Here is a 288,358-nt window from a genome sequence, read left to right on the forward strand (position 1 = left end):
TCATTCATCCTTGTTCGGAATGATCCTGGAGGAGCAGGAGTCCGTCTCTGTTACAGGCTGGTCACACAGGCCATGTGTGCAGCGCTCAGTGTTGCCAGATCAGATTGACAGTTTCCAGCCCAATCACATTTTAGAACCCGCCCAATCCAATAAAAACCAGCCCAAAACCACGAAGTTGCCAGACACCCTTGTGTGTGGGGGGAGACGCTCTTCGCCGTCAGCCAGGGGGTGGGGTTGTCGCTTTTTTTTTTTAACTTGCTCCTCCGGCGCTCCTCATGGGCTCCCGCAGTTCAGAGTGCTGTTTTCACAATATTAAAAACTCGCCAAATGTGGACAAAAGCAGCCCAAATTTTATTCACCCGCCCAATGTATTTTTTTCCCGCCTGACGTCAACAAAAGTAGCCCAATTGGGCGGAAAACCGCCCAATCTGGCAACACTGGCAGCGCTGCAGCGAGGCGCTACCTCTCCCCTCCGGAATACCACAGGATGCATGCACGTTGCAGAGTGGCTCCGGTACAGCTCTGTTGTCTGTCAACCCCCACTGGCTGCGTTTTGAGTCCAGCATGGCGCAGAGCTGCCTGACAGCTGGAGTAGCAAGACTGAAGAGTTCCTGCGTAACTACATAATGACACACATCCGCAACAACAAGAAGTGTTCCCATTGCAAGGAATAGAAGAAGTTCTTAGATTTATCTCTATTTTGAGATTTTTGTGCTGGCGTCAACACGGAGTGTTTCAATATTAAATTAGCCTAATGTTATGTTGTTGTTTCAGTGTCTGACTTCGTGTCTGTTCTGTACTGAATACGACTAAATTGCTGCTCAGAGATAGAAGCCCTGTGTATCTGCTCTGAAAGGGGTCCTGACTGCCGGAGCTGCCGCGGAGCAGATACGCAACGCAGCTGCCACACGGTACACAGCCATCCAGTTTGTCCAGCCTGTTGCACAAGACAGTGGATAGTTTAATCCATGGGGCCAGTGGACCATATTTCCGGGGTAAAGAAAACAGTTTTGATGACCGATTAGCCTTTACTAGACAACAGCTAACATTAGATTTCAACCACCTTCTAGCTTATGTTACTGTTTGATATGATACTGTTTTGATATTTCTCAACCTGCTCTTTTTCCGTTTCGATCATGGCTGATATCACGACCGCCGTCGTGTCTGGGTTCATGAAGTCCTCCGGAGACGCACGGAGCTGGGGGAATTTCACTGTCTCCTCCAGGAGCTCCTTCCGTATGATGACCGGTTCCAGCGGTACCTCAGGCTGACCGGAGGCCAGTTCGAGGACCTGTTAGCTCGGGTCGGTGCCAGGATCTCCGGCCTGGACACCAGGCGCTCCATCTCAGCTGCGGAGCGCCTGTCCATCTGTCTGAGGTGAGTTGCGGTTTAATACTAATTTCATACTAATTACAGTAGACTACTGCAAAATGAACATGTAAAAATATTACAGGCTACATTATATAAAGTATGCTACTAATTTACCCACTGTACAGGAGCCTACGTGGTGTGATGAATGCATATCAACCTATAAACCTGCATAAACAAACCTTTTTAATTTTCACTTCCTTTTTTCAGTCAAATACAGTATTTATTAATCTATTTGTTTATGTTATCTGTTTTCCTCATTAAAATTTGAAAATGGTTCTTATTTCAGAATGAGATTACACAGATATACCTAATCTTTTACATATGGATAATATACATTATACATAATATACATACTATTTTCTTAATAACAAAGCTTGCAGTTTCCAATAAATGAATAATAAAGTGTAAATGTTAAATCTTTGGAGAATTGTTAAGTGAAATTCCATGGGTTGTTTTTAAGGTTTTCAAGAAATTTAAAGCCTGACCCATTATCTATTCTAGGTTGCAGGATCCTGGCCACAGGAGACTCCTACAGGAGCATTGCCAATAGTTTCCGTGTGGGAATTTCTACGGTTTCTGTCATTGTTCCTGCCGTGGTCAGCCATCTGGGACTGCCTGGTCGAGGACTTCATGGCTGTGCCCACCACAGAAACCTGGAGGTCCATTGCAGAGCAGTTAGAAGAGAGGTGGAACTTTCCTCTCTGCTGTGGAGCTCTGGATGGCAGCCTGTGCTGGGAACGAGCCAGGCTGGTAAATTTTTGTAAATTTTTTGTTATATTTGTTCTGTTCTTTTTCTATTAATCACTTTTTTATATTTTTATTTTTTTATTGAATTTAATCTTTGTAAATATATATTTTGTTTTCAAATTAAAAATATTTTGTATATATTTTTTAATGACTACTATTTCTTATGTCATTCTTTCACACATTCTTTCAAGTACAATGAGATTGTAGACTGGCCAGTTTCAAAATGATAATTAAAGTAAAGAAAAAGTTTAATGGTGTAATATCAGAGGGGGTCAGTATTGTATGAATTGATGTTACCTGCACAGTGACTGGTAGACATGAATTGTGGTAGTTATATTGCATGATTATTGCTCAATACTTTTATTTGGATGGCTCTTAAAAAAGCCGTTTTTGGGGTGCTTGTGCACTAAACATTATGCTGCCACGGGACCACTCCCTCCGTGGAGAAGAAGGCTGAGAAGGTCTCCCGAACCCTGATGGCCTCTCTCGCCGAGTTGTTGGCCCCAACTCTTCCCAGACCTGGAAGTGGCTCCACCTCACTCCCTGTGACGCTTCCTCCAACTCCCGGTGTCTGGGCTGTCATGCGCAGGAAGTTGTGAAGAACACAAGTCGCCTTCACACACTTCTCTGCCACCACCAACAACCGGGCCCGGGACAGACGGTAATTGAAGATCCTCTTGTCTCTGGGGAGGATGCGCCCAGGGAATGGCCTCATGAGGTTCCTCCGGAGTGGGAACGCTTCATCAGCCACAAAACAATGAGGCTGGGGTCCTCCGTGTTCTGCGGCTGGTAGAGGCTGGTCCGCTGGCAAGTGGAGGGTTCCAGCACGTAGTGCCCGGCCAAAGGCAGAGTTAGCCAGGATACCTCAGTCACTGGTTCTCCCGAAGCCCCCGACATCAATCACCCTGAACCGGTAACTCTTTTTCATTAAAGACAACATGCATCCAACACATTTACCTCAAGTTTGAGAAACACACAAACATTTCAGAAAAACACAAAAATGTTGTTGTTTCTTCTTCTGCTTCTTGCACTGACTTCCCGTCAGACTGCACACCGTTCAGCACATAAGCACCCCCACAGGTGGAGATTTAAATTACAGTTCCCTATTGAGCCAGCACCTTCGTCAGTCAGGGAAATTGGTGGGAGCACTGGGGGGGCCAGTGGGGTGGCCAGCAATTTTCCAGGGGTGGCCATGCCCCCCCTCCCCAGGAGCGCCACTGAGGTAGACTTGAAACAATGTGAACGTAGAGATTTATCACACCCTCTCTATGGAGAACGTGGGGTACAGGGGAACAACCAGCTTTGCAGACTTCACATGCCCAGAGACGGTCCCAGTACAGCTCTCTTAACCCTCTGAATCCCAAGCAGTTTCTGGCTGTGTTTTTGCTTCTGTCACATTTTTACTCACTGTTGTCTCATTTTTCACTGCAAAGTGAAGTGCTGCACCTCTATAGATTCAGGACAACCATGGCTATAGGCTGATGTAACCCAATTATGTCTTCATGCAGTGTACCAAAAATTAAAAGCTATAAAAACGGAAATTGAATTTCTGTGATTTTATCTTTATTGAAAATTGAAAAAAATAAGGAATTGGTGTATATACCACATTTTCAGGTACCCCCAGGCCTAAGGAACATAGGAAAAATATTGGTGGTGGCACTACATTCAAAGAATCTACAAATTCTGCAGCCTTTTTTGATGTTTGGATTTCCAGGCCGTTTTTGCTTCTGTCACATTTTTACTCACTGTGGTCTCTTCAGTGAAATATTAAGTCCTGCAGTGTTTTTGCCAGTATTGGGACACTTGTGGCAACTTTAGAACTGCCATGTAAAACAGGAGACCCACAAATTAAAACAAATTCAGTGGGACTGATGTCACTCCACTTGAATTTTTTACCCTGCTCAATGTTCTTTTTTGTTTGTTTTTTTAGTGTTGTCGCAGATGATTTTGACAGTTGTTTCATCAAAAAATGTCTTGAACAAGTCAGATTGGCTGGGGTTGTCTGTTACTCCAAAGCCTTGCACTCCAGGAGCTCGAGCAGGGCAAAACAGTGGGAGGGGCTCTGGGAGTGTATCTGCTTGTTCATCTGTCTGCCAACCATTTGGATATGGTGTGGCAGGTGACACAGATGAAGCAGCTGTAGCGTGGCTGCGTCCACGGCTGCATCCACGCCCACGTCCACGGCTGTGTCCACATCCATGATGACCTCCACGGGCAGTTGTCTGCTCAGCCTCTGACTCTGAGCTGGTGGTGGATGACAGTGGAGTCAACTGAGACTGTCCACCTGACACACAGGGTTCCTCGTCCTCATCTTCAGATCTAAAAGAAATACAGTTGCTGATCCTGATGTGTTTGTGTTCATTCATTCAAACGTTAATAGCTAAAGTAACACATTTACAACTAAGAATTGCACTCACCTGTCCTCATGTCTGTCTGTTCCGTCCAAATAATATTCTTCAGACAAGCTTGAAAAGCTGTCTGGCTCTGAACCCTCCAACCTGTTCCTCATCACTGAATGGAGTATCTCCAACCAGCCTCGCAAGAGCTTGGTCCACAGAATAACGTTTCTGAGCCATTTTCCCAAAATAAACACCGATCTTCTCCTCTCTGTATTTCTTCCTCTTCTTCTTCTTCTTCTTTGGAGGGAGAGTGTGTGAAGGAGCAGAACGGAATTGAGTGTTCTCTATTTCTACCTTTTTTTTCATTTTTTTTTTCGGTGTGGTGTGTTTATGAATAATAGTTGTATTAGTTTAGTGTCTTTTGTTGTTTTTTTTCTCGGTTAGTTTAGTGTTTGTGTGTCTTTTGCTTGTCAGCCCGCTCTAAGGAGCTGGGATGGCGTCCAGCAGCGTCTTCTCCGCGCTGACAAGGAAGCACGGCATCAAAACCGGAGCCGGCTCCCCGTGCAGTGTGAGGGAGGTTGCTCTGGCTGTGGGTGAGATCATCGGGCACGGCTCTGTGAAGTCCGCTGCCCGCATGAGCAGTGCGGTGGTTCTGTTCCTTGAAAAGGTGGAACAGGTGAACAAGTCAGTGGAGACGGGCATCACGGCGAATGGGATGTTTGAGCCGGTGACACCGCTGATACTGCCGGCCACAAAAATCCCTCTATCAAACGTGCCACCTTTTATTAGTGATGAATTCCTGATAAAAGAGCTGTCCAGACATGGAAAAGTGGTGTCACCGATAAGAAAGGTGTTGTCAGGCTGTAAGTCTCCGCTGCTGAGACATGTTGTGTCTCACTGCAGACAGCTTTTCATGATACTTAACAACAAAGACGAAGAGTTTGACTACCGCTTCAGAGTCCCTGTGGATGATTTTGACTATATTTTACTCGCAACTTCATCCACTGTTAAGTGTTTTGGATGTGGCCAGGAGGGACATTTAATAAGGGCTTGTCCTGGCCGCAACGCTCCGGCCGCGGGGGCGCTGCCATCCGTCGACCCGTTCCAGCGGTGCGGCGTATGGTCGCGGTGGCCGGCGGGGGGGCTGGTGCTGCGGGGCGAAAGAAAGATGCAGGGGCTGCAGAAAAACAAGTGGCAGAGATGCAGAGCCAGGCTGAAGAGAGCACTGAGGTGAGTGGTGAGAGGGGGGAGGTGGCAGATGAAACGAGTGAGGCGAAAGGATGTGGGTGAAACAGGTGGGGGGAAAGAGGCAGGCGACATTTCTGGTGAAGTGGGTGAGGGAAACAAAATAACAGGTGAACTAGAGGAGGGAGGTGAAACAGGTGAGGAAGAGGCAGGCGAGGCTGCAGGTGAGCCAAGTGAAGCAGGTAAATTAACAGGTGAGCTGTGTAAAAAGGTTGAGGTCGTTGGTGACCAGTGTGAAGTAGGTGAGGCAACAGGTAAGCTGTGTGACGCAGGTGAGGCAACAGGTAAGCTGTGTGACGCAGGTGAGGCAACAGGTAAGCTGTGTGACGCAGGTGAGGGGACAGGTGAGCTGTGTGAGGGGAACACAGTAGCTGAAGAGATGGAGGCCTGTGGGGCTATGTTGGTGTCTGCTCCTCCCAAGCAGTGCAGCAAGAGGAGGAACATGTTGACTGCGGTGGTGGGTGGTAAAGCTGGACGTCTGGCAGGTAAACCGAGTGCTGCAGAGAACAGAGCAGCTCTATGTGACAGCAGTGACAGTGAAGGGTGTGTGTCTGACAGCAGTGTCCTGTCTCTCACTCAGCAGACTGCTGCTCAGGTGTATCCTGCAAATATAGTGAAGTCTTTTTTACAACAGACCAAAGGGTTGAGGAACATAGCCTTAGAACAGCACTTCCCTGATTTGCAGGGTTTTTATGACTCAATTAGACATGTTGTGAAACACAGATATGAGTCAGACTTGACAGACCAGGAAGTATACAGACTCAAAAAACTGATCAATAAAGTCAGGAAACAACTTGATTATTAATGATGATGATTGAACAGATTTTATTTTTATTTATTTCATTGATTGTTTTTAGTCTTGTTCGTAACATCTCCATCATTATGGATGTTTTTAAAGTAGGCAGTTTGAATGGTGCTAGAGAGACACGAAAGAGGGCAGTAGTGTTCGAAATGGCAAAACTGAAACACATTGATGTCCTCTTTCTACAAGAAACACACAGCGATGTTGGAAACGAGGCAGACTGGAGCAGAGAATGGGAAGGAAAAGCGTAACACCACCCTCAGTGGAGGAGTGGGCTTCCTGTTCTCTGGAGGTTTTAGTCAAAGCTCGTTTTGAACATTTTAATGTGGTTTTTATCAACATCTATGCTCCAAACAACGGTACAGAGAGGAAACACTTCTTTGAAAAGGTGAATGATGTTTTAAGCAGCTGTGACTCGGAGGATTATTTTTTCATGGGTGGGGATTTTAACTGTACTGAAAATGAGATTTTGGATCGCAACCATGCAGAGCCTCATCCAGTATCCCAGCATGCCTTGAGGCAGCTGGTCTCCTCCTGCGACCTGGTGGACGTGTGGAGAAGGATGCACACAGGCTGCAGACAGTACACATGGTCCCACGTTTGGCCAGACTTGATCGTTTTTATGTTTTTAAACATAGAATCAGTGTTGTTAAAATGTGTAAAATTTTACCAGTTGGTTTTACAGACCATTCTTTGGTTTTATGTAACGTTTTTATCAAACATTTTACCTAAAAGCGCCTATTGGCATTTTAACTCTGTTTTAACTGTTGGTAAATCTTTCAGAGAGGCTTTTAGCTATTTTTGGAACCATTTTAGACAGGAAAAAAACCGAGTGTCAGTCTGAGGCAGTGGTGGGACCATGGAAAAGTACAAATTAAACTTCTATGTCAGCAGCACATGCTCAATGTCACACGTGACATCACCAGATCTATCAGAGATCTGGAGACTGATATTGTGGATCTCGAGTGTGTGAGTGAGTCCATAGGAAATCGAGGATATATTGAAATCCTCAAGACTAAAAAGGTTACTTTAGCCAACCTGCTGGACACTAAAGTACAAGGTGCACTGGTCCGGTCCCGGGTTCAAAACATCACGGAGATGGATGCTCCATCGAGTTTCTTCTTTGGACTCAAGAAAAGACAAGGACAGAGGAGACAGATCCACTCTCTACTCTCTGCGACAGGACAAGAGCTGACGGAGCCGGGCCTGATCAGGAAAAGGGCTGTCGAGTTTTATGCCTCATAGTTTAAAAGCGAATACATGAACAACGAAGAACTGATGGACGAGGTCTGTGGAGGACTTCCTCAAATGTCCAGAGAGGCTAACTCGGAGCTCGACAGCCCACTGACGCTACAAGAACTGTACGCTGCGCTGCAGAGCATGCAGGGGGAAAATGCTCCTGGCATCGACGGCCTCACAGTCGAGTTCTACAGGACATCTTGGTCGTCTTTAATGAGAGCCTGGAGTCTGGGTCACTGCCTCTGTCCTGTCGCAGAGCCGTCATCACCCTCTTGCCAAAAAAAGGAAACCTGCAAGACATCAGAAACTGGCGTCCTGTCTCTCTCCTCTGCACGGACTACAAGATACTGTCCAAGGTCTTGGCCAAGAGACTCGGAGGAACCATGGAGCAGATTCTTCACCAGGACCAGACGTACTGTGTGCCCGGCAGGTTTATGGTAGATAATATCTACCTCATTCGGGATGTTTTGGAGGTCTCTAGTTCATTAGGCATAAACACTGGGTTGATCTCATTAGATCAAGAAAAGGCTTTTGACCGCTTTGAACACGACTTCCTTTGGGAAGTCATGGAGAGGTTTGGGTTCAGCGCTGGTCTCATAGCCAAGATCAAGGTGCTGTACAGTGACATTGAGAGTGTGCTGAAGTTTAATGGCGGCTTGTGTGCTCCTTTTAGGGTGCATAGAGGTGTCCGGCAGGGCTGTGCTCTGTCGGGGATGCTCTATGCACTCTCCCTGGAACCTCTCCTACAAAAGAAAAGATCATCTGTTCGAGGCCTGGTTTTACCTGGATTTAACAGTAGCATTGTTTTATCTGCTTACGCTGACGATGTCATTGTTTTTATCAAAGATCAACTGGATGTGTGTATTTTAAACTCTGTAATCGAGAAGTTTTCTGTTGTGTCGGCTGCGAGGGTGAACTGGAGGAAGAGCGAGGACCTTGCTGTTGGTGAGTGGCGTGAGGGCCTCCCTGTTCTACCTCATAGCCTGATTTGGAAAAGAGAAGGCTTAAAATATCTCGGTATACACATAAGAAACAGCGACATAGAAAAGAAAAACTGGGAAAACATCATAGCAAAAATTTACAGTAAACTAGCTAAGTGGAGGTGGCTCCACGCACAAATGTCTTTTAGAGGGAGGGTCCTAGTTTTAAACAACCTGGTGGCCTCTCTATTATGGCACCGGCTAGCCTGTCTGGACCCTCCATCAGGTTTCATTGCTCGAATTCAGGCAAGGATGGTCAGTTTCTTGAGTAAAATGCATTGGGTTCCACAGTCGGTGTTGTTTTTATCCAGAGATGAGGGGGGCCAGGGCCTGGTCCACCTGGCCAGTAGAACAGCCACCTTCAGGATCCAGTTCATTCAGAGATATCTGACTGGGCCTGAGGATCTGGTGTGGAGAGACGTGGCCGGCTGCATACTCAGCCGTGTCAACAACCTGGGGCTGGATGCTACTCTGTTTTTAACTGATTTTAAATTCCTAAAGTTAGGTGGGTTACCTCCTTTTTATCAGGGTGCTTTTAAATCCTGGGCACTGTTTTTAAAAGTGGAAGAAGTGAAAAATGTGACTCTCTGTACTGGTTGTTAAAGGAGCCTCTAATCTGTGGTGCCAGGCTGGACGTGTGCTGCAGCACCGTGCCTGGGCTGATGGGGGCGCTGTGTAAATCAAACATTGTCTACCTAAGCCAGCTGGTAGACGCAGCAGGACCGGCGCTCACAGACAGCCAGGCTCTGAGCTCGGTGCTGGGGGTGCGGTCTGTCCGCCTGATACAGAGGAGCCTGGAGCTCTGGAGGAAGAGGCTGACGGGGAGGGAGAAAGTCCTTCTCATCAAACACAGCAGGGGAGAAGCCGAGCCCGACCCGACAGACCCGTACACAGAGATCCACCTGTGCCCCGGGTTCGCGGAGCTCAGCGGCCCCCTACTGAAGCACAACAATGAAAAAAAACTAAGCCTGCACAAGGCCGACAAAAAGACTCTGTACACAAGTTGTTTAAAAACTATTAACAGAACGCGGCTGTGTGACAGAGCAGAGTGTGTGTGGACTGAGAGGCTGGGCGGGCTGAGCCCCCAGTGGAGAACACTGTACAAACCTCTAAAAAAGAGAACCGGAGATCTCCAGTGGAGGATTTTACATGGTGCCATTGCAACCAATGCCTTTTTATCTGTTATTAACCGTAGTGTTGTAAATGAGTGCCCATTCTGCAGGCTGACCGAGAATATTTTTCATGTTTTTACTGAGTGCAGGAGATTGGCAGAGATTCTTAATGTTTTAACCCGTGTTTTTAACCTTTTTGGTGTCCTGTTTACTGCCCCCGTTTTTATCTGTGGAGTTGGTTTTAAAAAAACAGAAAAAGCAAAGTGTTAGCTCCTAAACTTTTTAATTGGCGAAGCTAAAATGTCAATCTACCTGACTCATAGGGACAAACTGCAGGGTGGGCCGACTCTTGACCCTGTGACCCTGTGGAGGCACAACGTGAAGGCCAGACTGAGGCTGGAGTTTTGCTTCCACAGGATCACAGGAAACATAGATGTGTTTGAACAGCAGTGGGCTCATGAGGAGCTGCTGTGCCGGGTGACCGGTAGAGGGGTCAAATTTGCATCATTCCTCAACTGACTTATTGATTGCACAACTGTTTGCTGGTTTTTAATCAACTGTAAATAAAGTGCTGTTAATTCTTCTTCTTCTTCGTTTAATGGCAGTCGGCATCCTTATTGTTGCATATACCGCCATCTGCTGGACTTTTCCCGTTTCCTCCTCTTCTACATCCTTTTAATTAATCCAGTTGATGCTAGAAATCTCAAGATGATTCTCCTCCCTTCCCTAGATTTTTCCACATTCTATAATATTATTAAAGTTAATTTCCCTTACTCCTACCTTCTGCAACCCTATAGTCATCATCTCCCTCTCCCGTTCATGTCCAGGACATGCTATTAACACATGTTCTACTGTCTCCCTCTCCCCACAGTTACACAGACCCGTTGTATGCTTGCCTTTCATATTAAGTGTGCTGTTCAATTTACTGTGCCCTATTCTTATTCTGCTCATGATTACTTGTTCTGTTCCATTATCTCCATAACATCCTATCTCTCCTACTACACTTTGTAATTTATATAGATGTCTCCCTTTTTCCTCCTGCTTCCAATGTTGATTCCACTGACTATTTATTTCCTTCCATATTAAACTTTTCCCCTCTGCTTTTGATAATTTTACTTTCATTTCCACCTCTTCTGTCTTTACTGCCTCCATAGCAATTTTGTCTGCTTTTTCATTTCCTTGTATTCCTAAATGCGCTGGAACCCACATGAACGTTATTTGACCTGAAACAGTTTTGTAAGGCACTGAGAGCAGGCATATAGAGCCTGCTCGTTTTTTAAACAACAGCTTGTGTAACGCGTCACTTTCATCATTTTGTATTCTTTATTGTCGATGTTGTTGAACACTATGTCATATGTCTTTACTTGTATTTAACAACAAAAAAAGTACCTCAAAAAAAGATCATAATTCAATCCAACTAAAAAATGACAACCCACACAGTCTGACTGTTTATCTTTGACTTGCTGAAGTTGTGTGGACAGTTTTCCCTGTACAACAAGGAATTCTTACTACATTTCAGGTGTGCTCACTTTAACTTTTACCCGCAAAAAAGAAAGATTATGAAGATGAACTGTTGGCCTGTTGACACGTGGACTGCTCATGCTTCTTGACCCATTGGATGTAATTGCTGTGAAGTCATGTTCCCAAACCTCAGCAATTTAATGAGATCAGACTCTGAACACTAGACTAAAACATGGTTCAATTTGGGGACAACAAAACTCGAGCTGGAATTAACATGATTGGCTTTTCTTAGAAGCCTCGACACAGGCAACTTTGTCATCAAATCACACACACATAAAAGAAATCACTTGGTTATTGAAGAAAACAATTTATTGGGCAGCACATTTGAATATTTTTTTTTTTTTTTATCGGTCAAAAAAACTTTCCAAAGCATTGCATACTGTATATTCTATAAGCTGGCAGCCTGTGTTGTGTGCTTTCACAATTGTTCCTGACTCATAATGGAGCCCTAAAATAAGCTCAACAAAGTTTTTCTCCATTCTGCCTGCAAAGAAAAGCAGCAACCAAATTTTAAAAGATGTCACAGATTTGGCATCATAAGTACATCACATCTCCACACTAATGAGGACTGTAGGCCGTCGGAGAGCATCAAAAAGTTGGGGGCCAATTATGTACGTGCCTTTTGCTTTGTAATGTGCAGAGGCATAGATCTGATCGACGTGTTTATTGTTGTTGTTGTATCTCACCAAAACTCTGTCCATGTTACTTTTACGGACTTTGCGGTTGTAGTACTTTCTGACTTCATATGGCAGGTCCTTCGCATGAGGAGAGTTGAGGTTTCCAATTGTGTAGTATCTGTATTGCCCCTTGTCCTTTATCACTGGAAGCAGACGCCTTGGCCCCCGGTTCACAAACTCGTGAAATCCGTACTCCCCTCGAGTGGGATTGCACAGAGCCACCATGTTGTTGTCCAGGCAGTTCCGAACGTACCACACCAGCAACTTGAGACCATGGCGAGGCGGCGGTTGACCGAACCCACTTTTATTCAGCTCTTGTTCTGAATTAAGGGTTTTCAGAGCCGAGGTCAGAACGACTGATAACGCCAACACGGAAAGAAACAAGAACTGCGTCTGTCTGCCGTGTCCCATGTTGAGGTTATCTATGAAAAAATACCCATCATGTTATCTTTAACAATATCTTGAAACTTTACAGAGTTTAACTACAGAGAACACATAGCAATTGTTTCCTTTTTCATCTTACCTCACAGTTGATAGTAACGGCAAATTTGTATGTGGCTGTTGTCTCCAAATGTGCCTTTACTTCTGGTGTAGATAATCTGTGGTCGACTTCTCTCATCTGAGTGTCTGATGAAAGTAGCACACTCTATTTTTCACTCTCCGTTTGCGATGAAAGAGGAAGTGCTGTGGTTACCGCACAGCTTGGTTTAAATTTATACAAGTTCAGCCATAGCTTGAAAGAACCACATAGGGGCCTGCTGCATGTAATATCGACAGCTGCAAAGTATTAGTCTCAAACTGCAATGTGTAAAGGTTTTCTTATTATTATGTATTCTGTGGCATTGTGACAGCAGGGAAAGGAAGAATTAAGATTTAGTAGGACTGTTGATGAATGGTTAATTGATTGTTACTTCTCTCACTCACATTTGTGAATAACATCAGCTTAAATGTACAGCAGAGAGACTCTGGCATAGAAATGATGAATAGACTGTAGACTGTATCATTATTTTGATTAAATAGTGTTAAAATTGTACTACTGCTGTAGTAGTAGTAGTCATGAAACAATGTACCTCAAGCATAGTAACAGCTAAGTAACTGCACCCAGTTACTTCCAACATGTCCTCACACCTAAATGTCATGGCGGTTTTATTAATTGGCATTGTGCCCTCTAAGGGAGGCATTATAATGCCAGTTGGGATAAAATGTTTGGAGTGTGTTTTTGTCATAAACTAGACCAAAAAACATAATCTAAAGAAAATATTTTTGGGGTACTTTTGGTGTGTGTTGCCTTAAGGCAACAGGGTAATGATGAAAAAGGGGAGTTTTTGTTTCAAATATTCAACACAAGTTTTTTTAAAAACACATGAAAAATACTCAATAGCCTCAACAGGTTACAATGCATACCAAAACACTCTTCATGAGATTGCTTGTCAGAATGAAACAAGTTTTCATGCCTTCAGTAACAAATAAAATACATTAAGTTTTAATTGCTCATGATTGTGAGCATTGTTTTTCCTGACTGAAAAAGGCCAGGAAAGATGTCTTCAGATATTTTTGGAGACAAAATGGCTGAGCTGATCCTTCTGAGAAAGTCTGCAAAAATATTCAGGACGGCCTCCAGAGAGTCATGTGACAAATTCAATTCACTGTTTTGGTTCTGTATGGTCCCATATCTTTTTTAAAAGTATTGCATCATAACTGAGAATGTATTGTGAGTGTAAAGAGGCTATAAATTAAACTTTTTTTTTTGTTCAAGTTACTTGCCTGCCTGTGTGTCTTGTGTTAGGGTCCTCTTCCAAATTCAGAATACATGTCTGCTGGATGAGGTGGGTGTAACCTGTCAACATCCCCCAGACTTGTAGTCTGAATTTGGAATTATATTTCTTACCACCTGATAAGACTGCAGGTATTAACTTACATTGCTACAATATCCGGCTTTCTGGATGTCACAACTTTTGTGGTTACATGTTCAAGGTTTGGTAAGTTTGTTGCACAGCATAGTGTGCACTCATTATGGTTACCTGAGACAAAGTGCAACATTAGCATTCATTTGCTACAGTCTACTACTGCTGTCTGGCAAAAGATACACAGGTACCACCAGACTGCAGAGCAGCTTCATTCCTCAGGCTGTGAGACTCCTGAACTCCTCTGAAAAACTCCACCTAAAAATGTCTGTTTGTCTTGTGTAGCATAAAGTGAATTGCATGTTTTTCGTTCAATCCTGTGTGACAATTGAGTCATGTTTCTAGACACCTGCAGATGTTCAGTAGGTCAAACATTTTCACTTCTTTTTTAGAACTGCTACAGAACTGACAGTGCATCTTTGCTTTTCCTCCAAACAAGACCTCTTAAATGGATTTCTTTATTTGAGTTTTGAGCTGCATCCCATTTTAAGCACTGTCTCGTAGACCCAGCCTATCATGGTGTGGCCTTAAAGGACCAAAGGCTAATAGGCTACACATACAAGTTTTCCCCAAATGAGACGTCATTGCATGGTCCTGCTCTGCTCCCGCACAGAGACTGTGCATGTTATTCATACTGGGGCATTAGAACCTGATGCAAAGTTTGCTTCTAAAGGGAAGTGAAAGAGGCACCTGGCTGTGGACTGGAGACATGACGGGGAATCACATGTTCTAATGACAGATTTCCAATATAGACAGTAAGATGATAAACATACAGCTGCAAAGATAAAAAGAAAAAAAAAAAAAAACCACAAGTGATTACTGAAGGCATTCTCCCAGGAAGTACCAGAGGTAAGTCTCTAGGGGGCTTTCTTTGCCCACAGCCATTATTTGACACATTAAGCACACTTCGCAGTATACAGGCATCCAGTGTGACCAGCCTGTTACACAAGATGTGGGTGGTTTAATCCAGAGGGACAGTGGACCATATTTCCAGGGTAGAGGACCAGGTTTGATAGCTGTTGTCTAGTTGAGGCTAATTGGCTAACATTAGCATTCAGCCACATTCTAGCTAATTCTACTGTTTGATACGATACTGTTTTGATATTTTAGGAAACTCTTAAATTCATTTAGAAATATCACACAAATCTTGGAGACATTTGTCTAAACCTGGACACACTCAACGTAATCAAACAATAATGGTTGTTGAATATGTTGTCACCTTGAAATATGGCCAAATGTGCCTCCAGATTTTCTTTGTCCATCAACTTTTTTAGTCGCTGATCAGTGTGGAAGCTTTGAAATGACAATTTGTCAAATAACCTACATTTAACATGACGTTCAACCTGAAACAGAGCAGCCTCACATTATCCCAGCATTCATGTCTGCCACCCAGAGCACAGTGTTGGAGGTAAATGGCTGCTGTGTGAGCAAGGTCTATTAAGTGGGTTTGTAAACTTTTACCAGACATTTCCTGTAAAGCTTGTGCAGCAAAGCACAGGACTTGTTTTCTCTTTGCATGTTTACTTAATGACATATCTGAAATCTAAGACAATATATAGTCTCATGTTTCGATAACGATATATCTTTATATTGCCTAGCTCTACTCTGGGCATTGGTGTTTTGTTTTTTTGTTTTTTTAAACAAACAGATTTTTAATTTATATTTCATTAAAGGTTAAAGTCCCAAGGTGGGTGCTGTTGAACTATAATAAGCTCTTCTAGCCCAGTAACATTATTTCATAAACTACTGGTCTTGTTTCAATTTGGCTGAAAGACAAAATCCCCTGTACTGATTGGAGTAGATTCAGATCACCTGTTGTGCTGGATGTGGGGACTGACTCCTAATTAAGGATTAAGAGCAGGTGGAGCATTCCCCTCACAGCCAATCAGGGTGAGACAATGCCCTTCTGAGAAGACCTTAAAGAGGTGGTGAACAGCATACAGCCTGTTATTCTAAATTCTTACTGGACATACTGCACATCGCGACATCACAGCTTGATATACTGTCCGATACACTTAATATAGTGTCTGTTTTTTTTCTGATAGAATGATGGCAGGGACAGAGGGGAAACCTGAAACAAGTTGGGGAGAGGGTTGTGATGTGAATGTGCTAGTGTTACTAGGAACAACATGTAAAACGTAAAATGGGGACATATTATTCAATTTAATTCAAATACAACAACTTCTCCACTGTGCTGGGCTGCAGGCAGTTTTCCTTTTATTTCACCTGCTTTTATATGTGGAATGAAAATGTATTTTTCTCCGGGGGAAATTGAAGGCATGTGAAGTAGTTGTACACAGACATAAACAAAAAGGCATTTATCATTCTCATGCAAAACAAAGAATTACAGTAACAATAAATACCAATCTTTTACTGAAGTATGTCCATCAAGTGTGCAATGCCAGCATGTTACTACAGGTTAGACCCTGTTTGGAATTAACCCCTTACACTGTCCATGTGGATCAGGGTAACGGTCACATATCTTCCACACGCAGCAACTTTATAAAACAACTCTGTGACCCTGCCCCAGTGCCCCATGTTGCAACACAACAAACTGTCTGTATGCTGCATGGTGAAATTTTCTGTTGGGGAGAGCAACAGACAGTTTCACCACGCAGCATACAGATAGTTTGTTGGGTCAGGAAAATTTGTCACAGCACAAATGTTGATCTGATTGAGTGAGTCCTTGAATGTTGGAATGTCAAGCAATAGATGAGCAATATGATAGGTTGTTTTGGTTGCTGTGCTGTAATGTTGGCCTACCCAACGGATTCCAGTCAAGAGTGCTGTGACCCACGAGCCTTGGCAGAAATATTCGGTGTGCGATCTAGACAATAGTGATTTCAGTATTAAAAAGGTCCCATATTTTGAAAAACACGTTTTCTCTGGTCTGTACATATACAAACTGGTCCTCCCTGAGCCTACCAACTCCCAGAATGAGGAAAGCAAACGAGTCCTGCATGGTCTCTGCAGCCCACCCACTGGTAAAACGGCGCTCCTACAGGCTGTTCAGATTCAGCTCCTGACGTCATGCAACGACCGGAGAGATTTTAAAAGGCTGGCCTACTCTGCGTGAACCCCCCCCCACCCCCGGAGATATCCGAGAGGGGGCGTTCATCCCCGAGGTGAAGTTTGGTGTGTCCAGCGGTAGGATGGCAATGTTTCGCAATGTCGTCGTTCAGAGCTAAGGCCTGTACTGCGAAGGGGGCTCAACATAGCCAGGCTTTGTGCTCATTTTGCAGCTCAACAAAGCCTTGAGTCCCCAATCAGAGTTAAACGGTACTGCGACGGTGGTTATCACTTAATTTGTCAAGTCCGGTTCTCTGCTTTGTGCTCTGCGCGCGTTGACATAAAAGGGGGCGTTTGACGTCATATTATTCTACTTCCGTGCGAAAATGGATCGATCCCGGCCCACATATTTCACTCAAGAAGAACAGCTTCTTATAATGCAGGGCTATGAAGAATTTAAGGACACAATCACCGCGAAGAGTAATACTGTCGCCGCCAACTGAGCGACGGAGGGCTGCTGGCAGAAAATTGCTGACCGTGTAAATGCGTAAGTTAACAATGATTAATATTATGATCAATATTATATTAAGCCCTTAGTGTTTTAATTTCTGAAAGCTCAACATTGTGCAACTTTTACATATCAACCCTCATTCATTTAAAAAATAAATAAACTGAAGCAACAACTATCTTTTTTCATTTTTGAATGATGTCTATATTGTTTTCACATTTTACTGATCTCAGTTATAGAATGCGCGTGTGTGTTTTTGAAAGCGAGGCTGAGTGTGCGTAGGCTATAAATGTTCATTTTTTTTTTTTTTTTTTTGTATTACTGTGTCGGGATGAACAAGCAAATGTAGCTACTGTCCCTGTACAATGACAATAAAGACCTTTTTGACAGTGAAAATAGCTCAAGCCTGTAAGATTTGTGTTTGGGCGTACACTGCCCTACAACGGGTGAAACATTGATCAGTTGATCAGTTTATTCATGGACACATCAAAGAAATTAACTTTACTCATTATCTGTGACAAATAAATACTAGGTTGGCCTAATTAATATGTCATATTGCATTTTATTAAGATGTGGAAGCAGCAGTCGGACATGGCAGCAAGTTAGAGCATATGTATGTATGTATGTAGCCAAGCTGCCCCATCATTTTGTCAGTGTGTGGATACTATACTGTATCCCGTTTTATTGTAATATCATCACTATCTTAAGCCAACAGGAAGAAGAATGAAAAGAGGAAGACTGGAGGGGGGCCAGCTCCACCAGAGTTCACAGTACCTGAGGAGCTGGCCCTCTCCCACAATGAAGGTCGTCCGATGATGGAGGGAATTGAAGGGGGGCTCAGGTCGGACCTAAGTGCTGGCGGCTCACAGGACAACCTTTTTGTCCATGGTATGTCAAGAGTGAAGTACTTAACATTTGCTTTTAGCATCAGGCAGGAAAATCCACTGTGTAATTTCAGTTGTAGGAGACACCATGGTGCTGCTGCCGCCAGGGCAATTTCCCTGCACCACCCCAGAGGTAACTATCACAGCAATGTGTCAAGTACTTTGCATTTGCTGTGATCAGCCCATATCATGCAGACCTCTGAAATCATTCTTCAGGTTGAAATTGATGACCAGGAGACGGTCTCTGTGCTGTCGGAGAGGCCCGAAGTAGGAGAGCATTTTTACATACTCATCTTAAGTAGGCCTACACATAATGAAGTGACTTAACTTAGTGGATATTTTTCACAGGAAGATGATCTACACCCTCTTCCCACAGCCTCTACCTGTGCGTCTGGCCTCGGGAGGGAAAGAACTGTAAGGGTTGTATGAAAAGTTCAACAATATATGACTAAGATAAAGGTGTTGTAAAAAGTAAAACTGCTTGATTAAACATGCCAGTGTCCTTTCAACCAAAACAATTCATACAGACCACAGACACACTCCGTGCAGTCTATAAAAGAAACCTGGAGCTTGACAACATAAAAAAGGAACTGGAAATAAAAAAACTGAAGCTTGAAATTGAACTCTTGGAGTTTAAAAAAAAAGGTATTCTAGTAAATGGTATGTTTTTAAAATGGTTTGATAGCATGACATTATGTACTAATGCCTTGTTCTGTCTTTTTCTTCCCAGCAAATGCAGACATTGCAATAAAAAAAAATGAATACACATTCAGTGAATGACTTTATTGTTCACATCACTGGCGGGTAAAATACTGTGCAGTAATTGCATGCCGGATGGCTGCACCAGTTGGGTGGTCTGTCACTGGATCAATTGTATCAGCTGCTGCTAATGGCACATGAGGGGTTTGTTCTTTCCTCATCATTGCGATGTTGTGCAGCACCACACATGCAGTGATGATTCCACAAGCACGCTCAGGACGTACCCTCAGGCCACGCAGGCAGTTAAACCTGCACTTAATGACCCCAAATGTCATTTCTATCCTGACCCTGCACTTACCCAGAGCCGCATTAAAGCGACTCTGCGGTGGTGTGTCAGGGTCAGGATAGGGGGACATCAAGTGCTGGGTACAGGGGTACCCTCTGTCCCCCACCAGCAGTCCGTCAAAGAGACCTGATGAAGAGAGAAATAAATACTTTGTCATTCTCAACAATTAAAGGAGTGAAAAAGAAGAAAATAGGATTATTTACCATATAGCCTACCTTGTTGTAACTGGTGACCCAGTGTAGACTCACGAAAAATTCTTGAGTCATGTACGGAGCCAGGCCATCTTGCCTCCACACTTGTGACCATCAATTGGTGGTCACAAGTCATCTGTTAACGGGATTTCTGGTTAAATTTAAAGAGAGCACTGCACAAAGGTGGAATGCATAAAGAGATTCCTTTTGAAAGATATTTCACTCATGTGAAAAGTCTGTCTAGACAATATTGTGTGCCACTGATAAAAGCCTATACATTCACTGTGCATGTGCCACCGATCACCTGCAGAAATTATTTTTGAGATTTCACCTGCACATTGATGCTGTGGATGGATTTGCGGTTGACATAGTCAGCCTCATGTTCCCCCAGGGGCCCCGTGACGGGTACATGAGTGCAGTCCATAGCACCAATGATCATGGGGAATCCTACATATATTATAGGCTATATTAGATTTCATTATGCAAGCAAGTAATACTGATGATGTAGAGGGGTATGAAAGTACATTACCAGATATTTTATAGAATCCTTCCTTAACAAGCATTGTGCTCAAATGACTTGGGAACACTACAAACATATTCAGCTTCTCAGTAAGAGCAAGAACCACTTTGCGGATGGCGCAACACGCAGTGTTCTTGCTCAGATTTTCTGCATCACCAACTGAATGTAAGTAGGTTCCCGTGGCAAAAATACGAAGTGCAACACAAACAGTTTGCCCGACAGTGAGCGCACAGCTTCTTCGAGTGGCATTCCTGACATTCGGCTCAATAAGTGAGCAAATGTACCATATTCCCTCGGCTGAAAATCTATATCGCTCATAGAGAATTTCATCAGGAAATGCCAGCAGATCAGCGCGATCTCGAAGAAGCCGCTCACGTCGTAGTGCTGCCCGAATTATTCTTGCTCCCAGGTCCACCGGGTTTTCAATGAATGGTGACGCCATCTCCGAATGAGTTACACAGTGAAACAGCGGCGCTTTTATAGCCGATTTTAAGCTGAAACTCTGAACATAACCTGGTCCCGACCAGGTTATGAGCTAAGCATAAATTACCATGGTGATCTAGCCGGGTAAAAAGAGAGCCACCTTCGTAGTACAGGGAAGCCTGGCTTTAGACTCAACATACCTCGCTAACCCACTAAACTGGCTTCGCAGTACACCCCTCTAGACACACAAATTGCTCTGTTGTTGGTTGTATAAATCAACGTCAGTGCCTATATTCTGTCCCAGCTACAGAACAATAGAAGAGACAGTGGTTGCGTTTCATTTTTAACGACACCGTGCCGGCTACGGTTCGCGTAAGTTTGGTGTGTGTGTGTGTGTGTGCTAACCACTTCACATCGGACTGCTTCAGTAATAGAGCTCAACAGTGAGGTTCCGGAAGTGAAAATGCCATTCATATTCTGCATATAGATTTTGATTATTGGCCATAATGTCGTAACCATCCAAAGTAGACTTACCACGAGCTATCAGATTGTCAAATGATATATGATCCTGTAGAAGCCATCAATCTTGTTTTGAGAAAAACATGTTTTATTCGCGATGTCATGGATAAGTACTACACTACCCACAATCCTATAGTGCAACAGCGACGTCTCTGATTGGTGGAGCTCGCTGTTACCACGGAAATGTTTACCAAACCCGCGAATTTCATGTTAGCTAGTTACTGCTAACACTGAACTCCACGATCGTTTACCACAGAGCGACCATGATTTCACTTTCTGAACTACTGCGTTTATTTAGTGATGAGGAGAAGAGTTTATTAAGGGTTCACCCGAACATGAAATTTGCGGGTTCAGTAAACATTTCCATGGTAACAGCGAGCTCCACCAATCAGAGATGTTGCTGTTACATTCGCAATGGTTTATGGGATGAGCAGTTGCTTTACTCTTAAGATAATTATGTACACAGTCTTGTGCCTTTGCTTTTTTTCTCCGTTTTCCAACATTTTTTTTGCGCCGAATTAAAGTCCGTGTAAAGCGGCAAAAAAATTGTGTTATGAGTTTGTCACACCAAAGAAACATGTATCATTGACCACTGAGCCAAATTTGAAAGATTAAAAAAATTAAGTATATAAAATTAGGTCTCAAAATCTTGGAAAAACAAGCACTTCTTTCTACTGTGAAACGCTGGGGGCGTGTCAGTTAGAGGCGCTGGAACCACGCCCATGCGACGGGGGCTACACGTCATGTTAATGACGTCGGTGTCTCCCCAGGTGTTCCCCAGGTGTTCCCCTTGTCTATCTAAACCCGCGGACAGTTTATAATCATATAGATGTTGTTATAACGTGTAGTGATTGAGATCCTGACCCACTAAACATCCTGGAAAGTGACGGAGTTAAGTTTTTCGCGCTAAATTACATAATTATACATAATCACCATCAGTAAACAGGACGCTGTCTGACTCTGTCACTCGTGGGGACGGAGGCTGTTTTCTGGGGGACAGTTTCTTGTAGTCTCGGTCAGGAGGGCTGGTGGTCGCGGTGATTTATTTTCGTCAAACACTCGGTGAGTTAAAGTCTTGTGACAAGCGTGACAGACGCTGTTTTGTGAGCAGAAATGTGAGGAAGAGTCGGGAGGACAGGGAGGGGACGGACAGGAGGACAGACTCTTCTCCACATACAGCTGTGGTATTTGTTTTCCTCATGAGTTGCCAAAGACATTTACAGTTACTACGTTACTTTTGTTCGGTCATGTAACGTTGCTTTGCGGGACATTTCTCTGTATTTAGTTGAGTGAAGGACCTGTGCAGTTATCAGACTGTCAGACCGACACGCCCTCGCTCCGCGCCTCCGGATTATCCGTTCACACTGGGACGGCTTACCAATAATGCGGCCCTGATACTACCGCCACATACCGCCGGTGGGACCCGCCGTCAGCGGGACGGAGTGGGTCGGCTGCGGTGGCGGCGGTCACATTATGCCGGTGGGACCCGCCGTCAGCGGGACGGAGTGGGTCGGCTGCAGCTGCGGTGGTGGCGGTGGCGGCCACATTATGCCGGTGGGACCCACCGTCAGCGGGACGGAGAGTGTGAGCGGCGGTCAGCAGCGGCCACATCTCCTCGTCGGCGGGAGGAGAGGATGCAAGCCAGGGACGGAGTTGACCAGCGTCAACGGACTCCCCCGTTTCCTTACGTTGTCATCCGAAGGAAACTTAAATAAGATAACAGCGCCGTCACCCTGCACACTGTGGCATCCAGGAAAGATGCAGAGGATGTGGAGGAGACATGACTGGTTAGCTGACTGGTTGACTGGTTAGTTAGCTGCAAACTATTGTAAGCAATGCTATCCGAGACTGGAGAGCGAGTGGGAGAACCGCTGAAGTCGACGCGCTGAACATATTTATAGCACTTCCGCAGCAGGGCCGGGTTTATGCAAATCATATGGCCGCGTTACGTAACGCGGCCATGATTTGCATGATTTCTGACCCGCCCATTAAATCCTGAACACAGAAATTTTGAAAAACTGTTTGTGAGCCTAGCTCCAAAATTAAATTCTAAATGGTCGAATGGCTTTTACATGTTTTAAGTAAACACATTTATGACCTGTTTAATGTGTTTAGAAGAAAATGGCTGATTTTGCTTTACACAGACTTTAAATGTTTTATGGTCACGATTCATCTGCTAGCCGATTGGCTTGGTTCCAGGCATAAAACTCTTTATATAAGGATTTTATGAAACGTCAATGGAGTAAATGAATGACAAATTCACTTCCGGAACCGGAGCCGTTAAAGAAGTGGGCGGTCACTGTTGAGCTCTATGAGGGTCAGTACAAAACTGGCTTTGCCTCGACACTGACCCTCGTAAAAGACAAAAGGCGAGCTTTATTTTACCAAAAGCTGAATACAAAGAGCTCATCAAACCGGAAAACCGAAATTGTCAAAGACTAAACAAAGTGCAAAAATAAGAAAACCAAAACATACCAACGGGAGACAGACACGGAAGGAAACACAGGGTAGCTCAAGGGGGACATCACACAAAATGAAGTGACAAGGAGTGCAGGTTAGGGGGAGACCTAGGAGGTCGAGATGTGGGGCAGTGGCCAATTCAGGGGCAGTATCCTTCGGAGTGCGCATTTTGAAGCGCAATTACGTCACAACGCTGCGCAAAGGCTGTCCCAATTCAAAGGATCCTCTATGCACCCCACAAAGATGGATGGGATGGATGGAATGGATGGAGATGTTCTAAACCATTTTTGAATGATACGTTCGTTGACATGGTACTCAAAACACGTGTGCACAGTCACATACTCACAGAAGTGTACATCGACTATTCCAGACTCCACTGAGACACAGGTGACATACACAACATTTCAAACAAACAATTCTAAGTCAAAACTCAAAAAGGAGAAATTAAATAAATAAAAGATACAAAGGAATAAAAAGGATGAAAAATAAAATAAACCTCTCAGATAGTAACACTCGTATATCTATCTATAAATACAAGGAATCTCTGTCTGTGTGTGTGTGTGTGTCTGTTGGTCAAATATCTCTGCGGATCAGGATCACACTGACCTGAGACTTTCAACATGGCTGCTTTGTGGTTCAGTGGTGTGCATCTAAGCATTTGCTTGGACTGCAATGATACCGTGAATAAATTATTTCATAAATGCTTTACAAATTCCGCCGAACATTGTCCACCAGAGCCAATCACTGCACACCGTGGCCACGTGCGCACCAGAGCCAATCACTGCAGAGCTCAAGCCCACGACATACCTGAAGAAACAAGCGGATTTATACCTGCAGCGGAGCGAGCTGGACCTGGATTTTGCCGGCGGTTCGGCCCCGTTCTGTTCTGTTCTGTGCATCTAAACTGACTGTTGTGGATTAATGAGATTAAACAAGTCCGGACCGAATCTGTTCAGGTCTGAGGAGATCTGGAAACGCGCGGACAACAAAGTGGAATCGGAATCTGTGGATGTTCGTGTGTAACTAGCCACTAGCTAGCCGCTAGCAGCTAGCTACACAGACCGGACACATCGGCACGTCCAAAACCGGACCTTGGGTAAATAATTGCCGTCACGTTTGCTTTGTGTCTGGTGCAGGAAGAAACGGTAAAAACGGGCTTTTTTCACGAAAGTGTCCAAGCAGCAAGTTTGGTTGTTGAGGAACAGGAAGTTGTGGGAGGGACCTAGGCGGATGATTGACAGGCAACGAAGGTTGGACAGCGATATTGAGAGTTGAGAGATTTGTTACATTTAGCGTGTTTAGTGTGTAGTGGAGTCGGTTTTTCGTTTAATGAGTCAGAACAATGAGAAGATGCTGAATGTGGAGCAGGCAGTGCAGCTCTTAAGGAGCACAGGCAGACCTGAGCATTGCCTGCATTTAAATGTAAAAAGTTACATTTAACTTTGTAAATGTTTTAAATGTATGCACAAATTTAGTTAACAATTTATATTTGCATTACAAGTAAAAAAAAAATGGTTTGTTGTAAATATGTTTATTTGTGGTTTTCACAGTAAAAAAATCTAACTTTTTCTACTCGTATTTTATGGGTTTTTTTGTGATTTTAGGTCCATTGTGTTTGTCCATTTTGGTCCATTTTTACAGTTTGTCAAAATAAAAAAAATAACTGTACAGTCACACATGTGAGGTTGTGCTGAAAATAATGACAAAATCAAAAATAGTCAAAAACAGCCAATTATACCCTGGAATATAGGATTTTACAAAAAAAAAAAAAAAGCTACTTAACCTCCCACTTTTCTATAGGAATACACTTGTTACGGGCACTGCACTAGTTACAAAAATTTAACAAATTGTTGTCTAATCAATATTCTTCCCTGAGTCCCTTTTTGAGGCTCCTGCTTGAATATGACATGTTCAGAATAAATAGGGTATATCTCTGTAATTACAAGCTTTATGTGCATTATCTTGGTATCACAATAACGGTAACACTTGTGAGATTCCATCAGAAGTCTTAAGCATCACTATTGATGCAACTGTGTCAGAGGAAATGCAGATGGAACACAGCATAAATGGAATAATTTCTTTCCTCCAGTGGCGGTTCTAGACCAGTTTTAATAGGGGGGCCAGGTTGGGGCCGGCTTTTTTGTTAGGGGGCACATACAACCCGGAAAAAAGGATAAATCCCTCATTCAGACAAAGCGTGTTTACAATTTCAGCAATTTTAATTGGGTAGTAAACTGCTGAGACACTTTATTTCTGCCTTTCCCTTCAGAACAAAATCATTGCAAGAAATCTTTCATTGTATTATTAATGCAGACTCCCTGTCAGGGGGGCCACAGGGGGGTCCAGACTCAGAGTTACGGGGGCACTGGCCCCTGGAGCAGATGCGGAGGATGACGCTGGAGCAGATGTGGAGGATGACGCTGGAGCAGATGTGGAGGATGAGCCTTCAGCAAAGGCCAACATTTCAGTTGCAAGCTGCTCTCTGAAGGCCTTCTGAGTCAGAGCAGGAAGAGACTTCATCCTGCACAACTCCATAGCCATGTCCACGAAATGGTAAAAGAAAGTTTTATACCACTTCATAATCTTGTGGTGTACGGTGTAATATCTGATAAGAGCATCGGACAGATCAACACCGCCCATGCTCTTATTATAGTCCACAACTGCATCAGGCACAGGCACACAGAGGTAGAGGGCCCTGGGTGCTCATGTTCATCCTCACTGTTGACATACCAGGGCTTCAGTTGCTTTGAAACTTCACAGTAATACACAGTCTCATGTCCACTGCCGGAAATCAAGAAGAAGACATACACCTTTCTCCTTCCTCTTATCGAATCAAATCAATCTTTATTTGTATGGCGCTTTTTATACAGAAGAGTAGCTCAAAGTGCCTCACAGAGATTACAGATCCACTAGTGCAGCAGGCAGACTTCGTCGACGCCTTGTTATCCTCTTTGATGGCTGGCTAAGGGGAGGTGGAGGGGGAGCAGAAGCACCTTGGGAGCCAGCGGTAGAGGGCCCTGGGTGCTCATGTTCATCCTCCTCACTGTTGACATAAACAGACAATATATTTATATATTGACCTACAACTGCACTGGGGTATTGAACAAAAATACACTTATTCCCCCCGTATAAATCGAGGTATTATAAATAACTGTCACACTGGAGTATTAGTGTCATCACCAGCCTCCAGTGCGTCATTGTGCGTTATGAGCTTTCAGTGTGACAGAGCCCCCATTGACCAATCTTGAAGCATGACAACTCGTTGGAATCGTAAGAGCCAACAGAATCAAGTTCTGCACATTTTTTTACAAGTAAACCACACGACTAGCGAATCACAAAGCGATAAGGATGAGTGACACTACCTGACGGACAGGCGCTTTGACCCAATCAGAGCCTTTGAAAAGCTGACTAAGCATGTCAAACAACCCGGAAAGACCCCCAAAGCAGCCGCTGTGCCGGTGTGACGGTTTAAAGGCCCCCACACACCGCCCAGACGTCCAACTGCCTTATCCGACCACTCTCCGACCACTCCGTTGCCTCTTGTCTGACCCGTTCGGCAGAAAAGGTGCATTGAACACACCGCTTCGACGTGCTGCCTACGCCACAGTAGCGTGTACGTTCTGCGCTTGCGCGAGATGCAATAAGCGGGTGGCGCTTGTGTTGTGAGTTGTAAACGAGAACCTTATGCACGCAACTCTCTTTACTTTCGATCAAAACGAAACTTAACTATTTCCGATAAAAAACAGCTGCATACTAAACATGCAGCAAGGCATTACCAAACTTACACAAATTAATTCGTCCTGAACGGACATAACAACTAGTCTGGTGCCACTACTGCAAAACATGAAAACGGGGAATGACGGAACGGAGTGCATAGAAAAACAATGCGCACACAGTATTCCGTCCCTCCCACACGCCGCGCTGATACGCCAGCACACCGCCAATCAGAACGGCCATTCAGCTGGCACACAACCAATCAGAGAATCCAATGGCTCAGACGTCCGACGGCCCTCCTCCTCAGACTTCGCATGCTCAGTCGGATCCGACAACGTCCGCGCGGCTCCGAAAGCTTCCGACAGAGCCGAACACACCAAACATATTTGTTCCCGACCTCGTCCGAGTCTCTCCAAACGCTTCAGACGTCCAACGGTTGGGCTGGTGTGTTCCTGCCTTAACTGCCGTTCATTTCAACTGGCGACGGTGCCAGATTTGCTGGAGGTGTGGCTTGAGAATCCCATCTGGAGATGTCCGCTAACCAGGAAAAACATTCCGGTCACCCTGCTCATCGATCCAAGTCATGTATATGTATATTCATTTTGATGTGGCTTGAACACTACTACTACACACGGAGATGCTAGGGCTGCAACCTGCAAACCGCTGTTAGATGAGCGCTACAGAGCACACAGTGACCATTGTAGGTGACTGTGTCGATGCCTGTCCAAAAAAACCGCAACTGTCAATAAATCGTGCAAAAGTGCATGTTGTCGGTCTTATATCTTTGTCATGAATGTCTGTACTTACACGCAGCTGGTGAGTGGAACAGTCGGAGGCATTTGTTCACGCCGATTGAGTTTGAGAGCAGCTTCGAGACCGCTGTGGCGCTGAGTGCGCAGCGTCCAGGTTAACTTGTGAAACTGTTATCATAGGGTATTTATTTAATTCCGCACTGCGTTCAAATGGTTAAAGTCATCGTTCCCAGCCACATACATCATTATTAAGCTGAAGCCAAGTCGATGTGAAAACTGACTGTATACACTGTCACACAGCCTGCTCGTGAAACAGTCTGCAGAGTACGTTGACAGTACGTTGACCTGTATCGACCGTCGACCGTGGTTCATGGGAAAACCCAGACATGTATCTCACTCTTCTCAAGGTATAACAATGGATATCAGAAGGGAGAAGTCGACTCCTTACCATAAGTTAGGGCAGATGTCAGCAAACTTTACCTCAAAAGAGCTATTTTGTCCCCCGCCACAAAAACATATGTCGGGGGCCGCAAAACACATTTGTGTCTTATAATGAAGGTAACGCAGCCCAGAAGTCTAACTTAGACTATCAGGAGTATTAATGGGTCTTAATGAGCATTCATTTGAATTTTCACATGATGTGGCAACTCTGCAGTGGCCTACTTGTGCTTACAGTGTAGGGTTCTTAATCGTGCATTTCCATGACGCCATGTTTTGTTGCATTTATGAAATAAAGGACCTACAATAGATAGAAACAGTAACAATACAGAACTTTATATGCAGACTTCCTTAAGTCCTCCCTGTGTTTGTGAAAATGTATAAAAAGTAGCTGCATTAAACACATAGCAGCAGCCTGGATTTAAAAATCACTAAAGAACAAAAATTAAATACAGTACAAATTATATTTCAGTCCATTTCAGTGTGAGTTAATGTTTCTTTTGTCCTCAGCCACATAAGCGACCAACCCTCAGGCTTGAGCATTAATCACAATGATATTAACTCAGCATCATTCAATTAATTACAACTTGATAGAACAGATACAATTATGTTTGTATGCTGCACATATTTATTGGCAGACTAAATATGACTATAGGCTGTTACAGCCTTTACAAAAGTAGTCCCCCTCAGCTGAGGGACAACCAACACAAGTTGTATGATACCACATACTGCATGTGGTGCACTCAGTCTGAAAGGGAAACAGAAAAACAGATGTCAGATTTTGGTAAACAGGTAAGCATCACAGTCAGAGAAGGATGTGTACAATGAATTAAGTAGTCTAACACCGAGTACACATCAATACTGTGTATCATTATTCAAGATATTGTGACAATGTGTGCTAGATTCTGGGTTTAAATCCTAGCTTGGGTCGGTCCTGTCAGTGTGGAGTCAGTGTTCCTTCAGTGGCATCAGTGTCCTCAGGAAGTGCAAAGACATGCAAGTGAGTATAATGAAACTATGCATTTTCAGTAGCCGTGTGATAGTGACAGTTCACCCAGTGTTGTGGAGGTAACCTATCCAGGGTGGATCCCCATCTTCCATTTTGTTGTCAGTCAACATGAAAATTCCCTGTCTTACCCACTCATCCACATCAGCCCCTCCTGTGCTCTCCTCCCCACAAGCCCGACAGGTCATCTGTAACACAGACAAAAAAAATTACAGTATAGACACAAATGTTTCAGTATATCTGGTGGAGTAGTACATACCAGTGTTAGTCATCAGGGCCGTTGCCATTTCGAGCCTCATGCGGTTCACACTCTGCTGGTCCACAGGGTAGTCTATCTTTTCCTCCAGCAGGTTCTGCTCTGCAAGCTGAAAAGTGACTGCTCAGTATCAGAAAACTGACTTATCCTGATGATGGATTGGCAAAGACATATCCAGATTGTTACCTTGCATACAAACACACCACATGATGTGGAGTCCAGCTGCTTCGGGTGGTCTATAGTCGAGCAGGCCCATCGTCCGATGGCTGGACAAGTGCTCTACGCAGACAAAACATTGATCACAGCTCATCATTTCTAACCTCAGCCCATTTAAGATCTTCACCAATTAAATGTCAATTAACTAGTGTTAAAATAACACCAGGCCATTTGGTGAAATAATCAACCATGACACATATGTACTGGTTGCCACCACCTGTGAGTGTAAGTTTACCCACCAAGTCCATCCCTACAAGGTCAAGAGGCTCAGTCACCTGAGGGACAAGACAATAGGACATGAGAATGTGATCAGTGATGTGTTTGAGAGCTGACTGTCTGCCATGGCTGTTTCTACCTCTATTGGGTTGTATTGCTTCTTTTCTTTAAGGGTTGCCCTCTTGCTCTGGCACCGGGGACACTGAGCAACCTGTAAGGAACCAAAAAGTCAAATTTGTCATGAACGGACACATTAGTTCAGTGTTACATCCACAGACAGCCCCTACTACATTTGCAAGAATACACATTACACTCCCCAGTGCACCAGGACAGGACTGTGGCAGGTGGATGTAAAACAGGTTATAAAAACGAAGTGTGTGTGAACAGCACAAGTATGACACAAGAGTCAGAGAATACCAACTCACCCATTTGCGGATGTCTTCCAACATCCCTGGCCAATAATATCTGGAGATGATGGCACTGTGGGTCTTCACACCACAGTGCCCACCAAAATGACTGCAGTGGAACTCCTCAAAGATGGAGTTGGCCTCCACTGCAGTCATAACTTTGGCCAGGTGCTCAGAGCCATCCTTTTTCCTTCTGCATACATGGTGCAGGTCCCCATCTGATGTTTGAGTGGTACAGTGTTAGTTTTGTAGGTAGCTAAACCAAAGCAGATTATTGTGTTCAAGGGTTGATAGAACATGCATCCTTACCCTTTATTTTGAAGTTTTCCGCTCTCCTTCTGATTGTGTATCGCTCCTTAGAGGTCAAACCCTCAGGATACCTACCATGTACCTTCAAGTCTAACACTTCCTGTGCAATTCTGGGCTCCATGTTAGATCATTTCAATCCTATCCTAACCTCTATATGACTATCCAACCTATTTGTAAACCCGCAAAGGTGTGATGTGTGTGAGTTTGAAAGGCTACCAGCCAATCACCGTACTGATTTGAGTTTCTACACCTGTGTAGTACTCTGCACACCTGTGAATGCAGTACTGAATGAGTACTCAGATTACTCAGTGTTAGACAACTTCATTCATTGTACACACCCTTCTCCAACGGTGACGCTTACCTGTTTACCAAAATCTGACATCTGTTTCTGTTTCCCTTTCAGGTTGAATGCACCACGTGCACCATGTGGTATCACATGAAATGTGTTGGCCATCCCTCAACTGACGGCGATTACTTTTGTAAAGAGTGCCAATAAAAATGTGCAGCATGCACACTTGTATCTTTTCAATCAAGTTGTGATTAATGCTCAAGCCCGAGGGTTGCTTGCTGTATGTGGCTGAGGACAAAAAAGAAACATAAACTCACACTGAAATAGACTGAAATATCATTTGTACTGTATTTAATAATTTTTCTTTAGTGATTTTGAAATCCAGGCGGCTGCTGTGTGAGAAATGCAGCCACTTGGGGTACATTTTCACAAACACAGGGAGGACTTAAGGAGGTCTGCATATATAGTTCTGTATTGTTACTGTTTTTATCTATTGTATGCTAGTCCTTTTATTTCATAAATGATCGCTACAGGCGTTTGTATCACAGGTTAATCTGGATGTCTCACGCTTTTTCTCCTGGTTGAGTGATGACGTTCCAAGGGCACGCTCAATGATAGCGCGTGCCCTGGGATGATGGCCGTTGAAGCGCTGGGCTGCCACACCTTGCACCAGCCGCTTGTAGGGAGTGATGAGGGGGAGTGGATGTTGGAGGCACGGGTACCCACCGTCTGCGAGGATGAAGTGCCCTGGAGGAGGGTAGGTAGACCGCCTGTACAGTGGGCTGCGCCAGAGTACTCTGGAGTCGTGCACCGACCCCAGCCAGCCCACGTACGTACGTACAAATCGGCCCTGATGGTCACAAACTGCCTGCAATATGATGGTGAACAGTTTACCTGTCCAGGACAGGGACAGCCATATTGACCCTGCAGTACAGTGGTCTGGTCTGGATTGGGAAAAGAGGGAAAGCACAGAAGAAGAAAAATGGTTAATTAAACAATAGCTACATAATAGTTAATGATATTTCGAGTTCATTTTAGAGCTTTGATGATGCTAAATCTGTTTGTCGATCCACTTAGCAGTCTAACTAGGCTTCTCAATGTGGTTTGATTCATGGCTAAATATTTTGATGTTGAACTGAGGTCACGGTTCTTTAACTATTAATCAATTGTCAAGGTTATATTGCATTAACCATATGTGCCGATCAACAGTTTATGTCAGCTGTGACGGCCATGCCAACAGGAGACATGGAAGGAAACACAGGGTAGCTTAAGGGAGACATCGCACAAAATGAACTGACAGGGAGAACAGAGACCAACTACACAGACACGAACAAGGGGATCGGGAACAGGTGAGGAGAGTGAGGAGGGAAGAGGACTGGTGAGGTAATGAAGGGAAACACAAAGGGGAAAGCACAGAGGGAAAAATACAGAGGGGAACTGAAGAGACACACAAGGGCATGGAATGAAAACATAAGACACAAGATACCGAATCATGACACTTAACTCATTTGAGTAAGCAAGTACCTGGTAGCTGCCAACCCCTGATTCAGCTGTTCTGCTACAGATGAATTGATTTTGGAGCGTAGATTGGGGCACAAGTTCAAACTCCTTAACCATCAACATGGTCCCTGGCAGACTCAGTCCAAAACAGAAACTTCAAAAAGTAAACCGCTCCATGAGGGCATGAGAAATCAAATACAACACCTGTAAATAGCAAAAGAAAGCATAAGCATAGAAAAAAGATCAAGAAGACAATCATTTTAAAAGGCATCTCATTTAGAAGTCTAACCTCCAGTCTTTTGCAGCTTCAAAAAAAGTTTTGGATACACTTCATGGAAGTTGAGAAGCTCCTCCAACCTCCAGGTCAGCGATGGATCCCTCATCACTGACACCGAGTGCATGACAGGCCTCCTGCAGGTCTTTCTTCTGAGGCTGTGGGTGTTTTAAACAGTATGTTTTTTGTATAAATTCTTTAGACAATATAACATGATGACGACAACAACTACTAACATTTTTAATATAACACACCTTCAATACAAGTAGGGACAGAATGGTGTCTTCATCCAACATTTTTTGCTGGCACTTTTGAAGCTCTTCTTTTTTTCATGCCTTTCTTTGCCTCCGTTTATAGAAGTGTGTCCCCCTTTCTCACATCCTCCCCCATCCAAAAAGCCAGTGTCGAGTAGGATGTCTTTGACTCATATGGGTTTCTAGTTGATGTACCTAGGGATATTTTTAAATGATAAACATAAGTTTCATTAACACTCTAGTTTACAGATATGCAGGCCTGTGTACTGTGTGTGATATGTAACAACTGTACTAAGCACAGAAGACAGCACCCTGCTTCCAAAAATAAAATGCAAGTCAGTACATGTACAGTAAGCCAACAGAAAAATCCTGTATTCATCACTACAAAGTATGACATTGGGCTAATTTCAAATGACTATTTGTATCAAAAAGGGTACTGGAAGCTTTCTTGATTGGAATTGTAGGGCTTCATTGCTGTGGACTGATGACTGTGATCTGTTTGCATTTTTTATATCAAATGAATTGTGTGAATAACAGTTTACTCTAGACAGAACTGCTCACTCCCTCTTGTGGCATAAGCGAGCAACAATGTGGTGTATTAAACTTTTATAACAGGCATGTATAGTCCCGCCTAGCTTTGATTATAATTTTGGCCACAGGCCAGGCAAGTGATGACAGATCAGTGTGCATTTTCTGTGCAGACCCTTCAGTTCATATGGATGCAAACTTAAAAAGAAAAATGAAGGTTGTGGGTGAAAAAGAAATTATAACTGGAGGGCAGTCACCACAGCAGTAACAACTGAACATGAATGTGAAGTCTGTCAATGACAGAAAGTGGCGAAAAGCTCTTCGAACCATTTGGTTGTGGAAACGGTTGTCACTGAAGAATGACAGGGTCGAGAGCATGCGACCAGGAGTGGTTTTGCTCTGAGAAATACAGAAAAACCTGAATAAAGAAAATATGTCTGATTGCTCTTGACACAGACACACGACTTTTCTGTTACCAATAACCTCAACATCTAATTAAAATAGTGATTAAGTACATTTAATGTCATAAAAAAATGTATTCATGTCTGATTTCAATGAAAAGTAGCCGAAAATAAAGACCAAGGCCCCTGGCAGTAGATCATTATTTGCATGACAGATGAAGAAAATTTATATTGCGTTGAATAAAGATTTTCACAATATTAACACTTAGTCAATGCAGAAAGCAGAAGTTCACATAATGGGAGGATCAGGAAGATGCGGGCGTTGAAGTTGTGGATATGCATATGGGACACTGCTTGATGGCCACAGAGATCCCTGTAGATCAGTTAGGGTCAAATCAAAACAAGATGACAAACAAAGATGAAGACTTGATATGTACAGTGTGTGACGGACGGACAGGCGGAAAGAAGGACAGATGGAAACAGATGCGCGTTTATAAACTACCAACATCACTTGCCTTTTTGAATGTATGCTTAGCCATAAACCATTGCCTGAGTAGTTACGATGTTGTACAGCAGTAGATCTGGTGATGTGGGTCCTGGGAAATATGGGCAAGTGGTCTCTTCTGGAAAGAAAACATGGCGGGGGGGGGGGAATCCTTCTCAGTTCCACTGGTCGCTCCTGGGGTGGTGGGATTTCTTTTTTGTATGCAAATAATGTCATTTGACAAAAGTTTTAGTCACTTTCAGCACAAGATTACATTTCAGTTTCCGACATCTGTATTTCTGTTTCCAGATTGTCTGTCATTAGAATGTTTAAATTAGGCAGGAGAAGATCTGGAGATTCCTGGAAGATCCACCACTTTGCCAGCGTGCATTGGAGACAACGATGGGATTTCCCAGTTCCTCTGCACTGGCAGTTCCACTCTCCTGACAATGAGTCAAAGGTTACTCAGGTTCGCCCAAATTTGCACCAGTTATCCTTCTGGCCAGTGTATTTAGAAAAGAACACCCATCTTTTAGAGTATCCCATATTACCATAAAAGATGGGGTATACTGTGTCCACTACATTTACCAAGGCAGCATTATGCAGGTTTAAAGGGGAAAACTAAAAGGTGGACCTAAATGCAGTTACACTCAGGCAGGAGGCAGCACAGACACAAACGATGAGACGAGGAACAGGTGAGGAGAGAGGAGGGAGGAGGTCAGGTGAGGTAACGAGGGGAGGAAGCACAGAGGAGAAAACACTGACAGACAGAGGGAGACAAACATGCACAGAGGGAAGAACACAGGAGACACCGAAAGGACTCGTTGGTGCTTTTCATTCCCACAGATGTCACATTTACATGTCAGTATGTGGTTATTATAGACACAGATTCAATATTTAACTGTCATTTATCATCACAGTGACAGCGTTACATTCACTGGCAGCTGTAAACACTCATGAAAACATTATAAAAACACAGCCTGTTGTATGGTGCCTACCTGAATACTAAACATAAGGAGTGGTTAATATTTATAATCATCAGAGAACCCTACAGACGTTGTGTTTGGTTCCTATCTGTTTCCCAAATATATTCGTACGTGTGCGAATGTGTAAATGAGAGGCATTAACTTACAGCACTTTGTAGAAGTGCGCTGACTTATCGCAGCAGCCAACCTGTTCAATGTATGTCTATTGTCAAACCAGCCCTGTGGCACATTTGCATATTCATCAGGGGGCGGTTCCCATCCAACAGTCGTTCAGTGCCATAACAATCTTAAGCGGCACATACCGTCATGTGTTGGTGGAATACCAGCAGCATAATAGCAGCATACCACTCCAAGGATCAGTATACCAGTCTATAGGGATCGGTATGTGCCGCTGAGCAGCAATCGAAATACCTTCGGCCACTTTTCGATATCGGCGTCTTTAAGTCACAATGAAACAGATATCAGACTAAATGAGATTAAACTATATCACAATGACGATGACAGTGGCATATGTGTCAGACTAAAATTATTACATGTGATATAACTGCAGAAAATGGCAACATTTAGTAATGGAATGTAAAAGATCTCATTTCATATTATGTATTAAATACAGTACAAGAGCTAATAAACATTAAACACAGTGGATGTGAGTCGGCTATATGTCCCAGATCTATCCTGATTTGACATTACACATGAGAGGTTGATCTGTGTTTAACATTTAAAAAGTTAGGAACTTCTTGTTCTGATAACAAGATGATATAATGATGTTGTCTTTAGCAAGATGATAGATTCAGGAGTTCTGTCATTAATGTTCATAACTGCTGACATGTTATGTTTGAGACAGTTTTGTCTATTAAAACTTTAAAGTGTGTCAGCAGGAGCACAAGTGAGCCACGTTGTTGAATGTTAGTCACTAGTGTTGCAGTAAAATGTCATGTTCACATGTAAGAAATTTAAAATGCAGCAGCAACTATAAGAATCCAGACAGTTTCTTTTATTTCACATGTTTATTTCATTGTTCTGTACATGGCCTGCTTGTGAAGCGTTCCTCAAATTGTTACAACCACATGTTTGTCTCACTTGTCTCACTTAGTGGGTGCAGTAACGTCACCCGCCGCGGGGGCGCTGCTGCACTGCAGAAGCGAGGAGTAGCACAGAGATTCACTGTGTGGGACCTCACCCGTTTCGTTTCGTCGATAATGTCACTTTGGCCTTTAGGTAACTGCATTTTTCACTATTTTCAAAATGTATTAAAAAACACACAAGTGACTGCTGACCAGCACATCAACCCATAATCAAAATCAGTTAGTGTTACTGTCATTAGTTTCAGTCCAACTCAGCTAAGTAAAACAGTAAAATCCTGCTTTTGCATAATTTCATGATCAGTAATGATGTAATAACAGTTCCATTTTACACATATTAACAACTTGAACCAATTACGAAGACTCAGTTAAACTGCGTTTCATCTCTTGAGCGTTTTTGAATTTCTACCCAGTTCGGGCTCGAATCTTTCACCTTCTGCTCTGCTCGGATATACAGGAACAGACCATGTAAGAGCCAGGTTTTTGTGTTTAAGAACTGACAATCAAGCAAATGAGTATAGTTGGTCAAATTTCAGGATCCGCCGCTCTTGGAATCCACTACAAGGGGCAAGAAGATGTGTTTACGTGGATTCACTTTAAATAATATGTAAAGTCAGACATTTTACCGGTAGCTCTGACCGTATCCACCCAAATAAGAGTAAACATTACGGAGTCTCCAAAATGGGAAAAAAGCAAGTGCCCCGTGTGAGGCTCGAACTCACGACCTTCAGATTATGAGACTGACGCGCTGCCTACTGCGCCAACGAGGCTCCGTTACGTCAAGGCGATCGGACTCACTTTGAAGCCAGACTAGGTAATGTTGTGATTTGTAATGTTTTCAAGTGGTAACTTTTGCCTAAAGAATCATCTAAAAAATCAATAATGTAAGAGCCAATCTGGATGCCTATCACTACCAAGTATTCTACCAGGGTTTGATCGGTCAGAGGCCAAGCACTACCAAGTGACAACCAATCAGCTGTCTACCTGCCTCACTTACATTAGTAGCATGGTAGCGAATACCCGAGGGAGCGTACAATGAAAATGTCACATACTAGCTGAGTGAACCTTAAAAGAAACGTCATTAGCTAAATCACGAACAATTCTCCATTCATGACCAACTAAGTAATTTATAAATCATGACGTGTTAGCCAGCTCATTAGTGGAGTCTGGTGGGTTTCTCAGGTGATAGGTGGGTGATCAACAGGTCTGGCAGCTGATTGGACGAGACGCGAGTACCAGGCAGGCGTCATCATGCCGTAGAAACACTGTAATACCTCTAACGTCGATCTGAGGGAGACAGAAATTCTGCAGCTCTGTTTACCTGCCAGCTGGATTTAAACGCATAGGCCGAGTGCTTCGTGCATTTTCAACGTTTTAACTTGGATTTGCAGGTACTGTTTGGTAAGTTTCATGTTGCATGTTAAGTTTCATGTTGCATGTTGCTCATCATAGTTTACAGCTGGATGAATGTGCAGCTCTACTTTTGGCAGCTTTCAACAGTTAACCCATTACCAAGCTCTGGTCAACACACGAGACCAAGATGAAGTATTAAACAAAAAACAATATTTTCTTTAACAGAGCAATTCACTGTGAACGTCAATTAATGATTAATCGATATACATGTAACCATTTGTAAACTTGCATATTTTTCAATATATGCCAACACAAGTCACAATTCTATGTCACTGAGGCGATGTGTTTATATTGTTGTTGTTGTTGTTGTTGTTGTTTTGAAGTCTGTTCCTCAGACAAATAATGTTATTTACAGTGTGACCCCTGCAGTGCCACCCAATCCTGCAGGATAAGTTCAGAGGATTAACACATATGGATGTGAAACAGACCTCAACACAACAACAGATAAAAAATAGGTCAACAAATAAAGAATGACATGTAATTTAACTCCTTAACTTTGAATCATAAATATTTTACAGCAGTTTCCAACTTAATTAAAGATTGAAAAGTCAACACTTATTGATTATTTATGTATACAAGCTAGAAATTGCACGTTCCCAGAAGGTTTCCAGAACGTTCCCTGTCATGAGGGAAATCTGACGACTTTCTAGGAACATTAAGGGGACGGCTGCCACAAAGCAACAAAACCCACAACATACATCTGCAGCTAGAAAAGTTATTTTCCCACAACGTCGTGAGAAGGTCCCTGATGGTGTAAAGAACATCCTTAAATGTTCTTTAAGGGTTCAAGACATCTGTCACATTTAGAGAACATTTAGAGAACATTACACAAGGACCCCAGAACGTCCTCCCCCAACATGTGAATGGACCTCTTGCGGCTCACCTGCAGTACCTCCACGCTCACATATCTGGAATCACAGTGTACACCATTTACACTGTATTCAGCATTGCAGTTTATCCTGTATATAAAGTGTACTGCAAGCATTTACTGTATATTTAAACATGCCATTGCCAACAACTGCTGCACATATTGTATATCTAAGTATTCATTTCTGTTTCTTCATACAGTAGTTATATATCTCTAACACATTTGTGTATAACTGGACTTCATGGCTAATTAAAAGATGAACTGATGCTATATTTCATTGCCTCTGTACTTGTACTCTGTGTACTGTGTGCTTTTGTCTAATTAGTCTGTTGATTCCATGTCTTTCTGTTTTGTTCTCATGCAGATATGGCTAGCAAGGCAAAGGCTGAGAGGGAGCTGCGAGCCTTAAAAAAGGAGGAGGTCCGGAAGGGGCGAGAGGGCAGGAGGTCCTACAGACCCCTACCTGAATTCAAATTTCGGAACCCCTTTTCGCCTCCTGTCCTGAGAAGAGGTAGAAAAGGAGGAAAAAGTAAGTAATGATTATTTACAACACAAATCACATTAACAGCAATTTTGACACACTCACGTAAAGAACATTGTGGCACTTTTTTACTTACACAAAACGTGTATAAATAATTGGGTAACACTTAATTTAAGATGTCCACAAATGTTATGGTAAGTTTCCTTGAAAGTGACACCCTGATTACCACAATACTTACCTCAAAATCTTTTGAAAATCACCGCCAATTTAATAATAACAGTCTACTATTTTCAAACAAGCAGTTAAGAGAATAATAATAAATAACAGGAAACATTCAACGGGTTACTGTTGAACTTCTTCTGATTACGCCATTTTAATTGCCAACTTGTTTTTGTCTAACTTCCCCTCGGAGGGCCCCGAAATTGATGTGAATTGTTGCAGCTTAATGTCCAACTAGTTTTTTTCTAACGTCAGCTGAAACTGAAGTACATTTTTAACCATTCACATTTTACCCATTTCTATTGTTTCGGCAAAAATGCCATTTTTTTCTTATAGTTGTCGATCATAAATTGGTAATGCCTGGCAAATACAACTTCATGATCAAGAATCGGTTGGTTCTTTTTGCTGTTGGTTCACACACACATATATACACTTGTATTGATACATTTGATGTTTAATAAATGTTTTTTTTTTTTTTGTGTGTAGGTTCATCCAGACCGCCTGGCCCCAAGAAGGCCTTTGTGTCCGAGACCCCCCACACCCCGATCACTGCTGCTCCTGCTCCTGCTCCTGAGACTCGGAACCCCAAGCCGGGGGCCTCCAGGGGCACCAGCACTTCCCAAATATGCAATACTTGTGGCAAACCCACTTCTGTCCTCTGAAACTTTGGAAGGAGCAGCAGAAGGCGATCGAAGACGGGGTCGCCCAACCCAGAAAAGAACGTACATGCAGCCTCTGCAAAAAGAGGATGCTGAGGGGGACGGGCCACGGCATCCATAAAAAGGCACGGAAGACATTTTGCAAGGCCACCGACCCCTCTGGGAGGACAGTAGAGGAGTGGCTCACCGAGATCCACGGGGGGATCACCACAGCAGGACCTTAGGCAACAGAATTTAGAAAGATGGGGCTAGTATAAATACAAGCTGGATGTACGTGCGAGGTTCAACCGGCAGAGGCGGGAGAAGAGAACGGAGGAGGCGCTGGCAAAGAAGAAGAAGAAGCAGAACATGTGAAAAAGTATTTTATGTATTCTGTATATAATGTGTTGTTTTGCTCTTGTAGACTACGCAGTTAGTTTTTTGTGTCTTTGCTCTTGTTCTAGAACTTGCACGAAGAGCATACTGTTTTTCTCTCGTAGTTTGCATGCAGTCTGATGTATGTTTGTCATTTTGCTCTTGGTTCTTGCTCTTTTGTCAAGAGCTTTGCACACCCTTTGTGTTGTACATTTCACATTTTATGCGTGAAAGGTCAAAAAAGGCCCGTTTTTGTACCCTGGCTCCCCTCAGATTCATGTTGTGACGGACTTTTCTGTTGACATTATGGGCTTCATGAATATTTCTCTAGTCATAGTAATTTTTACAACCCATGCAAAATGCTGTCAGTTTTTTTCTATTCTGAAATACATCTAAAAGTAACAAGACTTACTTTGTAGAGATCATAGTCCATTCTGATAGACATTTCTAACTGACAGAATACGCTTCTCTACTTTTGGCTTTGATAGCTGTTGATTCTGATCTACTACTGATCCGACAGACAAGAGGAGCTTTGAGTTATGAAAAAACATAACCAGGTGAAGTAATGACGTGGTATCTGTATTATTTTCAGTGTGGATATACTCCGATATCCCACTTGTGGTATAAAAAGAGAACTAGTTTGATATTCTTAGGTACTCTAATGGTGGCACAATCAGACAGAGAGTGTGTTGGAGCAATGCAAGACAAGTTTATTTATTTAGCACCATTCAGACACAAGGCAATACAAAGTGCTTCACCGAGACATAGAAATGCATTCAAATCAGACGTATCTAAGTGCAGCATGAAGGCAGCTGGACTTGCGTGAGTATCTTGAAGAGGTCGCCTCTCATCCAAGAGGCTTCTTCCGAAGATGAATAAGAATCTTCTCCAGCATTTAAATAAGACATTAAGACATCTAAAATTGCACTTCAAAAACAATAAAACAAAAAGAAATACAGATAAAAAAATAAAAAAAAATCAACAGGAACATAATTTATGAATCTACTTATTTGAAATCCCACAGTGGACGGTAATGTCTTGATTTAAATTTTAAACAGGTGGGGATCTTCGGAGCTAAAAGCTACTAGACCTTGCTTGGTTTTGAAGTAAACTGGTCCCAGGTGACCTGAGTGAAGTAAAGTGGGCGTATTTAGGCCTGTGAACACTGAGTGCTTTAAAGACAAGGAACACAATTTTTAAAAAATAATATGATAAATAATATATAATAATAATATAGTAAAACCTATCCTTTGAAAGAGCCTCCATATATGAGCAAGGAAAATCTCCCCCAAAGACCACCACTGTGAGCTCCGAGAGCCTGCCTCCTGCAGCTGAGAGGAAAGCCAGAGCCTGTAGGTGTTGAACAGCAGTGTGGTGAAGGCCCTGCCCCGACACTGCATGGAGGGCTCCGCTGAAGGGAACCTGTCAGCCTGAGGCAGGAAGACAGCAGACTGCAGTGTCGAGGAAATGCAGCTGCAGAGCCACCTCTCCATTTTCAATTATGATTATGATAAACAAAATATTGTAATGTTTAAATACAGCACACACAATGCTACCACTGAGTAAGTACGACAATTAACACACAGCTAGGACAGCATTCATCATAAAAGCTAATCATATATAACAGCAACATACACAGGATTCTGATGAGATTGTTAAAGATATGAACATGTCATAAAAACATAATTATTCTAATTTCTATCAAAATTATATCATTTGTCATCTGTTTAAAGACAACATATTAATTAAAATGTTGAAAATGTGTTGTAGTCCTTTTTTAATCAAATGAGTTTGTGGTTAATTTTAGTTTAGTTACTTAATTAAATGTAACTGAGAATGTGGGACTGCATGGTTAGGGTCATAGGGGACAGTTATTTAGTCTCCAGTCTAGAACATACAAGGACAACCTGGGGGCTGAAAGAATGAATGAATGATGTTTACTTCATTCCTCTCGATACCTTATTAGAAGTTTCAAACAGATAAGTATTATTTTAGCAAAGTTACAGTTGATTTGTTTATTGTGTCAAAGAAAATATATACTGAGAGTTGAAGAAAAACAACGAATCATCAGATCAGTTCATCTGATTATTGCTTATTATTAGTTTAATTTTGACAGAATTCTTTAAAAATTGTAATGAATGTTTAAATTCAATTAAATTACCTTGATGTCCACTCCAGAAATATAACATGAGTATTTTTCATAATATTTATCTATCTAGTTCATCATAAAAATATTTTGTTTTAAATGTACCGGTATATGTTCATGTGAATTCATTTAGTTTCTACTGATTGTACATTTCATTAATCAGATTTCTGTCCTTTTCATTTGTTTCGTGTATTAAAACAAATGGTGTCTTTTTATCTCACCGCCCTCTACTGCTTTAATGTATTACTTTTTAATCTATTCATGTTCCTTTATTGTTTTTGCTGCTCATAATCTTTGTATCTGTTCTGTTCATAATTCCTTTGATGGAATTATTGTCCTCCATTGTTTTTATCTATTTCTATTTTTGCATTACTTTTCTTCTTCCCTCTCTCTACTTCTGTGAATCTGCTTGTTTTATCACCTTCAGGCTTTTTACTTGTAGTGACTCATATTGACTTTCTGTGCTTTTACATGTTGTGCTCTGCTTTTTTGTTTTAACTCACCTGAGACTAGGCTTCCTTGTGTTTGGCTTGACTGTCGAGTATTTATTCTGTAATATTGTCTTCCTGAGTTTCCTCCTTTGGCTTGATTGTCAAAGCAACTGTGCAATACGAAGTTTATTATGACAAGCGCATCATAGTAGAGTTTGACATGCATGCAGTAAACCCAATACATGTGTCCCAGTCCCCGGATTGCACAGAGGTAGACTGTAGATTGTTGGTTAGGTACTTTCTTTTGCAAAGTCAACGTTGTCATTGTAGTAAAGAAACATCTTCACTTAAGTCGGCTCTGGTGGGTGACTCGGAATTCGAAACGAGGTTTGCCAACGCATGTTTTCTACCAGTGATCGACGGCCGGATGATGACATCCTAGACGACTTAAAGGGGTGTCTCTTGTTTGATACCGTTTTCAGAGGAGGCGATCGCGGCAGGGGGTTAACGAGATTGTCGCATATAATGTTCTTCTTTCGACTGAAAGGCTTTTGGTGATGTACCTCACGTCCTGTCAGGCCAAAAACAGCACTGTCGTCAAAATAACACGGTGTACATTAGCGTGACATAGTGTTGCATTCAGTCCTGGGAAATCTGACTATACCGAGTGATAAAAGCTTACTGATATCAACATTAAAAATTGAATTAAATTGAAGAATAATTTAATTTAAAAATGCAGTAAGTCCGCTTACATTATCATTAACACTCGTATATGCCCACAAGCACACAGCAGAATGTCTTTATTTGCCTTTGACATTATTCTGCTAGGTTACGTCCGCTGTCATGAAGCTATCATAAAGATTTCCCCACCGGCCCTGAATGCATCCTGATAGTTGCTGCGGCTCCTTTAACTCCAATCTCCCGCGTTCCAAGTTAAGCGGAAATAGAAAGCCTTCTTTTCTCTATTTAAGCGCGCCAACAAAGACTCTCACAATAAGTCTATCTGTACTTTATCCACCGCACGGTACGGTACGGCAGACGGACCCACCGACCCTCTGTTTTTCTTTCCATCGTCCTTCCTATTATCCTGACATAATGCCAGAGGAAACGTCCACCGCGTCCTGCTCTGGGAGGTAAGATTCGCTTGTATTTTCTCACTGTGTAACGTCTGCTGGGGGAAACACTGCTAGCTAGCCTGTAGCTACCGAGTTGACGACCTTGCGTGGTTATTACCTGCCGCGTCACCTATAGGTTTTCATACTTGGTCAATGACTGTGAAAGTAATGGGCAGGTTAGCTAACAGTGCCTGGTGGTGCCTGCCGGCGCTGCTGACAAACATTGTCACCCCACCACTGCTAGGCTAGCATGCTAACAGCCATACGATGCTAACAACAATAAGACGAGGCTAACAGCTTGAAGTATGTGAGTCGACAGGGAAAGTTAGGTGTGTCGACTGTGGCTGTGCCTCAGAATGAGGTCAGAGTTTGTTTCGGATTTCTGAACTCAAGTCTGAACTGTGACTCTTTCAGTGCGGAGGAGAAGCCGTGCTCATCATCGTCAGCTGCTGCGGCAGACAGGTGAGTGTCCGGACAGTCAACACAGCTGCATCCTGTCGCGTTAGTCATTCAGCGGTGACCAAACATGCATGCATGTGTGTTTGTTTGTTTTTTTCCCTAACCTGCAGCTCTGTTGATGTCATGGAGGAGGCAAAGAAACTGATCGGCACAGGGAACAAGCATCTTGTGATGGGAGATGTTGTTTCTGCTGTCGGTGTGTTCCAGGACGCCTGCAGTATGCTGTGAGTATCTGTGAGAATGCACGGGAAATGATAATCACTGTTAATATTGATGCTTCCTCATTTTATCAAGCAGAAGTATTGTCATTTTCTGTTGTCTGCAGATTTATCAGTTTGGATTACTTTATTTTAGTTGTTCACTTGGTTGTTCAGTCTCTAACATATCTGAATGTTTGCAAATTTGTGAATATATTCTCAATGCAACACATTTCATTTGACTTTATTGCATATCCGTGCACATGCGTATATGCACCCATATTCCTAATGAGTAGTGTATTGACTTCTATATTTAGTTTGTAAAAGAGTTTGATATGTGTCTCTGCTTGTTACCACATTCCTACATTTAATCTAATCAACACTTGTGATGTCTGTCTGCCAGGGCCGCAAGATATGGGGACACTGCAGACGAGTGTGGTGAGGCCTTCTTCCTCTGTGGGAAGTCCCTACTGGAGCTTGCCAGGTTGGGTTAATTTAATAACTCACTTACTTTTAAGTTATTTGTATTGTCTATTGGCTGATTTCTGTGGAAGTTCCCACATGTCGTGGAAAAATCAAGGCCTTTAAAATTTTAGAAAATATAAATGTACATGAGTTGTTGAATTTGTATATTGTGCAAAACTGAAGTCTATAAATGTTAGTAAATGGGCTGCTGTATCCATGTGTCTCAGGGCAGTTTCCTGCCATTGCTAACACAACTCTGAAGCACTCATATTTTCAAGCCTCTTTAATAGTCTGAGCTTCTGTAAGGTCTGCTAGTTCTTTGTATTAAAAAGAAAAAAGCTGGTTTTAACAGTACTTGTTGTGACAAATGTACTTGATGCAAGTTGCTTTTGACAGAAGCGTCTGCTAAATGAGAACTTGATGTTGACAGTTTTTCAGCTTGACCCTTTTTCCTTGTTATAGCAGTACCCATTTTGTTTACTTTGGCTATTCTGTTCTTTGTCGTTTTTTTTTTTTTTTTTTGGTAGGATGGAGAACAGTGTCCTTGGCAATGCACTGGAGGGAGTCCCAGAAGAGTCAGAGGAAGAGGAGCAGCCAAGCAACTCCAATATTGAGAGTGCCAACAATCTTGATGGTCAGTATTAAGTGTGTTTCTGTCATCACAAAAGCATTTCCTCTTAAAGGAGCAGGATCACAAGTGATTTAAGATGGATATTGTCAGTGTTTGTTTTTTGTTTTTGTTTTTTTGTCTCAACATTAACTTAGTTTTTGTAAAAACACTGTTTTCGATTTTCATTCCAAGCAAGGCAAATTGAGGAAACATTTTGTTAAGTCGGAAGCATCCGTCTGTCTCGCACTCTCTCAGGTATATTAACTTGCATGTGCTTTCTTAAGTCTCGGTTAAACACAGGACTTATGTAAGTAAGACAAGTCAGACTTGCACATGTCTGGAGCAGGTAAGAAGCTAGACAGCACTTTGGTGTCAGTGTCTGTGTTTTTCCAACACTATTGGCTCAAATGCAAGAAGGTTGAGTTTCCTCCCTTCCTTTCCAGTCATGTACAAATGCAGTATTGGTGTAGTTGATTCTTCTAACAAAATCAGTTGTGAGCTTTCAGGCAAGTGTTTGTCACAGAAACTGAATTTGTACTTTGAAGATGCAATCTAATGTGAAGGTAATTTTTCAAATGCCACTGTGGTGCAGAAAAAACTAGAGATGAGCTACGAAAGCAGGTGTATGATGCAATGGCAGAGGAAGAAAAGACTGAGGCGGGCAAGGAAAATGGTGTGGCCGAGTCTCCAGTCAAACATGTGAATGGATCAGCGGAACCTCCAAGTTCAGTCCAGATGGCTGATGTGAATGGAGAGGAGAAAAGCCCAGGTGCTCCTGTGAATGGTGTCAAGGAAAGTCTGACTCCTGGAAAAGAAACTGTGAATGGAGAGACGACGGAGGCAAAGCAAGAGGACTCAAAAGACGAGGAATCAAAGACGGATGCTGAACAGGGTGACGAGGAACCTGAGGGCAGTTAAATTTTGGATTCAGAACAGTTTGTGTGCATGGGCGGAGCACAGTCTTATTTCCTGACCTAAAATAACTGGGCCAGTTCACAGGTGTTTAAAAAAGGTGAAGGGAAAATGCACCAGAGAAAGGGCTTACTGCACCTTTAGGTGAAATGGTGAATTTGCCTTCACTGTGACTTGTTGGAAAATGAGATCTATCCCTGTATAACTGCCATTCTGTTTCAACAGATGATGATGATGACGACGACGATGAAGACGATGAAGATGGAGAGACAAATGGACAGGATAAGGTGAGCTCTCGTTAGACAGATTCCACTTTAATAAGTCTAACCTAATTGGATATTTTTGATGTATGCCTTTCTTACCTTTCAGGAAGAGGATGAAGTCGGGAATTTGCAGTTGGCGTGGGAGATGCTGGAGGTGGCTAAAGTAATCTACAAAAGGTAAGTTCAGCACTGCAAGAGGAACTTGATGGTAGAATAAGAACGACAGCAAAAGCAAGCCTGTTGGCAGTTCACAAGTTCAAGCAGGTCAGGTCACCTTATAAAATCTGTCATTGAACTTGTTCCCACAGACAAGAAGGCAAAGACGACCAGCTGATGGCAGCCCAGACATATCTAAAACTCGGAGAAGTCAGTGCTGAATCAGGTGGGTTTCATACAGCGCATTGAATTTCCAGGATTGAAAGGTCTCATCTGTACTAAACTCATTAAGATTAATGGATCACACAAGCTACAAATGGGAATCCCGGGAACCTGCTTAAATATGTTTTGAGTGGAACCTAAGCCCCGCACCTGAAAAGTAGATCCAAGAACATTTTTTTTTTTTTTTAAATGAAGCCCCTGGTTATTCCTAAGCCTTGATACTATCCTGTCATGGCATCTTATAGAATCCCTTGTTGGCTGCTCACAGAACATTTGTGTAGTGATTATTTTCATGTTTTTTTTTTTTTCGTTTTTTTTTAAACACTTATTCATAGTTGATACTTGTCTTGGGTCCTTGATGTTTTGCCATTTCTTAACTCTTTCTAATCAAAGTAATGCGTGGCCTGAAGCGTACACTAAACATTCAATCCTTTTTCTCACTACTTGCGAGGCACTTGGGGTCCCTAACATTCTTCAAAAGTGGTATTGAGTCCCACCTGTTCCGTTCTCCAGGTAACTATCCCCAGGCGCTGGAAGACTTCCAGGAGTGTCTTTCCCTGCAGCTGAAGCACCTTCCTCCCCACAGTCGTCTGCTGGCAGAGACCCACTATCACGTTGCCACCACACTGTGCTACATGGATCAGTACAGCCAGGCCATCCAGCACTACAACAGCTCCATAAAGGTCATCGAGACCCGTCTTGGTAGGTTTCCCCCTCTGAAGAGCAGCATAAATAGTGACTGGTGTGGACTTGTGTGGAGGGCATTACCTGCACTGTGTGATGTACTAATCTATGATGGTCGGTGTAAAGCTATGTTGCAGGAGGTGATCGCTGCAGCAGAAGGAACAGATGGGGCAGCGGAAGAGAAAGTGGAGATGGAGGAGCTGAAGCAGCTTCTGCCTGACATCAGAGAAAAGGTCGAGGATGCCAAGGAAAGCCAGAGAACAGCCAGCGCCGCCTCCCAGGCCATCCAGCAGACACTAGTGAGTAAACGCTTGTCAGAGGATGAAAATCATGGCAGAAAATGTAATTTGGTTTATGTTGGCTTGCCCGGCTTGGTATTAAGTGTCCAGCTGCAACTGGGTTTGTTTTTTTTTTGTTTTTTTGGGTGCAGTAGAGATAACTAAATTTGCAGCTTCAGCTTTTGGGTGACTGACTGACCTCTTGCAGGGTGGAGCCTCAACCTCATCAGCATTCCTGTGTGAAAATGGAGGGCCTTCGTCGTCTTCAGCATTTACAACAGCCAGCCAAGTAAAAACAGTATTTGCGCACATTTTAAAACTCTTCCATGTCACATTAGTAACACGCATTAATGCCACAACACCTCAACTTTTCCATTTCAGATCCCAGTGAAATCATCTGGCAGTGCCTCGTCTTCCAAAGCCGCCTCAGACATCTCTCACCTCGTCAGGAAAAAGGTTAGGCCCACTGATCTCCTCCTGCCATCTTTTTTTCTTTTTTCTTGATTGTTCAGACAACAAAATGGAGCCAATGAATTGATCATGAAGTTAAAACCGTCACTGGAGCTGTAATCATCTCTATATTGAAGCTGGCCATGTGCCGCTCACTTTGTTGCAAGGACTATGTGTGACTGCATTGGTTGTTGGGATGTTGAGTCTTTCTGAGCATGTCAGTCTTTAGCTTGTGTGTTGTGGTTTGAAGTGACTGCTGTTGGTCATCTTACTGTAGCTGTGGTGAGTGAGTGTAGGTGGTTGCGTTGTGATGCTGCTTAATGCTCTGATTTATGGTTTTATTTGCTTATTTGTGTGCATGATGCCAGTGTGCTTGACCTTGACATTAGTGAATGCTCCTTGGCATCAACATTTTGGTTCCAGTTTCCCTCTAAATGTCAACCTTTTTTATTGTTAAAGGTTGTTTGCATTGTTGTGCACAGAAGCGTTCAGTCTTCTCTTCCCCTCCCCTTTGTCATGGTTTTATGTTTCTACACAGAGGAAACCAGAGGAGGAGAGCCCAGTAAAGGACACTGATGCTAAACAAGCGAAACAGGAAGCCTCAGTTAATGGCAGCGGTGACTCTAGTGCCAGCAACGGCAATGGAGTCGAGGAGGGAAAATCACAGGAGGCGAGTGATAGGCTTCTGTCCTACGTACTCCAGAGATTGAGATGGAGGGGATGGCCAGACATGCAGTAGCTGGTAGTTGCATGTGGCTTCTGGTGGTGATTCAGGAGCTGTAAGCCATCTGTAAAGGCTTAAATGTTGCACTCTGAATGCAGGAAAACATACTCAAAACTACTAAGGAAGCCTGGAAGAATCCTGTTTAATTTAATGCTTTAGGTCATCTGGATTCTTGTGCTGATACAAAGTCTGTGGCTACTGGCCGTCTAGACTCGAGATGATATAAAGGTGACAGACTTGACAGTGTTTTGTTTTTTTTATCTGTATGATGCAAACGGTAGTGTTCAGGGCTTCTAAATAGACATGCAGCTGCATCTGTGGTTAAAGTACAGAACACTGTATTTTCATTGCTCAAAGCTCATCTCTGTCTAAATGTTTCTTTCTACAGTTATATTTGTAGATGAAACTGCAGCAGATGTCGCTCTTAAAAGAGCCATCGAAGACAAACCAGCCATCTGAAAACACTTCCCCAGAGATGTGCAGCAGAATGTTTGTGCCTTTCCTGCCGTTTTTAATTTTGTTTTCCTTCTTCCCTGTAGCCTGCCAGCCAGTCATCCCATGTCAAGTCTTCAGCGTGACCATCCTCATCTTTCCTGATCTACAAAACCAGCACAGCATGCCTATCCAGCCCCTCCCCCTCCAACACTTTGTTTCTGTAAATAAGATCCATTTTCATAGACTTGTCTGTCCAGTTTTGTATACTTGTAGTAAAAGAATAAAAAAAATTTTTGCAGATGTAAGTTTGTATCATGGGATTCTTTTAGACTTTCTGGGAAATTATACTGTTCCCTGCTATTTCATGGACCAAATGACTGAGGTAAGTAATCACTTTAATTATTTGCAGATTGCATCATTCTAACAAATCGAAGTCACTTGATTCAAATTACACAGTTCAGTTTAAAAGTGGAAATCTCTGCTCTTTTCCATCATTTTACTGCTACACGAAGACAGTCTTGGATTACTGGGCTTCTACCGTTTAGACTCCTGCATATCTCACCCATAACAGAAAAGAAAATGCCCTTTCTTTTTAAAGGACAAAAGTTCATACTGCTCCATCCTGGTTGAGAGGTTTTCAACTGTGCCTGGCCTCCTCTGTAGGTGGAGGGTCTTGGTGATCATTGAACAGTAAAAGGGGTGAGAGTTGATCCCCTCCAGTGGGCTGTGGATCAACTGAAACTGGCAGTGCTGCATTACCACTGACGGATGCAGGATATGAGGACCTCTGAATAGAGACAATGAGAAACAACAGCACCACATTGAAGCTTGCGGTTTTTTTTTTTTTTGTGTGTGTTCTAAAACAAAATTGGCGTATACTTCAATGTGATAACAAAATGCCCTCAGGTGATGCTACCTGTTCCACAGGTAATTATTACATTCAAGTTATATTTTAACCTGATTACCCAAATATGAATTTTGGTACTTTATGACACTGGTATTGCAGTACTTGAGGGTAATATTCTCATTAACATTTACAGACTAAAGATGACATCTTGACAAATTCCTACAATCGATTATGGTAGATTAGATGTTAAGGTTTTATATCACTGCAATTTAGAAGGAAAAATAAAAATTTGGCCTACCATAGCTGGATATTTATAGTGGCTGGTGCTGGCCGGGTCAGGCTTTGCCAGAGTTTGTACATCTTCGTCTCGCCCATTGACCAAACGTACACACAGCTCCATGTTGCCCACCTGAGGTTCACAGAAACATATATTCAGGTCAGGTGTGTCATTTACTGCCTTGCTTCAGCCTTGGAAAAGCTGCATCAGCCCAAAACAGAACATCTATGTAAACTTGGGTGGATAATGAACAGCACTGTTTATGTAGAAAATGCTGTGTTCAGGTGTTTGCCCAAAATACCCCTGGAGGTCTGTGTACCTGGGGCACTGAGTTGAGCTGAGCAAGGCTCAATGAGGGTCTAATAGGCAGACAGCGCAGCGGCACCCTCCAGTGGCCACTATGGAGCTGTTAGTGGAGACAAGATGTTAAAGTGTCCATATACACAAAAACATTGGATGGTGATTTAGATTTGCATGACAAAAAATGAAAATTAGTAAAAGTGTTGTTTGATAATCATCAACAACATGATGTGAACTGAGCTGAGGCCTGACTCGGTGTAATCTCTCTGAGAACACAGTGAACAGAATAGAACACCTGTAACAGAAACACTTATTCCAAGTGGTATATATTTACAATAATTTCAGTAATGCACAACATGTTACTATGTACCCTGTTGTAGGTAATTACTGTTTTTGAGGGAGTTGAATTACAGTATATGTACCGTAATCATTTTATTATCGGAGAATGAATCTTGCTAGCTAGACCTGAAGGGCTAACATCAGTGTTAGCTTCTCCACCATGCTAACATCACTCTTAGCTTCTCTTGCAGGCTAACATCAGTGTTAGCTAGCTCTTCTAAGTGTCTAACATGGGTGTTGGTTTTTTAAACTTCATCAGTGTTAGCTGCTTCATGAGTATTAGCTTCTCCAACAGGCTGAGTAGCATTTCAATCTGGATATTTTGGTGTTTCTGTTGCTCCTCATCTTCATTGTCATCGCCATACACACTTAACAGTAGTTTTACTGCCATTTTGGGCGGTCATTTTGAATGCAGGGCAGGGTTTGTGCCATCTCGACTCACAGTTCCTAACTTAAATTCTTTCAGCGATACAGAAAATTCTGAATGTCATTAAACTGAGTGAGGATAGGATTTCAGATCGGATGTTCTTGTAATAAGGCCCCTGATCACCCTTTTCTAAGTAATGGTGTTCTGTAAGCCTGTTTGGGCTGGGCATATTGTTTGTGCATGACGCAATAATGCAAAACCAATCGATCAGTAAATCCATTTTTACCTGGTTGAACTGATCAAAGAGTTGCATTTGCGCCCAGCCGCAGGGTGCCAGTTTAAAGACTTCCTGAGCGTGAACGTCCAGATCTCTTGCTGCGTGCACCTCCACCACTAGAGAGAAGGAGGGTGACGGCTGGATCCTACGGGGGGAAATGTTCCGATATATGTACATGTGAGAGAGGACAACGTCTGAGAGAGGCATGCGTGATGTTTTGATGCTTCTCGAATGCTTTTTCTTCCTAAATAAAAGTGGATTTTGGGGTTTAATATTTAATTTAAAAATGCCTTGTCCACAGAAATGTTATGTCACTCCACAGTTCTATATGCTGATAAATGCAGATCTTTCTCATACCTGGGTACAGACTGTTTGAATGACAGGAGGGCATAGTTTGCAGGGGCGAGGCTGTGGGTGTAAGGCAGGCACTGGGCAGGGGGCAGTGCAGTCGGCGGTCCCACCTCCTGACCCTCTGAGTAGAGAGCTGCCACCAGGCGCAGAGCCCTCTGGGAGACCTCGGCCCCCAGCACCATGTCATAAAAAACCACAAAACCAGCGCTGAAACAACAGAGGACAGAGGATATTTGAGGGAACTCATGATGAAATGAATGCATGATGTGAGCCCAGTGTGTGATCGGCTTTATATAGTGGATGGCTTGTCGAGTAAAACTGACGTGGGGTTGTAGGGGGCCGGACCCAGAGAGTCCAGGGAGTCCGACATGAACCGTCCCGGTGGAGAGGAGAAGGATCTGGCCTGACGCTGAGGAGGAACGCAATCTGAATTAATGTCACTCACAGACAAACGCCGTTCGATGATTCAGGACCCGTTAAATGACACGATCAAATGCAAGTAATAAGAACCCGTCGAGAGGAGTCTGCCGTGTTCTTTCACAGAATTGTGTAATTCAGTTTGACGCCGACTGTAAAACGATGTACCAGTGAGAGAGGTGCATAAATGTGAGTCTTGGTTTGGAGTGGGGGTGGATGAGGGGGAGGAGGTGGAGGAGGTGGAGGAGGAGGCTGTCTCCTGGGCCCGGGCGCTTCTTTGCTTCTCTCCATCTCTGCCTGCGAACTGGAAATCTGCAGGTGGTTCTCCCTCTGAATCAGCTCGAGCTCAGTCATCACTGCTGAGAGAGGACACGCAAAGACAAGATGTCCTCTGTGCGGGACTGCTATTGATCTACGGCATTCATTCTTCATGTCCATGACAATGTCAGGTTCAGGGACTATCACACATTTAATCGACCTAAAAATAACGTCCCCTTGATGGCAGGACGACTAAAACTGGTTGGAATTTTGTTTTCACGACACTCTTGTGGCTTGTGACAATATTGCTGAGAAGCGAATTCAACTCATAAAACTACATATATCACACGGCAAGGATCATCAGTGAAGTGAAGTGTAGGACCAAACTGTTAGAGAAAATATAATATAATGTAGTGAGTTTACTATCAGTGTACCTGTAGGCCTAAAACAGACCCGTCCAACTGGCAGCTTGTCGGCCAATGCCGCCCTTTGACAGCCTCATTCGGCTCCTTGGTCGTTTTGTTAGCAGGCTAATTAGCCAGTTTGTTCATATGTCTGTCACTGAGCACAAAAAACGTTCTCATTTCATTCAAAAGTTTTAACCCTGGCAGTTAAAGTAGAGAAGATTTTCCAAGACAGCCTACTTCTACAAATTAAAAAAAGGTGCCTTACTTTGTTTCTTGTACCATACGCTTGCTCATACAGTATATAATATTCCTTTTTCAAATGTGTAAACTGATAAACAGAGTGGAGAAGTGCACTGAACTTTCGAGCTGAGAAAGACATGAAGAAAGCCTGGGTCCTCTGCGCTTTTCTTCAAATCGAGCCCCTCTGCAAATGGGCCTGACCTCAGATGTTCAGGTTGTGTGTTCTCTAATTTTTTATGGCGGCAATACAATTAAACCACGAGGAACTCGGACTGCACCAGTTATTTTGAGCTCATTCCATACGGCCGACAACAGTGGGCCTCATCTCTTATTTGTGAGAACTCTCCAACCTTCATTGTCGTGGCGTCGCCCCCTGGCGAGCTGCATCCTGAGGATCTCCTCCTCCAGTCTCTGGTTCTCCTGCTCCACTGCCAGCAGCTCCCAGCTCGGACCCTGCCGAGGAGGCCTCACCTCTGGACAGTAATGCAGCTCAGTTTAGAACGATGTACTGAATGTGCAGAGGCGGTCTTATACGAACACAATGTGTGACATCACAAATAGTTGGGAAGCCCATACTGGCCCAGTACCTGGCATATACACATGTGATGAAGGCTGTGGCTATAACTGAGGACACTGAGGTTCTGAGGTCCTGTTTCATTTCTGGGGGAATTTGGGACCTGGACCGGGTTTGCATTCTACACTGACGGGTAGTTTACAGGCTGATATCAGTATCTTTTTTTTCAGACACAATACATTGAAATTGACTTGTTTAATATATTCACAATTCAAGGAATGATCGGTGTTTATTTATGGGTTGAGAAAAAAATCCTCATACGTCTGAATGATCCATCGACAGACCCACTGGATCATCTTAAAATCCGTTGTCACAACGCTTGAAATGTGTTTTCTTAGCTCATGAAAAGCTAACATCAATTCAAAACATGAGAAAACACGTTATTAGTCATAAGTACAGTGTTTTAAAACATGTCTGGGGGGGGGGATCTTTAAGTGTAGGACTACAATCTAATAACCGTGGGGTGGGTAGAGGAAATCAGTTTTTAGAGTGGGAAAAAATTAAACGGAGTAAATTTAATAAAGGCTCCACTGAGCACCGCTGTGTTGAGTTATACAGCGAGAAGCGGCACATGTTTTCTGTCCAGCGTCACTCTGAGTCTTACTCTTGCCGGCTGACGCTGGTCGGGTCTTCTCCAGGCTTTGGGCTTCTGCCTGCAGGTCGATCATTCGTGCCACGATGGCTGGATCCGACCCACCTGACTGCATGTACGCCCGCCGCAGGGCTCTGCAACAAAGACACCTGACTGACACTCACATAACCAGGCAGCTCATTAGACTTCAATTCATATTCACATATAAACGACCTGATTTTCTTTGTGTGGGGAGAAAAAATGCACTCCATCTAATTCTTCCAATAGTGTTTTTTTTCTTCTTTTAGATAAATGGCTCTTGAAGGATGTAGGTAAGTACTTTATCTGGGTAGAGAGAGCGCCGTCTGAACAAGAAACGAGCTCGTAGCTGTCGCGATGCATCTCTTCATCCCTGCGTGGATTGGGCTGATCAGCAGGTACGGAGACCTCTCGCACACTAACAAGAAAGAGAAAACACAGTAGATCATCTAAATTAAATCATATTCTGGCATCTATGGAAAGTTTCCCAGCCATGAGTTAACCTACAATAGGAAATTCAATTTATTCCACCGCAAATGTTACAATGAGGGACTACCCAGGCATGATGAAACACATAATTGACACTCTGAGTCATCCAGCAGCTAGGGGGAGAGTAAAAAAAAAACTATTTCACTAAATATTCATCTCTGGGGCAGAGCACCACAGAAGCATCCATTTCTTTCTGTATGCCTATGCGTCTGTGCCGACATCATTTAGCCGAAAAAATACACATTAAATAAACTATTTGTTGAATCCCAGTGCAGTCAGCCCAGGACCATTCTTCTTCTGTCAGATTTTTAAGCAACATTCCTCCCATATTTTAACATAAGTGCTTAAAAATCATTGTGATGATACACATGGACTGCACTGCTAGTAGGAGCAGCTCTGCAATGTTTAAGTAGAAGGTCATGGCAACTGTTCAACAAGAGGATGCCACTGACTCGACTATTGGCTGTGGAGTCTTTAAAATTACGTATTTTGACGTCTTGGTGTTTAATTAATTAATTAATTTATTGATGTGGAAAATGATCTTTCAAACTGACAATCATTAGGTGTGATTCATGACATAACTCAGACATTTTTTTTGTCTCTCTCCATTCACTCCCATACATGCTGTGTCTTAATTCAGGGTCTGCATCCTTCGAAGGAGCATTTGAAGGGCCAATTACGCCACAACGCCGCGCGAAGGCTGTCCCAATTCAAAGACCCCTCCAAATGCTGCCCACAAACGCGGCCTTCTTTTCCCTCTTTTTGGAGGATGCACCGCTACTATCCTTCATGGCCTCACATATCCCAAGATGCGCGGGATATCTCCCTTTGGGCGCCCGAAAAAGAAGAAAGAAAGAGAGAAAATGGCGACATCGCGTTGTGTAGATGGCCACTTTCGTGGGCCTGGGTGGCAGAAATCGTGATATAAGGGTAAAACATGACGTGACGCAAGATATGCTCCAAAGGCTATACCATTCCATTTAACAACGGCTGACACGGTTAACAAGGTCTCTCCGAAGGACTCACATTCGAAGACCGCAAAGGCCGGGTCCTTCCAAGGATGCAGACCCTGAATTGTGATACAGCAACAGAGTTTTTTCTGAAAGAAGTTCCCATGAGGGAAACCGTAATAGGTGTGACTTCAGCTCTCTGTAGCCATGCGTTTGGTCATCTTTTTTTTTTGGTGGCAGGGCCATCCTGTTGAGTCAGCTTGTTACTGCAGCATGAAATGTCCTGTCACAAGTTATTCTGATGAACCGAGCAGCGTCACCCAAATAGCTCCTAACAGACACTTGAGGACTGTCATGAAGAGCGGGAGAAGAGAAAATTGGAGACAAAAGGACTCAGGATAAAGGTAAGGTTGCTTATGTAATGTGACTGTTTTTTTTGCAACATTTAAGTTTGCCTTTTTGAACAAATTAAACCAAACATAGCCACGGTTCATTCTAACCTGACAGGAAGGCTAGGAATGCATTACAACATTTAGATGCAGATTCTGAAACGTTTTTCATCACAACAGGTTTGTTCCTTCACTGCTTGCAAGCTAACCTGAGTAGCATTGTTAGCATCACATACAGTAACCTTGTTGATGCGAGGTTAGCTTTGCTTGTGAAGGCGTCTTAGCTGACTAGCTAACGTAACCTCTCAAAAAGTTCGAAACATTAAAGTTTTGTTTGAATTAAACTGAACATAGCCACAATATTTGTTAACACTGCATGCTGACTAGAAAGTAACAAATGTATTACTAATTTTAGCTGAAACGTTTTTCCATTAGAAAGGTTCTTGCTATTTGCTCGCTAGCTAACATAACTAGGGTTGCAAGCATCACTTATAATTTCTAAAGGCTAGCTTTGCATGTTAACTAGCTACCAATGCTTCCTTGCAACATTCAATTTGTGTTTTGATCAATTATTTTTTTTAAATAACATTAAATGGTGCCTCACATATTTTCGGGTTTACCATTTCTTGCTTTCTAGCTATGTTTGATTTGGATACATAAAACATATCTTTAAAGTGTCTTCCAGCCTATATTAAATAATAGCTGTGTAGTGTATACATGAGAGTACAGTAAGAGTACGAGATTTGTTCTTAATCTATTTGTCCATCTCCATTTAGTGTCCTTGCAAGAGTGTGTGCATTCAGTAATGAGCAGTGTCTGTGATTTCATGGTTTGCTGGGAGGGTTTTTGGACCCCAAATTGTGACAAACCACAGCGTCGCAGACAGAGGCCAGTTTTATAGAGATTATTTACGTACAGATTTTCAAGACAAATGTATTGTTGTTATTTTCACTTTGCTAAGCATGTAAACATCTGATAAGAGCACCTAAAAGCCTCACACTGGTTAACATTTCCAGGACATGGAGAGTCTTACTGTAACACATGGAGATGTTCAGCGAGCTGTTGCAGCGTCTCGTCGTTTCTCTCCTCCTGTTCTCTGAGCTCCATCAGCAGACTCTCCAGGTGAGCTGGTTTGCTCTGCTCAGACAGGACACTCGCCTGATGGGCCAGCTCTGACACACACACACACATACACACACACACACAGACACAGACACACAAATTAACACTGTCTTTGAGGTCACTATTGAGTGTGCATTTGAGGGAAATTTCAGCACCGATCTTTACACAAAAGCTGAGGAGGATGTTTGGATTACAAGGTCTCAGGCGGTTCATGGCATTTGTTCCTCACCGTCTCTCTGCTGCTCCAGCTGCTGGTTGTGAGCATGTATCAGGGCCAGTTGGCGCTCATGGAGCGCTGCCATTTCCCTCATCTCCTTCAGTCTCTCACTGTGACCCAGCTGACGCCCAGTCGCCTGAAGACCATGTTTATAAATGAATACATTCATGCACAGCACAGGCTCCTAAACATGTTTCATCCCGGAGCAAAATAATTCATTTCCTTTGTCACTCTCAGACCCAGCGTCATAAAAATGTACTGTCGTCCTCGCTCGGAGTGACCTGTGTGTAACTCTGACAGCAGTGGTTTATGACCTAATCTATTATTAAAACATTTTACAATATAGAAGAAATGTGCACACTTATTGCACCTTGTCATGACTGAAGTGCTCACTGAGTGCCATGCAATGAAACGCTCAGAGGAATAAGAGGGGAAAGGAAAAGTATGACTGTATGAGAGAAAAAAGGCTGACACAAGAAACTTGAGTCCACCTCCTGGTCTGTGGTCCTGTTAGACCAGTCTGACAGATTTTCTTCAACGGTCATCCTCGACTTGTGAAACTAAAAGTCAGAACATAGACATTTTTTTTTATATTAGATATTGATCTTAACACATAAAATGTATCCTTGGCAAGAATTAGTTCAAATACTTGAATGAGTATATGTGTTTGTCTATATAATATAGCTGTAGTTGGTAAATGACAACTAAAATGAACAGAGAGGCGCACAATGTTGCTCTGACACCTTCATCTGGATCTTATGAATTATCTTATGAATCTCAGCTAAAGCAGTAATGGATTTCAGGTAGTCAACAGTTGATAAGTGCTTCTTGTTTTGTCGTTGTGTTTAAGATGTTTTATTTCGCTCCAGTGCATTTTAAGTGTTAATGGTCCAGCTTCACCTCATCTGTGAGGTCTTGCGGAGCAGCACTCGCTGTCTGACTGGTCGCTGCTGTGTCTTCTGCTCTTGCTGACTTCGGTTTGGCATCAACACTCCTCCGCCTGCTCACGTTCCTGGGATGACCTCTCAGCTGCGCACACAAAGAGACACAAAGACACATCGACTGTTTTTTTTAATCTCATCTGCTTCTTTCTCTACGACGACAGAGACGCCCCATTAACCAGCTCCAGTCTGAACTCAAGACACAGACCTGGACCCATAAACAGATTTCTCAGACTTGTCATTTTCTGTAATAGCCGGTCAGGTACTATCTGAATAAAATTAAACACATGCTACACTGTCATATCAGTTCATTAATATGACAATCAATGCAAAAATCAGTTTGAAATGAAGCAGTTGTAGTACAAACACTCCATGAAACTTGGATGTAGGGCTGATGCAGATCTGAATAAAGGGATGGATATCCAGGACCTCTCTCTTCCTGTCTTCATGGAGAGAGATGGGACGGTTTCAAAGTCAGTCATATTTAGGTCACTGGTCTCTGTGAGTGAGTACAATTCGATGTGCATCCTAGATCTGGAAATTATGGATGAGAAGTTATGGATGGTTTAACATTTGGAGTGAAACAGGGCTATCAAGTATGATATTGGATTAGCTTCAACTGAATTAAAGGGGAATTAAAGGGGAATGCACTCTGCTGAGTACCACTCTGGTTTTCATTGTCAATCTGATGATTACTCTCATTATTAAATTATTCATTGTTTAGCCTAAAAAATGTAGGCTCAGCTAATCCACCTGCTTAGACCTGGCTCTCCTTTACCAGATCACCATGACTCACTTACCTGAACAAGGTCAGGTGTTCTTGTCTGTTTGGGGTCCTCACACCCGGGTCTGTCTCTCATCGGGAGCTCAGAGCCGTGTCGTTGCACCCAAATGTGTCCGGCCTCGCTCCTGGTCCCAGGCCTAATGCAGAACCGGGCTTTGTGTTTCTCCAGCAGCGCGGCGGAGCGAAACACCATATTGCAGTCACCACAGATCAGGTCCCTCTCCATCTGGTATCAGAGCTGCTCTTTATCAAGGGTGAGGGTAAAAAAAGGAATGGACGGTTCATCTAAAGGTTGCAAAACGTGTCCGGTTTGTCCGTGGCTCCTGTATGAGTTACTGGCTTTTATGTTTGTCGGTAACCATGCCAGTGTCTTTGTTGTAGAGCCGTGGGTGAGCTCTCCTGAACAAGCCAGCCATTATCTCTGCCTATTCAGCAATATTCTGTATGAACGTGTCAGAAGCGCAGTTAGATCAGGATGTTTTCGCACCAAACTGAAGCCGCAGCTTTGAGATTTAAAGCTGGTGGTCAAGAGCTGTGAGCCTCTGAAGCGAACAAAAATAGCTCTCAGTTTTCTGCACTTTCTTCTCGCACCACATTAGGCTAACACCTCCCATATGTTTTCTTTCAGCCATTTCAATATTCATAACGCAGCGTTTTTAAAATTCTCCGGCTGCCTGATGTGTTCTTACCCTCGAGTGAGCACCCTGAGAGGCCGACTGCAGCTGTGCAGCCGAAGCATTGACGGTAAAGGGCCAGGCCTCGGTAGGTAAATTCACTCTGAGGATTGCAGGATGCTGACAATAATCTGACCTTAATGTCAAAAAAAAAAAACAGTACCTACATGATAAAAGTCAATGTTCTGGCCTTGTCTTGACTATTTTTCAATGCACCCTTTCTTTGAATTTCACCTCATTGGCTTATATATGTTTTTCATATCACAAAGTATAGCTACTGTGGACTGTGTAATGAAAAATCTGGCTTTACAGTTTTTTAGTACAAGTCTCCGCAAAGACAGGTCAGTTCCTTTGAGAGGGTTGTCTCACATCTAACAACACTTCCTAAATGTGTTAAAACCTAGAGGGCAAGCTCGTGTCTCCCTCAAGCCATTCACCTCACAAAAGTGTGACACAGTCTGCTCGCTGGCATTGCAACATGCATACGTGGCACTCGGCCATCGGAATTTCAGCAGTAAGAAAGGTATTTAACGATACTGTTTCTGCTGCAGACAACTCAAATTCAAATGTAATCTGCTCGTATTTGGCAGAAACTCTCAAAAAATTAATAAATGAAGAATGTTTTATCCTTTTATCCCAAATAACACAAGTTATTTTACTTTTCTCTCAATCTCCTCTTCCATCCTAAGACATACCAAGGAGTTGTAGTTGGCATCTTAACCAACTCTCCGTCAGTGTCATATTGAACTGGATGTCTGAAGCAACAACAGCCTCCACAATACTGAGACAGACTGCTGCTGAGAGCAGAAATATTCAACACCCATCCACACTTCTGAAAGAGAGACAGTGAGAGAGAGAGAGTTGAGGACTTGAACTCCTTTCTCTCTCCCACATCCTCTCCTCCCGCTCTGCAACACACACTCGCACTCAAACACACACATGCCAGTCTGTTGCTAAGCAACTGTAAAATAAAGCGGTCGGCTCTGAAGTCAGGGAGAGAGAGAGAGGGAGAGAGGGACCGAGAGGAGAGAACGAGAGTTCACAAGTACCGCAATCCACTACTGTTTGTTTGGCTCTGTACATGATCCCAGCACAGCTCTCGGTGTACCATCTGTGGATCTGCGAGGACTTGTGACTTCTGGTTCTCCATCGGTCGACCAATCGGCGCCGGCCGGGGGGGCGGGCCCAGCGGTTCCCTAGGTTACCTGTGTGATTGACGTTCAGCCTCCTGCAGCGGAGCGCGCGGCACTGTATCACTGATGCTCCTGCTTCCCCCCCGGAGACTGTGGAGAAATCTGGGAGAGAGGAGAGACGGAGAGAAAACACAGGAGCGAGGAGGAATGCTGATTATTTAAAGTGCCTCGCTCTCGTCCTCCCGCTCTCGTTACTGGAGAGATGAAAACTGGAGCGCTGGAAGAAGCCGGCTGAAGGGAGAGGAAAGGAAGGATTCCTGAAGAAGGGGGGATTTGTTGGTAAGAGATGCCCAACACCACTTTTCTCTGTCTGTCTTGGCTTTACCAGTCACCTGTCCCTGCCAGGACTGTGAATTATGGGGTAGCAGGTAAACGGTAGGTTTCTTTGGGCTGTATGTTACGTGTGTGTGTGTGTGTGTGGGTGAGACACATTCTCTGCATGCTGCGTGGCCGTAGAGGGGGTTTGGTGTTACTGTATGTTTTACAGTGTCAGTTATGCAAAGGCTTTAGCTGAGTCAAGAGCCGCTGCTCTATATGGGACTATAGGAGCCGGGGTGATTAAAATGACACTGCATGTATGAGCTGTGTCAGTCATTTCAGGGATACTGTTACAGCTGAGCCCACAATTTTTAGGCTTGTCTACTGTATCTGCATAGGAGGAGGAGTATTAATTACATAACGCATCCATCTATACTCCTGTATCAGGGCTGTGCAGCAGCATACTGTCCCACTAGTCCAGAAAACCCTCTCTGCTACTTTCGTTTAGAGAAGTGTGGTATTGGAGCTTTTTTTCCAGTGGGGTTGTCTCAACTCTTCTTTAGTGTGGAGGAATCCATCCATTTCTATGCAAATGCGTCCGTGTAGGACCCGATCTCCATTGGAGGACTCACGGCGCTCCACTGGTGTGGGCAGATGTGTGAGTTAACAAGTGGGCAGGTGTGAAAACTCCTGATCCTCCATGTCTCGTTACAATCTGGAGTGATTATGAAAAGAGACAATGAGGAACAGGTCACGCGTTGGGTTCCGTCGCGCTGTAAGTGCGTGACATTCGTGCCACCCGGAGTCCCTAAAAGTTCCATTAGTAACCTCAGGTCAGGCGACAGCCGGCCTCTCCGTGCCTCCAGGACTCAGCTGTGCACAAACAGAGACTTTCTGCTCGGCTGCTCTGCTGCAGAGTGTCTTCTGTCCGACCACCTGAGGACGCCTCAAATACAAATCTACAGGAAGTCCTTTTTACGCTTTTCTTAGAGATTGTTTTTGTCCCCCTGACCAGTTTTGTAGGATTGTGTTCAGCCAATTTTCCCAAAACACAATATTCAAACTTTGATCCAGAGACAGAAAGATTTTGACTACTGAGAGACTCTGTGGAGAGCAAGTTGTATTTTTTTGGCTGTTGGGTTGAGGCCTCCCTGCTGTCAGATCCACAGTTACAGATGCAAACGTACAGATACGTGATGGAAGTGTAAAACAACATAAAAACATTTTCTGTCCAAATAATGTCACAGATTTGGGAACACACTCATACTTAATCCAAAATGTTATTAGCTTTGTGTTATTTTGGAAATGATGCAGTGATGATTGTTTGAATATTCTAATGAAAATGGTTGAATATGACAAACAATTTCAAATGAATAACGGGTATTTTTCTCAGTTTTCTGACATTTTACAGACAAACAGTCAATTGATTTTTCATGAAAGTAATTGCCTTATTATTTTCGCTGCAAGAGGGTTTTTATTTTTTTTTGTACTGGGGAGTTTTTCCCTACTCGAATCAACAGTTTTAATGACAGAGGATGTCATTCACTGTACTGTAGATTGTTAAGCCCACTGAGGCATTGTCATTGTGATGTTGGGTTATATAAACAGAACTGACTTTAATTGGGTAATCAATTATGATAATAGTTGTCAGTGTTAGCCATACAGACAACATGTCAACATCCGTAACGGGTCTTCCGGTTCACATCCTTTGTATTATTTACAAAAGTCTCTCTCACCATTCAACTTTAACAAGGCGTACAATCAGTGAGGGAGGCATTGAGCTTCCCTCCTTGACTGATCATACTCACATTTTTCGGGGCACGATCCAAACCGATTTCATGTTAGAAACAGATAAATGCTCCAAGTGGCACATCAGCATTGTAAGTACTGTTAGAAGAGCACATTTATATATAGACCCACAAAAAAAAAAAGAGCACTAAGCACTACCGCTGCGCTGATTTAATGACACCAAAAATTGTACATGTTGGGTTTTTGAGGCTGATTCATGGCTACATTAATTTGACTTGAAAACCCATTAAATACCACTATTATTTAGAGAACATCCATTATATTTTTTTTTTACCAGTTTAGTTAGTGCTGAGCCAAAACTGTCGTCATGTCTAAGTTCCAGAGTGTGCGGCCCTGGAGGTGTTAAATCACTGTTGGTCAAAAGTTAAAGAAGAGCTTCAATAAAGTCAATATACTGAACCTACTCGTTTATAACGCTTGTTTGAGGAGGATGTTTTGCTCACCATGATGGCGCACACTCCTCCTCCTGAATGGAGACATTTTTGTTCCAACCATCTTGATGTTAACTGACTCACTCTGCTCATACAAAACTCCGCTCCATCTTGTCAACTGGAAGAGAACTGACTAACATGGCAGCCTAACAGCTTCGTTGAATTCGTTGACACGCAACCTGAAGAGATTCTTTAACCGGTCGGAGTCAAAATACCTTTATGCAGCTGTATGCTATTCTTTTCTTTGTGACTGCAGGTCTGATATCAATTCTCACGATTAAATCAGTTCCACGCCGCAGACCTAAATCTACAGAGAGAATCCATCAGCTCGAATAGAGACGACATGCTACCAGTTTGCTATCAGTGAGAGTTAATCAGATATTCCATAGCATTACAGTGCAGTTGGAGGTGTTCGGGTCTCTAGAGCTACTGCCTGTCTGCCTGCCTGCGTAGGAGGAAACATCTCATCTTCACAGCTCCGTCTACTGCAGATAGAAAGCTTTGGGATTCGTTTCTGCTTCATTAGGCCGTATGCAGAGCAGTGGCAGGGAAGATGACAGAGAGAGAGAGAGAGAGAGAGAGGGGGATGAGACAGACCAGGAGCCAGATTTGAGCCCACAACATCACAAGTACATGATATTCACCTTAACCCACGGATTCACTGGGATGCCCCACAGCTGAGAGATTCTTTTGGCCGAGTCGACAGTAACACCAGTAGTACTGTGATTACAGCCCTGCTAAGCCTCAAATATCTTGACTTGACTGGCAAAGGTTAGCTGAAAATCAGTCATGTTTCAGCAGAGCCCGCGAGATCACAGGATGAGCGTCAGAGACAGTTTGTCGGAGGCAGTGTGTCAACAGAAGGTGCAAAACTGCAATAAATGTCGTTGTGTAATTATACTGAATTTGCTTGTTCTAAAACTAGGATTGAAAATCTTATAATTGAACCAATATTGTATGAATAATGCAATTTTACCGTTACTGTTGAAATTGTGTTTTTCCAATGATCATATCACATGTCTCAAAATACACACATGAATACACCCACACACACATACCGGCATAATGAGAGCAACATTAGCATTTGGAGTCGTGTTTCTGACCATTTTTCACTCTGGTTCACTCTCTTTTAGCTCAGGTTTTGGTCTCTACCAACTCCTATGGGAAATGTCTGACTCTTCGGCTGCTAATTGCAAGTGCTTACTGTCTTTCTGCTGTTTGGTGCTGAGCAGGCAGCGTACAATGGGCATGTAGAGCTTTTTCTGTATAAACGGCCGCCCGCCGTGAGAGGAAATTGGTAAGCACAAAGATGCAGGCCGTGCAGCTAAACAATTCGCAGCAACTCACTTAAAGTTTAGCAACATGTGGAGGAGCTACAGACTCCACTGTTCTCTTTGAAGCTCTTAAAATCCACTGTATACCGCCTGCTCAGCACAAAACAGCAAACAGACACAGAGACTAGCTGGTGAACAAAGTGGAGCATTTAGCAGCTAAAGAGCCAGAAGGAACGCAGAGTTGAAGGAGTGTGGCTTTTTCACTGCCCCCTAGTGTTCAAAAGATGTGTTATTGCAGAATCCAGTTGGAACCCCTGCACGCTCTAGAATATTTACAGTATATGTGATGGTATGGTACTAGTGACTGAGAAAACAGATAGAGAAAATACTGACTGTCTGAAGGGGAACTCAAGGGAAGTTCACCTGATTTGTGCCTTCAGTGTGGGAGAGGATCCATACTGTGCTGTAGACACGTGGATCTGTCTCAGCAGACAGATTCCTCTCTGGAGGATGTGGATGGTCTCGATTCTGCATCAAGCTGGTGGTAATGCCTGTTTATATTTATATCCAGATGATTAACCTGTCTGGTTTCAAGGTTACACATTCTTTCTGAAGGCGACTTTGGCCAGAATGACACCACCGTGGCCTCAATCGTATCACACTCATGCAGCACAGAGGGGTGCAGTTTAAACGTCCTACCAGCGAGTGCAGTTGCAATGAAGTGCCATTCAGGACTCAGCTTGGAGGCTGCAAACTGTATTTGTTGCTTGGCAACATTTGCTTATTGGACATACTTGTGGAGCCTCAGCAGTGTGATTGCTAATGTGATGTACTGATGACAAGCTGACCTGTGTTAGTAGAGACTGAAGCAGTTTGTAATATAATATCTGGAGTACTGAATATCTGTCCGTCTGAGAAATCATGGTTTGATTCAGCTTCTCCTGTACAAAAGGATTCGACATTGACAACATCACAATACAGCACTATGAAAAAGGAACATGAGGAGACGTGATAGGGACTAAGCTTTTTTTGTGGTTTCAGAAATTTACAAATAAATAATCATTAATCGTTACTTCAGCAGCAAGTCTAGCTTAAACGCGGTCTTGAGTGTTTGTTCACATGTCCAATATTGAGATTTTTATATGACAGCAACTGACAGCTGGTATCGTCCCACAGATCTGCAAATCAAAATATAATATAATAACTCCAGCAATCAAGTAACGTTATCAATCATATTGTGCAAACTGTCTGTAATCCCCAGTAATTACAGGGGTAAATCATACTGTCTTCTCCTTTCTTGAAAAAAACTGACAGTTTGAAGATTGAAGGTTTCTGATAAGAACCTCTGGAAGGTTTTACTCTGATTGAGAGGCGAGGTCAAGGACTACTTCTTCCCGAGGGAGAGGGAAATGATTCTGGTACGGAGGACAGCTTGATTAAAGTCTCTGCACACCCATGGTACACAAGCGTTTTCACTTTTGGCTCATGAGACCTCTTCTAAGTACTGCGTGGCCGTGTAAATTTATACCTATCATGTTAAATAAAATCATATTTGGTACAGAGTAATGAATGTGATGAATCTGCACGGTATAATAGACCTTTTCTGCACATTGCATGTGGGAAAACACAGGCGCGTTAGCAACATCTGTGCATTTTAAAAGTGTCTGTCGTGAAAAAAATCCTATTTGGGCGAGAAGATTCCAGCTGGCATCTTTGTTTGAATTAAGAAATGGAGTTTATCCCGATTGACAGAAGACTCGTCGGGATTCCCAAAATCCCTTAAAAACTGGCGATGCTGACTCACCACCTACCACTCTCTCTGCGATGTGTCCTCTACCGATGCCTCCAAATTCCCATTAATTCCGGTGCAAACAGTACTTCTATGGTTGATAAGACTTACAGGTATAGGTTTGTGATAAGTATGTGATAATATGCACCCTTGTAGGACTAAACCATATGAGCACAAACTTCCAGAGGTTTTAAACTTTAGTTTGACACAAGGGCCTGATTATAAGACAGCCAAGATCACATATTAAGGCTTCTAGTATGTGTGGTAATATAGTTTCTCTTCGTCTGGGGCCCCGCCACAGGTTCCTGCCTGCATTGCCCTTCACTTGTATGGCCTGGATTTGAGTAAAAAAAAGCCATTCCAGTTACCATCTTTGTTTGGATAAGAGGGTAGATTTGCAACGTGACAAACTGCTCAACAAGCGCAAATTCTGAATTACTGCGACCACGTACAGTATGTGCACGCATCCACAGGTTCCTTCATTCACACATACACAGTGAACTGCACACCTGAATGCTGGTAGGCCTCTCTGATTGCCACGCTCACTTATGACCAATTGGCATGAGCACACACACTCATTTGAACTCTGAGCCAAATGCCAGCCTCCTATAGGCTGAAACCTGTGGTTGCCAAAGGAGCGAGGACATTTCTCGTGGACCCGACTGACCGACAAGCTATAGAGCTGTAGAGCTGCTATGGTTGCAGCTAAAAACTATACATTTCTGATTCTGGAAATATGTCTAACGAAACTACTCTTAGTGTTGATAGACAACCTTGACTACAGAGACAAAAACAGATGCCTGATGATTAGAATGTAATGATGAAACCTTCGAAGCAGAAGTGGAGGCGAGTGCTTCACTGACTCTGATGTTGCTCAGGCGGGACAATTGAAACATTTATGGCTGTTTCATGTTTACTGAGATGAGTTACATCAGCAAACCGCCAATACATGTACTTATATCCTGACAAGAAAAAAAAACAGAAAAACATCTGTAAACCAATCAACTTTAAGTAGGTCCAGTAACAAATGGGGCACACTGACCTAAATATACAGACAGACATGCAGACAGACAGGTGAAGAAACAGAAGGAGAGAAAAAATGCTCTAAATAGGATTTTCTGTTTGTGAATGAACTCAGTAAGTGTAGATTAAATGTTTCCTAAGTAGTCTGGGTTCGGAAAGACTGTGCGTGTGTGCGTGTGTGTCACTGTATGTGCGCGTGGGTGTGTTTTCTGGTCTGTCTGTACAGTTACTGTATGGTTGCATCATTCTCAGTAGGATTTTGAAACACAGAGAAATACGCAGAGAGGGCAAACAGAGGAATACAAAGAGGAAAAGGAGCAAGAGAGACACACAAGAGAGACCACGCTCACCCTGTTTCCCTCATTTTTGTGACATATTAATGGCAACATTTCAAGATACTTAATTAATCCGTCACACATCAGGAAAACAGCACGGAGACATGATTACATTGCGACAACTGCGGTGGAGAGATTTGGAGAGACTGACTCACTCAAATGATGAGCTTTGAGCTGTTTCCTTTATGGAACAGCATGAGGCGATGTGGTTAATCTGCGATCAACAGCAGCCCATAATCAATGTCTCTGATTGGACTGCAGATATAACCGAAATAAGGGATGAGTGCATACAGAGGACTGAGAGTGTCTCTGACATTTCAGAGACAAAAGACAGCTTTTTTTTAGCCCCACCTCAGATTCCAGTGCAACATATCTTACATATGTGAAAGTATTTTTGCCTCCAGACATCTCTGACCCTCACAGATTCTTTTGTGCTTTCTGTTTTGTGGCTTTAAAGCAAATTTCCACTTGGTTATTCTCCCTGACAGGACACTTTGGGAACATTTGCTCTTTATTATCTCCAGCGGTGAAAGAAGTTTTCTGACCCTTGACTAAAGTAAAAGACATAACTATATGAAATAAACAAAAAAAATTACAATAACATTATCATCTAAATGTACTCAAAGTGTCTAAAGTAATAGTAGTCGTTCGTCAGAAATATGTCCCCTGTGAATGATAGATTATTATATATGACATCGTTACTGAAGCCTCAATGATTAAGCATCATTTTACTGTTGTAGCTTGAGGCGGGTAGCAACAAATAATTTGAACTGTGACATGTTTAATGTGATACGAAAGATCATATAGTTCATAAGTGCAGGCAGGCTTATATTTCTTTTTATTCCTGCCGTATGAAGGTAAAAATATGTAGACACAAAAACAACACAAAGAGACAAACTACAAAGAGAGACTCAACAATGATGGAGACAACATGAGACACAAGATGACCACAAACAGACACAAACAACCACAAGGAGAAATCAAACAACCACAAAGAGGCAAAACAACCACAACGAGAAATCAAACAACCACAAAGAGACAAAACAACCACAATGAGAAATCAAACAACCACAAAGAGACAAAACAACCACAACGAGAAATCAAACAACCACAAAGAGACAAAACAACCACAAAGAAACAAATCAACCACAAAGTGACACAAAACAGCAACCAAAATATACATTAAACAACTCAAAGAAACAAACCAGAAAGAGAAATCAAGCAACCACAAAGTGACACACCAGACTCCAGAGCCACCTCTAATACAAAGGTTTTTAATCCTGTCCCTGCTGTTTACATGCCAATTTTGGCTTTGGTAGATGTCCAACAAAGTGCTCACCTTATCTCATGAGGCTGATTCATGTTGTGATTAATTCGCTGCATTGCGCTCCAGGGCGTACATTACACAACAGGACAAACAACTATTACATTTACAGCCTTGCACTTTCTTTGCTTACATCAACTGTCACAACAGCAAACGAGACAGAGGTCTGAACACAAACAGGTTTTTGCATTTTATTTAAATGCAGATATAAAAGTTGGATACTTATAAAATCTAGATTGATTAAGCTGGTTTCTACAGTCTTACCAACCCCAGCTTTAATTGTTTATTGTCTAAAATGAATAGTAGAATTCTAAAACAGAAGCCTGGAGAACAAAACATGACATATTTTGGCAGATATGTTGCTACTCGGGATTCTGAATGCTCAGGATTGGTCATTTAATACTATTGGTCTGTTTTGCGTCTTTCTTTATCGTCGCCCATGTTTGTCTCATGTTCATCACAAGTGAGTTTGGCTTTATTTTTTATTTCTTTTTATGTTAACTACAGATTCAGACAAATAGCTTGTTCAGTGGTTCTGTAAGGCTGTAACTGAGCAGGGCTTTGAGCTGAATGGTAACATGCTGGTGTTAAGCCAAGTATAATGTTCAGCAATCACTGGGTTGTAAACCAGAGTCCGGGACAAATGACTAATTTAACCTGATGAAAAGTCAGGATCACTAAAGTTATTGTAGGTCACCCTGAGGGGAGCGTGAACACATTTTATGACAACCCATCCAGTAGTTGTCGAGACATGTCAACCTCATGTAGCAATTAGAGTAGAAGTCAAGGGCTCACCAAAATCACTAGGATTCACCCTGTGGTGACAATGGATATTTAAAGTTTGTGGCAATCCATCTAACAGTTGTTGAGATGTTTCAGTCTGTACCAAAGTGGTGGACCAATTGAAAGACTGACAAAGGGACGAGCATGGCTATCGTTCTCATTCATTTTCTCATTTTTTATTGAGGCCATTAACATTTTCTGATTTGAAAATAAATCAGTACTCAAGGATCTTAGGAGCTCTTCAAGTCATAAAGTTGATGTCTTTATACCAAAGCATTTAAAACCAATTAAAGGTCTCCGCTATCTGTCTTTATTTGAGTTCAAATGTGCGATTTGTGAAACCCGCAGAAACCCTCACATCCCCTTTCCTTTCCTTTCCTTTCCTTTCCTTTCCTTTCCTTTCCTTTCCTTTCCTTTCCTGTTTCTTCCACTCCTTCTCTCCCCTCTTTCTCTTTTCCCCTCCTCTTTTGTCTCCTCTTCTTTCCTCTCCTCTCCTATGATTAGCTGCAGCTCTGTAGGTTACCATAGCACCAGAGAGAGAAAAGTCAACCCACACAGAGTCTCCTGCCTACCACTCATTCTCTTCCTCTCTCTCGTTCTAGTCTGCCGTTGTGTCTTTCCTCATGCTCTCTCCGTCTATCTCATCTCATCTCTCTCTCTCTCTCTCTCGCTGTCTTGCCTGCCTCCTGCTGTTCTTCTCAGCACGACGCCATCATCATTTTTTAATATTGGTTTTGTCTCGTGGCAAATTTTGTACATCTGTGTTCACCTGTGTGTGCAACTGTGTGTGTGTGTGTGTGCAGGCTTGTATGCATAAATGCTTGGTTATGAATATGCAGATATGTTCTGCCCAACATGACAACTCAGCCTCACTGTCCGCCCACACATGCAGGATGTCCATGGACACGCACACACACACACACACAGTAGAGAGGTGGGTTCTGACCGGACCCTCCAGACCCTCCAAAGTTGTTGACACCACCAGCTAGAACAGGCCACTGATTCTGTTCTGCTTGTTTGTGTTTTGGTTTTTCTGTCTAGTTGCTGCTTCTGTGTAAATGCGAACAGAGCATTCATTAGAAATGTGTGTGCGCCACTGTGTGCAGGGTTTGTGTGTGTGGTTGAGAGAGAGATGGAGAGTGAGTCATCGGAGACCTTCCCCACCATTAGCCAATAAGATGGGGTGGTTTGGGGATGCCGGTGGACGACCGCCTGCGATTAGTACATGTTTAACACCGGTTTGCATTTATAGTGTCCACGCTTGCGTGTGCGTGGATGATAGTCGTATCAATTTTCATGGCCCAGAAAACGCAAGTTTGTCTCAGAAGGCTTTGCAACATGTGAAACATGTAACAATTTGTGGAGCTTTGCACGTATTGATCACTTTTTTATTGGTGGAGTTTGAGCCGACTGTAACGTGACCGTCCCTGTCTCTCCCAGTAGTCTGAACAAGCTCATGGACGGTTTGTTTGAGTTGTTTGATGCTGCCGGACTGTGGATTTCTTTGTGAAGGACTTTCTGCGACAGTCCAAAGCATGAGCATTCCTGAGTGCCTCGTCTCAGTGCCTCTCTCTGCTCTGCTAACAGAGGGCATCAGCAGCTAACGTAAGTTTAGAAGAGGAGTCAGCAAACACTAACTAATGACCGGCTTCTAACACAACGCAGAAGCTCCAAGGAGCCCCTTTAAAGCCTAACTCCATTGATTTTACACATCAGTCTCTTCACAGGTCTTGGGGCATACGACTGTATATGTGAAAATAATATGTATAAACCCTTTTGTGGCTCTAGAGGGAGCTGGATAAAGTCTGATAAGCAGCCTGTGACAAGTGATGTCACTTGAGGCAAGTGTGGTTGGGGCTGAAGACTACAAATGTGGAATTTGAAAGATCTCTGTTGTTAAGAACTTAGGAAGATGTGAGCTCAGCAGACGTCTGTAGCCCATTCCTCATCTCTGCTTGAGGGTAGCAGCCTGATGGTACATTAACCACACCTAGCATGACATGAATCTCAGACGGACTTGTCAGCTGTGAATTTGAATTGTGAGTAATGTATGGGTCAAGCTTTGACAAGGAAGAATAACGCCTGAAATAAAAGAGCCAGTATCTCTGGTTCTACTGCATCGACATCAATAGGCGGAGTCCTATTTTAGGACTTGCAAATCCACACTATTCCAAGCCCCCAGACCCGGTGCGTCCAGATCATGGCCAGGCTTGATGCTTGGTTCGAAAAACAAACGTGACCATGTCAAATGACCATGCTTACCTGGGTGCTGGCTGAATGGGTGAGTGCAGGGAGGATTAGAGGGGGGCGTGAGGTAAAAGAGATGAAACCGGCCTGCATCCACTGTAGTTCCCAGTGATCTTTGAGAATACCATCTGCTCTCTGTGCTATTCACTATTTACTATATTAAATAATCTATGTGGTCAGCAGGATGCTTCACTGCTAATGAATTATAGTTGAATGTGGAATATGGCCATGTTGGTCCATCCTGGAAACCAAAAAATAAAGATGCTCATTATGAACACAACTGCCTACATCCCACACAGAGATTATGTACTGCAGCTCGAAGTGCTTTGTGGAGTTGCTTTAAAGACAAAGTTTATGTTCACATTTCTCCGAAAATGCATTGTGCGTATTCTTAAGGCCTTATAAAATCATAGTCAATACGTTTCCTTCCCAATAAAACATTTGTAAAACCGACTTTTGAAAAACCTCTGAAACGCCCCCCGCACTCTCGTTTGCTCTCTAGCAGTCAAATCCCCGTTCTCCATCTTTGTTCGGTACATTGCTGCAGTTGTTGGCACGATACTGCCAACTGTGAAATAGCTGAAACTAAAATGAATTACACGCTGACACCCATGCCTCGGAGGGCTCGTTCACATTACAAACAGAACAGGGAACACTCATTAAGACGCGCCATCACAGGGTACCTTCAAAGATGTATTATGTGTCATTTATTTTAAGAAATGAGTCTTAAACCTTCCCTTTAAGACAGGTAGAATATTAGGTTTTATGATTTGCTCCATTGTTTGTCTTCATTTTTATCTATTTGTTGTTTTTATTCTATTTGACTTTGACTGTGAAGCACTTTGTGACTGGATTCTGTGAAAGGTGCCATGTGAATAAACTTTGCTTGCTTGCTCGATATTTTCATCAACGTTCCTAAAATCGACAATGACACCTTCGTTAAATATTTTGTTGATTTGTGTACTTCCTCTTAGACCCAGAGAAATCTGTATGCTTACTCAAGGTGACGGCGAGTTTTAATTTAATTTTGCCGCTTGTCAATATGATTTCTAATAGTCAGAGAGTGAGGAAGGAAGCTGGCTCACTGAATATGACACAAATACAACGTTCAAATGTTCTCATCCGTGAGCTTTTCTGCCCAATTTATGTGGGCAGATTTTCATCAGGAATAATCATAATAGTCGCAAGAACTCCCATGATCCCACGCTTCTTATGCCTTCTGGTAAGTTTTGACTGAGACACCTCTAGCGTCAGGAATGACATGTTGTGCATGAAACCTTGTTTTTTGACAGTATATTTGCTGAGCAGGTCACAATTTGAATCCGTGCTCTAAACAAACCAATTTGTGATGGACATGTACCGTTCAATTTAGGTTCATGAATATCTAAAAAACTGGCTTTATTAAGGTTTTATCAGAAGAGTTAGACCTGAAAGACACACGCAACATGTTTGGTGAGAAACATAAACAATTGTTAATTTTTCTTGGCCACATTTGGAGCCTAATGACTAAATGCAGTGACACATACGAGGCAGACTCAACTGGAAAAGCTCAATACAAACCTCAGAAACGCACAAATAACTGCCAAAGGCAACATAGGCTATGATTTATCCTGACGGTGTTTTAACAGCAAATACAGAAAGCGCTGTAAGGCGGCGTGGGCTGTCCTTGGTCAGAAAGTTAATGGAGTTCTGCTCAATTGTTCGGCACAAACAGCACAACAGGTGTGGGCAGGTGGAGAGAAAATATGTATAACAAACATCAGCAGCTCGGTTGCTGAATGTGTTTTGGAGTTGTGTGCATGTGGGGTGTGTGAGGTAGGAGTGAGATGTTAATCACTACTGTGGTCACAGATTACTGGAGTTCATCAAAACAGCTTCTGAACGCGGCGCCGAAAGGATCAGCGAGCGATTTGTATGGACTGTCATGACTCACATGAGTGACAGTTTGGAGAAGTTTATTCACATTTCACTGAGGCGGATTTGTATTTAAATGAGTTGTTAGGGACTCAACGTGGAGAAGCATAAAAATAATTGATCACTATGACAGATTAAAGGCTTTAAATTGAGTGCTTGTGTGTGTGTGTGTGTGTTCCCGTGCATGCAGCAGGTGGAGCCCTGGTTCCAGTGTTAAATGTCAGATTGATAATAGATGCATGGGTGTACCTTGTAATTACATTGTGGGGACACACCTCTCATGTGGGGTCTGGCCCCAACAAGGCTGCTGATTTATTTTAAGCCTTCTATTATTAAAAATAAATAGAGGGTAGCATAAACGTTGGGGCGAGGTACGTCGCTGATAAGATTAGGGAAAGAGTTAAAGTTAAGTTTAATAAGAGTTGTGATGGTAGATGGTTCCTTTATTCATTCGTTGCATGTGTCTGAAGTTGTGATAGGGAATTAAGAGAGAAAGAGAGAAGCTTCTGTACGTTTGACTCTCATTTGTAAAACAAAGTGGACACAGGGCAAAGTCTCAAGCAATATCTTATATGATGTATATCCAATCCAATCCAATCCAATCCGGCTTTATTTGTTAAGCACTTTAAAACAACCAAAGTTGACCAAAGTGCTGTACAGAAGAATAAATAAGACGTCATAAATAAAAGACATAAAAGCTCACTATAAATTCAAATAATTAAAAAAACACGTTATTTTATTTTCGAATGCTTATGAAATGTTGAGCTCTTGAGGAAGTATCAAGTGTACTGCAAGTGTGCCTGTCTGTGAGATTTTCTTTGATGCAAGAAAAAAAAAAACACCTTAAATATTAAACCTAGAAGATTAAACATGTAATTCCAAACACTTCCTGATGTAATTTCTGGTGTGATGTGAACAATCGAGAGAGATCACTGTCCCTGTTACATTTTTCTTATTGTTTAAACATGAAGTGAGACAGCCTTGATAATTCGATTACATCTGATTTCTATGCATCTGATTCGTCCTTAAATCGGAATACACAAATAAATAAACAAGTGTAAAATCCTTGTTGTTATTGACACAGATGATTGTTCAGTCATCTGCAGTCGGCATCGTGTTGATCGCAGTTGTGCAATATCGTCAACTAACATATGAATTAGTATTCTGCTAGTCAGAACGTAGTGAGCAAGCAAGCTATGGTTAGCCAGTTAGCTTTATCTGATGCATCTGGAAATGGTTTCCCTCATAGCATAAGCTAATGAAGTAATTCTCAAAAGGCAAGCAAGCTAGATAACAGCCAGATCAGCGCTGGGAGTCTGGATGAATTAGCTGACTTTATCCACCCAAGATGAAATTTTTGCTTCAGGACTTTACAACTCATCCACGTTAGCATTGCATCTGATGTTGGCTAGCATTAGCCAGCTAAAACCACACTATCACAATGTATATTGAATTGTTTGCAGTAACGGTAGCTTTGGCTTTGGACTTTGTGTTCGAATCTGTGTTGTTCATGTCAGTGGACTCCATTTATTAGCATTTGTTAGCTAGTGTTGCACTGTTGGCGCTGTTGTGGAGTGGAAGAGGGGAAAGTCACTTGGGACTGTGTGTACAGCATTACATCCTTTACTTTCTCCAGGAAATACCATCCCGAGTTCTATCAATAGACTTCAAAGACAAAGTGATGTAAGTTGTGTTACATTCTCACATATCATAAATACATCAAGTTATGGTATGAACTGGATGGATGGACTGATGGATGGATGGATGGATAGAACGAAAGACAAAACTTTCTCTCCTCCCTTTACTTCATCAAGCTCCGCTTTCTGTGTTCTGCTCATTAGTTTCCATAGTAACAGAGTGTTGCTGAGCTGGTCGTCAGGCTGCCCACTCAGTCCGCTCTCTCTCTCTCTCTCTCTCGTTCTCTCTCTCGCTCTCTCTCTCTCTCTCTCTCTCTCGCTCTCGCTCTCTTTCTCTCCCTTACACACACACACACACACACACACAAACAGTTATGCACACAGTCATTCACCCATAGGTGGATGGAGAACCACGCATTACAGTTGCATTGACTCAAGGACACGCACATAAGTCAGTAATGACACGGTCACACACACACACACACACACACACACACCTATACATATACACTCAAGCTACACTCACACAAGTGTGTTGTTGTTTTGGGGGATCTGATATCCTAACGAGGATGTTCTCATCACTCACATCATCGTCTTTGACTCTGAGAAGTGTGTGTATGTGTGTGTATGTGTAGACAGACAAAAGGCCTCTAAGAGTGACGTCACTGATCAGAAGTTTGCAGGCACAGAGTCGCCCATACCAAACACACACAGGTACACACATACATCTGTATAATCATGTTGGTCCTCAGAAGGATAGAACTCCAGGAACACGCACAGGAACCAAACTCAGTCAGATATGGTGTGTACAGGGTAGCTAGCCCACTCAGAGCGCTGCAGAGACAAAGACAGAAACAGAAATACCAAAGTAGGTTAGAGCAAAGCATTCTGGGATAGCAGGATACCCCCTGGGCTTCTGCAAGACGCTCCCTTTCTTTCTCCCCTTCACTGCTTCTAGCTCTGACTCTTTTCTTTCTTTCTTCACTTTTTTTCTGCATGTTTTCCTTCCTGCTCTATTTCTCTCTTTTGCACTCTTTCCCCTGCCTGATTTCATCTCTTTATGTCGTCCCTCTGCTTTTTGTCCTCTCTGCTGCATCAAGTTATGTAGCGCTGTAGTTTATGTGTATGCGCCTATGTGTATGAGAGAGAGAGTGAGAGGAAGAGGTGATGCCTCACAGATGAAGACGTGAGAATCAGAGATTTGGGATTCAGAACTGAGTTTTACCTCTCAATCTCTGGTGAGCCTTTATTACCTTGTAGCTTGGTGAGCTTTCATTCTCCCCCTGCAGAGGCTGTGTTGTAAGTTTCTTGTTCCAGTTTCCGCCACTGTGTGGAGTCGAGACAAACATTACATCCTGCTCTGGAATGAAATGCAGATATAGTTTGATGTGATGTATGTTATGTATGACGCATGCTATGTGACAGTATTTCATCTGTCATATCTGACAATTACAAATCAGTTTGTCAGTCCATTTTCTTAAAAAGAAAAAAGCTTGTTTCTTTATGAATTGGACTTTTTTTTTTGTATATTTACACCAATACTAAAGTACAATGTGAGCTACTTATAATTTGCCAGAGTGTTACCATTTCAGTCTCTTAATACTTTTACCACTCTTACTTCTTTATTGCTTTTTTTTCACTTCTTTTATTTTGACCAAGTTATACAGATTTTTAATATAAAACATAAATTAACTTTAAATTAAGATGTGTTTGTTAGGATTAAGGTACTGCCATCAATATTTAAATTAGTTAAAAATGCTCCAACTTTAACAACGACAACACAGTGATAATTAACAATTACAATCCAGTGATGCAATATATTGTATATTATTCTGAAATGGGTCATTCTGCATTCTGACTCATTAAACTTTTGATACTTTTGGCACATCTTGATGCTAGAACTATTAGAACAAATACTTTTTGGTAGTAAGAATGTGAATGCAGGACTTCTGCTCGTAAGACAGTGTTTCAACATTGGAGTATTGTTATTTTTTAACTTGAGAAAATAATCTAAACATGTCTTCTACCAGTGAAGGGCACGGACGAGTTTTGCTCAGGTCCAACCTGTCATAATCTTATTTATCTATTCATTTGGCAGTTTATTTGACATAGACAGTACATGTAGGCGTTGTTACATCCAATGCAAGTCATACAGGACTTCTCGCCGCGGCTTATTCGCAGTCCTTGTCTGTGGTTTCGGATTTTGAGGAATCAAACACATGACACAAGGCTCTAAAATAGACACAAAAACAACAAAAAATCTGACTGAAAATAACAACCGAGATCAGACAGAGAGAAAAACGAGACACAAAAAAGGTCAAATAAAAACTGGTAATGGAACTCACTGTTCACAGATTTTTTGTAAGCCATAGTTTTGCCTTAACATCGAAAGCACTTACAGACCTGCACTGTATGACTGAGCTTCCTGGTTTAGGGACGGGGGGTACCCAGACACACACTAGCAAGAATATGAGTCACGAACATCCGGAAATGTGCAGGAATATCCTAAAAGGTGTGTGGTCCCTTTTAATTAGTAAGTGATGTGGTTCATGTAAGGTAAAATTATTGTGAGTACAAATGAAACCAAGAGGCAAACACACACGCACACACACACACACACACACACACAGGGCTACTCTTTAATTAGAGCCTCTTGTTTTTTCTTCCTTTTTCTTTTTTAAAATCTTAGTTTCTTTCCGCCTCCATTGTCAAGTGTAAACAAGCGTCATCATTTCACAGCCAGTTTGTCAAAAAAAAAATCAAAAATCCACTTGTCACTTGATTGTGACGCGCAGTTGAGACGCGGCAGCTTTTGTCACGCTGTCCCAAACATGTAATCGTTCGTCCTTACAGTCATGTCGTTCGTCTGACTCACTGGTTCGCTCAACTCGTTTCATTCATTCACCCGCTTCCTCTCCTCCTCTTTCTCTTCCGTCCTTGTCTCCATCAGCAGATTGCGGGGATGAAGGGATGAAAACAAAGTGACGGACAGGGAGGGAGAAAAGATGGATGGAGTAGAGGGATGAAAAGCTGTTTTGGCAGATCTGTTAGAAAATCTAGCGAGCGGTATGAAGAGCTGCTGGCTTGATCCCCAGTGTCTGACTGTGCCCACTACAACGCTTTGAATTACAATGAAACTCCTGAGGGACTTTTTTTTTTTCTTCTCCTCACTAAAGGAGGCTTAATTATTAACAGGTTTTATTTGTGTAAGCCATTAATAAACAATCCCTGCCTCCCCGACTGTAGCAACCTGTCAATACAAATATTCAATGATGCATTTAAGGTGGAGTTAAACTGGAATAGTGGCTCCGATCTGGTGCTGCAGTTTAGTGCTCCACATTTATACCAGTTGTTCTCTTTGAAGCGGTTCAGGTTCTTTCTTTTTTTTCGCCGACTTTGGTCATGTCAGACAGGGTCAATATACCGCTGTACATGCATTGAGAGTAGAGGAGAGGAGGAAAGAGTAGAAATGAGGGAGAGAAGAGAGGACAGGAAAGGAAGGACGGATGAGAAGGTAGGAAATAAAAGAGGAAATGAGAGGAAAAGTTGGGAAAGGGTAAGTAGAAACAAGGGGAACAGGAAAGAAAGAGTAGAGGAAAGGAGGGGAGAAGAGATGATGAAAGGATACGGAAAGGAGAGGAATTGGGGAAACAAGGGAGTATAAAGCATTTGTGTAAAGAAGGAAAAGGAAAGAGGAGAGGAGAGGTGAGGAAAAGGGAGGGGGGGGGAGCAGAGAAGACAGGAAGAAAAGGGCAGGTGAGAGGGGAGGTGAGGAGAAAACAAGGGGAAAAGGAAAGGAAAGGAAGTGACAGGGGGAGGGGGGAGGGCAGGTTAGAGCAAAGGGGAGAAGAGAAGAAAGAAAGAGGATGGAGAGGAGAGGATAGGAGGAAACAAGGGAGAACAGAGCCATTGTAAAAGGAAAGGAAAGGAAAGTAAGGGACATTAAAGGAAATTAAGGAAAGAGGAGAGATGAGAAGTTGAGAGGAAAGGAGAGGAGAAGGGAGGGGGTAGTATAAGAAAGGAAAGACAAAAATCAATGAAAAGAGTGAAAAGAAAAGAGAAAAGAGGATAGAGAGCGGATGAAATGAGGGAGAAATAAATGGAAGTGATAGAAGAGAGGACAGGAGGGGAGAAGAGAAGGGGAGAGAATGGAAAAGAGTGGGGAGACACAGAAAGAGGGGAGGAGAAAAACGGTGAGTACAGAGCCGTTATTAAAGAAAAAGAAAGAGAGGAAAGGAAGGGAAAATAAAGGAAAGGAAAGAAGGGAGAATAGGAGTGGAGGGGATAGGAGAGCAGGAAGTAAAAGAAGTGCAAATGAGGAGACAGGAAAGGTACGAGGATGGAAAGGAGAGGAGAGGTAAAGAAAGAGGACAGGAGGAACCAAAGGAGTATGGAGCCATTGTGAAAGAAAATGAAAGGGGGTGGAAAGACGAGAGAGGAAAGGAGAGAGGGGAATAGGTTAAAGAGAAGGAGGCGAGAGGAGGAAACACAGGGAGAGTGTTGACCATTGAGTTTCGCCGCCTTGTGTGACGCTCCCCCTGCGTCCCTCCTGACGTGGCCCTTGCCCTCCTCCTTCCTTAATCTCCTCCACTTTCCCTTTCTCCTCCTTCCTCGTGTCCCTCCCACCCTCGGGCAGGGGCATGCAGATGAACGGATAGATGGATCGTTTTCTCCTCCTCTTCACATCTCATCCCCCAAGTAATGCATGAGAAGTATGCATGTGCCTTTGTTCACATGCAGGCCTTACATTGTATGATTGCGTGAGCGTCTTTATGTAGATTGTGTTGTCGTTCTGTGTGTGTGTGTGTGTGTGTGTGTGCATGCCTGTGTGTTTCTCTGTGTCAGCGTCCCAGAAAAGGCGGACCTGAGGGAGTTGTGCTCCACTTTCACTCCTTTATTAATTCACCCTTCGCTCCCACTGTGTTTGCCGGGATGGACATGATGGAAGGAGAGAGAACGAGGGTGTAATAAGAGAGGGAGGGAAAGTAAAGTGATGTAAATGAGTTCAAAGAAGAGGCGAGATGGACAGTAAACACTCGTAGAAATGAGAGGTGAGGGTGTGGGGTACTTTGTGTCTGACTTTCACGGACCCTGAACACTCTGGTTATTTTAAAAGCAACCCATTTTCACCAGCGATCACGTCCGGGAGAAACTGCAGCTTCTCATCCAACAGGAGGCACTGGCTTTGTATGTTGTTTTTTTCTTCACAGATACGAACACGGTTATGCAGCCAACAGACTGTGGGTGGGCAGGGGAGTCAGCATTCACAGTGTTTTAGAGAGGAAAGAGACTTTCTGAAACTGAGGGGAGGACCACAGAGCAAGTTTTTCCTCACGTTCATTTGTTTGTGCCGTCATTTATTTGGGGTAAAATCCCTGAGGCACTGCCGGCCGAGACACTTCGCCGTTGTAGTCCAGCTCATGGCCCAAAAGCTGAGTTGTTAATATGTATTTGATGCGTGATTGTGGGGGAAATTGCAAAGTGTTCAGCGAAAATCACAATTAATTTTACCGTATGCATAGGTAAAACTTACGCCATTAAAGGGCCCCTTTTACCTTTAAATACGTACATTTTCATGCCTGTACAAATAACTCCCCTGATATCCCCTCTTTGTGTAACATACTGTATTTACTGTGTGAGGCTTCACTTTGAGGTTATAGGACATACTTTCGATCACAGTGCTTAGATCATCGTAACTGAGCATAGGGCAAACAAAGGAGAGTCATCTAACTTTGGTACTTAACCGAGAAAGGGTCAGTGTACTACTATATTTCAAAATAAATACAAGAAATAATAAGCACGGGAATCAAGTTTAATTTGCAAAAATTAAAGTGAATTGTTTGGGAACAAATGTCAGCTCCCTGTGTTGCAACATAAAAGTACCATAATTTAGAACATCGGAACATTTTTCGGAACCATCCAATGTGTACAAAAAAGTTTACACCTAGCTTTAAAACGTTATCACAGGAGGAGAAACACCTCTGAAACGGACTGACGGGTCTTATTGCAGGTAGACATGTTAACTGATAAGTTACTGAACTTGTGTGATGCTGCTATTTGCATCAGTGATGTTTGGAAAGACAACACTAAGACTGAGAGACACTTAAGTAAACGGGTTACACTTCAACACACTGTGTATTACCAACATCTTAAAAATGTGAAATATCTTATATGACCACAATCAAATCTACAATGGAACAGGTGGTTTCATGTAACTGGTGAAAATGTTGGTTGGTTCAAATGTTGGTTCAGATACAAGACAGTCTGACTGTCATTTACTCAACCAACAGTTATAATTCTATGCAGTAAAATAGATTACTTATAGTGCTATTAATGTAACCATTCATAAATGAAAACATCCTTCTGTACAGGAGGCTAATTCAAGGCCACACACAATATCTGACTTTTCGCTAAACCTTTAAATATATATCATGATTCTTTACAGTGGAGGCACTCTACCTCACCTGAAACAGGGCAACTAACTGAATGAATGCGCGAGGTGTCATATAGTGGGCTAACTACATTGGTCGAGACAGGACGAGATGTGTCAGGATGCGTTTGATTCAGTTCAACACCACTTATAGACTGACAGAGCAGATGGCACACTCACTTCCCACCAATAACCAATATGTGGAGAGAAACCCTGTAACTGAAACATAATAGACCTGAGCCCGTCTCACAGTTTTAATTTGATATCTATGTCGATTCCTGGAAGATCCAAAACCTCCCTCACCTCTTCCTGCCGGTCCCCCTGACAGAGCAGAATTAAGTTCCGTTCTCAGTTAAAATGAACGATAAGGAAATGATGTATCCACAGTGATAAAAGAAACCACCGCCTGGAAACTAGTGCCTAGAAGTTCTACTTGAGAGCTGAAGCCCTGGGATAAAAGAGAGGACTGCTATAGCAACAGTAACAATACAACAACAAACAGTGACAACAAAAAGACGTTGGCTGGTGACAGAGCTACTCACCTAGAGAGAGTTACAAAATTAAACAAATTAGAGTATACAAAATGCAATTTCAAACTGTTGTATTTTGAAATACAAAGAATGATTGGCGAGTATGGAATTGCACGGTAGAAAGAGGAGGCTGAAGACTAAACTGTCTCTGTATAATACAGTGTATTTATACACAGTATGTGTGTACATGCTGCTATCTAGGCTAACCCTCACTGCCTTAAGCATAATCATACATTCTACCCGGGCCTTTGTCTCCATAACGAACCTGACAATGACTAATGCTGCATCGCCTTGGTGACGAGCATCCCCACATTACTGAATGTCATTTGGATTGCCTGGACAGACAAACCGACACACGCACAGGCAGGCAGCTGCGCTCGTCTTATTGTTTGGTTCGACTCACTGTTCATCTCGCAGCCGCTGAAAAAAATTATTTTCCACTGCCGGGCAAATCCTCCATTTCATTTGTGGTCTGTGGAGATCGAATGTGGCGTTAATGAACTGACTGGAAACGGGGAGGAATGATGTACAAGCCTGTGCTGAGGGGAACAGGCAGTCACGAAGCTCCTCATGTTTGTCAGCAAAGCGAGAAGGGAAACAAATGGTGTATAGTTGGTGTTTCGGTCCACATTAATGCAATGGAAAGAGTCCACTCCAGAGAAAATTCTCACTCGAATCCATTTAAACTCATCAGGAGACACTTTGCGTAACTGTTACAACTAGACATTTCCTGTATGCCGTCTTTGACTGTGGGGATGTCTCTGGTGTTACTGTGGCGATCCTGGTGTTATCACAATGCCATTTGCCATTAATCTGATGGAAATTGACGTGGATGCTCGTGATTCTTTCACAGCTTCACACTCAATTAAGTCATCAAATCGCTGCTCAAGACTGAAGCATCACCACGTGAGAGCAGAGATGCCACTTTATCAGCCATGAGTTTGTCTCTTCTGCTCTTTATTTTGTTTGAGGAAGTTTACACTGAAGGCGACTTTAGCTAAATTTGCTACCTAAAATAGCCTTTTCACTTTCCTGAACTGATTATTAGTCATTCTCAAACCTTTTTTTTTTATTAATGTAAAAAATACTGATTGAACTAAGGAAGCCAAAATCAACCAAAGTATGATTTCTAAAGTGGTATAGTAATAATGACTCATCAAAAAGCGAGTCCACTGGAGAGGGTTTTCCACAACCAACACGTGGTGATATTAATTAGCCAGCTAGTTACGGCCAGCAGTAGTTCCCATTTCAGCCAGCTAATTCAAAGACAGACACAATGAATAAGAAGTCTGCTTTTGTCTCTTTCTGTCTGAAATCAAGGACTCATTGTTTCAAAGATGACTAAGAATGTTGTTGGCTAATGTGTGGAGGTTCAACCAAATCTTTACAGGTGTAGACGCTACGCCTTCACAGGACTGAGTTGCAAAGGCTCAGTTGATTTACAGAACCTGGATTTTAATAGATTGTTGTCTTTATTGTCTGTTCGCACAGGAAACCTATATGAAGACGGCACAAGAAGATTCAACCAGAAGACTGCTGCTGACTGCTTAGCCCAACCGAACAGCAAGGTGGCACAAACATGTTCAGCAGAGCGTTGTACCCATAAGGCCTTGCAGGGGCCCAGTGGGTGGGGTTACAAGGAAGCAGAGATGAACCTGACCAACGACAGACCGTCACCCGGGGATATAAGCTCCGCCCACCACTGATCTTCAGGGTGACTGTCAGCTGGACCAACCCCTCATACGCCGGCATCTAAACCCTCATTGGCCCAGAGTGCAGGTAGGAACTGAGTAGGAGAGGAGTTTTGAATCTCTGGTTCTCAGAGTTGTGTTTGTCAGGATCAGCAGTTTTTCTAATTGTTATCCTGACCGTTGGAGGCACGGTGATGAAAAGTGGAGCTGGAGGTTGAGGAGGATTAAGTGGGGGAGTTATGAAATGCTGTGGAGGGGCTAAAATGGGTTAAATAGTTAAAGATAACAAGGTTAATGGAGCAACAATATTATGCTTATAAAAGACAGAGGAGGAATTAAGGTTAAGATTAGGTGTCGGTCCAAAATTAAAATTCAGATGAAATACCTGCTGTCATCACCTCCTCCTGGCTCTATCCAACGGCTTCCCGGTCTTATCACGGAATACTGTCTTTGCTGTCTCAGTGCAGTCATGAAACCTGGAATAAAGAGGCACACATTCAGGCCATCTCTCCTTGAAAGTGTTCATGGTGTTGCACTAGGTAGTGTACGCGAAAATTGGCCGAAGCCAATTGTGTGAAGTGTGAATCATTGCATCTAGCTGATTGCTGGTGGAAGTGGGCGCGATTGTCAGATTGTTGGTTTTGGAAAGTTACAGAAACTGTCAGACGTTTGACATTCAATTCAGACGTTGGACAGGTGCAGGGGGAGGATTTTTCAGATGGCCTCCAAGCACTTAATTTGAAGCACACTGAGGCTCTTCTGCTTCTCATGTAGCTGCTCAGCCATGCAGTCAGCTAAATACCCTTCCAGTAAAGGCTGAAGACAGCAGTTGGCTTTTGAGGTTTTTATTTGCAGCTTTTTGGAAATCTTGCAATAAACCATATTGGAAGAGAAATTGAATGCTAGGGATAACAAATTAGAAAAAAGGAAACAACACAACAAGAGTCTGACTGAAAGTTCTTGAAATGAATTGGTACAGAAACCAGGAAACTAGAATAAAAAAAATCATAGATCACCTATCAAAATTACCAGTGAACAATAAGCATTAAATCCCTACATACATACATACATGACATTGATTAATCCAGTAAACAATAAGAAAAACCACTGAAAACCAACCAAAAAAAAAAGTTTATTCATATGAATGTCAAAGTAGTTGTGTTGTGTATATTGCCTTGTGTTACTCGTACAAATTTACATTTACATTTACGGCATTTAACAGATGCTTTTGTCCAAAGCGACTTACAGTAACTCATACATACATTCATACACTGATGGCGGTGGCTGCCGTGCAATGTGCCGACCAGCCCATCAGGAGCAGTTTGGGGTTCAGTATCTTGCCCAAGGACACTTCGACATGCAGACCAGGGGAATCGAACAAGCAACCTTCCGATAACAAGACGCTGGCTTTGCACCTCAGCCACAGTTGCAAACGTTGGGTTAATTTAAGCGACTCCTGCAAGTGTTTATCCGCCCCAAATAGCAAGGTTTCTTCACTTTACATTTTGTGAAATAAACTAAACACCCGACAATTGCAGTCAACTCTGCCGCTGTTAATTTCGCAAGTTAAAAGACGGATAATCTGGGAGCAAAGTTTGGCACGCAGCGTAAAGGGAAAGTATTTAGACACTGAGTTGCCTCTCAACTCCAGAGCTGGCGGGCTCTGAGCAGTGGACCTCGACACACACTACACCCAAACCCCCAAAACAAAACAACTAATTCTGAAATTTTCAACTCGCACGAACGCACCAATGACATGAATTTTGTGTGTTCCTGAACTTTTACCTCAAAATTTGCTTCACTTACGCTGCGAACACACCACTAATCTAACTTGTCTGACATCGCACCAATAGCAGTATTATATTTTTAAGGTCACCCTGATAAAATTTTTGTGTGGACAAATCATTAAAAAAAAAACATTTAACTTGCTTGTAGAAAAAAGGTGAAGAATAGGGTTAAGTTTCTCTGTTCCTTACAAACATTGCAATAACGTTAGCTAGCGTTAGCCACATTAGCTGGTGCCCAGACTGGTAACCCCTTGAGAGGGCAGACGAGTGGAACAACAGCGGTGTTGTAACGTGAATACAATCGAAGGGGTGGGGATGAATGTTGTCAATAACACCGTTAAGTTAGGCAAGTTTGTAATTAGCATGCTTCAGCTGGGCTTTGTACAGTCACGAGGCTGTTGTTGTTTCCCCTTGATCCTTGTTACCAACGTCACACCGTGTGATAATAGGCATCACAAACACACAGGTACTCATGTGACTGTGAAACATCAGCTGTGGCAGCGGCAGCAGCTGGCAGATTAGCTTTATCACACGAGGTACAGGAGAAATGTTTAAACACAAAGTGAACCAGAGTGCTGATCACAGTTCCAATTAGACAAGCAGTGAAAACAATGACTTAACGCTGTGTATAATCTGTTCTGTGGTACCTTTCCAGATTCAACGCTGATTATATTAACAAACAAACATTACGTAAGGTGTCTTTGAGTCAATTACAATGAAATGGGTCATCATTGGAGGCATGTGCCTCGAAATTTACATCACAACCTGACTTATAATTGTGAGATATCCTGTGTGCCAAGTGGAGAATTTGGCCACTTCGGGTCATTCAGGATCATCCTCTGGACGGCATGATTGTGGCTGATGAATTTCAAGGTAATCTGCCAAATGGGTTTTCCTATGATTTTCCTTAATTGTGCGCAAAAGGCATTTTTTTGCATGATGGTAATTTGAGAGGAAGAGTGAAACGTACTCTGTGCAAGATTAATAACCAGTAAAAAAAATGTAAAACCGTTTACGGCATATTATGTTCAAAGTCAACCCTCAACATTAGAGGAAAGCACACGAACCAAAGAGGTTCTCACCATCCAAATCTGCTCAAACCCAGGTGTGCTGAATGATGAATCACACTTGATCGTAAATTGGAGGCACCTGGCTGATAGTTTGTAATTAGCATAGGTAATGTAATGCCCACTAAACACCATGTAAGGGCAGGTGTATTCGACAATGGCACAGTGGAGAGATGCCACCAAAAAGGGTAGTGAGAAGAAGGAGAATATCAGCAGCAGGGGACTTGAGGTATTGCTCAGCCAGCTCCTGGAGCCAGATTTATCCCCAGGAACTATCCTGCAGCACAGGGAGGGTGCTTTGATCCGTATACGCATGCAATCTACAGCACCAATGATATTTGGCAATCCAGCTGATGATTTTTTAAATTATATTATCGCGTTCAGTACTCTCAGAAGTGCACAGTTCAAAGAGAAAGCAAGAAAAATAACATCACAGATTTAAAACTCATCACTGATATTCTTTAGAATCTAAATATCCATTAAAATGGTGGGCTCATATTAATGTAAAATGAACATTTTGGAAGATTTTTGGTGAAATGACAACTGGCATTGGAATGATGAAGATAACAAAAATATTTTTTTTTTTTATGATGGGCATGTTCGACACCTCAGCCAGATTATGTCACTCCTGTGGATAGACTTTCTCATTAAGTTCCAAATTTCTGCTGTGGGAAAAAGTTTATTGCAGTCGACATTACAGACAGAGATGAGTTTGGTGTCTGACTAATGAAAGATTTTTTCCCATTGCGCTACTTCCACATCTATCAGAGCAAGCTGCTCAAACAGAAGGCAAGGATCTCACTGAAAGTGTTTTTAGTTGTGAACTATCTTTCTATTTAACCTTCACTTAAACGTTGCTGGACAAGTATAGCGCTCTTCAACCAGTTTCAAAAAAGGAACTAAAAACAGAGTAGCCATTAAAATGTGATCTACAACATGTATCACTTAAATACCCCATGTTGTGTATGTGTGTGTGTCTTTTTGTGTATTTTTAAGTGGGTGTGTGTGTGGGCGTCGATGGGCCAGCCTCATTGTGTTTTTCACCCTCTGTCCTCTCTCTCTCTCTCTCTCTCTCTCTGTTTCGTTGTCTCTCTATCTGCTGTTGCCATGAAACCAGTCCTACTCATCCCTGTTCGCTGAGTCAGGAAAACGAGGGTGTAGTTTGACTGGGGTGGTCCTCTCAGAATCACTAGATGGCATCTCAGACCCATCTACCAAATCTAGCTGCTCACAGCAGTTTGGAGACGACAATTCACACGCATCATGTGAAGTCGCTCCGGCTGGCTTTTTCAGGGGGAGGACCTCGCCTTATAGCAGCATTTCACAGTTTCTCCTGTATGGTTATGCCCGTCACAGTTATAATGTAGGCCATGTCAGAATTCTGAAGAGTTGATTATGACCTCTTTTTCCTTTTTTAAGATCCCAAGATGAAAGATGAAGTGGGCTCTTGATCTTCCAGGAAAAAGTGCATTTTCAGAAGTGAACCAGTACTGCACCTGTGGTCACAAGTGAAACGTCCAACCAGTGTAATCTTTACAGATGTTTTAACTACACTGCAGTTAAAAAGATATCACTTGCTTTCATTTTATCTCCATAATTTATATCCCAGTGCATTACACTAGGAGGGATTTAGGATGAATCCATCACTGTCTAATGTCCTGCTAATGTGATGTGATGTGATGTGAAATAACATCACGTTAAAGGAGATGTTAAGTATCTTGGACAGTCTCTGGTGTCTCGTGAATCAGTGTCAGGGAGTATGTTGTACACATACAGCAACGTGCATGCTCTGATTGGACTGTAGTTATGATGTATATCTGCTATACTACACAGAAACGACTTTGTTTTCTTTTGCAAAGTTCAAAAATAGCTTTGTGTGTGATCCTTTTCAACATGCTACACAGGAGCTGGTCGACTTTGTTTCCTGTTATCTGTGCTGGAAATGATCCCCACCCCTGTAGTGGAGCAGAGTCATAACCGACTCTGTGCTTCTGTTTCCATGGGCATTGAAACGAGTGTGATTGGCTCTTGGCTGTTGTTTGTTTTGCGTCAGAGGGAATTAGCATTAAGTGGAACTTTCTTTTGTCATGCCAAGGCATCTGGCATATATCTAGTGTTTGCTACATTTTGAGGAAACAGCAGGATTTTCATATATGTCGACATTAATATCATACCCAGGCTGAGGGAAGCTTTTAAGAATTCACAGGATGAAAAACAGAAATAAATGTATACACTCACTTGCCAGTTTACTCAAAACCAAAATGGACTTAAACAGTGATATGTTCATTAAATTTTCCATCTGGTTCTACTACAGAAGTTCAATGTTGAGGGTCTCGTTTAAAGCAAAGTTTGCATGTGTATTACTGAGATGTGTGTAATTGTAAGAGACAGAATAACCCATTTGAAATGCATTTGTTTTACTTATAACACTAAATATAAAAACTTGAAAAACACATTATGTTTATTTAGTTACTCTTAACTTGAAAAGTAATAATTGAATAAACATATAGGGGACACTGGGGTAAGATGCGCCATTTTTCATATTTAGGATCACTACATCAAGGCAATCATAGTTTTGTCGCTAACTAATATATCAGCATATATTTCAGGATGTTGTGCATCCCTTCAAACAAACAAAATGAGTGTAAACATAACTGTTTCGATAATATAGCATGTCCAAAATGAGTGGTCTTGTGGCACAACTTACCCCGTGGATGGGGTAAGTTGAGCATAAGAGCGGGGTAAGTTGAGCCATTTGGCTACCATTTTGACTTTATTAGTCCCCACAGCTAAAATGGTTCACTTTTATGCTAGGTTTAGGACCTCATGTTGTAGCTCATAGATACCACAACTGATGTATAAAACAAATTTAAAATGATCTATTTTGGTCTAAACCCAATTCTCATGAAAGTTATGATAGTCTAAATTCACTTTCAAGAGTGAAAAATCTTTTTTTGGAAATAAATGTCTAACCACTTTACCCATGTGGTTCTTACCTTCACAGACTCCATGAAATGATGCCTTCCTCCTAAATATTTGGTCACGTGATCAATGTTTTTTACCGTTTCCCAGCAACAAGGGGTGGCTCAACTTACCCTTTCGCTCAACTTACCCCAGTCTCCCCTAAGGTGTATGTCAGTCTGCGTTAATTTAATATAATCATACATCAGAAGTCATTTAATTTAATCACATTGACTCTGATAGAATAACTCTGCATTAAATGTGACACTTTATATTGAACTTATGTAATGAAACTAGATCAAAAATGTACTGTTTTAGCCCATTTTTCGGTTAAAATTAGCACAGTAAAACTCACCTTCATGGTGGTAACAATGTTCGGTTCTTGCTAAAACTGTTGTAGCGAGGTGTCGATTGAACTGTTTGTTCACTCTGGAGGATGCAGTTTGTGGTTCTGTTGATTGCATTTAAATTATACTGCCAGGTGTTTCTTTTATTTGGTCCTCCCAAATTGCATCACTGAGAGTGGGCTGAATAACAAAAACACTTTCCTTTTTTTTCTTTCCGCCACAAAAAATATATACAAGTACAACTACCTCGTCCCTTGGGAGGTATGTTTCTCTCACGGCGTCCTCCACAGACTCAGCGGGGTGACTGAGCTGTAATTAACACAATACAAAGGCTAGAGTGTACTCTGAATGGCACATGCATACATTTTTAAAACAACGCGATGACTTTGTTTTTCCAGGGAAGCAGTATATGGTGTGTGCGACATTATGTTTGTCGTGTTTTCACTTGTAGTTTTTGGGGGGAGAGTGCGTCTCTAAATAGCCCCGTCGTTAGTGGCATTTGCTGTAATGACTCCTTTGCGATTTGCAGTTTCTTCTCCACAGAAGAGGACAGTAGAGCAACGGAGAACATTTGGGCAAGTCTACAGTAATTGAAGCGATTGCAAATGAATCCCATGGGACTGAATCTTCAGTCTGAGCTGAACTGAACTGAGTTAATGGCTTTTCTGAACAACTGCTGTGTGATTCACTCGTGGGGCCACATTACATCCGAATGAGAAAATCCTATCTTAATCCCACTTAAGAAAGCAATTTAGAGTTTTTCCGTGATACAAGGAGCGTTGCTGAATGCCATGCCTGTTGCCAATCAAGCTGTAGTGTACGAATCGGTGAATCACCCTCAATCTTCTGCAGGGATGCCAAATAACTTGATCGGATAGCAAGAGTCAAGACTGACTGTGTGCCTCAGCTGGAACCAGTAAATATGTAAACATGTCTGAAAGGACGAACTTCATTTCAAGAGCTATACACAACTTCTTTATTAGTCACTGATGATTAGTTGGATGGATGAATGATATAATGAATAGTTAAAGGTGGAATATGGAATATGAGCTGAATGCCGCCATCTAGTGTCTCAAGATCGTAGTCGCGACAACAAAAAGGTAATTCCAGCGGTCGGGACAGGGCAGGAGGATTGAGCCGCCTCCGTTTCCTCCAATAACTGGGCGTGGAGGTCGATGGGTCACGATCAGTATTCTCATATCTAGGATCAACGTGATATAATGAAAATAAGTATAGCAGAGGAGTTTGACTGACAGGTAACGTTAGCTAAGTTAGCAAGCGAGTTAGCTTACCGATCCAGGAGAAAGTTCGCCATTTCCGCGTGTGTTTTGATGCCGTGGAAATCCTTTACCTGAGTCCATCGAGCGCATGCTTCACCGATATTTACTCTGTTTTTTGCTCTTCTCCGGTCACTCAGCTGCTGGGACAGATAACGCACCGTTCGCTGGGGCTCTGAAGAGCTTGCAGACTCCGCCATTTTACCCAGTGTCAGCCTAGCTGTGCCGAGCTTTGCCGAGCATTGCCGAGGTTGCGAAATTGGCAACCCGCAATGCCGGCCGCTATTTGGCTGATACGATGTAAACAGGAAGTCATTGTCGAACCCGTCAAAATTTCTTAAATTATTTATTTCAGACTAAATATAATTTTTCAAGGAAATGCATTACTTTTAATCTGCGCCCCTCTAAACGCCCCGTGGATGTATTATTTTTGAAAAAATATAGCATTTAATATGCATATTACATATTCAACCTTTAACAGATTTCTCCCTGAGCCGCTTGAGCACCTTTCAATGTTTTGTCAGAAACTGCAAAGTCACAACTAGATTCATGATTGCAAACATCATCAAAATGCAACAAAAACATTTTTTCAGAAACCGGAATGTGTGAAGGTTCGGTGGGCTGCGTGTGAATAGCCCATTGTGACAACAAGAATACAACGCTGTGTAAAAATTGTTCAGCCATTTCCCAGGCATTGTTTCAGGAAGATGACTTCAGCCAAAAATTCCTGACTGCAGAAATGTCAGCGCAACCATATGAGACAGAAGTCCATTTACACTTGCGACACAATAAACCAAAGTTGTTGCAAAATGCGAGTCTAAAAGGAGTACAACGAGAACTTTCGCACAGCAGAGGAGTGGAAACTACTCGATTAGGAGATGCCTCGCGATACGCGACGTGGAAGATTCTGCACTGATGCAGAGACAGAGCATGATAAAGAGATTTGACATCGTGATGTCGCGGTAAGTTTTGAATTGTGGGTGAACATCGGGCTAATGTTACTTTTGTCTGGAGATGTGTCAGAGGGAGCCAGAGATCAGCAGCACATGGGAGGCCTGAACTGAACAAGACGCAGTGAACTTCTGCAGCCATAAGAAAAACAGTGAGCCCAGCTAATCAGCCAAGAATTGAGGAAGCGCTGTTAAACTCCGAGAGGTGTGTGCTGACTGCATCACAATTGCAACGCACTGCAGATGGGTGTATTTTTTTTTCCTTTTCAATCTTTATGTACTGAGGTGGGTCTAAGAGAGACAGATGGGAAAATATGCAGTATTAATGTTGCGTTCTGACTATTTAAAGGGATTTCTGAACAAAAAGGGAATTTAAATCTATCTCACCGCTTATACTAAATGATGAAAGAGTCCCCATGTGCAGTAGTGCCATACACTGACAGGCATCAAGAAGCATCGAGAAACGCCGCGCATTAGGTCCGTTGACAGGTGGTCTGCAATCAAATCAGATAGCGAGGGGAAGATTCACACCCGTGTCTCAGAGTGTGAATTTCAGCTCGAAACTCACCTCTAATTTTAGTTACATTGTTACATTGTACATGAATGAATGCCGGTGCTCGTATGGATTAATGTCTTGAGTGTCCGCGTTCGATGTAGCTGATACATTATAGTTGCAGCCTCAGTAAGAAGAGAACGTGGGTAAGGCGTAGCTAATGTTATCATACTCTGATTAAGATAATGTGATTATGCGCTTAGTTAAAGCAGAAGCATTATCTCAGAAACATATTGTTGTTGTCGAGTGACAGAGGCATGAAAGGACATTTGCAGGGACAGAGGCAAAAATCCTGATAAAGCCGTCTTCAGAAAAGTGGTGCAGAGCTGTTCATTAACATGGTAGAGAGAGTGTGAGAGGTGACACACAGTCATCTCCCATTGTTGCCCAATTCTCTGTTTGGCTATGTTACAGGCAACATGTGCCATTTGGAAAGTCCATTTCAAAAGTAAAACAGTATTTTTGGCTCACATCTATATTTTGGAGTATGCCCAAATTAATTTTCAAGTGTTTTATGAACACCAACGATAAAACGGAGACTTGCAACCGCATTGAGATATGGATAGCACCCAAAGTGAAGAGACATGTTTCAGTGTTAGTTTGTTTCACAGGGATAATCAACTCAGTTTCCAACACATCTTCAGACCAAAACAACTGAGTAGGTTGCCAGTGACTCCCAAAACGACATATATCAACATTTCCAAAACAATATGACTGTTGCAGTGCACAGTTGGACCGGATTTGCGTATGCTTGCAGGTTGGTTGGGTTTAGGCAGCAGAACTACTTGGTTAGGTTCAGGAAAACTGTGGTTTGGGCTAAAATGTTTCTGTGACTTCGGTTGCAAACATGTGATGTCACTTCATTAGTAAGTTAACAGAACTCACCAATGATTTTTGGTTTCACACTGGACATGAACCGCGGTCTCCTGGGGGAAAGCCAGGAGTGCTTGTTTCACCTGACTGTCCATCCCTGACCTTTTCCAAGTGGCCTTTTTTTTGCTTGTTATATTGACTTCCTCCTTTGCTGCTGTAATAATTACTACAGCCATTACAGGTAACATCCTAACAAGAAACATAAATATGGGTCGTACAGTGTGTTCCCTTGCAGACGTGTCCAGCTGGTAGTGGCACCGTTTACTGCAGGCTGTTCTTGATCACAGTATTTATTGCTGTAGGTCGCTTCGGGAGATTTGAGTCCCACGTCCATAAAGCCTTTGCTGCTGACCTTGCTCGTCCATTAGGGGCCATTGGTGAGGTCCACCTGAGCAGTTCTGTCAGGTTTGGCGGAGGGAATGTGACGCACAGATTCAGCATCGCTTTTCTTTTTTTTTTTTATTCTGATCACTATTCCATCTCTAACATGAATTTTAAGCTGCTGTAATGAATTGTGAAGCTCTGTTGATTACTCGTTGAATCTAATATAAAGCTGTTTTTTTGTTTTTTTTATCCCGCAGTAGTGATTGGAGTTAAGGCCTCCACATCAAAAAGTGGGTAAAGAGAAGTTTTTGCAGATTTGCATTTTTTAAACCAAGGTTATTCCCTCATTTTGACCTCCTTAACGAAACAATAGTACCTTTATGTCTAAAGCCAACGTAGTAAAAGTTGCATGTTAGCAGAGCCTCCGTCTACACAGGATGCGTTCAGGCACAGTACTGAGTGTAGCTCACCCAGGTTTTTGGCAGCAATAAAAGCCCAAAACACACCCACTGTAGTTTCACACATAAAAAGGAATAAAATAGAAGTGAAGCGTTAGAATATGCTTGCAGTTTACGTACGTATAGCTCAGTGAAATGCAAGACGTTATGTGGCCTCTGTGCTCAACTGTGCTGATTGAAATATAGGCATATCTTTTCCGTCCGATGCACTTGCGATGGATATTTAGCCGAGCATCTCTATCTTTCTTGCCTTGTGGACAGAACAGTTGTACCAGTAAATGGGAGTATTGAGGGAAGTAGTTACTTTATTTAAAGCTAAGGTTCAACATTTTGGGAAGTAGGCCTATTATTGAGGAAAAAGGAATCTTGATTCACACTTCAGGAAGTTACTGCTGCCGACCAAGATATGATCCGGCACGCAACCTCCCATAAAGTTTTCATATGGATCAAACCATCAACTGTTTCCTCCTGACTAAAGGTTTCATGCCTGCTGCTAGCTGTAGCCTGATATGTAAAGAACAGATAGGTGGGTAGAGTAGCCAAAAACTGCACTTAAGTAAAAGTACTGTTAGTTGTATGGAGTAGTATGGAATTGATTGTTTCATTTAAAATCAAGAATTAAAAGAATACTATTATAATACAGCTGTGAACTCCTGTGCTCGTATTAACATGGACGTCTCCATCCATCTTCATCTCTCCGTTTGCTCCTCTGCCGTTTCCCCTTCCTCTCCGCAGGTATCCTCTCTTCCTCAGCGGTGGCAGGAACGGTCGCCATAGCAACAGAGAGCCTACTGCGAAGTGAGGGAAAGAGTTAAAAGAAATGAAAAGAAAAGAAAAGAAAGGAGCAATGTTGACAAGGAAAGAAGGAGGAAAGGGAAACTTTTGGGCTAAAAGCTGCACTTCGTGTCTTCCTCTCAGCTTCTCTCTCTCTCTCTCTATCTCTACATCTGTGTTATTTTCCACACAAAGATTGGTTTCCTTGAGCTTCTCCTGGAGCTTTCATCTGTTCCTTCTATCTATCCCTCCAGCTTTATCTCTAATCCTTCATCTATCCCTCCGTGTCCTGAAGTTAAGGGCCAATTATAGCTTTTGGCTTTACGATACACGCAAGTACATTCTCCCCTATGTGTATGTGTGTGTGTGTGTGTGTGTGTGTGTGTGTGTGTGTGTGTGTGTTCTGTATGCAGCCCGACTCCCCCTCTACTGTAAACATGGATTCTTGCTTGAGGTAAAACCTGCTTGTTAGCTGCATTATTCACTTGTTGTTGGGGATGTTGTGGGTTGATTCAAGGCAGACAATCAAAGTCACTACAGGGTGTCTCCTGATTGGAGGGCTGTCTCTTTACTAGGTGGAATTTTACTCCACTCCTTTTACTCGTGCCATTTCAAGTTTTTTAGACGCAAGGCGCCCACCCCTCCGCTGAAGTCTATTCTTAAAGATCCAACAGTGAAGAGGTTGAAGAATTCACAGCGCCGAAATGGAAAACGCTAAAATGTTTATGTCCTCTTGTCATGTGAAGGGTTATGCGCTTGGAGAAGGAGCAAGAAAAAGAGAGAGAGAGTGTGTGTGTGTGTGTGTGTGTGTGTGTGTGTGTGTGTGTCTCTCTCTCTGTTTTAATCTCATTCATATATTCATCAGCAGGCAGAAGTGCTGACGCAAGTGAGAGGGAGAGGAGGCATGGAAGTGAGAGGCAGAAAGTGTGAGATAAAGTGCGAGGAGGAGAGAGAAATCCAGAAAAGGTATCCATCTTTCCATCCACCCTGAGTGCCAATGGCGATACCTGATGTGGACATTAAACATAGAGCACATGGATGAATAGTGAATGCAGAGAAGACAAAGTGTAGTGGATCGGAGGAGGCGTTAATAAAAGACGAGAATCAATCAAGCTCCCCTTCTTAACCGATTTATTTTGGATTAAAGGGCAATTAAATCCTCAAATGCAGACCAAAAATAACAACTGCCACTGTCCTCAAATATATTTCAACTTGCAAGCTTGCATCAGAGCCTACCCAGCTCTCTGTTGTGTCCATCTCTGCTCACTTTTGTGCTGACAACATGAAAAGAGACTTCAAAGAAAGCCGAGTGCACAAAAATCAGAAGAGACAGAAATCAGGCAAACAGCAGAAAATGGAGAAATGATGAAAAGTGAAGATGAGAAAGAGAGAAGGATATGGGACGAGGAGGGTAGAAACCGGAGGCTTGAGTAAGGATGGCCTTTTTTTGCCTCATCCGTCACTAACCGTAATGCATCTGGAGTGTGTCCACGCTGCGGACAGCTGGCTGAATTTCTCAGCTGACCTGATCTGACATACATCTGTTTATCACAACTGTAAAGGGCTGTTGGACCAGGATTAACACGACGATTACATGCTGGAGAGTTAGTAAACATGACATGGCGATGCACGCACGAAATAATGTGTGTGGATGTGTGCTGGAAAAGTGATTTAAGCAGGAATTCATCCAGTTGGTAAAAATGTTGATCTTACCATTCAGTGTGTGTGTTTGCAGTTATATTCTGAGGACCAATCTGCAAAAGATTCTGTGCAAAGACAGTTGATTATTTAGTCTCATGCCCAGCTTGTCAAATACCGATGCCGTGGGTTGGTAGGCTGGGCCGGCCACCAACCCACAGCGTTGGTATTTGGCAAGCAGCAAAAGGGGCCGCAGGTCGGCCGGCGAGGACAGGGCCTCTGTACGCTGGTTACACACTGTACCAACTGAGCTGCTGGGGTGCCCCAAGTGATTACAATATTTAAAAAATGACCTCGCTCATGAACATCTCAGCCCGACTCACTGTCAGATAGAGTTTCATTAGCAAAGGTGGCTGTTTATCAAAAAAGACAACTACCTCCACATCATCGAACTATGTCTTTTGTTTTCATACTCAGGCATGCAGTTTTATTTTGGTGGTACAGCAGTGGTGCTTCTAAAATGGAAAAATGACTCCTATTCACAGAAATATGTAAATACAATAAAAGTTAAGATCAGTCTATTGAGCTTAAAGAATAAAAAAAACGTTGAATTGAAGTATTTCCTGGAAGTGATCCCGGTTAAAATGCCTGGAATTAAAATTACAGCCACCCATGTGAGGTTCGGTGAAGAGGAGTCGGGATTTGGATGCGAGTTACTGCTCCCACCTGCAACTCAGTGAGACTAAAACTGCCATCCTCTGTCACCATCCAGGATGAGGAGGTGGACACTGTAGTGTCACATCCTTCAATGTGTGCAACTGGTTTATCTGAAAATGCCACGTCGGTGGTGTTCTTGTACAGCATTATGAATATTGTGTCATAACAACTTTGGCGCAAGCTGTTGTGGCTAAGTGCATTATGTACAGGACTCTTACTCTGGAGACTTGGGATCATGTCCTGTTTAGGAAACTGTGCACTTTTGTTGTTTAGACATTTAAAATACGTAGAAGAACATGGTTTGAGTTAAAATACTCTTGCTTCAGTGTTATCTCTGTGTTAGAAAAGATAACTTCTCCCTCTTTTCCCTTCCCGTTTCCCCGGGTGGCAAAGCTGTACCATAACAAAAGCGTTATTGGTCAGTTGCAATGATTGTCCTGGAGCAAAATTAATTATGGTGGTCCAAGAACATCAACACATTGATATCTGATCCTGCATTTGCAATCAGCTATTCCATATGTTTAATCAGTCTGATGGTTTTCAGCTACTTGTACCTCAAGGCCATGAAATTCAATGCGCCGGGTGAATTGAAATCTTCTGTTAAACTAGGAACTAAGCAAGGAAAGTGGCGTGAAGTGTCTCAACCTCAGTAACAGTGGTCTGGAGTGGGCTTCCACTGATGTCCGGTACGTTTCCAAAGGGACTCAACCAAAATTGAAAGCTGTGCATTGGAAGTTTTACAACAGGATTGGTTAAATGTAGCACATTAATGTTATGTGAACATGCCTGTCTTGGCATCAAAGTATGGCAGATTAGCATAATCCTCTTGGAACCAGTAATTTCTAAGAACTGTGTCCCATGTCATCAAACTGACCTGTCAGTTTTGGAGGCTGTGTTCTGGTCCCGCTCCGACTGTGTTAACTGGGAGGATGCTGAGCCTGTTTACTTGCCTGCTCACGTTACTCTGGTCATGCTACCCATTCCAGAGCTGAGCACTGCCAAAATCCCCCTCGTCAGCAGTTTGAACAACACTTAAACTCCCCTTGTACTCCGAATTCCCAACTTGACTGCTAGCTGCATGGCGAACTGAGTTAACTAGCTAACAGCAGCTAAAATTAGTATAAATTTGACGATGACCAATTCTAACATGTACCTTTAAATTCTTGACAGGACCCTGACAGCAGTTTGTTTTTAAAGACATTGAAAGAGTGGGGCCACAACGAAAGACAGATATAATACATTAAAAACCAAAAAACAACACAAAAACTCACACACCTGGGTTTAGCTGCAACACCTCCCATGCTATCTGGTGCTCCCTTGCTAACATCATACTTTACAATGGAGAAGTGTTTTACTGTACATCTCCCTGGAGGGAACTGTTGAATTTTTTTAGTCATCTACAAGGACTGACCGATTGCATCTTTAGTTTTGTCACAGTTGAAACTGAGCACTTCATAAGGGTCAGTAGTTGTCTAAATGTCTTGCTCTGGACCAAAGTGTTTGATAGGCCATCTTGCAAAAGTTGAAATGCAAACTCTGGTGTGGTATATCATTTTTTTTTTTTTTGCACAGAAAAATTGCACAGCCTCTCTAAGCACACGGTTCCTCCAGTTAGTTCAGTATCTACAGTGCTTAAAACAGTTGTCTTAATCCTTAATCATCTTAAATACAAGAACCAAGTCGCTACGCTTTACTGCACTCCAGTTACCTAGCAACACCCATTCACAAAATGCCATATAAGGCATAATGCAGTATAGAGGCTGAATGTACGCTCAGATTCAGAGAGAGAGAGAGGGGCAGAGTGAGAGGACATTAAAGAGAGGGGGGCTTTTCAGGGAGTAAATAACAAACGAGTCCAAATCCGTAGAGACGTCAGGGGCTTTTGGTCACTCGTGCCAGATATCCCAATATGAGGATTATTGTCCTTCGAGACATACAAACAGTCCAGTCTAACGGCAGTCTTCGATGATTTCAAGTCTTACATGAGACAACAAATACCGGCTCCTACCTCACATGTAATCCCCCTGTACTGTATCTCCCATCTTCCTTCAGCGCGTCTCTCCGTTGTCAGTCCGTCACTCAGTCAGTCGTTCAGCCTGCTGGTCGGCCAGCCAACCAACTAGCCAGCCAATTAGTCATCTCAGTGGGAGCAGACTAAAACTTGGTCTCTTCCCACACCTAATACCTAACAGATCTTAAGGCTTACAACACAGACAGTAATGGGCACTGTGCGCAACACAGCTTTATAAAACTGCAGCTTTTGGCCCCACAAAAAGAAAATAAAACACAGTGATTCATGAAACTGTGTTTCCATAGCAACCATGGATATTTCATATTGGCAGGAAGAAGACTATGGGACAAGGCTGCCTACTGTTCTGCTCCACTCTGTCTTCTCTCTTCTACTCTACTCAATTATTGTTGTATTATTACTGCAGATCATCGTGGCTTCAGACTCGCTGAGGCAAAGGAGTCACGAAGATATACTGCTGACTGTCCATGCAACCATTTTGGATGTGAATAAATGTCTATGAATTATGAATTAAACATTTCTTAAACCTGCAATGGGGTGAGCTCGGCCACAGGACCACTGTTTTAAATTTACATTGCATTACAAATTACACTTTGGGACTTTTCAGACAGTTTTGGTGACATAATCCCTTAAAACTTTTGACAAATTAAAGAAGTCTTGGGGAAAAATGTTAATATGTCGGCTCCTGAAGCAGTTTAGTGCATGTGGATGAAGCTGATGCTATTGCACTTACTGCTGCTGCTTGAGGCGTAAGCAAAGTAAAAAGCCTTTTAAGGGCTTACAGCCACCGATGACTATGAACAGACAATGTGAAGCTGTCAGTTCATGTCATATTATTTATTTCTGAGAGGTTGCTGAAGATGTTAACCAACAATTCTTTTAAAATCTATTTCCTAGATGCTCTCCCGTTAAGTAGGTTATAGTGTTTGTTGCTTGTGGTTTCAAATGTCCAGCGCCATGGCCTTATCTTTCAGTGTCATTTATGACTTACTTACCTGCTGAATCCAAGGACCTTTATTGCTGGTGTCCATGCTTTCTGCCTCACAGCTTTAAACGAAGTCAGAGGAGTTGGGAAATGATTCGGAGATGGAAGGAATTCAATTACCCGCACATAAGTGACAGACATTAATCGATCATATACAATAGATCCGTTCTGTGGATGAATTTCTCCTTTTTTTCAGGAGTTCAGGAAACACGCTCAGAGATTATTAAACAGGGGAAGCCTGTGTTCCCTCAGTGTGTGTGTGTGTGTGTGTGTGTGTGTGTGTGTGTGTGTGTGTGTGTGTGCGTGTGTCACTGTTCCTCAGATTGCAGTTGAGTTAGTGTCTCCATGAATCACTTTATGATCTCATATCACTTATTCATACCCCCATGAATTATAGAAACCTCAATGAATCGTTCATCTATATGCAACATCTTGCGGTTCATGTGTGCATTTGTGAGGACTGTATGAATGTATTTTTTTTACGAGCTGTTTGGCTCTGCTCTGCTTTCCTCTTGTGTGCGGCATTGTGGGGTTTAGCAAGACTCTGTGTGGAATGAATCCATCACGTTAGTTTTACGTCTACACAGTGAGAACAGGGAGTTTTGCTGTGCTCTCTCCACTTACAAAATAGAATCTGGAAAAGCAAAACAACCCAAAAAAACAGAAAATGCCTTATGATCCTCGAACCAATCTTTATGAGTCAATATCAAAACAAGAGAGAAACACATTGGAAACACGTGAACAGAAGTTTGGATGGCCTTTGGGAGATATAAGCATCTATCTACCTGCATTTAGAAATAACATGCTGTTAACATTCAGATGGAAACGGGAAAGAAACGTTTGTCTGCCATGTTAAACTACAAAGTTTTGTTGACCCAATCAGCTACCATGACCTCCTCTCTATGTTGACTTTGTCGCTGTACAACAGTGTCGCGTGACGTCCTCCTTCGCTCCTGTCTTAATTATCAATTGAATTAAAAAGTTATTTTACTGCTGTATAATTACTGCTAGTATGGTTTGTCATTCTAATCTGGAGGATGGTTTAAACCATCAGTCCACATGCATAACAGTGAAAAGAGTTAGCCTTCCACAAAATGAGCTTATGATAACATAACTAATGTTGTGTTAGTAAGTAGTGTAAAATATAAATTTTTCATGAACTTATCGTCTCTGAATATTTAGACAGCATCGCTTATCATTTTCTGCAGTACTGATACACAGTTACCAGCTGTGCTTACCAGCGACCTTGCAACAGGATATTCATTAAACTAAATTGTCTTATAGAACTGGCAAACTCCTTACAGGAACAACTGATATTGTGTGAGTACCGTTACCAAGTGTGCAGTCGAAAGGATGAAGAAGAGAGGGGCATGTGTGATGGTGGGTGCGTGGTTTACAGCAATGTTATAGTGTTGAATGCAATAGTGCAGTGTGTGTCCAGTTTTGGCTGTCAGTCGGGGAAAAAACCCTGCAACCCCTCAAGATTGAAGCCATATCCTGATTGCACCCTATTGGTTAAAGTGTGGAGATCCAGTCACACTTGAACTTGTGAACTGACGGTTAAGGTGGACCAGCTGTTTTCATTTGAGTGAAAGTGTGCCTGCTGATATTTGTTTGCTCGCACAAACTGGTGGATGTCATGATGTCAGTGTGGTTGCTACGGCAACAGAAGGCTCATATGAAACTAACTGCTGAGAGCGGAAGAATTGGGTGCATTCAAACTTTGATTTAATTTTCTGCCTGGTAGCATATATTTGTAGGGATGTACAATACTCTGTCACTGTTGTACTCGTGTTTACACAAAACATAGACCTATTCTCAGGTTCATTACTTGAACCTGACCCAAGTGGCCTTTGTTAGGACCAGAGCAGGTCTCGACCTACGAGGTCCCTATTGTTTTTGTAGTGACTTTTTTGTCCTAAATGATCACTGCCTGAACATGCCCCAAAATTCACCAAACTTAGAATATAGTTCACACCTGCCAAAAATGTTTAGATTCTATTGTCGTTGTGAATTTCTACCACTAGGTGGCGCTATGATCAAGGAAAGTGCATCTTGCCTTATAACTCCCATATACTTTATCACACATTCAAAAACCTTATGTCCACGCTATCAGTGAATTGTGCCCAGTCTCTCGATATAGGCCAAGCCCATTTCCCAGGCGTTTAAACTTTGCACACAGCCTCTGTGGATGCACCTGACAAAGGGCTATTCAAAGAATTTTGATATTTCAAACAATACTCAAGGTATTAAATAACAGCTTCCTGCAGATTTCGTTCCAAACAGGAAGTGTTGCATATCTCCACATCGGTGTGTCTGAAAGACAGCAATTTCAGGTTACTACCTCCCCATGAGCCCCTGAGGCTCTGTGGAAAATTGTGGGCGATTACCACAAGGTGGCACTCTTTAAATGTAGTATTTTATATCTCCACATCGGTTCATCAGATTAACACGATACTTGGTTCAATTACTGTCAATGCCCTCCTGACGATAGCTGACGAAAGGTGTTATCAGGGGACTATATAGCGCCCCCTGGAATATCAACAATCCAAGCCCTGCCTCCTATACATGCACATACATGAATGACATTTGGTATGCATATCATGACCAGACGCACAAAAAACATTGCAGGTACCAAACTCTCACTCCAACAGGAAGTCGGCCATTTTTAATTCAAAGTTCCCATTTCACCCCCATTTTGATCCATTTCCATGTCCCGTACTTTAACGAACTCCTCCTACAGATTGAACACCAAAGACTTCCAATTCACTCAGGCATATTGCAATATTGTAGACAAAATGTGATGAAGATGTAATTTCAACATCTTCAAATGTTTTCATATATCTGCCTCAAAACAAATGTAGCTATATGCATTAAAATCATATGACATATTGATATTGACTCTTAAAACACTTCAGGGGGTGGCGTGGTTCCTGTAGTTGCCATGGTTACATGACCAGCACAACCACGATAGCCTTAAAAGCATTTGAATGGCAAAAGGACAATTAGTGCTGAAATCTTGAAAACATTTATTGATTTATATAATTGACATGTTATTTTTCTGTAGTCCACAGTAGATGAGTAGTGGAGGAATCAATCAGATCCGTCATTTATGTAGCGAAATATCCAACAGTGTAACACTTTATTACAAAGAGAAGTCCTGCATTCAAACCCTTCGTTAGGTAAAGGTGTAATCAGCTGAAGGTACTCGAAGTATCAAAGCACGAGTTCTGCTGTCAAATGACCTGAATGTGGTTAAAGCTCTACAACAGATTTTATACTCTCAACAACTGACTGACTGACTGACTGACTGACTAACATGACTTTTGTTTTGTTTGTAATTTTTTGTCTGATTTTATTTCATGCTATTTTTTTTATTATGCTAAGACTTAAAGGAGTCATCACCCGGAAATCGCAATTTCTCTTGTTAAATCATGGATATTGGTGTTGGACCTCAGTTGAAACTTGCCTGAAAAGCTGGAGTTTGAAAGTGGCTCATTTTTTTCGCATTGGCTCTTTTTCCGAACAGGAATAGCGCACAATAGTGCGCGTTCCTAAAGCACGAGATTTTGACTCTGCTCCTGTGGTGACGTTACCACAGGAGGCTACTTGCATAAGCATCGGCTCACAGCCGTCCTCAGCCAGACTTTCTGAGTGAGCATGCCAAATCTGCTTATTTCTCTGTCATTTTCACGCCATACATCCTGACCGCCAGCATTAAAACTCAGGTCTTACATTTAAAACACGAGTGTGAAAAGCAAGAAGGGAAAAAAAAAGAATTTACCATTCAGAGACATCCTGCTGTAAACGTGTCTCTTCCACCATCTCTGCCTCTTCACTCTCCCGTTCGGTTTCCGACTCCGGCTCGTACATAAATGCCTGAATTCCGTAAGGTTCGTCATTTAGTGTGGGGGCTGTTTATGTTTTGGAGTCTGTGTGCATGCAGACTAGCCCCCGATTCCGGCTCTGTCCTTCCTGCGGCCAATCAACGCGCGCCTCATTACACATTAATACAATGCACATCCGGACCGGTCAAAACCTTGCGCATGATCTCGCGCGAGAAAGTCGCGGTATGAAAAAGTGTCAGAACAAGCTCTATGTTTGATTTAAAAAAATATATATATTTCTAATAAGTTTTAAGAATTGATCCAAAGCGATCCAAGAGGGACTGGATATGTAAAATAAGAAGAATTTCTTCTTCTTCAATAAAAGTAGGCGAACCGGAGCACCCGGAGAAAACCTAGTGTAGCCCAGGGATGACAAATGCATGTCTTTGAGCAAGTCTCCACTGGATCAGCGTGGATCTCGGCGTGAGGAGAGCTTTTGGAACCATTTCTTCTTCTTCTTCCTCTGGCTCTCTTTCTCCTCCCACTGCTGCTCCTTTTCTTGCAGAGTCTTCCTAAGATGTGCCCTGAATGAGGGACATCTTTGACTCCTGCCACTCCTCCTGATGACCCTGCAACTTCTGCTCATCATTACTCAGAGCAGCCACAAGGGTGTTGTTCTTGTGTTTCTGCTCGTCCAGCTGAGCTCTGGATTTCTCCATCTCCTCCAGCAGAGAGGATTTCTCCTTCTTCAAGTCTTCTCAGGCCTTAATGAGGGATTTCTGTTCCTCCCGCCACTGAATACGATGGCTGTTCATTTTTCTCAGAGCAGCCACAAGGTTGTCGTTCATGTGTTTCTGCTCGTCCAGCTGAGCCACACAAGAGAGCTCCGGATTTCTCCATCTCCTCCAGCAGGGAGGATTTCTCCTGCTGCCAGCTGAGGCGCTCGGTCTCCAGCAGATCCTCTGCCGTTTTCAGGGCAGATGTGATCTTCCTGGTTTCCAATCTGTGTTCCTCAAGCTGGGCTTGATGGAAAGCCTGAGATCTATCCACAGCCTTGTTTGCCTGCTGTTGCAGAGTCTTCACGTCTTCTGTGGCCTGAATGAGGGATGTCTTTTCCTCAACACGAGCTTGGCTGTTCATTCTTTTCAGAGCAGCCTCAAGGTTGTCGTTCTTGTGTTTCTGCCCGTCGAGCTGAGCCACATAGAGAGCTCTGGATTTCTCCATCTCCACCAGCAGAGAGGACTTCTCCTGCTGCCAGCTGAGGCACTGATTCCAGATCTCTTACCTCCTTCAACTTTAGATTCTCATCCTCATGCATCTTTTGCCATTCGCCTTTGAGAGTCTTGCTGAGAGAAGTCTGTACTTAAAGCTCATCCAGAGTTAGAGGCGGTTTCTTACAGAGCACATGGCTCTGTGATTTCACCTCCTCTCTCTCCGTCTTTGAGCAGTGGACATTAGACTTATCTAGCTGGGCTTTCAGGCCACATATCTCTTTCTCCATCAGCTCTTTCTTAATGCTCAATTTTTTCTTTTCTCTGAGCTGATCGAGGGTATATGTCAGCGCTTCCTCTTGGATTTCCAATTGGACTCTGACCTCAGACCCACCTTGGGTGAGCTTGTCCTTGCTGAACACATAGGCCAATGTACAGTCATAGTCACAGGGCCACATGTTGAACACAAGAAATGACATTTAACCCCTTCCTTCCACACCCGACAGCAGCATGCCCTGATGCGCGTCGACTGCGAGGGCCCGTTCATCACTGCTTGCAGCTTTAATTATAGTTATTATTATTTAAACCTTGTACTGTAACATTTCAGGGTTTGAAGCCATTAATCCTTTTAGAGCTTTTATCTAACTCGAAAATGTAGTTGGCATTAGCTTAGTTCCTCACTGACTAGAATTGTATTTGTTGCCTGGAAACATTAACTTAGTGAACATCTTAACAGGAAGCAACTATTGAGGCTTCAGTGATTTAATGACACAACACTTTCTGCTGGTTCTGCACCAGGCTGTCACTTCGCTGCGTGACATCCTGCTACCTGCAGGGTACCATCTCATACTCATATTTTCTCTTTAGGAAGCAGTGTGTGTGTGTTGTGTGTGTTTGCGTGTGTGCGTGTGTGTGTTGAAGATACAATTCTGTCATCAACTATCCTCCCCTGAGAGACACACATGCTTGTGTCTTTATGCCTTTTAGAGCTGCCGTTGCCTCTAACCCGAACTATAACTATCACAGCTACACACATCAACACAACCCTTAGCCTGGAACCAGGTCTAAACCCTCAAAGAGTCCTCTGAAGTAGTGAGAACTGGACAAAATGTCCCCACCTTTGAAAAATGTCTTCACTCTTGATGTATACAACTCAAACTGGTCCTCACAAAGATAGAAGATTATGTCACAATATGCAAGAGTTTGGACAGGTTTGATTGACATCTCCGTGGCCATTGTTGTACAGTAGCTGCAGAGTTTGGAATCCTGCTATTGTGATGTTATGAGCGTCATTGTTGTATTTCCAGCTTACACTCACAGAACAGGTATGAGGTGTTGAGAAGGAGCTGCAATTTGCTACCCAAAATAGGCGCGCTCTCTAAATATACAGCAGTGTGACCTATGTTTTATGGCAGATCCATGCTTGGCTCTGTAAACCAAAGCTGCCCAAAATAGGATCTGTGGGCAAAATCAGCTGAATCTGAGCTGCTTGAAATAGGACCAGTAGGCAAAACCTGGCTGCGTTTGGCCTTCAGAAGTGTTACACTGAGTGTAAATGTGCTCTGTCTCATTTATTGTATTTAAATTTGATGCTTTCACATCTGAGGTACTTGACAAGTCTCTTAAGAGCCTCATTCATCTTGCAGTATTTACATTATAAACAAGCAGTCGAAAAGTTTTTCTGCTTTAACGTATCATTTTGAAGTGAATGTTGATTGCACAATATAATTATAGAATAATGACACCATCTGTGTCTAGATTGGGTTCCTATAAACCTCCCTTTAGATATGTAATTTTGTCCAGTCAGGTTGGCAGTTTGGCACCATTTCTATCAGCTTCCACATTTTCATTACCGACTAAACGAACAAAGTAACTACTGCTTTGTCCTTTGCTGTGGATAGTCACGACTTAGTGCCACTTGGAAAGGCTAGCATTGGAAAGTTGACTGTTTCCACTTAAAGGACAATCTAAGAAATAATTGTTCGGGGCACAGTCAAATTGTCTTGTCTTGGCTTGTAGCTTCTTGTCTGAAGTTGTCCTTTTGTGCCAACGCTGTTTGCACTTAATGGATGTTGAACTTTCTATCTTTTATTAGTTACTGCTCCTTATACAAGCATAAACGAAATATGCTTGTGCAGGTTTAAACTTCACAGCTTGAAAAAGTTGAACTGAGCAACTAATTGTGCATACTGGTGTTTGACAGTCCAGATAAATCAATGAATAAAAGTGCTGCAAAACATAACTTTTGATATGATATTTGGGACTATTGAACCTGAAGAGATAACCCACAAGCAGCAGTCAGTCATAAACAGACACAACGTGAAGCTCAGTAAAGCCCTCCTCGTATTGATTTTAAATCACTGTAAAGCCTTTCCACTTGTGGCTCACTGCATTTGTAAAACGCTGGTAATGTAAAACATCACTGTAATCAAACAGAGGGCAAGAAGATGATTTATAAAAGCAACTGTTCAGGGATGTCTTGACATTTTGACATTAATACTTATATACAAATAAGTCAGCTACAGCTCACATCTTTCCATGATATACAGACTTGACTAAAATCCCATGCATCCATTTGCACAAAAATCTTAGGATAGTACTTACCATCCTTTCATCCATCATCTGAAACAGCTTATCCTTTTCAGGGTCATGGCGGGGGCGGGGGGGTGGGTAGCTGGAGCCGATCCCAGCTGACACTGGGAGAATGTCACCAATGTTTTTGCATTTCTTTGGATTGTGGGAGGAAGCACCCAGAGAGAACCCATGTGACAGACTTTCCTAAACGGAGACCACTTTATCGTATGACATCTTGTTTTACAAACATAACTTCTTCAAGACAACTATAAAAGCCCTAGGCCTCTCTGGCCAGGCAACAAACATGGTCCCAGCTGTTAAACAGGACTCTTTCAAAGTCAGCCTAAGGTAGTTACATCCCTTTAAGTTAAACTTGACATGATGGTGACGTTGATGTTTTATCACCTTATTATGTGTGTGGACAACCCTTAAGAATTGTTTCCCCAATAGCTTTATTTGAAAGCGCACCCACTTCCAGCCATGATGGTTGCATCCCCATTGTGTCCTTCTAGTTGCTGTCATGCCACAAAGTTAACTATACTATTGCCCTTTGGGTAACACTTAATAATAAGGTACACAAAAATGGCAGTAGTCAATTCAGAATGACTTCATAATTAATTAATCTTCATGATTCCTGAATAACTGTGATTTAAGAACTATATAGTAAATAATGATGAGTTAATAGAGAACATAATGGAAGATGTTAATGAATCATTAGCTGATGATAGTTGATTAGTTAATACACATCTATGAATGGACACACTGGCCACATTCTTCATGGGTTGTTTGCTGAACCAACTGCTTGGCGGCGCCAACTTGTGATCACTCATTAACTACTAATTACTTACTCATTAGTTACTCTTTCTGTGTCCCTCCAAGTTAAATGAAACTTAATAACGAGTGGTTACCAGGTAAACTCTTTAATTACTAATTACTTAATCATTAGTTTCTCTTTTTGGGAACCTTCAAGCAAAGTGAAACATACTACGAGTAATCCTGCATTACTTGATGATTATGACAAGTAGCTACTTAGCTACTGAGTATTTTCTCACAGTTCAATGAGTGTCTTAGAAAACAGACAGCAGGTTTCTCTAAAATATTTTGATCACTATATTCACACCCCAGTCGTTCTATTAGATCGAATATATTAGAAGATGCAAAAAGGGGGTAACTAACGATGAACTAATTAGTAATTGATTCATGATTATTTTATTATAAAATCTGTCCTGATTTATTCCTTACTCACTCCTTAGTAACTGCCATTGAGGCTTTTGTCATATAAAAGTTGGCAAGGTTTCATATTATGTAAAAATGTAAACCTACCCAGAGAGACAGGAAAAGAGAGATGACTTGATGACTGACAGAGCGACTGGCTGGCCAGCTTTCTGTTTTCTCACAGACTGTTGTTAAACTCAGTCAATCTTGGAGAGTCCCAGTGCTGCCATCTGGGTTTAACTAGAGCTTCATCCTGGCACTGGCAACTGGCACATATGGCATAAGGATACTATGGCATTTGTTAGAGTAGAGTTGAGTAGAGTGAAAAAAAGATAAAGGTTATATTTCGCTTTCAAGTGTCGGGTGTCAGTGTTTTATCCACTTGTCCGCACAACCTGAAGGGGAGTTATATGTTGTATTATATATATTATATCTCATATATTCAGAAACTTGCATCCATTTGCTAATATAACTGATCCAGTTTTAAGCCTTCACCTGTTGTTTTGAGCTCCTATGTGTCTTGTCCTCACCTGGTTGTCCTGTAGTAAACATTACTGTCTACATTCTCTGGATTTAGATTATGAGAATTTAAAACAAACCACCATGAGTGGCGCTGCACTTCAGAAGTTCAGCTAACATTTTCTCACATTGAGACATCACTGAAAGACAACACCGCTGGCACATGATCTTTCCTCACATCAAAGATCTTCTTAATCTGATCACATCATGAAATAGAAGATTTTACCCAAGTATTTCAAGTTATTTTATTTTCAGTTTTGACCCTTGTTTGGGTAAATTCCCTTTTGTAGAAACGTAATTGCTCTGGACTCACACAGTTTATACCTGAAAGCTACCTGTTAGCCTCTGAGCAAGTCCACTGAAGCCAATTTTTGTTGCAGTTGAGCTCAAGGACTCCTCAGCAGTGGTTTAAAGGGAGGGGCAGGCACTTTCCTCAAACTTGGGTATCCTGATTGCCCTGGCGTTGGACCTGTCAAAAGCATGCTTCTTTAATCTCAGCCTAGTTATTTCTACAAACTGCCTCCATACTGGACAATTCTGCATCTCAGGATTTAACCTTGACAACTTCAAATGGATCAAGATCAAGATGAAATGGTTTACGCAGGGGTGCCACATGGTCAGGAATAATCTTGGACTCGTCATTGAGTTTAATGGTAACTGCAACAAACTATTGTTTGTGTTTTATGTTGATTTGTATACATTTTATTGTTGCCTTTTGTGAGTCTAAGGTCCATTAGGGAACGGGCATGGCAAATTAGCCGAGAATGCTGTGGCATTGGTTCATGCTGAATACTCAACATATAAATCAGCGTTAACTAAATAACACATCAGTGTTCACTACTGATGCAGGAAGCAGTCTGCTCTGTAGGTAGGATAAAAGTATGAGTCCAGAGTTCAAGGTGGTGATTAGGAATGCTGCACATCCAACTCTCATGCAGGAGAGGAGACTTTGTTTGATATTTTATTAACCATAAAACATCTTTTTATACCTGTACCATTCCGGCAAACCCTAACGATATCTAAACAATAGTTTATTTGATATACCCTCGATATAAAGTAACCGTGACATCACAGTTGGTTTGTGGACTGCTGTTTCAAAGCCTCGAGTTTAGCATTATGGTTGTATCATGTTGGCCGAGATGGTGGTGCTGCGGAGGATCAGAGGATTTCCGTCAATCACAAGATACATTTTATTTAAAGTTTATTTTACTCTCAGTGGGACCTTAATTTACAAAATGAACATCATGCTGGAACAAGACTTGGAACTAGTGCTTGAGACCATAAACGCATTCAGTAACTGTAGAGATAATAAATCAAGTGAGAAGTAGGGTCATTTATATTTCTCTTTGAAACCAGTGGCCATGATAAAGAATGATACAGTCAATGTCATAACCACGATCCTTTCCAATTCTTAACTGCACTGTAGATATCACCACGACCATATATGATGGAATGATAAGCAGAGATAAAATACTTTCAGGCAACAATTTACAAACCAGATCAAACCTTTGAGCTGAGGACATGAACTGCTCAAATCAAGCTATTATGAAAGAGTTCCACATTTTGGAGGGAGTCTAGTTAATGATTTATTGCCAACCAGCTCATTATTGGTTGCCAAGACTGAACAAACTGCCAACTCTTTGTTTTGTGGATTTATTTCTTGAACTGATATTAAAATAGACAAATTGGCGTCACGGTGTCCATCACCAACTAACAGGGGTCCTCTGCAGGTCATCATCCATCACAAATGATTGGATTTCTCAACAATTGTTCATGTTAAACTTAAAGCCTCTGCACCTCCATCATGCACTCTCAAGAAACATTACATTTCCTACAGACGAGTGAAATCATTCGACGGGTAGCACCATGTGAGGGACGACAAGTGGATTTACAAGTTTGCTGTGAGTCAGTCATCACTCTCAGCAGCAGTCCTGTGAATTGAAATAATGAGCTGGGGCTTCAATGACACAGCGATCATCATTTTTGATGGATGGAGTAGTTTCAACTGTCAGATTCAGATTTACGTTTGATGGTGTAGGTCAAGAGGAGAAGGGACACATTTATCTCGGGCATAAGGCCAGAAAGTTTGAGTCTTTGGCAGCGGGGGGTGGTTGCTTGTTGCTGATGACGGTGATCCGCTTTTCACCACCAGCTGCGCCGGCATTGGACCTGATCTGTAGTAGGGCCAACCTGAGCCTGCATCCAAGTGAGCTTCTGTGACATTTTGCCACACCTGCCCCCCCCCCCCCCCCCCAAAATCAATAATAATCTCATGTCTGTGCAGGAAACCTGAGAGAAAGACGTTTTTAAAAGTGAGTGTGTCCTGCTCTCAGTACTTTTGTAGCTTCTAACTGAAACCCTTTAATTTCTCTCGGCCTGTTTGTACTTTCTAACATCTGCTGTGTTACACTGCTTCATCGTGGTCCCTCTCAGCTGTTTCGGTATTCATGTTCAGTTACTACTGGTGAGAACGCAGCGTTTCCTGTAACGCCGCTTCATAATAAAAGCAAATTGCTTAATAATGGAGGACGTTTGTTGTGAAGCAGTTTCATGAAATGAAAAGCGCTTGTAACTGAATTAGCGGAGCCACTTTGTTAGTACTGCGGGGATAGGGACAGGCACGTCACACCTTCAAGAAGGTAGCCTAGTCGTGGTGAGAATGCAAATGGGTAAAGGCAAGTATCACAACAAGCAGAACAGTCTAGTAAGTTCATAAAATGAGTTTACTCTACTGCGGGATTTAAAGCCAGGAAAATACAACACGTTTGCCTATCACAATAAGGTAAGATGTACCTCGTTGATCCCCTGTAGGTGAAATTCACTGTGATATCCAACATCTAAGATTATATAGGACACTGTCATATTACAGTAACAGTATAATATGGATGTATTGTCCTGGCCGACAATTGACCAAATGAAATCAATCAGCAGGTTAATTATCTGCCAAGGTATCAGTTGTAGCCCTTTGTATACAGCTGGTAGATATTTTTAGAGGAACAAAATAGTGTAATAAAACATCCAGCACCCTCACACACACACACACACACACACAAGAACACACATATAAACCCTTCTCATTTAAAATCACGTTTTAGCAACATTGGGCTATTTTTGTCCTCAGCAGAAACATTTTCCCTCACAGGAAAAGAGCGAGGCAGCCTGGCAACAGTCTCAGGGACAAGCGTGCCTGTGCGTGCGCGTGTGCGTGTTGACACGATGATAAGATAAAAAGGCGACTTTCATTCTTTCTCTCTCTCTCTTTCTGGCACGCACACACACACACACACATACGCACGCACACGCGCACACACTCACACTCGTGCACAATTAGGCTTGCAACACACAGACGCGCACCCCCCCGCATGCGCACGCGCATACTCTGGCGTCCTCGTTCCATCTTCATCCATCTCTCCCTCCCCTCCCCTCCCTCCCCTCTCCACGGGGGATAGATGGGAGGAGACGCTCCTGCTCAATGTGTTTTCCCTGCAGCGGGGTTCACGGTTACGGAGAAGAGGAGGAGGAAGAAGAAGAAGAGGGAGAGGGGCACCGCTCACAGACACGGTCACGGATCCGTTCATTCGGTGCGGTTTTTAATAACCGCACGCTGACCTCGCTTTTCTTCCCGCATGTGACCGCGTCTTCGCTTTCGATTTTATTATTATTATTATTATTATTATTATTATTATTATTATTATTATTCATTTCTTAAACATGGAGGCGGAGCGAGGCATCTGGTGAAAGAAACCAGCCGAGGAGATCTGACTGTAGCGTGTGAGAGTGTGACTTGGATTTAAACCTCACGGACTGAGCCTGACATGAGTCTCGCTCTCACCCGGGTTGACGTGCGCGTCTCCACCGCTCTCCGGCCCCGCGGGTACTAAGGATGCGGCTGGCAGCGCGGGTACCTGTCCTGGTTTCACACCGGCTCGGTTCGTCCCGGTAGACTGATCCTATCCGGTGCTGCTGCTGCTGCTGCTGCTGCGGTGTCCTCAAGGGCCACCAGAGTGATTTTTTTGTATTCTTACAAGAACCGGATCCGCCACCAGCAGCCTGACAGATGGATAACTACTCTACTTTACAACGTAAGGCTGCACGGATTGACACATACCTGCTGCAGTGTTTGTCATGCGTCCTGTGATCATGAGTGCATCCTTTAACGAGGAACAGCATCAGCGCCTCTCACACTCTGCTCATCACTGCACAGGATGCCCATTTTGTTAGATATTCAAAAATGTGCATTAGACGCCTCATTTTTTTTTTTTTATTCAATGGTATCTCATGATCTTCCCATGACCATACATATTTAATGAGGCTTGTGTCATGTGATAAATCTAACAGCATTATTTCATATTTTAATAGATATTGCTATTTAGCAACACGACCTGGCTTTGTCTGTACTGAATGTGTGTGTTTTTTTTTTTTATTATTGTTTTATTTCCTTTTCTATCAAATCGGTTCCTTCCCTGTCATTCACGGGCCTGTGATGAGCTAATGAAAAAGCCATGACTGCAGGAAGAGAGAGAGTGAGTAAGAGAGAGGAGAGGTGTGTGTGTGTGTGTGTGTGTGTGTGTGTGAGGGAGAGGATGATATATGATGCAGTGTCATATACCCTCCTGTCTTGACATGTAGCCCCCCCCCAGCCGTTCTGCCATGATAGCTTTCGCATAGCTGAGACATTATCACACACATGCACACACACACACACACACCTGTTAAATCCGGCAGCCTGAGGTATTGTTGCTTATTAGCCTATCTCGCCCGTTACTTAGCCATATCAGTCACGCTTGTAATGACAAAGGCTTGTTAACTATCCGGGCTAAATGCTTTAGTGCCGCCGTTACACACCTGCACGAGGTTAACCAGCTTTTATTGTCTGGATCATAATTTTTCCAGTTATGTGCTGTGATTTTTTTTACTTTGGTCTGGTCTTTGGACCAAGCAGCACACATACTGAGTGTCTTTCTGACTTGCAGCAGGGGCACCAAAGCAACATGCATAAAGGGGCTTCATCTAATCAAAGGGAATATTTAATTACAATCTTCAATGCAACATATTTCAAAGCTTCTCTGTCTGTGTGTTGCCTCTGAGATGGCCTCTATTAATACATTTTCTTTTCAGCGGGGCTTTGCGGTCATCGCTAATAGCCTTATTTTGTATCATTTTATTAACAGGCCTTAATGTGTTTTTCGGTCCCGGTCTCTTTCTTTGGCGTCATGGGGCACATCAGCCCCGTCTACAGTCTGTGTGTATACAGAGTATAGCGCGCATGTCATTCTCCAGACACGTAGAGTGATCTGCCTCATTTGTCTTCCTCAGTGCAAATCATGTCTTTGTCTTTCCGTTGGCGCACAGACATGGCAGCTAGTTACTTTTTCTGGAGACTCTTAACTGATTGTTATTTATGTTTTCATTTTACGCTACTTTATACGTCTACTCGACTGCATTTTCACTGGAAATATTCTACTTTTTACTCTATAGATTCAAAGACATTTTAGTCATAAATTGAGTTCTTGTAATCGTATTTCCTGATAAAAACTGGTGGTAAAATGTGCCAGTATTGGAGCAGTGTAGGAAAGTTTCAGCTTTTCTCTTCGATATCCATTTGTCATGACTATTTTTGTAATTGGCTTTTTTATAATTGTAGACGGTGCCTTATATTCTCGACAGATTCTCTTCCCTTCAACAAACCTGAAAGTTTCTTATGACCTAACTCTTGATACAAATGTCTATAAAATTCAGATCTCACAGATTTAACAGCCAAAGACTTTCTAAAGGAGTTAAAATCAACTCCACTTGGACCAAATGCAGCACAAATGCTGCTTACCCAATGGCACAAGTGGCAGAGCAGTTTCTTTTACTTGTGCGTTTGCTGATAGGACTCCCCCTCAGCAAGTATTCGAGGTACTTGTAGTCTCCTTTCGAAGTCCATTAATCAACCAATCAATCGATACAAAGTTAACCGGCAACCATTTTGATAAACTGATGAGTTACTATCACTAAGGGGGTTAATGTTTTCACCCGCGTCCGTTCGTTTGTTTTTTAGTTGGGATTTCAGCAGGATTACACAAAAACTACTCAACGGATTTTCACAAAACTGAAAAAAAAGGGACGGATCCAGGAATGATTTTCTAATTTTCTTTTAACATTAAGCAATTATGGCTGATTAAAAGATTAGAGTTCCACAGGGCTATTGAGTTTGATGTTGGACTAAGCTTGATTAAACGAAAGGAGACTGTTTGGCCTTGGCGGTGGTATGTGTCCACTAACTGCCATTCTAGTTGTTAAAGAGAGTCTCCAACCTCCCCAATGTAAGAATGTGCTGCCTTCTGACATTTTTGGGGGTGAGATAGTAAACTGAATATATATTTGGATTTTGGACTGAAAGGATGGAACGTGTGATTTTAAAGATGTCATGCTGGGTGGATTTATCGATATTGAAAGCGATTTTTAGTCTAACTTTATATATCCTCACCAGTGTCCTCTTCATTCCAGTCCATATTTCAGTGAGCATCTTTACTGTTGAGTGTTGAGATGCTTCAGATCCGAGACACGATAAATGCAATATATAATATTCTGTCGTCAGGGAGCAAACTTGCATGCAGCTCGAGGACGAAGGCGGGCTCAGTCTCTCTCTCCTCCCTCTCTCTCTGCTGCTCCACTGTAACGCTCGCTCTGACAGGACACTGCTGTTCCTGCTGCTGATGCTGATGCTGCCGGTTGCCTAGTGACTGTATCCATGGAACCGGCTCCCATCGTCATGGTGATGGGCCAAGGGAGAGAGACCCAGTGAGGGAAGGGGCACAGAGATACCAGTACATCTGCAGTGTGTGTTATGATGATGGGGATGAATTGTGATATTATCGAGGATGACGACGGCGGCAGCAGTAGCTGCGATGGTGATATATTGGTGTTGTCGGTTTTTGGTGATGTCACAGATGATGCGGGAGGAAGTGGTGAAGAGTCCAGCTGAATTCGGCTTTTATCAGAGCATATCTTTATAAAGCCACTTCACAGAGCTGCTTCTGTTAAGATATGACTCTTTCCAGAAGAGCTCTAGAGCTTCAAAGAGGGTGACGGCTCAACAGGGAAGCAGTGCGTTTTGGATATTTTCACGAAATGCAGATTTCTTTTAGGCACATACTGAGTTTAAGGATGGACAGTGCAGAAGTATATGCTGCATAATAGTAAGTTGATTAACACATACATTCATTCATTTGCTGCTACTCTGATGAAAAGATTGGTTTAAAAGATTAAAAAATGTTACTTAAATCCACCCTATCCCCTAACCCAACAGAATATGAAGAAGACATTATGTCAATTGTCTACTGAAATGAGCATGCTTAAGGGACACCTCAGCCTGTCTTTCTCATAAAACCACTCTGAGTCTGGACTGCTGACTGCACGGCTAACTGAGCTAGCTTGCTAACAGCAACTACGAGAAGCAGCATATTCCTTCCCCCTCTTTCTTTGGAGTGTGAATTCAAAAGAAGGCCATCTGTATTTTGTTTCTTCAGCAAAGGTATCCAAAATGACGTCGTTCAGGCTGTTCCAACTTAAATTTCTGTCTCCTTCTGTCATGAACTGAGTATCATTGGGTTTTAGATCGGTGGCTGGACAGAACAAGATATCTTAAGGCATCATCTTGAGAGCTCCGTGACATTTCGATTCATTTTTCAATATTTGTGGTCTTTTAAGAACATTTACTTGAGTAATCAGGAAAATAATGGGCGAAGTATTTGATAATGAAAACAGCTGTAGTTGCAATCCCCCTTCAGCAGCTTTATGAGAAGACATAAATCCTTTGTAGCTTGCATTTAAGCTGACCAAAGTTGCAAACGTTTCACAGCCACCCTTCAAGCCCGCGGGGAGTGAATTAATGTTATATTTTGGATTTCGGAGTATGACTTGAAGCATTACCCTGTTTGAAAAAAGAAACTACACACCTTTAATGCAATTTTGCAGCATATTGCTAAAACCAACAAATCCGTGTAAGGGAACCTTTTGTGGATTCAAGAGAAGCAGAGAGGAGACGAGGGAGGGAGGAGGAACAGACAGAAACGTTATCCTCTTCGTCACGGCACGTACTGTACTGTAGGTTCACACAGGCTGCTCGAAACTGTTCCAAACTGGTCTCTCAGAGGATAAATTTATCACATTCGCTTTGTTCATTTAACTGGTTTAATGCGATTTTTTTTTTCCCTCATTGCGAGTACGGATTCATACGGGAGCATCGCTCTGTCCCCCCTCCAGTCTCAGTGACAGTGTTGCCATGGTTGCATCATGCACATTGTTCTCTCCAGGGTGACATAATTATTTGGCTCGAGCGAGAGATTCTGAATCCAGTTTCAGTTTTAGCAGGAAAATGCATCTTTAAGAATGAAATATTGAACTTAATTCAATGCCAACCGTGCCACTTTCTCTCGAGCGTCGTCCTGTAGCACACCATGTGCTCCTTTAGGTAAATTATTCAGCTTTTTTCTGTCACGAAGCAGTCGTAGTTCTTCTTTGTGTGCTTTTGTCGGAAAAAGAGCAACCAGCTCATAAGTGGGTGACATGGGAAAGAATGAACATCGAAATAATTGACAGACTTGGCTTGTTTTTTAAGGACTTCTCTCATCAGTGCTAAAAAATCTGTTGATTTATTTACACAGTTTGAGAGGTTTCTGTGAATGCTTGCTAATAACCATCTTCAAGAAAAATACATTTATGATAAATTGAACTTTAGTTGATAGTTTTTTGATTGTTAACACACAGTTAAATGATTTACAAACCATTTACTTAGCAAATGCAAAGGTCAGTTTCATCTTAACGATAAACAACCGCTTTCATTTAGCATTTCTTTGCTAGTTAACAGTCAAATTGCTCGTATTCTTTTTTAAATTATCACTGGCCGAATAAAAGAAGACATCGGAGGATGCTGCACTTAGCTTTGAAAAAATGAAATAATCTATCTTTAACTTTTTCCATCATTATATTGTGTGAATGATTGATCAGATCATAAATGTATGCGGTAATGATGATAATCAATGATCACAGCCCTTTTTCTGTCTAATTTACCCAAAAAGCGAGCGAGCGTCTTATATGAATTGGTTTCATCGTCTAACACTGAGCTCATTTTAACCAGGTAAAGAAAAAAAAAAAAAAAAGATGTTATTCCTGCAGCCCTATAGTGGAGTCTTTTAAGAAGAGGTAGCCATCTCCTGCAGTCTCTTCTCATATTATTATTACATGCGTGCATTGTTTCGAGTGTTTCTTGAATTATGCCCTCAGGTGCAAAATGCCCATTGCAGCAGTGTCATGTGATTCCTCAAGCCTCACTTTGAGATCCACAGCTGTGGCTCGGCAGGCATCTCCTTTTGTGATTCAGTGACAGAACAAGTCATAGAGCTCCAGGTATTTCTCTGTCTCGACAAAAAGTCTCCGCTCATCCATTGTGACAGCTACAGGAACACTAAAAGACATGACCTGTCGCCGGCAAAGGAGGAATCCAGGCCATGATTTTGTAGCTATTATGTGCCCGGTCCATTCTGAGATGATGCAGCTTTTCATGGGTGTGTAAAGTAGGACAGTGGGGAGGCAGCGTGGTCACACACAGTATGTAGGTGCCTCACTGCTGCTTCACATAGGAAATAAAAGGAGCGGCTGTTAATTCACAAAACACGGTGGCATTATATTCATGTGTTGATAATGGACAAACAAACAGTTTGGCAAAAACCATAGGTCACCGTGCAGTTGTTAAAACAACCTGGCAGGTCTGTAGCAAGGTGCTTCACACTGTATGTTAGACCCTGCGTGTATGTGTGAGTGTGTGTGTGTGTGTGTGTGTGTGTGTGTGTGTGTGTGTGCGTAGCTGAGTCTTTCACACTTGTTCGATGTGTCATACGGTGTGACCCAGTGTTTCTGCTGAATCTGCTGAGTTTGTGTGTGTGTGTGTGTGTGTGTGTGTGTGTGTGTGTGTGTTTCTCCCTCCATGTTGTCTCCATGTTTCCTGCTTGCTCAGTTTCATTCTGGAGGGAACTGACCTCGGACAAGTCACGTGAATCTAAGTGGGGCAATTTTATACAGTGGTCAGTATGTACTGTATACAGTGTGTATACTCTGTGTGATAACAGTGCAGCTTCTAATAGCAACCCAATCACCAGAATACATTTTGGCAATCTACATTTCTGCCATAAAACTGATATGTTGAGGCTTTACACTTCCTTATGTTGCAACTTTGTTTCTAATTGTATATTATGACAAGGCTGTGCTTATGGTCTGGTTAGGTTTAAGCACAAAAACAACTTGGTAAGGGTTAGGAAAAGATGGTATTTTGGCTTAAGATACCCACGCCACGAACATGGTTAGAGATGTCCTGACTTGTCACACAAATGTCGAAGCCCAGACTCAAACCGTTGTCACTGTCCTGTTGCCTGTAACTCCATCACCACTCCTTCCCCCTCTAGACAGGAAAGTTAGGTAATAAACATGTAGGGGAGACTGGGGTAAATTGAGCCAAAGGGTAAGTTGAGCCACCCCTTGTTGCTGGGAAACTGTAAAAAAACATTCAAACACAGCTCAACTTACCCCGTTCCTATGCTCAACTTAACCCATACACGGGGTAAGTTGTGCCACAAGACCACTTTTTTTGGACATGCTATATTATCGAAACAGTTATGTTTACACTCATTCTGTTCGTTTGAAGGGATGCACAACATCCTGAAATATATGCAGATATATTAGTTAGTGACAAAACTATGATTGCCTTGATGTAGTGATCCTACATATGAAAAATGGTTAATCTTTCCACGGTCTCCCCTATTGTGAACATGATTTGACGCGTTTCGTTGAAATATCAACATGGTAGGTTCCCTGTGACGTTAGCAAATGTGCACGGATAAGTAGTTTGCAAAAAAAAAACATTACCTGCCAACATTGTATGCACAAATGGGTCTATTTTGCTGCGACCCAGTTTGTGTGTCAAGCGTCCACGCAAGGAGAAACGTCTTCTGTTCTTTTGTCTGTAATTGTTTGACGTTTTCACGTGCACTTCTTGAAAGATACTCTCTTATGTGCACGCCAGCACACTGGTTTACAATGCAATTTGACAGGAAGTAGAGTCAAAGAAAGCACAACTTTTTGGGAAAACATTTGGCAGGACATCTCTGCATCTTGAGCCTCATCACCAAGAGATCTGTAGTAAATTGGTGCGCAGAATATTTGAATGGCCTTTATTGCCACATCAGCAGTGAGCCCAAACCTTTCTGTGGCTGCCTCTGGGAAATACTGTGTCCCTTTCATTCATACATCATTGGCAGGGTACCTCGCTAACCTTAGACTCAACCCTCAACAGTGGTTGACTCATTCCAGCAGAATCACAAGCTCAGTATCTTTCAGCACAATTAAGTCACTGAAAATACTCATTTCAAAGCTAGCTAGAAAATTGGCTGAAAGGAAGCATTTCCTAACAAAATGAGTAATCCCTTTCTAAAACCCCGTCACACAGAGAAAATATCAAATCGCAGGCTGTCGTTGTTGCAGGTTGTTTTGTGCTGCAGAGAAAAATAGCTGACCGTAATGCTTGAACAGTCCGTCCCTTGTAGAATACAAATGTCCGTCGTCAGATTATTTTTATTTTATTTTGCCCACACATTTAAACCAGATAGTGTATGAGAGCAGCTGGTAGGCTGGTCATCACAGTCCCAGTGGAAAGCTTTAACGACGAAATTGGAAAAAATAGCGACGCATCTCTCACGTATCAGTTTTCTCCGGGGTTCGTGGTAAGAATGTTCGGATCAGGATTCGGCTGCAAATAAAGATCATTTTCTAAATCAGGGTTCAGACTTCAGATGCTGAAATGCCAGGACTACTTCTGATACTAGTGTTAAAGTACTGTCTTTCCTAAAACATGTGCCAAGTCCAAACTGGTCCAGTAATTCCTGGAGAGGGGATAGAATGTGTTACAGTCTCCCAGGAGGAGGAGGAGGAGGAGGCAGGTCGGTCTACATCCTGTACCGGTCGGTCCACGTGTTGCCGTGGGCGAATCGGTCTCCTCTTAATGAGACAAAGACCTGGGCCGGTCCGGTCTGAGCTCTCCATCTGACGACCGCGAGTACGTCAGGGGATGTTTGAATGTGAGAGAGAGAGCAACCCCGAGGCCTCTGTTAGATCCTTTTAAGATCCTCTCATCCGTTTCAGACTCACAGCATTTAACATGGAGGTAATTTGAACCTATTGAGTCTATTAATAATAGCCATCTCATTGTAGCGAAAAAATAACCCGAGCCTTCATTAATGAAAGAGCGCCGATGCGATGGAATAAAAGCGGCAACATGTGACGGAAACGAACATGTGATTAGAGCTGGTAACATCCCCGAGAGGAACTTTATAAAAGCCGAGTGCAACCGACAGAGAAGAATGAGCCTGAAGTTGGGAGCGGGAGAATAATCTCTCTAAATCGGCAGCATCTGTCTCCTGTCTTGTTTTGTCCGTCTCCGCTCGGCTGTCATTGGATATCAGACAGGAAGAGACTGGGAGACGGCTTGTCTCAGTTTGTACCGGAGTGTGCTGCTCTTTGGGGTTTCATAAGCTCAGTCAGACGTTCCTCTTTAAACACCCTCCATGTTTTTAGGGCCTTTACTGTTGTATTTTTTGTTACTGCCAGCTAATCCCAACCCCTTTGTTCCTACTGAAGACATTAATGATGTTAAATGGCTCTCAAATATGTTGTTTCATTTTTCAAAAAGGCTACCCACCTTATCCCAAGCTCCCTTTATGCCTCATCCGCGTTGCTCCCTGAGTGAACCAGAATTTTCCATGTTAGGAGGACGCTAATCATCTTTCACAACGCGTTTCCAGCTGCAGATGTGATGCTCCGGAGAGTATTTCCGGCTCAAAGTGAAACAAACTACTGTGTGTGTGTGTTCGTTATGAAGATGGAGAATGTCACCCAGTGCAACAGTTTGGCTCATTGCTGTTTTTATACAGCCCCATCTCACACCGAATTAGTGAAATATGAAAGCTTCATCATCGTGCCTTGAGGCGCCCCTGTAGAGCAGTGGTATAAAGAGCGAGAAGAGATCACGTGTGGAAGAGATTGTGAGGTGGTGGACAATCAAAAACACGACTGCCACACAGGACGCCGGAGTTCCATGTGTGACCAAAAGCCAGATTGATATGTTATCGAACTTCAACCCCAAACCACTTTTCCTGAACCAAACCTAACCAAGCTGCCAGTGTTTCATAACGTACACAGACCAAAGCTGATACGTAAAATGTCTGTCAGCAAGCTTTATTTTGAAAGTGTAACTGGATGACGCTTGAGGTTAAGTAGAGCGTCATAATTTGAAGCTTCCAGCCTCAGACCAAAGCTGTGGCATTTGATGAGTTGGGAGTGAGAACATGTTAGTGTTGGATAGTTTTCAGACAACCACGGAGGTCTGATTGCACAAAGAGAATGGCTGTATCAGGATTTGGCTACACAGACAATACTTAGCTAGAGTGATTCTTTGTTGGTTTCAGTATTTTAATGGGACTTGTTGACAATAGTGGCTGTAAATGATGTTTGTTTCTTTCGTATTCTTGAAGAAATCTCTCCAGTTGCACTCATGACAGATTCTGGCCAGTCTGCAGTAGTCCACCACTGTTCACTGCATACATGACTGCTCTCGGAGCAGAACTTGGTTGACTTTTAGCTGCTCCCACTAGGACCAGGGGAGGAAATGGAGACTTGGCATGATGCCACTTCCTTTTAGGCTCAGAGGAAGGAAATGATATCCCGTCCTCTCCTCAGAATTAGCCAGTGACGAACGCTTTCACAGGAAGGAAAGTCACGAGGAGGATACATCTCTTCATTCTGTGGTCACTCATGTAAAGATCCTCCCCTTTCGTTTAGAACCACTAACTTTGTTGCCCCAAAGATGAAGAAATACCTCAACCAAACCAAGCACGACACACACGGGGTATGACTAATGACAGTAATAGTGGCTGAATGGCCTGAATGTAGCAGAGCCGTTATTAAAGTTATTAGTCTCACCTGCGTCTTCTGTTTTGCTGTGATGAGTCTAATATTCTGCTTTTTTTTCAGTTTTTAAAATGTTTTTTTTTTTTTTTTTTGTAGAGAAAAGGAAATAATGCTCCGTGATGAAATGTGAGGCTTGTAATGATATTTTTCATGCCGCTCGCTGCTTCATCTATGAGAATACCAGCAAATGTCCCACAGAGCATTGCACAACCATGCAAGCATATCAAACATTCATTACGACAAGATTACAGGAAACATATTATGTGAAACTGCTGTGGGACATGACAAAGACAAGACTGCATTTCTCTCACAGAAGCAGCATTTGAATGATGATCCAGCGAATGTTTTTTTTTTTTTTTTCTTTTGGTCCATTCATGACTTCATCTTGGGGATGAGACGAACTGATTTTGTTTGACAGTGTTTTTTCTTTACGTTTGAGAGAAGTCTCCAGGCTCACTGCAGGCACCGATGTGTGGAGAACGTTAATAGACCGCTCCACGGCATGTGACCGAGGGGAGACCTCGGACCAGTGTGTGTGTGTGTGTGTGTGTGTGTTTGTGTGTGTGTGTGTAGCCTACTGTGTCACTGTAGAGCGTAAGTGTCCATCCATGCGTGTATCTGAGTGTGTGGACCTGCATGTGACTTTTTGAATTGTGTGTATGTGTGTGTGTGTGTGTGTGAGAGAGAGAGAGAGAGAGAGAGAGAGAGAGAGAGAGAGAGAGAGAGAGAGAGAGAGAGAGATAGAGTATTGCTGACTATAAATGTTCTAGTCACAATACTGACAGTACCCCCTCTGAAAATCTTTTCCTTCGATCACTTTATTCATGTGCGTGTGCACGTGTGTGTGAGTGTGTTTGTGCACACGCACGTGTGTGTGTGTGTGTGTGTAAAGCTTGGGTGCTTAATGCATCATTGACTTCTTCTTCTTTCTCTCCTCTCTTTCTTGCCTCTTCTTGTTGACGGTCTCTCTGTGTAGTGTGCAGTATAGCGGTATATGTAGGCCAGCTCCCACAGGTCCTATGGGCTCTATAGGTGTCCATCGAGCTGCCTGTATGGCAGCTGTAGCATGGCAGCCCGTTCTGCTGCCTTCAACATGGAGCCTGTTGAGTTAATTTGCAATTCAATAAGGCCTGTTGACATGTACACCTAGCATACAGAAGATGCTGACACTTTTCATTGGGTTGATCTTGTTTGTCGTTGGGAGGGAATCATTAACAGTGATGAACAACCTCTTTGGTTTGTGTCCTAAAAAACAGATAAAGCAGTCACCTCTTGTATTTTTTAAAGATTTTTTGTAGATTTTTCTGCAATAAAAGTGGAAAAGTGACATTTAGAGAATCAGAACAATGTTTTGTCCCATCCCAAAATGTGAACATTTTAATTTGATTTTCTGTTGCTGTTGTAAGCAGAGATACTTGATGCCAACCATTTGTACAGTGATATTCGATGGTATTATCTTAAAAAGTTTAATGATGAGTTGTTAGATTTTATACAAAATACTTCTTCCACAAAATCATTATATTAACAAAACTTTAATATGAACATCATGACTCTTCTGATTTCACTGTGCATGAAGCTGCACCATAGGCTCAAAACAGTCGTTGTCCTTTGAATCTTTCCAGAAACTCACTGAAAAAAAACTGTTGTTCAATGATTCTTTACAAATCACACAAAGATGAGATGCCATGAAGACCACAGGTTTCATAACACTGAATCGACAGAGTTACAAGGATTCGTTTTGGAAAAATAATTACAGAGTAAATGTCAAATTAGTAACTTTGTCTCTCATGTCACGAAGAAACAAACAGCGAATCATCAGTGAAAGAACATTAAGTTCCCATTGGAAGTAAACAATAATTAATCTACCAAACATTGTGTTGCAAATAAGCATCCATAATCCAAGGTTAAAATGTGTTAAGTTTCCAAATTCCTAGAGCTAGCCAGAGCATAAGCAGTGTTAAAAACAGTGATGAAATTCATATTTGAACCTAAAGAAAAAATGATGTTGTCACATAAAGACATTTCATGTGACAATAGAGCCTGTCCATGCTTCGTAGAAATACATCTATTTTGGCTATTTGTTGTTTTCATGATTTTTTCAACTATTGATTGATTATTTTGTCTCTAAAATTTCACTTCACCACCAAATCATCCTATTTTACCAGAGCACAAAGGGACATCTTTAAATGTCTTGTTTTTGTTCAACCAAGAATCAAAAAACTAAATATACACCTACAACACTGACTAACACACAGTATATCAAAATAATAGCAGGACTTGGAAATCTGGAACAGGGGCATGTTTGGATTTTTTTACCTGAAAACATATGAATTAATTATTTTTAATTCTTTAAAAAGTGACAGTTTCTTTTGACTGTACACAGCAGTTAGCCCAACAGTAATTAACAGTTGAATTAGCAACACATCACAGTAACCTTGGCGACCACTAAACTGATCGAAATCTACTGAAAATGTCCCGACAAGGAAAATGGAAAGTGGACAAGCAATATCATCAATATTTGCTTTGGCTGTGTCCAAAATGTACCATATAGTACACTTTTCAATGTACTGCTGCCCATTTTATTAGATGACAAAATTACAGTCGCACAACTCAACGCACAACTACGAGGAGTAAATCAAATTCATGTTCACCATAGCGTGTCCATTATACATGGAGTCTAGAATACATGTATAAGGGAGTCACAGCTCTGACAAAATGGCCGATGTAACCATGTCAGTTAACCTGTTATAACACTCTGTCAGTTGTAGTTGCTACAGCAACCGATTACCCACTGATGGTGACAGATTAACATCAATTAGCAGCTGGTAGTTGATGTTTTTTGGCTTGAAGCTGTAACAGTCAGCATATGAGTCAAATACAACAAATGAAACAGTGGTAGAACAAAAATAATAACCTGGAATTTAATTGTGAAGTATGACGTGTGAAGAAGAAGAAGGCTGACAGCTGTATTTTTTGGGATATAATGTCCCTTCATGTAGCCCACTGTAGATTCAGATAGAAAGAAGTAATGAGGCAAATTCTTAAAAATGTATATTTGACCTTACCACGTCCCCGACTTGTTCCCGGCTTGTGTCTTTTACATCCCTGCAGATGTATTAGTAATGCATAGTCCATTGCGATCGCGTTGCACCAGGCCCATCTGCGGACTCACTCCTCACCTGTGAAGTGTCACGACTGCACCTCGTATAGCTGCGACTCTGTCGATCTGACAAAATCTGTCCGCAGACGAACATTACAGTATGAACACCTGGCAAAGTTCTCAAAACCACTGCTGTGTCTCCCAAACCACATTTTGTCACGAGGACACAGAAAACACACGCACAAGGTGAAAACATGTGGCAAGTTTCATGCATTAAACTGCATCAGAGTGTGTATATGTGTATTTAAATACTGGGCATCAGGTATATTTATACGTATAGGTACTTTCGCCTCTGTAAAGTTATAGGTTGTACTATTTATAGACCCGCGCACAAGTGGCGTAATTACATGTTTTGGCCAATGTGTACATAAATACTGCTCTCCCAAGACTTTGTGCTCGTATGACATAGCCCTCCAAAGTTTATGATTCGTTGCACTTCGTGTCTGCGCCCCTTAGCTAACAGAAGCCAACATCATGGCACATACTAATGCAATAGAAGGGATTTTTTGACAAGCTTCACCTTGGGTGTATTCACTTGATTAGGGTTACCCAGAGGTAAGAATATACATTTTCACCTCTGCTGTGCTAAATGTATCAAGTGGTGCCTTAAACTAAGCATGCGTCTTCAGATAGACCAGGAAGTTCAGTGAGTTAAGAGTAATCAATCTCTTCAGATGCTAAAACACAAAACAGGGTTGTAGTATTGTAGTGACACTATGAAAGAGAAGTGTACATCTCTGTCAGGTTTTCAAGATGAAAAATCATCTTATCTTTTATCATGTAATCTATATTGTATCTTCTTGTGTTCTAACAAGATCAAACTGTGATTACAGCTATGCAGCGATGCCCCCTCAATGTTAGAGCTCACTGGTATATTATGGATGGATCCCCCTGTGAGTTTGTTGGTGCAGAAGTCGGAGCCACAGGCACGGAGGTTTGTTTTAAAACATCAGAGAGAGAAAGACAGAGAAGCAGACAGAGGTAGGGGTGGGTGGGGGGAGTGACAGATAGCAAGTACAGACTGTGTGTAGTTCCACATTGCATTTGTGGGAATGACGTCCGGCTCATTCCTGCGTCTGAGAAAATTTGCAAACGCGAGTGCAAAGATTCAGAGTTAAAGTTGAATAGCTTAAATGTGACTCAACAAACAAAATGTACATGATATGTGCCCCTTTAGAATGCTGTGAATCGTGATGGTGAAGCTCGACGGTGCCCAGGTTTGTGGGAGTGGAGTGTCTCACCCATGACTGACTGGCCTGAAGTTGCCTTGTGATGCCCACGTCGCCGTGCCGATGGCATCGTGTTAGAAACATTTTCCAGAGCGCCTTTGTGTCGTGACTAGTGGGCTTTACACCAGTGCGCTCTCACAGAGCTGCCTCCTTGCTCCGCCTGCCTCTGCTTCTTTCTCTCTCTGTGTCCAGACAGGGGAGGTGTCTGTGGCTACTCTCCGCTGCACCAAGCTGCGTCTGCCTATGATGATGATAAGTAGTGGTGGCTGTCAAAAGATTACTCTGACGGTTACGATGGAGATGGATGTTGGGTCCTCTCAAACGCCTCAGGGATGAAATGGATTTTTGTATATATGTATAACTATTGCTTAGCAAGTAACAAACTGAACTAAGTGCTGCCTGCGACGGAGCGTGTCTTGCCATGCTGTTACTACAACCACTTTTTTTCTGTCTGGCCATCGCGAGGATGACGCTCTAAAATCCGAGAGGATGCTGTAAACTCATTATTGATTGGGGACACACCTTTATTTATTTCCCCCAGACGGTACATTGTGAACAAGTCTATGTCAGAATTGGCAGGAGAGCTATTTATCTGTTAGCTGTTAGCTGCCAGTTGGCAGTGAAGTCCTGCAATGTGTTTGGCTAATGGAGCTAGCAGCTAATGGAACCAATGGAGCTTCCACAGCTAACAGCTAAAGTTGCAGCAGGACTGAGGGTTTCTGCTCAGAGGAACATGAAACTTTAAAACATGAACTTTAGGTTGATGTGACAACTCACACAGTAAATATATGTACTGAAGTACTTCAGCTGAGTATGGTTTAATGGTTCAAGTACTTTGAAAGCTAATACTTTTAACTATCCACTAAAGATGAAGCTCAGAATCAACTATTTGATTTTGGGACGGTTCACATTCACTTTGGGATGGTCAAAATGAGTTTTCTTGATACTGAGGAAGCATCAGCCACATGTGTTGATTTACAATGTGAATGTCAATGTTATGAATGAAGCATCAAACTAATTGATACAGCTCTAGTTGAACCTCAGAAGTTCCAAAGTTCCACTTAAACAGATTTGTGTTGTTTAATGTTAGATAAACCATGCTAGTCAGGTTCGCCCAGCCTTTATATTCAACAACATCAGTGCGGTTCACACACATTAGAAACCATGGCTCAGAGGCATTTGTCAACATGTAGGTCATTCTTTGACTTCATAATAAATCGGATGGAATCCTCATGTTAATATTGTTAACCCCAGTTTGGTTGATACCATGTCTCTGGAAACAGTTACGTCAAACTTGTAAAAAAGACATTTTAATCCCAAAGGAAGGAAAAGAAAAGAAAGTGTTCGTCAAGAGAATGTGTGAAAGACAGACACCAGGTGGCACATACCACTGGCAGTGTGACCCTGCATCTTAACATTGTTGTCAAAATGTGTCATTGCCCTTTATTTGACAGTGATGGTAGAGAGATGACAGAAAATGAGGGGAGCGAAGAGAGCGGACTTGCAGCAAAGGTGTCCAATTTCCTGTCTGCACTCCGAAAAAGCAGCAATTTTATGACGTTTGAGCTATTGTCGTCGCTTGAAGCAATATGACTGGGATGTGTCTCCCTTCCCCCAAAGTTTTCTCTATCACCCTCAAAGAAATAATGAAAGTGATATCAGCGTTTGTTACTGCAGGTGCTGTATGTGACTGTTAATGTAGAACAATGTTCTCGGGGAAAACATTTGTTATTGACGCCCTTACTGGCAAAAACATATCCCAAAAAGATTCATCGGCCGTCAACTATTGTCAAAATCAGTAAAAATGCATCTGAGAGATTCAATCCAATCAGTTCACTAAGAAATTCAACTCTAGACTTGCGTATTTTGCCACATATTGTGCACCGACTTTCAATTCACATTCCATCCACAGAATTGCAAAACAGTGGGTGTTGAAATGATTTCCATTCCCAGTCCATTTTCCTCACCTGAGGGACTGGTTCAGCACTGCTGCATAAAGCTTGTCAAAATGGTGCTCTTAGCCAGGGCTTTTTAATTAGTGTTTTATGGTAATTTTGGGCAATTGAGTCCCCGGTTACCATGGCAACTGCTCACTGTGCAATTTCCATGGACTGTTAAGGAAAGCTTTAGGGATAAAAACTTACTAAAGGGTGTTTATGCAAATGGAGAATGTCATGCGAGTGAGGGAGAAAAAAACATCCGAAACCCTCCTCACTGGAGTTTGTTTAAGGAGAGACGGCGCTGTGGCTGAGAGGTAACAGTGTCGAGTTGACCTTGAGGATAAAAGCCGAAAAAAAGGGTATCAATGAATAGATGAAAAGCCGCTGTGCATTATCTGTTTTCATTTAGGAGGAGGCAGAGGGGAGAGGAAGAAGAAGGCAGGGAGAGGAACGAGGGGTGACAGAGGCAGCAGCAGGTGATAGATGGAGTGAACGCATGAATAGAGATCCAGACAGTCATGCACAGCTATCAGCTGGCAGTAAAGAAGAGAGATTGACTCCCAGCCAGAGTGAGAGAGAGGGAGAGAGAGAGAGAGAGAGAGAGAAAGAGAGGGATGACAGAAAGATAGAGAGGTTGTTCCAGATAGCAGCAGGTCTCACAGTGTGTACAGAGAGAGTTTTTCAGGTGAAGGTGAAACGTTCTTTTGCAATCAGGACTCTGTGTGCCCTGTATTCATCACGCTGTAGAAGAAGAAAACTCAACACAACTTCAATAATACATCTGGGACAAAAGTCACGGGTCAGACATTTGTTTTTGGGGCCAAGATTTGGATCAAATTTTAAAGAAAAAATGTGCCATATTTTCATGCCGAAACCATGCTGTTGGTACATGCTGTCAGTTGAGACCATAGATTACCCAGCGCATGCAACATCGCTGGAGAAAGCTAAGTTCTCCTGGCTGCGGAGATGTGCAGGCAATGCGTGCCTGAATCTTGTTTCACTGTGCGTGAAAATGTGTTCTCGTCCTTCACCTCCACTGCTCCCGTATTTTAGGATGCCCCCTTTTTGTCGCTGATAGAAAAGTAGCTACTTTTACAAGAGAACAGGCTGGTTTCTAGGGAAGCACGCCCCCAAACCAGAGGATAAATCCATACTGAAATAATTTGTAGTTCTTCCACAGCACCAGTTACACCACTGCTGTCGGAAGAAGAGCAGATTTTGAGTACTCAGTGTACAAAGTCAATGGACCTAATTCACACGATAAGGCCACATGCCATTGTAAGGAATCTAACAAACTGTTGTAATTACATAGCTTCCTGATTAATAATAAGTATCAAAAACAGACACTGGGCCATATTTAAAGATAAAGCACATTAGGTAATATTAGCACGTTAGCTATGGTTGAATACATGAGTCAAAAATGTGCTGTTATGCGTATCATATATCCCTATCAAATGGTAATGTTAGCGGGGAAATGGTAGAATGCTAACGTTAGCTGTTGCTTCGAAATATGGCCTGATGCCACTCTGGATTTTCATTACCCAGTGTCTGACTGATGTTGCTGGTCAATGGAGAAGCTGTGAGGTAATTCAAATAAATAATAAACATATGAGCTTCACACCCTGACATAAAAGGAAAATGGCTGCCAGGTGAATATGGTCAAAGTCCTTCTAGGCAAGTCATGCCACTCGGCGGCCATCTTGGCGACGCCTCGAAAAGCCCAAAGAGACCAGACCCCTATCTAAATGAATGGAGGCATGGTCAAATCCACCCTTTAACGTGATAGCAGGACGGAAAAAACATACAGACATGCTCGCCAGTGAAATAAGATACACATAAAAACCAAAAAACATCGACTTTACCGTAGAAATTATGTTTAAAACGCTCTTTTCCTACAGGGAGAACTCCACTGCGCATGCGCGCGTATTTACGACACCGACGTCAATCGTACGGCTGAATCTGTGCCGGCTGCTGTGCTCTGGGGCTGTGTCCGAAATCACCCACTCATTCCCTACTCCGTAGTCACTACATAGTGAGTCCAACATAGTGCACTATATAGTGAGCTCAACGGCAGAAAGAAAAACGGACTTTCGGACACTACTCCGGTGCCGTTAATGACTCTACCAGAGACGTTCTCGCTGTCGTAAAAAAATTCTTGTGCGCATGCGCTGGTGAAACAACATGATTGGGCTATAATTTTCCCGGTTCGGCTGTGACAACGCAGGTGATTGGCTGTTGGTGAAAGGGGCGGGATATGCGCCATCTTTGGTGTCGCAGATTTCCCCATTCAAAATGATCAGAGTGATCTGTCTCTACAATAGTAGAACGTCTCTGATATGGTCCATGGTGAATCTATTGCTTCAACTGACTCTATGTGACACCAACACCAGCTGACCATCCACAAAGCATTTGGCAAACTTTCCCTCTGAGATCATGGCAGTCATCACCCAACACCACTTCACTCTTAGGCAATTTTATACTCTCTCAGCTCATTGTTTTGGTTTAACTTATTGAAACTTTACCACGTTGGTTCACTGTCATCTATCTTATTGTCATCATTTATAGATACAGCAAGCAGCTGTTTCACCTCCATAAGCCAACTGTCCACTTCCTGCCCAACATCAAACAGCAGACCGGCAACGTTAGCGCTAGCTAGTTGGAGAACACAGTGCAGTATTTAGCAGCTGAGGAAACAGAAGTCTGACAGAAGGGGATGAGAATTGACAGTGCTATAATTGCAACCATTTACCATTTACAAAAGAGTGACTATTGAAGCTTAATGTTTGTTGGGTGTCCTGAAACACAACTTCACATTAATGCTAATGGTGTTCTGCATTTACAAGACAAATAAATACATTTGATTGCCGATCACGTTCGCCATAGCAATATTTGATAAGATAATATGTCAGTGTTGTTGTTATTGGCGGCTCTCAGTGACCTAAACAGAGTAAGTAGCAAAACCTGCTTGTGATCCCTTGTTGCAGGTTGTAGACCAAAGAGTGATATTCCCTTTTACGTTTTTTTATATTTTAATACCTTTTTGCAGTTTTAAGAAGTAAAACTATTTTGTATTTCATTCATGAATAATTAGTCAGGACTTCCTGTGCTATCGGGTTCGGGGAGTTCCACATCGGCAGACTCTGACCAAATTATTTTCAGGTGTCACTCTTTATGTGTAATGTAGATCAGACTGTACTTCATGAAGTGGAACAAGGTACATCGTACCTCGAGTACATCGTTCGTCTATCCTGTCTTCAAAATGCTAAATCAAATTAACCTAAAACTTTTAATAACAAGTGTCGCGCTGTTCTTAGTGTGATCTATGAATAGTTCGGAGCTTCTAGGTCAACAGTGTGAAGACATGACACTGTAATCGTAGACGTGTGTGTTTGTGTGTCTTCTTCTCGCTGCCCTGTCCTTCGGGCGCCGAGTGTTGGACGAGCTGTTGGGGCACCAGCATGGTGCAAAGTGACCTTAAAGAAACTGAACACACACACACATGCCCAGACTTCAGCAGAACAGACTCATATCTCATCCAGATTCAGTGTGAGAGCCTCCGAGTCCATCCTCTCTGCTTAAGATTCATCTACATATTTCATTGTAATCCCATTCCTCATTTGCATCCGTGTTTGGTTTTAAAACTACAAGCGAACAAAGTGAGTTAATTCGAAGCAACAGTTCATTCTCTCCATCATCCTCAGAGGGCGCGTGTGGTGTGACTTGGCTTTGCACAGAGAAGTTGTTGCATCACAATGAAGATTGTGGTGCAGCAGGGAAACGTCTAGAATATCTTGTCAGCCGTCAGGTAGCGCGTGGGTTTTTCAGCCTTTTCATGGACAACGTTTGTCTGAGTTCCACCAGAGGAGCACATCAGACTCCAGCTGACAACCGGCATCAACATAAGTTTAGCAGATATGCTACACAGGAAGTATAACCACCTCGGTTGTCTGAACCGTCAGAATAGTCAGTCCATGACCTGATGAACAAGCTCGTCTAAGATCAGCATGTGGGATACTTATATATTATATATATTTGTTTTTAAACAAGATACTTAAGTGATTCTTTTCTGAGACTTTTTGCTTTATGTTGACAGTAGGGGCAAGGTAAAGACTATTATTATATATTACTTTGTCCTACTTTGGATGGTGAGAGAGGCAGATTAATTAAGCTAAACAAAAGGATCAGGCATTGCGGTCCATCTTGCTGCTGTGAAGTTTGTTTCTTGTTGTTTTCTTTTCTTATGTTCTTCTCTTATGTGTCCCTGTGTCTGTCTATAAGTTGAGAGATCCTGGTGAAATAGTGAATAGTCCTACGTTTATCTGTATTTCTAGCCATGCTGTGAATGGGCGGGGCTTGGATTTAACGTGGGTGGTGCTAATCAGAAATTGTTCATTTAAGCCTGAAATTGATACTGGTTGATCAGAAGTTGCAATATTTGTTATTTATTAGAAACTATGAAACTTAAAAACTTTGAAGATGTGAACGTGCTTTGTACGTGCTTTGTTAAGGAGTTTGGTCTGCCTGAGAGGACAACCTTTACTTTTGCAAAGCAGCAAGCAGCCATGCAATGACTTACTTTTTCTCCTCGCAAACTGATGATTGAGATCAGAGGATCAGCGGCAGTTCTTTCGTTCGCAAACACGAGATAGGTGTCTTTCCAATGAATCACCTCCTGAAATGTATAAATTGATTTGGACCGAGACGCTCCCGTGGAGAGGAAACAAAAAAAAGTACTGCGCCGGATTTAAGATGGCTTCCCTTTCTCTCTCTTGGTAGGGGTTTGGATGGAGAGAGGGAGAGAGAGAGAGAGACAGAAGCCTGAGAGGGAAAAGAGAGAAGACAGAAAGAGGAGATGTGCCGGGCGTCTCAGGCAGAACTGGGCCACTGAGCACAACCCTGGAAGAACAGAGCCGAGAAAAAGTAAAAGTGTGGCCTGGAAACAGGGGAGAGAGAGGGAGAGAAAGTGAGGCATGACAGAAGGAGAGAAGGGAGAGGAGAGGCTCAGATAAAGTCTTTTCTCCGCGAGCTTCACTGAGGAACAGTTGGACCACTGAAGCCTCGAGATGATAAACCAATAAGTCGATCTGGAAATGTTTGTGAACAGCCACCTGACTTTCTGTTGGTGGCGACGTCGTGTCACTTTAACAGATCACACTACACATCTTCTGTTTTATTGTACCTCTGATATTGAGAGGGTACGTTGAGTCCTGAAGAAGTAAAAAAAAAAATGTCTGGTCTTTAAAAGAAAAAAGGCGAGAAGGTTTGTGTATCAAGATGTTTTTTTCATGGCATTTTCCTTGATGATTGGAGTATGTCGTGACCTCGCAGACTGATCTTTCGACCCCTCTGTGTCGGCAGCCTCTGGTTTACTTCATGAAATATTCATATTTGGTTTATTTTCATCTTTTGGTTAGATTTTTGAATTTTTTATTAAACTGCACCCATTAGCCCTTTTAATTTTTGTAGTTCGCTTCGCCCATTTGGGCTTGCAAGTAAATAGATTTACCACGATCAGCTGGTTCTGCTGTGTCGGGTGTTGCGTCTCGTTCCCCTCAAGAGCTGGTTGTAACAGACCATCACATGCGTCCTGATGGACAGATGCTTAATCATCCTAGATTTGATTAAAGGTGAAGGCTTTTGTTGCATGTCATCAGCTCTCCCATCTTTCCTGTCTGTATTTATCCTGTGAATCTCTCTAATAAAAGACAGACAGTCTCGAAACGACAGATATTCAGGTCATAATAATACAGTTCAGGAAAATATTCACAATTTAGCGACTGAAAACATCAAATATTTGTCACCCGTGATTTAAACAATTGATTACCAGAATAGTTTGGAATTAGTTTTCTGTCCATTAGCTCACTGATTATTCAACTTAAGGAGCACTCTTAATTAGCTGACATACGTATGTGAACACTGTACTGTATGTTATAAAATCACTGCAGTAACCCAGATATGTTCCTCTCTCTGACAACACGACTCTCTGTCACGCTGCTTTTCTCTGTCTGGCTGCTTGTTTATCTGTCTTTATTGCGTCCTATTTATACATCCCACTGTTTGTCTGTCTGACTTCCTGTCTGTCATTTGTCCATTTTCTTCCCTGAAGGCAGACGGGCCCTAAACTTTTCCGCTGCAGAGTGAAACTGGGCACTTAAGAAGCATCTTTTCCAGGTCACTCTGTGGCTGCAGTCTCGGTTTAGGTAACGCTGGTTTGACCCATTTGGTGCATTTGCGTATTTGTTCATTCATGCATCTGAGCACAATTGATTCCAGCATTTTGGGTGCAGGTGAATCGTCAGCTGTTCTGTGTTGTGTTGTGCTGTCGATTGTTATTTTTAGTGTCAGTGGTGAAAGGGTCGTTGGGTTTTACCGACGGGCCACCTGGAGCCACAGTGGCAGGCAGATTGGACTGACTGAGTGTGAAAATGCCCAAACCATGAATCACCAAAGACTGCGTCGTGATTCCCTTTGACTTCCTGGTGAGACTTTGTCATCACCAGAAAGGAAATGAACATAATATGATGGTTGGTTATGTTTTCCTGACAGTGTTTTCTCTTAATTGCATGAGTAATTTCTTCATTAGCAACATTGCAGGAGGCATTTTGTCGTCATACAGCTGCAAAGGCTATTAGAGAAGAAGGTTGGGGTGGATGTTTGGGCCTTTGTTGTGTCAGGTCCTTCCAAACAAGGCAGTTTGTTGTTTAATGATAAGTGCTTCACTGTAGGCATGTATTTTGTCAGAAATGGCAGGGTCATCGTTCACTAAGACTTGCACAGTGTGACATTCTGTCTTGTAGCATTTACATTTTATTACCTCCGCCGTGTCCGTTTGTTGGGTGGTCAGCAGGATTTCATAAAAGAAACTACTGAACGGATTTCCACAAAACTTGGATGCAGGACTGGAATCAGCCCAGAATAGACACCATTAACTTTTGGTGCACATCTGGATAAACGGACATCCCTGGCATGATCTCTCACATTAATGCATGGATCTCGATTAAAAAAATGTGGTGTGTTTCGGTGGCTGGTATCTATAAGCAAGTATAAAAGGAAGCTGTTGGGCCCTGGCAGAGGTATGCGCTTTACTGAGTGTTACTACTTATTCATCATTGATAAATGTGCCCAATTGGTAAATATGCCCCATAACTTATTGATTAACCCATATAACATCAGAAAACAGCACAAAAAAAAGCGGAATTTGAATTTTCTGGAGCTTGAAGTGACCAAAAGGAAAATATTTTCAGTTTTCTGAGATGCTAAGACAAAAAAGCGGCAATTGTTTGCTTGACAACTGACTCAAAAATATGTGCTCTACTGAGAGCCAGAGTGCGTGATCTTGGAAGTAAGAAACAAGAGGGATTCACAGAAACACTACTCCTAATGAGTTAGGCATATTTGGATAATTTAGTGTTTCATACATTTTTATTCTGTGTTATGTGATGTCACGTCCTAATATCCCTAACTCATTTTGAGTAGTGTACAATACTTATCTCCGCCTCCACATTTCTCCATGTCTCCTTAATACCAAACTTCCTGGTCAACCGCTGCATCAAATGTGTCTTTGTTGGTCTTTTGGCAGATCACCTCAGAGCCTGCAGGCAAATGTGCTAATAAAGTTAAACCGAATCATGTTGTGCTTTGAGAGGCAATTCACTTGCATCCAATTTAATGACCAACAGTGACTAACTCCGCTTTGCTCTATTCTGCACTCAGTGAGTCTTCATCTTAATAAATAAAATCATAAAAAAAAAACACTATTTACCAGCCTTTAGCTGGAAGGGTTTGGCCTTTCTGTGTGGAGTCGGCAGTGCGACATGTCCTCAACATATCTGGGTTGATATCTTACCCATAACATGATCCGTCACGTTGTTTGTTTGTTTGTTTTTTTCAATTAATTATTTGGTTAAAGTGATGTCAGAAAACAATTTCCAAATGTGACATTTTCTCCAACCAGCTGTCCAAATACCAAATATATTCAGAGCGGCAAATAAATCAGCAACTATTCACATTTTAGAAACTGGAACAAGAGGGTTTTTTTTTTTCTTGGACCAGTCATCGCAGTTCTAATTCAAAGCCATGCAGGTGAGGTGAACTGGTGACTAAATTGCCCACGGGGTTGAACGTAATTGTGACTTCTTAATGCTGTACCGCATTCACCTCTCATTCTTGGACGAGAAGTGAAATGTCTTCAAGAAACTGAAACAAGTCCAGTTGCCTACGATATAGCGCTAAGAATTACCATGACTGGGACCTTCATCAACATGTATTTGTGACATGTAACGTCCATACTGTGTATATGCCACACCTTTGAAGGACCGGTTCGACTGTGAGCTTTGATTGGCTCCCCTGTGACCAATAAAAGCAGGTGATGGATGGATTTTGGCCAGATGTGGCTACGCGCTTGGTGACATTAGTTTTACGAGCTAATATTTTAAATCATCCCAGCTGCTAGAGTGAATGTTGGCAGTGTGAGTTTCTGCAAATATATGTTTCAACTTTTAGTTTCTTTTGGCTCAGTTTTCAATTTGATGTTGTAACACTGTACTTATGGTCTGGTTAGGTTTAGGCACACAAATCACTTGGTAAGGGTGAGGAAAGCCTCGTGTTTTGACTTGGAATACCTGTTATGGTAGCCACAAACATGGCAGGACATGTTCAGAGGTCAGTGTTTTGTCGCCTCAAACACTTTCAAGTGTTGAAACACAGTCTCAGTTCATATGTGAACGTATCAGTGGTTTGCAGAAATACATTCAAGGATATTTATTCATTTATTTATTGTCTTTTCTTCCTTGGTAATGTGATGTTTACCTGGAAGCTGTCCCAGATTGTTTTGGCCGGGAGACTACAGAATACCCAGAATGTCAAACTTAATGTCCATCATCAATATCCATCATTCCCCTCGAGGTTCCCCTGTAATTTAAACCTCAACAGCTTTATTTTCTGGTCATTCCAGGACGCGCCGAGTGGCCTATTAGTTGAAGCCGCCTGGCTTTTCAAACGGGAAGTTAACAGACAATTAGGGCTCTGACTCAGAACAAAAGACACATAAATCTGTTTGGATGCATGTGGTGGTGCAGGTAACTACTGTAAGTGGTGATTTAATGAATGTAACAAAGACAGAACAAGCTGTTCCTGGCTGCTAGTTAGCTAACTGCCTCCCACATACACAGTCTCTCTCTCTCTCTCTCTTTCACTCACACACACACAGACACACACACACAGACACACACTGCTGAGGGATTTACTTGACAACGTGATCACTGGGATGTGAAACAGGATCTTCCATTTTCTCCCCTGCTGTCAGTGTCACAAAAGTCATCATAAACTAAACAAGTCTGTGTGTAACAGTATGTGTGTGTGCGTGTGTGTCTGTCATTTCATGGATTTATATGTGTGTGGGCGCTCTTTATGTGTGTCGGTGTTTCACGTGTGCTTGTGCTGTGGCAGTGTGTGACTGTTTAATTGTGAGAGAGTGCAGAAGCCCTCGATGAGTTCTGCAGAGCGCAGCATTCACACCTTGCCCCCCCCAAAAAAACAAAAGGGAGACCTGCAGAAGCCGCTCCCGAGTTTGTCTTCAGGAGCCGTAAAGACGTCTGATATATGTGTGTCTATGTGAAGCGTCGCCAAATGTGGAGCGATCGCCCACTGAGTGCAGCATGTTCTGTTTTATGACAGAGAGAGAGAGAGTAAAAATACACCCAGCTCCTGGGAGACGGTCTCTATGGCAGCCGTTACTATGGTGATGGCAGGGCTGCACGTGAAGGGATGGCGGTCATGGGACCCTGGGGGATTCACCCTCTGGAGCTGCTAGAGGAGGCACACACACACACACACACACACACCAAACACAGACACACACACAAACACACACAAACTTCAATGAACAGCAGAGAGAAGATAAAAGTAAAAGAGACCATTTGAGGTGAAGCTCAGGGAGAGCGATGACACGGGGCAAACTGCTGAGCGCAGCAGTGCCAAGTTTACTTACTGGAATATTGTACTTTTACTCCGTTACATTTATGTAGCGTGGGAGCCATTTTTTTTTTACCGTGCATATGTTGCAACAATGTTCCCCCACAGCTGGCTTTTTATTGAGCAGGTGTAATTCTTTTGTTTTGACTCATGAATCGATGTTGAATATATATTCTGAGTAATTAGTTTCAAATGTATTGTGATTAACCACACAGTGGTCGTCTTTGATAGAGGGAAAGGGTGGGAATGAATCTAAAGCCCTATTCTCATGGGACTAGTATTACCTGGGGACCTCTGGTGATTCGTGATAATTGACGAGGTAATTGTCTCTGATCTTTATCCCGCGCAAATCTGCCATGTCTGTGTTTGTAAGTTAAAGATTCCATTGAAACCATACTTTGTCACAGAGGTCATGTAATAATATTGATCCTGTGGGATCTTGGTGATTTGGGGATGTATTTCTGTTGTCAGACAACTGACCGTTTAATTAGTTATATTGACGTTAAAATCGAGTGACAGAAAAGGTTCAGAGCCACAAGATGTCATCATGTTCAAGTACAACCACAGAGCATCCATTACTTGCTCTAAATGAGCTGCTTATTTGTATTTATGCTCGTAACACACGCAGAAAGTGAGCAAGTCAACTCTGACAGTCTGCTTCTTAAAGTCGACGTCACACAGAGCCTTTACATCATATCCAGGAGAGCAGATACAGACTTGCTCATGCCGTGTGAATGCGCCAAACGCCAACGTGGCGAGGTCATTTCCAAATCACCTGAGGTCTGCTGGTAATACCAGTCTCATGTGAATAGGGCTGAGGAAATGTGTTTAGAACGAGGCATCTGTACAATATTTGATCTGACATTAATCAGCCCAAAGGGAGGCCACAGATTCAGCGGCTGCCGTGTTGGGATGTTGACTATTTAACATCTGAGGCAAGAAGCGGAGTCCTATTAATAGGACCTGTGTGTGTATGTGTGTATGTGTGTGTATGTGTGTGTGTGTGTGTGTGTGTGTGTGTGCAGTGACGTTAGAAGTGCCCAAAAGTCATACTTGGTTAAAAGTAAAGATGAGCTATTACATTAACCTTACCATCAGAAGTACATTTGTTTGGCAATAAATGTACTTAGGTATCAAAAGTGTTATATGTAATGTATGTATTTTTATACTGTATACTTTTCAGTGCATTTTAAATCTGACTGTCTATAACATAGTTTAAAAACATGCTACTTTGGTTCTGATGCAGCATGTAATCTGAAAAGTAACTAGTAGCTAAAGTTAACTGATACATAAATAAAAAGTAAAGTACTTGTCTCCAATATGTAGTGGAAATATGAAGAAGCTGAAATACCCAAGTACAATTACCCTAAAATTGTACTTAAGTAAATGTACTTAGTTACTTTCCATCACTGTGTGTGTGTGTGTGTGTGTGTGTGCGCGCGCGCGCGTGTGTGTGTTGAGAGCTTGCACATGTACATGTAGCACTGCCTCTGCAGAGTCAGTCTGCTCTGTCATGCTGTTTCCATAGCAGCAGCGAGAGCCAACACAGCCAACCACGCTCACTTCCTAGTTTCACCCCATTGGTGCCGGCTTGCTCTGACTCTCTACTCTTTTCTCCGGGAGTCTGAGCAGGACTGGAAACATTTCAGTGTGTTCCCCCCCCCCCAAACATTTAGTCATTCATTCAGGCGGGGTGGACCAGAGCACGAGACATGCAGAAACATAGAAAAGAACTGCAGAGATTTCCAGATTAGTCATATTTTAGGAGTTCTGTCGTTATTCTCAGATTTATCTTTTGAATTCAAAACTAAACATTTGAGGAAGCACCGCTCTGAGCAGCTCTACATCCTCCCTGTTCTGTGCATGGTCTTTGTCCGTACCCTGGGTTATAAAGTCAGTCTCCAGAGGTGTCTGTCGTGTCATGAAGGTGACTGCTCACGTTCGGCACTGATCGCTGCCCACCTAATTTGCTGTCATTGTCCCTGCTGCCTAATCCTAACGAGTACCATCAGCTCTCCTCTCTGTTTTCTCTGCTCTCTTGACAAAAAAGCGCTGTTATTTTTGGTCCGCTCTCTCGGCGCATATTTAAACTGATACATCAATAGACTGTGAGTGCATAATCAAGCCACTGCAGTGCGAGTGGCTAATAAAGACAGATTGTTTAGCAGACTGTGCGCTGATATTTACTTGATCGATTTTGCCGAATCAATAACCACAATCATTTTCAGCTAGTTTTATCCCGGGTCATTCTGAGCGTCTCTAAAGACGGTCCCCATTTATTCTAAGTTCACCATGTCGGCCGGTGAAAACAAATAATTTAATGCGTGTGTGTGTGTGTGACTAATCATTATGTGTGTGCACAGAAATGACTGGACTTTATGAATGAGATTACCAAAAGAAAAAGAACAAAGATCAAGCTGTGTCTCCCCAAAATGAGATGAAGAGAACAGATAATTGCTCTGAGGAGGAAAATAAAAGCTGTCTGTAGTGGAGCAGCAGAGGAACTATTCAAACAAAAGGGCGTATCAGCTGTGGTCAGTGTTGCAGGTTTGGAACATTGTGCTGGACCATCTGGCTCTTGGCTGGGACGTCAAGCGGTTGATTAGAGGATGCAGCAAGTATTAAACCGACTTCACACATTTCTTGTAGTTTTCAGCCAAGCCAGCACTCGGACGGCCTAACATACTCACACAGCCAATGAGAAGATCCCCGTCGTTTCCTCTGCTGCTGTAGTGACTGTGACGGAGCCGCCTGACACACCAAACCGAAACAAAAAGAGAGCACACGTGGCCAAGAGCAGCAGACTACTGTCTCATGATTAAGGATCCTCCTTCTTCTTCTTCTTCTTCTTCTTCTTCTTCTTCTTCTTCTTCTTCTTCTTCTTCTTCTTCTTCTCCTAATGAATCATCAGCACATAAACTTCGACAACTTGATTTCAGTGATGTGTCGGTGATTGTCTTGTCATAATGCGAAGTATAAAAGGTCCGGATATGTCAAACCTGTACCAGGCAGGAATTTCTAAGATTTTAAAACTTTTCACCACGTTGTTTGGTTTACATCAAATACATCCCTGCGTAGAAACAACAGGATCGTGAAGCGTCTTTCTTGTGCTTCCTCAGCGTGCTGCTGTGCTGGTGCACGGACTGTAGGCGGGAAAAAAAAAGGAAAACGCTGGACATGCCTCAAGAACACAAGAGCCGGGCGATCCTTATTGTTAAAATCCCAGCCGTTCCCCCAGCGCTAAAACAAACCCTGGGTTACCCTTTAGCTCTGAACGTGACAGGTTAAACAAGAACCAGCGGTCCGAGGTGTGCCGTGAAAAGCGCTGCCTGCTGGCTCTACACACACTGTAGACAAGCGGTAAATCCCAGCTCGCCTCATTACGCCCGCTTTGAGCGCGGCTGTGGATAAGAATGTATTGATTTTAATGGTCCGACCCTTTTAGATAAAGAGTCCGGGAGGATCTGTGGCCCTTGTTATCAGATTTCACTGGCCATGCAACAAACAGGAGCAGATAACACAGTGTCCTCTCAGTGCTCAAGATGGCTCTGTCTATCGGCTGGATTCATCTGTTACACCGTGGAGCCGGACATGTGTGTGTTTATGGACAGATAAAGCTGCAGGTCTTATCTCTGAGCCTCCTGCTCTCCCCGTGTCTGCTCTCTTCACCTCCTCATTGTCATCTTCTCTGCCTCCTTTTCTCCCCCCGGTCTTCCCGTTCGGTTCCCCTCTGTCTCCTCGCGCCACCGCAGCCGCTCGCTCCTCATCACCTCCTGTCGTTCTGCCACTTCGTCTCTACTCCCCTCGCCTCAGCTGGTTGTAGATCATCCAGATCAGACAGGAAATGAAGGCGGCAGTCAGATAACTGAAAATTCGCTCTTTGTTCCGTCTGAAAGGGGCTGGCATTAAAACGTTTTTATTTGTCAGTAGATTGAGTGGAGCAAGCGTTTGGGTTTGGAATGATAAAGCTGAATGATAAATCCTCACTCAAGGATTTTAATACCCATGGTTAGCCTTCTCGTGCCGCTCAGCCGCTGGCTTTTTAAATGGAGTCGTGTAATGGAGTGATGTCGTCGCAGAATTACAAAGGATTCGAGGCTAATTATATGGCTGTGGCTTGTTGTTTGAAGAGAGTGCCTCTGTGTGTGTGTGTGTGTGTGTGTGTGTGTGTGTGTGTGTGTCTGTGTGTGTTGAATCTCTGCCTGTTGTGAGCCATGTTACTGATGGTTGGTGAGGGGAGGCTGTTTTACCATCTGGGTTTACCTGCATCAGTCCTACATCAGCCCCACTTAAAGGGTAGATTCCCATTTTATCTGAAGCCACTAAGACTTCTGCAGTCTGTCAATTCCGTCTTTTGGTTTCCCCTCCTGTTCTTTGCTGAAAGCTTCCGACCGAAGCCTCGTGTTAACTTTAACCATAATCGTAGATATGACTGAGCACTGCACACCCTCGAACCTAAGTGACAGATTACGCTGTTTGTCATTTGATGACATAACTTAAGTTATCTACCTTCGTACGTAGTTAACTTTATGTTACATACATGACTCAAGTTAGTTTGAGTTGTTAATTTCGTCTACCTTCTGTAGTTTGGTGAAGCTGAGGCAACAATACAACTTGCGTAGGTTTTGGAAAAGATCTTGGTTTGGGTTGAAATAAGAACAAGTTGATGTATGTGACTGATGGTCGTGGAGGTAAACTTGGTTTCACACGGGATACGAACAGCAATCTCCACACTTTCTGCAGAGTTTCTCCATCTTTATATACCTTCTTCCTTTATTCCTAGCCTCCACGATACCTTGTGCTTTTAAACCGACGTTTTCAATGGTGACCGGATGTTAATTCTCTGTTTTTTTTAGGCGCGATTGGTATGGTGGATCAAGGTTAGGGACTTAATCGAGCAGATCCCGCGATCACTATAATTATTGCTTTGCCCGCTCAGCTTAGTAATGCTTCAAAAATGCAGCCAGTGGGTCAGTTATTATAATACTTGGTCGGAAACATCAGCTATAATCACTTTCCCAGTAATCTTTCAAGAAACTTGTGGATACTATGTTACTCTACATGCTGCTTCGGTCCTGTCATAATTACTGCAATCACTACAGGTTACTGCCAATTTACTGATCGATTGTTTTAACCCTCTTAAACATTTGACCAGTGTTGTCATTTTTCTTGTGAGGACAGGCTGTTTTCTCGCAGAATTCTGAGTATATGAGACCGTTTTCAAAATCAACAAGGCAGACAGCTTTATTACATTCACGAATTTTTGATTTTGTGATCAAACACTGATATGTGAAGAACTTAGATTACTATCTGTACCGATTTCTCACTTGGTTTGAAAGATTTAAAACAACATACATGCCTTGAAATAAACCAGCAATCAGAAATGCATATACTCTTCGGCTGTGGTGTACCATACAATAGATGTACTGAATAGATCATTAGCTAACAGGAGGAGGTGTAGGATGACCAGTGTCAATATAGCAGCAGTTTGATTTAAGAGTGGTTTGGTCACTTTGTCCATTCATTGTTTATTCCTGTTTATCCTCTGTAGGGATGTGGAGGTATGTGGGGTTTATTCCAGCTCAGAATGGGCAGGAGGCCAGAGTACACCTTGGACAGGTCTCCGGTCCGTCCCAGGGCTGTTTGCCAGCTCATAGATGATGTGCCTCCACTGATGAGCAGTCAGGGCTGATCTAAGTGTCAATGTAACACTGACGGCTGCAGAGTCACATCAAGATTTCATTTCATTTTTACACCCTTTAGACATTGTGGGTGTTTTCTTTTTTTTTTTTTTTTGGAGAATGTGCTTCTTTGTGCATTTACTTATTGCATTACTCATCAAAAGCAGTGAAATCTGCCACCATTACTGAATGCAGCTCATGGCTGTTATCAAAAAGAGAGAAAATCCCACACATGAATGTTAATGCCAGCTTCTCTGGAGCAGAAACATAATGGATGCTAGTTTTGAATTTCAGCCCCTTTGTTATATTTCAGTGCGTTATCCTGAGCATAAACTTGGAGTTGTCAAACCAGTAATCGGAAGCAACGAGCCTGTATACAAGCGTCAGACTCTGAAATGAATCTAACGTTCTCCCTCCTGTCCTCTTCTTGTCTCTACAGTGCAGTGTCTGGAAATGACCACGAAGCGGAAGCTGATTGGCCGGCTGGTGCCGTGCCGTTGTTTCCGCGGCGAAGAGGAAGTGATCTCGGTGTTGGACTACTCCCACTGCAGCCTGCAGCAGGTCCCCAAGGAGATCTTCAGCTTCGAGAGAACTCTGGAGGAGCTCTACCTAGATGCCAACCAGATTGAGGAGCTACCCAAGGTAACTCTGAACCACAGGTTGAACCGCTTCCTGCTTGAAGTCTTGTCAGTGCTGACTTTAATCCCCAAGACTAACTTTTTATACACTCATACCTACTTCCTGACTAGCTGGTCCTGGACCAAGGCCAGCCAGTCAGGACAGGAGCATAGGCCCGGTACACTGTACCACTGGAAAACACTACTTCTGCTGGCTGCGTGTTTCTAGCAACATGATTTGGTGTGATTGACCGCTTGGACTGTTACAGCCAGAGAGGATGGCACGGAGGCCATGTTGCCGCCAACATGAAAAGTGATTATCCTCTACGCAGTTGTCAGGTTGAGCAATCTCAGATTCGGTTCGCACTTTGTAGCATTGTACTTTGTCAGCTGCTGGCGTACTCAATGTGTTGAACTAATGTCAGCATGTGCATGCTGTCGTCAGCGTACAACATTTAGAAGGACACTTTGTTAGTGGGTCATGAGTTTAAAAATAATCAATTCCATAATTGTTGAGATCGCTGAAGTTGTTCCTTGTTGTAACCAAGGGTCTGAAGAAGGATGGGATGACAGGTTGCACATGAAGCCATGACCAGCAAGGCTGTTTTTCCAGCATGTTTACATCTCCACCAGACATCAGCAAGTGACAGATGTCATGTGGTGAAAGACACGATTCAGAGACCTTCAGAAAACCACCGTGTGGGCAGTGATGAGGCCAAATGCCCTTCCGACGTTTCAAGGAGAATGACAGGTGCTATTTATACGAGGGACATCTCGTTTTATTGATGCCCTGTCCAGGTTTAAATGACTCAGACGTTGAATGGAAATTCTTAATATAACCTGCATGAATGAAGACTGTGTCAGTGGCAGGTCAAGCTCGCATTCAACTGACAGACAACAAAAAAAAAAAAAAAGAAAACCTGCTCTGCCTCGACAGTGTGTAATCGTGTGTGTGCCAAGATTGTATAAGAGCTATCGAGGCTGCCAGAACGATTGGCCTTTATGTAAGTGAGTTGGACAGCTCCATAAGTGTGTGTGTAAGTGATTGTGTGTTTGAGTACAGTGGCCTGTTCTGACCCACAGGCGCAGATAAGCCATTTCCATGCTTAGCTCCAGCTGGCTCTGTGGCCCCTGTGCTCCTGCAACGTCTGTATGGGTCCGCGTTCATTGTGTAATGCGGGTGACTTGGAGACTCGAAAGTGGAGTGAAGGAGTTAGTGTTGCGGGAGCAAATGTATGGTTGAATTTTGAGAGAATTCCACATCATATAATAGTGTTTCGTGTGAGGTCTGTGGGACATATCAAGTTGCCAGTGCAACAGGTAGCACGGGTGATGTGGAAATCATTGCAAACTCTGTAAGCGCTCAGGCACGTTTGTTTTTTCTAGTCGCACAACATGATTAAAATTACATTGTGATTATTTTTGACAGATTTTTTCACCAATGTATATCTGAGGAACAAGATTCAGAGGCCAGGACATCTATTTTTTAAACCATTTCCTGCTGCGTTTGTGGTGACCCAAACAGATGTTTTAAGACTAAACATGATCTTTTCCTAACGCTTACGAGGTATGCTTTGTGCAGAAACCTAACCTGATGATAAGCACAGAGTTGTCACAGCATAAAATCGAGTGTTGCAACATAAAGATACGTAAAGTTTCAACATATCCATGGTTTGTAGAGGTGTAACAATTCACCGCTGTGAATCTGAAATCGGCTAAAGGTATGACTACACCGACATGCAGACCTCTGGATCAATCTGAGTGTACTGTGAACCGGTTGATGGTGAAGTTATGAGTTGGTTGAGTGAAGTTGCAATGCGGTCTTCTACGCTCACCGGTCAGCACCAGAGTCTAGTGAGATGGGTCACAGTAACATTAGCAAAGCGTTGCCTGCCAGCAAAGCAACATGTCCAACATGGCCCATAAAATGTACAGCGCACCGTCAAATCTAAAAACAAAAGTCTGGAAGAGATTTGGATTTTCTAAGGAGGGCAGAAAGTTGGACAAAAAGCAGGCTGCTTTTAGGCTCAGTAGAACAGCGTTTAAGTACAGTAGCAGCACGAGAAATTAGTGCTCACCTGGTGAGACTGCATGTTGAAACCTGTGCAGATGATGAGGATGCTAGTAAAGCTAGCACTAGCAAGAACACGCAAACAAAGACACAGAGATTAAACACTTTTCCAGCCACAACTTAGCCACTTGGAGAGGTCTATGGTAATCGTGAGATCTGTTTTACTGCTAAGGACCTGTCTGCTTTTGAACGTGTTGCTATCATTAGCTGTATTCTGTGACTGCTGGTAGTACTGCACACTGTTAACTGTCATCGTCTACGCATCGTTTGTGAACTGAATTTAACCACACTGCACACTGCTCACTGAGAGTTGCGGCACAGTGCACACTCTTAAAATAATCCAACTTCTGTTTTGTCATGAGTAGTAAACATTCGCCTGATTATTAATCATAGTTGTGATTTTATACATTGATTACAGTGAGGAAACAGAGGATACAGGCAGTCAGGGACATCCAGTTCAGAAAGGTCCAATGCAGACAGATCCAGCTCAGAGAGACCCTGCTCATGGAGATCCCGTATCAGATCGTCTTATAATGGGGAGATGCACATGGCGCAGCACTGCTGGACAGCTGGGGTTGCGAGACCGAGGAGTTCCCCTGATAATTAAAGAATCACGTGACCGCAGTTATACTTATGTGTTATAAACACAACATCAAGAAGTGTTCCCAACTGAAGGATTAGAAAAAGTGCTTGGATTTGTCTCTTTTTTGAGATTTCTGTTCTACCGTCAACACGGAGTGTTTTATCATGAAAATGAACCACAACACCCATCAGCTCCGCTTGGATTCAGTTTTCCTGGCAGGCAGGAACACTCAGGATTTATCCTGTGAGGATGCCAGACCGCCTGCAATGATGTGGATCTAAATGAGGTCACCTGTTGAGAAGGCACCAGAAGTGAATCAAATTCAGTCCCTTCTCCGGATGATGCTCCACATCTGCAGACGTTACCTTGAAGAGTCCTCAGAATTGTTACACATGTTTAACGTCTCATTGAAACAAATCACTAGCTCAAGAGGAAATGTGCCAAAGACTTTAGTCTTTACCTCTCGTGGAGGAGATCGTTGTTGTCTGGTGTTGAGTTGAGATTTAAAAACTGCTCCAACCCTCTTCTTCATGTCTGTCTGTCTTGGTATCGACAGTGAATCCTTTCTGTATTCAAAGCGTTGTCCTTTCATGCATATGCTTTCCCTGTTGTGTTTTGGCATTTGCAGTACTTTTCTTTTCAGGGCACTTCTCTCTGAATATTTTTGCTTCCACCACAGTATGTGTTTTGTTCCCGAGGGTAACCGTATGGCGGAGTTTAATTCTGCATTATTCATATAAAAGCGCTGCTCAAATGGCACTGCTTTTCCACAACATTAAGCGGTGCATGCCTCCAGCTGACTTTATGCTCTCTGTCCTTTTGTACCTTTCCACTAAAGGTCTGTTTGATTTCTGCCGACAGACTATAATATTGCATTGTTTCTTTCCCCCCCTTGTGTTCCCATAGCAACTCTTCAACTGCCAGGCCTTGAAGAAGCTGAGCATGCCCGATAACGACCTGTCCAACCTGCCCACCACCATCGCCAGCTTGGTTAACCTCAAAGAGCTGGACATCAGTAAAAACGGTAAAGATCCTTTCTGTGACACAGATGACCCGAACAAAACCAGAAAACAAAAAGAAAAGTTTTCAAACTCTCCAGCTCATGAAAGGCGGTTAGAATTACAATCTGTGAAAGTTTTCCTGCAGAAAAACTCAAAAGAACGTGTAACGTATACCACCACATGTCCCCTTCCCTCTCTGTGTCGCTCTCTTACAGGTATCCAGGAGTTTCCAGACAATATAAAATGCTGTAAAGGCCTGTCTGTGGTGGAGGCCAGTGTCAACCCCATCACAAAGTAAGACACTAACACACGCCTTGCAGTGACATATCCCGCTCATATCTCGCGGCTGAAGTTGTGCGTCGATTAGAAACCTCGTCCTCTAGTTTGACGGCAGCAAACATGGATGTTGATCCACCGCGATGAGGTCTGTTCTTCAAGTCTGACACGGCGGCACCGACAGAAAACTGAGAAACTGCGCGCAGCTCGTGCATGATAACCTGAGTGAAAACAATGGCTCCATCGTCAGTTCCATGTTTTGTTCATAGCACCAAGTTTATCGGCTAGTCTGAGTGAATCTGGACTGGAATTAGTGGTTCTATTAGCATTTGTTTAGCTTTTTGCTCTGTTTTTTCTATGTAGAGCGGCTGAAAATGTTCTTTTTTTACTGTCATCCATGCATTCATAACTACTTGTCTGCATCCACAGACCCTGTACTATCATACAACTGTGTATCCTCTTGGATCAGCTAGGCCTAGACAACAGTATTTGCTACAGTAGAGTGCTGGTGTTGTTCACCATCCTGATATGAATCTATCGCAGCATCAGGTGTTTTTCTAGTAATTGCTTGTTTTTTTTGTCAGTGGTGTGATGTCCATGAAAGATAACTGGACTCAGCCACACATTATACTGCAGACAAATATGTTTTTTTTTTACTGTGTCGTGTTTATGTGTGTGTGTGTGTGTGTGTGTGTGCGTGTGTGTGTGTGTGCGCGCAGGAGATTAGTCATCTGCAGGCTACCAGCAGTTTTTTTTGTTTTCTACAGGGCTGTTATGGGAACATTGTCAGTGTTTTAATCCACTGAGGTCCCTCAAGGACACACACTTTCTTTTCCTTGTTCTTCTTTTGCATATGTTCTTATTGTCTTACTCTGTTTCCTTCTTCCTGCCTCTCCCAGACTCCCAGATGGTTTCACGCAGCTCCTGAATCTGACACAGCTCTTCTTAAACGATGCCTTCCTGGAGTATCTGCCAGCTAACTTTGGCAGGTAATCTGATGCATGTAATTGTTAGTGTTGCTCAAGTTTTGGGTGTTTTTTTTTCTGTTTTTTTTTTAACAAACTATTTCAGGCACCGCTAGGAGTGTCAGGATTTCCGTTCAAAATCAAAAATGGGTCTAAATGAGCTTTCAGCAGCAGCACTTCCAGACACGACTCCTGGTTGGATGCTTCAAATCAACTGACTGGTGTCCGCGGTAACTCCAACAGGATCTGAGATACTGGCTTTGTTTTCCTCTTCAAAGATCCTTTATTGACGTTCGGGGAAGAGGGTTTACTTTGGACAGATTTTTAGAAACTCTACTTTTCAACAAACTGAATTTCAATCTTTTGTTGCTTATTGTTGAATCCATAAGGATGTTTTTTTTGCTGAACTCTTCTGGAATCTTTATTTTTGAGACTATTATTTGAACTTGCCTCACCTGCAAAATAAACAACAGGATGAAGTCAAGCTGTTGTAAAATACAAAAATGCAAATTTGGAATTAAGAAGACAACATTTTAAAGATGACATTTGAATAAAGGACAGTTGTCAGAACATAAAACCAAATGATCTGTTGATCGTAATGCATATTCAATAGTCTCACGATGGAATGGGATGATAGACTGTAAAGAATGAGTATGTCTAAGTTAATTTTCCCTAATACTATATGAACTGCACATATTTCAATACGTTTAATTATTTAAGGAAGCAGAGTATGCAGATAAGCCTGAAGCTAACTTTTATTTTTTGGTATCTGGCATCTTCTATATCCTTTTATGTCGTCATCTAACAAAATATAATATTCTTTCTTCAATTCAGTCACTCTTTCCTCCACTCATTCAACCATTAATATACTTTATAGCATTTTGTCCAGGTAAATGGATGTCGTGATATTGTATTTTTGTAATTTTTTGCTTGCTTACTTCTCCACTTCCGAAACGTTGCTCTGCTGGTTTGCTAATTCATTTACCGTAAATGAGGGCACCCGATACCGTTCAGTTCATGATGAATGAAATTTCAAATGGAGAAGCTGTGAAATATGTGAAGGCTCGCTTATGACAGAAACCCCCTAATCTTGTCTGTGGCGGAGAAGTTAACTGGTCAATTATTATGTGTCACCAACACTTATTTGGGAACGACTCTGACACTGGCTCTGTCCCCTTCATTTGATGTTTTTAACAATCGCAACTCTCCGTTTTCAGTTTGCGCGCCTTCTGTGTTTCAGACTCTCCAAACTACGGATCCTGGAGCTGAGAGAGAACCACCTGAAAACCATGCCAAAGTAAGATGAACCGCCGTATGTGTGCACGAGGAAGGGAGAGGAAAGATAGAGGAACAAAATTTGATTCTTCGCGCATCACTGGGTGCAACCGTGATGCAACGCAGATGCTTTATGATATTACTGAGTGTACGCTCGCTCTCCCAGGTGTCCAGATAAGACTATTTTTATCCGAGGCAGGTGTTCTTGAATACTGATGAGGCCTGTTCTAACAGCCGTGTGTTGGCTTTAACAGATTTAAATGTTTCCAGTTTGAGGTAATGTAGCTGAGTGTGACCCTATGTTCCTATCCCCAACATGGCCACAGATGAAGCCACTAACTGTGCGTAATAGAGATTGTGAAAAGGGATAATACTAATGCCAATAAAACTAATGCTGCAATTTCCTCAGCTATCAATATGGTGTACAGAAGGTGCTGGTTGTATAAGTGCTTCATACCACAACTCAAAAAAGTGATACCTCTGGCTCTGCTGTATGGATCTTTAAACTGTCCATGATGAGTCAATCAGTGTTATCTGAGTCAAGTGTCAGACCAGTGGACTGCTGACGCCTACATTACCCACAAAGCAATTTAGCATCTCTGGACGCAGATTACACGCAGCTTCCTCGTGAGCCACGAAAGACTTTATGCCTCCGCTCTGGCGATGGTGGTGGCAGGAGGCGGTGTGTTTTTCCGATTGTCTGTCTCATTCTCGAGAACGCCTTTAAGGAATTTCTTCAACTTTGGCACAAACATCCACCTGCACTCAAGGATGAGCCAGTTAGATTGTGGTGGTCAGTAGTGAAAGGTCAGGCCCACTCTGACCTCACAGTGGATGGAGTTGTCACGATTTATATACAAAAGGTCAAAGGTCAAGTTTCCTATGATGTCATAATGATTCGCAAAAAACTTTCTGGACAGTGTTCCATGCCTGAGCTCGGAACCAGCAACTTGAACGGGTGCACATATGCAGTAGTACTCCCCCAAAACCACAAAAAACACACATTAATCTGTAAAACTGCCCGAGTTTCCCTTTAATGAGCACACAGGCCTACATCCTAAACACTAACCCCATATGGAGAAGCGAAACAAATAATCTATATGAACGCTTTGTAAAGAATCTTTCTGTGCAGAGGCGTTGCACCTGATGCCGTTGAGTCCTGGCCGCGGTACTTCATTCTCATCTTTATCCCAACCGCGGAGCAATTTGACTCATTTGCGTAAGATAGCTGCTGAAGTCAACGTCACGGTTTCCTTGAAAACATAACTAAACAATGTATTTATTGGCAGTGCTAAAAGGCAATAAACTGAAGAAGAGTTAAGAGATGTGAAATTCATGTCATGTGAGCATTAAACGCTAATGACGTGTAGTAATCAGTGTGTTCTCTCTTCTCAGGTCCATCCACAGACTGACACAGTTGGAGAGGTTGGATCTGGGTAGCAATGAATTCTCTGACGTGGTGAGACCGATGTTTTGCAAGCTGATTTTGAAACGCGGCACAGATTGATTGGTCTCATGTTTTCGACACTGAGATTATCCTTTGCAATCTCTGGGAGCTCGGCAGTGAGTCGCGCATCTAACAGTTGCAGTTGAACCATATTTTTCTTTTAAAGTGAGGTGCAGAAAAAAGGTGAAGGGAGAGACGGGGACAGAAACACAGATGCTGTGTCCTATTTTCGGGGGCTGCCACCTTCAAAGTTCACATTTTCGAAACCCAGCGCGGCATATGGCGAATCCTCTGTAGGCTGTCTGTTTTAGGCAGGAGCGAGTTCAGCCCACTATCCTTCAGCTGGACCCTGAAATGGGACACAGCAACATGACGGTGGAAGAGAGGGCTGGATGGAGGCTAACGGGAGGTCAGACAGGAAGTCGGATATGACATGTGTAGGTTGGCTGTATGGTTGCCTCCCTGCCAAGAGAGAGGAAGCATGGAGGGAGAGATGCCAGTCTCATCCGCTCTGCCAGCAGCGCTTTTATTTTCTTTGTTTATGCCAGAGACTTTGGTCTGAAGATGCACTCAAGTTATTTTTCTTGGATCTGTACAAGTTCACAACACTAATGAACGCCGAGACTGTGTCCGTCGTTAGTGAATAATTCAGTTGTTTTCATACAAATTGCCGTATAACTTCTTATTTGTTCGTTAATATGCAGTGAGTATATGCTAATTTGGATCCCTTTGTTTGCATTTTTTAGCCGGAGGTGTTGGAGCAGATCCACAACCTGAAAGAGCTATGGATGGATAACAACTCTCTGCAGTCTATACCAGGGGTAAGTGAGAAAAGCAGCACCGGAGATATTTAAATGACGGTTCCTTTTTTTTTTTTGCTTCTTGTTATTCATTTGTTCCCCACCCCCCTCTCTCTCTCTCCTCGCCCTCCCTACTGCAGTCTTTAGGAAAACTACGTCAGTTGCGGTACTTGGACCTAGCTAAGAATCGCATCGAGACGTTGGACACGGATGTTTCCGGCTGCGAGTCCTTAGAGGACCTGCTGCTGTCCTCCAACATGCTGCAGCACCTTCCTGACACTATAGGTACACACACAAGCACACACGCATGCATGAAAAAGCAAATATTACGAACGAGGCAGTGAACGGGAAATGCTAATTTTGATAATACGTTGTCAGCGGCCATTTTATGCCTCCGCGCCAGCAATAGATTTTTGCGGTCAAAGGTCAAGGCCGCTGTGAGGTCACCCATTTGCGTGAGTGCAATATCTTAGAGGCGCGTCGAGGGAGCTCAGGGATAAACTGATTAGCATTTGGTGGTCACCGTTCCAGCTCACTGACTTTACTAAACATATGTTTGGCCGTCTCCTAACAATTCATACGCTAATTACAACAGGATAAACTGATGGAGTGGTAGGTGGGGTGGACTGTATATTCCATATCAGAAAGGTCAAAGGTCAACTTCACGGTGACATCACATGTGACACATTCTGCTAAAATGACTGGCGTGCGGAGGCATGCGACTGAGAGAGGGTAAATCTAGTCGTCTCTCCTCCCTATTATTGTATTACCACGTCCGTTTGTGTCTATCTCATTAAAGACAATATAACCTTGTCAATTTTCCAACCTCAAATTCTCCACGGTATCATTCTCCAAGTTGACATTTGCCAATAAGGCCTCAAACGCTGATAAGTCAAAAATAGGAAGTGAACGTGGGTGCATCACTGATTCCCAAAGTAGTTTTTTCAGGCACCTAAAGTGCTGTTTATGTGTGTAAGGAAAGGCCAAAACGCATCAATTCTTTGTTTTAAGAAGTACCTGTGTACGTGTGGACCGGGCCTCAGAAAGCAGGTCACCAGAATGGTTGCTTTTCCTACTTGCCTCGGAGAGCTTCTGCACTGTGACACTAAATTGCACACTCAAGGTGTAAAGCTTTAAAAACAATTAAATAGTTAAGTAATGTGCTGAAACAGCTGGACGCTGGAGTGTGTTTCTGCGTTTGTTTGGGTCTATTTTCACACTCCAGTTAATTTGCATTTGGTATGCCAGGGAATATTTATAGCAGCAGGGTGGTGTATGTGGGACAGACTTAAAATAAACTACAGTAACAGAACTATGAAAACAATTCATGGTATTGAAGGAACGCATCACCCAGTGCCACCATTTGGCTCCATGACGGGTTTGTAATCGTTTTTTGACAGCACTGGAGCCTTTTACTCTTTAATACGATCCAATCGTTGGTTTTAGTCTTTAATGGGATGGATTTTCGTTTTTACTGTAAGAAAAAATATAGAATATGGCCAAACTAGATATTATAAAAAAGGGCACTTGGAAGGTAAGTGTGTATTTACGTCGGCTTTGCGTGTTTGTATGCTGATGTGAATTTGTGTGTATTTTAAAGGAATGTTGAAGAAGCTGACAACATTGAAGGTAGATGACAACCAGCTGACCTCACTGCCTAACACAATCGGGAGGTAAGAAAGACACGCACACACACATACACACGCACACATCATGCACAAAAAGGAAAAAACTAATAATACAGCCATGTTAGACTTCTTGTTTTATTTTGAAAGCAGTATTTTGTCAGATGTTCTCAGCAGGTTTATCTCTGGTGGGTTGTTGTTTTCCTTGTTCATGACTGTTAGTTGCTGTGTTGTTATGCTGGCTGATGATTAAGGGGTTCTGTGTGTTGTGTTTGCTGCGTTGCTGTGGCGTTAGTGCGAAGCCCAAGCAAGGGTGAGTATTGAGTAACATTAGCCTACTGGACCCAGGGGTGCGTTCAGAGACAGACACATGTTCAGCCGTGTTACAGATACAAACGCACAAGCTCCCAGCGACATGCGGCTGTGGGAAACATCTTGACCCGTGTAAATTACATGCAAACATCAACTTTGATCCAGTTCCAAGGCATTAAGTGATCATTTCACTTTTTCTTCACATTTGCCTCCAAAACGTTTTTTTTTTTTCCATATTTGAACTTAATCTTTCTGTAAAATCTACCTTCTTATTAGAAACCACACCAGCTCTGCCAAAACCTGCAGGCTTGAGACAGAAATGATTGCATGTAAAATGTTTAAATCCATCACAGTCCAGGCTCATTCACAGAAATCAGATGGGTTGCTGATTTGAGTGAAGATTAACATCGTCATCTCATCTCTGTATACATTAGAGATCGCTCATGGGATAAATATTCTTCTCACGTTACAGACTGCAAATAAGAACAGCTTGTCTGTTTAACTCCAGATTCAATAGATCTTCAGAGGACAATCAAACGATGCCCTCAGCAAAAGAAATCTTAAATCAGTTTGACTTTGAATGAATCGATTCCATTAATTTCTGCTGTCACAAGCAGTGGAGCCGTAACTTGCATCTTGCTCTGTGATCGATACGATTTTTCAAACACTAAACGAGTGCTGTTTGATTTTAAAGCGAAACGACTTGAACGTCACTCTGTGCAACATGTTTGTATCTGAACGCTGTGAAACATTTTGTCTTCCTGAACAAATCCCAGGTTTTAGCCTCAATAAGTAGTGCTGTAGATCCATTGCTTCCCCCCTGGTTAAACCAAAAGCGATCCTTCTCTTCCCCCTCTTAGTTTATATGTCATGCTTACTAATGATGAATGTGATCTTATTCCTACTCCTCTGTTTCTACATATGAACAATTCTTTTACATTACTGGACAAGCGTATTTGTATCTGCACAATTTCTGCCTCAGCTAATTTCTACATTATAGTCTGAACCAAAAGTGGTAAATAGAAATCCATAAGCAATATTAGTTTATTTCATGGGAAGAGTCAGTCTTCTGTTTTACTTTCAGCTTTTCACATCTTAAAGCCATTTCTATATTACAGCCAAGAAACTGGCCTCCATCTACATGTACAGAAGCAAGATGTATAGACTAAAATGTGGAAAGGTTCTCCCGCTGCGGTTACACAATATGTGTCAGTTAGCAGTGACTATGTTTACATGCACGATAATATTCCATTATTTTTGTGAATATGATCATAATCAAAATGTTGCTATATTATATAATGAAGAAACCGACATTGTTATCATTCGCTTTTTCACCAGAACTTTCTTTAATAGCTCAATAGAGGCTGTGCACATGATGTCACAGTAGGCGGAAATCACCATTGTTACAACCATTGTGTGGCATAAAGCCTACTGAATGGCAACACTGGTTATATTAAGTACTTCAATTATAACATTAGGCTGAATGCCGGGAAGACACTGCGTCTGAAATGTTAAAGAGCCGAGTTAGCTTGCATCACTCGGTCCTCCACGTCCTGTGACGTCAATGCTGAAACAACGTTGTGCAGCCCTGGTTCCACGTTTGATACTAGTCATGTAATCAGCATACTGTGTGTGGATATTCCAAATTAGGCCTGACTCTGAATGAAGCATTTTCCAATGTCGATATGCGTGTGATTGGACATGCATTCGTAATATGCATCTCAATTTGAAGTTGTGCCTCGGTTTGCAGCACGCGGCCTTCTGCCTGCTTCCTGTCAGCTCTGTGCGTTGTCATGGACGGCTTGTACTCAAACCCCATAGACAACAGTTTGCAAGGGTCGGGCTGAGATTCGTGCATCCGACATTATGAAAGTCTTGGACGTCACTTTCATCTCGCAAATATTGCAACCCAGCTCTTTTTAGACGGCGGTAAAGCACATGAGAGAGGAAGGCTGTGTTTGTTAATCGGAGTGCGCGCGGCTGCACGCAAATGGGAATCTTAATGGAATATTCGTTTTCATTAGCAGTGTAAACAGCTCAGTAGGAACATTTGCATTATCATCTTTTTGGAATAAGGGCGACACCAGAATATTTTGTGCATGTAAATGGAGTCAGTGTTTGCTTATTTTAGCTGAGTGGAGAAAACTAATGGGGTTACATCTGCTCGTTACACAGAGCTCTGAATCTAGAGGCTCTCGTCTTAAGATGATGTGTGAAGAGCCAGAGCAACTAAGTTTCAGTGAGTGCAGGATCATTATCCTGGCTGGTTGACGGATGGCAGCCAAATAATCTCAAGAGTGGCATCAAAAAGTCATTCAACTCCAGCCGAAGAGTCAAAATGCTAGAAAGGAAACAACAAACTAACCTTAAATCCGATGATAGGATGTGAAACTCCTCTCCTCCCCTCACTCCTGTCAGACCGTATGGTGGCCCAGATGGTCGCGGTCCATTGGGAATAATAATAGCAGACTAATGCAGTGTTAACAGTGACAGTACAATAATGTAAAACCGTTGTCTCATTAGCATTAGCCTGCTGTTAGCGTGCTGCTAGGCCAACGATGGCAGTCAAAGGGGGGGTCAGGGTGTCCTGTAGAGGGCCTGCTGTGGATGTTACCGTGACTCGTGAGTTGAGTGGAGAAGCTGAGATCCAGGTTGAAGAATTTTAGGGGGACAAAGTGGGAAAACGAGGATCAGTGATGTGCCTCCAAATTAACAAAGGAAACCTGACATTAAGATTGGTTGGTTAAGAACGAATTTATTGACCGGATGATTCTTCAATGTGATGATCTTGTCCTTCTCTCAACGCTCCCTCCTTCTAAATTGTCGCTATAAGAAAACAAACTTTTTATGTAATATATGACGGGATGAGGCTGGTGTTATCTTCTTATTGTCAGCAAATCCAGGGGAGGTTTTAAAAACCAACACTGTGTTTGCTCTACTGTGTCCGCGGACGTCAGCTCCAGTAAATGTTTAGAGACGGCTGAAAGTCTTTTTTTTTTTTTTAAAGCATCAGTAATTTCCTCTGTAGTTATTAGCTAATGTCACTCAAACGGGGTTAATTATTGCATTTGTGTGGGATTATTTTCAGCTCCAGATATTTTACGTCTGGTGTGCTGGTGTACAGTATGTGGTATTGACTCAAAACTAAACTGTTTGTTTGTGGTGATGAAGTAACATGTCACCCAGTGCAACATGTGCGCTTTTAATACTTCATGAACAGCTGTGAAGCTGTGCTGCACGGATAAACAAGTTCCATCAGGCTGTGGTCACAAAGACTTGATAGTAGGAGGAATTCATTCTTGGTTCAGTCTCTTCACAGGATTTGTTGACAACAGGAAAAACAAAGAGAAGCACCACTCTTGTCCCTTAAGGCCCGCGTCTAAGTAATCTAAGGTCGTGGCAGATATTCCGCAGCCTGCAGAATGATTTCCTTTCTGTCTCTGTCACTTTTCTCTGCATCTCCTCCTTTCTGCCCCGTCTTCCATTTCACCCAGTCTGTCTCTGTTGGAGGAGTTGGACTGTAGTTGTAATGAGTTGGAGTCGTTGCCTCCCACCATCGGCTACCTGCACAGCCTGAGGACCTTCGCCGCCGACGAGAACTTCCTCTCAGAGCTGCCCCGGGAGGTACGAAATCAGCACATGATAAAGACTTGCATGGCTGCAAATTGATGATAAGTTTCTTATTGATTCATCAGTCACTTCCTTGTTTAACTGATAAGCTGTTCGATCCATTCAGTGTCAGAAAAGAGCGAAAAAAATGTCCAAAATGTTTTGTCTGCTCAGGACCCAAAAATAGTCAGTTTACTGCCATAGAAGACAAAGAAACCAGAAATATAGATATTTTAGAAGCTTAAATCAGAGAATATGGATATTTATTCTTAAAAAACCCTTGTAATGATCAATGATTATCAAAACAGTTGGCGATAAATGGTTGACAGCTAATCGATCGATAGACTAATCATCACAGCTGATCACTGCAATGCTTGCCTTGACATTAATTGGAACTGAAATAGCTAGTTGATTAAACCATCAGTTGAAGGATGTGAAACGGATGTATATTGTAATTGATCTATAACCTCACTCTTTCCAGCTTCCAAATTGCCCAAATTTGCTTCTTATGACAGCCAGTTGAAGGTCTTTGGGATTTCTATTGTTGGTCAGACAAAAGAAGCAATTAGAGCCATCACCTTGAGCTCTAGGACATGTTGATGGCTCCAGCTCTCAGCCCGGTCTCAGTCTCAGGGTGTCAAATACCGAATGTTTTGTCAAGCCCGTCGGCGTCTCACACGGGCACAGAAGGTAACCTTTAGCTTTACCCTTTAGAGGACGATCATCTGGAACGCTGGGGTTCAACCAGAAGACTGGGTTTCACTTCCTGTGTCAAACCAAGCATAGACATTCATTTTGCGACGTACTTCTCCTTCGTCCAACACCCACACGCCAAAAAGGACTTTGTGTGTCTGTGTGAGACGACAAAGCGCCGTCGGTATTTGATAAACTGGGTTGACAACATGTTGACATTTTATAGAGTAAACCCTTAATGGAGTGAGCTGCTCCCCCAGTGTTCTTCGGTCTGCATCTGTGACGCAGCATGTTGAACTGTAGCGCGATCTGATGGCTCGCGTGTGCGTGTGCTTCAGATCGGTAACTGTAAGAACGTGACGGTGATGTCGCTGCGGTCCAACAAACTGGAGTTTCTTCCTGATGAGATAGGACAGATGACCAAACTACGAGTCCTGAACCTTAGTGACAACAGGTACACGCACACACACACACGCATGCAACACTTTCTCAATGGCTGTTGTTGGTTCTGCTCTCACGGCCTGCAGTTGCCATGGTAACGTGCTCTGCGGGCTGTACAGTGCGTGGGCAGAAGAAACGTCTCTCTTTGCTCTCTCTCTCTCTCTCACCGCTTCCTCCCTCCCTCTGTGTCTCTCTCTCAGGTTAAAGAATCTACCGTTTACCTTTACTAAGCTGAAGGACCTGGCAGCTCTCTGGCTTTCTGACAATCAGGTATCCGCGCTCCCTCTGCCGGAAACTGAACCTGCTCACCAGTGTTCAGCACAAACACACCCACTGCTACTGTACCGTATGTACATGTTGATCAGGTCAGCGGGCCTGTACTTGAAACAGACGTTGTTAAAAAAAAAAGCACTTCATTTCTAGCTAAACATGATATTATTTTGGCATATTTACTATTTACTACCTACCTATTTAAACAGCAAAAACCTCCCATCTCTCCCTCTGCCTGTCAATGCCACCGCTGCCCTGCGTCAGTACCGCCGCACGTTTATTCAGCCCCACCACCACCACCACCACAGCATCCACCCGTAGGCTCCGGCTGGGGGGCGTTCAGGATGTTTCGCTCATCACTTCCCAGTATCTCTATGTAAACATATCTGCGGGGAGCGATGGAGGTCGAAGCCCCGACGCCAAACTCCAATCATGTTTCGCTGCACTGGTAAACATTTCAGATGCGAGCTGTCTGACTGGACTGACCGTAGAAGACCTTTATTGTGAAACATCTGCGGGAAGTGTTGAGTTTTACTTGCTGCGGATTATTATGTAAAAGGCATGGTAAAGAAGAGTGGGTCACGATACATGAGACAGTGCGAGGCAACAGTAGTTTGTAGGGACGCTAATAATGCTGTGCATACAATACATGACACTGACTTTAACACATCCAGCAATGTAGTGCTGATGCTTTGTTGTCCTCTCTTTTTCCCTTTTTTCCCTTTTTTTCCTCATAAAGACCTAAACTGAAATTCAGTCTTTCTTTGGGACTGGCTGTTATAATTTGTTATTTCAGACCATAATAATCTCTTGATTATGTGTTTTTTTAATCAGCTCTCTGCTCTTTCAAAATCAGCCTTTAGTAATCAGAATGAGACAAGTTCACTGGCTAAAACAGTGTGACACTGTCGTATGTACGGCCGCATACTGTTTTGTCATTAAGGAGACTATCCTTCACGATACAAAAATATTCATCACGACATCTAAAGTCTCGTTCAAAGTTTATTTAAAGCTGTGAAAAGAACTTGAACTCTAATCCGCAACAACGCGAGGTCCTTATTGACACGCTAATCACGAGAGCACATTTGAAATTGAAATGCAATTTGTAAAATGACTGCTCAGTCTTACGTTCACATTTGAAATGGGAGCTGATGTTTGCACACTCGGCAAGATTTCAAACCCAAGTTCAGCCGTTTAATCTCTCTCTGAACACGTAAGCTCTATAAACGCTGAGGAACTCCTCCTACAGCGCGGAGAGGGGTTTATGAGTTGATTTCTTTAATTTCTCCACCAAAACAGAGAGCGAACATGAAATGAATGAATGAAAATAATTTTAACTTTCTGTGTGATAACATTCATTATCCCGTCACATTACCATTTAAATAGATATTAGGCAGTGTTTTTTGAACATGCAAATTTAACAGACAACTCATTTGACTCACTGATAGTAGATGGGAAAATCCAATTTGTGTTACAAATGTAAAGTGGGAGACAGTGTCCCCCCCCGCCTCTTTTGACATTCTGTTTTATTGTCGGTGAAATTAATTTGCAAATTCCTTCCAAGTGATTCTCATGCATACCTCCGTCCCGTCAGTCAGAAGGGTTTTGTTTCAAGCTAAGGTCTTTATCTGATGAATAAACCATCGGATATTCTAATAGCCAATCAGCAAACAGCGTGGCTTATTGTTTTCAAGAGGCGGGATTAGGTCTGCGATCGGGGGAAGAGGGGGAACAAATGTGTTGAGCGAACGTCCGCACGAGAATACTAATATAGACGTGTGCTTGTGTGTGTTTGCAGTCCAAGGCTCTGATCCCGCTGCAGACAGAAGCCCACCCTGAAACCAAACAGAAGGTTTTGACCAACTACATGTTTCCTCAGCAACCGCGACACGATGAGGGTACAAACCGTGTGTGTTTGTGTGTGTGTGTGTCATAATGTGTAGCTTAAGGGCATTTAAAGAGGCTAACTGGGTGCGTTAAGCATGTCTGTCAATCAGCAGACCTTCTGTATGATGGCCGTTTTAACCCCGTCCTTGATGTGTGTTTGCTTGCGTGTGTGTGTGTGTGTGTGTGCAGATTACCAGTCGGACAGTGACAGCTTTAATCCTACTCTGTGGGAGGAACAGAGACAGCAGAGGATGACTGTGGCCTTTGACTTTGAGGACAAGAAAGAAGAGGAAGACAACTCTGGGAAGGTCAAGGTCAGCTCTTACTCTCTGTTACAGTCTGTCTGGTCTTGTCTCTCCGTCTGTCTGTCTGCTATTGCTATAATTATGAGTTTAAGACATGAGTTTAAGACAAGGAAACTTTTGTGCACGTGGAGCACAAATGTAACCTCACCGTGATGTTTTCCTGCTTGCTGATGCTGTTATGCGTGCTCGTGTCACGTGTATGTGTCTGGTGTTTATGCACGTGTAATGTGAGACTCGTTAAACGCCATCGGGAAGCCCCATTTTACACGCAACGTCTCATTTGACTTTTAAGAGAAAACACCGAAGCATTCGAAACAAAGGCTACAGATTTGGACGTTCTTAAATTGTGTAAATAGTTAGAAGTGTCAGTCTGCGTCCTTTATTCGCGACCGCTCACCCACTTCCAACTCGTTGTGTGCAGGTGGAGATAAACCTAAAGCGCTACCCAACACCCTACCCCGAGGACCTGAAGAACATGGTCAAGTCGGTGCAAAGCCTTGTGGGTAAAAGTGTACATGCCGGGCACCCGCAACTACACCAACACCAACATCAACACCAACACCAACACCAACACCAACTCCAGCACCAGCACCAGCATCAGCACCAGCACCAGCACCAGCTGAGCACAGGCACTGCCACCTCGGCAGGAACCAACATGGAGCACTCGCACCTCAGCAAAGAACAGTACGAGCCACCGTGGCCCCTGCCCCCCAAAGAGGTAGGAAGCACGCGCTCCCGGACACACACGTAACATAAATGACATAGTAACATGAACGTGAGCTGTAGTGAGTTGTGAGTTGCACCAGTGTCTCTTGGATTGGGATCTGTGGTCATGTAGGTGTAAGTCAGGCGGTGTGTCGTGTGTTTTCTAGGTGACAGACAGAGAGATGCAGGACTTCTCTCAGAATCAGCTAATGGATCAGGGATCAATGCATAACTCTGGCATCGACATTCCCAAGAGGAAGGACAAAGAGGACCTGACAGAGAGCTCTGAGGTTGTCACATAGTGTACTGTACACACACACACACACACGCACGCACGCACAAACACCAACGCACGCACGGGTGCTTTGGAACAGAAATTTGGCCTCTTGAATTTGATGTGCTTCGCTTGTTGCAAGACAGTTCCCCAATTTCCTTTACCTTCCACAGCCAAAGCCGATCAAATTACTCCCACGCCTGACGGGAAAACAGCTTTGTGCTGTGCGAAGGTTCCTCCTTGAAACTTTTGTCTGCTAGCGAACAAAAGAGGCATTTCTAAAGGCTGCTGTGTGGTGGTAAAGAATCCAGACCTACGTTTTTCGCAAGCCGCCCAACCAAAAAAAAAACTGATCCTATAAAAAGACAGCAGTGGATACAGTCAACATCAGACATGAGGCATCAGCGGGAATAATGGGCTTGATGACATAACTCGCAGTCGCTAATTTGGTGAGACAGTCTGTAGAGGTTGAGGCTACGAGAGGCCCGTGTAAGGCCTGGTTATTGTTTGTTTGGTTTAATGACGATCTTACATGGTGATTTGATCAGATAGTCGTTAATATTCAAAGTATTTCACTTCTGGCCAAGTAGTTGGATCTTTCTTACAAGAAAAGCCAGGGAAGGAGAAGGGACACTGGGATAGATTGACAATGTTGTACCTTCTCCTCTCCGGTAGACGAGGAGCGCTGATAAAACACTTTGACATGCTGAGATCCAACGTCTTTTGCCGGCGCCAGGCATTTTGTCAGTGTTAGCAGCTTGGTCGCATCTCACACGCTCACAGTTTCCCCCTTGGCGTATCAGTCAGAGTATGACGTGTTGCACTCTGTCTCTAATTGTGTTTAGGAAGTTAATGTTTCTGTTCTCTTGTTATCCTTACAGTTATCTAGCTAATAATGAAGTGTGATAGAAGACATTTGCGAAGATGATTTATTAAAAAAAAACACATTTTGAATCCTTCATTGGTTACATCCATGTTTACCAGCAAACAGTCTTCTTCTTCCCTGTCATTGCTGCGTTTCTTGGTGTATCACCTCCACCTGTAGGCCAGGTCGGTAGGTGGAATAGTATGACGCTGTTGGCAGGACTGTATATCTATATTTAGATATACCGGCCACTGTGAAATACTTGCCATATTACTGTTTATTTGATGCAGACTAGCCTTATAGATTTCAAATTTAGTGCAAATCTGATGATCTCTTCATTACATTCTTGACAACTTTTTTAAACACTAGGTGATTCTTGCTGCTGCTTATGCCAGTGCTGTCATACTGAGCTGCCGTTACCTGATGTCAACCTGCGGTTCTTTGTCTCTCCGCAGGACTCGATGGGCGGCTCTCCCAATGACATCCGTATCTCCGACATGAGGCCCACCCTGGTGGAGCCACCGATGTACAAACCAAAGGTGGTGCTGCTGGGGAAGGACAAGAAAGGTACTGTTTGATTACAGCATGTACAGTGAGATGGAGACGAACGGAACACAAAGAGGCTCGTACACGCGGACACGTGTGCGCACATGCACGCACTCGGTGTGGTCTATTGTAAAAGCGCTTCGGGGCATGTTGTAATAGTGTCCACTAATTAGTCATGGTGGTAAGCCGATTAATTTCAGCACGTAACAGACAGAAGGAGGGAATACCAGAAACCTCTCGAGTGAATCTTGATTCTAGTCGTCAAGCCTCAAGCTTTCAGCTTTGACCCTTTTTTACTGATTTTGCCCAGAAGGCCTCAGTTCCATCAGACTAAAAGCAAGTCATTTTTATTAATGAGCCCAAAGCTCATTTTTCTGCCCTATCAAGATTCTGTTAATATTATAAAGTAATCGAATGCCTTGATCCCATTTACTCAACCAAAGAAATGAGTATCTCTTCTCTGTGACGAACTCCGTGTTAATAACTAAAACTCAAACAACTGTCTGTCTCCATGAGTGTCAATGTTTAATGAAAGATCTCATGGCAAAGTTATTAAGGAGCTGTCTTTAATTTGGTTTGTCAGGATCGCAATACATTGGACTCATTCCCCTGCAGGTTTGATATTATTATGTTATTTTTTCCTGCGACTGTTGTATTTGTCCTTTCCAAAAGAGGTTCTTGACTTCAGTTGGACCAGTTGGTGCAAATAAAGATTTTAAAAAAGTGTTTAAAAAACCCATCTTTTTTATAACCAGGCCATGTGTTGCGTCAGTGCAGTGGACTCAATAACGTCTAAACATATAATCAGAGCACTACAGCAATCTGGGTTAAGGAAGAGATGATACGATACAGAAAGAAAAGAGAACCTTCAACCTCATTGTGTGTAATACAGTGAACGGGCTTCACTGAAATCCGACTGAAACATGGGGCTGGACACACTGGTTTAGTTGAGGCTTTATAATCTTTGACATAGTTAAAAGTCTATCTTATTTTTCGTCTCTTCATCCATCTAGATTGTTTTGGTGTTAGTTGCAGAGTTTTGGAGATGCCGCCCCTAGACGTCTGCCTTCTTTCCAATGAAATGGAACTAGATGGCGCCTAACTTGTGGTGTTGGAAACACCCAAAAATGCTTTAAAACCTCAATAAGGTACAGGGAAAATTTATTTACACAACCTTGTTGTGAGCAGCATCCTGTAGAAACTACCAAACGACCAGTCACTGCACAGAAGGAAATGGGTGTCTGCTCATGGCCAAGAGGCTAACTGAGCTAACACTACAGCTCAGCTGCACAGATGGCGTTAATGTTTACGTGCTGCGCTGTCACGAGCAACAAGCCTTTCGTCCATGAGTAGATGCGTGCTTTCTTCCGTGTGGTGAAACAGTCGTCGGGTCTAGTTAAGTGGAAGGAAAATAGTTCCCTACATGAAACTGCTGCGATGAGTTTTGAGCACCACAAGCCGAGTGCCATCTAGTTCCATCAATTTCCAGAGAAGGCAGACATCTTAATGGTTGACATCTCCAAAACTCAACTTACTGCAAACAGTCTAAATGGATAAATAGCACAACAGGTGAGAGGACAAACGTGATTTTGAAGTTGATATTGGGGGCAACCCTTGAAACGCAAAACCATTCAGCATGTTTGATTGATTTCGAGTTTTATATTCAAACTGAAATCAGCCGTGCCCGATCATACTTTGGAGACGTCCGCGTTAATCATTTGGAAACCAGTGAGCTGTTTACAAAAACTGCTGTCAGTGCGGATTTAAATGTGTGTGTTGGGTTGTCTGAACGTATTCTTAGACGTCTCCCAACCCAAGCGATGTCCCTTGTGTTGTGACAAAGAAGATAGCAGACGTGATCAAGCACGGGCCGATTTCTCCAGACGCGGCGAAGACACTTAAGCGCTCGTAAAGACTCAAAAGAGGGGCTATCAGAGAGAAGACGAGAGGATGTGACATTTTCACTGAACGGAGCTGTCTGTCTCTCTCTCTCCCTATCTGCCTCCGCCCAGAGTCGACAGATGAGGAGGTAGATAAGCTCCACTGCCTCAACCACAGCGGCTCCTCGGCCACCTATTCCGACTACTCCCCCTCGCAGGGCTCCTCCGGCTCCTCCAACCCACCCGCCAACGCACACTCGCACACGCACTCTCACGCACATCAACACGCTCCCGCCCTGCCGGCCCCCAACAAGGACCAGGCCCCTCAGACGCACTGGACCAACAGGTACGCACACACACACACACACACACACCCACACCACACGCCTGCTTCCCGTCCAATTTCATCACCGTCCCTCCCTCTCACTGTCTGTCATCTCTTCTTCTCTTTCCATCCGTCAATCTCCTCCATCCTTCACCCATCGCTCCAATCACTCAATCCATCCATCCATCCGTCCGTCCGTCCTCTCCCCCCTCCATCTTTCTGTGTCTTTCTCGTTTCTCTGCTCGCTCAGCCAAGGTCAGGGAGACTCATTAGGATGCTGCAGACTTGTGTTCAGGGTTCTCTCTCCTCCCCTCCCTCAGCTCTCTTCCACCTTTGCTGTCCGGTCCAGTTTTCAGCACTGTGTAGAGGATTTTCTTTACACCAGCGCGAGAAAGAAGAAGCCGAGACGCTCGCTCCCTGCTGCTGAAGTTGTTACCCCGATTGCGGCGATAAAAAGTCTGACAGTTTTGGAACGAAAAAATGGCATCCAAAACTAATATTTAAAAGAGTTTCCAAGCCGTTTTGAGTTCTAATCAGAAATGCCGCAGCCATAAACAGCAACAAACATCTCGACTTACGCTGCCTGCTATATTTATGGCGTTTTCAATATAGCCTCAGAGATGCTGAAGACTGGAGCCTGGAGACAGTAATGATATCAAACTTCTTTTTTCTTTTACATCAACACATGACATAAACTTTTGATAAGAATCCCTTAATTTTATGAAAGCATCTGATGGCCATTCCCATGCTCGATGTTGCTGCAGCAATTTCTGGGTTGATGCCATTTGTTACACAGACTTTGGACAAAAATGTGACCATTTTTAAACACGAGAATTGATAAAAAATGCCGGAAAATGATACCACTACGGTCACGCTAGCTTAGAACTGAGCGTGTCCCACGGGTCTCTCATTACGGTATGGGTATATATCTCCATTCATGTCTCTACACGTATACAACCGTGAAAATGGGGGAAGGTTGATGTAGCAGTCATCGTTACAGAAAAAACATGTAAGATATATGTTTAACATTAGCCCCTTGACTGATCAAAAGACTAGCGTGGTACAAACTGCACAAGTTGCTTGATTTTTTGTTAGCTTGAGTCCTATGTTCCTTTCAGCAGATACACAAATAGTAACTGAACAGTAACTCTTTCCATTGCCCCACCAGTAGTGCATATGTGATAATGTTAAAAACTCACTCCTTGTCCTGATTCTTCTTGTGCCGTTCCTTTTATCTACTGAGCCCCTGCGGGTGAAAGCTGGCTTTGGTATTTTTTGACATTAGAGTTGTCATTTCACATGCCCTGGGGTGATGTACAGATCACAATCTGTGTACTTGTGAAACATGTGGTATTTGCAAACTGCAAGTGCCAGTGAAGGAGGTTGAAGGCATTAATATTTTCAGTTCAATGCTGCTCTCAGAAGCATTAATTACAACAAGCATGGTTGTTGGCCAAATTGATCTTTCGGCGAGACATCAGAGAGAGGGAGACCAAGTTACGCTGTTCCCAGTGCCCACTGGCTCTGATAAAATATACAGCACATAATAATGTAATATGGCAGTCCAGTATAATTCATTTTATTATTTGCCACCGTATAATTTTTGTTTAATATGTTGTGTCTTTGTAGACTGGCTCAGTCATTCCCCAAGCCCATTGACTCCAAGCCTCTGCTATCTCAGAGAGAAACCCCTCCATCAGGAACCCTGCAGCAGCGCGGAGATCGACGTCCACTGAGCGAGCCTTTTGATTGGTCCGAGGCCCCTCACTACGACAACACAGGGTTCGACGCAGAGGAGTCTCCCCTGGATCCTTCATCCGGTGGGAGTCAGGGAAACCCACCGCTGGGCTCCAAACCCCGCAGCCAGTCAACACACGGGCGCCGCCCCCTCCTCAGGCAAGAGCGAATCGTAGGAGTCCCTCTAGAGCTGGACACTCAGACGCTCCCCTTCCACAGCAACCAACGCTCCAATCCGGACAATGACCCGCAATCCGGACCTTCATCTCAGAATCCCTGGCAGAACTGGACCAGAACCCCCAGCCCACTGGAGGATCGAACCGCTTTTCCCTCCAAACTGGACATGACGCCCTCCTCCAGCCCCAACCCTGACCGCAAGGACATAGACTCAAGGTAACTGAGCCACAGTTATACTTTATATGTGCATATGTTTATATGGAAGACTTCATGACCCCCAGGGTTTGCATGTTTCTTATTTCAACCGTTGTACCCTTCTTTGTCTGGTGAATGGTGCAGTATTTTGATGAGTCAACCAGTATATTCTTGGGTTAATATAGTAAATTGCTGAGAACTAGTGCTCCATACCTTATGTTTTGAAGCTTTCCAGCGTTATCTTAAGTCACTCTCAGATAGTGCTGAAGCAATCAGTTGATCAGTCAACACATAATGAATTAAACATTTATGCTCGTTCACGAACAACAATAGCAAACAATTTGCTGGGTCCTGCCTCTCAAAATTCAACCTTTTCTTATTTCCTAACATTTAAGTAACTGTAAATTGAATCCCTTACATTTCTGTAATTTCTTCAGCATTTTGATTCTGTGAGTAGTATAACTGCAGTATTATAAACCAACTGATGTTGGCTGTAGATAATCCACAGTCAAATTCAAAACCCAAAGTCATCCCAGATTGGGATTTTTGTGCAAAAACTCTTCATTTGTGATCGGGCCTGATGCAAAAGCTTTTTTTGTTGGACGATATATTTTCTCAAAAATAATTGTGCCAGCCTGTGTTATTATTATTTGAAAAATTATTTGAAGATGATACAAGGTACGTGTGATCTGTCGAAAACTTGTTTACCATGACAGGCTGAATTCAGATGTCATTATTACTAAATCTGACCTGGTTCCAGACCTCTGAATAGCCACCCACATTTTGTCAGCTGTTCAAATAGACTGACTAATGGAGTCGAAATTTAATGACTACTTATTAGGCCACCGTTGCCATGGTCCTGTCTTCTCCTTCAACTGTTAACTCTCACACTGCTCTAGTTCAGCTCATTCTTTGGGCTCATACTAGTGTAACGCTCTGACCATACCATGCTTTTTGCCTCCAAGAATGGAGCAAGGCGCAGGGCCTTTACCTGGCAGCTGGACGTATCACAACAATCAGGGGGACCAGAACAGGAAGGATCAGTTAACCGTCAGCGGGGGCAACAAGGTGACTGTGGTGATGAGTAAAAGCTCAGACCGCCTGTCCCCCATGATGAGGGAGACGAGATCCAAGTTTAAGAAGTCGCAGAGCATCGATGAGATCGACATTGGCTCCTACAAGGTTTACAGGTGGGTTTGGCCTGGTTGCTATTTTACTTTAGAACAATAGGAGCACCAAGGAGTAACTCAGTAGGTCAAGGTGTTGCTGATTCCTCTCACTGGTCTCAATACAGTATCCCCATGGACAGCTACAGTTCATCCATCGAGCAGCAGACTAGTCTGGATCGTCCAGAGTTGCCGGGTTCCATGGAGCAGACCAGCATGTCCCGGTCACAGTCCGCCCCCATGTTAGACGATGAGCTGGGCTTCCCGGGACACGGACATGGACACGGACACGGCAACCAGAACCAGCCGAACCAAAAACCTGCCATCCCACAGAAGGCATATCACTTCGACCACAACTACAACCCCCAGGTTAGCAGCATTTCTTGGCCACTCGAGGGTGGTAACAGTGGTTTGTGAACCTGATTTTGACAAATCATCTCTCAAAAATGCCTTCTTACATGTCCAGCTTTTATGGAACATTGTTTTCCTTTTCACATGGCATTCAACAGGGCTGCTAAAACTCAACGTCTCAATCACAATCTTCCAATTACATATGCAACATTTTCTATATCAAATTATTTAGGGTTCTCATTTTTTGGAGTAGCATACGTAACCCACAGTGCCTTTCATGGACTAACCGGTAGCTGTTCTAACCAATCAGGTGACCATGGACCGTCGGGTCCCTCCCCCCTTCCCCAACACACCAGACTATGTCAACCACTCATCGAAGGCCTTGGAGTACATCAATCAACCAGGGAAGACATTACCCAAGGAGCTGGTGAGCCCTCGGTATCGTGCGTATCCACCGCTGGAGATGTTTTCTTTCCCCCAGTCGCCAATCAACCAGGACGGTCCGTCCAGCCAGCAGCAGCAGCCGATCCCATCGCAGCGCTCGAGGCCAGGGTTCCTAAGGAGAGCCGATTCGTTGGTGAGCTCTACAGAGCTCGCCTTGTTCCGCAGAGTCCATGAAGCCCAGCAGGAGGCGCTGCAGGAAGCTCAGTACAGGCAGCAGGTAGGAGATCCCTTCCCTGCAAAATGATGTTTATGTTTGTATCAGTGTATTATAGTTGTGAGGCCAGGAGTACAAAAGTATTTCTAATAATACGCCTCTGCTTTTGTCTTTCGGCAGCATATTAGTCGTCACATGCACCAATCTAGCATTCACCCTCTGTTGTGTCACTGTCTCACTCAGGCGGACCCCCCTCTCTACAGTCGGGCTCTTGCCTACTCCACCCCCATGGAGCACTCTGCTGTCACCAACATGGCCGACAGTCAGAGCCAGATGCTGCACAACAAGAGAAACGGTCGCTATGATGACGACTACCCCACCTACCAGGAACAGAAGAAGCCAATGATTGGTTATCCGACCAAGAGCTTGACTCAGCGCCGCCCCCTGTCTGCCAGGAGCTACAGCACTGAGACCTACGGAGCATCTCAGGTAGACCGCCTGTCGATACAGTTAAAACACTTAAGGTGCTCGTTTGGTTCATTTTTGAAGGTGCTGCCTAATTTTTCATATAAGTATTAGGATTTATATAACACTGCATGTAAATGTCGGAGTGGAAGTATTTTAATTCATCCATATTCCATATATTACTTGGGCCCAGCTCATTGTAGCCGCAGACTGAGCAGAGTAGTGAAGGTGTCCTTTGCCTCTGCCATATCCCCAGCTCCCAAGGCATCCCCATGTCCATAAATAATCCCTTCAGCATGTTCTGGGTTCGCCTCAAGTCAGACTTTCCAAAAATAGCCACAGAGAGGTGTCCGGGAGCATACTGATCAGATCCGCACAGCACCTCATCTGGCTCCTTCAGCATGAAAGAAACTATGAGCTTATGACTCATGTCCTAGCCTTAACATCTTTTGCCCAAAGCACGAGGCCAGAAGTGGAGGCTGGAAAACACAGTACATGCTCTGTAGAAAGCTTCACCTTTACGTCTTCACCATGATGCTCCAGAATAGTGTCTGTGTAACTGCAGGCTTTGTGCTCATGCGCCTGGAAGTGTCATTGACCTTCTGCGACACCACAGGATACTTAGATTGACTACACTGCCATTTTACTGAATTTAACAGTGGTCCATATTAGCCACATCGGACTGGCTCTAGGGATGGCAGTTACTTTATCTAAGTGCTAATTTATAAATGTGGATGTTACCAATGCTGTTTTCTGTTTTTAGAGAAGATCACTCATTGGTGTTGGTTGTCATTTGGTTATCTGGTTGTGTTCATGTTGGTAGTGATGGAAACATGACGGCCGTTTGAACAATCATCCGGTTTCTACTCCACCCATGCTTCATCACGTTTAGGTTAATTTTGACGAGTACAGATACACAAGCAGGTTTCTTTGAACCCACTTGACTTTTTTGCCCCTTTGGAGCAGTGCAAACAAACTGTTAACACAAGATCAAACACTCTATTACATCATTATGTTGTCAGGACAAACATATTAGCAAACAGTGGCCCTTTTACAGATCTAATACATATTGAACAACACCGACGTTCCCTTGAAAATGTGTTTTCTGGTCATCTAGAGGAGTTGAAATCGAATAATCAGCCATAATCAACATTTTTAGCTGATAAATGCGATACCCCTTCCTGCAGCTCTTCTAAACTTTGTGTGTACATATTACATTACTTTGTCAGAGCAGTGCCCAAAAGCTCCGTGGACTTGAGGGGAACTGCAAAATTGGTGCTAATTCTAAATGGGTTGCCCACTCCTAGCAACCCCTTTCACGTACACATTGGCGTTTTTTCCACTGGTAATGCAAAAATCAAGAAAAATCCAGATTAGTGCAGCTTCCAATAAAATCACTGTATCGCTGTCAAGTCCCTATCATATTTATAAGATCATTGTGTCCGCAGGCCCGTCCAGTGTCAGCCCGTCCTACCATGGCTGCCCTGCTGGAGAAGATGCCCCCTGACTACACTCTGGCAACCTGCCCCGAGAAACCGTCCGATGACACCATCAAAGTAAGACCTGTCGTACCACAGAAACCTGAAGACATCACCTCCAGGATGCCTGCCGACTGGAGGCAACAGCTACTCAGGCACATAGAGGCCAAGCGATTGGACAGGGTATGTCAGTGCAATACAGACACACTTACGAAGGAGTCACACACACCAACACGCAAACACACAGCGTTCGGAGGCCCTCCCTGTCTGTATCTGTGTAAGTCTGTGTTGTAAGGTTGAGCAGATATGTGTCCGGCTGCATGTGTGTCCCATCCACACTGTCGCTCTGTCAGCCTGACCGACTGCACAATCACTGCTCGATATGTGTCCTTAAGAATAATTCAACAAAATTGAGTGAAAAGTCATCCTGGATAATTCTAGTGGGATGTATAATGCAGCTACTGATGTAGGAAAGAGTGGAATCTTTAAATAGTTTAGTAAGTTTTTTGGAAATACTGATGACATGGCAGGAGGTCAACAGGTTAGACATCATTCTGGTATTTTTAAACCTGACCTAAAATGACTTTTTGGAAGTTTTTGGTATTGGTCCGCGAGCTGCAATGGCTGCAACGTAATCTTTGGAGCATGTCCACTAACCCTAGTGCATATCTGATAACATTTTGGATCACAAACAGAGGATCCCTCAACCATTTTGGTAAATAGTAAGATACTGTTTGTTTCACCAGAAACATCTGTTGTGTGATTTAGGTGTTTTAACATGTTAACAAAGTAAAAGCAAACTAACAGATTGAGGCAGCGGTGGACCAGCAACTCACTCAACGGAGTCTGGTTGCTTTGAGCAGAGTGACATAACTTCTGTTTTTGGTGAAACAAAAAATGGTCGTACTGTTTTAAAACATTGCGATTACCCCTTAACTTAGCAGGGAGAGGACTTGCAAACTGCAACCCTTCTGCTAAACAAACAGCCAGCATGATTAAAGCTCCCTGACTCACTTACTGTACAAATCTGTACAAAAACCTGAACTGTGTAACATCCTCACATTAGCAATAAGACACTTTCCCAGTGAAGAAGTAGTTCCACTGAATAACCCCTGCAGAAGAATAACTCGATGTTTCTACCCTCAGGTGTTTTACACGGATTACACAAACAAGCTATAGCACATTAATTAGGGAGCCTTAGAGGTGCTCATAGGTATACTGTTCTACCTTTAGACAGAGCCAGGCTAGCTGTTTCCTGTCTTCAGGTCTCCCGGCTCTAGCATTGTATTAACCATGCAGACATGAGAGTGCCATCAATCCTCTCATCTAACTCCCAGCAGTTCCAAAATGTGAAACTAATTCTTTAATCAGACAACGGAGCCTCGACAGACAAAGACACTCAGAGGTAGCAGAATGGAGCACAGTTTTGAAAAAAAAAAAAAGAAGCAGAATTGTAATAGTCTGGTCGTACGGTGTTACGACCCTCCTGGCCTGTCACACGGTGCAAACCTTGTAAGATCAAATCAAAACACACAATGTAGACGTTTGGACAGGGCTGTGCGATTGTGCTAAGATGACACGGCATTGAAGCGTATAAGTTTAACAGTTTGACCTAATAAAACCCTGTGGTTGTCAGTTTTCAGTCAGGGATCGCACTAATATTTGTTTTCCACATATACATAACTAAATGAAAGGCTCACACACTGATAGAATGAACTGATCCACCAGTTGTTGCTTGTATGACACAATGTTGTGTGTGTATTGACCGTTCACTAGCTAACATTTCTCTGTGCTTTCAGCGACTCTGCACTGTTGTTGTTGTTGTTGTTGTTGTTTTATCTGTGTTATTGATGTTTGTTTATTTGTTTGTGGAGCTCACAGTGTGTTGTCAAAACGCTGCCGGCCCGCTGTGTAGGCTCCGCCCCCTCCCCCTCTACATTCACCCATGTCATGTGATGTTGTCTTCTCCAATCAGAGTGGTGTCCTAAAGCACAACACGCTCACGCTGGGCATGCTCTGTCAGGGCGGGGGTCACGGCCAGGGGCGCAGCAGCACTTTGAACTTTAACCTTTACAATAACACTAAGCATGAGCCCCCTGCTGGCCGCTGGCTGCCACTACCTCCTCCTCCATCTGCTAACGCTGTGAGTATCCCTGTGAGAACAATGAACCCTGGTACTGCTGTTATTACTGCACACATAGGTAATTATAGAGAATAGCTGCCACTGCCTGTTCACCCAACTGCAGCAACCATGAACTATTATTTAACCATGTACCATTATTTCTATTCTAATTTAGATGAACTGGGTATTAGGGGTGTGCCAAAATATCAATGCTACGATATATCGCGATATTTCGTCTTGAGGTACGTTATCGATACACTGGTGCCAAAAATCGATATTTAAAAATGTAAAAAAAATAAAAATAAAATAAAAATAAAAACTTTTTTTTTTTTTTTTGGCCCACCACCACCACCCCTCTTCGGAGGACAGCTTTATCTTTATTCAGACATAGGTATACAACCAAATAAAATTAAAAAAAATGGTTTAAGTAGCTCTAAAACCCACACATATAGATATTTAATGATAGTTGTAGTCAGTGTGTGTGTTAAGAAGAGACACTGTGCAATATACTCTTTGTTTACTTGGCTGTCATTCATGTGAAATTGATTGACAATGTTTTGTAATTCCTGTGAAATGGATTCAGTGCAGTCAATAAATTCTGAATTTCTTCAGTGACACAGATATCGTGATGTATCGTGGATGAAATTCCTTGCAATATATCGATTATTGCAGAATCGCTGTATCGTGATATTATCGTTATCGTGGGCAAAATATCGTGATAGTATCGTATCGCAAGGTACCTGGTGATACCCAGCCCTACTGGGTATGATACACTTTGGTTTGATTGAACACGACTGAAAGCATCTTGAATCGACATGTATAGCATGAAATGATCGAACTCTGGCGATGGATTGCTATTTCAATCGCTTGGACCCAACTATGAAACACTCTCCACCTTTCGAGGTTATCCAAACACCAGACACTGATTGACATTTGTCTTCAGTGTCGTAACTGTATTATGCCAATCTACAGGCTGATCTTTCTTGTCTGACACATGGAGCCGTGTCAGCATTCACTGGTTTTAGGGCTTGCCATGGGGTCAGCTTACTTGTTTTTATTAAAGATTTACTTAAACTTTCCCAGATGTTTCCGACAATGTTCAAACCTAGGGAAATCCCAAAGTACATTCAAAGTAGCAGTGCCTTTCACTTGGTCGCCTGGTGCCACATCAGATATATGGAAGTCGAAGAATGAGATTAAACTTTAAAACGTTACCTTGTCTGTGAGCATTGATGGCGTAGTCGCATCAGATTTGAATCAGCAGTGGTGGTTGTTTAGTGGCGTGTTCACCATCAGCGAAGCAAGTTTTAACTGCGCGATCATTTGTTTTTATTTCCGTTACTCGTGCAGTGTTTGTTTGACCCATAGATGCTAGAAGCAAAATCGATTTACTATGCATTAGCCGTAAGCTAACGAGCTACGGCACACACACCATGGGTGTGTCTGTGTGTTTACATTAAAAGTCAACGCTCACTAAACTCAGCCTTCACCTCTGGTTCTCTGTCTTCTTTTCCTTCCCCCTCTCCTCTTTGTAACAGCACGTTCATGAAGTATAGTTAATTTCCTCCCAGCAGTTGGCCGGCTCTGAGTAGCTGCAGCGGCTCAGCCTCCCGCACACAACACTCACACAACTTTTTTAATGCAGAGGTTACATACTGTGAGTTTAATTATAAAGGTTTTTACTACATGCCACTCGATGAAAATAGAAAACAGCCACAGTTATAAGTGTGAACACCTTTAAAGGCACGAACCAGTAGCGACTGACATTTTTAATTCGATTGTTGTTTGTTTATCAGCTGCATCACATTGCACAACATTTTACTTTACTTCACCATCTATTTTTTAAGATGTTACAGCCCTGCAGTGTGCATACTTAATGCTGCAGTAAGCACTTGTGGAGATAGATGGTTGATTGCTGAGTCTCATATAATGCTTTCGGTTGGTGGATGGCCGACCCAAGTCACCAACTTGGGTCGGCCATCTTTGAAAGAACAGAAGCTCTCTTAACCTTGATTTAAATCTGCTTGAACCTCAGGCAGGCCAACTCAGGTTGGTACATGGATTACTTACTGAAGTTACAGTAAATGTTCCTTATTAGTAATGTTCACTCTTTGTCTCTGTCTCTGTCTCTCTCTCAGACCCCCTCTCAACAGGCTGCCATGCTGGATAATGACCAGGAGGGCTTGTCGGGGAGCAACCAGTGGGCTCCCTACTCACTTGGCAGGAGGGACGTCCCACCTGACAATCTCATGAAGAAGGTATTAGTGATTTTTTGATCAGTGAACCATTTCATCTTAGTTATAATTTGTTTAATTGCGGCAATATGCTAGCAACCAATGTATTTTGCATGTAGATTTGTGAAAGCAGTCTATACATGTTTCCATAACTGGGGACCCTGAGGCTTTGAACTAAGCAAGGAAATTGTCTACAAGTCTTGAAAATGCAAATAAATAAGCATCTCTTGTGTACATTCCTCCGAATGTGAGCGTGTCTCACGTGCCCCTCCTCTGTCCACAGAATGCCCACCCCCACAACCCTTCCCACCAATCACACAACACACACATGATCGTCACTTCCTCTACCTCCTCCTCGTCCACCACGCCTCATCGTGTGGTCGGGCAGCAGGTCTATGACGGCATGATGAACAAAGGCGGCCAATACCAACCAGGGATGCCCTTATCAGTCGTTCCCTCTGGGGGACAGTACCAAGGCAACATGTCTCAAGGTAAATGTTATTAAAATTCAAATATGGTTCATTTGTAGGAGTTGTAGAAGCTGTATGATTTGAATATATAAAACGAAATGATTGGGGTTAAGAGCAGGCATCTAATCATATCGTCACATCCAGTCACAGCATGAAATCTGAAACAAATTCCAAATCCATAACAATTAAAATTAACCAAGAGTCATGTAATCTAAGCAGACCAGGGATTACCATTGGCATTTGTGAGCCAGTAAGCGTAGCCTGGTGTCCTTGTTTTTATTGAACTACTACTGTGAATTGAGCGCGTTTCCACTGCAGGGAGCAGTGTCTAAATTATGTTCCTGTAACATTGTTTTAGCCCCCAAAAAGTCCCTGCTCGGGGGAAGTACTCTCCAAAAGTACAAGGTTTCGGCTTGCAGCACTGAACATCTCTTATTTGTCGAGCTCTTGCAGCATTTATTTCAGCCTCAGCTGGAAGCAAATGAGTTTTTTGTTCATCGCGCGTGAACACATTAACATGGAGATACAGAAAAAAGTGCAGGGCAGATTCACTCCGCTTTACACGGCATCGCTGTTGTTTTAAAGATGTACGCAAAGATGACATGTAAAAGCAGCCTTCTGGTTACTTTGTGTGGCAACACAGAACATTTTTTTTCTGTCTTACATTTAGTTTAAGGTACTGTGGCATAAGGAGTTTTATCAAATTCCCCCCAGTAAACAATTTGACAGCCAGTAAGATTACATTAGTTGCTAAGTGTAAAATTAAGTATGCGTGCCATGCGTCTCAAATCAGAAGCTTCTCACATTCATCAATTGTAGGAAGTCTCACTCAGACTGTTTGATGCGACCAGTTTGTTTTTTTGTTTTTTTTTGGCGTCCAGGCCATTCTGTTCCCGGACAGGCTTACCCCGGCTCTGGCATGTCCATGGCTATGTCCCCGTCTGGGAACCAGCCCCAGTACAACCCCCATTCCTCCCACACCTCCCATCAGTCCTCCCTCCCCGCCACCAACCCCCAGTACCACGGCAACCAGGGCATGGTCCATAGCAACCAGGTTGTCATGACCCACACCAACCCACGGCCCCAGAGCGCTCGCTGCCTGTTGCAGACTAAAGGCCAGAAGAGCACGGATGGTTACCAGGAACAGGTATCTGTCTGTCTGTCTGTCTGTCTGTCTGTCTGTCTGTCTGTCGCCACCTGTCTGTGCGTCCGACACTATCTTGGAGGTCTGTTTGAAAATGGGCTGCGCTCAGATGATGGCTAAATATATAGTAACTAGGTTAAGGAGGATATTGGTTTTGTGGAATGTTACACGAAAAGGTAAAGGTGAAAGATTTGAAAAGCTAAATGTGTTCCTCCATGTAGGTAACTGTGACAGCGTAAACTGACTATAGAGTTCTTCAGCTGCGGCCCTGCTGCAAAACAGGTGTTTAAAAGAGTCGGCACGGCTCACCTGAACAATGTTGCTGCATCAGTCAATTAAATCAGTGCGCCTGGTGTGATTCAAAACACTTCAGAAATGAGTGACAGGCGCATAATAAGACTATGCAAACACACAGCTCGCAAGCGAACGCAGCGACAGACAAATGGTAAAAGGGAAACAACACGAGCTGCAGATGGCTTTCAGAACCAAACGTGACCAACCTGCCAGCTGAACACAGCAGTGGTGGTTAACGCTAACCAGCTACCCAGGTCCGACGTGTTAACAACGGGAAGGGATGGTTACCAGATCGCATGCTCACGCTGGCAAGTACATTTAGAAGGCTCCGCATAAGGCTGACAAGCTGTTACCTAAAGGACACAAAGTATCATAGTAAATGGGACATTTCGGTGTAATTTTAGCCACCTAACAGCAACGGTTTGTGAAGAAGCAGGTCTCGAAAAAGCCGCGGAGGCGTAGTTCTAAATCGGAGATTTTTCACAGATGGAGAACAGTGTACCAGTTTAGGTAGGAACATGAAGTCATTCACACCACCCGGATCAGCTGATCGTCCTGCAGGGTTTTTGTTTTTCCCTCCCTAGTATGAGACGGCGTTCATTATGCCAAATTGAGAAACTCTGACAAGGATATTTGTGGCTCCATTGTTGTTGCCAAAGAACTGAGGACCTCCAATATAGCTGCCAAAACGTGTCACACATCACATGAAAGCACTCTTCCACTGTTGTGCATGTTGTCTGCTCTCTGCTTGTGTGGAGATTTGTTATGATCTCTGTATTTCACTTTCACTTGTGTTTCTTTCTTTTCCTTTTTTGTTTTTTTCTGTCTTTCCTTTTTTTTTTTCTCCTCGTCCTCTCTCTAGTTGTGTATGAGAATAGAGAAGAACCCTGGTCTTGGTTTCAGTATCTCTGGTGGCATCAGCGGCCAGGGGAACCCCTTCAAACCCTCCGACATGGTACGACCCGAACCCGGCCTGCCAGCCAATCACAGCCTCCCCGGCTTTACCTCAGAGTTGCCATGGAAACTGCTGCTCGTTACCGCAGTCGTTCGTCTCTCTGTCCGTATGTCTGTCTGTCTCCCGGGCAGCAGTTGACGTGGTTAACTTTGAGTGTGTGATCTCATACTACAGACTGTTGGAAAAACGGCGGTTTGTGATTTGAAGGGGAGAAGAAGCCTGAGGTGTGATACAGCACTTAACCTCCTGAAACATTTGAAGTCACTGTTAGCATCACCGAACATGATGGTGGACCGCAGAGAAAAGAAAACCAGAGTTTGGCAAGGTCTCATCAGTCGTGTGTTTCTTGTATTTGGTTTATCCTCAGTGTCCTCGTCTCCTCCGCAGGTCTCGTGTAAAATTAAGTTACAGCAAAAAGACTTGAATATTTCAGCATTCATAAATAGATTGGTGCCCACGTGCATACACGATGTGTTATTGCGAGATATGCCAAACTCTTTTTATCATTCCTACTTTCGGGTTTTTGATTCTGTCAGCGTGTGCCTGCACCAAGAGCCTGTTGGGGTTGCAGATCCCCCAGGCCTGCTGCACATGGCAGTCTGTCCTAGAAACACGCTGCTATAGTCAGTCTAACGGAGCGAGGCTGCTCGCGGAGCTCTGACGGCTATTTTAGGAAGGCTGCTTTAGTTCTGGGACACCGTGGGTGATTTTAGATGTTCGACACTTTGATCTAGGGACGGGAAGTATGGCAGATTTTTCTGACTGTTATTCAGATGTTGAGTAACCGACGAGACAGCTGGTCTATAAATAGAGAGCTTACAAGAGGAGTTCTTTAAACAGTCAGCCTCTGCGCGGCCCATGTGACAATGGCGAATTCATTTAAGTCGGGGGTGTGAAGCGATAATACAGAAACTGTCAATTCATCATTTAACTTAAGTTTTATGTAGACAAGCAGTGACTCAGTTGCTGATGTGCAGTTATTTAATCATTCCCACGTCTATTTGTATCCATAAAGCTTCCACCAGCTGCAGTTTGTCCATTATTAATGCCATGTTGGAGGGACCGCAAGTAGAGTCAGTGCAGATTAGCATTCCCAAGTGATTCTCCTCAGCATATTGTCGAGTAATTACATCATATGCAGTATATTTGAAAGGTATGGAATAGTATATTAGATATGATGTAGGTGTAGAAAGAGACAGACTCCAGGTTGATAAGGCTAAGTGGATATTGCAGAACACTTTGCAATATTACACATTTGCCTTCACCATGTAGCTTTTTTAAAGTTTCAGTGAAATGTAAATGGTGACGTCAGCCGTCAGGCTCCTGCCGCTCCTCTGGGTATCTGCCGTGACATCAGTGAACGTGAGATGTTCTGAAGTGAAATGTGCCTTTAGTTGTCCTGAAACCAGTGTGATACGAACTGTATGTCATGTATGTCTTTGCTCACCTCCGCACTTTTGACTGAATGTCTTCAGTTTGTCCCGTGTGTCCCTGTTTCTACCTTCAGACGTCCTCTTTATTCGACTTTTTCATCGTGTTTGCTGTCAGCTGTTTCAGGAGTCACGGCTGGTGGAAACCCTACATTTCCTGATTTTGCTGCTTCATAGTAAAGGCTTTAAATAACTAGATAACAGGGGACTTTCATTGTTAAAAAAAAAAATACAGGAAACAAACCACGTTTATCAAAGAATTAGCATAGCTGTGTTAGCTGCGATTCTACGATAATGCGGGGAGTAAGAACAGCCGCTTCTTTTACCACTAATGAAGACAAACGCATCACAATCTAAGTACCAGCTTCAAATGGGGAGCACTGCTGTACTAGAAGTGCAAATCCCTCCTGCGCTGGGCTGACTGCTGAGCCAAGCCGAGTCCAGCTGAGCCAGCACATGTGTTGGGGAAAAGGCGCATTAGCTGGTTGGACTGGTAAGGTTTAGGTACGGGAGACTTGTGGAAATATCGTTAGGGGAAGTCAATCAGGGGCAAAGCAGGGTGGGTCGTGCCTTCATAATCCTTGGGGAGTCGGGGGGATATATGTATATACATCGTGGCACCCACAGGGTCACACTTGGTCACACAGGGTGGATGTCTTCCGTCCGTCAGGGTCACCATGATACAAAAACAGCTTTTATCTGTCGACACCAAATTTTCCTTTGAGTCACCTTGTCCTCACTCTGCCCCGCTTGTTATTTCCATCCACACATGTGAGACATCTTAGCCGTAGAGTTCTCTCATTTCTCCACTGGCTGTCAACTCGCGGCAGTTTTAGCTCAAACAATTGCAGATGCTTTTGATTTTTGCTTTTATCATCTTTTCTCAACCTCCTTATGTGAACTCACTTGGGTTTATCCACATTTCTCTTCACATACAGGTACATTTGTGACTGTCAGAGCGGACTTTGCCATTTCAGTCTTGTTTTTCCCTTAATGAAGGGCAGACTTAAGGCTCAGCTGAGCGAGGGTTTAAATAGTTAAAAGGGACTGTGTATCAAAACAGCTTGAGTGATAAATTATACATCTGTGGCGCTGATCCCTGTAGCCTACTACAGCCACTGATGTATCACAGGACTGTGGCTCCCCCTTGTGGTCATCTGTGTGTGCAGCCAACCTCTGATTTACCTGGGCTGGAAATCACTTGAAGCCCAGGTTAATCAGTGATTTTTATTGTTGTAAAACATCCTTTATCATTTATTTTGTTTTATTCACTAACTTCAATTCAGCCGCTTTAAATATTTCACTATAAAAAGTGCATATTTGTTGTTCAAATGACGGAAACTATAATCCTAATCTTAACAAAAGCTTTTAGTTTTAAATCATCTGTAAACGTATACAACAATCTCCTTTTTTTTTTACAACACATATTTCTTATCATATTACTTGAAATATCTAATATATTCGCATGTATTTCTTTTGTAGACACAGGATAATATACCAATAACTTATTCAGACAGGCTGATGATTTACAAAACAGAGTGTCCTTACCACGATGTATCAATCAAGTTTAGATCCTCCAGGGGTTTCCTAATGTTTCACAATCCTTTGTGAGAACTGCTAGAAGTCATTATTAGTTTCAGTAAAAAAAAGAAATGGGATTGATCTTTTAAGTTCGACTTAAAAAAACAGCTGTGGAGCACTAAGCTACCGGGTTAATTTCACTTGTGTCTAATTAGGGTTTTGGGAGTAAAGACGGTGACTCAGTGCCTGTATTGACAGGAGAGGGATCCCCGGCTTTGATGTATTAGCTCCTCTGGCTCGGTCTAAGAACAGAAGAGGGGGTTTTGAGGAACAGAACATGGACTTTTACTCAGATCTATGTCATGGATGTCTGAAAATCAAATTTTCTGTTCCTGCTGTTGCTTAATGTGCTGTCCTTGCACACTGAGCTGCTACCAATAACACGCTGACGTCCGTGCTGCAAAGACCTTACCGCCATTATTATCCTTTGTCTGATACTGACGACTGACATCAGCCCACTTGTGTGAAACAAAGTTTATGAGCTTGTGGTCAAACTTGACGGATGAGTTCATCCAGAAATGTAAATCAAGCATGATCTACTCATCCGCATGTCGATGGAAAGTTGGGTAAAGTTTCATAAACCACAAAACATTTCTGGAACCTCAGCTAAAGCGGCTGCACAAGCTTGATGACAAGTCGAGGTTGTAAATAATGCCAATTTAAATCATTTTGGGATTTTAGGGCTTCTGGAGACTTGGATGACGGGAACATTTTTCCTTGTTTTTTTTCATGATTTGCGTGAGACAAGTCCCCGTCTACTTCAGCTGATTAGGAGAATGTTTCAACGCTGCTTTGTTTGGAGGCTCCAGAATTGTTTTGTGGACTGCTGCGCGGGGGGGTTCTGGATGAGTAGAAAACGCATTACTTTTCTCTTTTGGGTGAACTGTTCCTTTAGCAGTGCCATGAAATTATGTGCGCTGCTGAATTCAGAAATATTGAAAATGGGAGGTTTTTGCAGGGCATTGCAGCTTTGTGTGCAACTGCTTTAAAGTGTCAAATGTTGAGTTGTTGTGACTAACAGTTCTCAGCTGCATACAATCACAACTGTAGTATGCTGTGAGCTCCACATGGCGTTACGTGTTTAAGTCCGCGCTCTGTGTATGTGTGTGTAAGTTGTCATAAATTTGGATATTTTGCACCTTTTTTTGCATACAAAATGAAACAATTTCAGAGCCACTTCATGAAAATCGTTTGATTTTACACACATGTGAAGCTCACTGTAATGAAATAGTAATCGAAGTTACGCTCCTGGTATACACACCTCTTTAACATGCAATATATGTGTTTGTTCTCGCATTCACTCATTGATGTAGTACTAACAGTGCAGTAGACTACATCGGTTTGTTTCTCACTAACTGGTGTCACTTGTGGCACGTTAACCTGTTCAACTCACCTACTGTGTGTTCAACACGTGCACGACCCCGTTGAACCATGTCGCGGCCACACGGCCGCATTGTCCCACACTTTCTGTGTCCAAAAACATCTTTCAGCTCCGAGTGAAAAGATGTTGGTGTTTTTACAATCTCTGCCTTGGGTTATTGAGGGAAAACATGGGGGATGAACTATCTTCTGCCCTCCCCTCCACCTACTTCTTTCCTCTAGTCAGTATCCATCCCACACCTATTCTTCTTCCCCTATTCTATATATATTTATTGTATATCTATTTTTCTCTCTTTCTAACATCGTGTCTATCTATGCCAAGTCCTTATCTGTATATACAGACGATAATCCATTTTGTCTTTTTTTGGGAGGATGTATCACTCAGCTTCTGCAAATTTCAAAGATGGATGCCAATAGGAAGTCAACTCAAGCACTTAAAATTTGCTAAAATCCTACCATCATGCATTGCATGCCTCTCTAAATTTAGAACGAAGAGAACACATTGGTGAAATTCCCATATATTTTTTGGCAGAAATGTGATTTTTATTTTTTTTTTAGGGGGGTGGATGATGAGATGAGAATGAGAAAGGCAAAGATTCTAAACCATCGTGTCCCTGTGTTGTCCTAACGGTGTATCATTTTGACTTATAGGGTATCTTTGTTACTAGGGTACAGCATGATGGGCCCGCCGCCTCTGCCCTGCAGCCCGGAGACAAGATACTGCAGGTAACATCCTCTCACTCATCATCAGACGGGCCAGAAACAGCCACTGCCCTCTCTCCCTCCCTCAACCCTTCCCCTATTGTATAAGCAGCGTGGCAGAGCATGTGGTGGGAATGAGCAGGCACACTTTACCTTCTGCAACAGAGGTGCACAAACACTGATTAGCGGCAGAGATTGAGCCACAGACCACAAATCAACAGAAGTCTTATCTTACTTGATGTTTTTATCTAGCATACAAGAGTTTATCAGATTTAAGCATTTCACTGCCTGTAAATCCTGCATTTGTGTTTACCTGTTGGTCCAGAATTCCAGCATGGCACCCCCTCCCGCCCATACATTCATTACTCGCCGTGAAAGATTTTGAGCTATAGATCGCAGGGGGACTGGAATAGCCGGATACAGTATGTTGTTTAGAATGGTTTTGTCACTTTTATTATGAAACTGTCAAATTAAAACACATGCTAGAAAGCCAGAAGCAGATGCAAAGGGGCAGTTCGAAGAAAAAAAGTTTATTATAGGGATGCACGATATGGATTAATTCAGCCGATACTGATAATAACAGGCTTCTCACGGCCATTGCCAACCGATAATAATTATCATTTCACATTAATGTATTTTACATAAAAGTTCATAACCTGTATTTGATTCATAGCTCTAAAAAAAAATTTGTGTTAAACTCAGACACTTTTTTTCCCTCCTCTCTGAACACTTGTGGAACACATATTGCAAGTTACAATTATGTTGTCTTCTTCTGAACATGAAAAACAACGCCCGCTCCAGTGACGGCATGTGTGGCTCTTGTCTACGTTGCAGGTGCAGCAGCGCGAATGCCACAACAGCGTTGTTGTTGTTGTTTTTCATATTCTCTGTGTTAACTTGCAGCTGCAAACCAATTTCAAGGTGCATACTGCCACATAGTTTGTGTTAATGCTGCACTTGTTAAGTCAACTAAAGCACTTTGGTTTTGTATTATTGGCTCTATTTATCAGCTTTAATTTCATTATCTGCCGATAATCGCTGATGTAAATAACGGTCCGATCTGTATCGTGCATCCCCAGTTTATTATCCACTCTACCCATGCCAAGGACAAGTTGGGTGACGTTTTCTGGAGCACTTTCCTAAACAACTGAAGCAGATGTTTTAAAATGTAAATAAAAAATAAAAAGAACATAAAATTGCTCCAGACAGCTCATCCAGCGTAATCCAAGTCTCCAGAAACCCAGAGATATCAAATGGACTTGAAAGACAGTATTTACACCCTTGTTGTAAAGCTTCTGCACCCACTTCAGACCGGCTGCACATCAATACTTCTAGCTTTGCAACTACAGCGAAGATTTCAGCTTTGAAAAGGCTGCAAATGCCGTCTTTTCGGATCTAGTCATGGTCGCGGGGCTTTTTTTGGAGACTGGGATCACACTGGACGAGTGTGGACATAAAATAGTATGTTATTTTTCAGTGTCGTGGAGCCCTAAATCACATTACTAGATTGTTTCTCTTAAATGTACAGTGAAGTTGTGAAAAGCAAACACGAGTGCATTCTGAATTTAACGCCCAAATGATGTATTGTGACACCCTGAAGTGATACGTTCCCAGATGCGACAATAGTTACTGAAACTACTTCAACCCAGTTTAACCAATAAATAGCAATTACATATAAATATTCCCTTTATTTATATATCTGCTGTAGCTGTTCTTTCAAAGAAGTAGGCTATAAGTAGAATTGGGCCCAAAAGGATTTGTACAGCGAGTCAAAATGAGATGTCAGTGTTTTACCGTGACAGATTTAAACCCCCCGCAGTTCACCCTCCATCTCTCACTCCTCTCATGCGTCCCTCCCCCCTCCTCCCCCTTCATCTTCTCTCCACAGATGTAAAGTTTAGCTGGATGAACTCATCTAAAAGCCCTTTTTTGTCTTTACCCCCTTTCTCTCTACAGCATGACTGTGTAGCTCCTACTCTCCTCTCTCTTTTCCCCAACAGTGATGTGTTACTGAGATAATGATGGCAGTGACCCTCCATCCTTGCACAAACACACATGCACACACACACACACACACATATGGATATAGTGCACACACATACATCTACACATACATGCACACACACACATGCTGTTGACTGTGCTGCGTGTTTGCCTTGCAGGCTAACGGACATAGTTTTTTACACATGGAGCACGAGACAGCCGTCTCTCTGCTGAAGAGTTTCCAGCGGACGGTGGACTTGACGGTTCTGAGAGACAGCAGCACGCGCTAAAAAAAAAAAAAAAATTAGTTTTATAACAAACAAACAAACAAACACAACAACGCTTCTCTACTCTGCTCATCGCCATCCCACGCCACCCCACCTGACCTCCGCTGGGGGCTTGTGGAACTGAAAAATGAGCCGCCTTTTTTACCTTTTTAAGGGAACACACAGACGTTTATTTGCCTATTGCTGGACCAAAGGCAAATACTAGTGCCAAATGTACCATAGGAAACATATCGGCTCTTCTGTCTACCGGCGGTCAGGGACCTGATCGACGACCGGACAGACCACGAGAGGACTCTACACTCTGAGTTCCTACAGGGCTGCTGCAGTTTGGATTTTGTGATTGGTTTGTTAATTAGGCAGTCATCTGATTGATCAGTCTGAATAGTTTGTTTTTGTTGGTTTCGGGATATTTTTGCTTTCTCTCCTATGCCTTTTTTTTTTGCTGTCCACGGTAGATTTCTGATGATTTTATTCGGTGTAGCACATGATTTCTGTGTTCTCCATCGCTCCTCTTTGCTTTGTCCGGTTCTCGTCTCCTCTCTTTTCTGTTGTCTTCTGTTCGGTTTACTTCTTCTCTTTCCGTCACTGTCCCGTATTTTATTTCTTTCTGCCGTCTTCTCTTCTGTCCTGCAGTTATTATTGCCTCCAGTGTACAGAAAATTGAAAAATGAAGACTTTCTGCCTTGTGTATATATACATAGAGCTGCAGCTTTTGAGAGCTGCACTCTCCTTGGGGCCTGGGCAGACAGCTCTAAAAACTTTATGGTTAATATAGATATTGTTGATAAACCACATTCTGACTTCTCTCTTATGAACATACAGGGATAATTTCTCCAAATGGATGATTTTCTATACTATACCGCTGGTTTTTTCTCTGTAAAGAAAACACTGTTCATAGTTCATCACTGCTACTTTTTTTTTCTTGTTTCAAAAATTGTTGCTTGCACAGCTGTGCTGAAAAGAGCTAAAGCAATATTTCTGAGGCTCGGCCCACTGACATTTTCCGCAGAGCCTAACTCCTGCAGTGCCATCTATTGAGCGAGTCATGCTAATGTTTACACACACTGCCGTGCACATGAACTACCAGGCAAACACACATACGGTAGACGTATGTGCCCCCATACGCAACACATATTGCATAATGAAGCCCTGTTTATATTCTAGCCTGATTTTAGAATTCAACTGCTATTATAAAAACCAAACACACACGCGCGCGCACACACACACACTGCAACATTATTCATGATACCTGTGCCATATTTTGAGGTCCTGTTTTCTGGTGTTGTTACAGCGTTGTTAACATCCCTTTTTTAGCTTTTTGAGTTGTATGATGAAGTTACAGCATGCTTTCAAATCACTGGTCACTGTCAGCCAGCCATTTTTTGTTGGCTTCTAGGGTTCTCTACTCTGTGGAGGACTCTAGATGTATTATATCACTGAGTTTCAGTGAGACTGATGTTCTATAGTTGGTGACATATGGACCCTCTGCCCCTCCCTGGTTGTATTTACACAGGCCCAAAACATCAGAGCTTTACTTCTTTGTGGCCCAGATCTGATCTGCACACAGTGCGAGCAGCAGCATGTCGGGAAACTGGTCTTAACGTTCGGCAAGCACCCGCTCAGCTGAAGTGCCCTCACCTCTCGTCTCCCTGTAGAAAGCGACAAGAGAAAAGAGAATCGATAAGGTATAACACACAGTGTTGGTGTCTCAATGGGCAAATCTGTAGTGAATCCGATTTTCCCTCTTAGACAATCAGGGAACGATCAGATCTGTGTCACAAAGACTTTTGGCTGCACTACACTGTAACTTTTTGAACTTGAGGAGATGCTAATTGACACAAAGTGTACATGGAAATTTAGATTTGCCAACTTTTTTGGCCAGTGTTCAGAATTATATGGGAATATGGTGGTGTTTGGAAAAAAGACATTTAGAGGAATGGGAAAACAAAGTAATGTAGACTCTGATGTAGAGGCTGAGATTATATGAGAGATTTCTGAAGCCATGTAAGTGTGGTCTTATAAAATCTTACTATCGTAGTCATGCTTCAGAAATTGTATTGACATGTCAGAAGAAGCCACAGAAAAAGAGCGAAAAGATTCATTTTCTGTCTTCGTGTAAATGCAGCACGTGTCTTGAAGACGTTTTATGACGGGGAGTCGTGTTCTGTTCTGTAAAATATCTGATGTTTCATCCAGAGCAAAACATCCTTCACTGTCTTTTACTTTTACTTGACATGACAGAGTCATCCTGTGCCCATTTTGTGTCGACCCTCTTAATAAGCGTTAGAATTTAGTTAATTCAATTTAAGGGACACAAAATGGCACAGTGTGGTCTTGTGGTTGAGAGATCTCAGTCACAGGTACCCACCCAACCCTATTTAGAGTTTGAAAAATCAAAGATATTGTGATGAGAACAGAGAAAAAGGTTTGATAATATAATTATTTTTTACTACATGTTTCAGGTAATTCTTTCTAAATATATTGATATACCTAAGCTTTGCTCAAAAATTGTGATATTTTATAATAATGACACTTATAACAAAGTTATGGATGGAAGTACGCACAGTATGACTTGGATACCTACACATGTACTATCCAAAACTGTATAAAATGTATTTCTACTGTAATTGTGAATTTGTGTTATACAAATATATATTATATATATATGTATATGGCTATAAAAACAGTCATTTTCTATGTGTTTAAACTACATAAGAGCTGAACAAATGCTGAGGACGGTGTCACTGTACATAGCTGTGAATGAAATCCAATTTAAAATGACTCATATTGATTGTGAATGTACTCATGCTTTTGCAGTACCTACACCTACCCAACTTGAATGCTGCTTCTTCTGTTGTGTGACAAAAAGTACTTTGACCTCCGAAGAGAGAAAAACGCTGTCGAGTTATAAGTTGGACAAATTTTAGTGATGATTTTAACAGAACTATTTATTTCTTTATTTATTTGCTCATGCAAGTTGAAATCCTTCCAGTTTTAAGTTTGAGTATTAATGCGGAGAAATGTAATTGCAGAAGTATATATAATATATATCATGTGTTTAGAATGCATTTTGCAGACGCTATCTGTACATACTATTTAAGATACAGTTTTTACAAAAAATAATATATGTATAAAATTGAAAAAATGCTGTGCAGCGATTATACTAGAGCCATTTTGGGCTTTGGGACGTACCATTTTTTCAGTATATAAGAAGTGTTTTGAATAATGTACTAAAGTCTCTATTGTACAAATAATAAAAATGTCACTATTGGTAATCTGGCTTCCTCCTGGTGCACTGAACTCTGTCTTTAGGAAGTGGCAACATCTCTCTTTCTGCTGCTCTATGTGTTCTTACGCCTCAGAAAGAGAGAGAGTTGTGAGGAGAAAGGCAAAGAGGCAAAAGGAGAAAGGGACGAGGGAAGTGAGCTGACGAAAAAAGGAAGAATGTTTTGAAGAAATGAGGTGCCAAGGAGGTTGTGAGGAGGTGTGAGACGAGTGAAGGAATATATGGTGCATTGACGGGAAAATAAGCAAAGCAGGGACCTAAATACGGAAGGAAATAAGGGAAGGGGAGAAAAGGGGAATGATGGTAGGGGGAAAAGATGCAGAAAGGAAGAGAAATGGGTGAAAGAAAGGATTGAGAAGACAGAAGCAAGACAAAGTGATACATAAGAGAAATATAGATGGAGGGGAAGAGATAAAAAAGAGATTAGGTAAAGAAAGGAAGCGGAGTGATAAAGATCACCTGAGCAGATCTGTGTCAGATTTCACTTTCCTCTGCTTCGTGGATTAAAGCTGGTAGAGGCTCTTGTCATCTCAGCAGATGCTCCTTTGTCTCCTCCTCCATTAGTCTAACAGCCTGACTCTTCTTCATCCCTCTATATCCGTCCATCTCATCTGTTTCTATTCTTGACACTTATCCGGGCTGTGGATCAGAGAGGGACAGCAAGAGTTTTAATTAAAACAGAATACCATTTCAGTGTTTGTACTCTTATAGCAGTTTAAAGAAAGGAAAAAAAATGTCGCGTTGTGGTAAGTATAACGTGTAAAGTTCCTGCTGTGCATGTAGCTGAGAAAAGGGTCTGAACTTGGTGACACAAAAAGAATTTGAGCACCTCTACTTACTGCTCGTTCACGGCATTATTTTACTGTAAAACAAGATGCATGACTGGATCCTATTGTCATATAATGAGGTCGCTATCACTGGCTATAAGTTGTTCCTCATGTCTCTTGTACCATTCCCCACTGTTCTCCTGGCATCAGTGCCCTCAGCAGAACAACTGTGCTGACTGTGGTACAGGCCGACAATTAACAAAAGAGGGTAACACACACACACGCACAAACAAACACTCACACTGACAAATGCATTGACGAAAAGCAGAATGACATCCCTTTGTTCTATTTCCTCTCTGCTCTGTTTTACGCACTGGTTCTGACAAAATGATGCCTCTGTGTGCTGACTGACAAACCCACTTGCACAACCATGCATGAATTCCTGCCCTCGCTCACTCATACATTATGCCGGCAACAGTGTGTGTGAATGTACGTGTGTGTAAGAGATACAGAGCGAGAGTTTCTGTGCACCCACCAAAGCTGTCAATAAGCTCTTGTGACCTGATCAATAACAATACCAGAGACAGAGCCCATGACCTGCATTCAGCTGCTGCCTGCATGCATATGTATGTGGTGAGTGATGAGTGTGTGTGTGTGTGTGTGTGTGTGTGTACGTCCTTACAGTCAGCTCACTGTCTACGAACATGCAGGACTAACATGTATCGAGCAGTGATATTGCATTCTGGCTTTATGTTAACTTTCGACAACCATTAGTATCCCCACTGCTGCTGACCATGTGACTGAGTTAAACTAATGTATAACAAAATGTCAAACAGACTGGCGTCAGTGAGATAACGACTATAAACCAATAGGAGATCAATGAGGCTACCACTTTCCACTGTGTTTATCCAGGATGTATTTAGCCTAGCTTAGCACAAAGCAGTTAGCCTAGTTCCATCAAAAGTAGAACAGCCAGGCTCCCAACAAGGTTTTCACATGAAGCCTTTTTCAATGTTTGTGCATTTGAAACATGTGTTTGCCACAGATCTTATTTTTGGTGAAATCCCAATTGTTTTGTTGAGGGAACCAGGGCGACGATAACTTCCGGGTTAGCCTGCAAAAATATGCTACACCGCTCTATAGCTGATGAAAATCTATCAATATGATTTATGGCAGAAATTATTACAGTTGAAGTCATTTGTTAGGTTTAGTCTCATTTGCAGACTTCCTTCCTCACTCTCTGAATCTTACGTCGAAGTTATAGCAACAGGCGACCAAATGAAACGCACCGTTAACCTCGACCTCAGGTTTCAACTTTGCTGGAGACATTTGGAATAGTGTAAGTAGGCTGACACAACTCTACTAATTATATAACAAAGGTCCAGTCATTTTTCTTAGACATTTTAAAGCAGACTTGTTAATGTTAGCTTATATTTTATATCTTTATATAGCAGTTAGCTGTTAATTAAGCTATTTACAGTAGCTGGGCTCAGTAACTGGTGACTTATACAGTAAATATGTTAGCTTCACACACTCCTTATTAAAAAACTTGGGTGAAGTTGGGTCTAGCTTTTGGGTGTTTGGCCCATTGATCAAATAAACGTTAGCTAGGTGATGAAAAGCCACCCAGCTGTTAGCCATTAGACAGTTAGCTCACATTGATCTATGCACTGTGATAACAGGGCAGATAAAATATTAGTCAAACATTTATTAGGCCTGTTCATTCATTAACTAATAGACTAAACAGTTTCTATCTGGTTGTGTACATGAACATTTGATGAGTTAAATATTAGCAGTGATGTAGCTAGTTTTGAAACTTTTTTCGAGAGTGCAATAGCATCAAGCTTATAAACAGCACACATATATTCATTAGAAACACAAAAAGTTGACGAATCATTTTCTAATTTTATAGTTTACTTATTTCATCTGACTATCATTTTTGAAACAAGTTTCTCTCTATCACAAACGACGCTAACATAAGGAAACTGCTGTAACTTAAGGAAGCAATTGACAGGTTTGGTGGTAAATGTAGACCTCTTTAACAACAATTGATGGAAATGTTAATATATTTATGATATTATATGTTTCTTTGACCAGTGGAGGGCAGGATGACCCCACAACAAACTTGCAGCAAATTACCATTTAGCTGATTGAGTTGTTAGGATTGATGCGTTAGCGCCAGCTGCCTACTAACCTACACCAAGCAAAAACAGCAACATTTGCAGTCCTCTGTTTAGCCACCCTGTGAATGTTGAGTCCAATCACTTTGTGGGATATTAATCCTGATTTGGTCCACTAACATTCTCTTTGACTCACTCTGCATCGGTCACTCAGTTTCTGCTTTGGGGGGATAAAGTAGTTTCCCATGATTTCAGAATCAGAATCAGAATCAGAATTCCTTTAATGTGCCGTAGACCGGGAAACTTGTGTGTTGCAACAGCAGAATATTACAAGACAGAGAAATAGAAAAATAGACAAAAAATATTTAAAAGTAAAGAGAAAAACAGAATAGAATCGACAAATGTACATATTTACATGGATAGTGATAGTGATATTTCAAAGTGAGGTTTACCATGGGATTGGCAGGCCCAACTATTTAACAAAAATTGATCAGATGTTAATATAAATATCACAGCCCGGATGCAGCCTATGCAGATATTGGTATCAGTGTTTACGTTGCCCCATATGTGGTGATATGAAAACTTTTTTTTTTTAATTCCAGAAGACACTGCTCGGGATCAAAATGTAAAGTTAAACTGTAAGAAATATTTTTTAATATTAGTGTTTGACAACAACATAATGAGGGATCATTGCGTAAAATGTGTGTATATCTGCCAAAATATCAATACCGAAACGTTTACTTCCTGATATTGGTTCTGGCATCAGATTGGCTCTCATGAGAATTGTTACTTAACAACTCTGTATTGTGTTAGATGCTAAAGTATTTGGCACTGACTTGATTTTTCTGTACTCACACACCTACTGGGAACTTTTGGTTTTCTTTTCACGCTTCAGTAAATGTTAAGCCTACGTATTTAAGAGGCGTTGTTTTGGGTAAACTAGGCCCTGGTAATTGACATGTATCTGGGCTGAGAGATACAGCGTGGACAAGCCTGGGACAGGGAGAGGCTTTAATCTACTCAACACAATAAACCTGTTTACCATGATAATAGCACTAAATTCACAGAGGAATGGGCCTGCCCGGACAGCTCGTGGGATTACACCTGTGACATTTCAACTGGATTCCTCATACACCTTGCCTTTTAGATTGTGTTAGTGTTTTTCTGAGATCATGCAATTTGCTGTTATATTTGACAAAACCCTAATAGTCTGATATCAAATTTAGACAGCAAATGCATGGCAATTATTATTTAGAAGTATCATTAAAAAAAAAAAAATAGTGCAAGGAAGGTAAGAAGGGTTCCTCTGCCTCTGGTAGCGTAATCATTTTTTGTAAAGCCGGAGTTGAAGTAATGTGGGAGCTGGTGGAGGTCATTAACACATTACCGACCACCATCATTGCAATCACAAAGGATGCATATTTAATGTAATTAGTTTTATTTATGTTAATGATACAAATAAGATGAAAGAAAAGTGTTTTACATAAAGAATCCAACCTTACCACCACACAGTTCAGAGGAGGAGGACGATATTATGGAAGCCCAAACAAAAAGTTGATGAAATCTTAGCCTTGGTATGTCCCGATTGTATGGCATAATTATGTGATAAAAAGCCCAAAGTATGAGAAAAAACTCATTATTATTGATGCATTTTGAATTTTTATCACGTATGACTTTATTCCTCATACTTATTGCTTTTATCTCATAATCATGACTTTTTATCTCCTGATAATGATTGTTTTCCCCCTCATAATTATGGCTTTTTTTCAGGATTATGAACTTTCATCGTAATTATGATTTACAATGGGAATATTTTTTCATCCACATTACCTCTCAACTTTTTCTTTCTTTAACTGGCAGACATAGGCTTCCATATGATGTGTCAGGTTGTTCCCCAGGTCTCTCTCATTTATTTATTTCTGCCCCTAACATTGGTTAACTCATTGATCCCCACAGAGTAAAGATTATAACTGGATTATTACTCTGTGTAAACCCACATGTGTACTCAGAGTGGAGTGGATTGGATGAAGCAGGCTTTTAACCACTGCACACAATATGTTTGTTTAACATGACAATACCACCGACATACGCGAGCTGCTTATGAGGAGCCTCTCAAACCCGCCTCAGTGGTGTTTGGATGCAAGTGCGCCAATGTGTGTGAGGCGTTCAGGGACTTGTAGGTGTATGTCTGTGTGTGTGTGCGTGCGTGCGCGCTTGTGTGTTCATCCCACAGCCACAGGACCGCCTTAGAACCGGTCGGACGACGTTTTGACTCAAGTCACCTGAGTGAAGGGCTGAATGGAGAACTAGTTTTGCCAAAGCGAGGCGGAGGGAGATCTAAAGTGAAAGAGAAGGAGGGAGAGGAAACGAAATTGCAGCTCCGGGTACCAAGTCCACGCGGGGACAGCTCCATGTCCGCGGCCGACAGCTTCTCTTTTCTCCGCAGCTCTCGCGCCTCCTTTGTCGGACTTTCGAGCACCTGTTAAACTTTTTTGTGTGTGTGTGGATGAAAACACAGGCTGGTGGACTGTAGACCGCCGTGGTGACAGTTTGGTGTCCCACTTCGGAGGCAGGCTGTCCCGGGACAGACAGACACACACATCTGTAATAACAGCGACACACACAAACACAGAACAATCCCCCGGGGAGGAGGACTGTGCGCGTCACCATGCCTGTGCGACAGAAAGGTAACTGTAAATGAGATAATTTGACGTTTCTCTTACTTTATTTCTGTCTGTGCAACATACACCCTCATTTATTTGGTTTTGTTAACGGAGACACCAGTTTTTTTTTGACCACTCTTAAAGGTTGCGTTGGTGTTGCTATGGCGAAGCGCTCTTTTCTCCGCTGAAAATTAACGTTAACGTTCGAGCTCGAAACTTCATTAAAACTATCCTAAATTGAACGGCTAATTGTTTGTAGATGTGGGCATACAGTTTATAAGTACAATTTTGAGAGCTTTTGCTAATTAACCAGGCATTGTGGTAAATTCGGCATACAAGTCATCCAGCAAACAGCATTTTATTTTAGTTTATTCCGCTTTTAGCTAAATTAGCCTGCTTGTCTTTCAGCTGTTTTGCACCAAAGCGGACAGATGACAGATTAGATTTGATTGCATGCCGATACGTGCGTGAGTGTGCAACTGGTAATGATCTGACACCGTGCACCCCGTCATACGTTTGGTTAAAGGTACGCGAATAATCATGAATGAACAGGAATAATTTTGAATGCAGTTTGGCGTTGACATATTTTTATGCAAGAAGGAGGCATTTAAAGGCTGAAGGCTGACTCTTCTGAGTGCGGCGTCGATCCGTCAGTGCTTCTAGTTTTATCAGCTGTTCCATGTGCCATGGAGCCTGGAATGCAGCCTGCAGTCTTCCTTTACACCATAAACTCTATTGCCCTCATGCCCTTTTACATCAGTTACGTAATAGTAGTAACCATAATTGTAGATACCATTAAAGACTTTTCATGCTCAGTCGCTGTCAACTTTGCAAGTTAAGACACATGATGGTGGAAAAGAACACATCCCTCTGACAGTCTTAAGAAGGAGCTGGGATATATTAGAAGCCTATTAATAACACCTGTGTCCACTCTCACAATATGGAGCCAGGTGTTATTAATCCGTCTTTCTGAACTTCACCCTGATGAACACTGTGAGGTCTGAACAGGAGACAGTTTTTTTTAACCATAGTAATCCTCAGTAAAGCAGAGGCTGTTGATGTGGAGCGCCTAATCTCCTTTCTCTACTTTAGAGCGCCTGGGGATTTCTGTCTTTTCATTTCCGTCGTTAGTTACACTGTCAATTGTCTGTGTATTTCGTGTTCAGATGCGCAGCGGGCCCTGGAGCTTCTGCAGCAGTACCGGACCAAACTCGACCAGAGACAGCAGAACCAGGGCCGGGCCAAACAGGGCCTTGTGGAGGAGGACGACCAGCTGCAGCAGTCTCTGGACAGAGTCATCAATGTCTTTCAGAGTCAGCTCTTCAGCGCTCTGCTCGGTGAGGATATTTGTTTTGTGTCCATACACCTGGTCCGTCACTGTTCTTATCTTCATATCTGACGCAACAGCATGTTGGAATAAAAAGCCTTGGTTAAACCTTCTCATCATACTTTTGATGCTTGGATTTGATGTCTGTTGGATTTCTTCAGGTGCAGATTAGGAAAGTAACTCATTATTTACTCACTTTCATGCAGATGGAAAATCAGGAGAAGTTTCAAAATCAAACAAAACATTTCAGAGCAGGACTGCCCGAGGTTTCCGCCACCATTTGGCTCAGTGTGGCTGGCTGGATGTTTTTTTTAGCAATTGGAAAGTAATAGAAAAAAAAGGATGTGAAATATAAATCACTGTTCACGCTGTTTTATTTTGTGTGATGCAAAAACTAATCCTTAGATGTGTAGAATCTTGAATTTCTTTTTTTTTTTTTTTTCATAAACTGAGCATGGCAGGCACTTTGCGCAGGGAGTCAGTCATTCCCAATCAAGGGAATCTGGGATCCTGGTTTCATTTTGCATCTTAACAGTACAGTCTTTTGACAGCTTTCATTTGCCTGTGACCCACCAATAAGTTTCAGTTTTTTGCTTTTAGAGGGAAAAAGTTTGGGCACCCCTGAATCTGAGTCTCTGGGATGTTGTTCATGGAAGGAGGATTTAGTGAACCGTTTTTCAAATGTAATGTTGGATTGCATTAGCTGGAAATATTTGAAAACATTTTAGAAAACAGAAACTGTCTGTATTTCTGTCTCTACCACTGTTAATTGACATTTGGATGAACTGACCCATTAGCTTGATTCGTGCGCTGGTCTTCCCAACATCTTTATAAACTCAGTGTTGTAAGACTAGAGCCAGCTTTTGTTAGTCAGGAAGTATACTTCTGTTTGTTTGGGACTGTGTATGAAGGCCTGGAGACAGGAACTCCTGCATGATGAGGTGGTTTGGCTATAAGAATGTAGACTAGTAGGCCAGCTGCCAGGATGCCAAACTGATCATAAAAGAGTGTTTCTGTGAGTTGTAGTACTGGTTTTCATGGTGTCTCTAAGATGTTGTCTCATGACTGCCCACCAGAAACTGGAGATCAGAACACCACGATGTAGGCTGGTGTCACAGAAAACACTGGACCCTTTGTTTAAAGTATGTACAAGTCTAGAGAATTTGTGTCAAGTACAAATTCCTTCAAAGAGTTAACAGTCTGTGTCTAACTGGTTAGTTCTTCTTGTGGTGAGTTGTTGCTTACTGGAAGGAAAACACCGAGCACTCGTGTGCGTGTGTGGTTATGTGCATGATGACAAACTGGTTTTTAGCTCCCACCTGTCTGCGTCACGCCCACACCTCTGGCTCTTACACTCACACTCCTCTCTCCTTACTGTGTGTGTGCACATGTGGGTGTGTGCTGTTCACTAAACATCAGGCTGAGTTTCTGTTTATGTCTTTGACTTTTAGTAGAGCTGTGTCTGGTTTTAAAGTTCTATTTTGACTTGTTTTGTGTCGGAGATATTTGACTTAATCTATTTTGTTATATTTTTTAACACACTATACATCCATATATGTGACTGTGTGTTACTGTAGTGTGTAATTTGTTGTATGCTTCCCATATACTTTATCTGTTTTTTTCTTTTATGACCCTCTAACTTCTCTCGGCAGCCTGACCTCACAACCATGTGTATGATTTAGTGTAGTATTGCCTGTCAGTTCTGTATGTGGAGAGAGGGAAGTGTGGCCTAATCATAACGGTCACTTTGAAACGCTCTGACAGGGGAATGAACCTACTGTTTGGGTGACACTACCGCTATTCTGCCACTAGAGGTCAACACAGTATTAGCTGTGTTTGTTTGATTTCTTTACAACCATACCTCACTATCGCAAGAGTAAGAAAAAAAAAAAGAAAAAAGGCATCTGACAGCTTTCTGGAGCTGCAACGGATGATTATTGTCATCAAATATACAGCTACTTATTATTCTTATCATTAACCACTCCCTCGATCAGTTGGTGAGTTTACAAATTGTCAGAAATAGTGAAAAATGTCTGTTACAGTTTTCCAAAGCCCAAAGTGATATTTTCAGATATCTTGGTTTGTTCAGTGAATTGTCCCAAACCTTAAGAAATGATTGAAATATGGAACAGAAAGATGAAAGTTTCCCACTCAGTTGATCAACTCATCGTCTCTGCTCTACTGCTCTACTCTACATCCTTTGGAGAAAACATTACTACATTGTGATGACAGTCAGTTATTCATGCATTGCTTTCATTTTTTTTTGTGTTATTCGTTAGTCTTTCATTTATACATCACTTCCAGGTACACGATTCATTTATTCACCATTTTTCCACACCAGGGTTGCAAAACAAAGTTGAGTCATTTGAATCCTTTTGCGCTATATCACAGAAAACAATAAAAACAAGCTATTTTTAAGATTGGATTGCGGAGGATGGGTTGAGGAGTCTCATTGCCTGAAGAATGAAGCTGCTCTGTAGTCTGATGGTACGGCAGCGGGTACTTCTGTATCTTTTTCCAGGTAGAAGCAGGGTGAACTGACTGTGGCTTCGGTGGTTGTCCTGTTTTGGTGTCCTCTGGTCTCTTGGCAGACATCTCGCTGCACTAATATCACTGATGCTCACAGTGATGTTCTGGGTGGTTTTAATCACCTGCTGTAGAGCCTTCTTGTCCTGAGCTGTGAACGAACCATGCCTGTTGCCATTACCTAATTTACTAATCCACTGAGCCCTTCAGTCATTCATCATGTCTCTAATCACCGCGCTCTCCTTCCAGACATTCAGGAGTACTACGAATTGACCATCCTTCAAGACAGCAAGGGTTCTGTGGTACAGACCGACGGTCCATGGACCCTCCCTGCTCCCTGTAACCTGCCATCAGAGCCTTCAGCCGAGCCACAGGCATTATCTGGTCCCCTGAGCTCTCAAGCTTCTGGAGGACCATCCCAGCCAAAACCACTGACCTACAGACCCAAGTCAATCAAGTCCCCTGCCCCTCCAATCCCGTCTGGAATACCCACAACAAAGCCATCTTCTCCTACAACACAGTCCATTACACCTCCGTCACAGCCTGCCAAGGTCAAGTACCGTGCTCCTCTCCCTCCAGTCCAGCCTGGAGCCACCAAATCATTGGCATCAGATACTCCCAAGCCATCTTCTCCCTCTGCTGCCACAGTGACAGTGAATGGTGCAGAAAATCCCAATGGCTCCACCAAACCCCCTCCTGAAGTATCCCTGAATGGGACAAAGCCACAACTTACTGCCACCAACTCTCTTTCTTCAGAGAGTTCCATCAGCTCTGCCAGTCCACAGAAAAGCTCCGTCTCTCCAGACCTCAACCTGGTGACTGTGTCAGCCCTCGTCTCCAGCACCATCCAAGGCTTTGTGCCGCCGACCTCTCCAGACAAACTAACACCCACCAGCTCAGGTCTCAGCAGAGTCACAGATGATACCACAATCTCTACAGCTCATGCAACCAGCAAGGACCCAGGTGTGCACAGAGTAACTCCTAGCATGAGTCCAACGAGCCCAAACCATGGAAAATTTACCTTCAGCAGTCGCAGCCCCACATCTCCTCCAGGAGCTTTGACTAAAGGGGCTCATCTGAGGTATGTGCAGCATATGATAATACATTTCAGCTGTTAGGAGGTTAGCAAACCGGACAATTGTTGGTGTTGTTTGTGCATGCTCTCTTCTGCCTCTGGGTTGGGTTGCCAGGTACTACAACACCTGTCTGACACAGAAACAGAGGAACACCCATTTGATTCTCTATGAAATTGGGAGATTAACATTAGAAATTACCAATCTATAGCACCGAGGGAGAAAGGGAATTAAATAGGGACAACTACCACATAAATCAGTGTGTCGGCAGACATGTAAGTGACATTTTGACAGACTCAGCTAATAAATGATCTCTATTAAGTCTGATGCAAAACACTACGGCTATGAACAGATATCACCAAAGATATGGACAAAGGAAACAACTAAATATGACATCAGGGACAATTTCATCACTGTGTTAACATAGTTACACAGTTTACTGATATTTGAATAAGGATAATGTGCTTCTATTCTATTCTGTTCTATTCTAAAATCTATTCCAAGAAAGAAATAGAAAAGACAAAGTAACTGGTATGTAAGACAGACAGACTTATGGACTATTGACGTGGATATAGGCTGATTCAAAACTTCCCTTGAATTAAATGTGCATTAATTTTATGTAATGACGTGTTAGATAATTATGTTTGAAAACTCATGTAAGCACAAAATGATGTTGACTATTAAACACCATGTTTTGCATGCCGAAAATATTTGTGTATACCAGTTGTAGTCGTGTAGACTAAAAGGTGGCACTTTTCAGAACTCTCCTCCAGATACCTTCTCTGCTTGATCCCTCTTTCTAGTCCAACCAGCCCCGGGCCAGAAACAGTCACCAGCCCCAGCCATGGTCCAGTCAGCCCCAGGTCAGCTATCGGCCCACTGACCCCCAACAAGGTAAGACATCTCTCTTTTTTTATCAATGCCTGAGGAAACCCGCAGGAAATCTCTCCACGGTTAAAAGCACAGTTCATATTCCCTCCTATTAGAAGGTGGATGATCTCAGTTGTTGGATGGCAGCCTTGAGGGCTGCACCATTTTTCGTGAAGAAGTGAGGTCACAATTTCTGTCCTGAGTCGTAGAGAAATAATTTTTAATGAAAATACAGCCTCCATCATGTTCTTGTGTCTAGAAGATCTTTTTCAGGTTTGTTAATCTACTGTGTAAGGACCCTGCTGTCAACGTTTATACAGTTAGGTGGAGAATAAGCAGTGATTTTCATGGTTCTGACTGTCTATGCCCAGTTGCTTATTTGATGAGAGGCGGTTTTGTCAAATATGGATGTAGCTAATGAAGAAATTAAGAGCAGGGTTAAACATGTGAAAGAATTATTTCACAAATGACTGAAAATGTGGTTTTAAAACAATGAAATACATTGTGCAATACAAAATGAGGGGCTTTCCTTGATTGGTCGTTTCATGTTTAACACATCTCTTCCTCTACATGGAAATAGTTTTGATCAAAGACAAACATGTTTTCACTGGTGAAAACATCTCTTCTTGAACCAGTCGAAAAGGCTGCTGGTGGCTGCAGAAAGCAGAATTAGATGGACAGATTGTGTGTTGTGTGGACTGGCTGTTTGAACACTGGCTTACATTGTATTACATAATATGACGAGAGGAATCAATTCAGTTCAGTATCATTTTATTGTTCAGTAGAGTCAGCAGAATGAGCTCACAGATGGGCTCCATCAACTGTTTTGTCTTGTTGATACTGCTGAAGTGGAAATTGAATGGATTTGTGTTTGGGCTGTTTGACCACAGACCAACAAAGTATGGAATGTTGTTTTGATTTGCTGCTGATAGTCCACATCTTGAAAATTGTTCTGGTATTGACTCTCTTTGCTTTTAACTGTTTAAATACAGCGCTGTGTGTGTGCACAAGGCAATATATGCCCTCCCATGTGCTGCTAAGTATTTGTAATGAAATAATCCAGTAATGAATGTACAGTCGGGTGGTTTATCAAGTCATCTTTTATTTTGAAATGTACCGTTGTCCGTTATCATTTTTTAAACAGACAATATAAGGGAACTCTACCACAAGCATACTCGCAACCTTGAGATGGAAAAAATAAGAAGGATTTCGAAATCAAAGACGAGGTCTGGGAAAAATTGCCCCTCTGGTGTGAACTTGTGTGAATCTCTGGCATAAACAAATATTTATCACTTTGATTTATTTCTTCATTTTTGGCCTCTGGCCCTTATAGAATCTGTACATGGCATTGCCCTCTGTTTATCAGCTTGTTGATGGTGATTGACGTTGGTTCGAACCCAGCCATCGACAGAAAAATGGACACAGCAGACTTTTATAAAATGAATACCACTTTCCTTAAAAACGTTGTGTAATTTCTTCCTTCCATGATGTCTGAAATTTGCTTAAGTATTTCCGCTCTCCATTTCTCTGTCTGACTCCTACAGAGGAGGACTAGGTGCAGCACTACTCTAGACTAAGCCGTGCAATGCCAGAAACAGGTTGTGATTTATAAAAGGGAAAAAGGTGGGGAAATTTGCCATAAATTGAGAGAAAGGCAAGGCAAGTCTGGCCACATGTGTAAGTGACATGAAGTTATACATTTTCTGCTTTTGCATGGCTCATTATCCATTACTGTCTATTGTCTAATGAAGTGGATTGCTGCTATTTGGACAAGTGGCTAGCGAACATTACAGCAATAACCAATAATCACCTGCTTCTCTAGGCCAATATGATAAGATAACCAATAATTTTACATTTTTGTGTTTTACAAAATAAGTTCCTGAACTGTACAGTAGTTAACGGACACCTGAGGGTGAGGAAAGACTACAATGTAGTGACCAAGATGGAATGGAATGGAATCCATGAAAACAATTTGACTTAGTATTGATTGATTTATGTCGTTCATCTCTAGTATTTTTGATTTTGGGGTGAACTGTCCCTTTAAATGGCTGTAGAAGACACTAAGACCCAATAATATTGTTCATTTAGCACAACTCAGTGCAGACTGACTGACAACTTTCTGTTGGCAGCAATGAGCATCAGGAGATAACCAACAATGAGTGCAGGGCCAGAGGAGGGTGGAGCCGGACCGAAGTAGAGTAGGACAGGAACAGAAACAAATGTAAAATTCTGTGTGTGTGTGTGTGTTTTATCTAAGAGATCTCTCCCTGCCCTTTTGGTCTTGAATAGAGTATTGCACAGTATATAGTATTATTTTGAACGTCAATTGATTTTGTGTGTTTTAGAAAAAGCCCAGTATCTTGAGTGAAGCTTCAGGCTGCATGTGGAGGTTTAACTTCTCCAGTTCACTGTCAAAGTTGAAAGTAGAGCATCCATCGCTATACCGCTGTTACTGTTCACTCAGTCTAACCCCCCACTCCTGCCAAACAGAGACTGACCTGATAAAACAGCACAGAGTGGTGTGTGTGTGTGTGTGTGTGTGTGTGTGTGTGGCAGTATATGTATTTTCTTGTGTGCTTAAGTCTGTGTATACACGTCTGTCTGTGTGAGTGTTTGCCTGTGCATCCATGTGTGTGCGTTTCTGCGCCTGTCTCTGCACGTTTGCGTGCCCTTTTTTTTTTGTGTGTGGAGTGCGTTCCGCGAGTGAGGATACATATTCTAAACCATGCACTTTTTGAGGTCAAAATGTGGCTACCAGCTGCCATAAAACGAAGACAGCAGCTGGAAAACAAGAGGGCAGGCGGAGGTGCACCGGGACAGCTGCCATGTTTCCGAGCCGGCCTGCATTTTAGCTGGAGAAGTCCTCTCCGGTCGCTCTGACGAAAGGACAGGTGGAGAGGATGCGAGGAAAGGGAGGAGAGAGAGATTGAGGGATGCATGAAGAGGATGAGAAGGAGGAGACAGTGACGGACAGACGGCAGAGATATGTCACCAACAGCAACAAGCGGCTGAGTGGTGGAGCGGGAAAGTTGGAGCTGGAAGATGTTTTGGTGAAAGTTTGCTGGTGGAGCCGGTGATGATGGACTGCATCTGTATCCTCACTACCAAGGTGAGACACAGGAGGGGAGCAGGTTAGAGGAGACAAGACAGCAGGACATGAGTCAGAGGGTGTGATAATGTGGGTGTAGAGATTTTCTTTGTTATGAGTGTCCCTCATAATGGAATTCATTCATTGTGCATGATTTGGATGCCAAGCTTTGAATGTCCTCGCGTGATCTTTTTTTATAGTATGCTGTCATTAACAAAGCAGGATTTTAATGGAAAGGAGAGACTGCGACCTGCCTTTGGAGGGGTTGCACTTAACACGTCCAGTTGAGGCATTTGACGATAATCTCCAGGCTCGGTAAATAATGTGAAACTGCCTGCACCTGCTCACAATTAGCTGTATCAAATTGGTGTCAGGTTGCTTATTGAACAGGCTATACTTTGTGAATGAACAGGCTAGAAGGTGAAATCTTACAGAACAGGATGTGCTCTAGTCCGGCGACTACCGAGCTGCTGCTCAGCTGTTGGTCTGATAAACATGTGACACCCTGAGAGACAGGAAACTGGGTTGATAGGACACACACTTCAAAAGACTAGCTATCTGGCGGGCTGGCTGGCTGGCTGGCTGTGTAGATGTCTGACTGATTCACTGAATGACTGACTGACTGACTGGTCTCGAGGCAGGAGAGAATACTTGGCAGACACATACATTATGCACATATGTGCACGCTTAGAAATGCATGGCCCATCTAAAGGTCCAGTGTGTAGGCTACAGCTTTAACCAACACAATAACCCTCATCTCACCGACCTCACTCACACAGTCTCTGCAAAAAATGCGACAAAAACAAAATGCCACCTCCAGGGCAAGTGTTTTTGGGCTACTGTAGCAATAATGTAATGCAACATGGCACAATCATATGGTAGAAGATCTGGCCCCTCTATAGATGTAGATCGATTTGATTGATAGAGGTTCTTTCAGTAGAACAGAGCTGCAGATAGGTGTGAATGCCAGCGTATGCTTGGAACAACACTTGTGTTTGTGATTTGGCAAAAGTGTTCAGAACTATTCCAAATGGTCATTCTTGAGCAGGGTTTTGAGCCTGCTGTCTTAAAGACAAACAGCGTGTGGTACTCGTTCAAATAAGGATAACAGAAGACACTTTTTCTCCTCAATACATTCATGGCATTGCACTATAGGAGTTTCTCCACACAAAAAAGTGGCAAAAGTGGTTATGTGAAAGACCGAAAAAAGAGAGCTTTGTAGACAAGTTGTTGGGCCACAACTTACTGACAGAACAGATTCAAGGTGCGGTGGCATTGGATTGAGTATCTAGAACTCTACTGAAACAAATCCTCCATAATTCTGACAAGTAACAGGCGTGTGTGGTGGATGTTAGATGCTGTTTGACAGCATTACAAACAGACAGGTGTGGCTAAGGAGGTAGAGCAGGTCTTCCACTGATCCTCCTCAAGATACTTAACATGCAAGGTCAAGGCACCTCGCACAGTAGCTCATTTTGTGATGTGTGAATGAGAGGCAGATTGTACAACGCTCTGGATAAATGTTTTAAATATGTGCTCATTTTACCATTTACTTTGAATGTAAATCCATTAAAATAGCTAATAATTGTGTGAGAGACAGATGGTACAGATCTCTGCTGTCATTAGATTTACTTTGTGTCTGTGTTGTTGATCAGGAGATTCTTGTATGACTAAAAAAAGACTAAATTAAGAACAGGAATACTTTGAATGTTTCAAATTAATGTTTCTAGAACATCAGCAATAATGTTTACAACAGCAAAATGTCTATAAACTCAATAATATTGCAGTGGAAACAAACCTATTATGTCAATAAAATAAATAATATTTCTGACATCAAAATGCTGATTGAAGTTTAGAAGGAATGAAGGCCAATGACAACAGTCAGTATCAGTCCTCCTCCTCCCTTTTATTTCTCTTACAGTAATGTGTGTTGTCATCTCAAGTGAGTTATCTTCACCTGGTTCACTTCACTCGCTCCACCACAGCCTCTTTGGTCTGCTGACTTAATCGTGTGTGTGTATGTTTTATAGCAAGGCTTCAATGATGTGATAACAAATTACACTAAATGATAAAAGGTACTGATAAAAGAGCCTTTAACTTTGGAGTTTATCAATATTAAATTATCCCTGGGGCCCATAAAATAATGGGTTTCACAACCCTCCTGTTCATGTCATCTCAGGATATCATAATAGCTAAAATCTTTGACAATATATAGTCTTGTATCACACTAGGGATATATTGATAAATTGCCCAGCCCTGCTCGATACATACATATTAGGGGTCTCGCGATATATCAGTATTTAGCGGTTTTGCAGCCTTTCCACCTGGCATAATACAAAAAAGTCTTTAAGTGCAATTGTTCTTTTTTTATGCTTTTGTACAGTTATTGAACACGGACTATAAAAACTCTCTCTCCTCCTCTCTACACATGTATTTCGAGTGTGTATTGTATTAATTAGGGATGTCCCGATCCGATCCTGCAGGTCGGATCAGGGCTGTTATCGGGGCGATATCTTTCCACTGATCGGGGATCGGCAAATTTGAAAGTGGACCCAAGGCCGTTTTTTTCTTTTTTAACGTCAGAGCACAATTTGTGGCAGAACACAGACGCGCAGGTGACCTTACTCTGGCAAACCTGTGGAGAAAATGTCTGCAGTGTGGATATAACTTAAAGTTGAAAGAGAATGCAGTCCAACGGCGACATGTGACATCTACAAATGACCGTTTCGCAAGGGGGTAACAAAAGAGCTGAATTTAATACTATGTATTTGTATACATTTGGTAGGATAAAATATTACAGAGAAGATAATTAAATTAATTGCTCCGGATAACAAGCTCATCTCCGCGGTAGAGGATCAGGGTTTTCTTCGCCATCTGGAGTTTTTGAATCCCTGGTGTGCCCTATCATCTCGGCAATACATTACATTTATTCCACTTTTGAGTTATAATGTGCCGGTATGCGCACTAGTTTTGTGTGTCTCATACAGCAAATCATGTAAAACATTCAATCGAGGAGATGCTGAATGCGTGTGAATTACATAAGGAACATTTTACGAGACAACGTAAGAAATATGAAAAAAGCAATGGATGATATGGAGGTACCAAGCGTGGGCTGCGTCTCTCATACACTTCAGCTGGCTGTGCATGTAGGTCTGCTGTCACAGTGCAGCGTCACAGACTCACCTGCTAACACAAGGAAAGTGGTCGGCCAGTGTTGCAATGGCATATGCAGAATAAGAAAGAGCCATATGAAAGTATTTACTTTGTTTCAACAAAATAAAGAAACCTATTAAGAAACTTTTTTACTTACTTTTTTCCTTAATGCAGCTGTATTATCCAGGAAAATGTATGTATGGATTTGGTATGGTAATTTCCTGAATATTAAAGGACTCGCATCGGGATCAGGGTAAAAAAAAAACCTGATCAGGACATCCCTAGTATTAATGATGAACCTGTCCAAGTAATTTTATCTTTCATAGATATTGCGATAATATTGTTATCGTAAATTCTCTAGGCTATGATAATTGTATGGTGAAAAAATCTGAGATTGTGACGGCACTACATTTCACTCAAATCCAATTTGTGACTCAGTCTTGATTGTGCTTAGTCTTGGACCTGTCTCAGACTAAGGTGTTTGCACTACATTATCTGCTTGAAGGGTGAACACTTTGACCCCCTGGGTCACATTGCCCTGCCACATTCAACCAAGTTCCGCCGTTATGAGCATGACTTTCTGCCATGCTGGCAAACACAGAGATTGTGAGTTTGAAACTGGACAGAGACTCAACCTCACACTCACTGTAAAGTCTCTCCCCCAGATTCTCGAACACGACCTGATGACAGTACAATGAGGAAGTCTTAGAAAGAAGCTGCTTGGCCTTTTAAGTCAAAGGGACCTGGTGAATGACTGAGACATAAACACACGTATTCACATTCACATTCACACACACAAATACGTCAGCTGTCGACAGAACAGACTGCAGGGATTCCATCTCACATTTATCTGGTTAATCTTTGTTTATCTCATTAAGATAATGGGTTGAAATACAGAGGGTGTTTCCTGAGCTCAATACTGCTAGATTACTGCTGGAGGATGTTTGAGTACATCCCCTCTGATCCTCCTCGATTCATTTCTTCTTCCCACCCTCTGACCCTTACTATATGCATTGTTGGTAAACAGAAAAACCTATTAAAAAGATGGACTGCACTGGAAATGAATGACTACATAATAATTGGAACGCAGATTTAAAAGATAGATGGATTCAACCAGGAAGTGCAGGCCAATCTGATCGGTTTCACCTCTAATCATGAATTAAATATATAAGTCAAAGATTACAGAGTATTCATGGATGTGTTTAATAAATCCCTCTAATAATGAATACTCAGATGGTCAAACATCCACCGAGCACATTCAGAAGTATCTCTGCCTGTGGAGATTGTCGTCTAACATACAGTTTGTGCATTTAACTTTCCATCAGTATTCTCCCCCCTATCTTTCCCAATCCTCTTTTCCTGTCTGATATATCCAGTCTTAAATCCTACCCTGGTTTAACGGTGTGTGATTGTTGTTTGGACTTACTGAGTGTCTCTGGCCTCCTGTGCTCCAAGAGAGCAAGAGTCTCTCCTCTCCTAAGAGGCTTACCTTAGGCTGCTAATAGACTTTACAGAGGTGGAGCTATTTTCGGATGGACAAAGAGGAGAAAAGAGAGAAAAAATGAGAGAGACACACTCACAGAGACCGAAAGAAGGGGAGAGATCAAGTCTGTGAGCGAGTGAGTGAGCGCGAGGTCCTTGTTATCTAGATTTTCTGGGTTATTTTATTGGATTTTGTGAGAAAACCCCATGCTGCATCATTCCACCAATCCATTCATCTGTGCAGCCTTCCAGCTGGCTCTGTGGTGTAACTGGGAGGAGAGGTCACGGCTGACAAATTAATCAACGGAGAGGGTATGAGACGAGAGGAGACAAAGAAGAGAATTTCCCAAGCAGCTGTAGGAGTATTGAGCCCAGAGCTATGTTTCTGCACAAGGACTAACACAGCAACGTAGGACTGCTGTTACTGCATGAGAACCTCAGCGAAAGGTCGAACGTCCTGCGCTGCCCTGTAGGATTCACACTTGTTGTGAGGAATTTGACTTGTAGGTCTTTGGATTGCCCTGTCTGTAGTAGGGCTGACACCTACTGGGCCAGCCGGAGGGATACATGTGAAGATGGACCATCGCAGCTCTTTACCATCAATAAATGTAATGTATCTTCATTTACTTTGATTGCAGTTTATTTTTTGACCCACCTGCTATTCACTTAGAGCAACTGAGGTTAAATCAAAGTCAGTAATGAATGACCAGCAGGCCATTACCTGTGGTGTATACAAGATCAGGTACACTTTGGTGCATTCTTTTTGTCAGTTCTATATTTTTGCATGCAGAATATTTTTTATTTTTTTTGAAGTTGCAATATGTAAGGTGTGAGCAGATTCCTAGTTAAAAACATTCAAAGCAAACTAAAATTATTGACAGAATGTGAATAAACAAAAGAGCTGACATTGTCTCAAAGCCTTATTGTGTAGCAGAGATATTTGCTGAAGTTAGCATGCTAACCAGCTACCTCTAGAGGCGATAAAGTCCCCCATAATTTCAGTGGGGAGATGTATGTAAGCTATAAGTTGGCTACATTTCCCTAGCTGTCTTTGCTTCTTTAGTCTAATAAACAAAATTAACTCAGGAAGTGTCAAGAGAAGAAAAATTCTCACAATTATTTTCATTATCAACCCAGAAAAGTTTCAGTTCCCCTCTTTCCCAGGTAAAGATGAGGTTAAATGCTTTGTAAAACGCAATTCCTTCAGACTGAAGACTCACCAAAATGGTCTTGGTTCATCTTTCCACTGTCCCAATAATCATCTCTGTTTTGGTAAAAATATTGCCCAAAATGTTCCAACTTTCCTGTCGCTCCTCTGATGCTTCACCTCTCTCTTGCCCTCATTTGCCGTGTCTCCTCGTCCCAGACTCAGAGCCACTGTCAATCACCTCGGCACTGTATGCGCTTTTGTCAAACTGGCCTTCTTTAATCTTATATTCAAACCGGATCCGGTCTTGTTCACTCAGAGGCTGCTGAGCGTGGTTTCGTTTGTTGGTTCCGTGGTGTAAACACAGTCCTTTGTTGCCCCGGGCCACTAGCTGCACTGCTAACTGAGCTAGCTGAGCTAACTAGCTAACAGCAGCTAGTGTCTTCAGCTAAAGATAGCTACAGAAAAGAGTGTAGTAAGCAGCAGTTACTTTTCCTGATATGCTTAGTTGTTTGAAGTAATATTTGGCAGGTGGCCAGGTTAGTGTCTTTATGTGTACATACAAAAAGCACAAGTTCTGTGATTCTGTTATGTATTTAAGTTCAATTTTGAGGTACTTTCCCATTCTCTACTTCTACTACACTACAATTAAGTGCGAAATATTTAATTTTTTTACTTGGCTTTGATTACTAATTACTTTTCAGGTCAGAACTTTTTGCATAATAACCAGGATCATCTTACAAAATAAAATGCAGCAACAAAGATCAAATCAGCTGTTTCCAACAATTTTGACTTGACAATTTGGCCTTAAAGAAGAACAAATCTGTGTCTTGGAAAGAGTCCTTATATCATTGATTCTCTTTTAGCATTTCAACATATACAAAAGAGCAATCTTTCCTCTTAGATATATATCCACAGAAATAAAGTGCGCCTTTGCATGCTAATGATTTGCAAAACAACTAATTTGACTTTGACAATTTACATCCATTTAGCTTATGATAATGATTTGCTTTTACTGTAGTAGAACTACCAAGGAAGTATTTAACTTCTAATGGACTGGATTTTACATGAAGCATTAGTACTTTTGCTGAAGGATAAGATCTGAGTTCTCCCTCCACCACTGTTCTTTAGCCGGAATCAACCTGTTTCCAAATCCTGTCTCAGGGAAAGTACAGGTTGGCACCCATATATAAATTCGTGTTAGAGGCGCTTTGCGAAGCATCTTGGAACAGAAAATGTGTCACATCCTTCTGAAACACTGTGATCCAGTCACTGATACTTTTGTGGTTCCCCAGAACTGTATCAGAGGTGCTAGGAACCACAGAGGCTGGCTTAAAACCAATAGGAGCTGAGTCATTAAGAGAAATCAGACCAGGAACAAAGGTTGTGGCTTTAGTATTAACGATAGCTGTCTGCTTAGCTCCGTTCCCTGTAGTGGCTAACCAACTACTTCTGAACCTTTACAGGCATACAGCTTTGACACTACACTCCACTAATTTACTCAGTAACACTTATATTCACCTCGACATTAACCACCAACTTTTAACCTCTGACTATTGGTGAACCATTTTGAAAAAGTTTCAGGCCAAATATTCCAATATTTAGTTTTCTTTCCAACAAATTAACACATGATTGTATTTGTGCCTGTATACCCAAGTTGTATCAGTTTTTCTCAGGGCCCAGACCCTTAAAGGTGGGGTGAGAAGCTGGGACGAGTTAGCAGTTTGACAAAGGCCTGGAGACACCGGTACTATAATATTAAGTCCAGACAAAACCATAACAACTTATTGTAAGACTTACAGCATCGTGTGTGGCTTACTTAAGTTTGGTTTGAAATGTTTCCTATGAGAGTAAGTGACAAAGCCCAAGTAGCTTCATGAAATCATAAGATGATGGCTGTAATTACTCAGTCTGATATCAGGAACATAAACTGAATGAAACTGCGGTGATGCTTTTTTATGGTTTCGTATCAGTTTGTGTCGAAGTGGAAAAGCCAGTAGTCACCTGAACTGGCACAACGCCAGATTGGGTGCTGCTAACTTTCTCAGTCTCAGTCTAATCCATCCAAGTCAGTGTCCAGAAAACCTTGCCAAATCCAGGACTCATGCCCAGACAAGAGCCAGTGCACCTTTAGCTTTCAGGTCCCAGACCTCAGCCGCAGTCAGCCCAACTTGGCTGGTTATGAGGGTCAACTCCGGATGCCATGGCTTGCGAGTGCTTCTCTCTGAAAAATAAATCACCTGTCTGGAACAAGGGAGCAAATGGGGTCGAATACTTTGTTGGTGCTGAGGACACTTCAGAGCAATTAGTAGTAGTTTGTGATGAAGGCTGCTCCTCATGGCTACAACAAACAATATTGTATTCCCACAGGAATAGGAATGTGTTCCTCTTTCAGTCAGACTTTGCAGCTTTTTATTTTTATTTATTTATTTATTTTTTCATCAGTCTATTGTCCTGGTCAACCTAACAGGCTAGCAAGCTTACATTAAATTGCTCAGCCCATGTCATGCCTGAGTACAGCCAGAGCAGCTAATCCCTCTGAGCAGATGACTAATCTCTGACACACACACACACACACACACACACACACACACACACACACACACACACACACACACACACACACACACACACACACACACACACACAACAAGGCAGTCTACTAGGTTCATTTCAGGTTACTCTCGTCTTATTATTGATTTTCAGGGGGGGAAAATTAAACAGCTTTGTGACCCCATGACCTTAGCCTATCAGAAAGGTTTAGAGACTAGTTCAGGACAATTCTTTTTGTTGTGAGTCAAAAAGATTAAATAATGTTGCCCTTGTCCCTTATGTACTGCTGTGTAGGGCCGCCTGTAGTAGAAATGAAAGGAAGAAATTCTGATTTGTCATTTGCTAGTTGTTCCTCTAAGGTTTGGGCAAATTAGAATCTATTCAATTCAAACTCAAAAAACTTTATTTTCCCTGGGGGGAAATTAAATGACTTCGACTGTGACCCTGAAGTATCACTAGGCTGATGTTATGTTCAGATAACTTTTATAATGTTTTTATAACACGTTCATAAAACAGCCAAGCGCTTCCAGCTATGTTGTCACCAAGTCGCTGATGATAATTGGCCAGTTCAACTTGTCACACCTGTTCATTGTGGCCCGGACTTAAGTCAACTCAAGTGACTGTTTAGATGACTTGTAATCTGACTTAATGAATGACTTGAAAATGAAGAAATCAAATCAAGCAAATACAGTTTTTCTTTTTTTTGTTTGATTTCATTATTTTACAGTACAGTACAAAGTCACTTCAATTGTCATTGTCATTTGTCATGAAACTGGCCAATAATATCATCATTAGACAGGTGCTAGTACATGTCTTGTCTATGTTGTCGGTCCTCGGACTCAAGGATGATCTGATTCTAGTTTTTTATTACATAATCAAGTAAAATATTTTTTTAAAAACAAAAATGATTTTAGTAATTTATATTTATGTCACTCATTACTGTCATCTGACTGCATCTAGATCCAGAGAGGCAGTGTAGTGTATTACTGCTGTGTTACACAGAATCTGTAGGCATTTTTACATTACTACATCTCATATAGAAAGCTAAACCTCTTACATGCCTGTACATTTTCTCTATCAATGTCAGCTTTAAACCTTGAAACAAAAAACAACAACTTTATATTAGACATGATTGAGATAAAATGAATATTCAGTGAACGTTGACGCGGCGCTGCTGTTTCTGTGCTTTGCCACATAGTGGCACTGTATGCATGGCAGACACACTCACATGTTGATGTTCAAATTGTTGTGCTGCAGAGACTTGACACACCACTTCTGCTGTTCTAACCTTGGAATTAAAAATTCTGACATTTTTCATAAATGACAATCCATTGATTGAAAACTAACTTTTCTGCTGCACAGCTGCCAGGGTTCAACCCAAGTTATGGTGTCCTCACTCCACATTTTAGCGATAGAGATGGAGCTATATATAGAAGAAAATTCACTCATGTGGAAACTGAATACACAGCTGGTAAAAGCTGATCACATGACCACATTTCAAGCGTTGATGTATGGGGTCTGTCCTGATTGGTTACTGTGTAGAATGGAGGATCGGCCACGATTGGCGAGTAGTGAGTGTATGAGGTTACCGCACACACAAACACACAGCGTAGTTATTTCTGTGCTGGCTGACCTACTAATGTTAACATGTAGTGCATGCCTGCTAGGCTCATGATGTTGCATCCTCGGTCTCTCCCTCTCTCTCCCCCATCTCTGTCTCATTCATTCCTCATATTTTTTTCTCTCCCTCCTTTTATCTTTCAGTAATTTGGTGAGTGATGCTGGAAAGATGACATAATATCTTCACACTCACATTATATTTTATGAGCCATATGAGCCATGTGAGCCCGAACGCCTGTGGCTATCCCAGATGCATGGATCTATTTGTGCGTACATCGGCGTGCACACACATTAGCACTGTCTCCTTCTTTTCCTTGCCAAGCACAGAGGGACTCATATACAGCTGTTCTCAGGACAGCTAGCTTATCACGCAAGCCAAACCTTCAGGAAGGCACCTGACCTAAAGTTGACTCTTTGAAAACCAAGATTTATTCTGTATAATCCAATTTGAGGAAAACCCAAGAACAAAACATGTCGGAAAATATTCAGGATATTTTCCTTTCGTCGGGCATCACTTCAACTTGTCTCCATTTCATGAAAGCTCTTACAATTACTCTTTTAAACTCCTCCTGGGAAGAAGTCTCAGAAGAGTGGGTAGTTGGCCTCGATGTCTGAAGAGTGATATTCAGGATGTATTAAACTTTACATGCACTGTGCTAAAACTTCAAACACAGAGCGGTAAAAAAGGCACCAACAAACAAGTAAACTCCAACAAACACACAGAAGAGGATCTCATGGATTTCTCGTTCAAAATTAGAGGTATTTCGAATGTATACATAATCATATACCGGAGATAACTAAATTGCAATGCAAGAGACTATAGTCGAATGAAATATTGCTAAACAGAATCATCAGGATGGATGCAAAGTACAGTGTTCCCTCCAAGAACTTCTCTCATGTTTATCTAAATAAAGACTGCTTTCTAGAAATGTAACATACAGAGAAACTTGAAGCTCTGCAACATGGTAAATACATTAATCATTTATGGAATATTAATGCATCACACAAAGTTTTACATGTGCCCAGGAAGGTTTTGGAAGATGAAGCCCCTACCGTGCTCAGAATAACCTTTCATGTCATTGCATTATTTATATGACTTGTCTACCTGCATCAACTTCTAGCCTTAATTGGCTCCTCCAGGCTTGTTAGTATCTGTGCATCTTTAAACATGCGTACAGTTGGAAAACCTAAAAATAATTTCTCATTACGGATTACCAGCTTCAAACGTAACTTGAGGGATACAGTCTTGTGTTGTGGATTAATTACTTTAACCACTGACATATGTAATTACTTTTGAGACCTCTTCACTCGTCTCTCCCTCTCTCCCCACATCTTTCCATCTTTTCAATATTTATTCCTGGCAAAATCCCCGACGTGACCTTAAAAGTCACCCTCTGTTTTGCTTGTTTCCCTCGCTTCGTCCTCTGCTTTCTCACACATTGTTTCACTCGCTCTGTCTCGTTCTCTCTCACGCTGCGTTGTTTGTTTTCCAGTCGAGGTGAGAAGACATAGACAACCACTGAGAGACTACTGAGTGTGTTTGGGTCTGTGTGTGTGATGGTCCAGATGGCCCAGACGTCAGCATCAAGAGTGCGCTTTGACTTGTTTGACTTCCTCTGCCCTCTGTATCGCATAAATCCTCTCCTCTCCTCTCCACTCCACTCCTCTCCTCTCCTCTCCTCTCCTCTGGTCATGATATGTTATATACCATATAAAGTGATAATTGTTTGGCCAAATATTTAAATGTGACCACTTACAACAGGTGCAACATTTACTGACTTGGACTTTGTTTTGCAGATATAGCTTAGTAGTTTAATAAAGCTGCTGCAGCAGCATGTAAGTATATGCAGGGGAAAACTGTGTAATATATATTATTGATTAATCTATTTTGTTTAGAAATCAGTTAGGTGTTGAATAGGCTGCTGCAGATTAGCACAGAAAGTGGAATCACTATTAATAACTGGATAGAGAGACAATTTGCCAGTAACTCACACCTGAGGCCATGTTCAGACTGACTAAAATAATGCAGCCCTCTCGTTCATTTTAATTAGGCCGGTCTGGCGACGCAGCAGGGGTGTAAGCACGGAAAGAAATGCAGAGCTGTCCGGCAGAAAAATTCAATTTGGCTCAATTTAGATGTTGACAGCCGTGATGTCATCCTGCAAGCCATTTCACTGACCAGACACATACATGCAATCACACAATCCTGGCAGATGAATTTGTGATTTAAACTTCTGTCTGAATTTATACTTTTTACCTGGCCGTGGATTCAATAATTTCCACTGTGATAACTTTCAAGTAATCTGAATAATCTGTTCTAATCTGCTCTCAGATAGGGATGGGACGATAAAAAATGTTCGGTAAAACTGATGGTAAAATGATATCAGTATGTTTTAGTGTAATTTTAAGACTTTAGAGAAAATGTGATTGATTGTTGGAATAACATTGTGAATCGCAATTATCTCGGACAGGGTAGTCCTGTGAAGTGTTTTGGTGCTTGAAGGTTAATTAACTTATTGGATCATATTTATGACCCGTATCTTTTTTGGCACTGCTCACACACAGAATTGTTTCTGGTATGAAAGCCTGTGTACTCCCAACATTTTGGCAAACTGCAGCTTCTCGATCAGTGTGGAATGATCACCCTACCTTCTGGTAGAGCAAAATAAGTATATATGATTTAAAGTCTTGTCCAGCGTTGGTTTAGAGATTACGCTCTGTGACTCTCTGATGATACTTCCTGGTCACCTGTGGTTTAAATAGCTCAGTGGCAAAGTTGTCGACCAGCTGCATACACAGCGGCAATAGTGGTGCGTTCAAATGTCAATAAACAATTCACCCCAGTAATCTGTGTGTGTGTGTGTGTGTGTGTGTGTGTGTGTGTGTTCAGGAAATCCGGGCTTGTGACCCTGGTCTGATGTACAACATTGGCCCTGCCTCACTCATTCAATCTTAATGTCTCTCTACCTGTCTCTCCCTCTCCCGAACAATGTAATATTTGGTCGATTCAATCATCACCAGCCCGTATGAAACTGAACCTTTGCCCCCTCCTTCTCACACTGTATGTGTGTGCTGGTGTGTGACTATACGAGGCAGGACATCACCGCAGCAGGTACGGGGTGGGGGTGGGGGGGGACACTCAAGAGACGACACATTTGAATCCTCCCTCCACCTCTGTGTGCAGGTCTCTTCCTCTGTCTTTCTTTCTGTCTCTCATTGATCTTGCTTTTGAGAGGCGGGCCAAGAGAGGCACTGGAGCGAAGCGAGAGAGAGTGAGCAAGCCAGAGAGCGAGAGAGGGAGGCACAGATAGAGAGAGAGAGAAGGCAGGAGAGAGCGAGAGAGAGAGAGAGGGAGAGAGAGAGAGAGAGAGGAGGGGAGCAATGGAACGAGAGAGGCACACACTCACACAGATAGAGAGAGAGGAGATGGAGGACTGGGACTGCTGCTACAGAGGAGGACAGGAGGGACCACATCCACACTGACACACACATGCACACAATTACATGTGCACATTCATCCATTCATTCATACACACACAGGCATACACACGCAGACTGACCCACACATGCTGACGACAGCAACAACAACAACAACAACAACACACTGAAAACACAAACACATGTGCTAACACATTCTCACACACACACACACACACACACACACAGGCAAACACTGACACACATGCAAACAGTGACCATGGTGCTCCCTGCCTCCTGACCAGCTATGAGGATTACACAGATGAAGATGATGATGATGAAGATGAGAGCGATGAAGAGTGAGAGAGAGAGGACGCTGGCCTGCCACAGCTGAGGACCGTAGCCAGGCGGTGGTGGGGGGGGGCAGGAGGGAGGGAGGGAGGGGGGGTGGCGGTGGTGGGGCCCGGCAGAGTGGGGAATTTTGGGACGAGATGGAGCGCGGTTGATAGAACACATGCATGTGCATGTGTGTGTGCGTGTGTGTGTGAGTGTGTGGATGTGTGAGAGTGTGAAATGTGTGTATGAAGAGTAGGATGCCCCCCCAGCGCGGGACCGGCTAGCTAACGTTAGCCACATGTTGTGCCACTGCAAAGTAGCATGCACCAACAACACCATATCTCTGATGTTTGGATGCAAGGTAGGTAGAGAGCTTTTATGTGTGTGTGTGTGTGTGTGTGTGCTGTGTGTGTGTGAGAGAGAGAGAGAGAGAGAGAGAGAGATGCAGGGGGTAGAGGTAAAGTAATGGACAGTGAGAAAGACACTGACTAAGGCAAAATGTGCTGAGAGAGAAGAGGAAAGAGGTAATGACTAAGCTTGTCAAGGGACTCTGTGTTGAGGTAAACTAAGGTGAGAGTTAGTAGCCAGCAGGAGAGAGAGAGAGACAGAAAGGTCCTGGCTCTGTGTGTGTGTGTGTGTGTGTGTCTCTGTGTGTGTGTGTGTGTGTGTGTGTGTGTTTGTTAGAGAGAGGTAGAGACAGGGAGAGAGAAAAGCAGGTTTTTGTTCTGCTGTCTGATTTCATATACAAACTCTGCAGCCAGTTTATCAACAATATCTTCATCCTCAGCCCTGTGTCTGCAGCTGTGGTATCTGATGCTTCTTTTGAAATCATCACTAAAAGTCCTTAAAATCTTTTGTAGAAATGCATTAATTTATGTACCTGAATGTTAGATATAAATATGTTTATACTGTCACTTGAAGTGGCAGCAGATAACTTTTCTCCCCTCGCATTTCCAAGCAGTGTGATTGTTGGCGTCTATATTGTCTCCACTTTTCTCAGACTGGCAAAAAACAGCAACATAGGACAAATTGTGAGTTTAATCATTTAGTCTAAAATAGTAATTGATCACCAGTTTACCAGTTTTTCCATGTGACTCTGCTTGGTGGCAGGCAAAACTGTATAGTGACAGCAAGGTTTATAGGGAACCAGTGTAAACACTGAGGGTTTCATTATTTTATATCCATGACACTGTGCAGCCAACATTGACTTCAGCATGAAACTTTCTTGGTAAACTTTTGTCTTATCATTGGCAACTAGGTGGTTGGGCTGCTACAGAGGATTTTCATCACTGACTAATCCCTCAGGTGTTTTTGTAATCCACTGTTAATTGTTCAGATGTTGGGCCAAATAATGAAAAGTACCCATCGAAAGTTCTCAGAGCCTGAGGTGACACCTTTGAATAGCTTGTTTCATTCAACCAACTGTCAAAAGATATTCAATTCTAAAATTATAGAAAGTAGAGAAAAATAGGAAATCCTCACATTTGCAAAGTTGGTACAAGCTCTCTAAAACAATTAATCGGTTATCAACATTGCTGAAACCTAATTTTAGTGACTTGATTATGTGTTGTGATATTTGACAGTGAGGATTGGTAGCATCTGTCTTTTAATGTTTCCGTTTAATATTCTCAAAGTTAATGGAAACACTTAATCCCATAATCTCTGTGGTTTACTGTCACATAGACAAGTGAAACATCCCAAATGATATCACAATCAATTTTAAAAAATCATCTTGGGCTAAATTGCGATCTCTTTTTCTCAATTTTGAAATGCTCTGTAGGCCATAGCAAGATTTGCAATATTCCATGAATTTCTTCCAATATTTTGCACCTTTGAAACACAGTACTGCCTTAAGGATAATACTTTTTTGGCACAAGTTTATCATCCATCAGGCTATCACTTAAGCTGCATTGTTTACTATCTGTCACCTGAGAAAAGAACCACATGAAGTAATTGTCCAATCTACATTGCCATCCAGTTGACCAAATCACTCGTTGACTTGTTTATGTAGTGTGGATCTACTAGTTAAAGAAGTTCTGTGAAGTTCAGAAACAAAAGAATGAGGTCCTTTAAATCAGAAACTATCTGATCAAAAAATGTGTTCAAGAAATTCAATACCATTTCTGTTTATTTCTGTTTTGTATTTACCTGACTGTTTAGGTTTGGTATGCAGCCATAGTATCTCCAGGTGCATTTATTTTCACTTTCATATGCAAGTTAGTGGTGTAGCTCAGTGGATGGTGGCTCAGTGGTGCAGTGGATAGAGTAGCACTGAAGGTCATGGTTTGTGACTGTGACCTGTGTTCTTTCAGTGTTTTTTCTTTCCACAGTCTAAGCCATGAAAGTTTAGTTCAGCTGGTCATTCCTCATTGTATTTACAGTAGTTAAGCCCTGTAGCATTGTTATCATGCCTGATGTATGCAGGGATAGACTAAAATAACCACATTTGTTTGGTTAAAAATCAGATTCTTCTGCATATTTCTCTCCCAAGTCAATCAGATTCCACTAGTTGAAACAGAATGAAATTAAGATTGGATAAAACTGTAGCCTCTTGACGGGGGTTTTGGCACCTCTAACCCATTTATAAATTAATATCACTATATCCCTTACAAGTGTGCCGACTTGCTGATTATATAACGTCAGGCTATGTTAAGTGAATAAGCTTAGGCTAAATTTGGCTAAAAATCATCCTCTTGCAAAGTACTCTGAAACAGTTGAGTGGAAAATCAACACATGAAATATTTAAGTTCCGCCCAAGCGCTTAAGAAGCTGTGCCTTTGATGTGGAGGAACTGCTGGAACACTGTGCAACATCTTTAAATAGGCATAAAACACACAGCTAACTCAAAAATGGCTTCATGAATGGGGCTATAAGTTTGTCTTAATTGTGAAAACGTGGCGTGAGTTTGAAAAATCGGATGAGAGACACAGAAAGAAACACACACACACACGTGGACACAAAGAAGGATGCCAAGCCAGTGACTGCAGTTTGAGACTGTGTGAAACCACTGGATATTTTTAAGGAGATCGTGGCACGAAATCCAGCTGTGTTTGTGCCAACAAAAAATGTATATTTCTAAAGAGTGGTCAGGACATCTACAGCCGTGTTTGTGGCAACAAAACCATGTACATTGGCCTAAACATGATCTTTTCCAGACTCTAAGCAAGTGTTTTTTGTGACCAAACAGACCATAACTTCAACACAAAATTGGTTATTAAGCATAAGGAGAAAAGGAAAGCTGCAACATAAAAAATGTCCTTGGTTTGCAGAAAAGTACATTGCCAGTATTTATAATGCAGTAACATCAATGGTGATATTTCACTGATTTGAATTCAAAGAGTGATTTCTTGAGAGAAATTCATGTACACTACTCTCATATAAGAAGCCACAGTAGGACCATTGTATGCTGTTGTCCAGTTCAGCGGTTAGCTCAAAATAAACTGTATGGACTTCATTTCTGTCCTATTAGATCAGCTCACCATGACTGTCGGTTAGATAGAGTCATACCGAGAGACAACTGCTAGGCTGGAGCTTCAGAGAGAGAGAGAGAGTCGACACGAGTGTGTGATGTGGTAGGAGCACTGATTGTGTCCTCTACAAGTGTAGCTGGAGAGGGTAACCAGTTAGAGTGTCCTGTGGAGGATGCAGGAAGTTGCTCAAGGCTTTTCGTGTTGGAGAGTTGGTTGTGTTGGTCAGCTGGCATCATCCATTTGCAGACTTGTATCAGTAGGTCATCATTGGACTGTATTCTGTGTTTCCATACATTGGAGTAGCTTGGGTAGAGGCAATACTTTATTCATCTCCACCTGTATGTCTAGAGGCCTGGACACACCAAACTGACATCAGAGAGCTAGTGGTGATGAAGCGAGCTGTTGTGTCGCCACATGTCACCTGCGTCCCAGCCAAAAGCTGCACTTGAACACACCGCAGCAACTACATCTGACAACCAACAAGCTTATACATTCTACATCTGCGCGACAGGAAACAACTCTCCATACCACCAGGTGGCAGTAGTCTCTATTCGTCTTTGAAACTGGGAAACCGACAAAAAGTTGCAAATGACATTGGCGAAGAGGTGGAGGCAGAAAAACAAGGAGGATTTCGCTAAATGGGTTAAAATAATGGATGCTACAGCAACAAGCTCAAGGGGCTTTCCCTTTTTCTTTTTACATTTTTCTTCTCGTGCAATCATCAGCTGAGCTCAGCTGCTGAACTCTTGTGCTCAATCAGCCAAAAAGCTGCAGACAAGGGCAGACTGTGCCAACTGTGCAGGCACAATGCAACAACCAGGGTCAGAGATGCTCACCAACAGCCCCAACATTGGCAGACTGTCTGCTGTTTGTGGCTCTTGGTGTGTGGCTCTACCCAGGTGCAGCAGTTTGACGTCATGAGAACAGTGTTGCGCTCCTCCTCCTTCTCCTCCACCTGCTCCTCCTCCTGTTCCTCATCCTCCTACTCTATGGCCTAGTCCACAAATACATATACGTACATACGTGTTTTTGGAAACCTTTTTTTTCAAATGAAAAAAATCATCTCCATCCATACCTGAAAGGGCAAATGAAGGGCATGCACATGCTGGCGTAAACAGGAAGCAGATTGGCTGCTCCGTGGTTGGTTGCTTAGCTGTGAAAATTACTATGGACAATTTACTTTTACGGTCTCTTTAACATTGTCTACTCGCTTACTTTGAGTTTATATTGTATATGTTACAGATACCAGGGCGTATATCAAATCAATTTTTCCTGAAAACAGGACAAAAATGATGAGGCAGAATCCTCCTGGAAAAAATGTTTTTGCATTAGCATTAGCATAAGCATAAGCATAAGAATTAGCATTAGCATTAGCATTAACATTGTCAGTGTCCTATTATAGTTAATATAACATCCCTTCATCAATGTATGAACTTAAAACTCCACAATATCATAACTAATTCTATAATTGGAGTTCACATTTGAAAACAATGCACACACGTTTTCAAAAAGGTAAATTCACAATGACCTAGAATGTCTTTAACGTATTAACATATGTATTAAAGGCCAAAATGTAAAGGAAAAAGACCATTTAACCTATGTTAATTGTTGGACTATAAAAACTCGTCTTAAACGTGTATGCCGCCACTCGCTGTATTGAAGTGTGAAGATGCTGATTTGGTCAGTGAAGGCAATTTGGCTTTGTTTTATCACCTCTATCATAATGGTATAGTAATATAATACGGCATAATACACCAGATTAAGATAATATTATCACTTCCACCTCATGCAAAAACCTGTATGGTGGTTCAACTTTTAACTTGGAGTATGACAAGATGAAGAATATTTATATTGTACTTTACCTTTGGACTAAGGGTTATAAAATATCTTGAAAGTTAATTGAAAAAACACACATTTATGGCAGTATGAATATAGTTTTAATAGTTTAGTACTATTTCTTACAGTGAATTTTGGTTTCTGTTAATACTAAAGTAATATGCCAAGAATCAAACCAGTGCCTGTAGAAGTACTGGAATAAATTAGCTGTCATGTCAAGTGATGAAATCTATATGATACTGAACTCAGTATAGAGTAAGCACACAATAATACAGAAAACATGCAGTGTAAAGAGGATTTTACCACATGCAAATGTAAGATCCAAGCAAGAGACATGTATAACAGAGAAACCCAACCAGTGCACGGAGGGTGGAGGAGAGCACATTTTATATATATGAGGGTGAACTACATTCATTTTAAAGCCTCAGCAATGTGTCCATTACTGAGGCTGTTTAAGTACTCGAGTAGATAAATCAAACACCCACTAACTAGGTCAGCCATTTCAACACATTCAAAATAGACAAATCTGTTCCTCCACTTCTGCTCAGGTCTGTGTATTTTTACTCAAGACATTTTGCTGCCTAACGGGCCGATGAAGTCACTCAAGCCCTCAAGAGTTCTGCGCTTCATCAAACATATTCACACTGTTCGATCAGATGTTTTACATTTAATGGAGATATTTGGAAACACTTTCAATTTAACATTCAAAGTAACCACTAATATGCTACTAGTCTTCATACCGTCCGCTTTTTAATATTCATTACCTGACGATTATTTCCCTGTTTATTCTTTAAACATTGCTGTCGAGGTTTAAGGTAAATTTCCAGCTTTTTGTTTTGCCTTGTAGGTTAAAGTGAAACTCTCGCCAAAAAGCAACCAAGGCTTTATTTGTGATTGAATATGAGTCAAACCTTCGTGTAAATACATAATTAAGACAAAAGAGGCATTTTTAAGATTTACCGTAGTTTCGTTTTCGGCCAAGCTAGTTTTCAGTGGAGTGCATGGGGCACTGGCACGCTAGCATCAAAATCGCTATTTTAAAACACTAAGAAGGCTCGACACAACATGAAACTTTGCTCGTAGTATCACCAGGGTCTCTACACATGAACACGAGCATTGAAAACGTTGTTTGTGTACTCAGAGTTTACTAAAAAGAAGGTTTTTGGATAACTGTGTGTGATTATGGTCCTAGCGTAAAAGTGCCACTGCACTCCATTAAAAATTATCTTGCCCGAAAACGAAACTACGGTAAATCTTAAAAGTGTCTCTTTCTTCGTAATTATGCATTTATGCAAAGGTTTGACTCATAATCAATCACAAATAAAGCCTCGGTTGCTTTTTGGCGAGAGTTTCACTTTAAATACAGGTTAAAGAATAAGGTCACTCAAAAATGAAAATTCCTTCATAGTGCACTCACCTGTTCACCAGTTTCATAAACCACAAAACATTTCTGGAGCTTCATGGAAAAACATCCTTGAAGCATTCTCCTTAACATCTCAAGTGCGTAGATGGGGACATGTTTAAAACGTAAAAAAGACTCCACATGGCATGTTCAGCAGTCTCTGAAGACACCAAGAGCCCAAATTGATTTGTGACCCTTGATGTGCGGTCAGGCTTGTGCATTCACATCAGATAGGCGAGCTCTGATATCTTTAATTTAGCAGCTACAGTAAAGATTCTGAAGACTTGGATTACGTGTGACAAAGTAGACGAGTCATTTTGTATTTTTTTTTTTACATTTTAAAACAAGTCTCCATCTAATTCAGTTTTTCAGGAGAATGCTCCAACTCAGTTTTGCTGTGAAGCTCCAGAAATGTTTTGTCGACCACAAAAATTCCCAACTTTCAATCAGCATGGGGGTGTCGATTACATGCAGATTTTTATTTTTGGTTGAACTTATCTTCTACGTTTTTAAAGGTGAATTTTAGCTTTCTGAAAACTGCAAGTATCCTCTCCAAGTAGTCTGTGGATGACTCTCTTTGTGACAAGATTCAGTCATGTTACATCATCAGCAGTATAAGAGGAAGGGTGGCGTGATGGAAAAAAGAATCCAAACAATCCCTGGATATTTAGTTGGAGAAAAAGAAAGAATTTCTGAATAATATTCTGTTGTTTCAATGATTTTCATTATTATATGTGTGGGAAAGAAAATGTACCAGTATTTTACCAGGAAACATTTATAATAATTCGGATCTGCTTTGACAAATGTTTAAAGTGATTAAGTGTTTGGCTTTGTATAATTAAATCATTTGTATTTGTTACTGCCATTGCTGCTAAATAAATCTGGTCATCAGCTGTTCTCTGATGCTCTTGCCTTCCCTATGAGGTACTTCTGAGCGTGATGTGAGGGATAGAGAGAATGAAAAGATATGGAGAAAGAGAGAGAGATGAAGGCACGTGTGTGTGTGTGAGAAGTCCCTTACGGCAGAGGATCCCCTGCTCTTTCATATCTCACCAAGCGTGACTAACGCCTGGCTTTACTCTCTCTCTCTCTCTCTCTCTCTCTCTCTCTCTCTCTTTCTCTCTCTCTCTCTCCGACACACACTCACACACACACACACGCACTCAAACCAACACTTAGACATGTAAGGGGATGCTGAATCTGCTCCCAATCTAGTCACGTTTCTCTGGCTACGCAAGACTGGCTGACACACTAACACATGACAGCAACAGTGTGCATGCGTGTGCATCCGTGTTTGTGTTCGTGTTTTTTGTGTGTGTGTGTGTGTGTGTGTGTGTGTGCGTGCGTGTGTGTGTGTTTGTGTTGTGTTAGCAGTCTGTCTGCAGGCACAGTCCTGATTAAGAATGCTTGGCTCTTGCTACTCGAGCAAGCAGAAACACACACACATGCACACACACATACACAGACTGGGATGTTGCAACAGACATATTTGGTGTCTCTGTCCATTCATGCATTAATTCATTCAGAGGTGTTCTTGTGCCATTTGAAAATCAAATGCCAAATATAGGATTATGGCTGTGTGTGTGTGTGTGTGTGTGTGTGTGTGTGTGGGTGCAGAGGGCAGTAGCAGCAGCGTTGTGACAACAGTGTGAGCCAGGGTCTCTTCAGGGTCTTAGTGCCTGGCTGTTCAAACGCTGCTCTCCAGACTATTTTTGGGGCATATCTGGCTAATTGGCAAGTTGACGGTGAATGAAAAGATCAGAGCGAGAGGCGGGGAGGAAATGAATTGTGCTGAAGGCAGGTTTCTATCAGTTCATTTTGTCAGAGCAGTGTTTACTCCCAACCTTAATGAGGTTAAAGTATGCAGCAGGGTAAGCAGGGACAGAGCACACACAGCCACGTCCGTTTGAATTCGCAGCAACGAGCTGAGACTGTTCTGCACAGCAGCCGCCCACTCCCTGCCCCAAAACACAGTTTCTAGGATAGCTTTTTGCATCCAGTGTAGGGTCAGACGTAGTGATATTGCTTTTCATTGTTGTTGCTCTGAGAAGCCACTAAGCTTCCTGTCAGTGAGTGTTCATGTTAAGGCTTGAAGAAACATGGATTGATCACACATCCCTCAAGAGGCCTTCCCTTTCCCCAGGCAGCCATTGTAAATAGTGATTTGTTCTTAAGGACTTGTCTGCTTAAATAAGGGTTCAATGAAATAAAAAATACAAAACAAAACTTCTGTATATAGCTGAAAAGAGAAATCTAAATGACAGCCCGAGCTTGAGAACAAAACGTCTGAAATACTCTCGGGAGAGAAGTCTAATTAAGTCTGTGGGCTATGTAGTTACTGATTTAGAGACACAGGGGGAGCTGTATGATAAATCACACAGGCACACTTGTTTTTGTAGTTTATTAGGACATTGTATTGACATTATATTCACCCCCTGGACGCTACGTGTCCTTTCTCTGACCTGGTAACTCTAACCTAATTCCAGCCTCTTTACCCTAAACTAAAGCTAGATTTTCATCACCGATTAGATTGTGAGTCCCCACACTGTGACTGTGAGCACGGGCTTTGTAATTAAAACACACTCCATCCATCTCTGGCTTTCTGTTGCCTATCTAGAGAGATAGCAAGTCAAATGCCAAAAGGTCAAATGTCACATTAATGGGACTGACTGCGTGACTGTCTGGCTCTCTGTAGGGGAGGTGAATCCATCTCATCTCTGAGGCTGCAGGCTGTATTTGGATCATAGTGGTGTATAATTTAGCTTAGCTCTGCTAGACCTAAACCTTACTTCAGTGCAGAAATGCTGCATTTCTGACTTGCAATGCCACCTATGGGGGGTTGGCGGTGGCTGTGGCTCAGGGGTAGAGCCAGTGTCTTTTTATCAGAAGGTTGCTGGTTCGATTCCCCTGCTCTGCATGTTGAAGTTTACTTTAACAAGACAGTCAACCCCAAACTGCTCCTGATGTGCTGGCTGGCACCTTGCATGTCAGCCACCGTCAGCGGTGTATGAATGTATGTATAAATTACTATAAGTCGCTTTGGACAAAAGCGTCTGCTGAAATGTCCTAAATGTAAATGAAATGTGTATTAAAGTATGTAAAGAAAACACTTCCTTACATTGAGCTTATCATGATATAATAGCATCAGAGGCTTCTCTTTGATTCATGTGCTCAATGTGTGGCAGAAACACAGATGATAAAAATGATAATGCAATTATAGTTAATGATTAAAGACATAAAATGGCATGAAAACTCTACTCTTACTCTAAACGTGAAACTGTTACATCACAGGAGATGCAACACAAAGATTAAATAATATAGTAGCCTATATCTGTAAACTATGTCAGGAGAAATTAGATTACATTTCTGTAGAGTGGGAAAGGGCGGTGTTCACTCTCTGTTTTTCATGTCCAATATTAATGTGTGTTTAGGAGAAAAGAGATCCAGGAGAAGGCCACCTGATGAAACTGGTTACTCATAACATGAAAGTTACTAAACAGAAAGCAGTTCAAATTTAAATGCCCTGAGAGCATCACAGTCAAAGGAAAGAAAGTATTACGTTTAAAACTTGTTTCCCTTGTTAACTTCAGGTTTTAGACCTCTTATGTGTTGCTGATTGCACGACCCAGACATCGCACAGATAAATATAAACAAGAGAAATAAGACTTTCGTTACAACTTCACATTGTATTATGTGATGTCTGTTTCTGATGACGAGGGCAGCAGATCACAGCTGGATCTGCTGTCAGTTGGCTTTAACAGCTGGAGAGGCTTTTGATGAATTTGTGCCTGCAAACGTGCATTGTGCTAATATAGCTAAAGGTACACAGTTACACTGGCACATTACATGTTTATCAAACACCTGCACATGAATAAAAACTGCATTCTGTATCCCTGCTGCCTTCTGCTCAGTGGCACAGAAACCAGTTCTACTGGGAGAACATTGTTATATTATTTATCAACGATAAATTAGTTTAATCTGTCTTCACTCTGGTATGAAACTAAAGCGATGTTTTGATGTAACTGTCCTAACTTGCCACCAATAACTGACCACATCTGCTGTTAATGGACTGCTCTTGTGTATCATAGCTCATCGCTCTTCAGAAGAGAGCTTTGGGATGGCAAGAATCAGGCTGATATTATGACAGGGACATTTCTTCTTTGACATGCCTGTACATCACTTAAAGTTGTTGAAGTTTTTGTTGTGATATCTTAACAATTGCTCACATCATGATGAAAATAGACTCTCAGTTGTTTTATGTATTTATCTAAGTGTTGAGCTGTCGTTAAATGAAGTTGACATCTGAGTGCTACAAAACCTCTAAAAGGGATTTCCACACAATGCCGCATTTCTCATAGGAGTTTGTGCCACAGGAGGATACTTGGCATGTCCTCTGGCACACGAAGAGCTTTAGATACACTTATTTGTACAGAGTTGTTCTTTTACAATTATGTCCATGTTACAGTACACACCAAAATCGAGTCACAAGGGCCACATTCATATTTAACGGGCAGCATACAGTCACCTTTGTAGGGTGAAAAAAGTGTGAGGCTCATGAACTGATAATTAGGGCAAACAAAAGTCTGATTCCTGTAAATCTCCGCCTCAGTTCCACTGTTTCAATTTTGACTTTTGTCACATTGAAATGTATGTAACATTTTTCGCACACCCATCCCTTTCTGTGTGTGTGAGTTGGCATGGTGTGGAATTTGTATAATTTCAGATAAGAGAGTTTAGCGGTCCTTTAGTGTTGTCCTTTAGAGGTCGACTTAAATCCCCGCTGCTTCACTCTTCTGGCTGCGAGAGTAGATCTAGTGGCTGCATTGCATTTGGGGAGATTTTTATATGGAGCAGCAGCAACGTCTTTAGTGTTGCTTCTCTTTTGAATGCATATAGGGGAAACACTACACTCTCATTTGTAGTTTAATGGGAACTTTACAGACTTTTCAACCAGTTTTGTAGCACTACAGTGTGGGTAGTAAATGCAAATGAGCAATGGACTTTTCTGCCAGCAAAAATGCCCCGGGTGATGTGTCCTCTAGCAAATTTTAGAGCTCTATACCAAGTTTTTGTTTCTATTTGTCACCTAAAATGTTTTCAGAAACGCATCTTAGCTTTCTGTTTCGCTCCAATTGAGAATGTTTGTGAGCTGCATGTGGCTGCAATATTGTTCCTGAAAACAGAGGCTGAAAAACCTCTGATCAATGTGTAAAACAAGGCAGAGCTGATCAAATGTGAACATTGATCCTGTTCATTGACTATTTCTCACCTGAAATGCTGTCAAAAGCATATGTTAGTGTAATGTTCAGATGTAATTCAATACTTTTTGTTGCCCCCTAATTGTTTCCTGTTTAAAACAGATAGTGGGCCTAAACCAGGTATGGCCTAAGTGTAGGTCATTTTGTACCATTTTAGCAAAAGGGAAACGCCAAAGCGCCTTTTTCTCTGTTGTCTCAGGTCAAGTCACACCAATAAAAAGTTTTTGTCTTTCTACTGCATAGTCAGCCCTGATTTATGCAAAGGCTATCTTTAGATGTCCCTTTAACCTTGGGGTAAAGTCAACTACAGTACCTGCAATATACTGAATGAGTAACTAGATTATACTTGGATGGATTTTTCTGTGTCTGTGCTTTATTAGGTGCGTGAGTCCTTGCTGAAATTACTTTGTAATCTTGGGGATGATATGATCAGAGAACCAACATCCCATTCCACTCGAAGCTTTAAAAATCCTCCTCGAACTCTCTTTATCAGTAATTGCTCCTCTGACCTGGCTCATACATTTAAAAGGAAACATTAAAGAGGGATAAAGGACTTCGCCGGGATTCAAATCATCACTGTGCTTCCTGGTGGGAGTGAGTGACCCTGTTGTGAACAGAGGGGCCGTCCACTCAGCTGCTCAGCTGGCTAAGTTACACACCATGTAACCACAATGTCACAGATACATAACTAGCTTAAGACCCGTTGTCCGCCCTCTCCTCAGCTTTACCGGCTCTCTCCCCTGTGCTCTGTCCAGTAAAGCAGAAAAAAAACATCAAATCATTTTTCTAAAAATGATGACGAGAAGCGAGGTGTGTGTGCGTGTGAATGGGGAACGAGACGAGGGAGAGGGAATAGTGAGAGCTACTGTAGAGTGAGGCGGAGATGTGGAAGAGAAGGAGGCATGGTGAAGGTACAGAGAGATGAAGAGGAGAGAAAGAAACAGTGATTCCCTGTGGCAAGCTTGTCTCCTGCTCACTGTCCTCATTCAGCTTAACGTCTCATTTTGCCTAAAAACTTCTGTTTCAAGTCAAGTCTTTATGTGTGTGTGTTGTTATGCGTGTGTGTGTGTGTGTGTGTGCGTGTGTGCTTTTGTGTTCACATATGTAGAATACAGGGAGCTCAGGAAACAATTACTACCATGCTGGGTGTACACCTGGGCTGCCCCATGTGCTTATGCACAAAAACTGCGTGATAAAAACATTTCATTACACATGCATGCATGCACACACACACACACACACACACACACACATACATGTGTGCACACACGCGCACACACACTCTGCTATGCTCTTTTATGCTTGCTGCAACTTTGCACTAATCCGTTCTTCTTTTCCAGCTTGACTTAATCTTCTGGACTAACCTCTTTCTTCTTCTGTCTTTTTTTCTCGCCTCCCACCTACCTTCCTATACATCGTCGTCCCGACCTTCTCTGTTCTCTTTTTGCCCGCTCTCCTCCTCTCCTCCTTCTCCCCCTCCTCTCTCACTGTAGAAGTATCGGTATCAAGAAGAGGAAGGGGCATCACCAGGTGCCCCAAAACTCCACCAACACCCTTGCCATCAGCACTCAATGGGATTCAGAGAATTGAGGGATGGAGGGACCCTGGGGAGGGATGGAGGGACCCTGGGGAGGGATGGAGGGACCCTGGGGAGGGACGGAGGGACCCTGGGGAGGGAAGTTGGGACCCTGGGGAGGGACGGAGGGACCCTAGGGAGGGATGGAGGGACCCTAGGGAGGGATGGAGGGACCCGAGGGAGGGAGGGGGGGACCTGGAGGAGAGACAGAGAGGGCGCCGGGCCCATGGAGAGAGAAAGGGAGCGATCACTGGGGAGGGACGGATCTCTCCGTCGACACGGTGACCTGCGGGGTGCGGCGCTGGTTCAGGTGGCGGAGCGGCAGCTGTCTCAGATTCAACACGTTCACGGATACGTCACTCACGCACACATCACACCTGCTCAGGTAACCAAATCTGGATGTCTGTCTCTGTGGCTTTAACTCTTCATCAGTACACAAATGACAAACACACATGTGGCATGCACGTTATCCTGACACTGTCAATCTGTTCCCCATTGCTTCTGCATGCTAACGCTGTCTACCTGTTTTAGAAACACACACGGCTCAGAGCTCAGTTTAAGAGATTACCAGAGCTGTAAGTCAATCCACATGTCGAAATAACTCTGCTAAACAAAAATGCTGTGTATCTCAGGCCAGATGTTCCCGCTGTTCTATGAAAACTTAATTAAGGACTTTCAGGCACAACTTTTTGGTGTCGTGTGTACAAAATATTAATATTTCAAACAACCATTTAACAGTGCGAGAACACTAGAACAACAGAATTGTTTTGGATTTGTTGTCAGATGTTAGGGTCTGTAAACCAATTTGGAGAGTGTGTTCCAATACACTATTTCTTATTCCCGGTTACATTTTAAGAGAAAACGGAATTCTGTTTTAAATGATAAGCTCATGGATAAGCTTCAGGACTTTGACACTAAGGGGTTTGCATCCCTTGTGTGGTCATCTTAAGGCAACAGATGCACTTGAGTGGCTCTTTTGTTTACAATTTGATCACTGACTTTCCCCTCAAATACATTTTTTGGGGGATCTTTGGGCTTTTTTGAATGCCACCTGATAAACTGTGTAATAGTAATGCAGTCATGCTTAAATTATATAAAGTTATATGTTTATATGTTTATGAGTTGTGTACCAATCCCAAATGTTTCCAACGATAATAAAACAAAGAGAGATCCAAAAGTTTTCTCAAGGTAACAGTGCATTTCATTTGGTGAAGGGCCATTGTGAAGCTCAGTATTGTGGGTCAGTCTTTTGCCATCTTGAAAGTGCCTGACTCCACCAGGTTAATCCAAAAATGGGCTAAAAGGTGGAGCCTGTTGGAGCGAAACCGAGCCAAACGAAGCCGCTTAGCTAGCAGCTAGCTATCACTGAAAGCAGCCAACTTCTTAATCATATATCAACTTATGAGCCTTCACATAGTTTAAACAACTGAGTTATGTCCCGTACAGTTGTAATGGACAGGGAAATACGTAGCTATAGAGAGAGGCTGTAAACATGTTCATTTCTGCTGTAAAATTGGACATTTTAGCATGGGTGACCTCTCTGGATTGACTTTAGCCATCCTCAAAAAGCCTTTCGAGGAACTGCAGTTTTAGCTCCTCGCGTTGGCTTCATTTTTTAGCCCCGGAGGTTGCCTCTTGGCTTCAAGTCACTGTTGACTGATTGTATTTAACTAGGGCCACAATCCTTCCCTAACCTTAATAAGGAACTGCCAGTTTGGTTAAGCAAAACTATGAGGGAGTTCTCTTTAAAGACATTGCAGGGAAACAAATGAAGTGCGCTGTCACTGATAATTTTACTGATGTTTTCAGTGTGAATATTTGGTGATATTAAAGATTTGTAATTATGTTATCAAAAATGTGATTTGGGCAGCAATACATTGCCTTTCATATGTACCTGCTTTTGGAAATCAGCAGTATATAATCATTTATTTATAGAAGACCAGGTTGCCAGCCTTGAGTAGATCTTTTGTTTACAATTAGATCACTGATTTTCCCTACAAATACAGTTTTTTTGGAACTTAAGGCTTTTGAAACCTTTTTTGAATGCCGCTTGATAAACTGTGAAATTATAATGCAGTCATGCTTAAATTAATCCTGTTTGTCACAGTCCCTGAAAAGATGACTTGTTAGAGATAAAGCAGTAGTAATACTTAATTTATTCAGAATCTGGCCTCATATCAGCTTTAATACCATCAGCTTCTAGTTTTGAAACCTTTGACTTGACATTGTGTTGGTTGAGGCGACACGTACACCTCCCATTTAACTTCAAATACAGTCGGGGAGTAGCAGGACCTGTTTCCACATGGCTCCCGAATTAGATAGGTCTTTTGTGAAAGTATTAAGAAGTCAAGGATACTGGCCTAAATTTTCTTCCATGCACAGAGCCGTTCTTTGTACCAGGAGAATACTTGTGCAGAACGGTGCATGCAGGGAATCAGCCGAATGCTTGTCCCATTTTTTAGTCATGAGGCCCATTACTATCTCTGTTCTGCACTCGGTCTGTGTCCGTCTGGCTCCCTCTCTCTTTGTCTCTTTCTTTCTCTCCGTCTATCTCTCTCTCACACACACACGTAATCGCACAGCGTAGCCTGGTAATCTTTTTATTTTGGTTGATTGGGCTGTATCTGTCTGCAGATTAGTGCTTACATCACTGTTCTCACACAGCTCCTATCACACACACTTGTTTCCCTGCTGTGCACGCACGAACACACACACAAAGGCACACACCTCATTATGCTTCATTATGTGTGCGTAATCTTTTGTTGACTCTCTATTTTATGCTATCTATAGGTTTTATTATGGTAATTCATAATTACTGTATTTTATATGTGGGATCCTACAAAAGCAGGACCATAGCTTATGCAAATGAGTAATATACAAAATAATAGTAATAATAATGATAATACAAAGTAATGTACACAAGCCCCAAAAACATATATAACAGCTCATAAGACCTGATAACACAATGTATAAATTTAAAAAAACTGAAAAAGTCCCAGGATTCCTCTCCCACTCTAATTTCCTCTCATTTTCTTTGACTTCTTGTCTCTTTTCTGTCATTGTCTGTATCTTTTTGTATCATCATCCCACTGACATACTCTCTAAATTCCGGCACGAGTGATCATCAGTGTATTTTTATTAAATCAACACGTACATTGTCAGTAGAAGTGCGTGTGTGTTTTGGCTGAGTTACGACAGCCCTCAGCACGCTGCAGGCAGTCACAGCTGAGGAGCGCGTGTGTGTGTTTGTGTGTGTGTCTGTGTGTGTATGTTTGTGTGTCAGTGGTGTGTCAGTTCCAAGTCATTATACACTGTCATTCGTTTTGTCTGTTGCACTGACTCAGTTGTCCCGTCACCGCAAGTTCAAAGTTTGTCTTCAGGAAAAGCCCGGGACATAACTGAAGTCAACTGAAGCGCTTCATGTTGACACTGTGCTGATGAAGTGTTGGTGTGTAGCTCCACCTTGTGGTTGGATGCCAGCATCCCATTCCTCATTTTTAAACCCAAAACATGTCACTGTGGAGGGGCATGTCAGGTCAATATTGCTGTTATTTTTGATGTGAGTGTCAAATTGCAACTCTCCATGACAAGCAGCTGTCTGCTTATTGAACGATGGGATGGTATTTGTTTTTTATATAGAAATTCTGTTCTAAAAATACAGCTAAAGACTTTTCTCTATTTCATCATCATCATCATCATCATCACTCTTTACAAACATTGATTTCAGCTGCTCGTCACCCATCTTTCTAAATAAACTCTGTTGAGGTCAATGTGGTGAATGTGTGTGTTCCTGTTGGTATATTTGGGTATTCGGGTTATTTTGAGAACTCCTCCTTCCCAAATGGTGTGTGTGTGTGTGTATTCATCTGTATGTGTGTCTCTGTGTGCGTGTGTGTGTGTGGGGGTGTGTGTGTGTGACCACAAGTGCTGGAACTGGCTTGCTTCTGTATGACAGATGGACCTGCCACCTTGTTCTCCCCATGTAAATGTTCCCTTCCCTTTCTCTCTCTCTTTTCCCTTTCTGTCTCTCTTTCCCTCACCCACACACACACACACACACTTACATTTTATCCTGCCTGTCATCTGTAATGTATTTTAAGTGCACCTTTGTGTCACTTAAATTATCCATGCATATATAACATCTTGTGTTGTGATGTAACATCTATATTTTTGAATGTGGCACACTGAAAACTTATTTTCTTCTTGGTTATCTGCTCTGCTCTAAAATGACAAAAAAGATTAACAGCATTTTTGTTCAAATTTGAGATCAAACCAAATTGATTAAAACCAGATGGACTTTTTCACATGATATGTTTTACCATATATTACTATCATCATCCATAAATGGTAAATGTTAGTTGATAGTTATGTCTCTGTAAACCATTTATTAGGTAATTGCAAAGGTTTATAAACATTAGTTGCAAACTTATAATGGTCATAATGTTGGTTGATGAACTACACGGTATATTACAAAGGATTATAAACATCAGTTGGAGCTTAACGATAAACAATAACTTAATAAATGGTTTATGAAGCATGTTATTATTTAACAGTTAAATAAATATAATAGATGAACTATAAATGTACCATATATTCATGATGGCTATTACAAAGTGCTACTACAATCATGTCAATTCTGATCTAAAATGACAGAACCAAAAGCCAATGACTGGCAGTCACAGCTAGCCTTAAGTAAAAGCTAATTTATTGACTTTCTTTGGCCAGTTTTCTGTAGTCGAAAAGTCTATGTTGATGCACCAACATCTCAGCAATTGTTTATCATAACATCTTCATATATAAGGCAACAGATAGATCCAACAACAACAAAGAATCTATGCCAGATAAGCTAGTCCTGCTTAAAAGCTGCCTAGCTGAGCTTACCCTGCTTTGTTCAAACGCAGACCACAGTATCTGATTTTAACTGACAATTACCTTGTTGTTTGTTTGCCTTTAGTCATATTAGAATTTAGCAAACAATATAGCTGTGATACACTTTGATAAGTAGCTGTACAACTTCAAACCTCTTCTCTCAACAGTTTTTTAGTTTTTTCTGTCTGCCTTTGTTAGGCAGTACCGGTCACTATATTACTATCTGAATATATGAGTTAGATAAATGAATCATCATCGACTGTCAGTTAGCTCCTCAGATATCTTTCAATCTTGAAATATGGAGTTGTTTTTTTTTTTTACACAGAAAAGAGCTGTGGACATGTATACTGTGTGTTTTGTCTCATGCATTGTCTCCCTTTGCTTTGTAAAAATTGGTATCCACAAGAACAAATGATAGATATCTTTGTAACTGCCAGGATGTCACCTGTACACTAAGCAGACTGCAGTTTACCCTGTAGATTAGACTGCCACAGGTGTGTGCATGCTTGTGTGTGTTGCACCCTGCTGAGCTCTGTCTGTACATCGTAGGTAGAATCACCTGAGGTCCCCTTTGATGACGAGGCTTGGCCTCACCCAGAGGGAGAGAGGCTGAGTGAAGTCCCAGCCCCGCCTTTCTCCTCCCTCTATTCACACAGCCACAGCTACTACCAGGTAACTCCGTCTCCGAGCCCGTCGCATGCCATTATAGCTCTGTTCATTTGTGACGATGTTGGTTTTCAGTCGTTTGTCGTCTCTGAAGTTCAGGTTACATGAGCATGCTGTTCCTTTTTTTCTGTTCCCTGTTCCTTATCTTCTGGTTTTTTTTTAGACAGTTTTTGCAGATTGTCCAAGATCTGTGGGAGTTGCTGGATTCGATGAAATCGACACAGAAACATTTTAAGATGTTTGCATGCAGCATTTTAACATCAATAAACTGTTAGGTAATAAGAGAAGCAAACTTAATAGGACACTTTCTTTGCTCAAATGAAGCTTAAGTGCCGGGGGTCTCAGTAGCAGATGGTGCAAGTGATGAAAACTGAGGGAGAAATAACATGTTTATTCCCCTTAAAAGGAGACACAACTGGAGGGAAGGCAGCCGGCAGGGAACAGACACATTTAGTATCCTCTTAAGACGCTTCACTCTTTAATTTAGAGAAACAAGTGTAAAATGAAACAAAGTGTATCTGAAATATATAGATTATTTCCCAATGATTTCCTCCTTCTGCTGACATTTTGAAAATGCTATATGTAACATCTTCAACAGGCGGTTGCGCTGCTTGCTCACTTGTTGCTTTTATCTAAACAATGTGACATAAATCTACTCCATCATACCCCCTACAGCAATTATCTCCTCATGCCAGAGAACTTTTGTATTCAAATCTTGGTTCTCTAGGCTATAATAACACAGTGCATGCTTATGATGTATGCTTATGAATGTTGTTATGTTGGCAATATGATGTAATCCTTTCCTCTCTTAATAACTTCTGTTAATGTTGAGTCTGTGTAGAGAAAGTTCAGGCAGATGACCCTTAATTTCCTTCTGTCAGATTAGTTTTGATGTAGTTGCATTTAGTAAACTGCAGGAGGCAGTAAAGGCAGAAGAATTACCACCATACTGCTCAGTGCCTGCACAAATCAAGATATGACTGTCCTGAGATCATCATTCAACTGTTTAATAGCAAGCGTCATGAGAACAAATGAGTGACTATTGCTTGGCCAATAAATGGACAAAGAAGGCTTATTGTTATAGGTATTGACGATCAAATTTATTGTCCACTGAGGAGGAAATGCAGCCAACACTGCAGCAATATAATTGACTTTCCTTAAATAACTCCACTACCGAAACGTATATCTGCTGCAGAGGAGAAACAGTAAAACATCACTCACTTGTCCTTGCTGTACCACACAAACAATAAGACACACATAGGCCACTCAGAGTGGCTCTTAGTCATTAAGCTAATGCAGATAATTAGGAAGGAAGGAAAGCCAGGGAGAGCCAGGGAGCGGCAAGAGATGGGATAAAGAGAGAATTAGAGGCAGACAGACAAAGAGACAGAGGGCAGATTTGTTGCTAGATGTTAATCAGCCTGTCAGTCATCCAAATCACTCCTCCCTCAATGAATCCTTTTTTTTTGCCTCCTGCTGATACAGTAATAGAAATTAGGAGTCAGTAAGACTTTAAAACTGCACTTACTGTAATTTGTAATAGGAGTATAGTGGATTCTGCCTCAGTGTGGAAGGCCACAGGGCTGACAGTCTACTGAGACAATCAAATCAGCTATAGTGCATGTGCATATAAACTGTATTTCTCTTTGAACCCAAAACTCTTTATGTTTAATAGGAAAACAGCAGGTCGCAAGTTGCCGTTGTGCCTTTGGGGTACAAGGTAACTTTTTGTTATTTAGACATTCAGAGGTAAAATATTCAACGTTTGATGTGTTGCGACCATTAAAGTATTGTTGCACTCATTACATCGTGTCACCTCATTGCTGTTTGAATGCAGCCATCTAACATAGTTAGAAGTTTCTCAACCGACAAGGTAACTTAACAGGGATTATTTACTTTGTTGGAGTTGTCAATCAGGACAGATGTGACCCAAATAAACAATCAACTTTTCATTAAAGCAGTGTGAAAAATGTAGCCATGGTAATTGTGCCAATGTGTGTTATGACACCCGACCAAAGCGGTTAAATGATAATGAATTCATTTTATAGGCATTGAGTATATTAGCATCTAAATATAAACAAATATGTAATGGCTTTAAGTAGCATTTAATATTTGTTTAAACCTGTAGTAACTAGTATATTTTTGCCACTTTGGCCAAGAGAAATTGCTACACGATGACAGCAGATAGAGAGCAGCATTGTGTTTCATTCAGAGCTGTGTTTTTGGCCACCTGGTGGATTGAAGTTGAATATTCACTCTCCTTTAGATCGGTTTTGATCTCAACTCCTGAGGAAAATATCTGACTCTTCTGCTACAAAGCGCTCCACTATGTTCACCAGCTAGTCGCTGATTGTGTCAGTCGGACATTTGGTGTTGAGCAGGTGGTGTGTATTTTTAGAACTTTACAACAGTGAAGTTGTGGCTAAACAATGAGTTGAAGGATGCCAAAAAGCTCAGCGGAGCAGAGTGGGGCTGCAGAGTCGGGTGATAATTCTTTGTGGGTTCAGCACTACAAGCAGCCACTTCCACATTACGCAACTTTATCTGATCCATTGTCAATATGAAATATTGATTATGGACAGCTTTAAATCACTAAGTGCATGGAATAACCCTCGCTCCATTCCTAAGAAAAACACCCAGGTGATCCCTGTACACAGCCTGAGAGGCTTCATACTTGTCCTGGCCTATTGGGATTCTTTTTTTGCTTGAGCTGCTGCTTTGCTTGCCCCAACGTGACTCATGTCTATTGCTCTATACCCTCAGTATATACTATGGGAGCCAGATGCAGCTCTGCAAAATGGTCCTTACCAGAATCTGAAGGGATCTAATGGAAGTGCTGGGGATGAGCCAAAATGGATAGGAACCGGTAGAATAGACCGCAGTATAGATCTGTATGGCCTCTGGTTTACAGTGCTTATAGCTGCACCAGCATCCCTTTACGGCTGTTGACAACACAAAGCTGAGAGTTATTACAATTTTATTGAGAGCCATATTAAAGTTAAAAGAGCTTATACAATGTGACAGGGCAACAAATGGAAATAAATATGTTAAGACTTTGATTGGCCACTAAATGTTTGTTAGGGCTGGGTAATATTGCCATAAAATTGTATTTATCATGATATTTTTAGCCAATAAATTGACACACAATATGTCTCAGTATTTACGAATGTCCTCCAAGGTGCTTAAATAAATTAATGGTAGGACTGGGCATCAAAATCAAATATCACAACATTTGGTTCTTACGTAATTTCACTCACTGCTAAAATCAGCAGGGATGAAGCCTTAAGTCTGTATTATGGCCAAATATACATAACTACATTGTTGCTGGGTATATGTGCCAACAGGATCAGACTGTCTGGAGCCTGTTGAGCTGGGACCCAAAATAGGTCTTGGGTCAGTCTGTGGCACAACCACAGCCAGCGCTAGAGAGGGAGCAAATAATTTGGTAAAACGTAAAGACAGCCTTTGTATGCTAAGCTATCAATCATTCGCCCGGCCTACCTGTAGAGGATATGAGGGCAAAGTTGGCTCTCTCAGCAGTCGGACATTAAACATGCATGATGTGTGCTTTTATTTAATTGGTCCTGAAATATTAATAGAGCTGGCATTCACTGGCTGACATTTGACTGGAGAGAGAGAGAGAGACAAAGTGAAAGACAGAGAGGCTTATGAAGTCATGGTTGGTTGTGATATGGCTACTGTGTCAGTGAATTGTTGCTGTGTCAGCTGACATGTCTGTGTGTTGTACTCTCTGTTCTGGTGGCTAGCTGCACACACACTGGCTGTAGAGGGTGACTGGCAGATGCTAATGATATGGCTCCAGTTGTACTTGATGATAGCTTCTTACTGTGCGTTCACACCGCGGGCAACATGATTGATGTATTGCTCTATCACTAATTATTGTGGCCTTCAGGTTACATTGGTGTTCTGCAAGCATATAGTTTTCGCACTGCATATGTGTTGTTTAAGAGTTTGTTAATCTGCAGGCATTCACCAAATATCCTACCGTGGACAACTTAATGTATATTTTATAGGGATGGTGGTCTAGATTTATTTGTCCACTACTTTGGTCTAAAGTGAAATTTGCAACAACAAATGTTTTTAGTCATATATCTGAACAACTGTCTGATGGTTTGCCATGAAATTTTGCACAGACATTCATGTCTCCCTCAAGATGAATCCTAATTCTAGTTTTTAAGAACAGTTAGTGCCATCACCATCATCAGGTCACTTTCAGTGTTTCCATACCTGCAGAAGTAAACACATTCACATTGACCACAAGTGTCACCACGCTAACAAACCAAACTAAGATGGTGAACATGTTCCACATACTGTGCTGAGCATCACCAGGTTAACATTGTTATTGCAAGCATGTTCCTTAGGGCTGGGATGAATGAATGTCTACTGTACATGTGTATGTGTTGTGTTGTTCTGACTGAAAACAAACCTACCTCAGGGACAAAGAATCTGAATCAATGTTAGAGTGCTGGGTAACGCTTTATGTCAAGATCTATGCAATAAGCATTAGTCAAAGATAGGGAAGGTGATTCAAGAGAGATAGCTGTTCTTGAGATTCATTTCCAGGTTGTGAGATACTTCTGCTTTGGGCTTTCAGCATTGGTATTTAACAAACCTGGGAATGAGACTCAACAATCAACTATCTTCCTCCGGAACTGCCTCCCTATCTTTAGAGGCAATGAGGCCCTTTCAGGTCCTTGCAAGATGGTTAACATTGATAAGTCTATGTAAGTTTTATTAATAGCATCCTAAACATGTTAACTGTTGGATTATAAGCCATTTTCAAGCACTGTTAACACTTGTTTACACTTTACACAAGTTGCACTACATCAGAATATTAATGAAACCCTGAGTTTCTTACCTAAGTATTAAGTGTTACCAAATACTAATGTTGGCATTTAACTGATATGTCAAAGTACATCCTCACACCAGAGTGGCTTTCGTTGCTTTATCTCCTGTCATTTTGTATTTGTGCTTTGTTACTTCAATGAATTGATAGTAATTTGTGCAATGTGGAATGTCTGCAATAACAGCTATAGCTGGTGTATTACAACTTTGACTTGGTAGGATATAGGTCTTGACAATATGGTAAAATGTATGTAATTGAATGTGAAATCCTTCAGACTGTCAGTCACAGTCCACTTTTTTCACCCACTTAAGACTTCAAGGTTGCCCAAGTGACTTTCTTTAGGTATAGACAGATTTTACGGTTAAAATGATAATTTGTCAAACGGTATGGATTAGGATTTTTATTATCTGTAGCCCTTATAGTCGTGTAGCAGCTTGGCCAGTCTGTAGCTATTTAATATTCAAACTGTTAAGTGGTAGGTACTGTACTTCTCCAAAAAATCACTCTCACCCACTCAGCTTCTCTGCCACATATGAGGCAGTTGTCCTGATTTTTTAAGTTTAAAGCGTAAGAAAGCTCAGAGACATTTGTTCGGATCTTAGGACACAATACATTAGTCAGCCAGGTGTACCTCTGGACTCGAAAAAAGCTGTTGCCATAGATACAGTTCCTAAGGAAACAGGAAGAAGCTGTGACAGGGGTCTTGCCCCACCTGTGGCTAATCCTCAGGGAGGCTACGATAGGCTAACTGCACACCTCAGATGCTAGGGGATACTGCTTGAAATAGCTTTGTTCAGTTTGTGCTAGTAATTGCAGCTATAGCTACAAGCCAGGCTGCTCTTTCCTTTAGCCCGGACATGCTCACTCATTCAGTGCATGCTAAAGCCTCTAGGCCTGTATGGCAGGCTACAGAGATGCTGTGAAGACACTTGCTAGCATGGTTGTGTACTTTCCCCCCTTCCTCTCCCCTGTCTTCTCTTTTCTTTTATCTCAGTTGGTGCCCAGCAACAGCCTGTTGTTTTCCATTCTGGAGTCATGCGCGATGTGTGCATGTCTGTGTGTGTGTGTGTGTGTGTGTGTGTGTGTGTGTGTGTGTGTGTGTGTGTGTGTGTGTGCATGAGCGTGTGCATGTGTGTGTGTGTGTATGCGTGCATGAGAGAGAGTGAGTGAAAGTGTGTGGGAGAGCTGGGTGCTGCAGTGTCTAGAAACAGCCTCGGGAGAAGATATCTCTCCAGCACACACACATATGCATACGCACATGCATAAACAGCAGACCTATCCACTGATGCATGCATGTACTTTGACACACACACACACACACACGCACATTAGAAGCGTACCTGTTGGTACTGTGCTTCAGGGTGTTGTTGTTGTCACTGTGTGAAACCTGGTGAACGTCTCTCGAATTCCGCTCCTGCTTTTCTCTCTCTCTCTCTCTCCTCTCTCTCTCTACCCCCCCCCCCCCCCCCCCCCCCCCACACACACACACACACACACACACACACACACCAAACAAATGAATGTCTAGCATGCAATTTCTAATTCTGTGGCATTCAGCTGTTTTCCACCTCTTCACCTGCAACAGGCATCATTTCAAATGTCTGAGTGTGCATGCATGTTTGAGGGTGTGTGTGTGTATTTTTTACTGTAGGTGGGGGTTCTGTTCTGTCATTGGCTGGCTGGAAAGTAGGGGCGTGTCTTGTACCAGTAATGATATCTGACAGTAAGAGAGGGAGCGCGAGAGAGAGAGAGAGGCGTCGGGTTGCAGCTTCAATAAAAGACTGGAAAAGACAATTTGCTGAGAGACAGAGACACAGAACGAGAGACAAGGTGGGTGTGAGGGAGGCTGAAAAAGGGGAGGGAGAGAAAGAGAGACTGAGCAATGCACTGTACTGAGTGAGAGAGACGAGAAGGGAGAGTGAGACTTGGAGCGACATCACAGATGTAGAAGGGAGGGGAGGAGAAACAAGAGTTGCAGAGTGATTCTCGCAACCATCCACCTACTTCAGATGCTCTCCTCCTCGCCTGCATCCTTCCACCTCCCTCCTTTCATCCGTCCAGCCAGCCAGCCCTCCCTCCCTTCTTCCTTCCATATTTAATGGGAGCGCACACAGTGACAGAGTGGAGATTGACTGGTCATCTCCTTGGACAAGAGAGGAGGAGGGAGCGAGGGAGGAAGAGGTGGGGTGGAGAAAGACAGAGAGAAAGAGTGAACTCCCTTAAATAATCAATCCTCATATCCTGTCGTTGCCTGGCCCACACTCCCCCTCACTTCTCTCTGAAGAGAGGAACGAAAGGAGTTGAGGAGAGGAGATTTTTGGACGGGCAGAGATGAGGATGCTGGACATTTCTCCTGGCTAGAGAGAAGATGGGATGATGGACAAATGGATAGACAACAAAGGCACACGAGCAGATGGATTGACAGGTAGATGGATGCACAGCAACCCTGAGAGACCGACTCCAACTCTGAGAGGACTCTGTCTACCTGCCCTGCACTTTCTACCTCCTCCTCCAGCTCCTCCTCCAGCTCCTCCTCCTCATCTCTCCATCTGCCAGCTGCTCTCTCACTCCTGAGGGAGCTGAAGAAGAGAAAAGGGAAAATAAAGAGATAATAGTATTTAGAGAGAGCAGAGAAGAGAAGATGGAAATATCATCAATAGCAGCCTAATCCTCGGCAGAACTGGCGACAGAAAGAAGGGCTGGACTGCGTGTCTGACAGAGAGAAAGAAAGGGAGAGCGAAGCGACAGAGGGGAGAAACTAGAGATGAGGTAGTGGAGAAGTGCGACAACATGAACTCTATCTTGTCTGTCTAAGGGACGAGCAGACATCAGAGACCATGAACTATATCTTCGGCAACAACACCCTGTACCCCCGCAGTGCGAGGGTAGGCGGGGCGTCTGGGGGTCAAGGGGCGGGGCTAGGAGTCAAACAGAAACTGGGACCCAAGCGTGGCTCCTCGGAGGAGCTGGCACCTCCCCACACCTCTTCCCCCTCCACCTCCTCACCCGCCTCCTCCTCCCCTTCCACATCCTCCTCTCGCTGGCAGCAGCTCCTTATGTTCTTCTCCAGGAGGAGTGCCTTCACCGATTGTATCAATGCTGGCCAGGTAACACACACGTCACATGCTGCGTGTGTGCTTTATGCTTGAGGGGTGTAGGGGATCAGGGTGGGAGGCATGTAACTTAAGCAGGGTTTTTGTTGTGTGTGTGTGCGTCTGTGTGTGCGTGTGTGTGTGTGTGTGTGTGTGTGTGTGTGTGTGTGTGTGGTGCGTGCGTGTGTGTGATTACATTAGCAAACATTCTCTAGTTTCAGTTTCTTAGCCAGAACAGAGAGGCAGTCAGGGGCGGCAGGTAGGTTTTAAATTGAAGTTGAAGCAGCTCTCTGTTTGTGGTTGAGATTTTTGATAATGTTGTCATGGAAATGAGCCCTGGCACAGTGTCTGAGACCCAGAGAGCCGGTGTGTTGCCATGGCAAAGCCATCATTTAGCTGATGATTGCATTTGCACGTTGGCAGTCCAGTGGCACTAGATGGTAAGTCCACACTGAAATCAAAATCCCACCGTGAAAAGAAAGGTGTGTGGCTGACCTCACCACACATTCATATAATCCCTTTTGTTCTTTCTGGCTCATTAAGCCATAGAAAACATTAAAGCGTATATGATGTGGCTTCACATTTCCTTTACTAAAGTGAATCAAATACTGTGCCATATGAATGTGCGACATAACTACAGGGCCTACCTACGTAGCAGACATAGCAACGCCATAGCTACCCCATCAAAGATGTACACTCACCAACCACTTCATTTGATGCACATATTCAATTTAATATGGTCCAGTACAAAAACTATGCCATGAATTCTGCCTTTTAAAAATAAAAATGTTGAGTCTTGATTGACACTGTCATTATAGCCATGCCTTAATTTAAAGGCATGGCTATAATTGAGGTTGTACAGTAGTGTGCAACAGAGTTGACTTGATCTGTCATATATAGAGGTGTTTCTGATATTTTTGCCACTGCATTAATATACCTGAGAGGGACAGATACACCTTTCATTATAATGAGGTTCAGCACCACCCCTGCCCACTTTGGATTGCATTACATTGTACAGGTGCAATGGCTTTTGAGCACACAGGCTGTGCCTGCAAATATGTTGCATCAAAACTATTCACAGTAGCAGCTATGCTTATTGTGATTGGATGCTCCAATATGTGAATTTGTGACACAATGAAATGATACTTACTGCACCAAGCAGGACTGGAAGTAAAACGGTGCCAGCTTGAAGAGCTGTGAGAGAGCCGCTTGCTGACATGTAGCTAGAGAAAGGTTAAATTCACCAGGTTCATGTCAGCTGATTGTTCCGGGTCTCCATTACGGTCCATACCATTAAGATGAATCAATACATTAAAACACCAAAATTGCAAAAACCTGACTGATCAAGGCAGCAATACATCAGCAAAGCACGTGTTCTGAGGTAAATGTACTGTTTTTATCAAAGTAGTCTTTTGTATTTGACGAGAGCAGGAATGGATAAAACAGCTTCAGTTTCACATAAGTCTATCTGTACAGAGAACAATTGAGATTACTAATCCAAATTCATGTTTGCCACATAGTCTTTATAAGTCTGTGATTGTGCCATTGTCATGGGTGATTGGACATCTGTAATGTACAGCATGACTGGCCAATGCCTTCATTCGTGACGCAATAGCTCAGACAAACAAACCCTTCTCTTAGCCATGTAGTATTCCCATTTTGTGTGAAAATACTCAGAAAAAAAAGAGTTTAAAAAAAAAGATTGACATGCAAAAAATGCCTTAACTTATGATGTGGCCAGTGAGTGTAACGACATTTATGACCTGTATAGAGATATTATATTGAGACAGCAAGATACAACTTGTGTTAACTTGGTGTACAGCAACAAGCACAGAAGTGACTCTGTATAGTCACTGTATATCACAAACTAAGTGAGAGAATGCACATCCGATTACCTTTGGGAATGTAATGAAAGCGTAATATGGTCCGATTATGAATGACAGTGCTGCAGTGCTGCTGTCAGTGGGTGAAACACAGTTATTGCCAAGCTATAACTCAAACCCTACATTGTAGCTATCTGCTGTGGGTCTGCCATTAACCCTACGTGTCTAGTATAGATCGAGCTAGCTGTCGATTACATCATCATTGTAACGACTTTTCATATGCTGAGACAAAAGTACTTAGGTACAATGGCGTTATTAGAAAAGCGTTGCTGTAATAATGATGGATCAAGAATATGTCCTTAGCCTACCTGGGTGGCTAAATGAGGGGAAAATATTTCCACCGATTCGTTGGGGGATGTGGGCCCGCAGCATTGTTGCTGACAGAGATCATAAATAACATTGGCATCCATGATAACCAACTTGAGTCATCACACCAGCAGCTTGCGTAAATCACTAAACTGATATCCAAAGCAATCTCCACAGCCTTTGAAGGACCCAATAGAGCAGGACTGATACCTACCTGATAAATATCTTTACAGGAGACACTTCTGATGTAGACAGAGGCTGCAGCAAACAGTCGCAAGTTATCTTGAGCCTCTCCTCACCACTCCCATAATTCCAGTAATACATCAAAGATCCCCTCTGTCTGTTCACATTCTTTAATCCAAAGCACATTTTTATCCCTTTCATGTGGTTTTGCTCCATGTACAAGTTAAGCCTTTTCACTGTTTTATTCACTTTTAAAATGTGCACTATCTGGTCCTGGAAGACTGTCTGTGGTCCTCATATTAAAATCAGCTTCTACAATGTAGAACCCTGTTTTAGTGTATTCTCCCACCCTGGGACACGGTATCACTGAAATTAAAACATGAACATGCAAATCACTCAGAACAATCTTTGAGTCCTGATTACAAACTCAATGTTATATACAGGTATTATATGGCAGTCTACTCATTTGTCCACAAAGTTCTGTTGTTTTTTCAGATGCAATTTTTAGTTTCTGTGTTGGACTGAGTCAGACTTATGTATCGATACTATCGACAGATGTTAGCCGATATTACTGGCTGATATTGACCTATCATAGGTATAATGGAGATATCGTAGCCAGTATATTTGTAGTCTCTACTCTAGGCTCTAGTTTCAAACATCGTCTATGACATGATTTATTTGCTTAGCCAGAGACCTTATAAGAACGGAGACAGGAGAAAGGAAACCATTTTGAGTAAAGTCCATAACCCCAGAGATGCTGTCTGTGTGACACATGACCCGTCCCTTCCTCCCAAAAGTCAATCTTGTGCTTTATCAAAGCTGAACAGGGAAACATATCAGTCAGTCGCCTCGTTTCACTAACACAGGTGAACGGTTGAGATTAGAACCGATTTGGTACGACTGCTGACAAGCTTCTTATAGGCAAGAAAGAGATCATGCTTATGGACAGGATTATCAAGGACAGTGATGATATTCAGTCAGTACACATTCAACTAATATTTGTTAATTTGCAGTTGGATAGTTTCCTTTCTTATCCTTTTTTAAATTATTTTCGGTATGATGAAACAGTGCGCATGCCCTGTAGAAGTCTAATTTGTCGGAATAAAATCATTCAAACCTTATTTTGGACGAAGTCACGGAGCCTCATAAGTGTTTTTTATTAGATTTGACTGGTAATTCCATACATCATCAAATTATGACTCTTCCCATTCAATTAGGTAGGGGCCTGGTCTTGTTCCTTGGTCCTGCAACAAATGCTGGGGGGCATTGCCAAGATGGCTGCTGAGTAGTGAGACTTGTAGGACTTTGGCTAAGACTGTTTTATAACAATCTGTTGCTTTTGATGATGCACCAGCTTTTTGGTCACAGTCAAGCCGGTGTTCAGATATGTCAAAAAACAGGTAAAAAAATAGTGTTTGTGCCATAGATGACAAATGCAGAATTGCCACTATTGGATCCAGACCTGCATTATTGATCTAAAACTCCTGAGTGGACGAGGGACCACTCTCAATGTTCAGCTCTGCAGCACTTACAGTATACAGCTGTCTGCAGATTTACAGCACAGCCCATGGAAAAAGTTATCCAACCCACACCCCCCTGGCCTGCAGTAATCATATTGGCCAGTGTTTTCCCAAGGTGTTGCCATTTTCCTGTCTAAGGCACTTACTGCATGAGTGATAGGCCATTACATTACACACACAAACACACACACAGCTGTAAGTCTTTTTGATTCAAGAGATTGTTTTTTTTAACTATTTGATGGAAGTGGTTCAGATCTGCTGATTTGGCCTCATAGGTGAAATTAGAAATGTACCATTACTCATTTCAAACTGGTGTGTGTGTGTGTGTGTGTGTGTGTGTGTGTGTGTGTGTGTGTTTAGAGTCATGGCCAGATTTGATTTTCATGGTTGAACCAAACTGGGAAGTGTGTGATATTTACCTGTACACACACACACACACACACACACATGCAAGAGTAACATCTATTCCTCTTTAATCAAATTAATCAGCTGTACAGAGTAAAACAATGTGACGTTTATAGGTCTGGAATACGTTAGAGCCCAGACATCGTACTTTATCTCAATGGAAAGCACTTCCTCACTGGCACTTAAAGTATTGATGCCTTGTACTATTTGCCCAGTTGACAATCTGTCTTTTCTGTGGCTCGAGTGTTGACGCAAGGTTGTTTTTGGTTAGACTCATGGTTGTGATTTGATCATAGTTCGATTATCTCCCTTTAGAGCCCAGTAGTTATCAGAGCTAGCTGAAACCTAAGGCCATGTCCACACGTACCAAAATGATCTTTTTTTCCCCTGTCTTCCTTGGCATCGTTTCAAGAATATTTGCGTCCAAACGGATCCATTGTAAACGACGCAACACGCTGTAGTTCATATTCCAGGCCTGTAGGTGGCGCTTGAAATTCATCAAAAATGGAGAAGAGACGGAGCATGTGCATAAAGCTTGCGCGCTGTATACAGACAGAGAGTAGAAGGAGAAACACAACAAGAAGAAGACTAAAATAGCGAGTGCAATGGCTTTTTTCGCCCAGCGTAGTGGCAGAAGAGCATAATATTTTGCCCTATTAACCCTAATAGGCTCAATATTTTCTGCAGCATGAACACAAGTATGTAATCCGCCGTTGTTGTTGTTGTTATGAGATGTTGCGGGGTTAAAAGGTCAAAGGCTAGAGGTCGAGGGGTTGGGCGATGGCGCCAACGATACGCAAAATGTGCGGATTCGCCGTCCACACAAGCGCAAGGGCAGCGTTTTCGAATATTTTCGCCCTGAGACCCGGTTTCAAAAAAGTGCGTTTACAGGATCCATTTGGACAGTCGGCCAAAACAATGCAAAACTTGCGTCTGTACACAAAAAAGCATTTCCATGTGGATGGCCCCTAAGCAAAGTGTCATATCTTATACTGAATAGGAGCGGGATGAAATATTGATTCATCAATATATCACATCGCTTTCTTCTTACATAAGGATTAGTGATACACTGGTGCCAAATATATATATAAAACATGCAGGTTGTCTGAACAGATTTCCCTGACAGTTGGACTTACTGGAGTCACTACTTCATAGCTCCTTGTGGTCTCTGTAAATTTAATTTACACAGTTTGAAAAGAGTTAGTAAAGCATAGTTACATCATTTATTTTAATATTCTAACTCTTGAAATGTTCTGTTTTCCGGTAATTGGGCCCTTGTCCAATCTAAGGCTATTTTACATTGGAATTAAACAAGGTACAAGGCAGTTCATCCATCATTTAACAACACAGGGTTGCAAAATGTAATGGAGGCTTATATACTCCTTCATGCTACACAAATTACAGATCATATATCCAGTTATTAATATACAAAGTTACATAAACGGGTAGTTCATCTTTTGAATCTGCGTCAGGATGAATGTAAACAGCAGCACTATAATGGTGATGAAAATATAGTCAGTGTTTTCACTTCAAAAGTTCAGCATCTTGAAAACACTATCCACCCACGTTGTGTCCACCTTTCCTCGTCCTCCTGTAGTCCAGCACTGTCAGCCTGGAAACACGGTCTGCCTGTCGAGCGCCACAGCTTGATCTGAGATGTTGTGGTGGAGACAGGTCCCTGACAAAAATGTCGGCGCAACAGTCTCTGATCTCATGTTGTTTAGTCAGCCTGAATCCCATTTGTCCATTTCCTTTTGCCTGATATTAGTCAGGGGCAGCCTTAAAACTGAAGCTGAATTAGCATGGCTGTGACACACATGGACATGGACAAGTTCCAGTCACTTCTTTTCTGTGAAACTGACACCACAAGGCAGTGAATAAACATTGCTGTATTATTTTAATCCAAACCAACATCTTTTCCTAAATTTAATGAATTACTTTTGTTGCCTAAACCTTTGTGTTCCTCAGTTATTGTGACATGTCACCAGATGAGTGGTATCGATTATCATAGAATCACTTTAACGAACTCAGGTGAATTTTTAGTATTAGGAGTGGATACGATCCAGGGTATGCTGCCCCACAATTAAGATAATATTACATTAACCTCAATGATCAAAAATAAAGGGTTAATCAGACTCTTTGCATTGTTTTTGTTGTGGACACACACAGTAACCCTCTCTCCTTCTCCCCACAGCCCCCACCCTGTCTCTGTATAATTGATGAGTGGTACAGCAGAGGTATGAAAGTCAGCCTTGTTGTTCAGAAAGGGCTCTAAAAGCTTTAAAGAGGTGTTTAGTGGTCACAGGAAATGGAGGTAGAGAGGGATGGACAGAGCCGGAGAGGGATAGACAGAGAAACAGAGTAAGACATTGAGGGAGAGAATTAGTGATTGATTAGGAGAGAAATCTGATAGCCTATTAGCTCAAAGTGGGCAATGGGAATAAATCATGCACTTAACTCACATGGATTATAATTTATCCATCAACCTAAAGAGTCGTCTGATGGACTCATACAAATTGTCAGTTGGTTGATGATTTGATCAGGACTGGTTATGAGTTCATTTTGTTCCACAACATAAAATACATCAAGAAATACCCCACATTTAACTTATAAAGCGGTAACGTGTCTTCAAATAGTCTCAACCTGTGGCTTAATGAGACTACAGCTGCTGTCAGAGACATTGAATGTCATCATTGCTGTCGATTAAACAAACCAATATAAAGTAGTAGTTCAGCCTTAAACATCTACAGAAGTAAAATGCAACGTACACATGAATGCAGCTGTAATAATACTCAGAAACATGAATATAATAGCAAAACATTGTCTTCAGTAAAGGATCTGAATACTTCCTCCACCACTGTCAAACAGTGAGTGACAAATTTACAGTTCCGCTAGAATGACGTATGGAAATGTAATTTATACATATTGGGTAAATTTAAAAATGGAAAACGCGTGGGAGCCACGTCATTAACGCTCTCATCCTATACTGCGAAGTGCGTCTGTACATTAGAGTTCAACCTACTCTCCCCAACACACACCCTGCTCCTGTGAAGAGTGGCTCATTATCCTTCTGCTGCCCAAGGAAACTTTCCACTTTCCCAGGGCCTCATGGGATACCACCATGTCGAAGTAGGCTTCTCTGGTTTGCCCTGTCATCTTGTTTTAAATCTGTTGTTCTGGTGGCGAGATTGGCAGTGAAGGTCATATTTAGGTGCATTTGCGCTGTGCCCAAATATATGTATACTAGGACACTTAATCAGTTACTTACATACTATTTGTATATAATCTGTTGTTGAGTGGGCAGTATGTGATAAACTCAAGAAGGTGTTTTTTTGCGGAATCTTCACACCATAACTGTGAATTTTCACCTCCCGCAGACAGAAACTATACATCATCGCCACATAGTAATAGAGCAGCAAAAGCGAGTGGAATATATGCACTGGCCATATATTAATCTAAGAAAACAACAACATTTGCGAAAAGGAATTAAACAAATGTTTGGTATTTGTTTTTTTTCTAAACACCGCAGACCTGAGCAGAGTCGACGTTTAATCCCATCCTCTCATGTCAGTGCTGTGCTCAGATCAAATGGGAATAAATACTTGTTTGAAACCTAACAGGGCACCATGACTGAATGCCCACTTTGGTTGTTCCTGATCAGCTGTTGTGGGCTATTATAGCAGTTTAGAAATTGTCCCAAAAATCAATCATGTTGTGTTTTTCTCTTTTTAATGAGAGAGGTGTTTCCTAATTGAGTGAACAAGAGCCCCTGAGACTGTTTCATCTTATCAATAAAAAAAGCTATTTATAGTATGAAGCTGATGTCATCAATGGGAGGGGCTAATGCAAATGTTTACAACCTGGACCACCATTGCCCGTGGTAACCAATGAGCTCCTCCAATGGCTAGCCAACACTGCGGGCGGCATCAGTTGTTGTCATGGTGATGCTGCTATGCTGATTAACAGGCAGAGTGTGGCATTTGGATGTGTGTTTTTGTGTGTGTATGTGCGCGTGTGTTAGAGAGAGAGTTATGGAGAAATAAAAAAAGTTGATGAGTGTGTGTAAACCTAACATCTTAATATACTTGCTTTCCCAGTTATGCGAGCGCGGACACACACACATGCGCACACACACACACACACACATATGCACGCACGCACACACACACACACACTGTATTGTAGCAGTGGGTAGTGCATTAGATTCGTGCTTGTGCTTGAGAGTGTGTGAGGTGTTGCATCACCTTCTGTGTGTGGGATGAGGCTTGCATATCAGCGCTCTCCCACATACACATTAGCACACACATATACACACATACAAACACACACACACACACACACACAGACGTCTCCACACACACAGACTCTTTTTCTCCTCCCTCTCCATCGGTCTCCTACCTCCAGCCTGTTCTCTGTCTATGCTGATATAATCAACACAGATTAGCTGACCACGAGCAATCACTTATTATGGCCACTAACTAATGAGGCTGAACACAACATAATGCAGCTCCATAATATCCTCCTGTAATTAGTATAGAGGGATTTGATACTACTGAAAGCTTTTTTTTAATATATGTACTTTCTTTTATATTCTGTCTCATAACACAATAAACATGAGGTCTTTTACACAGGATGATATACGTACATACAGAGTATACACTGTGATGGACGATGACATCATTGTTCAGGGGTGGAGGGGATGGAGTGTGGTTATTATGTGCTTCTGAATTTGCGGTAGTGTGTCTCTTAAGTGTGTTTATTAACTGCAAGCCAGAGCACACCGCTGTAGTCACAACTGTTTCCAGCTGTTTCTCTGACCTTCTAATCTCACCCATTCAAGAAAACAACTGTCTCCCGTTACTACACTGTAAAATGTGACAGTGACTCTACTTTAAAAAATCGAGGAAACCGACCACCTCAAAACTACCAAATAAAGTGGACTAATAATTTGAAGTTGTTAAATCGTTTAAGCTCGTACAAATTGTCTACTTATACTACTCAGTCTAGTAAATGTACAGTGCAGAGTAGGGAGTCATAATAGCTCTAACATTCGAGCGTTCGACATACATATAGATCTATCATCTAGAAGTGATACAATCTCATCTGTAACTTAGCTGTTAGCAGCCTCAACTGTCCAGATATACTGGCGAAGCTTAGCTATGAAAAAAACAAATGACAACAGCACAACAGAAAGAAAAACACTAACAGTGGCCCATAGAAATGAAACACAGCTCCACCCAATGTAACCTGAGTGTCTTTCCTATCAAAACTTCCTTAAGTGGACTTTGATAGGAAAATTATAAACAGGGCATTGAAGGTAACATAAATGCATCGAGCCGCAACAACCTACTTTTCATTACCTCTCCCACATCACACAAACACCAACAACTCCTGGCTTACGGCAACTCTGAGGGGACACTCTTCTTTATTACATTCTCTGGCGAGAAGCCTAATAAATCATGGTACAGGGCTCAGTAGTCTATGACTGTCATCCATCAGCCCAACCCAATTCTTGCTTGCTGCCATATTAGTAAATATTAGTCTCTGATATCCAGGTCCTTAGATTTGTTCTCTAAGTATAGAGGGAGATAAGTGGATTCAATATGAAATCCTTTTATATTCGGCTGGAGTATCAGTGCTGACAAAGGCTGCTAGATCGAACAAGAAGATATGAGTGTGATCTGCCACTGAGTTCCCACGTTGTGTCCAACATTAATTCTGAATTCCAGTTTGTTTGGATTTTGTTTTGGGGGGTTATCTGATACACTCCATCTGACACTACTGATGGCTTAACCAGTTCACTGCTACTACATCAAGACTTCACAGCTAGATATAAATGATGATCAATCTAAAGCTTTGCATGCACATATTGTTGCTGCTTTGGAGGGTCACAGCAACGTTGTCTGCTTGTGATGTAGACATGCAGAGTTATATGATAACTTCTGTAATGCAGTCACACATGGATGTGTTACAGGAAATGACAGGCTCATTACTGTATAAGACACAGATTTTAATTGGCTGAAAGCTGCTGTTACATAGATAATACAAGACCACAAACGTTGTCCCATGTAAGTGATGCTGTCTCTCTTGACCTGTAATTGTTGTGCCTTCTCGTTGGCCATCCAGTGTGTTCCTTGATTAAAATTAAAGTTTAATGCAATGTAATTCACTGACATCCTGTAACACAAATGAACGGTAACACTGCCAGAATGTCAAACAAGGTGAACCTGTCTGCCACCAGAAAAGTCTTTGCGACCAGATCTTTAACAACAACAAAAAGTTTAGGTGGTGGAATGAATTTCCTTATTTGCTTTGTGCACTTTGTATTTATGGGAATACATTCAAATTAAAATATTTTAAATATGTATAAGGTAATAATAATAATAATAATAATAATAATAATAATAATGATAATGATAAAAAATAAATAATAATATAATACAAAATCAAATATTAATTTGTTGAAGACCTTTTCATAACTGAATAAACAAGCAGTCCTCAAAGGGAACTGAGTTCCCCAGAAGAGTATTTAAAGTTAGAAAGTTGCTACTACTAGAGGAGTCCTGCAAATATCAAAAAGTCAAACAGTTAAAATTGTTTGTTTATTCAGTTTATTATGTCATAAAATCAATCAATGAGTATGTCTCTCTTCCAGTTAATTTTTTTTAACCAAACCTACTTTAAATAATCTTGAAATAATTTATTTATTAATTAAATAGCTAAATGACAGAAAATCAATTGGCAACAATGCTGAAGTGATGAATTATTTCAGTATTTCTTTTTAAATAAAATGGCAAATATATTCTGGTTCCAGATTCTTAAATGTGCAGTGTTTTTTTAAGATATTTTTGGAATTCAGGCAGTTGTTTGGATAAAACAAGCTACTCTTATATGTCACTTTGGACTCAACGTAGGATATTTCCTGATTTTCAGATAAAACAATCAAGAAAACAATCAGTAGAATAATCAATAAAGAAAATAAAGATTAGTGGCAGCCCATGTGTCATTTTCATTGTCATTTCTCTTTGCTCTTTGTACCTGATTGGAGCTGGTGGACATATTGTGTAATTGCAATAAATGAAGGAGGAATTACTGATCAACCTCTTTGTAAGTGTTGGAAGTAAGTCTGTATAGTCTTCATTCACTTGTATGCGAAACACGACTTTTAACTTCTTTTAGTCCCTTATTTTAGATTAAAATGACCCTCGATAACCTAAGAGACACGTTTTGTGAGTGTCATGCCACTTCTCAAAACAGTATTCAGCACTTGTTTGAAACAAGCAACCTTGACATGGAACTGGAGGAGGAATTAATGAGCACACTATTTGTAATTCAACCGTACAGCATTGGGAGTATATGGTTTTACTCTTAATTCTTTCGTCTTGTACTGCAGTAGTGGTTGGAGGCAGAGGGCAGCATCTCTGGACAGTGAAAACAGAGTTCTTAATTAAGTCATGGAGGATGAGATCTCGAGGGTGGAAGACATTGTAGACACCTAGATGGAGACAAAGAGAGACATGAGGCAAACTAATCTGCAACAGACACCGGGACCATATCCTTAACAGAGAATACTGTTACAGCCGCATTACTTCACTCTGATTCTTTGGCTCACAGTTGGAGTGAGGCACAACAGACTACAAGCTTGGGTTTCACCAGTAAAAGGGAGACACAGATAGAAGAAAAAAAAGAGAGCATTGTAGTCTGAACACCAGCCACTAAGTTACTGTTGAACTGCAAGTCCCGACCTTAGGAAGTGATCTTCACCAACAGCCCAACAAGAAGTATCACTTCCCAAGGTCAGCAATCAGTGTGAGAGGAGGCGGTTCACCAGAAATCTGCTCTGTAGGGTGAAGAAGTGTGCACCTGTTGACCCCACTACTTACTCTCAGATCCCATTACACCAAATATAAGCCCTGTTTACTGTGTTTGAGATGATGAGATTGTATTGGATTTCAGTTTATTGACCAATAAAGAAAAAAAGGGATGTATTCTTTGTTTTAAACATGCTGCTGTACATACGTTTTGATAAAACCACATGGGCCCAATCACCAAAAAACTTTATTTGATCCAAATTCAGCGTCACGCATGTCGATAGAGAACCATTAGGAACATGTTGTAACTTACATGGACAATCTTAAAATGGGCTCTTAGATATACTTCCTGCCACCAAAAACAGAAAAATAGAAACACGTTGAGTGAGAAACCAAAGACTGTCGAGATAGATCTTTGCCAGGTAAAATAATTAATCAGAAATCTTACCTGATAATGGACCCAAAGTGTGGGTACAAATGTGCAGGATCTTTTCTTTCTTCCATGTAACAGGCAATAAAAACCTCTCTTTGTTTGCCCACACGAACACCCAACTGATGTTCTTGTTCTGCTCTTTTGAATAACTTAAAAAAAGAGTTAATAAGTATACATTTTTTGTTGTTTCTTACATTAGTCTACAACAACTTCTACAGAGCAGTTTGTGAGACAGTGGTATTTCCGGTTCACTTACCTGGGTGGACCGACTGCGTGGTGTAGGGATTCACTGATAGCGAAGGAAAAGACTCCTTGCAACAACAGTGTTGATGTCAGCAATGCAGGTTTAGAAATGTGTGGCTTTGCTGATGTTTTATGCAGAAGGAATGCATCCTTGTGTTGTGTTAGACCCCAGGGATGCACACAACACAGAATGTAAACAAAACACTGGAAAGCTCCACAGGGCACCTTTTAAATGTTTGATTGAACCAAATTGCCTTGCAGTCCTATGCATCATTTAGCTTCTTTTAGACCCTCGTTTTGAAACAAAATGACTCTCCTTGAGCTGTGATACATATTTTTGGAGTCTCGCTGCTCTCCTCAGACCCTCTTATTAAACAGTAGTCGGAAGCCCTTTCCAGCAAACAGTCTTGACAAGCAGAGTATGTGTGGTAAGGAAAGTGGAGCATCCAGAGCGCTAAAGACTTTCTGTCAGGATACAGTGGAGACCAAAGTATCGGAGTATTGGACTTTGATTCGTCTGGTGGCTAGAAGCATGACTCCAGTGGGAAGCTCATGTTACACTCTCTCTGCTTGGTTAACATGTTAGACAACTGCTTGATCCTCTGATGGTACGTCCGTGCTGTTTGTTCATACTTTGTTGTGAGAATAATTGTTTTCTCATCATATTACATCATCTAGGCTCTAAAGAAAAACCCTGGCATCTCTGTTCTACCTCTGTTTATTCACAACAAACATAGAATGTGAATTAATTCAGCTTTGTTTTAAGAGATCCAAATTGACATCATCATCAATCACATCTTGTGTTAAAAGTTTAGATGTTTAATGATGCTGCCTTTCACACCACATCACAACAATTCCCGGCTCTAATCAGCACAGCCACTCTAAATGAATACTGATTTATTCTGCCATGTTGTGCGGCTGCTGGTGTGATATATGATAATGAAGATCTTAGGCTGTTGCTTCACGTGTCTCGTCACCAACTGGATCCATGGAGACCACAGGTCCGCTGTGTTTAATATGCTTAACCTTGTGACGTCAGTCTGTCTGCTTATTCACTTTTAGTAAGAAGTTCAGTCAGTAGCAGGAAGGAACAGTAAAACCAGTTTGTATGTAAATGTCCATGACGCTGACACCAGTGTTCTGCTGAAATACTGTTACACCCTGTCATATTTGGAGTTATGGCACAGTTTCTTTATAGGGATTGAACCACATGTTTGTTTTCAGGGCTGATACCACCAACAATTATTATTAAGAAGAAAAAGAACGTTTATAGCCCATAGTTGCAGTGAAAATAGAATTCTTAATATCAAATTAGAATATCACATGATGGAATGTAACTAACTACAATTTCAAGTGCTGTACACAGTTTTGAGTATTTCCATTTTCTGCTACATTATATATCCTCTCCACAGATTTAGATTATTCAGTGTTGATTGCCGTTTACTTGTGATGTGCAGCCAATCTGATAGTGTTGTGGGTGGGACACTGAGTGAGACCACAGACTGATAACCACAGACAGACAGAGGGTGCTGCACCAGAGCCAAAGTGGTGCATTTGTATGATGTGTGTTTTTAAACTGACAATTGGATTCAAAAAACGGCTAAATATATAAAACCTAATAACCCTCTGAGGTGCCCTCTGATATCAGTGTACTTAAATTAGGATCGTGCCGGAGTGGACATTTGCAAAATACTTTGCAGTGATAATATTAAGCAGATATAGTAGACACAAACATAGACTCAACCAACACAACAGCAGCTTTTAAATGGATTGAATAATGTTATTTTTCATGTGCTGCATGTTGTGATGCATCATTCTGTGGCATGCCTTTGTGTATAACTGTATAACTCCAATATCGTACATTCTGTCGAACAAATATCACAGAATAATGAGGAAACGGCATCATCCTGCCTGTGTATGCGTTCCCATCAGGGCTCCATCTGTCTGTGGAGTCTGAGGCCCCCTGCTGGGGACATCTAGTGTCACAATCTTCTCTCCCTGCAGACAGTGGAGTTGAGAAGCAAAACTTGATTACTGATTTTTGTTGAATGTTTTAAGCCTTTCTGACAAAGTGCTAGAGCTCCTTGCTAAGGTATTATTTCCTGTTACATGTTCAAGTTTCAAGTTCAAGTTTATTTATTTATTCATACATAGCCAAGAGATAAACATAAACAATTTAGACCAATTTGACATCTGTAATGGTCCTTTGGCATGTATGAAATGGGTCCCCCAAAGTAAGCTAGTCTAATGTCTGCTTTCCCTTTTGAACATCCTCATGATTTCTGCCTGACACAGTCAGAAATCAGGTTTTGAGTAAAAATGCTGAAGAGTTGAGGGGGAAAGAGTATTAATAATATTGTCCGAGGGCATTTTAATGTTGGATCAAAGTTGGGATTGGATTGTTTGACAGAATATGGATGACTGTAATTATAAATGACTCTATCTTGATATCTTTTGGCACTGATCACGACACCAGCAAGAGACCTGTGCTGGGTTTTAACTTGGTAGATTCACTTTTTACAATAGAAAGACAGGTTTGTCTAAATGTTATATTTTGACCTTTTTCAGCAGCTACCCTCACTCTGAGACAGACTGACCTGTGAAGTCTTATATATGCATATTACGAGACTAATTAATATCCATTACACTAATTAAATGGAGTACAAAGGTTTGACGCTTGATAAAAGAGGATGTCTTTCCTGAACTTGTTTTAACGTCATCATTGGTTTGGTCCGAGCCAGAAAATAAAGCAAGGAATCAATTATGTAAATCATTTAACAGAGTTTATGATTCACAGTTGATATACTAATTTGATATGTTTCCTAATAATTCCTCACAGAGCCGTGTCAAAAGGGAGTGGGGGTAGAGCCTGTGTGGGCACGCTGACTCAGATGTTTGAGACATAAAAGTATTTGAGGGGAGTGTTTTGAGATCTCCTTTGGTGTGGATATTCTACAGAGGACACTTGAAATTGGTTGACTGATCATACAAGTGTTATTGCCTGATAAGACAGCGGTAGTTTGTACAAAAGCTCTTCCTCTAAGCTAAACCCTTTACGCTAACCCCCCATTCCCCGTCTTTGTTTCACCTCTCGTCTTCAACCATTCCTCACCACTACCCCCTCCCCTTTCTCGGCCTCTAGGGCTGTATTAGTGTGGGCTTCATCTAGCACTGTGATGCTAACAGCCTATTCTCCTTGCTCATCCTCTCCTGACTGAGCGGTTGGCCTGCAGCGCTAGCAGCACTTTACACAGGGACACTAACAGAAATGCTATAACAGCCTTTCTCTCAACCACCCTCGCTCTCTGCTCATCCCTTTGTGCTCTCCTCATGGGTGCTGCTTTTTAATCTGCCTCTCCCTCAGGTTGGTTAGGGGCAAGTTGTGGCATATATCAGCAGACGTTATAGAGGCTCGGAAACCTCATTCTATATAGCTGGGTGTGTGTGTCCTGTTCTTTGTTAAATGCCAGTTACAAGAAGAAGCCACAAGCTATGAAAAAAAATGCTATTAAATATCTTGGCCACCATCTCATTATAATAATGATACTGGTAATTTGATAAGCAAGTGGACTTTATCTTGTCATTCTGCTCATCATTGTAAAAGAAATACTGAGGATTTCAGTCATTTCTGTACAGCAATAGAAATATTCAAATACTGAAAAGGCTGCTTGATCATTAGATTGATATGTATGTATGGAGAAATTCTGATGACTGGTGGTTTTAAAAATAATTTCACAAATAGTTCTTTGTATTTTAGTATTTATTTTCAGTACCAATGCCAGGACAATACCTGTTATTCAATAACAAAATAAAACCTCAAACAAGCATGATCACACTGGAGTAGTGTCTCCAAGAAATCTTGCTGTTACCTCTGCAGGGTGGTTATGTTCTCCAGCGTGTCTGTTTGCATTTTTTGGGTTTGTCAGCAGGTTTACACAAAAACTGCGTTACAGATTTGCATGAAACTTTGGTGGAGGCTGCTACTCAAACCCAGAATAAACCCCATTAACTTCTGGTTAATTGGCTTGATGTAGCGACATTCATGCAGCGCTTTAACATACAGACATGGAGGACTTAGTTTTCGAGGAAAAACACCAGCTTACATATTTGGCAATATTTCGGACCGGACTCAAGCCAAGCGAACAAGGGCTGATCATATCACCTATTGCACTATTTCGGTGCAACAATATTTTGATATAAAATCTGGGAAAGCACCCAGGCCTAGTGGCCAAGAGGAGCTGGGATAACCTGATGACTAACCACCTTTTAAGAATGAGATAAATCAGATAAATTCAAACATGAATATAAAAGTAATCCAATTATTATTTAAACCATGACATGATTGGTCAAAGAACTGGGTGCAAACTTTCCATTCTTCTCATTCAGTTTTTTTCTGAAAAGATCATATTTGGTGGTAGTATTAAGTTTCCATTGTAACCAGTAGTAACATAGATGTAATTCTTGACTTAAATGGGAGAGACATTTGCAGTGTTTACTGTCAGGTCACTGTTGCTGCATCGTAGATATGCTACCAAACTGACTTTTGTATTTTAAGTGATCATCACAAGTGTGTGTGTGTTGGTGTGTGTTGATTGAAATCCCTTTGCTGTCGACAGACATTAAACTTGGAGACACACAACCAGAGAGACACATTCTCACAAGGAAGTAGGCCAACACAAAGACACACACACAAACCCACAGCAGGCATTTCATAGAATGCCCTCCACCAATCACAGTGCTCCACTCATTGTAAACACACACACACAGACACACACACTGACTGAGCTCTGAGCACTGTATCAGTGTCCCTGGTCGCCTATCGATTAGTCATGCCTGGCTGCTGTCATGTGCAGGAGTCCAGGGGAAGCCCCTAATTGGCTGATCCAGGAAAGAGGGAGAGAGAGGGAGAGTTAGCGAGAGAGAGGGGCAGACACTGAGAGAGGGAGGCAGGATAGAAAGATGAGAGAGGCTGAGAAAGAGAGTTGTGCATAGAGATGTGGCCGAATATCAACTCATCATGACAGAAAGAAAAAAACAAGACAAGAGAAAAGAAGAAGGAAGACAAAGGAAATTTTACTCTTTCTAACCTTAATTCCTCCTGGACGGACAGAATGAAGACAAACCTAAAAACATAAAGACATCAAACACTGGAAGTTTTTCAAGTGTCTCTACTTTCCTTTTGGAACATACGAGTCAAACAGCATCGCCTACAGATCGACCAATGCTCGAGATGCAAAGCCCGATGACATCGGTGGATAATAAGAGTTACTCTGAGCGACTGGAAATTGAAGTGGAGCGCGGTCTTCCATTGGAGCGCATGAACGTAGTTGTGTCCTCTACAGAAGCGGAGACACCCTGAGAGAAGGCAGGACTGAAAAGAGGATTGTCCAAGAGGTCCTGCTGCTTCTTCTTGAGACCACACCTTTTATTTTACTACTGACCCTGTAACCCAGAGGGATGATAAGAGGGTCAGTCTACCCCTGAGAGGATCCAAGAAGAGGAGGTTTAAATGTTGCACTAAAGTAGGATTCTTCACTTTGCAGGACTTCAAATCCATGAGGGCGAAGAAACGGAAGCAAAGGAGGGATTGTACTTTAATATTCTGATATTCCAGTGATCTTAACGCACCGAGGCACACTGGTATACTGCAGAGAGGGAGGGGAAAGGAAGGAATACGCACTTCTTACTGGACATAGAGGGGATTGGTTGCTCTGGAGAGGCATGACCTACATTATTCCGACACAAGTGATTCTGAGGAGCTACTCTCTTTTGTCACCTCGGTAAAGAAGACGATGTGGTGAGACTGACGTAAAAGATAAAGAACATCTCTTTGCGACTTTTTCTATATCTCTGTAGCTATGACCACTTATTTCCACAACCATGAGTTCTGTTGTAGCCCCAAGAAGCCCAGCAGTGGCTCCACCAAGAGCAAATCTGGCAAAGGGAAGGCCAAGTCAGGGAAGAGCCACTCGCACTCGAAGCACAACCAGAATTTACTGCAAATACAGACGCCAAATCACCAGCTGCAACCTTCCCCACTGCACTCACCAAAGCACCATCCACATTCTGCGCAACATGGCTGCCATTCGCTGAAACATATGCTCCTTTCTCCCTCTCCTAGCTACTACCACATAGCACCATCATCTCCAAGTCATCAGCTGGCCCCGCCATCGCCAACTTGCCTGCTGGCTCCGCAATCGCCAAATCGCGTACTGCACTCGCCAAGTCACCACCAGCTTCACTTATCACCGAGTCATCATCAGCTTCACCTATCACCGAGTCACCATCAGCTTCACCTATCACCAAGTCATCATCAGCTTCATCTCTCACCAAGTCATCATCAGCTGCAGCATCATTGTCAAAACCAGCAACAGTGCCATCCGCCGCCATCGCCAAGTCACCTGCTTACCTCACAGTCAACGCATCAGATCTACCACCAACTACAGCAGCAGCAGCAGCAACAGCAGGTGCAGCTCCATTCACCGAGTCACCTCTCGTTGTTCCAGCAGTATCAACACCACCCCAGCTGCACTCCCCCTCTTCCTCATGCCTCCCAGTCGCTGTCTATCCACCCCTTTCACTCGCCACAGTTACCCCTGTGCTCAGCATTGGGTGGATATGGGTGGAGCACGCTGCCAACCAGCCTGGCCACTAGGGGCTCCAGAGGAAAGTTTCCAAACCTGAGGGACAGCGTGAAGAAGAGCCCCACAAAGAGCAAAGCCAAGGGCAAGGCTGGGAACCGGCCGTGGCCCAATGACACGTATATCTGGACCGCACATTCAGTGGAGACGCCTGCACATGCACCGCCCATACACCACTTTCCACAAATAAAGGCCCATGTGCAGGTAGGTTGGATGGGTGGGTACATGCAGTAGATGGCGGTATTTAAGGTATTTAGGCTGAAAATGGCACTTAAAAACTTAATTTTACCTAAGACATACTGCATACAGTCATTGGCGCTGAAGGGGTCATTTAATCTTTACTGATGTCCTCTTTGAGAATTGCTTTAAAATTGCCTTAAAAAGAAGACATCTCTGTCCAATTTTTAAGCTGTCGACACAGCTGAAGCATGCAGTGCGTGCTTGATCTTACTGTTCACTGTTTGAAGACACTTATATACACCAAAGCGTGAAGACATCTTGCTGCTGGGCTAGTTTAAGATAGTGGTCCATCCTTTTGTATGTGTACGCATATAAAATCAAAGACACCATGCCTGAAAGCCTTCTCATAAATGCTTAAAGCAACATTATGTCACTTTTTGACCTGAAAATAACAGCTTCAGAATCATTTTGATGGTACAGTGTCTTGTAATAGGGTAAATGGTGTCTCAGCCACTCTGCCCCTCATCACTTGTTTCTGTACTATGTAACTTTAGAGAGAGGGTACGTTCAAAGCGCTTCATGTTTACATCACGGCACAAGTTTTCAACACATAAAACCACTATGACTTAATGAGTTTTGTTTGTAGTTAACAGCTACATTAAGTCTGACAAATTGTTACAGACCTAGGATCTGAATTTAGGACACTGGTGTTGCACTCAGAAACTGTGTGGTGCGCCAAATCACACAAAGTGCCACATTCTACATACTATTGCTTTAACTTCAATTCTGCTACACTTTATTAAGTAGGAGAATCACAGAGCAGGAGAGAACTAGTCTTTCTGTTATTTTGACAGTGTTTGTTGGACAAATTCCAATCCGAACATGATTTTTTATCCCCCCCTCCAAAAACTGGAAAGAATAACACTTGACTGATAAACACAATATAGCTTATGTACTTAAATTGACCACATGTTCCATTAACGAATTATGGGACCATGAGATGCCATAACACATGTAAGTTGTGATGTGCTTCTCCATCAAACACACAATATCACCATGTCATGACAAATCTCCACCGTACTGACCACTGTTAGTTAAAATCTGACCTCATTTTAGAAGTGAAAACTAACTGCAATCATGTTGTCTTTGTCGTGCTTCAGTGCTGTTCCCCACACAAACCTGCACTCTGAGTTGTGGACAGAATTGCAGCAAATGCGTAGTGTATGTGTGGGTTGCGGCTCTCAATATTTTTTCTCTGAGCGTTGCTGAAAGTAATTTTGAGAAACTAACAGAAACACAGACCAAACAGATTGTGGGTAAATGAGAAGTTTACCGAAATAACCTATCACAAAATAAAGCCTGGTGTTAGCTGAATATCACAGAATGATGGTGCATTAGTAGCAGTGGACTTGTGTATTGTATTAACTGTAGTACAGTGAGCTAAGAAAGAGAATACAGCACGTTAGGTGGCGGTTATTGGTTGAGTAGTTAGTGTGTCGCACATCTGCTGCGGGAACACTGAGCAGAGATAGCAGGTAGTAGAAGTCTGATTAGTGTGATTAGCACAGCAGTTCTGATTTGATTAGAGTCACGCCCCATCTGATTAGCTCATTAGTCGAATGGAGTCTCGTTGCACATGAGGAAGATCGTGATACTTGGAATACGCTTTTGTTCAAATGTGTGTCTACATGTCTCAACACTGACTTTTCTGTACTATAAAGGAAATATACTGTATAGCTGAAGCTGTTATTGTATTATTGTACATTGCACTGATTATTTAATGAACCGCTGCTGTGCATCATTTTAGGATTCTTGATTTCCGATTATTCAATTTGGAGGCATCTGTTAACTGATAATTTAATTAGAATGATGATTGTGGTTTGCACTGATGGATAATCATATTCATACCCCTTTTCCTGCAGCTCACGCTCATGTTTTGCTTCAGCTTAGCTACATGACAAACATTTTCAGTTACATCGTTCATATTTATCTCCGTCCAAACCCCCCTAAAATTCATACTTGGGAGGCTAACATTATATTGCATGTTACAGATGTGTTTGGACACAATCAACGGATCAAACACAAGACAAATACACTTACCGGTAGACCATCATGTTGGCTTTTACTCGTTGTGTCCCCATTATCAATTGATGCACACAGTATCAGGCTTCAGTGTGAGTCTTAAGGCAAAATCCAGCAGTTTTTTGTGAAATTGTCAAAACAGTTTTCTCTTATTTTGACTCATGGATTTACAGATCCTTTAGTGATACCTAAAGGCTCAATATTTCTTCTTTTGCAACTTTACAACTGAAAACAGAGTATGTCTCTGCCATTGTCTGGATTTGCTTGCAAAACAGCAATACATATTCCTAGCTTCACCCCTTCTACAGATCATCTCACCATAAAGCTTCACCCGCAAGTTGATGGAACTGGTTCTTTAGGTCTGTGACGTGTGGAACCTTGTTTATGAGACTGTCCTTGGGACTCTGCAGTTCCAAGGTTGAAATTCTCATCTGCTTTATTCCCTCATGATATGCCTTGTTGCATATAAACATACACCAAACGGACATGTTGACAATGTTATTCATTAGAGGGGGCCTTTAACAACCATCCTGCATAGCCTGAGAAAAATGATAGTTACGAGACAAACCAGAGATGGTCTGGATCGCTTTCTAAGCTGTGCTGTGCTGGACTGAACCAGGCCATAATGCCACAGTAACACAGCTGGTGTAACAGCTATTATGTAATGGCTAACAATGAACAATCAACAATAGTGCAACAAAAATGCTGTATGGATATGATTGTTGTGCTTTATTTGTATTTATGTTTGAGCGCTTATTTGTTTATATTTGCACATTTGTTCTTTTGGCCTTTTCATGTAACACAGCCTCTCTCTCTCTCTCTCTCTCTCTCTCTCTCTCTCTCACTCACTCACTCACTCACTCACTCACACACACACACACACACACACACACACACACACACACTGACACACTCATATTGATGTTACATAAGTGTGCAGTCTGAGATGTCGTGTCAATAGAATCGCCAGCTGACTAACACACTGGATTTGTCGCTCTGTGAATGACACATGCGCAGACACACACACACACACAGCAGTTGTGTGGTGTGTATGCTGCTGTTGTTACGATGGTGAATGAGTCAGGTGCGGATTAGACAGTAAAGTTTATTTAGGCAGGTAAAACTGTAAAGTCATCGTGAGGATATTTTAGGTTGTATTATTATCAGCTGAGAATGCTCCGTACTCACAAGACTTGGGAGTCAAATCAGATGGTTCTGTGTTAAAGAAAACAACACCCAACATATCTTTAATTATTCTTCAATTTCTGGTTATTCTTCTGGTATTTGGAACAGTCACCACTTAATTGATTAAATATCTAGTTACAGAGTGGAGAATCGACTGGTTGTCTTTGTCAGTATGAATTGATTGATGAACACAGTTTGGGACCTCATGACCTTTTGACCCCACATCACAGTGAATGGCCTTATTATGAACCTGCGTCAAATGGTGTAAAGTATCAGTTATTTTATATATAACTCCACTAGCTTTGTTTTAAAACTTAAACAAGATATGATGCACCTATATTCATTAAATTGCCCAGTAGTACTCTTACTTTTGACTCTTCGAATACATTTTGTCTTCGCATCTGTACTTTTCTGCTGTTTAAATGCTAGTCTTGCTTGCTTAAGTTTAATTGTGTGAAAGTTAAAGTTAAAGATTGAAGACTTGCATGAGTATGCAACATAATTTTTACTATCTCTCCCCTTTATTCACATCAGCACACAGAGATCATAACAGCTGCAGCTGTCAGCATAACCCTTACTGTCCCCCTCAATATCTCCGATTGTTACTGTACTACCCGTCGCCCCACCCACCCCCCATCTCCTCCTTTCAGTGTCCCTCCACTCTTGTCCTCCCACCATTCATTTTCATTCTTTTCTACTCATGTCTGGGGTTTGTGTTCATCTGTCTGCACCCTCTGCTCCTCATCGCTGTTGTTGAGCAGGCAGATCTGACTCCTCCCACGATGCTTATAATCCCTCTGATCCCCTATCCCCCCCTCTCCTCATTCTTTTTCTCTCCCTCTCTGTCTGTTCCCATGTGGGATCAGGCATTCTGTCAGCTTGACTGACAGATAGTTGGACATGTGGCGGAGAGAGAGAGAGAGAGAGATGATATTTGTGCGTGTGTGTGTGTGAGAGAGAGAAGATAAAGGAGTAGAAAAGGGGGGATGAGAGAGGTAGAGATTAGTGTAGAGGGACTGATGCTATTGCTGCTCTGTTGCACATTGATGCTGTGAAGTGAAGTCCAGGTGGACTGTCCCTTTGGTTGGGTAGCTTGTTTGGTGCTTGGTTAGCTGGTTCGTTTGTGAACCATTTTTTGGATGCAGGACAAGAGCGGGAGCTTCAGATTACCTTTCACGGACTAGTTTGCTTGTTACTGGTTTGCTCGTGGAGACTAGACCTGCAGACGCTGGACTGGCAAGCACTCAATACTTTCTGTGGAGAAAGTAAGAGGAGGCGAGGGACAAAGTAGACAAAAGATGGGGACTGATGCGCCCCTTGCAAATACAAGGAGGAAAAGACACCTTGTGGGTATTTATTAGAAAAGTGTGTGGTTTGTTGTTTACTGTGCTTGCGTAGGAAGCAAGAGGAAAGATAATGTCAATCATCTGCTGCTGCTCCAACCCTAGCTGTGCTGTGCTCGGCTGAACCGGGTCATAATGAGGTTGACACACAATAGAATTAGAGTACAATCTAAAATGTGAAAGTATAGCGTATTGTGATATAGTACTTTTAGGTACATTCCAGTGTGGCATACAGTGTAGTACATTAGTATTGTCCAATATAAGGGCTGTGCAGTATGTCATGCGGTGTATGCTGTCGCTCCGCGGTGGTAATCTGTAGCAGATGTACTCAACATGCTGTACCAAAACATGAGACGAGTAAGTCACAGATCTCTGTACATGTGTGTTTATGTGTGTTAAGTTTTATAGTGAACATCATCAGTAATATTGGCAAAGAACTGTATGCCGCTGGTTTTAAATTCAGTGTTTAATAAGTCTGATGTCCTCTCTTGCAGGCCAACCCCCCTCCAGTGGTGGTCAACACCGACAGTGTCGACACCCCCCCATATGTGAGTACTGGTCCAAGTTGTTGATATTGTCAGTGATACTAGATTTAAACAAATTCCAGGCAAAGGCAAATAAGGTGAAGTCGCACAGATCCAAAATAAGGATTAGATTACAAAATGGTGTCAGGGCCTGACGGTGGTAGTACTGGTGAATACAGACAATTTAACATAGAACATAGAGATCACAACCTCTGATGGTAAATGGCATGAGGCTGCATGGTGTGGTTAAAAAAAGTTATTTCGTGATTATTTTAAGAGATCTGTTCAATTGCAATATGATTCGTTACTTGTAGGAACGATCATTCTTGCATCACAATCTTGATTTTCACTAAAAAACAATTAAAATATATCAATATCGTGACATTTGTTGGGGTCTGTACCAAACAAAATTATTTCTGCAATAAACTTCGATATAATCCTATTGTGTCACACAATTTAACTTTAAATTCAGCTTTGTAATTTGGACATTCCACTTGGACACACTGGGATTTCCAGAATATTTATATGAATGTGCAGCCCTGTTTAAGCGTATGCTGCTCTGTTGAGATTCTGTGGTGGTTACAGTGCGAATGTCTGCAGTCTAAAAATGTTTACAATGTATACATTAGACATTTTACCTATTAACTGTGAATTTCTCAAGCATTGTCCATTCATTATGTATCTGATTTAGGGGTGGATGATTAAGTCCAAAAGTTGTATTATGATCACAATCCTTGATCTAGCTTGATTTTTTCAATAACAGACACAAAATTGCATTGAAGAAAGTTCTTTTTTTGGGTAAACGTCCTCATCAGCCATGAGGCTCACTATAAATTTGTCAACTCAACATTGGCATCTAGTTACATCACTCTCTTGGTATGTTCACATGGCACAGATCAGATATCATCAATGAAGTTATGTGAAGTTTACAAAAAGAAATATGAGGACATTAAGCACCTCAGTCTTTACTATTTGCCTGAAAAATAGATGTTGGATCTAAGATTGTCAGATCACCCACACATAATCTTAATTGATCTTAAGTGTTTAAATGATCATATTCACTGTGGGGTACAGAGTGAAGAAAACAGGAAAAAGATTTGCCAAATCACAAAATAGAATTTTTTTTTTTTCTAGCATTACTCAGACAGAGATATTAACCATGTGGTCATGTAACTCATTAAATATCTTGTAGTGAGCTTCCATATGAAATTTTTGTCTAGTATCTAATAGTTGTGTGACTTTTTAATCATTTATACCAAATCTTTCTCTCTGTTTAATGAACAGCCATAAAAATATGATATGAAGGATCATTGTACTCTGTAAAGGCTTGAAACAATGTTTGAAGCTTCTACTAAAAATGCTTTGTAAATTCAATATTTCTCCCCAATAAAAATGCACGAGATACAGCACCGTCATGGATTTAGACGGAAAGCTCCGTCCAGAATTAGATGGATCCAGATGTCATTTTACTGGTAGCCAGCTGCCACAGAGAGTCCGTGTCTGTCGTCGTTAGATAAGTTTATTATGTAATTACTGCGGAATTACTCCCTGCTGAACTGCCCAGAATGTAACACAGAGAGGAGAGAAAAAGATTGATCTCAAGCAGATTTCACTGATATGATTGCTGACTGTTATTTTCTTCCAAAGAAATGTGATTCATGCGTGAAACAAATACAGAAAAACCCTAATCGAGAGAATTTATTGATGCTGAAAATGAAACAAAGGTGCTTTGTTTCATAAATAGGTAAATACATTTTGGAGCAGGGCATCATGCAGCATTCTAGGTGTGTATGTTGTGGTATAGATTTGTGTATGATACTGCATGTTTAATGTAGTTTGTATGTACGCTGCTGCGTGAGACAGTGTTCTCTGGAATAGCAAGAGAACTTCCTCCTTATAAAACAGATATACAATCTAATCTGATTTGATTTGATCAAATCTAAATTTAAACACACCACAGATGCACAAGGCCATCTCTACTAACTGTGTTTACAAGAAGTAGATTTTATAATTTTGACAATCTTCTAACATCGTCACTGAAGACATCGGTTATTTTCATCATGCTTTATTTATATAATAATAAGGAACTATTTTAACTGGAAATATCACAAGAAAATCTTGAAAAATTGGAGCCTCCAGGTTTATTGAAGCTTTATTCAACACCTCATTTCTTTCAGAGTAAAACAACGCTTTTATGTTCATAGTAAATTCAGTGGTAGGTGATGGCAGAAAAGCTGCACATGGTGGCTGTTGAGAGATTGTGCCCTCTGTTTGAAACGACAGAAATACAAAATCTAAACTAATCTGACTGCACAGAGACAGAGATTACAGCCAAGGGGATTACATGGGCCATTGGGATGCCACTCGACCACTGTGTGTGTGTGTGTGTGTGTGTGTGTGTGTGTGTGTGTGTGTGTGTGTGTGTGTGTGTGCGCGCATGTGTGCATGTGTGCCTGTCTGCAGCAGCTATAGCGGGAACAAGACACTCATCTCCCAGTATAAACCGAGAGGAACACAAAATGTATAATAGTCTGCTGCTCGGATCAGATTTAATTCCATGTGCCGTTCATTCAGTCAGGAAATACAGACGTTAATATGTTTTATAGTACAGGCAGTCCTGGCTGAGCAGTGTGATTGGCTCATGCGTAATTCACCAGGGATGTTCTTAAATATGACATCAGAGATACATCATCATTAAGTACGCATTACCAGTTTAATCTCTGGGATTCATGCGTCATTCATAAACAACAAATGTCTAATGTCACTTTGGTCTGATTCGGATATTTGTTTGACCTCATGAGTGAATTATTGATCTGATAATCAGCTCACACATAAAGTAGAATTAGAAAAGAAAAAATCAGCTGGTGATCACATTTACCAACGTACTGTACTCAAGTACAAATTTGAGGGGCTTCATCTCAGTGTTTTTTTCGTCTGCCACTTTCTACTTGAAACTATTTTAATTCCTTTTGCTCTCTGGCATCAGTGAGAAATCCCTCTCCCTCCTCCAGCTCCCCCAACATCTGTAACCAGGATTTTAACTCAGGATAGGAAACATGACCACATTACAACGCTTCTATTTTCTTTGCACTGATTACCTGTTGCTTTTATTATAGGACTTGAGGTTTCAAGAGATCTTTGGTTGCTTTATGTCCCATTCAGCTCAGTGTGATCCCTGCATCATTCCTTTCTAAGCTCTACATTAATGCACGAACCTCATTGAGCCTTTTCAGTTGCAGCATCAGGGCTGCAGATAATCACTGTCTCATCTTTTAAATCACTTTTAAGATCCCAATTTTTTTTTCCAAGATTGCTTTCCGGTGATTTTATTTTCCTTTTGACATTTTGTTTGGATGTTCTTTTGTTTAATGTGTGAAGTTTTTATGGCTTTTAGCTTGTTCTCTTCGCTTTTACTTTAGATTTTATTGTGAACAGTTGGTAACTGAGATTTGAAAGGTGCATTATAAATAAAGCTTTTTCTTGTTCTCCATGTATTTGTAATACTTTTTTTAAGTTTTTGTTATTGGTTGGACAAAGTAAGCCTTATGACGGCTAATTGTTTTTTTTATTTTCCCAATTTTTAGAAGCTGATTTATAAGTTGAATAATTAAAAAAAATAACCAGATCAATTCATTCTGATAATAATCATTAGCTACAGTCTTGAATAGTTAAAAACTAGCTCCACTTCAACCAAGTCTTACAATAAAATCCTGATTTTACAGAAATACATGAGCAAATATATTCACTTCAAATGGTAAAATAACATTACAGCACTCATAGGAGATATTTTCTACTTTTAAGTACAATTTCCTGATTAAACTTACTTACATACTATTACATAAGTACACTTAAATACAGGACTTTTACTTGTAACAGAAGTTTTTTCCAGTCTTTTATTCATACCTTGACCCTTTGTAAACACTTTGTGAAATGCTTCCTTTACCCCCTCTGATGTATAATAACTCAAAATATTTAAATGCAGATACACACAGTGCCAAAACAGTGAGAAATAAAGCTGTGAAGTTGACTATGAGAGGGGCGCTGTACCTGCCGATAATAACACAGAGAAAAGTGTCTTTCTATGTTTGCTCTTGATTTACACACTTTTCTTTTCTTCCTCTTCTTCTCTGACAGGTCAATGGAACAGAAGCAGACTATGAGTATGAGGAAATCACGCTGGAGCGGGTAAAAACTTACATAAAACGAAAACTCAACCAACATGTCTAATTATACACACTGTAGATGTACTCAGTCACCAGCCCCTCGGTGACAGTACCTCCATCTGTTCAGACTGACCTCTGTCCTTCCTTAACCCTCCTCCACGATCACGCTAAGAACGTCGTCACTCCTGTCAGGAGCTGTGGATATTTTTCAACCTGCAACTGCAGGAACTGGAACCTGTACGGAAAAACCTCCAACCAAAGACTAAATAAAGCGTGAACAGGTCTTCTGTTTCTGGTATTGATATCTTTAAGGCCTCTAGATTTGATAATTTTAAAGTTTGGAGTCAGTCGGATTTCATGTCATTTTATGAAAAGATGGCCCTACTTCTCAGTCTCCTCATGATCGTACGGTTTTACTCGTGAGTTTCGCGTCTCCTTCAACACAGCATGATTCCCATTTTGTAGTTTGGTCCTACTTGTAGTATGCTTCAGGGCATGGCTACCTTGTGATTGACTAGATTCTGTTTCAGTTGAAATGATGTAAATACAATTAGAAAGTGGTGAGGTTGTGGCTACATCCAGCAAACTTACTTCGCCTTTTGTTGGGGTTTTTCCCTCTACAATTTCACCGCAGTTTAAGGCACTTAAGGTGTAAATTAAGGGTTGAGTTCATTAAATGATAATGTTCATTAATTTTTCATCTTTTACCCCTGGTTAATCCCATTACAATTAATGATCTCTTTTTAAGGGTGACCAAGATGGCAGCATAAAAAAGGTCACAGACAACACAGCTATAGACAACAGAGCAAATATTCAGTGAGTTATAGAATCACCTACAGACATAGACATATATATATATATATATATATAGACAAGTACCAACCGATTGATTCAAATACCAAATGAGGGGAGTAATGTGACGTTTAAGGAAACAAACAACATGAATAACAGTCAGTGTTTTTACAGCGTTAATAGACAGGCTAGTTATTTTATCTGCTTTGAAAATGTACTTCCTGCTGTTATCTTCACTAATTCTGCAAAAACAATAATGGGATAAGAAAATAAAGCAGTTAAGATACATTTTTAAAAGCAGATATTACAGTGATAAAATCTTCAGCTCTCTCAGCTCTGACTCATCTCCCTCTCCTTCATAGCATCATTCTGCTTCGCTCCGTCCCAACGTTGGTACGACTCCACTGACCCTATTTCCCTGTCCTCTCTATTCCTCGACCATCCTTCCCTATTTTCTTTTTCCTGATCCCCCCCCCCCTCCTCATTATATTCCCCTTTCTCTCACCCCGCGGCTCTCTCTCTCTCCGTCCCCCTCTCTCTCACTCTATTCTCCTGTGACCTGGTTCTGTCTGCTTGACGGGATCTGCTTTAAAACCACTATAGACGTACACGCTAACACAGGCACAGACATTATACTAGCTTTAAACCCGTCGACAAAGCATGAAAGAGTGAGAGACATCATCAGGTAATGTGTTCAGCTGACAGAGGTGGTCGATTCTGTGTCATTTTGTAACAAGTGATGAATAAAGAGAGTTACATATCGTGCTCTTTGTTCGGGTGATAAACTAGTTTTGTAAGAAGTGAAAACTGAGGACATATTAGATGTAGCTTTTCCATGAATGGCTTTTTATGAAGATGGACGTGGGAAGACAAACTGAAAAACTTAAATCCTCTTATTCTCAAAAAACTAAACAGGTTAAAACATTTCAACTATATATTCTGTGACCTAAAATACATCTGTCCACTCTACTGGACATCATGTGCCAAAGCATATTTACATTATGCTGTATTTTGCACATTTGATTTAAGATTATGTTATAATTTACACTTGAATACAATTTCCCAACAGTGTTATTAAATAGTCTTCAGACTGTCTCTAATTAACTGACTCAGACTGATGTATATCTGGTTAAAAATATTTGTAACTTCCTTTATACAGTTGAAAAATGTTGTTTTTATATGTCTGTTTTTCTGGAAATAAAAGGATTTAACAGATATTCCTTAATCACCTTATAGACTGACGATGCACTGTCTCCACCTACTACTTTTTATTTTTACTTATGCACAAAAGGGTTAAGAGTTTGATTTCCTGTTAGATATATGGAGCAACATTTCATAAAATAGTATCCCATTTAAACACTGTGTGTATATGTGTATGTGTGTGTGTGTGTGTGTGTGTGTGTGTGTGTGTGTGTGTGTTCGTAGGGTAACTCAGGTCTGGGGTTCAGTATCGCTGGAGGGACCGATAACCCTCACATCGGAGAAGACCCCTCTATCTTCATCACCAAGATTATACCTGGAGGGGCTGCAGCCCAGAATGGACGACTCAGGTACACACTCTCACACACACACATTTCAGAGGTGAGTCATCAAAATTAGGGTTACTTCAGTCGTTTAGGAGAAATCTGCAACACTGTTTTGCTGTGAAGCTCCAGAAATGTTTTGTGGACTATGAAAACTTTGCCTCGGTAGTGAGTAGATAATGACTGATATTGATTTTTGGGTGAACTTAGCCTTTGGAAAATGATGAATCACATTTATTTAAACATTAGCAAAACCTGGCAGTGCAAATTGAATCAGTATTTATCTAGTCATTTTTAAATTACACGGCCCCGAGCTGTCCTGTGATCCTGTGTGCTGACTTGCAGCAGTGCAGTGATCAACCAGGTAACATGAATGTAGTCTTTGAAGTGCATTATTGAAGTAAGAGAGCAATGCAGCTGTCAATTATACACATGCAACCCAACAAACAAAGAAAGCACTGTATGCCAGGCATCGCCACAGGGCACATCAAAGAACATTTAAAAGGGAAAGTGAGCTCTGCTGAGAGGCCCCTGAGCAAGGCATTGATTGAATTAGCACTGATTGTCCTGCTGTTGTTTTGTCTGTTAAAGCACTTTGCCAACAGTTTTTAAAGGTGCAGTATAGGCGAGGCGAGGCAAGGCAAGTTAATTTGTATAGCACAGTTCAGACACGAGGCAACTCAAAGTGCTTTACAGGGGCACAGAATTACATTAAAAGACATAAATGCAAAATTACTTTATTTTATGTTTCCTGACAAATATAAAGAAACAACACCAAGCAACTGAAAAAAGGAATGACGACAGCAGCTTGAACCCACTTTTCTTTGTCCCAACTAGACCTTTAGTTTCAGGGTAAAACACTGACATTTGAGTGTAGGTGATATGCATCATTTGTCTTCTCTATATACTGCTTATGCAAGTCAAATGACTTATTCACTGTATGTGACTTTGCTGTGCAGGGTGAATGACTGTATAGTCCGTGTAAATGAGGCAGACGTCAGGGAGGTGACCCACAGCGGGGCTGTGGAGGCGCTGAAGGAGGCGGGAGGTCTGGTGAGACTATGTATACGGCGCCGGAAGAGCCTCACTGAGAGAATCATGGATATCAAGCTGGTCAAAGGGCCCAAAGGTGAGAAAATACTGCAAAGATAAACCGAACAAACAGTTGAGTCTGTAAGTAATCAAACACAGGCTTGTTTTGGTGTTGAAAGCTTCTCCTATCCTGTTGTCTACTGTTAAAGAAACAAGGAAATAAAGACATAAACTGATGCCCAAATCTGAGAAAGCTTGCTGACTCTTTTGATTACCCTGTAATTGAACTGTATCATCTGTCACAACTGGTAGAGAAGCTCAAGGGATAAAATGCGGCTCTGCAGCAAATACAAATGTTACTTTAACAAACAAATCAAGAATGTGAGCTGTCGATGTGTTCTCTCAGGTTTAGGATTCAGTATAGCAGGTGGAGTTGGGAACCAACACGTCCCGGGCGACAACAGTATCTACGTGACAAAGATCATCGAGGGAGGGGCTGCACACAAAGACGGACGGCTACAGATAGGGGACAAACTTGTCGCTGTAAGAAAGTCCTTTTTATTGTTTTTAGTTCTTCTCTGTATTTGTTATCATGTAAATGTTCTTGGGTCTAGTTCATATATTGTATTTAGCATCAAAGCAAAGTGAAATTAGTTCACATAACTACCCAATTTGTTTTTTAATCTTTTCTAAATGTTTGCCAAACAACTTTAAGATTAGAATATAAATGTGGGTTTATTATCCCCATTGAATATCATCAGTAGCACATAGGACTACATGCTATAAATCGCTTTTTTTAATAGACATGTCATTAATAACTGCTATGAAATGTTTTTCCACAGTAATGTTGCAAATTTAGGATGACTTGTACATAAAATTAGATGTGAGAAAATTAAGGCTCCCCATTACTTTGGCTTTAAATTTCTTGCATATTATCTGCTGGGTATGTTATATTATGAGACTAAAGTCGGTGTATTTGATCACCATCTATGTCTCCATGTGTCACCAGGTCAACGCCGCCTGTTTGGAGGAGGTCACTCATGAGGAGGCAGTGGCTGCCCTGAAGTCGACTCCAGACGTCGTTTACCTCCGTGTGGCCAAACACACCTCCCTTTTTATCAATGACAACTTCCCTCCACCTGACGTCACTAATTGTAAGTACACATACAACAGAGAGTTATACCCGTAATGCAACAGTTTTGCTTGTTGTCCATATTTCACTTTAATCCTCAACATCAGACACAACTCGCAGTGAGACAGACTCTGTGCTCTAATGAATGTAGCACACACCATCACAGCCAAGGCTGAAGCATTTTAGGGCCAGATGGTGTTGAACTATAAAGAACAGCGAGGAACAAAGCTGTTGGTGGAGATTTCTGCTCAGGGTGGGTTAAAAAAAAAAAAAGCATCCATCTACTATTAGGTTCTTTGAAGACACTTCTACTAGAACTGTAGAATTGATGTGCATAAACAGAGAAATATCACGATTAGGAAGAGTAAACCAGTGCAAGCTTGATTGATTCATATTTCCCCCGAAGGCACAAAAACAAACATGATTTATGAAAATTTGAATAACTTGAGATATCTCGTCAAAACACCCAACACCACTTTGAATGATTTTCCCTCCAGTGCACAAAATAAATAGGCCAAATTAAATTCCCACAACCGCCATCATTACGAGCAACCTATCAAAATAACATTTTTATTAACAAACAAAGAATTATGTGTCATTAACTGTATTATACAGAGAGGTCATACATGTTGTTCACTAAAATTAGCACGTATATTAGGGTTTGCAAAATGTGTTGGAATAGGCAAAACTTCCAGAAGACGTTAAAATTTTGAATTAGACACTTAGTATCTTCAATTTCAGTCTCAACCTCCCAAGCCTGGTGTTGGCAGGTGTCTTGTCCATTATGAAAGAGATACTAGACAAGGAAGATATTACCAATAAACGGAACAAGTAAAGGGGTCTTTGTAATTAGCTTGATGACTGTGCTGTACACAGTGGTGATAGGAGAGACTCCCCATGTGTGAAGAGCAGCTCAGTCATAGCGGAAACAGATTTAGACGTCAGAAAAGCCTGTCAGAATGATAATGTTGCAAGTCATTAGCACTAAAAGTAAAAGGTGTAAAATTCTCCCCATCTGTACAATCCTTGTCATAATAGTATTTACGACTCTCAGTGAAGAGGTTAATAGACCTGTCAATGGATTTCCACATCAGGGTTTAATACCACAGGGAACTGCTGTGTTTGTTCTCATGATATATAACCACAAAAATGTATTACTCCACTCACATTAGACAAAAAGTGGCTGTGGGTGACACTAAAAAGATGACACCCCTAAAATTACCTGAAAGAGTTTGAATTTGAGGATACTGTGATCTCATCCAGAATTGTAGAACTCGTCATAACAAGTTGAACACGTAACAAATATAATCTGTGAGATGACCCTGATCACAATGTGCTAATTCAGTGTCCATTGTGATAATCCCAAATGCTTGATTTCTGACCAATTTAAGTTGGTCAGAAACACGGTGGTTTAAAAGATATAACGATGACATCAACCAGACAGTTTTGAATGTGTTATATCACAGTCTGACTGGGTAAATTTGGTCCACTGGATTACAGCCACTTGTCACCTCTCCAAATCAGCATATTATCAAACAACATGTCATTTCTCACCGCTCTGAATCTAACACGTTACCAAACAGCATGTATCCCACCACCGTGTCTCAGCAGATCTCTAATTATAGAGAGAGATCATCAGCAGTTTCAACTGATTTTATAAACACGCAGTATGAGCTGTGATGGATAAGAGAATACATTTATGATTAATTCTGACTCAGTTGCTGGAGTTAAACTAAGGATACATGAACATTCACATTCAGCCTTTAAAAAAACATAAATGAAATGATATTTTGTGCATGACAGTGTGGTAAATGAAGAAAAAAAATGTGTGTCTGTCCCTCCAGCGTACTCCCCTCATCAAGACAACCATATAAGCCCCTACATGAGCGGCAGCCAGTCTGTAAGCCCCGCCCCATTGACCACACCCAGATACTCACCACTGCCCAGGGCTATGACGGGAGACGACGACATACCCAGGTGAGACGTCACGCGGAGATAGCTGCAGGTTTATAGAACAGATTGACAGACCCATTGGTTGAAATCAAGTATGGTGCACCGCCAAATATTTTCAATGATTCCTAAAATTAACAAATATGTAAGTTTGATCTACACAGGGCATGTGCAGTGCATTCAGAAAGTATTCAGACCTCTTCACTTTTCTCACATTTTGTTATGTTGCAGCCTGCTAAATTTGTTAAATTTTTTTCCCCCCATGTCAGTCTCCACTCAATACAAGTCAATGACAATGCAGAAACAGAAATTGAATCTGTCAGTCTGAGATCCTGAGTACTCCAGACCAGGTTTTCATTAAGGATGTCTCTTTTGCTCTGTTCAGTTTTCCCTCAACCCAAAAGCATGAGGCTGCCACCACCATGCTTCAGTTCAACAGTTCAATCTTGGTTTGATCACACCAGGGAATGTTGTTTCTTACAGTCTGAGTGTCCTTTAAGTGCTCTTTTGCAAACTCCAAGCGGGCCTTCAGGCACTATTACAGAGGAGAGGCTTCCATCTGGCCATTCTGTGGAGTGTCTCAGTGATGGTTGTCCTTCTGGAAGTTTATCCCATCTCCACACAAGATCTCTGAACCTCAGCCAGAGTGACCATCAGGTTCTTGGTCACCTCCTGGTTGTTCCAAACTTCTTCCATTTAAGCATTATGGAGCCTTCCCCAGATCTGTGCCTCGACACAATCCTGTCTCTGAGCTCTGCAGGCCTCATGACTTGGTTTTTGCTCTGATATGTAGCTGTCAGCTGTGAGAGCTAATATAGACAGGTGTGAGTCTTTCCAAATCATGTCCAGCTAATTTAATTTACCACAGGTGGACTCCAGTCAAGGTGGAGAAACATCTCAAAGATGATCTAGAGAAATGGAAGGCACCTGAGCTAAATCGCAAGTGCACATAACAAAGGGTCTGAATACTTGTGTCAAAGTGATATTTCAGTTTTCCCTTTTCATTTTTAAAGATGGAAGCTATATTATCTGATTATAGTTTTGAGAATAAATATGTGTCATTGTAGTCTGGTTTTGAAAATATTGTTTTCATTCAGTTAATCTGGGTTTTAGAAGTTAGTATTATATTCCATATACTTCTTGTCTGGAATCCTCTTATTGTTTCAATTCTGAAAAGGAAACTTATCTTGTGCAGTTAGTCACCCACTGAATTTCGTTAGATTCCCTATTGGTTAAAACACTTCATGATGTTTGAATCTGTCAGGTACTGGAAATCCAACTCTAATGGAGATGCAGGGTCATGTCAGAATAAGTTCCACATCATTATTTGCTTAACAATGCCATGTTTGTCTGTCTTTTCTTATTGCAGAGTTTGTCAGACAAAGAAAATTCCAAATTCAACAACACTGATAAAATGATATCAAATAATCCTTATTAGCTGAACTGATAAATGTAACTCTAGGGAGTCAAATGTCAGTTTCCTTTTCTTCTTTCTCTTCTCCTTTATTGCTTGTCTTGTGTCCCCTCTGAGGTCTTGATTAGTCCTCAACGAGGCCCACAACATCAGATTCGGAAACAGTCCTCGAGAGCCTAAAAAACACTGAGTGACCCCTGTCGCCCGCTCACTCTGCTGTGTGTGTGTGTGTGTGTGTGTGTGTGTGTGTGTATGTGTGTGTGTTTGAGTGTGTTTTTGTGTTTGGCAGATGGCAGTGAGAATTTAGTCTGACATGTAAACTCAGGTCACATATGTACACACACACGCACATACACCCTCAGTGCTGCTCTACTGTCTTTAATCCATTTTAATGGACGGATTACAGCCTATCACAGCCCTGGTCACCCAACTGGCGTCACCGTGGTTACCAGAATATGACTGATTTCGTCATCACCGTCTGGGCCAATCGGAGCGCTTTGATACTAATAAATCTGATAAGCCTGCAGGATGGTCATTTTGACGTCTGCCCTTCTTTTTTCCTCTGTGTACTTTCATTCCTTTATACTCTCTTTCATCTCTTTCTCTTTCACGCTCTGATTGGTTTCTGGTGCAAATGAAGGATTTGAGGGTTTCAATGAATGTCCAGTCGGTGTGCACATTTTCAGAACGTCAGATCACAGCTCTCATTTGAAATCCCGTTCTTAAGAAGAAAGCATTTATCAAAGTGCTGTCGAAAGAGGGATACCACCTCGTGATACAGAAACTGATCTGAAACTCATTTTATAAAATTAACATCTGTGCTTTTACTGTATCACCCTTCATGCAACTAATGAACGCTGTGGCATTAAAAACTGAGTCAGCTGCCCACCTTAATGAATGTAACTGAAACACAGAGTATTTATGACACTGACAAAGGAACTGTGGTTAATGTAGGTGTCTGGATGTTGATACAGCAGTTTATTTTGATGCGTCATTGGTTAGTACAGCCCGACTGTTATATAGGTTGGCTGATATTATTGGCTGGGATTGGACTATCATAGATGCAACGGTATCAGCATGTATGTTGCCCGGTGTGAACCGATAGGAAAACTCTTGTTCTTAGAGATTTGAACACAGAAAAAGATGCTTAGGATGATTTAAAATGATTAAATTACCAGCAAGTTTACTGTTTCAGTGCACTCGTGTAATTTTGATATAAAGAAGTTTGAAGTTTGATATAAAACAGTGTAATATCCTGCCTCTGTTACATGCCTTTGTGTGTTTGATAACCACATTTCAGGGATCATTGCAGACATTTTTAATTTATCTGCTGATCTGTTGAGTGTCAAAGTCCTAATATCAGTATCAACATCAGCCCCAAAATCAAGTATCGGTCAGGCTCTATAGGTTTGAATCATTTGGGTCAGAGAGAATGAAGAGAGGTAAAATCCAATCTTCACATATGAACAGTAAATAGACTGGCTGTGTATATTTATGAATCCTGTGATAACCCATAAACTAGTATTCAAATATTGAATTTCTAAAATAGTTTCTGCATTAATCTGGATTATTTCATCCAAGAATAACATGTTTGCCTGGCAATAACACACACATGCTTTCAGTTCCATCCTAAACATGTATTTGAATGTTTTCTAAAGATTTACTAAAGAATCTAAACATGTACAGGTGTAAACTGAGTCAGAAGTGTGCGTTTAGGTCAGATCAATGAACCGTGGCGGTGCAACAAAACAGAGATGGCGCAATACTGACATCTGCTGGTCATTATGGTGAATGATCATAATTTTGAATACTGCTTCCACTCATTGAGATTTACCATTAGAATATGAAGTATAGACTGCAGAGACTTCTTCATACAGATTCAATATGTTTTGTTTGTCTTTTGAATGTATTT

General features: G+C 42.1%; 5 protein-coding genes, 3 long non-coding RNA genes and 1 other non-coding gene across 30 annotated transcripts in view; 5 read left to right on the top strand and 4 right to left on the bottom strand.

Annotated features, from left to right (window-relative positions):
• Positions 1 to 19,132: 19,132 nt before the first annotated feature.
• Positions 19,133 to 20,536, bottom strand: LOC115591573 (putative nuclease HARBI1). The gene is made up of 4 exons (XM_030433694.1): positions 20,104 to 20,536; positions 19,906 to 20,021; positions 19,599 to 19,710; positions 19,133 to 19,509 (listed from the first exon to the last, which is right to left on the bottom strand). The coding sequence occupies exons 1-4, from the start codon at positions 20,534 to 20,536 to the stop codon at positions 19,133 to 19,135; spliced, it is 1,038 nt and encodes a 345-aa protein (XP_030289554.1).
• Positions 20,537 to 37,305: 16,769 nt separating this feature from the next.
• Positions 37,306 to 37,378, bottom strand: trnam-cau (transfer RNA methionine (anticodon CAU)). Its single transcript has one exon. It is a non-coding gene; the product is annotated as a tRNA-Met (tRNA).
• Positions 37,379 to 37,905: 527 nt separating this feature from the next.
• Positions 37,906 to 40,568, top strand: LOC115590853 (uncharacterized). Its single transcript, XR_003985844.1, has 3 exons — positions 37,906 to 38,009; positions 39,254 to 39,418; positions 40,076 to 40,568. It is a non-coding gene; the product is annotated as an uncharacterized LOC115590853 (long non-coding RNA).
• Positions 40,569 to 44,084: 3,516 nt separating this feature from the next.
• On the top strand, positions 44,085 to 50,454 carry LOC115591865 (histone-binding protein N1/N2). Of its 6 annotated transcripts, none has more exons than XM_030434236.1 (15): positions 44,085 to 44,312; positions 44,709 to 44,756; positions 44,864 to 44,977; positions 45,354 to 45,434; positions 45,943 to 46,049; positions 46,618 to 46,935; positions 47,163 to 47,224; positions 47,307 to 47,377; positions 47,509 to 47,582; positions 48,092 to 48,280; positions 48,389 to 48,561; positions 48,749 to 48,829; positions 48,922 to 48,996; positions 49,529 to 49,660; positions 50,254 to 50,454. In XM_030434236.1, the coding sequence occupies exons 1-15, from the start codon at positions 44,275 to 44,277 to the stop codon at positions 50,290 to 50,292; spliced, it is 1,602 nt and encodes a 533-aa protein (XP_030290096.1). In that variant the 5' UTR covers positions 44,085 to 44,274; the 3' UTR covers positions 50,293 to 50,454. The 6 variants fall into 6 exon arrangements, with proteins under 6 accessions (XP_030290096.1, XP_030290097.1, XP_030290098.1 ...); XM_030434237.1 differs by having other exon boundaries at positions 46,618 to 46,934; positions 47,168 to 47,224; XM_030434238.1 differs by having other exon boundaries at positions 46,618 to 46,934; positions 47,171 to 47,224.
• On the bottom strand, positions 50,240 to 61,042 carry ccdc17 (coiled-coil domain containing 17). Its single transcript, XM_030434234.1, has 15 exons — positions 60,995 to 61,042; positions 60,322 to 60,543; positions 59,481 to 59,609; positions 58,593 to 58,716; positions 58,275 to 58,413; positions 55,715 to 55,831; positions 55,408 to 55,529; positions 54,580 to 54,702; positions 53,493 to 53,683; positions 53,231 to 53,316; positions 52,914 to 53,114; positions 52,566 to 52,701; positions 51,593 to 51,679; positions 51,295 to 51,405; positions 50,240 to 50,936 (listed from the first exon to the last, which is right to left on the bottom strand). The coding sequence occupies exons 2-15, from the start codon at positions 60,529 to 60,531 to the stop codon at positions 50,787 to 50,789; spliced, it is 1,926 nt and encodes a 641-aa protein (XP_030290094.1). The 5' UTR covers positions 60,532 to 60,543; positions 60,995 to 61,042; the 3' UTR covers positions 50,240 to 50,786.
• A 953-nt stretch (positions 61,043 to 61,995) lies between these two features.
• On the top strand, positions 61,996 to 89,636 carry LOC115590996 (uncharacterized). Its single transcript, XR_003985874.1, has 3 exons — positions 61,996 to 62,451; positions 85,448 to 85,735; positions 89,619 to 89,636. It is a non-coding gene; the product is annotated as an uncharacterized LOC115590996 (long non-coding RNA).
• Positions 77,322 to 101,629, bottom strand: LOC115590997 (uncharacterized). The gene is made up of 3 exons (XR_003985875.1): positions 101,382 to 101,629; positions 86,033 to 86,123; positions 77,322 to 77,830 (listed from the first exon to the last, which is right to left on the bottom strand). It is a non-coding gene; the product is annotated as an uncharacterized LOC115590997 (long non-coding RNA).
• A 13,505-nt stretch (positions 101,630 to 115,134) lies between these two features.
• Positions 115,135 to 194,516, top strand: lrrc7 (leucine rich repeat containing 7). 12 transcript variants are annotated; one of them, XM_030432529.1, is made up of 33 exons: positions 115,136 to 115,815; positions 148,156 to 148,358; positions 151,894 to 152,011; positions 152,204 to 152,282; positions 153,164 to 153,253; positions 154,470 to 154,526; positions 155,900 to 155,963; positions 156,698 to 156,772; positions 156,892 to 157,036; positions 158,352 to 158,424; positions 158,672 to 158,689; positions 162,183 to 162,312; positions 163,329 to 163,444; positions 163,632 to 163,701; positions 165,500 to 165,599; positions 165,778 to 165,902; positions 166,315 to 166,611; positions 166,766 to 166,888; positions 168,193 to 168,304; positions 170,296 to 170,509; positions 172,118 to 172,618; positions 173,563 to 173,787; positions 173,892 to 174,132; positions 174,425 to 174,775; positions 174,956 to 175,201; positions 176,626 to 176,838; positions 178,631 to 178,798; positions 180,916 to 181,035; positions 181,295 to 181,502; positions 182,363 to 182,628; positions 183,782 to 183,874; positions 188,917 to 188,991; positions 190,924 to 194,516. In XM_030432529.1, exons 1-33 carry the CDS (start codon positions 115,791 to 115,793, stop codon positions 190,984 to 190,986), a joined length of 5,004 nt encoding a protein of 1,667 aa, XP_030288389.1. In that variant the 5' UTR covers positions 115,136 to 115,790; the 3' UTR covers positions 190,987 to 194,516. The 12 variants fall into 12 exon arrangements, with proteins under 12 accessions (XP_030288398.1, XP_030288400.1, XP_030288389.1 ...); XM_030432528.1 differs by having other exon boundaries at positions 191,130 to 194,516; XM_030432534.1 differs by having other exon boundaries at positions 115,137 to 115,815; positions 188,934 to 188,991.
• A 5,130-nt stretch (positions 194,517 to 199,646) lies between these two features.
• The window catches only part of dlg1a (discs large MAGUK scaffold protein 1a), a 123,358-nt gene continuing 34,646 nt past the window's right edge, over positions 199,647 to 288,358 (top strand). The window contains exons 1-11 of one of the 6 annotated variants that reach the window (XM_030432118.1): positions 199,647 to 200,097; positions 201,240 to 201,410; positions 204,176 to 205,007; positions 205,803 to 205,893; positions 274,411 to 274,464; positions 278,575 to 278,625; positions 280,821 to 280,945; positions 281,878 to 282,047; positions 282,357 to 282,493; positions 282,960 to 283,104; positions 284,927 to 285,059. In XM_030432118.1, coding sequence (XP_030287978.1) covers positions 200,079 to 200,097; positions 201,240 to 201,410; positions 204,176 to 205,007; positions 205,803 to 205,893; positions 274,411 to 274,464; positions 278,575 to 278,625; positions 280,821 to 280,945; positions 281,878 to 282,047; positions 282,357 to 282,493; positions 282,960 to 283,104; positions 284,927 to 285,059 — 1,928 coding nt within the window. In that variant the 5' untranslated portion in view covers positions 199,647 to 200,078. Of the gene's footprint in view, positions 200,098 to 201,239; positions 201,411 to 204,175; positions 205,008 to 205,802; positions 205,894 to 236,388; positions 236,593 to 241,625; positions 241,749 to 248,338; positions 249,717 to 267,097; positions 269,331 to 274,234; positions 274,274 to 274,410; positions 274,465 to 278,574; positions 278,626 to 280,820; positions 280,946 to 281,877; positions 282,048 to 282,356; positions 282,494 to 282,959; positions 283,105 to 284,926; positions 285,060 to 288,358 lie in introns of those variants that run through there. The other 5 variants (XM_030432119.1, XM_030432122.1, XM_030432123.1 and 2 more) reach the window with 5 other exon arrangements.

The sequence above is a fragment of the Sparus aurata genome, chromosome 11 (assembly GCF_900880675.1).
Source record: "Sparus aurata chromosome 11, fSpaAur1.1, whole genome shotgun sequence".
NCBI classification, from domain to species: domain Eukaryota; kingdom Metazoa; phylum Chordata; class Actinopteri; order Spariformes; family Sparidae; genus Sparus; species Sparus aurata.

Bases quoted from the DNA above. Each gene is read 5' to 3' on its own strand.
- LOC115591573 (XM_030433694.1), bottom strand. From the start codon at position 20,536: ATGGCGTCACCATTCATTGAAAACCCGGTGGACCTGGGAGCAAGAATA. The intron at 19,711-19,905 runs GTGAAATCTCAA...TCCCGTTAACAG, and splicing joins TCCACAGCATCAATGTGCAG to ATGACTTGTGACCACCAATT. The intron at 19,510-19,598 runs GTAGGCTATATG...TCTCTTCATCAG, and splicing joins GGGTCACCAGTTACAACAAG to GTCTCTTTGACGGACTGCTG.
- LOC115591865 (XM_030434236.1), top strand. From the start codon at position 44,275: ATGCCAGAGGAAACGTCCACCGCGTCCTGCTCTGGGAG. The intron at 44,978-45,353 runs GTGAGTATCTGT...TCTGTCTGCCAG, and splicing joins CAGGACGCCTGCAGTATGCT to GGCCGCAAGATATGGGGACA. The intron at 46,050-46,617 runs GTCAGTATTAAG...ACTGTGGTGCAG, and splicing joins GAGTGCCAACAATCTTGATG to AAAAAACTAGAGATGAGCTA.
- ccdc17 (XM_030434234.1), bottom strand. From the start codon at position 60,531: ATGGAGAGGGACCTGATCTGTGGTGACTGCAATATGGTGTTTCGCTCC. The intron at 59,610-60,321 runs GTAAGTGAGTCA...TTGTGTGCGCAG, and splicing joins GAACACCTGACCTTGTTCAG to CTGAGAGGTCATCCCAGGAA. The intron at 52,702-52,913 runs GTATGAGAAAGA...TTCCCCCCGTAG, and splicing joins TTCAAACAGTCTGTACCCAG to GATCCAGCCGTCACCCTCCT.
- lrrc7 (XM_030432528.1), top strand. From the start codon at position 115,791: ATGGATAACTACTCTACTTTACAAC. The intron at 152,283-153,163 runs GTAAGACACTAA...TGCCTCTCCCAG, and splicing joins AGTGTCAACCCCATCACAAA to ACTCCCAGATGGTTTCACGC. The intron at 166,889-168,192 runs GTTGTCACATAG...GTCTCTCCGCAG, and splicing joins ACCTGACAGAGAGCTCTGAG to GACTCGATGGGCGGCTCTCC.